This window comes from Phascolarctos cinereus, unplaced genomic scaffold (genome assembly GCF_003287225.1).
Source record: "Phascolarctos cinereus isolate Bilbo 61053 unplaced genomic scaffold, phaCin_HiC Scaffold_4;HRSCAF=312, whole genome shotgun sequence".
Lineage (NCBI taxonomy): Eukaryota > Metazoa > Chordata > Mammalia > Diprotodontia > Phascolarctidae > Phascolarctos > Phascolarctos cinereus.
The window spans coordinates 490503255-490791612 of NW_027555847.1; the positions used below are offsets into that span (position 1 = coordinate 490503255).

General features: G+C 38.5%; 2 protein-coding genes across 4 annotated transcripts; one reads left to right on the top strand and one right to left on the bottom strand.

Moving 5' to 3' along the window:
- Positions 1 to 66703: 66703 nt before the first annotated feature.
- On the bottom strand, positions 66704 to 71001 carry LOC110212569 (uncharacterized). Of its 2 annotated transcripts, none has more exons than XR_002325705.2 (3): positions 70575 to 71001; positions 69438 to 69646; positions 66704 to 67699 (listed from the first exon to the last, which is right to left on the bottom strand). XR_002325705.2 is itself a non-coding variant. In XM_020992576.2 (3 exons), the coding sequence occupies exons 1-2, from the start codon at positions 70665 to 70667 to the stop codon at positions 69463 to 69465; spliced, it is 327 nt and encodes a 108-aa protein (XP_020848235.1). In that variant the 5' UTR covers positions 70668 to 71001; the 3' UTR covers positions 66704 to 67699; positions 69438 to 69462. The 2 variants fall into 2 exon arrangements, 1 of the variants encoding a protein (XP_020848235.1); XM_020992576.2 differs by having other exon boundaries at positions 70525 to 71001.
- Positions 68458 to 207906, top strand: KLHL14 (kelch like family member 14). 2 transcript variants are annotated; one of them, XM_020992575.2, is made up of 9 exons: positions 68458 to 69015; positions 71093 to 72106; positions 103220 to 103341; positions 172855 to 172944; positions 186520 to 186598; positions 198407 to 198597; positions 198677 to 198835; positions 202949 to 203106; positions 205625 to 207906. In XM_020992575.2, the coding sequence occupies exons 2-9, from the start codon at positions 71136 to 71138 to the stop codon at positions 205763 to 205765; spliced, it is 1911 nt and encodes a 636-aa protein (XP_020848234.1). In that variant the 5' UTR covers positions 68458 to 69015; positions 71093 to 71135; the 3' UTR covers positions 205766 to 207906. The 2 variants fall into 2 exon arrangements, with proteins under 2 accessions (XP_020848234.1, XP_078009569.1); XM_078153443.1 differs by lacking the exon at positions 68458 to 69015 and adding an exon at positions 69433 to 69506.
- Positions 207907 to 288358: the final 80452 nt, after the last annotated feature.

Genomic DNA, 288358 nt, shown 5'->3' on the forward strand with positions numbered 1-288358 from the left:
TATTGAAATAAGAATGCTATTATTAATTATTCTAAGAAGTTTTCTATCTTCCCAGGAAAAATTAAATTCAAAAAGCCTATAGCCTGAGTAAAGTCAAGGGTGATCTAACCAGCACACTGTTTGAAAACCAATACTGAGAATCAGATCTAAGAAGGGCCCAAAGTATGTCATGTGTTTGCAAGTACAATAGAAATAATTATATAAAATGAAAATAAAAATCAAAATAAGATGAGAATTTTCCCCCTCTTGTTTTCTGTTGTTTCCTGCTATGGGCCTATTGATGTGCTGAAGGGTAGCATAAGTGCTGATTACTGCTTCATGTCATTCCATTGCATAAAATCTGGAAAGTCCAGATGAGTTATTATATCAGTATTATCTATTTTATAACTGTATTGCACAGAGATACCACTGTATTACAATAAATCTCTTGTACCCAGAGGCCTTTGTAAAGTAATTTATTACAATAGAGACTTAGATGGCATCCTAAAGATCTTTCTTCCTGAAGTTAAAAATCACCGTTGTGATTCTTTCAAGACTGTGGAACCTCTGTATTTCAACATACAACCTGCATTTGAGAAAACTATGTAATCAAAACATCCATGTTTGTGTTGTAGAGTTCGGCTAATTCTGAAGAATCCACTCCTTATTCTGGAAAATGTGTTTCCTCCCTTGAGTATCCTTAAACATTTTCCCAACCATATTCCTTCTCATCAATTTCTTCTCCCATCAGAACAGCAACTCCATTTTTGGTCCTACTGATTTGCTTTAATCAAATTACTCAATGATAAAAAATACAAAGTGAAGGAAGATGAGTTTTATCCATTCCCTCTGGATGTTTTCCAGACTATTTTTTGGTCTCTGGTGTCCTCCTCACTCACACCAGCTCTTAGTGATATTGATTGTCATGTCCCTTTGCAACATAAGACTACTAGATTAAGTGAGACACTAGCATTGTTCTCATGTTCCTGCCTCCTAAGCACAGAGTGGCAGCTTTTCTTCAAGGCAAAGTTGACTGACAGGACGTACATTTTGCCTTATATCTATTTAGCAAAAAAAAAAAAAATCCACCAAAAATCAACATTCTGTAACCTTTATAAGCTACGTAACTCTCATAAATGAATAAAATATCAAGTTATTCCTCAGAACTACAAAGTTAAAAAGTAATAATCTCTCACTTTTATAGCACTTTCTTTGCAACCCTCCTTTGAGGTTGGTATGGCAAAACCATTACATTACCTCTGTTTTGAAGAAAGACAGACTAAATCCAGTGTTCTTTTCATTATGCCTGTCAATACAGAAATAAATAGAAGTGGTTAAGACCTCTTAAAGTCTTGCTGGTTTGGCATAAGTCAAGTTGTTCAAAACTATTTAGAAATTGTTCAGAAATGTTTTCCTTTGATCTAAAATTATACAATTTTGTGCTTTCATTTCAGTCATGTCACACAAATGTCCTCTGTCAATGCAAATTGTCTGTGCTTACAGATTATGGGAAGTGTCCTTTTAAAAGCCCATGATCAGGGATATTTGATTTGTTGTATTATTGTTGTTGTTTTAGTTATGAACTAGAAATTCATCATGGATGTCTCCATATAAAAAGAAAGGAAGGAAATGTATATGAAACTACATACCTATCATATATTCTTTGTTTTTAAACATAATTGAAACTTAACATGATAGTGCTGACATTATATCTCATTGGTGGTTTTTGTTTTCTTTTTTTTAAAATAACTATCACTCCTCCTATGTTCTCTTACAACTCCACTTCCTGCCCCCTTCCCAATAAAAGACTTCTCTTGTAAGAAGTATAACAAGCAAAATAAACCCATATTTTATTGGTCATGATACTTTTTGAACCTATAGCCCATCACCTCTCCACCAAGAGGGAGAAGCATGCATCACCAGTCTTCTAAAATTGTGATTGGACATTGCCTTGATAAGAGTTCTTAAATCTTTAAAAGTTGTTTTTCTTAAGAATGTTGTGGTCATTGTATAAATAATTCACCTGGTTCTACTCATTTTACTCTGTATCAATTCAAACAAGTCTCCCCAGGTTTATCTGAATCTGTCCCTTCCATCATTTCTGACAACCCAATAATGTTCCATTACATTCACGTGCTATATTTTGTTCATTGAGCTATTCCTTTAGTAAGAAGACAATTTTCTTTTGGAGTCATGGCTGAGTGTGTTGGTTTTTTAGACCACACACTGAAGGGAATTCTAGAAGTTTGATAGTTTTGTGAGATTTCACTGCCTCCTAGAAACAAGGGTCCCTCAGGCTACTGAGGTCTCTTCCAGCTCTCAAATTCTGTAATTCTGTGGGTCAGATTCACCTATTCAAAAATGAAGGATTTATTTTATAAAATGTGTTCACATATATTTGACTGGCAGTGCTCATCAGAACTGGGGCCTAGCCACAGACTGCCTGGATAAAGAGGTTTGGACTGGCCTAGGTAACTCACAATTTTATTCCTCCTGAAGAGGAAGAAAACTCAGTATACTTTGTTTCACAGAAGCCAATGGACTGAAATTCTAAAACCCAAATTTCATGGGGAACATTGGAGACCCAAAACAACCTAATAAGAGGCGACTTTTGCTGACAAAGCATTTTATACACATTACTTCACTTGATGCTCACTCACCCTAATGAGATAGTGATAGCAAGTCCCATTATCTGAATTTAACAGAAAAAGAATCAGGAGTTCAGAGTAGTTAAACAATTTGCCTAAGATCCCCAGCACTTCTGATCCTATGTACAGGGTATGTTCTTTCCACTAAACCATTCACTCACTAAGGCTCTGAGACTCAGGCTGAGTGTGCATGAAATGAAAACCAGCTTTCTTCATTTGGGCATCTTTTCTTTCTCATTTACTTAAAACTCTCTCTCTCTCTCTCTCTCTCTCTCTCTTCTCTCTCTCTCTCTCTCTCTCTCTCTCTCTCTCTCTCTCTTTCTCTTTCCTTATCTCCCTTCCTTTTTCCCTCTCTCCCTTTCCTGTCTGTTTCTTCCTCTCAATCTCTCTTCCTCTTTCTCTCTTCCCCTCTCCTCTCTCTTTCTCTATTCCTCTCCCTCCTCTCCCTTCTCTCTGCTCATTTCTTCTTCTTCTCCTCCCTCTCACATACATACAATTTCCTCTTTTCTGTTAAATGATACAGGCACATCTCAACTATGATCCTTAATTGGCTCTAGGAAAACACATTAATAGAAATGTTACAAATGGAGGATTGGTTCCATAGGAACAATTTTTAGGCACATACAATATGTGGTATAATGACAGGAAGCAGACTACTCAGGTGCTTAACATCACCAGGATTCAATTACTAGCTCAGAATATTGTCAGCCATACGATTTTTGTCTTTGACTGAATGGCATTATTGACGGATTTCACAACATTGTAGTCACATCATGTGATCATGTTTAGCAGGGGAAGTAGAATTGTACACTCTTTGTGTGTGCTTGGCTCCCCAGCTCTGTGTCCCATCTACCTACCTTGTATGTCATGCACAGGAGGAAGTCCCTGGTAATTTGAATAACCTTACATAGTTGACCCCCATGGGAGCCACACATGAAGGTAAGGGAAAGAGGATAAATGAGACTATTACTGAGGTAGAGAGAGGACAACAAGACCCCTTAGAAACTGTAGATATAATAATTTTATGTAGCATTCATATAGTATATTATTACAAGTACTTTGCATATATTGTTTCATAGTTCCTCACAACAGCCCTTTTGAGGCAAGTGCCATCAATATCCTACCTTTACAGAGGAAGAAACTGAGGCTGAATGATTAAGGGACTTTCCCAGGACCACACAACTAGTAAGTTTCTAAGGTAAGATTTGTACTCGGGTTTTCCTGTCTCCCAATCCAGTATTGTGTCTATTGTGCCTCAATAAACAACCTAAGTGCTGGAGGAGAAAGTATGGAGGCTTATACAGTTACCCCAACCTAACCTGATTGGAAAATGAAGATCCATTTGGAAGTTGGGAGGGAAAATTCCTGTCTATTGGGCATGCTCGCCTAAGGCCAGTGGTTGACAAAACTGTAACACGAGGAAGAAAGCTAGAGTAGCACTTCCTCTACCCCCTTGACTGGCACTTCATTCAAATTGGTGCAAAGAGGACAAATGTGACTGTCTAGGGAAGGGCAAACATGGGTGATTTTGTTATTTTCTCTGAGCTATGGTGAACCCTACTGATTTTCTGTGACACTAGGTCATTCTCTGAGCTTTGTAAACTGAAGTCATTATATTAGCACTATATACAGAGAAATCAAGTGCCCTCTTCTTGATGACAAGGGAAGTTGGTAACAATACACTGAGAAGCATCATGGAGTGAAGTTCCCATATTATTTGGGTGGGGCAGCTACACACCAGAGGTGAGTGTATCCCCATCAGTGTATCCTGACCTTTTGTGTCATGCAATAGCCTCTGACAGAAGGACTGCAAATGTGTTTATTTATGATAAAACAACATATTGTATGGTATGCCAATGATAAGAAATAATCAAGTCCTAGGAAGTTTAATAAAGGAGTAACCTTCCATTTTTATTTAACATATTTGGGGAAATTAGTTTCTTGACCTTAGCTTTAGCCTCACTGGATATTGGTCTTAAGTCTAAACCAAGTCTGGGTTTTTTCAAATGGTATTTTGTGAAGTCTTAGGGCTCCACGAAGCACTACAAGAGTTGCCATCAACTCAATTCTACAAATATTCATTTGGCACTCACTACAACAAGGCACTGTGCTGGAAGTCAGACATATAAAGAAGAAGATAAAATAGTCTCTGGCCTCAAGGTGCTTATATTCTACTGGGAGAGGGGACACTCCTATGGCTCTGTGACCACACCAATTTGGGAGTTCCTTTACACAGATTACAATACATGTGTGGCTATCCATCCTGTGAGAGTTTTGCCCATGCTCTCTCAAAAATTCACCATAGGAGGATCAGGGGGCAGCCTTCCAATGTTCTCAGGTCCCTCCTTAATTTCTCCCAACATGGTGAGTATACCAATGGAACACCTTAGCCATCTACCTGGCATCCTTCAGTCTTTTCATGCAATAATCTCATCTTCTGTTCCTATCTTACAATTCTTTAAAGACAAACTTCACTCTTGTTCTTTGGATTTCTTCACTGGTTATATGATGTAGCCTGCTCTTGTCATCATGTGCCTTTCCATTGGCCACTGTGTCATGTTTACACAAAAATTATGAATATCAAACTTTAGGAGAGAGTACATTCTAGGCAAAGAAAAAACAATGGTAGTCAAGCACACACAGCAAACCTATCTGCTTTGCTCTCTATGTAAGTGGTATACAGTGGGTACATTCAGCCTATGCAGAAATCACCAGTTTGGTCAAAATCAATCATGTGCTCAAAAACATTTGCTCCTTGTTGGGCTTTAATCAATAATTAAACACACCCAATAATGTATGGCAAATGATTCATTCTCAGTTTATTTAAGGAGAGTGGCTGTATAAACACCAGTTACCAATTTTTTCTTAAGAACAGATTTTGTTGCCTTCTCTATAATTTTTGATACCAATATGTATTATGAAAAATTGGAAAAAATATGAAAGTTTGAAACAAGAAAACACAAACACATTTAAAAAAAAGACTGAGGATGAAACAAATACCCATGGACCCTATTTGAGTACTAAATTCTGAATATGGAAGAAATGCAAATATAACAGTAACTATCTCCAAGTTAAGGTTCCTTTTAGTGATCTTACTAAACATATTTTTTAAAATAACTTTGTGGTTCTGGCAAATTTACTAAGGAATTTACAAATAACAAGGTTCCATAGGACTCTACTAGGTACTTTTTGAGCTGATATTGACACATTAATGACAGTGCTTTGTTTCTATTCCTTCAAGCAGTTCCAAATCCATCTAATTGTACTTAAGCCATATATCTTCATCACATTCACAATCCTAGAATAAAGACTGCATAGACTACCTGACTACTTCTTCTATCATCTCAGATCCTAAGAATATCCTAGATCATCATTTATATTTTCCCCTAAACGTGGCTGTTCCCAGGCGAGGTTATGGACCCTCTTCTCTTCTTTTCCCTATACTCCTTTCTTGGAAATCTCATCAGCTTTCATGTATTTGCTCAGTCATCTTCATGAAGATGAATCCCAAAACTAGATATTAAGCTGTAGCCATTCTCCCAAACTCTAGTCATGCACCATCAACTCTTCCTGCATGTTCCACAAACATCTAAAACTCAACAAAGTCCAATGTAGAACTCATTATTTCCCTCCCAGACATATGCCTGCAACTACTCCAAACTGCTCTATTTTTTTTTTTGAGGGCAGGTCTATATTTCCAATCACTTAGGTTTGTAATCTCAGGCATCCTTGTCTGCTCCTTTTTTCATGTGATCATTTGCCAAATCTTGCCAATTCTATCTCCACTTTTCTTGCAATGTCCCCCTTCTTCTACACAGTCACATACCCGGTTCAGGGCAATCCCCTTTTAAAAAAATCTGTTTGCTTCACTGTCTTCACTTGTGAAATTGGGATGATAATATCACCTACCTCATGGAGTGATTATGAAGATCAAGTGAAATAATATTTGTAAAATACTTAGCATGGTGCCTGGCACATAATAAGCATTATATAAATGCTAGTTATTATCATTATTATTATTATTAAAGAAGAAATAGGCTATATGACTTTTTTCTAGGAGCTTGACTACAAAATGGGAGAGAGAGAGAGAAGTGAATGTTTTTTGTTTTGTTTTGTTGTTTTTTATGAATGGGCAAATGAGGACATTCTTGTAGGCAGCAAAGAAGGAGCCAATACAAAGAAAGAAATTGAAAAACTAGAGAAAAAGCATGATTTTGAGGCAAGTCACTAGAAAAAATAAGAAAAGTCTCAAAGTGGCAAAGCTAGGAAGTGAACCCAAGTCTTCTGATGCCAAATTTGGTGTTTTTCCCATACCGTGCTGACTCTCTGGTGATGAACTGCAATAGTACTCCCAAATACTGACACACACATATGTATACATGCACACACACACACACACACACACACACACACACGCACGCACGCGCTTATGCATGGAAGAAATTGTTGTGAAGCATTTTATAGGATGAGCTATCATATTTTTTCCCAATTATGAAGTATCTGTTGGAAGTGAACCATCATATTCTTTCACTAACAGAGCTATTCATAATGGCATTAGTTGCAGAATAAACTTGATCGAAAGATACAGCCTTTTGCTATTTGGTGGTGGTATTGGTGCTGTTGAGTCATTTCAGGCGTGTCCGTCTCTTCATGACCCCATTTGGGGTTTTCTTGGCAAAAATACTGGAGTGGTTTGCCATTTGGTACCATTCAAAAGTATATTTTTAAAAATGTATAGTGGGATATAATTGAAAAAATACTGGTTTTAGAGTCAGTAGCTCCCTATTGTCTCTATGAACAAACATAAGCTACTCTTTTTTTGCATAATAATAATGATAACTCCTATTGTACTTTCACATTTGCAAAGAACTTTCCATATTATTATCTCACTTGATCCTCACAATGGGTTAGGATGACTGCTAGGTTGTTGTGAGTCAGCAGTATGATGAGCTAATGCAAATTTAGGCTGCAGAAAGAAGCATGATATCTAAGACCTAGAAGGGGATAGATAGTTCCACTATTCTCTGCTTTAGTCAGAGCACATAGGAGGCATTGTGTTCATTTCTGGAACCACATTTGAAGAATACCAAGAATGTGAAGAGTCCATTCAGTGTAAGTTAACCGGGCTGGTTAAGATCCCTGAGCTAACTGAATTCAATTTAAAAAAATGCATAAACCCATACTGTGAGTAAGGCATTGCACTATAGTGGATACAGAGTTGGCCTCAAAGTCAAGAGGACCTGGGCTAAAGTCTCATCTATGACACGTTCTAGTTTCCTGGCCTTACAAAAGCCACCTTTCTAGTCTTCTTATACCCTCTTGTTCTTGCTGGTCAATCGTTGAGTTATTTGACCCTTTGTGACCCCAGGGTCTATACTATCCATGGAGTTTTCTTAGCAAAGTACTGGAGCGATTTGCCATTTCCTCCTTCAGTAGGATTGAAGCAAACAGAGGTTAAGTGATTCGCCCAGTGTCACACAGCTAGTAAGTGTCTGAGGTTGGATTTGAACTCAGGTCTTCCTGACTCCAGGCCCAGCTCTCTATCCACTAAATCATCTACTTGCCCCTCTGATACCTTGCTCCCTACCATATACTCTGTGACCCAGGGACTCTGGCATTTTTGTTTTCCTTCATACAAGATATTGCAATTTCCCAACTCTGGGCATTTTCACTGACTATCTCCCATGCCTGGAATTCTCTTCCTTCTCATCTCTGCTTCCTAGCCTCCTGGCTTACGTGAAGCCCAAATTAAATCTCACCTTCTACAAGAAGCTTCTCCCAGTTCCCCCCCCCTTAATACTAGTGTCTTCTCTCTCTTAATTATCTCCAATTTAAGCTGTATATACCTTAATTGTACATTGCTGTCTGCAGATTGCCTCTCAAGTTAAACCACAGTTTATGTAGAAGTCACAACTTCTATGTCTTTTATTTTCTTTGTACCCCTAGAGTTTAGCACAGTGATTAGCACATAGAAGGTATTTAATAAATATTGTTGACTAGCTGCCAACCTCCCAGTGCACCAGCAAATTCTCTAAAAAGACAAAATGCAGAGCAGTTGCCAATCTGCATTGGTGGAGAAAGTTTCCTCCCTGAAGATTCTCTATACCTGTGGTTTCCAAACTTTTTGGTCTCAGGACCCCTTTACACACTTAAAAATTATTGAGAATCCCTTCCAAAGAGATTTTGTTGATATAATTTATATCTATCAATATCTATTAGCATACTAATAGTTAAATATCTTTATTATTTTGAAGATAATTTTGATCACATAGATCCCCAAGTCTCAGAGAATCCCAGAAATCTCTAGACCACACTTTGAGAACAACTACTGTATACACCAGAGGTGTCAAATTCATGGCTCACAAAACTCTAGAGTGGGGCAGAACAATGTTAGCCATTGGGAAATGGTTAACAAAGTAAATAAAATATAATGAAACATAATAATTTTAATTTGTGGGTTTCTAAGTCAATATGCAGCCTATAGAGATCAGTTTCTATTTTCAGTTTGGCACCACTGCTTTACGCTAATGAAATTATGGGGGAGTAACACATTTTAGAAGCTAGTGCTATAAAGACAAAATTACAATAAAATAGTTCCTGATTTCAAGAAGCTTACATTCTGCTGGGGCAGGGCAGGGGTAAGGATACTTTGTGAGCAGAAAAGTGCAGTGTTGCCCTGAAAATACTAAGAAAAGTCTTAAATGAAGCAAGGTTTGTTAATAATAGAAAATTCCAGAGGGTCTCAGTGGAAGGGGAGAACAGGCTGAAGTGGATGAGAATGAAAAGGAAAGCAGTATCATCAAAGCTATGTATTAGGAAGATTAATCTATCAGCAATGAAGATACAGGATGGGTTGTAGTGGATCAGAGTCTAGAACAGGGAGGCCATTTAGGTGGCTATTAAAATAGGTTAGGCATGAGGAGATAAAAGCTAAATTAGGGTGGTGGTGGTACAGATGGGAAGGAAGATAGAAAAAAGTAAAATGGACAGGATTTTGTTGCTAACTGGAAATTTAGGTGGTAATAGCAAGGCAGAAGTTAAAGATGACTGAGCTTTCAAGCGTGAGTAGAAGAGTGGTGGTACCATTAAAAGAAATAGGTAAGCCAGGAGAAGGAGGAATCAGTTTGGAGAAAGATGAGGAATCAGGTTTTAATATGTGGAGTTACTGGCCAGACATACCAGTGGAAATAGTTGGATAGAGTATCAGGCCTGGATACAGGAAGATTCATCTTCCTGAGTTCAAATCTGGCCTCAGACACTTTACTAACTGTGTGACCCTGAGCAAATCACTTAACTCTGATTGTCTCAATTTCCTCATCTGTAAAATGAACTGGAGAAGAAAATGGCATACCACTCCAGTATCTTTGCCAAGAAACCCCAAATGGGGTCATGAAGAGTCAAACACAATGGAAACAACTGAACGACAACGAGAGAGGTTTGGGTAGGTGGGAGATAAAAGATATAAGAGCTATCCACTTACAAGTAACAGTTAAGAGGGATTCACAAGATCACCATTGGAGGGAGTGAGGAGAGGGGAAACAAAAGAATCTGAGATAGAACCTTGGAGAGCACCTATATTTAAGGATGAGGTATAAGTGAAGACCCACAGTAAATGAAAATTACTCAGTTAACACCCACCCACTCAGGTGTTTTGAAAATAGAGGGGAAATGATTTGAGGCAATATGGGAAATATTAGGGGTATTCTGAGTGGAGAGTGTAGGGGAAAGGTTGGTGGCATTTCATTTTTGTCTAGAAGTGAAATGGACTTAGTGACATTTAAACACTAGCCTGTTTGACTTCATCATCAAGCACTCTAGAAAAATTATTGAATTTGTCTTGTTTTTTCTCCTGAGCCTGCTGACATGCTTTGGGTAACTAGTTTATTTGATTTGACACCCACCACACAGAAAGGTTGCCCCTTCTGCTCTGCCTATCATGGCTGGTATCAGGAACAGAGAAAGAAAAATTGTGCAGCTGGTAGTACAGTGAACCCAAAAATATACAAAGATATACCAGAGGGAATAGTCATCAACATAAAGTGAACAAGCACCCAGACTATTGATTACATGCTGCTCACAGAACACCAGGCATTTCTGCCAACTCCTTCCCTCCTCATACGCTGAGCTGCAGACAGCATGTTGTACTTTGCATCATCAGTTTTGATGAATAATGCACTGATAAACACTGGAGCCAATATTCTGGAGGAGCTGAGAAGCCAGATGTCATCTGGACCTCCGATAGTTTTAACCCTGGGTCTCTGACAGGCACTGATGCAAACCCTAGGCATGTACTGGGGTGGGCAATTGCTAAGCACAAGATCATGTTGAATAGGATTCCATTGTGAACAATGAATGGGAGAATCAGCTCTGTCACAAACAGAAAATGCAGGGATGGTGGAATGTTGTGGGGGCATTTGTTACTTACTGGTAGCTGCTGCTAGGTAAACTTCAATCCTGGGCAGACTAGGAATTCAAAAACAAAGAGATTTGGAAATGACAGAAAAATTGACAATAACCCAAATCCACATGATTACAAATGGACTCCACTGGTAGGCAGATGGAATGAGGTCTCTCCACACTGGAGTTTTGGGAGGGGGCCGGTTATGACAGATTTGAATGTCACCTTCGTGGGAGGGCACATGAGATCCCTGCACACTTGAAGCATTTCAGCAGGGGTGCTGCACAGATCATGTTTTAATTCTCCCATTAAAGGTAAATGTTCAAAAGGATCAATTAGACACAAGGTTTCCTCCACTCGCTAACCACAGACCTACCCCACGTTGTTTTATGAGTGGAACCTGGAGTAGGAGCAACAATTGTCTTTGCTCTATTTAATTCTTCACCTAGACTTTCACAGATTTTTCTGACCCTAAATCCAACAATAGTTTCTGACTCTGTCCCCAAGCATAACCTCATTTCCCTCAACCAGTCTGCTCCAGCTTCTTTCTCCTCTCAGTCTCCCCAGACCTAGCTCTTTCTAGCTTTAGCTCTTTCCTGACCTCTTCTGTGGTATTCCCCAGCTACTCAAACCTACACTGCCAGGATCAATAAAAAGCATCTCAGCTTCTAGTACCATCTTCCTAATTCTTTAATATCATTTGTAAAGACACTGAAAAATAAAGGGAGAAAGATCTATGATAAAGAAATTAAATGAACAAATGAAGTAGATTAATTGATATACAGCCAAGTTAATTTGATGAAAATTAATGTCCTTAGTTTGTAAGTGTTTAGCTATGCTTAAAGAAACTCCCTAAGGGTCATTTCCTCACCTTTTTAAAAAAAATGTAATCCAATATGCCCAGTAGGAAAGCCAGTCTTCCTACTGAAATGATTTTCGTCTGGGTGAGAGAGCTCACCCTAACTTATGGTGACTACTAAGTACATTTCCCAAATCTTTCTCCTGTTGGTCCATGAAAATGATTGGATGTGGAAAGAGTAAATGGACAAACTATGCCATGGAAACAAACTAATTGTTTCTGTTATGGTTAAACTGCTTTGCTGGCCTTTTCCTGTGTAAATGATCTATTCAACCTCCCCTCATCTCACCCCTTCCCCACCAATCCTTTTTACAAGGTGCAAATGAGTCTACTCAGTTTTATATCCTTCACAAGATTTGAAATGATCTATTCAAATGTGAAAGGGGCTTATCCTTTACAAGAGGAAAAGGCAAAGGAATAGAATATACCTGTCCATCTGCAAGTAGAAAAGTCATAATTTAAACCTAGACCTTCTGGGTTCTTTCCTTTCTACATATACTCTTGATAAAATGTAAGAAAACAGGTAGGCTTTCATAAATGATTTCTTCAACTGATTACATCTTCACAATCACACTTCTGACTGAGATGTGTATAGACTATAAAAACCCCACAGTGTATATTGTTTATTGATTTTTAAAAAGCATTTGAAGTAACAAGATAAAATGTAGCCTTAAAGGTTCCACTCAAACAAGGCATTTCCCGCGCATGTGATATAATTACATGAGACTCTCTGACATGTGCCTGTGGCAATAACTTTGTTCAGTAATCTACTGAATACTGACATGAAGCCAGATATATATTATATTTATATATATATATAGAGAGATGTGTGTATACATATACATATATACATGTGTATATACCTATGCATACATATATATGTATATATGTGTGTGTGTATATACATATATTACGTATGTAGCAAGATATAAGACATATACTCAATGAAAGTATTGCCAGCAACATGGAAGATATCCTATGCCAAGTTTAAACAAATAGATTCTTTATTATTAGAAGTTTCTCTAAATGCTCATGATAAACTATTTGCATGAATCCCTGAAACACTAAAAATTTTTCTCAGTGAAAGAGATTGGTCTAACTATATACTCTGGAAAAACAAACTGGATAAAAAATCTTTATCTCCTACACTATGACTACTAGATTAGCAGACTAACAAATGGACAGGTCCTGAAGAGGAACAGGACTGCATGACATTTCAAAAACTGTGTAATGCTTTAAAACATCCCAGACTGCTCCCTGCCACAAAAGTCACTGCTATTTTAAATAACCCCTTTTTGCCCCAAGTAAATTATAAATTATGAAACACCACAAACTCAAACAAGCAGATAACCTAAAAGATCAAGAGAGACATGGATATGGTGAGTATAAGCAGGCTGCAGCATACATTCCCAATAATACATGTACGTGAAAAGCTGTGCAAAAAATATCACCAATGAAATGCTTGAATGGCAAAGAGGTGGCTCCCTCAAAACACATCTCTGTTGCTTCATGGTGGTGGTGAAAGTGAAAAAGGCCTGGGGTCAAGCAAGATGAAATATGTTCACTTTTCACTTCTTCTCATCTTTCTCTGGAGGACATTAGTGAGCTCACAATTGTTCAATAAGGAATTTTATCCAAGTATACAGAAATCTATTTATTTACATTTATATTCTTCTCCCAGCTGTGCTTATGACTTCCTGGACCTCAATACCATGTCTCTGCAGCAATATCACTCTAGGAAGCTATGTGGCACAGTGGATGAAATGCTGGGCCTGACTCTGAGTTCAAATCTGGCCTCAGGAAAATTAGTCTATGTCTATTTGCCTTGTTTTCCTCAATTGTAAAATTGGGATAATAATGGCACCTATCCTGCAGAATTATTTTGAGGATCAAATGAGATAATATTTGTAAAGCACTTAGCACAGTACCTGACATTTAATAGGTACTATATAAATGCTTATTCCCTTCCCTCACCCTTTACCATGGAACTTCCCTCAACTTCTGGTGCCTTCTCAGTCTAGAACATCCATCTATAATGCCAACCCTTTTCTCCATTGGTGAGTTCCTCCTGCACCTTCATTTTGGAGAGGGGCCCAAGCCAGCTAATTTTCATTCTCCTTCCATCTGTGTTTCTGCTTTTCTGGGGCTTAACACCATATCCCCAATGTTGAAAAGCCCCACTGCAGGGAGACAGAATACATGTCCCACTGTAAGGGACTAGAGTACATGACCAGCTTAGTAGGAGATATCCAGTGGATAGAAGGTTCTCCTGATCACCACCATAATATATGCTTTACTCTGGCAACAAAGTTGCTGATTTCTCTACAAAAGAAAAATATATTATATTACATGATAAATGCTAGGTATCTAGTAAATGCTTAATAAATCCTTGATGACTGACTAAGAGAAATATTCTTATGAGAAGGAAGTGAGAGGAAAGTATTAGTCAAGCATGAGAGATGACCAATGCAAAGGCAAAGAAATGGAAGACAGAGGTCATGAGTAAGGAACAGGGAAAAGTCCAGTTTTTCTGGATCACAGAGGCTGGAAGGAGGAGTAATGTTTGATGAAGCTGAGAAGACAGGTCAGGGATAAGCTGTGAAAGACTTTAAAACCTAAACAGAAGAGTATGCATTTTATCCTATACTAGCTTCTTCTGATTCATGGATAGTTTACAAACAAGATCTCATATTTGTTTTTAAACTTCCTTTTATTAATATTTAAAGCAATTTTACTTTCATAAATTTAGATTGACTTTATGTGGCAAAATGTTTTAGTTGCCTTAATTCACTACCTGATTTTAGCAATGAATTTGCATGCATCGGTGTTCATGCGCAGTGGAAAAACTTGGATGTGTGCAGCTGGGAGAGTGGGACAGAATCAAGTTTGGGCAGACTCCACATTGTGATGAGGCTTCTGGTCACACCAAGTGGATGTCCTTTTTTATCACTGACACCAGTACAATTTCACTCTGTGGGGAGGCTAGAGCGCTTCTCATTTATTCTGAAAGATGCTATAGATGGAGATTCAACATGAAGAAACCAGCAACTCTGAAACTCACAAGAAGGCTAAAAAAAGTGAGAGGGAGTACTCTTTGAGACTGTAACAACCAATATTACCAGGATTGGGGGAGGGGGGGAAATGACTGCATTTGAGCAAGTGAAAACTCTGACAAAAAAAGTAGAGATATAAAGATCTTCTTTAAAAATACTCACTAATCATCCTTTTAAAATGACATTCTAGAATCTTGCCACAATGAGAAATAATGTAAAGAATATTATCAGAGAAAGAGGTAGGTCAACTGTAGTGAAACCAAGGGGAAAGTAGTGGACAACATTCATTTTCTGTTGACCTGTTTACACAATGGCAAGAGATCTAAATTCTAGAGGCAAAGCCCCCAGCACTTTGAGTGAATCTTTTGTCTAGGATGTACAGAAAGATATAAATAAAACTTGCACAAGATTATAAGGATTAGATGGATGGATGGGTGGTTGGATGAATGAATGAATGAATGAACGAATGAATGAATGAATGAATGAATGAATGAATGAAAAGGCATTTATTAAGTGGTTGCTGTGCGGCAGATACTGCTAAGCACTGAGAGTACAAATATAAAAGAGAAACAATGTCTACCTTTGAAGAGTTTATATTCTAATACAGACTCTATGTGTATAGATATCTATCTACCTACCTACCTATCAACCAACACCTACCACCTACAGATACCTTTAGATACAGATATAGAGGTCAATAGTATAGATAATTATAGAGATAACACAGTATAGATTATAGATACACATAGACATAGGTATAGGTATGGGTATAGATATATACAGATAGCCTGGGAGGGACTTCTCTGGGTTCAGATCCTGACTCTGCAACTTATAACCAGTGTGACAATGGATAAGTTATTTAACATCTCTGAGCCTTATTTTCTTCCTCTGTAAAATGAATTCTGTAGTCCCTTCTCACTCTAAAGTTTTAATCCTATAAATCTATGGCAGCCTGCATAATATAGTTACACTTATCTTCCTATGGTAGCACTGCTTTTAGCCTGCCATGTCCTAGTTCAATAGTTTTCAGTGGTTCCATTATATCTAATGAATTAATTAATTCTATATTGTTTAAACTAATACTGAAGACCCTTTATAGACTAACCCCAACCTATGTTTCCAGGTGAACTGCCTATTACCTTCCTATAGTACTCTACTCTGACAAAACTGAGTGCTTTGTTATTCCTGAGCTAATATCATACAATCTCTCATTTTCCCCTCCATTCATGCTGTCCCCTTTGCCTAGAGTGTTCCCTCTCACCTCCTTTCTCTGCAGGTTAAAATCCTATTTACCTTTTATGAGCCAACTTGGATACTTAAAGGCCAATGTTTCCATGAAGAATTCTCTGGTCAGACCAATTGGAAGTAATCTCTTCTTCCTCTAAACTTTATTACTATTTTTTATACTGTTCTTATGTTCATTATCATACATGCATTTAAATTATAGTTATTGGATACTTTCATTTTCTTGTCTACTAGACTATAAGCTCTGGGAAGACAGGAACTGAGTCTTCAACTTTATATCCACCACAGTGCCTGTGTGTAGAATCTACTCAATAAATGAATGAATAAATGCATGAATGATGTGCAACAGCCTCAAGTTAAACATTAGAATGAAGTGCTAGCTAATGTTCAATGCAAATGAAAATATAAGGAAAGTCACCCTTTCCTTGAGGGCTGAACAATTTAATTTACTAAATCTATTGGGAAAGATAAACAAAGGTATAGACATACCTCAAGCATTTTCTTGTTTTTGTTTGTTTGCTTACATTCAGCATTAAATGGTCCTCAAGGTAAGATTGGAGATTTGTTGATCAACACTGGCTGTGATCAATTCTCTCAACATAATGAGTCATGCACAAAACATGATGTATTAATCACACACAAAAACAACTTAAATCAAATAAAAAAATTGTTGAGAACTTATTGTCAGTTGAAGACAACAGACAAATTAATAGATGCTAGAAAAGAAAAATAACTCAACTTCAAAGTGGTCTTCTTTTTTTCTCTGTAAAGAAGAGTGATCTTCAGATCAGGAAGGGTAGAATAAAGACAGCAGGCATGTAAGTGAAACCCCATTTGCGGTTTTCTTGGCAAAGACACTGGAGTGGTTTGTCATTTCCTTTTCCAGCTCATTTTACAAATGAGGAAACTGAGGCAAACTGAGGGTTAAGTGACTTGCCCAGGGTCATATTTGAACTCAACAAGATGAGTCTTCCTGACTCCAAGGTGGCACTCTATCCACTGAGCCACCTAGCTGCCCAGCTATTGTGTATGGCAAATATAATAATTGTATATATTTGAATATGTTCTCTTTGTTCCTGTGGAGTGTTACTCTATTATGTCAAAGCCATGTGACTAAGGCTTAGTGATTCAACCATGAAACAGGGTTTCCAGTAGAATGGAAGGTCAGAGCTAATTCTGATTGGATATGCCTCAGGCTAACAAAATGGCAGGGGTACTCAGAGAGAGCCAGAATTTGGAGATGGAAGTTAGCTCACCATCTGAATTTGATACTCCCCTAGCATGTCTGCTCAGCAGAGTAAAGCACCATAGCTATCAGTGAGTGTGATATGATCATAGGACTATATATTTAGAGCTTGAAGAGATGGGAGAATCCATCCTAGGAGTCTACTTCCTTCAGTTTATGTATAAAGAAACTGAAGACCACAGAGGTAAAAGTGCAAGGTTACAGAAGTAGTCAGTGTTGGAAAGACAGATCCTTTTTCCTCTAAATAGGATCATGATATGCCATGTATAAAAGCTAATGTGATCTTATTTCAATTCTAGAATCTTGATTTTACTGGTGTTGAGTACATCTTCCATCTGCACAGATTCCAATCCTTCTGTGACCTAGTAGATAGCCTTTGCTGTCAAGGCCAAAAATATCACCAAAATCCGACCTGTTAATGTTTTTCTGCATCTGGATAGGCTGATAGTCAGTCAGCCCAATGCATCACTTTGCCCATTCTGAAAACCTCTCTGGCTTGGCAGAAACTTCTAGAAGCTGCCAGTCCTAAGCCTGCCCTTCAAGAATCCAGGATCTCTTTCACCTTGTGATCTGGTATGAAAGTGATACTATGGTGGAAAAGTAGGATGTCAGGTTGCACTAGCAGAAACATCATGGCTGGAGAAAGAGAAGTTTTAATGGAGACATAATAATTTTCAAATATTTCAAGGGATGCCATTTGGAAAAGGGAAGAGACTTTTTTTTCTGCTTAACCTCAGAGGGTAGAATGAAGAACAATAGGTGGAAATAGGAGAACAATAGATTTCAACTCAAAATAAAGAAAATATAATAATAATAGTTAACATTTATGTAGCACCTACTGTGTTCCAAGCACTGTGCTAGGCACTTTATAAATATTATCACATTTGATCTTTACACAACCCTAGGAGGTAGGAGTTCAGTAAAGAGACTATTGCAGTAATTCCTGCATGAAATGATAAGGGCTCAAATTCCCTTGGAGACAGTAGGAATGGGGGAAAAAGAAGTTTGGATCTGAGACCGAGAGAGAAGGAAGACTTGGCCACTGATTCAATACGGGAATAAATAAGGAGAAGCTAAATATGGCTCTAAGATTTCAACTCTGGAAGACAAGGAATTCTGATTAAACAAACAGTGTGTTAAAAATCCTTCAAGGCATTGTTTTCCTAAACAAGGTAAATATTCCCATTCTAATTTTGTTATTCACTTGCTTGGTTTTTTTTCATAAAAAAAGGTAAAAATGAGCATGAGCCTTGAATAACTGTTATACAATTCTGAATTAGCAAAGTCTTAATTCATAGATTTTTCCTTTAACTTCAACTTGCCTATCCAAGTCCAAGCTATGTGATGTCCACATAGCACATTAAAGTTTCCAAAGTAATACACACACACACACACACACACACACACACACACACCCTCATTTGGTGTTCACGGCCTTGGGAGGTAAATGCTTCAGGTATTATTAACCCCACTTTATAGGAGAGGAAAGTGAAGCTCAAAAACCTTAAATGACTTACCTATCACCATATAAATTAATAAATGCCAGAGAAGGGACCTAAACACAGGCATCTCCTGATTCCAAGTCTAACACACTCTCTACCATAGTATGTCAGAATACGGGAGTATCTTTGCAAAATGCAGAGCGTTTCCTTGAAAACATATGCTTCTTTAAAATATGTTTAATCCAAAATAGAAGGCCAGAATAGGCCCAAGAAGACAGACATTAGGCAAACAATGACTGGTGCATTTCAATCACCCTGACACTGACTAATATAATGAATAGAATCAGAAGGATGCCTGCCTAGGAATGTAGGACTGGAATGTTTCCTAGCAGTTTGTGAGGCAATGAACAAGACCGGGGGCTATTCTGGACCTGGGCCAAGGAAAGGAGAGTAGGTAAAATGAATACTGTAACATAGAAATAAGGAAACCCCTAGGGGAAAGTTGTCATAATATCACCAGATTGGACACACTTCTGAGGATATTTGTGAATGGTAAAGGAAGTATAAGAATACTGGGAGTGTGGAATGAGTTGAAAAAAGTTGATTGGAATCAACTGTTGTGCTTTATATTAGTACAGTGTGCAGGGAGAGGGTGGGGAAAAGAGACAGAAAGAGGGAAAGGGGGAGAGAGAAAGAAACATTTACTTTCCTGAAAAACGATTCTAACAACATAAGTAAAAACACAGTAATAGAACTCTGAAATAATTTCCTTGGTTAAAAATGTCACTAATTTTGGTAAGATATTTAATTATAAAGATTAGAAGGAATGAGGGGAAAAGTTTAAAGCAAGACTCAAAAATATATTTAAAATTTAGCTGTCTATACCAGTTGTTAGACAGATGTCACCTCCATTTCTCTTTTCCTAGCTTTAGTGATAATACCATTATGGGCCTAAGTCCACTGCTAGCCTTACTGTCTAATGTCTAGATAGTGAAAAAGATGGAAGTATGGAACATATAGGCTTGTGCCCTTGGAAAACTTGGTAGATAGAGACAAGAAAGTAAATGATGTCACTTTTTAGTTAGCTACTAAGCATCCATCCAAGCTTAGTGCCACTGGGATGGAACAGCCATTAAGTATGTAATGTCCAAGTGAGGGTTGGCTCCTTTTCTGGAAATGTTAGAGGGCAGGCAGGATAGAAGGCTTCTTCAGACTTTTCTAACCCAAGCCACACTTACCTCCTTTACTGCTACATAGTAAGAAGCAAACCTAGGGAAGGAACTCTTACAAGAGGATTGTTGGATAGTGTTGCTATTAGTATAATGGACCATTTCAGAAATGCCCAAGAATCCAACAATGTCACAAATACCATAGACACCACTACCACATTTATCTACATTAAGATCTGTACTAATTCCCAAACTTACAACAAATTTCAGAATTAGCCGAAGGAACTGTAATTCCATTTTAAGGTTAGCCTTTTTTTTAAGTTATCTGTGTTTTCATCAAAAAATAAAATGTGAAATTGAGAAAAGCATTGCTGCATTTTCCTGCAACATAGTGGCATTATTGGTAAGAATTAGCAACTGACTTAGGTTTGATTTTCAGCCAAAGCACTTCTACAGTCTTTGACAATGGACACAGCATGGTTTGGTAGAAAGAATAGTGACCTGAAACTTGGAAGAGCTGACTCAATTTGTCTGAAAAGGTAGCCCCTTCAAGAGACCCACCATGCAAAGAATATCCACTGAACCCATATTATGACTCTCCTCTCAATAAACTCATGTCATTCTCTTACATTTTCACTTTTCACATGTCATCACCACATTACATGAGATTGTTCTCCCATCCCACTTAACAAATTTAAACTACAAATGAGATTTCTATAGCACTTCAAGATTTACAGTATATAGTACAATTATTTTATCCCCATTTTATAGATGAGGAAACTAAGGCACAGAAGGAGTGCTCTAGTTACACTACTTTAGAGTATTATACTCTTTTCTGGGATCCTTAGATAGGACATTGACAAGCAGACAAGTAAGAGAACAATTAAGATGATGAGTACCCTAGAATCCATAACATATGAGAGCTGATTGAAGAAAATAAAAATTTGGCATGAAAAAGTAAAGAAGGATTTAGAAACCAAGATGGCACAGAGTAGCAGCCCAGCTCTCTCCTACCACTTTACCACAAAGATCTAGAAAATGTACTGTTGTAGACCCTAGTCTGTGTATTGAGTGAGGACTAAAAGCAAGGATCAGCTATGTAGCTCTGATTCCAGGATAAAAATAGAGCAAGCATCTCAATTCCAACCTCCCACCCAGTCTGAAGCCTGTAGCAGAAAAATCAGGGCAGAAAACTCAGACCAAAGGGAAGGCTGAAGTTCTGTTGCTCTGAACCAGTGGAGCTCTCTATCTGCATGATGGTGGCTACATTCATCCACAGTCTACTGGAGTTCCAAACAAGAGCAAACCCATAAATGAATTGCTCAGATCCAACCCAGGTCAGACCAAGAGGGTAGCAACCTGGCTTTGCCCTGTTTCAAACTGTTGTGGGAATACTGAAAGTTTGCAGGTATCCAGCTTGAGCTGTCCCTGAGATCCTGGAATAATACAATATTCAATACCCTGCCCCAAGGAAGCAACAATGAAAAGAACATAAGTTCAACAAGACATTTCCCCAGAAGTACACAGAACCTGACCCTGATATAAAGTCCAATTCCAAAAGGGGTAGAAGAATGAAAGTTTGCACCAAAATTAGAGCACTAGTACTAAGAATTTTTCTCTCACTCTCTAGTTCTTCTTTATAAAGAGAAGTTAGAAAATAAAGAGAAAGAAAAACATCAGAAAATAAGAGAGGAAAACACAATTGATGATAATTGAATGAGAATGGGATGAATTCACTGATAAAACAGGATGGCAGAATGGATTAGAAAGCAGAATTCAACAATATGTTGTTTATAAGAAACACACTTAAAATATGAAGATTCTCACAAAACTAAAATAAGGGGCCAGAGCAAAATCTATTACACACCAGCGAAGTAAAGACTTATAACTCTGATCAGTCTAATAACCAACTATCATTTCAGAGGTCTGATAATGAAGTATGTTACCCATCTTCTGACAGAAAGATAATGAACTTAGGGCATAAAATGAAACATACCTTTTTGGAACTGGCCAATGTTAGAATTTGTTTAGCTTAACTACCTATATGTGTTACAAGAGTAACAGGTGAGGGAAGATGAGAAGAAGAATGTTTATAAATTGGCAAGAAGCAAGATAAAAGTTACACCAAAATTTTAAAAAGAAGCAAAGGACAAGACAGACATCTTTGACCATTTGAAAGGTTGTCATACAGAGGGAGAACTAGATGTGCCATTTGGGTACAAAATGCAAAATCAGGAGAAGCAGACAGAAGTTTTTGTGAAGCCATTTTTGGCTTAATGTAAGGGAAAACCTCCTAACCATGAGAATTTTCATCTAAAGAATGGGTAGCCTCATCAGGTCATGAGTTTCCCTTCATTGGAATTCTTTACTGCAAGGGTTCTTAACCTTTTGTGTATGTGTTTCAAGAACACCTTGATGGTCTGATGATGCCTAAGGACCCATTCTCAGAATAATTGTTTTAAGCATATAAAATAAAATATGTAAGACTATTTTTAGAAGACAATTACATTGAAATGGTATTTCCAAAAGCCTTGAAAATACAGTTATCTCTTCCACATCTCTATTTTCCCCATTGTGTTTTCCATATATTTCGAGTCAGCATGAGAAATTAAATGAGAATTTGGGGGGAGTTTTGCAGAAGTTGCAGACAATATACAAAGGCCAGCAGATGACACAGAAAAAAGTTTAGAAACTCAGAAATGCATAAAATATATGTATAGTGTTGTATAATATAGCCTATGACCAAATGCTTAACCCAAATTTTACAATAAGGTGCTGTAAACACTCCATAAAAGAAGGTAAAAAAAAAATTCAGACTTCTCTGGTAAAAAGGGAGGGCCAAAAAATTTCACACAGCTTTTCCAGTTCACAGGGCACCATGATGTAGAAGGGATGACTGTAGTAGTGACCCACAGACCACTAAATCTTCTTCCAGCCCAGCCTCCTTGGCCATCAGTTAGGGGAGAAATCGTCATGGAGAAGGGGTCGGCCATTCCCCACAACTGCCAACCAACTGCACCTCACAGGGTAGGTGAGCCAACCTGGCTGAAGCAGCAAGGCACTCTGAGGGATGGAAAGAGACAGTATTTGTTAGGAAAATCATATTATCCCACCTACTTGAACATCATCTCTCTTCAGACCTAGATGACCCAGAACCCTGAACTCAAGAGCTTTTGAAATAGCAATGATTTCAGTCCAGGATCCATAGCCATCTTCCTGGGAAGAAATCCCTGTGGAAATGCAGTCTCTTAACTGCCCCTGAAAGTGATGAAGTCACTTGTCTTGAAGATCCGGAAAAGAAATTTCTTACTCTCCAGGTCCTTGGCATTGTCAAGAGGCCCAACATCAGAAATTGATAAGATTTTATTAGTGGAAACAGAATTAAGGAAGAGGCACCTTCATCTGCTTTGCCTCCATACCCTAAGGACTATGGGACCCTTCCATCTGACCTGCATCTAAACTTTCATATATATGTTATCTCCCCACATTAGAATGTGGATTCCTTGAAAGTAGGACTATCTTGTCTGTATCCCTAGAACTTAAGCATAATGCTTTGCACATTATAAGTTCTTAATAAATGTTTTATTCACTCATTCATAAAGATGTAATGTTTCCTATCCAACTCCACAGGACAGCCCCCCTAGCCCCCAAAATCAAATGCCAAGTTAGGTAGCTCTGCTTTAAGGGAAGGCACAATAACCACCTGCCATAGATATTTAAAAGGGAATTTCTGGTCAGGTACGGATTGAACTAGATGACCTCCTAGATGCCTTGCAACTCTGAGATTCTTTGATTTTACAACTTTCCCAAGGTCATACACCTACTTAGTGACAGAGCCAGGATTCAAACCCAGGTTTTCTGTATCCAAATCCAATTATAATCCATTCCACCATGGCAGTTACTATTAAGTAAATGAATACATAAAGCAGCAAGTTCTGATTATATAAAAAACTAGAACATATGAGATGAGATTATTACCTGAAATCCTTGCCAAGGTCTTGTGTCATTGAAACCTGAAAGTTCACATAATGAGAAGCACTTCTTGGGAGAGCAACATGGGTCAGTAGGTTAAGCAATGGCCTGGAAAGAACTCTGGGTCTATGAATTTTAATTCGTGGTATGCAACTAATTTTGTGACCTTGAACAAGTCATTTAATGTCTCTATATAACTCAGTTTCCCTTCTGTAAAAGGGGATAGTATATTATAAAGTGATAGTTAGGGGGTCTCTTTATTACACATGATTTGACAGTTTTTCCTCTTGCGTAAGAGAGGTAAATTGATGTAACTATTCCCATTTTGTACAACAGGACACAAATGCAAAAAGGTGGGCATGAGGGATTCTTCTACATCTGTATACCAAATCAATAATCTTCCTAAGATTAGAATCGAGGGTTTCCAACTCCTCAGCCTGCTACCTGGATCCATCATGTTCTTTCTGCACTTTGAGGCAACGAGGAAGTAACAATAAAACATCAAGGCAAGTAGTCATTCAGCTCGATTCTAAACACCTATAGAAAGAGGAAAGAAAAGATACTCTCTTCTCTTCTCCCCTAGACGATGCTCAGTTTAAGGAAAACTGCACCCAGATAATGTCTCAGCCACCATTAGAAATTGTGCTCCCTGTCATGGAGACCAGATAGCTGCCAGATAAATGAGATCCTGCTCATACAAAAGTTTTGATTAGGACAAATTTCTATTCAAGGTATTCAACTTCTTCCTGAAGTCTCCTGAAGGAATGTGTTCACCAGCTTCTGTGTCATTCTACCTCTTATTATAACTCCTCAATTTTTTTTTTAGTGGAATTCTACTCTGTAGCTGCACAGTGTGTGGGAGGACATAATCTCCTTATCCCATTTCTCCATTTTCAAGGCTGCCTCTCTCCCTTCTGAAAAAAGGGAAGAGAAGGCAAAAACATTTTATTAGGGTGTTCATTTAGTACTTTTCTATTATGGTTATATTCCTATTTTCTCTCACCTCCTAGAATGTAAGCTTTCTGAGGGCAGCAACAAGTCAATAAGCTTTTATTATATGATTATGATACCTGGGCACCATGCTGAGTGCTGGGGACACAAAGAAAGGAAAAACCATGCTTTCTGCCTTATTCATTTTGTGTCCTCTTCCACCTTGCATAATACCCTGCACATACTAAACACTTGACAAAGGTCCTACAGCTGGGTGGAAACACAGAGAGCATTGAGTCCAATAATATCCTTTTACAGATGAGGAAAATGAGGCCCAGAGAAAGGAAATGATAAATTGAATTCTTATTATTGTTATCATTACCATTGATGTTAATATTTCTGTTAATAATTATTTTTATTAAGTAACAAACTTGTACTTTAAATATTCTCATACTGATGATAATTGAGCCCATGGAAGCTGATGACAGCAACAAGAAAAAGAATACAGAAGAGGGCTCAGGAGAAAGCTTTGGACATACCCACTCAGAGGGGATAGGACATAATGATCTAGCAAAAGAGATTAAGGAGGAACAATCAGACAAGTGTGAGTTTCATGTAATAATAGATTTAACACTAGAAGGTAAGCCTCGCATGTTATCTAGTTCAACCTCCTCATTTTCACAGATAAAGAAACTGAAGCCCAGAGAGTTTCATGAGCTTGCCCAAGGTTATATAAGTATTAAACCCAGGTCTTCTGACTTCAGATCCACTGCACTTTTCATTTTATCACTCTAAGAATAGCCAGGGAGGAGAACTGAGAGTGAAAAAGGACCTAGGAGGAGGGGAGGATTAGTAAACACTGCAGAGAGGTCAAGAAGCATGAGGTCTGAGAAAAACTATTTAGCAATTTCAGGGTCTTGCAAACCTTAAAATATTCTATGTGTCAGTTATTATTATTGATCTCTACATCACATCAAAACTCACCTTCTTTTTATTCTTTGTAGCAATGTAAAATTCTCTGCTCATTGTGAATCAGCATTAGAACTGATAGATGAGAAAATGGAGTCTCAAAGAAGGGAAATCACCAGCTCAAGGCTAGCTACACAAAGTAAGTAGCAGTTCTGGAACTGGAATGAACAATTAGAGCTATCTGAAAGTAGAATGAGCTGCCTTGAAAAGTAGTGCAATCTCCATTACTAGAGGTCTTCAAACTGGAAGACCATTCACCAGCCACAGGGTAGGAGATCTTTTTTTCAGGTAGGAATTGGACTGCATTGCTTTGGAAAGGTTCCTTTCAACTCTCAGGTTTTGTGTCAGGGAAGAAAAGAGTTACTGCACAAAATTCCTCATCCAAAGCCCCGGTTTGTTTTATGGAGTAGTGTAGACAACTACTTTAGAACTCTACAACTACCAGGAGATTAAGACTCTTTGATCTGAGCTTCTGATCCCATGTTATCTACTTAACTCTACTTTGTTGTTGTTGTTGTTGAGTCATTTTTTTTTCAGTTGTATCCAAGTCTTTGTGACCCAACTTAAGGTTTTCTAGCAATGACAATGGAGTGGTTTGCCATTTCCTTCTCCAGCCTATATTATAGGTGAGGAAACTGAGGCAAACAAAGTTAAGTAACTTGCTCAGGGTCACATAGCTAGCAAGTGTCTGAGACCAGATTTGAACTCAGGAAGATGAGTCTTCTTGACTCCAGGCCCAGCATTCTGTCCACTGTACCACCTAGCTGTTCCTGACTCTCCCTGGGAATACTTTATTCATTGACTTTACATTATAGTTCCAGATCTTTGAAATGGGTGACAAAATAATGGTTTCTCCCCATGACAGCTATAGATGGAAGAAAAAATAGGACAGTAAAGGGTCACAGGACCAGGTTCAAGTGATATCTTTATGAACTGGACTTCTATTCAAGAGGGCGACACAACTTATGACCCTCGAGATCCAGTTTCAAACCCTCAGTGGATAATGAGGAACAAAGTCTCTAAAGGCTCCATTAAAAGGTAGTGAAACATGACCTTACTACGACCGCACTAAACATGTTGGAAGGACCTAAGACATTCACTCAGTCCTTTAGCTCTTGAATATCCCTTCTGGCAGGCAGGGCAGCACTGACAACAGCACTTATCCACTCTTCCCATCAGCTTTTCAATGTTTGCTTTCTGATAAGAGGAGGAGTAAACAGCAGCATTTCTATCTTTGCTTTGTTAGTATTAGAGCTGGGAAGCATATATGGACTCATATGATGGCCTAACTTAGGTCAGAAAAAAAATGACATTTCCATTCTATTTGTAGAAATTCTGGTTTTTCTGGGGTTAGCATTATAAATTATAGTTTCGGCTTTTAGACACTGTCAGTGATGGACTTGTGCATTTGCAGTGAACTAGAAATTTTCCTTAAAATCCTTATGCTTTTGTAGTTCCCTCACTATCTCTATCCCTCTCACCCTAGCGATTTTCTTTTATTTATTTGTTTGTTTGTTCATTTATTTACTTATTTGTTTGTTTGTTTCTAGTTTTCAACATTTACTTCCACAAGATTTTGAGTCCTAAATTTTCTTCCCCTCCTTCCCCTTTCCCCTCTCCAAGACAGCACACAATCTGATATAGGCTATACACATATATTCATATTAAGCATATTTTCACATTACTTACGTTGTGAAGAAGAATTAGAAACAATGAGAGATACCATGAAAAAGAAGAAACACATACATACAAACAAAAGACAGCAAATAGGATGCTTCCATCTACATTCAGACTCCATGGTTCTTTCTCTGGATGTGGACAGCATTTTCCATCGTGAGTCTTTTGGAGTTGTCTTAGATCCTTGTATTGCTGAGAAGAGCTAAGTCTATCAAAGTTAGTCATCAAACAATGTTGCTGTTACCAGCAATTTTTTTAAAGCAGGATTTTGTTTATCCAGCAAGCCCAGTGTCCTATTTTACCTTAAAGATACTAAGAGTTACTGGTAGAGAAGAGGCAGTCCGTTGTGCCCCCTAAATCCCATCCTGTTGCGGTATTGGTAATAGCATTCTTTGCTTCTGTAAAGGCATGGGCATTTCGTCCCCACTTCAGTTAATGTAACCACAGAATCATAATGGAAGTAGTCACAGCATCAGTTAGTCAATCAATAGAGATTATTAAGTTTTAAATGTGAAAACAATTTGGTTTGTGTCCTGAGATACCTTCATGAGGTACCAACCTCTTTGGCAGGGTCAAGAAGAGAATACCTTGATTGACTAACCAAATAATCTAACTATACCCATGGGGGCTTTGAAGTATTTTAGCAGTTATTCATTTAAGCAATAGAGCAGTCTACTGGGAATAGATTCCAAGTTGGCAATTTGATCATTACAGATTTGGAGCCAGGTCCCTGAGAGGGAATTCATCTTGTAGAAGAATAGAATGTTTCTCCTGCTCTCACTTCCCCCATGCCCTAAAACTGACCATGTGAATCGGTAAGAGACAATGTATTCATCTGGGTGCTGAGAGAAGCATACTAAGAACAAATACAGAAACAGGCAGACACAAAAGATAGCCACTCTAAGGAGGAAGCAATTTCAAGAAACATGACCTCTTACATAAGAATACAATGCTGGCTACAAAAAGAACTTCTAGTCACAAGGAGTTGCTTTCCTTTACCATGCGTGTTCCCAACTTATGTGCCTCTCTACTACTGTACTTTAAGTTTGTGTCCACTTTTTCCATGGACTTGTTCATTTGTTGGAGAGTATGTCACTTGCTTTGGGGAGGAGGCTTTGTACCAATTCTTCCTACTATACCACCTTAGTAAAATACCTTTGCTAAAAGCTATTTAAATCTACTGGCTGATTGTTAATCTGAAAGCACACTGGTGGGGGCCTGTGAGCTACAGCACTAGAAATCCAGGCCTTCAGGGTTATAGCTAGAACTCTGATGAGAGTAGGCAGCAACCACTGGATGAAAACCCTAAACTGTGAGTAGGAGTTCATTGTTGTAGAGGACCAATGACATCAGAAAGGTGATATCCTGATTTGCAAGTGAATTGGATTTAAGTAAGGCAGGGCTGTACAAAGTCACCAGCCTCACTTTCTCTTCCAGAGCCATCTGGGTCCGGTGGCAAGATACAGATTAGGATGATTCCCTATGTGGACAGAAGGAGAGGAGGGAGAGTACAAGTACAAATTGAGAGAGTGAATTCAGTGTTTTAATCCCTGAAATTTTATTCCACAAATTTCTAACAGATTATTGACCCTTATTGACTTCCTTTGTCTGCTTCTTTCTGCTCTAACTTTCCTCTCTGAACTTGGCCAGTAGACCATGCCACTTGTGAGCTTGTTTTCCTGCTTGGCCAACCAAATTCCTAGGCTTGCTCCCCACATGTGGCCTGCCCTGTGCTGTAGTAATTCAAATCCCAGAATGCTCTATACTGGCAGGAGCTAATCTGTTCTGAAACATAGCAATACTGGATTTGACTTTCAGATGGTGTATACTATGACAACAGCTAGGTGGCACAGAGGATAGAGTGCCAGGCCTGGAGTCAGGAAGATTCATCTTTCTGAATCCAAATCTAACCCCAGACACTTACTAGATGTGTGACCCTGGACTAGTCACTTAACCTTGCTTGCCTCAGTTTCCCCATCTGTAAAATGAGTTGGAGAAGGAAATGGCAAACGACTCCAGTATCTTTGCCAAGAAAACCCCAAAAGGGGTCGTGAAGAGCAGACATGACTGAAATGACTGAATAACACCACCACCATGACAACAACCATCCACAAAACAAGACTGGAAATTGTTGGCTCCCTCCAAGGGAGGTGGGGGTGGGGCAGGGAGCACCAAAGTTGTACTAATCTGAAGATCAAAGAACCATTTGCATCAATTAGCTGTAAACAGCTCTTTGATCTCCAAATCTCTCCAGGACCCCAGTAGGCTGATAGGTGATTAGCAGCTCTAACTCTGTATCTACCTGCTCTCTCTGACCACTGGAAATATTAAAGGCTGAGGAGTTTCTGTGTTTGGTTTGCCTGGTTGCTAAGGGTTGTCAAAAACTGATTCTGAAGAAAAGCAAGTGAAAATAAATGGGGAAAGAGCAATAGGAACAGCCCTGAACCACTAGAGTCAGTGTGAGTGAGCCCTGCTTGAAGAAAAGAGATGCCGAAAGAACTTGGTAAAACTAAAAGTGAATTGGGCCTCTGAGTAAACTTTCAACTTTCATTATGTTTTGGAGGATGAGAGGAGAAAGTGACTCTGGTACTTTGAAAACTATGAGGGTGGTACCCAGGATGTCAAAATGGACTGACCATTTTTCTTTCTATAGAACCCAACACTCATGAACAAAGGACTGGGTAGCCACATTTGTGACTTGAGAGTCCCCTTCATGTTGCATGAGGTAAGCAGCTCCGAGGAGGGGATTTCAAAGAAGACTTTGTATTGTTCACCGAGGCTGTCAAGCATAGGGAGGGTGGAATTCCATCTGTTCAGTGCAATTCGGTTCAGTGAACTGGTTCACTTTTAATGGTTCACTGAGTTGTGACACCTAGGTGAAATTACAACAAATGTTGTTTTTTTTAAACTTATATATGACCATTTAAGAAATTGCAAGACAAAATTATTCCCTCAAAAAAAAATTGTTTAAGCTACTATCTCCATGTGCCCTTAAACTTCATATTTAGGGGTTTTCTCCCCTTGATTATTAGACAATTAATCCCAAGAATACTATCAAGAATGAGGGATTTATTCAGTGTGTTCTGTTTTACATACAGCCTTAATTTGTGCATGGTTACAGACAAACAGAGGGGTAGAAAGCATGCAGAGTTTACAGTCACCTTTGCCTTTGCTAGCCTTGATACAGGGAATGTTACAAATGCCTAACAGCCTTTGAGGTAGCTTAACAGATACCCTACCTTCAGGACCAGGTAGAATTGCACTCTATTTGCTTGAATGGCTGTTTGAACAATATCAAGTTATTAAGTTTTTCAGTTATCCAGGGTGGTAGGAGGGGGCGGGGGAAGCTCTCTCTATCTGATATCTGCTCAGTGGCGTCTTACAGAAAGTCAGTGTGCTTGCATGGACCTTTGCAGGAGGCCAAGTACTGAACAGCATAGATTATGATCTCAACCAGATCTTCATTTTCATTTGCCTAGAGGTGAGGGGGTAGGAATACAGAAGGGGTGGGGAGTACTGAGACTCCAAGACCCTGTATAGTGATGGATGCTGGGGCAAACAGTAACATTAACCATAATGAAGAGAATCTGAGGATGAAGGTTTCACAAGGCATTAAAGGAGGTTCTTGCTACAGTGTGAGCTTCTCCTATCAAAAGGACCTGGTTTCTCTCTCATCAAGTGATGCTTCATAGGCAACACAGAAACCCAGCTTTATTTTTTCGGGGGGGGGACGCTTAAGGAAGTTTTCCATCATATGCATTCTAAGAGGACTGAGAGAAGGGAAAAAGAACCTTTAAAGTAGTCATTGAAGCTAGAGGAAAGTGCATGCAGGCTTTTAACCTCTAGGGACACCCCATAGAGTTGGTTAAACTCTCCTCTGGATATGGACACTACAACCTCAGAAGCTTCCAGCCACGCTGAACCCTGATCCTGGCACTGACTCCCAGCTTCATCTATTCACCACTCAGTAGCAGAAGAGTGAGTATAAGGGACCTGTCAACCCTGTCTCAGCAATAAATGGACTACCTTGGGAAAGGTCATTTGAGTGGTGCCTGCTTCATTTGCAAGGAAAGGAAAAAAGATTGGAGCTCATTTATGTGTTGTTGCCTCTGACATTTTCCCCTTCATTGATACCTTAAGGATTACAATATTTATCAGTTTTCCTGGGGCTCTGTTTCTGATGCTGCTTTTTGACTTGTCCTCATAACTTCCTTTAGACATCAGTGAAGGTACATCACTGCCACCTCAAAGCAGGTAGGGACAGATACATTCCCTGAAAAGCATGGAGGTTCAAGATGCAATGTGTATGCTAGGGTTTTTTAATTCTATATTTTTTTTGTTTCCTTAACTGTTTTTTTTTCTAGAATACTGATAGCTTTCATCTCTTCACCCTGAAACTGACTCACTCATATTTTCCCCCTTTTCCTTATACCTGTTCCTGTTTCCTTTGGATGTTTCATATGTCATCCTGCTTGACTATCTTTGGCTTCTCTGAAAAGTGGTCTGGGTGACTAATTTTGAATGGGTGGTGAGACAGGTCAACTTTGTGATATGTTAATATTTAGAGCATTTGATTTTTGTTCTGACTCTTTTTATCTGATTTTCTGCTTTTCTAACCTTCTTCCTTTGCCAAAGCTTCTAAGTTAGGGCAATGAGCTCTGTTGATCAAGTGAGTTTTTACTAGATGAAATCCAGGTGACCTGGGAACAGCTCATAGCCAAACTCCACCCCCTTGCATGTCCTGATTCCATCTTTTCACTATTGTTTTAAAAGAAAATATAAGAAAATGCCTTGTTTGATAATATGTCCGAACTCAGTTAAAAGAAAAAAAATCACTTATGTTCCCTGTGATTACTACTTACTTATTTACTACTAAATTAAAAATAAATCAACAAACAAGCCCAACCTATACTTACCTTAAAAAGAGACTTTGCTCTCCAGAGCTTGGAAAACCAGATTTAGAGCAAGGAGAAAACCGGTAACAAATATAGGCCCATCATTTCAGTGTCTGTAGGAGAAGGTTTGTTTGAAACTGTTTCAGGACCTAACCTGGGTGGCATTTAGAAAATCACAGCATGATTAAAGAGAGCTGGCATACTCTGCAAAAAAAAAAAACAAAGAAAAAGGTCAGGCCTCACTAACTTCTTGGAATTTTTGGAAGATACAATTGACCATGAAGACCAAGAGGATATAATGAGCAAACTATTCTTTGAGTTAAGTTTTTTGTTGTTGTTTATTTTTTAAAGGAGGCTTATTAGATGTTATTTGAAGTTTTTTATGTGGTGTAAGTATAGGGCCAGAACGGAGGATGAGGAAGAGGAAGCATTTTTAGTTGAACCCTAAAAATATAACAATTGGTCCTTTCAGAAAGTCCATAAATGTTAAATTTGGAGTAATAGAATCACCTCTTCTCCTCCATCCAAAATGATGATTGTCTTCATTTTTGTACTTTTATACCCAGTGTTAAATTCAATGCTATGCCATATTATAAGCATTTGATAAATGCGTCCTGTCCCTTCCCTCCCCCCTTTCCCTCCTCTCTTCCCTTCTCCTCTCCTTTCTTCTCCTCCCCTCTTTTTCCTTCTCCTCCCCTCTTTTTCCTTCTCCTCCCCTCTTTTTCCTTCTCCTCCCCTCTTTTTCCTTCTCCTCTCCTCTTTTCCCTTCTCCTCTCCTCTCCTCTCTCTTCTTTTTCCCTCTTTTCGCCTCTCCTCCCCTCCTCTCCTATCTCCCACATTTTCTTCTTCATCACATTAATGAATCAAACTGAGTTCAACATCTGGCAAGCTAACTGTACACTTTGGTACTTAACAAGACTAGGCAAAAGCTGGGGTATGTGTTTGGGGTTGGGAAGGGAGACTTAATTTCAGAATAAACACTTAGGCAGAGCCTATCTGACAAAAGAAAGAAAAAGGAGAGAAGGTTGTACTTTCGGAATTCTCCCAGCTCACATAGTGAACATGATTATTTAATATCGAAAGTCTCTGATTCTAAATGAGTATTTCTGAAACAACGCTTGTTGATACTGGGCATGATTTCTGAAACACTTCAAGTTTGTTCCCATGCTAAAAGTGTCTTGAGGGCATAACTAATGCTGCATAAACTCCCTGCGTTTTTATGTGCCCAAAAGGGGACCCCAGGCAGCAGGACAAGGTACACCTAAACTTAGACTGCAGGGAGGAGGCTAGGTACAGCTTATATCCCAGCTCCTCTGATAGTGATTCTGAACCTCTATGGGCTTGGGACATTTGATCGTTATTGAACATTATCAATATTATGTTATTATTATTGGTTAGCAATACACAGACCCTCTTCCTAAAAAATGCCAAGTACCCTTTATTTCTTTTTAAAATTAAAATGAATTAAAATTAATTTTCCCTGGAGAATTTGGGAGAATACTTTAGGAGCTCCCTTAAGATAATTAGAGTTACTCTGGGGTTTTGCAAAACCAAGATGGAAAATCATCTGCCCTGTGTTCTTCAGATAAAAAGAAGGCTTCTGAAAGCTTCCATATAGTTACTGTAGCTTTAAGCCATGTCTATTTACTTAGCTTCCTGCCTTCACAGCACAGTACCCTCAGCACTCCTGAGATATTTGGGTGGAGGGGAAACCCTGAGCTCTTTTGGCCCTCCAGGGTACACACTTAGGCACATAAGCTTTGTGACAAGACCAGTATCTACCAGGGGTCCTCCCCCTCTCCAAACTGGGTTAAGAAAAAACAACAAAGGCAGGATTAATTTAATTGGGCAGGGAGTGGCATAAGTCTCAAGCTAAGCCTCCCTTAATGCAGTTTCCTGGTGGCCTCTGTGGTTTTCTGATTACCTAAGAGCTTAACTGGAGTCAGAAGGACTCATCTTTCTGAGTTCAAATCTCACTCCAGACACTTACTAGCTATGTGACCCTGGGCAAGTCACTTAACCCTATTTGCCTCAGTTTCCTCATCTGGAAAACGAACTGGAGAAAGAAATGGCAAACCACTCCAGTATATTTGCTGAGAAAACCCCAAAATGGGGTTATGGAGAGTCAGACATGACTGAAATGACTGGACAACAGCAAACGTGAAGGTAGAGCTATTTGACATGGTGGACGTTTGAAGATGAGACACATTTTCATATCTGTAGTATTTGGGAAGTGCACAACTTTTTTTCGCCATAAGTCATTGTACTTTTTACATATCTTTTTTGTTTTGTTTTTGTTAGGGCTAAGTAAACCTCCTTTTGTTAACTGTTCAATTGCTTAGGAGGGCTTCATTTCATCTCAACATCAAAACTGAATCCTCAGGTCTACCCCTAACAGGTCTAGAGCCGGCACTCACACTGGAAGTCATCTAGTTCACCCCCTTAATTTAATAGATAAGGAAATGCAGACCCAGGAAAGTTCACTGACTTACCCAAAGTAAATGTCAGAGGTAGCATTTGAAACAGCATTGTTTGACCCCAGAGTCAGAGTTCTTTCCCCTGTAACATCATGCTTCCATTTCCTAAGTTTTATGTCTACAGTATACAGCCAGATTCCTCAGAACTGTTGAGGATGCAGCCTTGCACTCAAAGACAGTTTCTTGCTGAGGGCCCATGAGTACAAAGCCTCATGAGCTAGTCCAGCTACAGAGATCGATAAGACAGCCATCTTTCCTGTCCCATATATAAGTAATACTGCTTCTTGGTTTCCTCCAGTAGCCACTACAATATCTGAAGAGTATATCACTTTTGGTAGCTCTGACCCTTTGCCTTGAAGACTATCAGAATGAGCCAGCCCGTTTCTGGTTGCCTCACTCTGATTGGGTTTGTCCGCTCAGCTCAGCTATTTCAATAAGCATCAACCACTATACATGCTTTCTTCTGGCTATTCTCTTTAAATGAGAACAACAGTTTGGATAAGGAAAAAGAAAAGGTAGAAAGACCTTGTAGAGACTGTTAAAATAGTCCAATTCTTTTCATGGCACTCATAGGGACCATATGACCCATATTTCATTTTTTAAATTAACTTTTTTTTTTTTAGCTTGGGAGGGAGAGAATTTTGTAATCCTTTCTCTGTAAACATCTTGTCTAGCAGAATCGTATTGTTATATGTCCACCTTTGAGCTCCAGACTCACATCTTCACATCTTCACCTGGATCTCTCACTGGCATGTCACATATTCAGGACCAAGCTCTTCCTTCCAAACCTGCTCCTCCTTCTGAATTCACTACTCCTGTCATGCTGCCACCATTCACCCAGCGTCCCCCGCTTAGAACTTTGCTATTATCTCTAACTCTTCCAGGCCCTCATCTCTCCCATTCCATTCATCATCTGTTGATTTTACTTCTGCAGCATCTCTTTTATTTCTCCCTTTCTTCTTATGCCCTCACCCACCAACCTAATATAGGTCTTGATTGTCACCTGCCTGGAGGTCTTCTCACCTTTTCTTTTTCCCTTATCCAAACCATTGTTTGCACAGCAAACAAGACTTATCTTCTTTATGCACAAATCAGATCCTATCACTTCTCTACCTTCATTGATTTCCTGTTGAATACTAAACAGGGTTCAACCTCCATTGCCTAGCATTAAAAGCCATTCATAATTTGTCATGCCCTGCCCCTCTAGTCTTATCTTTTGCTGCTCTGCCTAATTGGAGACAATGTAGTCACAGCTCTTGTCCTTTTTGTCAGGAGGACTTGGATTTGAGTCCCATCTTTACCATTTATTGTTTGTGTGACCATAGGCAGAGTAATTTTGCTTCTCTGAGCCTCAGTTATTTCACCTATAAAATGGGGATAATAGTGCCTGCCTCACAGGGATGTTGTGATGCTCAAATTAGATAACGAATATAAAATACTTTATAGATTTGAAGGTGTTCCATAAATGGAAGCAATTATCCTCTATTCCATCCAACTTGGACTGCTTGTTATCCCTTGTACATATGTCATTCTTTCCTGCCTCCATGTCTTTGCTTAGAATGCCTTTCAGCGGCCTGCTGAATTCCTAACTCTTTTAGCCCCACTTAAATGCCACCTGTTCCAGCAAACCTTCCTTGGCCTTTTCCTTTCAGACTTGATATAGTATTTTATTTGTATCTCTCTTACGCACTCACTGTTGATCATTTTGTTCATGAATGTTTCATATTACTGGTAGATTATGTGGCTAAGTTTCATTTCAGCTGTTAACTAGTAGTCACTTATTAAACATTTGTTAAATTGAATTGTTGTTCAATGCTAACAGAGGGTATATACTATTGATGTTGAAGCAATTCAATTCAATAAACATTTATTAAGCACTTACTATGTACCAGGTACAATACTAAGTGCTGGCAATACAAATAAGAAAAAGAAAGAAAGTCCCTCCACCAAAGAGCTTACAATGGAATGGTGGATCATAACACACAAAAAGAAGATAGGAGCTGAGGGAGGGGGCAAGGCATGTGAGGGTACCTGGTGCAGGGACATCATGTTCCTTGGAGTCTGAACCAAATAAAGTTCTGATAGAAAGTGGAAAGTGAGCTTTAAAGTCCAGATCCCACCGCTTTCTAATGGAAAGCTTTTGGAGGAGTTTTCCACCCACCGACACCGCACAGCCCCCCATCAGAAGGGAGAAGAGACTCCAGGTGTTGAATATCCAAAGCTGAGATAATCAGCATGATGATGAGATTTCAGGTAATCAGCTTATCCTGGGTGGGGCATCATGTTTCCTGAAGTCCAAGGCAAGCAGAGCTGCTGATGGAAAACATGGTTTCAGAGGGGAGAGAGTGCTGGACTTTGAGGTGGGAAGACCCTGAGTTCAAATCTCAACTCAGATATTTATCTGTGTGACCCTGGACAATTCACTTAACATCTGTCAGCCTAAGTTTTTTGTTGTTGATAAGTCATTTTTCACTCTTGTCCGACTCTTCATGACCCCGTTTGGGGGTTTCTTGGCAAATTTTAATAAAGTAATTTGCCATTTTATTCTCTAGCTCATTATACAGATAAGGTAACTGAGTCAGAAAGGGTTACGAGACTTGTTCAGGGTCACATAGCTAGTAAGCATCTGAGATTGGATTTGAACTCAGGAAGATAACTCTTCCTGACTCCAGGCCTGCCATTCTATCAACTGAGCCACTTAGCTGCACCAACCTCAGTTTACTCATCTGTAAATTGAGGATTATGAGTATGTACTTAACAGGATTGTTATGAGGATCCAAAGACATAACATGTAAAGTCCTATATGTGGGCCTATGTAAGTGCTAGCTTGCTATTAATGTTGTTTCTGTTGCTGTCCATTTTTTGAAGAAAATTTGGTGTTTTATTTTTCCCCAGTTACATATAAAAACAATTTTTAACATTCATTTTTAAAACTTTGAGTTCCAAATTCTCTCCCTTCCACCTTCTCTCCACCCCTTTTCATTGAGAAGACAAACAACTAGATATAGATTATACATGTATAGTCATGCAAAACATTTTCATAATGGTCGTGTTGTAAAAGAAAACAGTCCCCAAAAAAAAATCCTCAAGAAAAATAAATTTTAAAAAAGTACGCTTCAATCTGTATTCAAACACCATCAGTTCTTTCTCTGGGGATGGATGGCATTTTTCATCCTAAGTCCTTCAGAGTTGTCGTGGATAATTGTATTGCTGAGAATAGCTAACTTATTCACAGCTGATCATCTTAAAATATTGCTGTTACTTTGTACACAATACCTTTCATTTTGCATCAGCTCATGGAAGTCCTTCCAGGTTTTTCTGAGAGCATCCTGATCATCATTTCTTATAGCACACTTGTATTCCATCATAATTATATACCACAACTTGTTCAGCCATTCCCCATGTGATAGTCATCCCCTCAATTTCTGATTCTTTGCCCCCTTAAAAGAGCTTTTATAAATATTTTTGTATGTCTATGTCTTTTCCTTTTTGTTTTTTTTATTTCTTTTAGGATATGGACCTAGTAGTGGTATTACTACATCAAGGGGTATGCATGGTTTTATAGTCCTTTGGTCATAGTTCCAAATTGCTCTACAGAATGGTTGAATTAGTTCACAACTCCACCAACACAGTACATTAATGTCCCATTTTTCCTACATCCCCTCCACCATTTGTCATTTTCCTTTTCTGTCCTATTAGCCAATCTAATACGTATGAGGTAATGCCTCAGAATTGTTTTAATTTGCATTTCCCTAATCAATAGTGAGTTAGAGCATTTTTCCATGTGGCTATAGATACCTTTGATTACTTCATCTGAAAACTGTTCATATATTTTCATAATTTATCAATTAGAGAATGGCTCTAATTTTTTTTTATATATTTGACTCAGTTCTCTGTGTTTGAGAAATCAGTCTTTTATCAGAGAAACTTGCTTCAAAATTTTTTTCACAGTTACTATTGCTAACTGTATTTCCACATGCCCAACCCATTTATTTTCTTCTCTCTTCTTTCACTCTGTCCCTCCTCAAAAGTATTTTGTTTCTTACTACCCCCTCCCCCAAATCTGCCCTCCCTTCTATCACCCCTCCTTCTCTGATTCCTTTCCCTTCCTACTTTCTTGTAGGGGTAAGATAGATTTCTATACCCAATAAGTGTATATGTTATTCCCTCTTTGAGTCAATTGTGATGAGAGTAAGATTCACTCACTCCACTTTACCTCCTCCTCTTCTCTTCCACTGTAAAAGTTTTTACGTGCCTCTTTTATATGAGATAATTTACCCCATTCTACCTCTCCTTTTCCCTTTCTCCCAGTACATTCCTCTTGCACCCCTTAATTTTATTTTTTAGATATCATCCCTTCATAGTTAACTCACACCTGTGCCCTCTATCTATATATACTCCTTCAAACTGCCTTAACAATGAGAAAGTTCTTATGAGTTGCAAGCATTACCTTCCCATGTAGGAATGTCAAGAGTTTAACCTTATTAAGTCCCTTATGATTTCCCTTTACTGTTTATCTTTTTATGCTTCCCTTGAGTCTTGTATTTGAAAATCACATTTTCTATTCAGCTCTGGTCTTTTCATCAAGAATGCTTAAAAGTCCTTTATTTCATTGAATGGTTATTTCCCCCCTGAAGGATTATACTCAGTATTGCAGGTGATTCTTGTTTGTAATCCTAGCTCCTCTGCCCTCCAGAATATCATATTCCATGACCTCCAATCCTTTAATGTAGAAGCTGCTAATGTAGAAGCTCATGTTATTCTGAGTATGGCTTCACAATATGTGAATTGTTTCTTTCTAGCTGCTCACAATATTTGCTCCTTAACCTGGAAGCTCTGGAATTTGGCTATAATGGTCCTGTGAATTTTCATTTTGGGATCTCTTTTAGGAGGTGATCAGTGGATTCTTTCAAATTCTATTTTACCCTCCAGTTCTAAAATATCAGGGCAGTTTTCCTTGATAATTTCTTGAAAGATGATGTCTAGGCTCTTTTTTTTTTTATCATGGCTTTCAGATAGTCACATAAATTTTAAATTATCTCTCCTGGATCTCTTTTCCAGGTCACTTGTTTTTTCCAATGAGATATTTCACATTTTCTTCTATTTTATCATTATTTTAGTTTTGTTTTATTGTTTCTTGGTTTCTCATAAAATCACTTGCTTCCATTTACTCAATTCTAATTTTTAAGAAACTATTTTCTTCAGTGAGCTTTTGGATATCCTCTTCTATTTGGCCACTTCTCCTTTTTAATGAGTTTTTTTCTTCAGTGAATTTTGTGCCTCTTTTTCCATTTGGACAATTTTGCTCTTTAAGGCAGTCTTCTCTTTGGCTTTTTGGACCTCTTTTGCCATTTGGCCTGGCTTGTTTTTTAAGACGTTATTTTCTTCAGTATTTTTTGTGTTTCCTTTACCAAGCTGTTGACTCCGTTTTCATAATTTTCTTGCATCACTCTCGTTTCTCTCCATTTTTCCTCTATTTCTCTTACCCAATTTTCAAAATCTTTTTTGAGCTTTTCCATGGCCTGTGACCAATTTGTATTTTCTCTTGGAAGCTTTGGATGTAGGAGCTTTGATTTTGTTATCTTCTTCTAAGTATGTGTTTTGATCTTCCTTGTCACCATAGTAACTTTCTGTGGTCAGAACTTTTTTTCTGCTGTTTGCTCATTTTGTCAGCCTATTACTTGACTTTTAACTCTTTGTTAAAGCAGAGCTCTGCTTCCAGAGTGGAGGACATGCTGTCCCAAGCTTCGGGGGTTTTGTGCAGCTGTTTTCAGAGATACTTCTAGGGACCTGTGAGTTTTCAGTTCTTCCAAGGTAGTATGATCTAAGAAGAGGTGTTTACTACTCTCTGGGCCTGTGCTCCGGTCTATGAGGAACCACAAGCACTCTTTTCTGCCCTGAAACTGAGGAGGGGTGCTCCCTCCACTGTGGCTGCAAGCTCTGCTATGCTAGTGCTCTTCCTGGGGCTGCCAGCCAGGACTGTGATCCAGATCCCCAGATGCCCACACATGGGCAAAGCACCAGAGTCCTGCCTCAGTGCTAGCAAAGAGACCCCTGTAATCTCCTTCTCACCAGTTGTCTGACCCCCTTACTGTCTTTGGGCTGAGAGCTCTGGAAGCAGTTGTTGCTGCTGCTGATTCAGTGGCTCCCAAGGCCTGCTCCCAGTTTGCTGGGGCCAGGGCTATGTTGGCGGGGCCTGTGTTGGACTGTGCTTTTCTCTTACCCTGGTATAAAAAACCTTTCCTGCTGGCCTACTAAGTCGTCTTGGGTTAAAAAATTGTTTCACTTCATCTGTTTGTGGGTTCTGCTGCTCTAGAATTTGTTTAGAGTCATTATTTAAAGATATTTGGAGTGGTTTAGGGGAGAGTTCAGGTGAGTCCCTGCCATCTTGGCTCCACCTCTCTGTTGGTATCCTTATATTCCACATTTAGTATCAACTAATTATTCAACAAACATTTATTAAGCACCAACTATGTCCCAGGCATTGTGTTTTTATTGCTGTTGTCCAGGCACTTCAGTCATGTCTGACTCTTTTTGACCCTGCTCAGTCCTTTCCTTGGCAAAGATACTGATGTGGTTTACCATTTCCTTCTCTAGCTCATTTTACAGATGAAGAAACTGAGGCAAACAGGATTAAGTGGCTTGCTCAGGATCATACAGCTAGTATGTGTCTGAAGCCAGGTTTGAACTTAGGAAGCTGAGTCTTCCTGACTCCAGGCCCAGCGCTCTGTGCACTATGGCGCCACCTAGCTGTCAAAGGGAATACCAATGCAAAGAATGAAACATACAAAGTAAGGCAAGTAGACTCATGGAGGTAGGGGATGCGTCTTACCTAAATTTTCCATTTCCCAAAGTCTGGCACAGGGTCCTGAACAGAGCCAGAGCTTGCTGCTTGTTGAATTCTTGAAGGATATTAGCAGTGATCCAAAAACCTCAGGGTGGCATCTGTGATTTGAGCCTTCTCTTACTTTGTAATCTTTAGTTTACCATACTCTTGTTCTCTGGATTCCTTAAGGATGGGCTGGCCCCTTTGGTTTGCTCTGCTTTCCTTCTCTGTCTCAGTGTATGAAGAGATAGCTTCTGGACTTCATGGACAGTTACCTCTGTACTACTGATGAGCACTTGAGACATAGATAGAGTCCCTCTGTCACAGGTTGGTATAGGTCCTCAGTAGCGTCCCCCCAATTTTCCATGAGTCCACAACTCAGCACTGACGTCTTACAATGACTCAGTCCTTCCTCCTTGTATTTCTGTGTTGCTTTGTCAGGGCAGGAAGGACACAGGAAGGCTGGTACTCTCTGATGGCATTTTTTGATAAGCCCTGCCCTTGTAGCTTTCAATAAATTTGGTTAGAACTTGGCTTGTAACCTGCCTAAAAACAGTCATCCCTAAACTACAGCTTGCTGTTTATGTTTTTTCCAGAATGTGTTTTTGAACTGATTCTTACTGAAAATTCTTTATCAAAAGCCAACCTCCAAGGGATTGGTAACATTTAAGTATTGTTTAAAAAAAAATCTTGCATTAAAGGATTGTAACTTCTCTCTTATAAAGGTTACTCCCTCCCCTGTTCCCTTTGACATGTTTCTGAAGAAGAAAGTTTTTCTTGGTCTGGTCTTTGCCCTCGCCTTCTTGACCCCCCTACTGTATTTGCAGAGGCATAACTAAGCATTCTCTCCCCAGGGAAAATTCAGTTGTGGGGGAAAAGTTGGGGGATAATCTGTCTCAGTTAAATAAAGACACGTGGGAAGATGGGGCATCACACAGAAAGGCCCACATGAGCCACTCAACAGGAAGGTTCGTGGCCTCCAATCCATGACCAAGGAAATGGGAGCTGAGTGTTATGACACAAGATGGAAAAGGGACCATTGGCCATGGGCAACATGGTCCTTGTAGCTGCTTCCTTCCATTGGTGATCATCTTTCTGCATCCATATTTATCATCAGGTAGTCACTCTCTGCCCTTGACTGGATGCATTGTTTGTTACTGGTAGTCTCTGATGACATGGTTAATGATGATGGTTGGGAAGGGGGAGAGGGAAATATAACACCCCATCCTTGCTTCCCTCTGGTAGAGTCACAAGAGTCTTCCTCCTCAAGTCTGGAAGCTTCTAGATCTTGACCATTTCTCTTCTGGGGTTAAGCTTCTGAATTGTCTTTTATGTAGCTCTAGTCATAGCTGGTTCTCTTTAACCAACCATAAATTAGTTCCTTTGTGGCATTATCTATTTTTATCCCTTGGTCAAAGCACTTTACTCCTCCCCAGTTGAGTAACCATTTGTTCTCACCTAATTTACGTCTTTGATTGATTCAGTTGAGAAATCTGGGCCTTTCATGCTTTCCTATAATTGAAGTAGCCCTGGAAACCACTACCCTTAGACACAAATAAGGAAACTGAGAGCCAGGAAGATTCAGTGACTTGCCCAAGGTTGTATATGTCAGAGGCTGATTTTAACCCAGCTCTTCAGACTCCAGAGATGATGTCCTTGTCACTGTATGTAAGGAAACTGAGGCCCAGAAAGGGGGATGTGACATCTAAAGTCACACATGTAGAAAAGATGGTATTCTAACTCAGATCCTATGACCTCCTGTGATGTTGCTAAAGATTTAGCAGATGAACTCTGGGATTTCCCATAGTAGTGAATTACCTATCTACCCTACCCCCAAGTTAACAACAGGATATTTGTTAATAAATGGAGTGGTAGTGGTTGGCAGCTTGCTCCTGGGTAGCTATGACAGAATGTCTCATGGGTAATGTATGAGATATGTGATGACAAATCCCCAGCACATGCTAGATCTCATTGGCATAGTCCTGAGCCATCAGTAGTCAGGTGGAGGTCTCCAATTCCCAGGCTACAGCAATATTAAAATGTCCTAGGTCCCTGTTTTCATTGGGAGTTGGGGGACAGGCATTTAACCTATTGATAAATTTATAACACTGGCCTCAATGGAAAAAGTGGATGTTACCCATGCTGCAAATTGAATACAAGTGGGGTGGAGATAAGATGTTCCCTAAAATTTCATTTTAATAATAAGAAAAATAGGTCAGGGCAATCAGAGGGTAAATATTATTCATGTCCAAGGATAGAGATAAAGTTGGAGAGGGGCAATTCAGTAGTCTACTGGCTCCAAATGAAAGAAGATAAGAGACAAATACTTCAAAATATTTGCAGATAGCCTAGGAAAAGCTAAGATGTGAGAGGTCATCAAGGTAAGCTTGGGACTACCTGTCGGTAGTACAAAGCTCCCAGGAGGAAAAGCAATCCATAGGAACAAAGGCTAGAGAGTTGAAGATGAGTGTCTGAGGCATGATTTGAACTAAGTTTTTTCCTGATTTCAATTCTAGTACTCTGCCTACTATGCTACTTACTCATCTCTATCAATAAAGGAGAGTTGGAGGATGGAGGCAAAAGATTATACAAATAAAACTGGAGCTCAGCCATGTTGTTTGTCATTTGTCTGTGTCATTTGAGGTCCCTTACAGTTTTATAAATGTGTGATTTTTCAATTTAGCTAATACTTACTTATGTGATATGTTTGAGTAAGTAAAATATGCCTCTGTCACCTAACTATAGTCACAAAAGCATTCAAGTTCAATAAACATTTATTAACATCAAGGAATTTACATTCTACATCATGTTAGACACTGCACTGAACTCAAAAGGGCTAGAAGGATGAACAAAATGATAAAATCAGTAAAAAATCAAATGAGACATATTTGAAAGTGCTTTAAGATATATAAGCATCACTTATTAAAACTATAATACTCATATGACAACATATCAATATTTCAAAAGATCCATGATTAAATCCCAGTGAGTATTCCATCCAGTGACAATTTAGGGGAATTCTCCACACACCTCAGCTAGTCTTCAGACAATAGACGCGACCTGCTGCCAGACCCATACTTAGAGTGTTTCCAATTGAGAGCACCTGTCAGAACTTTCAGTCCACTGGCAAGAGCCTTTGAGTGCCCACGGAGGGTTTATATGAGGTATTAGAGTACATCACTGATAGGATTATGAAAATCCCTCTACAAAAGCAGAATAGTATTTCCTCTGTAACTTATAGCCTTAGAGATTAGTCTAAGGCAATGAGAAAGTCACATGGCCGATATGTATCAGAGGCACAACTTGAACACAGACCTTCTTGATTTTGAGGTCTGCTACACAGACTCTGGTGGGTAATCTGTAATTAATAATCACCACTTGAATCTCCCATTTTCTGGCTTTGCTGGGTAAAGTCTAATTAAGTAGCCAAGAGTTAACAGATCAGGTTGTCTGAGATTTATATCATGTGGAATCTCTGGGAAATGTGGGCTCAGGAGATTAAAGGTGAACTCTTTAGAAGAGAATACCACATCAAGAATGTCAATGGCAGAGACTGAAGCTCCAGAATAACCATTTCAACCCTAGCAGCAGAACTATGAGATTTAATAACAGTGTATTTGTGTAAGTGATATAGCAGTCATTTCATTAATTAATGTACCAGGAAAGGTAATCAGGTTAAAGGTTGTTATTGCATTTATAGAGGAACTGAAAAGAAAGGAGGGGAAGGAAAAAAGCATTGATAAATCACTCTAAAAACTGAGTAAATGAGAGAGACAGAAATAGACAGACAGTGGGGGAAGAAGGGGGGCAGGGAGGCAAGAGAGAGAGAGAGAGAGAGAGAGAGAGAGAGAGAGAGAGAGAGAGAGAGAGAGAGAGAGAGAGAGAGAGAGAGAGAGAGAGAGAGAGAGAGAGAACCTTGCTCTACTTGAATGTCAACTTGTCTTAAATTGTGTGGCCTTCATTGTTTTAAATGCACTCTTTAAGTATTGGGATACTCAGTAGCATTGTGTTTCTGACTAGGGGAAGAACAAAGTTATTAATGTGAGATAAGAAATAAAATACGTGGGAGCAGCTAGGTGGTGCAGTAGATAGAGCTCCAGTCTTGGAGTCAGGAGGACCTGAGTTCAGATTTGGCCTTAGACACTTGACACTCACTAGCTGTGTGACCCTGGGCAAGTCACTTAACCCCACTTGCTTCACCAAAAAAGAAAGAAAATACAGCTCACATACACTTTTCCATTCCAATAAACAAAGTTCTTCTAAATTTTCTTCAAAATTCTTTAGGACACTGTGACTCATGGAACCCTGTACATTTGCACAGATCCCTTTATGTGGCTCATCAACTATGTGGAGCCCACCCTTGACATATTAATTCATCTACAAGCGCATGTATCTCTTTGTATTTATTTTCTTTTTATTTATTCTGCATACACTTATACAGGATTTGTGATAAGTCTTGGTGAACTTTTAAGCTATTAAAGCTTATTGACTCTCTTGTTAGAATGTAAGTTTCTTGAGGTCAGGGACTGTCATTGAATTTGCATTTCTAATGTCTAGCACATAGTAAATGCTTAATAAGTACCTGTTATTTCATTGATTGGTTCAGCACCTACATGTACCAGGCACTTTGTATCCTCTGGGGGATTCAAAGACCAAAAATGGCCTAAAAGAACTTACATTCTATTGGACGTCATACAATCAAAACAGATTGACAAGGTGGTTTTGGACACTTCTGTGGTCAGACTTCCAAGTCCTTCCATGACCCCTCTACCACGGATAGTGGATATTGATGTGGTCTTTCCTCTATGGTCAGCAGCCACAGACACATCTTATTCTACAAGTCTATCTTGGAGTATTGAGAAATTGGAAAAGGGAAGGAAGCTGCACCAGAATCTTCTCCCTAATAATCATCTTTTGTTCAGTCATGTCCAAGTCTTTGTGAACCTATTGGGAGTTTTCTTGGTAAAGTTACTGCAGTGGGTTGCCATTTCTTTTCCAGATCATTTTATAGATGAGGAAACTGAGGCAAACAGGGCTAAGTGACTTGCCCAGTGTCACACAGTTAGTAAATGTCTGAGCCTGGATTTGAACTCATGAAAATGAGTCTTCTTGATTCCAAACTCAGTGCTCTATCCACCGAGCACCTAGCTCCCCTAACAATCTTTTACACACACATTTAAAAACTTTGCTGTCAGCACCAATACTCTATGAACTCACTTCCCTCCAAACAGCTATCATAAAGATTTTTTGATATATAAGTAATTATTCTTCAGGAAAGTGTCAATGACATTTGGAGTACGAGGTTACCTGAAGCAAAATTTTCCACACAAAAGCAACTAAAAGTTTATGTCTTTCATTTATTCAAGATCAATTCAACAAATATTTATTATTCTTCTACTATGTGCAGAGCATTGTACTAGGCCCTAGGGAGAAACAAGGTTAGACAGGATGTGGACTTTGAAATCATAGAATTTACAATTTAGTAGGAAGCTAAGATACAAAAATAGAAGCAATTAGCGGGCAGCAAGGCACAGTGAAAGGAAACCAGAGGACATAGATTCAAATCCTCCTTCTGAAGAGAACTATAAAATATGCACAAGAGTACATAATAATTATAGTAGAGAATGCGAAGCAAAATGGTGTGTGTTTGATAAGAATAGTATTACTTTTATATGGAAGGGGAGCAGTGAGGTAGGGAAAATCAGGAAGGGCTTTAGATGTGTCATCTAAAAGATGGTAGGATGGGGGTAGAAATGGGGTATAATTGTACATAGTGCAACTTTAGTGCCATTTGTCTTCCCATAACCAAACTGGCCCTCTCTCTGTTCCTCATCTACAATATGCCATCTCCTATCCCTGTGTCTTTATACTGGCTATCTCCCATGCCTGAAATATACGCCCTCCTCATCTCTGTCTCATGGAACTTTTCTATTCCTTCAAGATAAACCTCAAACACCATCTTCCCCATGAAGCTTCTCTTGACCCCCTCAACTGTTAGTACCTTCCCTCTCAAACCACCTAGTATTTAACTACTTTGAATTTATTTGTATTAATTTTCTTTATATTATTCTGCATGTAATTACATATTCCCTGGTTGTCTCCCCTATTAGAATGTACTTAAGCAGGCAATAAGCATTTATTTAGCACTTGCTATATGCCAGGCACTCTGTTAAGCACTGGGGATGTAAATAGCAGGAAAAAGAAAGACAGCCCCTGCCCTCAAGAAGCTTATATTCTAATGGGGAAAGGCAACAGGTAACAGGGAGTTGAAAAGCAGGAGAAAAGGAGTAGCCTGGCATGGTACAGAAGTCCAGGGAATCAGAAGCCCAGCCAGGAGGGAAATGAAACATGACTAGCCTGGGCCCATCCCCAAAATGGAGGCCCCAGAAGGAACTCACCAAAGGGACAAAGAGACCACTATGGTAGAGGGACATTCCAGAGGGAGAAGACCTCAATCAGGTCCAGGGTAAGAAGTCTGCTGAGCCATGGTGACAGTATAGAGGGCAGAAACGCAGCTGGAAATAGAATAAGCAAGCTCCTTGTGAATAAGGATTGCTGCATTTATTTTATTTGATGAATATCTAGCACACAGTAACCACTTAATAAAAACTTGCTAATTGATTGATTGATAATATAATTAACAATATCATAAGATCCTCATATTTAGAGCTGGAAGACCTTGGAGGTCAAAGTTAGAATCAAGAGATAAATCCTTTCACCTTATAGATGAAGAAATCTGAGGTTAACTGACTTGCCCAAGGTGATACAATTTGCAAATAATGGATTAAGTCACTTCTTATCTTTGAGTGCTTTCCAAAGTTCCTTTACTCTCCAGAAAGAGTTACCGTCATCAGAATGTCGATTATCTCCAAATACGATTCTTGGAAATGCCTTAATAATGGGGAGCCAAGAATTATTAATTAGTTATTTAGTTATGAAATGGCTCCCTTAACCTAAAGGGTCACCAGCGGAATTTCAACCCTGGACTCACAATGGAGAATCTAACCCTTTCCTTCCTGTCGTTCGGCAAGTTCTAAGCAGGCTGGGCCAGGCACAGCAGTCTGTCTAATGAATGATTAATAGCTGAGCTGAGTCTCTGGCACTTTATTTCCTATTCCCTGCTCTGCCTCCTCTTTAACACTCAGGTAACTGTCAAAAATGGACCTGGGGATTATAGTTGACAAGGGGTAAATGCCTTCCTGTTGTCCTCCAAAGGTTAAGGTTTACCAGCCTCAGTTGGAAGCTGTGATCTCCAATAACCATCAATCTACTAACCTCCAGTAGGAGTGAGCATATTTATGACAGCAGTCACTAAAGGGTGAAATAAAGATTAGTTTTTAGTTAGGAACGCAAAGCTCTGAGATCAATACAAACCCACTGCTGAAATCAATCTAAAGTTTGGAATTTTTAAGTAAAGATTTACTGGGCTTTCTTGTACAGTTCATTTTCTGAAGGGAGAGAGAGTGGGCTAAGGAATGTAACAGTAATCAGATTGAGTAAACCAGAGTCAGTTGGCAAACTGACCCCTGTTTTGTGCATAGCAAATGAGTGTACAGGAGCAAAAAACACCCATAATGTGGATTGTAAATTTGCCAATTAATAGGTAAAACGAAAATGTACATAGGGACTTAACATGATAAAATATTAGTAACTACATTGGCCTATTTGAAAACATAAATAATCAATAGACATTAATAATGAAGCTATTCGAGCGTTTCCCTATTACTGTGCATATTAAGTGTTTCAATTATTTCTACTTAGTTTGATAGATAAATGTATACCCACATTTTACACAAGCCTTCAAAAATAATATAGAATTGCTCTTGAAAATAAAAGCCACTGTTCAGATAAAAAAAAAAAGCAAGTGGGCTGGAAATGCATAGCTTGTTATACCCCTCTGCTATTAATGTTTGATGCATGTATACAATTTATTATGCAATTTCTTGAGATTTGACAGAGTAATTGTCTTGCAAACCATAGCTTTAATGATTTTTTCCCTTCTTCCTACAAAAGGTCTGTAGGTAAGTTAGGGAAATGATTGAATAGATCAGAGTCTGTGACATCCATTAATGCTCATTATATGTACATGTTTGCATATGTACTGGTGGTGACCCAAGTAAGATTTTGAGTTCTGAAATTCCATGTGCTAAATTCACTTTATTCAAAAGGATACAAAACCCCACAGTGAAAGATATAGTTTCAGAAGTCATTGAAGCTACATGGTGCACCAGAAAAGACTCCTATATTTAGAGCCAGCAAGCTTAGGTTCTAATTCCACCTCTGCTGCTTATTTTGATAGATAAATGTACACTCATAGTTATGCAATGACCTCATCATTTTATTTTTTCAGACATTTGTTTCTTCATCTGAAGAGCAAGAGTATTGGGCTAGACACAGAAGTCCTTTCCAGCTCCAAATCTACGATCCTACTGGTTACAGGTATTGCCAATTTGGTGGCACCATGAGACCACTGGGTTGTCCCAATCCAATCCCTTCCATTAGAATGTAAGCTACCTGAGGGTACAGCTAGTCTTGCTTCTGTTAATATCCACAGTGCCTCATACATAGTAAGCATTTAATAAATGTTTCATCTATCAATGTGTACCTCATAACTACGTCTTCAGTCCCTCTTATATAAAATTCTTTTGACAGACCCTGCTAAGAGCCCCATCAGATCTAATGCGTAGAAAATTTTATTAAGGGGATTTGTTCTGTGAAGTTTGCATTCAGTCAAAGGGCTGCACTTGAGGACCTAGAAAGCCACATGTGGCCTCAAGGCTGCAGGTTCCTTAGCCCTGGATGAAGGGCTAGTTACATGAGAGATCATTTACAATTTCCTTTATGTTTTCAAAAGAGGCTGTTGTAACTATAGAAAAGTTGCTTATGGTCTCTTGAGCAATGAGCAAGCAATATTTCAGTAGTTAGAGGAAAGGGAGTACTAGATTTGGGATCAGAAGACCTAGGTTCAAATCCCAGCTCTGCTACTTATTAGAGCAGCTAAGTGGTATAGAGGAGAGAGCACCAGACCTGGAATCAGGAAGATCTGAGTTCAGATCCAGCTTCAGATACTTACTAGCTCTGTGACCCTGTGTAAATCCTTTAACTTTGTTTGCCTCAGTTTCCTCATCTGTAAAATGAGCTGGAGAAGGAAATGGCAAACCACTCCAGTATCTTTGCCAAGAGAACCCCAAATGGAGTCATGAAGAGTCAGACACAACTGAACAATAACAAGATGACATTGAGCAGGTCATTTCCCTTCTTCCTTGGTCCTCAGTTTTGCTCAAGTGTAAAAGAAGGGAATTAGGTTGGATATGCTCTAAGGATATGGTCCTTAGGATGGATATGCTCCCATCTCTGTATCTTGTGACTGTGAATTGTCACCACTATCCTGTGACTTACCACATCTTTAGCTTCCAACTCCCAGGAAACCTCAGCTTCTTTTCTGCACAATCTGCAGCCTGGCATCAGAAAGTGACCCCCTACACCAACAGGCAATGCAAATCCCCAGGATTCCTCACTGTTAGGCAGAGCTTCCAGGAGCTGACCTACTGTACATTGGTGATGTCTCATATGGTATAAGGCCAGAGGCAAACTTTTATCTGAATAGTGTGCTTCTGGGGAAAGAGCAAAATGCTGAAATTATCACAGAGGTCATTGGAAAAATATATGAATGCCTTCTCAGATGGTCCAAAACACAAAGGACACAGGGCTGCCACTTCCTCCTGAAAACAGTAGTAACTGTCCTCCCACCAGCTAAAATCATCTAAAGACACGCTGGGGAGAAAGGACATGCTGGAGTCAGTTTGTACTGGCTCACAAGCTGATCGCTCAAGTTTTCACTGTGAGCATTTACAACTAAGAAATCGGGAAATGCTAAAAATTGTGGCTTGATTTATTGTTTTATTGATTGCCTAGACTAAAGAAAGTGATGGAGATATCATATTAATGAATATTAATGTTAATAATGAAGATAAAATTTAAAAGTGTGTTGTATGTACATGCTTTTTTCCCCAAGAAAGTCAATTGTTAAATATGTGCCAGCATATCACTGTTGGAGTTCTTTATTCAGCACTAAAATGAATTAAATCTCTAGGGAATTCAGTGACCTAAAGAATATCGTAGAGAACAGAGCTCTGGATTGGACACAGAAAAGAGCTGGGTTCAAATCCCACTTCCAATATTTGTTAGTTGTGTGAGCATGGGCAGGACACGTAATGTCTCTGAGTCTCCATTTCTTTTTGTGTGAAATGGAAGCAATAATATCTCTAAGACTTAGGTCACATGATTATTCGAGACTTACATGACAGTGTATGTGAAGTACTTGATAAACTTTAAATGTCAATTATTACTTTTTTTGTCTCTTTTTTTACTTGTATCCCTAGTGCCTAGCACATAGTAGGCACTTAACATATACAGATTGATTGAAACATATCCCTCAGAGTACATACACAGCCAAGTGTCCATACATTTCCTTACTACCATGCAGATTCATGGTTGCTCAATGGATAGAGTGCTGGGCCCAGACTCAGGAAGACTCATCTTCATGAGTTCAAATCTGTCCTCAGACATTTATTAGCTGTGTGACCCTAGGCAAGTCACTTAACCCTGTTTACCTCAGTTTCCTCACCTGTAAAGTGAGCTGGAGAAGGAAATGGCAAACCACTCCAGTATCTTTGCTAAGAGAACCCCAAATGGGGTTGCAAAGAATCAAACACAACTGAAAAGACTGAACAACAAAATGCAGATTCAATATGTCAGTAATTCCTATGCAGCTTTTCCTTAGTACGCATCCTGTGCAGGCATAAGCTGCTTATTATATAGATACCCAAAAATCTCCCAGTCTCCTCTCTGCCCTCTATTTTCATAGAAAGGATAATTATCTAATGAAAGGAAACATCAGCAACCTGAGGAGATTACATTACTGATGCTGCCGTTTACATTTGCTATTTTAATTTAAAAACTTCCTCACTGCTTGCATTATTTCTTTTATGCTAAGGCTCATGTTTATGAGGCCTTGTGGCTCTGAACTCATGCTAGCTTACATGGTTAGCTTTATATCAAGTCCTTGGAGGCAGTGGACTGGACTAAATGACCCCGGAGGTCTCTTCCAGCTCAGTAAATCTCTGAGTTTCTAATTAAGCAAATGCTAATTTCTGTGATGTCTGTAGATGAATTAATATGTTTCTTTATAACATAGCTACATTCATCTATTGTCTTCAATCAATTATGCTAACAGGATTTTCTCACATGCACCAAGGGCAGTATATAGCCCCTAAGCATCATAGCATTTATACTGAAATGGACTGAGTTTCCATTATTAACCTTGCTTTCAAGGTTGTCCCTAAGTAGTCAGGAATAGAAACACAATGTGCTTTTCTTTCTTTTTTAAACCAAATTTCATTGCACTCACTTTTAAAGCCTAGGACTCAACGGGGGAAACAGAAGCTTATTATTTGAAGTGATTAGGAGAGCAACTTCTTTAACACATCAAAAGATTTTTCAGTCCATCCATGTGGTTACTCTTTCCACAGCCAGCTTGCAACCTCTATGTGACTTTGTAGACTATCTCCATGAATCATTGTGGCCAAAACAGTTTTTTACTAAGTGGCCCACCCTCGGACCATGTAGTTCTCTATGAGCCTTAACCAGGTTGACTATAGACGGGAGACAGATAGTCCGTTATGAGACCCATGCTCAAAGACTTTGCAGCTTCACAGAGCCAGCTTCCAAGTATGTGAACAGTGTTCTACAGTTTCAGGATGGGACCTCCATGTCACTTTGATAGAGCTAGTGATTGCAACCTGCTGGTATGAATAGCTTACATTTAATATAGTGCTTCAAGGTCTGCAAAGTGTTTCATACATGTGTTGTCTCATTCTATCTGCACATTGATTGACACTGTGAGGTAGTAATTATTATTATACTCATTTTTCAGAAGAGGAAACAGGCTGAGAGAGCTAAAGGGATGTGCCCAAGGTCACACAGCTGGGCAAATGTCTGAGGCTGGATTTGAATTCCAAATCTCCTGCCTTCAAGTTCAATGCTCTATCTATTATGCCACGTAGTTGCCCTATGTGAATCTCTATGGCTCCACAGTTGGCAGGAACCTCAGAGCACTAATTCTGCCGTGGTAAGAGAGGCCCACTTCAGCAATAGTGCTTCTAGGTTTCTGTGGAATTACAGAGGGCTTTGCAGATTCACAGCAGTAGACCACAATATCTTTCAGTTATTCCAGTTTCATTGCTATATACAAAGCTGTAACAAGGATGAGGGAAGTGAGATGCTTGCCTTCGGAATGCAGAGCTGAGGCATGCAGAAACAGATTTAAAATATGCATCTGCTATCCCAAGCACGGAGCACACCATGCCAGTAGGACAGAGGGTGCACAGTTTGATATCTTTCCCTCAGGGGCAAAATGGTGCAGGCTTCACGTATACATCCGTTCTGAGGCAAAATCTACGTGTCCAAATAGTCATAGAAGTCTACAACCTAGGAGCAAGCTCAGAGACCATCTAGTCCTTCCTATACCCAAACAGAAATCTTATTGACAACATTTTCCAGAGACAATTACTTGGTCTCCCCTTGCTTTAGGACTCATTACCACCAACCAAGCCCATTCCATTTTTAGATAGTTCTATTTATTAGATTTTCTTTCCTATCAAATCTAATTCTTCCTCTCTGAAATGTCCATCCATTGTCCTTTGTTTTGTTCTCTGGGACCAAGTCTGGTGCACATGAATACCTTCAAATAAGAGACAGATAGCTTGTCTCCATTCAGTCTTCTGTTTTCCAGGATGAATATCTCTAGTTCCTTAAATCATGGTTTCCAGTCCTTTCACCATCCTGTTCACCTGCCACTGAATCTGTTTCAGTTTATTTTGTTCTTGCTATTATGTGGTACCCAGACCTAAACACAGAACTCCAGATGTGGTCTGAACATCTGGACGCTTGGCTCCATTCATGTAGCTTAGGTTTAAATCAGCCTTTTTGAGGGAAGGGAGAGGGGCTTCTGTGTTACACTCTTGACTCACATAACCCATTTTTTTTAGAAAATAACTGTTTCATGCTACTGTTGTCTAGCCACATCTGTGACAGCGAATTTTAATAATAACCATGACTTTCAGTTGAACTGAATTGTCATGGTCCATCCACATAGCAGTACAGCTAAAACAACCTTTAGGTCTCAGACACTTACAAGACAAGCTGACTCTGCTTCATTTCCCTCAGCACCAAGATTGCAGAATGGCTTGTAGAATTGTGAAAGTCCTCTTATCTTACAATTTAGGCTTGGAGTCTATAGTTATGATTATTCCCTTAGGCTAGGCATGGAGCCAAGATGTGGGGCTCATGTAACTTGGTGACAACAGCCCAAAGCAGGGTAACCAGGCTGGTGAAGGGCCTCATCTCATAGGAGCATCAGTCTACAGAACTGAAGAGGTTAGGCTGGAGAGGATAAGATTTGGAGAAGATCATTGTCTTCAAATACTAGATGGATTGGCATGTGGAAGAGGTATTAGACTTGTTCTTCTTGGTCATAGAACAAAGAATAAAGGATGGACGTTGCAAAGAGGTAAATTTAGGTGCAAACTTCTTAACAATTAGAGCTACCCTAAAGTAGCATGGCTGTCTTAGGAGGTAGTGCCGACTCCTCCACCTAACAATCCTAACAACCCCTGGCACTGAAGGTCTTCAAGCAAAGGTTAGATAATCACTTTGAGAGTGTGTTTTATTTGGTATCATTTTTCAGGATTGTGTTAGACTAGATGGCTTCTGAGGAAATTCCAACTTTCGGAATCTGTAATTCACTCATCCCTTTGGTGTCCAATAACTTTGTTTTGAATGTTTTTGTTTTAATATTGTTTGCATTGGTATCTTTCATTTTTATATTGTTTCATTTTATATCACCTCCCATTTCCAAATACATCACTTCTCTCTCCCCTACCCAGTAAGCCATCCCTATAACAAAGATTGAAAAAAAGAGAAGAAGCAATTCAGAAAAACTAACCAACATCTCAGCTGTGTCTTCAAATATGTGCAATATCCCCCACACACATAATCCTCTACCAATATGGAGATGTGATCAAGTTTCATTTTCTTAGCTCTTCTTTGGGGACAAACTTTGTCATTATAATTAAACAGTATTCACTTTTATGCCTTTTTATTCTCTGTGTTTGCATCATTTAAGTCATTGTGCATAGTGTTTTCCTGGTTCTACTTAACTTCACTTTATGTCATGTCTTCCCATCCTTCTCTGAGGTCTTCATATCAATAATTTCTCACAGTGCATGAAAATTCCAATATATTCAAATACCATTCAAATCTGCTCCATTCTAATTTACTTAGGCATTATTTTGGTATGTCCAATTGACTGGCATCTACTTTTTTTCTAATTCTTTGCAATCCCCAAAAGTGTTACTATGAATACTTTCTGGTATGTGGGTACCTAATAACTTTGGAGAGGTCACAGCAGCTGTGTTCTTTAGCTGTCAGGTCATTAGGCGGGTTTTTTGGTGTTATTATTTTCCAAGCATGCTTGATAATTTCAAAATTGTTGATTGTGAATGAGGAAGGCCTACTTAATATTTTGATTATCATTCTATGAATTTAAGTAGATATGAATTCAGACCTTGTTACCTCTCTTCCCTCTTCCCCAAAGACTAAAAAATGGGAAGATTATGAAATCAAAGGGACATGATTGAGTACTTTAAGCAAAATGAGAGGGCCGTAAGCCCCATCATGTACTGATACTGTACAGTATCTACATATTAGAATGAGCAGCCTTGGACTTTTTAGGAATTGACAATCCTGAAATCATAAGATCACAGATAAGCAATAATATTATTATTTAAATAACACCTACTATGTGTCAGTACTATATTAAGTACTTTACAAAGATTATCTTGTTTGATCCTCATGACAACCCCTGGAAATAGGTGCTGTTATTATGCCATTTTATAGTTAAGGGAGCTGAAGCGAATAGAGGTTAAGTGACTTACCAGGGTCACACAGTTAATAAGTGACTGAGGCTGGATTTCAAAGCATGCCTTCCTGATTCCAGGCTCAGTGTTCTCTCCACTGCACTACCCAGCTGTCTTTTCATAGTAATGCTTCCTTTGCATGCTTGCAAAATAAAACAAAATCCCAATAAATGTTGTGTAGACTGACCAGCAATACTGTCATTACATACTTTAGTGCCTGATGGCACATAGCTATGGTGTGGTGGATAGAGTGCTGGCCTCCAAGTTAGGAAGACCTGAGTCCAAATCCTACCTCCTGCTCTTTGTAACTATCCCTAAGCAAGTTATTTAACCTTTGTCTGCCTCAGTGTTCTCATCTGTAAAATGAAGATAATTATAGCACTTATATCATAGACTTCTTATTAAGATCAAATGAGATAATAATATATATAAAACACTTTTCAAATATTGTCTATAAAATTTTAGCTATTCTTGATAACAATAATAGGTAAGAACTATCCCAAAGATTTAAAATGCCTATGACTTCCTCTTATCATTGTGCTGACACTGCCCGTAAGCATAAGGCCTGGTACTGTTTAGTCACGTATGTTGTGGAGGGAGTTCAGAAGTCAGGGAGGGATTGGACTTGGAAAGAAGAGCAATACTCCTCAACTCCAAAGAACTGAGTCTGAATCCCAGCTGTGTGACCCGAGATGAGTAGTGAACCTTTCTGTACTTCAGTTTTCTTATTTGTAAAATGGGAACATTAATGTTTGCACTACCTACCTCAAAGGGCTTTTGTGAGGAAAGAATTTTGTAAATTGTGAAACGTGATATGAATGTGAGTGACCACTATGTTTTCCAAAATTTCTTCCAGCAGCAAGACTTTATAATTGTAGAGAGGCCATTACATTTATATTGCACCAAACATCTTGAATTGGTTTGGCAAAAAAACTGAAAACCCTGTTGAAGGTTAGTTTATTCCATAGGAACAATGTAATAAAAATAGCCAAAACTTGAACACAAAAAGGTTGGTCTTTACAGAGACCTGACACCCTAATATGGAAACCTGGGAAGGATGCTATAATAGGCTGGGCTATGGGGTCATAACAGAGAAACACAAGGTTTGAAGACCTGGTAACTCAGATCATCAAAGATACCTCTGAGAGTTCTAGTTTGTGGATAGTGACCAGGAATGAACTTCTGTTTTCATCAGGATGGAAGTTCACCGGGGAAAAGAGGAGAGAGACCAAATAACCTACAAATACATGGGAAATTGACTAACTTGAAGTGGGTGATTTAAGGAAAATTGATACTTCACTGACCTGGATTGAGGCAGACACTTTCAGAGACTGAATGGAAGAATTCAAGAATACAGTGACACACTAGAAGAGGATGGGAAAAAGATAATTGTACATTATAAATATCCGAACCTTCCATTTAAGCTCTAGCTAAAGATGATGCCTCTCAGATGAGTCTGGATACTTTTGAAAGCTCTCATCCATATCTCGGCAAGGAATGATTCATCTCCCAGCATCATGGAGCAATGCAAAAGTGCTGAGCACTGGTGTCACTTATGGAAGGGAATGGTCATTGATTATAGGTGAAGACTAGGGATTGTGGAGTTTAGAATTTCCAAGATAATGTTGGAGTAGGACAGTGAGTGGGACATTGACTTTGAACTGGCTCACCTGAGGGTGCTGAAAGGTATTTCAAACTATGCTTGGAGCTAAGGAATAAGGGACAAAGACCTGTCCTGGGTTTCTGGGGTTATGTTGGTGGGAACTGGCCTGACTACTTTCCAGCAAGTGTCCAGATTGAAGGGCATTTGTATTTAGAGATTAGAGACTGAATCACAGACTGGATCTGTGGACAATTCCCAGTGATGAAATTCTTCAGGTCATCTCCTTCTCTGAAATTTAGAGAGCTGACTAGGACACAGAAAAATCAAGTGACTTGCCTTTGGACACATAGCCAATATGTGTCAAAGACACGACTTTGAACCAAGGTCTTCCTGGCTCTGAGGCCAGCTCTCAAACCCATATTCCACCCATGCTATAACATATCCAGCTTAATCAGGACAATTTTATACGAGGTATGCCTATATTCCACTTTAATTCTCATAGGCCACCCAGTGGCCATTGGATAGCAGTGACTACTAGAAGTAAGGTCAGATTAGATTAGAATACTTTGGCCTGCTTTTTTCCTTCTATTGTGAGTCTGATTAAGGTTTCTCAATGTGGTTTCAGGAGCTCATCCTAGGAATCCCTTTGGCTATATTAATATTAGTCTCCAAAGTCCTCTTTCTCCTCCTGGGAGGGGCAAGGGATTTAGTACATAATTATAAAGGATTCATTGTAATCAAGTGACAATATGAGGGCTTGAAGTCCCTAGTTAAGCCAATATTCTCTTGGTGTGTATTGGGTACTGGTCCCCTCAGGGATCATCTGGATGCTGGGGAATCCTGTTTGTGGATTGGAAACTGAGAAGATAATAGCTCACCATCACAGCTAATAGAGCCCTCTTTGCCAACAGGACAAAACTGTACAGTTTAAGGGGAGCCCTCTTAAACAGCATTTCTGAAAACTGCTACTGAAGGCTGTATTTTATGCCTGTTTTGGATTGCTTGCTTCTGTCCTGTGAGAGAGGTCAGTGTGTTCTACAGCCTTTCTCAATTTATAGCAATACAGGTCATTGTTGTGCACTTGTGTGCTTTTCCTTATATTTTCCAGGAATGTACTCCTACCTCCAAAGGCTTTATAAAAAATTAAGACAAGTGTAATGTATGAGTTTTTAATCCATTCTATGAAATATTGTCTTTCAGCAATCATTAGAAATATAACATTTCAAACTTGTTGCTTTCAAAATTAAATAATGCATATGTTAATTAAGGCCATTATAGTTTAATTTGTTTATTTGTAGGACCATCCACTATGGGAATTTTGAAATGTATCTATACCTACATACATAATTTATGTATATGTACACATAAGTAATACACCCATATTTACATAGACATGCATAAATTGATATGTGTCTATAGGTGTGCACAGTATATTATTATACATAATACACACATATATTCATAGATAGATAGATAGATAGATAGATAGATAGATAGATAGATAGATAGATAGATGATCCTTGGGGAACTTTTCTCCCCCCTCAGAGATATAGAATTTAACATCAATAATACACATATTACAGGTTTGTAATGGCACTGATAACAGTTCTAGGAGATGGGGCCCTTTATGATCTAGCCACATTAATGATCTGTGCATCATACAGTAGGAATGTTTTATACACTTCCTTTGGGAGCTTTTGGATTCTTTTAACTACTGTTAGAAAGACAAGGAAATTAATACATATAAAACTGTGCCAAAGTATTTTTACAGGTGTGATTTAAGCCCCCCAAGGAAATTCAAGCTTAGAGATTCAATTAGGCTTTAACTTGACCCATGTGTCACTATATTGCTACAAAGATACTTTAAATCTTTGCTGATCTCAATACAACATGTTCAGAAATCATAGAATTTTTAGAGTGGAAGTGACAACCCCAGAGATCATTTAGTGCACTCCCTACCTATAGCATGAATCCTCTTCAAATATGACTCACAACTTTCATTCAATCATTCCCTGATGACCTCCTACTGATGGCGAACTCACTTCCTCCTGGGTGTATCACATATGTATCCAGCTCTAATTGCTAGGAACTGGTTGTTTTTGTTTGGTTTCATTTTTGCCTCCCAGCCTTGTATTTTACAAGTATTTATTTAAAACTTAAAATTCTTATCTCAAATTTTCCCTACCTAATATATCCTTATTTTCAACAAAGATGCTTAATGTTGTACTAACAGTACTTAGGTTTTCATTTTCACTTTCATTTTGGAGTAAATACAACTATGTGAGCTGCTCATTTTCAAAAAAGCAAGAGGAATAATTCACATCCACGAACTCATACACAAAACTTTGTTCTTTCTTCCTCTCTTTCCCCAGCTAAGTAATACCTAAGATTTCTCTAAATTCAGAAACTCTCCCCTTTGAGAAATATAGTTATACTCCTCAGACTTTAAAAGAAGCAAACAAAAATATTATAAAATATAAAATTATAATCTATAGTGATAATAGTAGTAGAAAAGGGTGGAATGTAACAGTGGGAAGAAAGAGGGTTAAGAAAAGAAGGGAGTGGGAAAATAATTAAGCAGAATAGAGAAACTTCAAAAGGATAGAAAGTGAAGAAATGCTGTGTATGTTAACATCAATAAACCTCTGGGTAATAATAGAAAAGAGTCCACTATAGAAATAAAGGGCAAGAAAGGAGGTAAAGATGGAGAAGAGGGCAAAGATTTTAGCTTAAACAAAGTAAAACCTTTCGCATATCCTGGTACATTGGAGAAGAACAAGCAGATACACAGACAACCTGATGATTATGAACCTTAACTCGGGCATCCTAGTAGCTGTAGAAAAGCCTGATAGTATCAGAGAAAGCAGCATTTCCATTTTTAGGGAACACTCTGTTAAAAAAAAATCATGGAAAACGAGTTTCACCAAAGGAAAAATGTCAAAGGCAAGGAAGCATTGTCTTGCTCTTGAAAATTTGAAAAATATAACAAGTACTCTTTAGTGATAATTCAAGTTAGAAGAAAGAATTCTTATTGCAAAATGGATACCTCCCCTTGGCTTCCAAGTCCGAGATTTTTGATGTCTATAAAAATGAGTTATATCTTCACATTTGCTTCATTACATTTTTTATAAAGTTGAAGCAACTCTTAAAAACCATCAACTGAACCATAGAGTAGTGACTAGTGTCAGATGAGACAGTGTTTTCATGCTGGAACCATGAATGCTAGAAGCATATGTGGATGTTCTAAGGTACTACCTTCCCTCTAAACACTTTTACATCTATTGACTTGCTTCTAGGACCCCCACAAGATAGGCTCCATAAACTGCTGTGGTGTTCCCTCACTTCTTTGCAGAAGCGGAGAACTACAGGTGTGGACTACAGATTACCTGAGGAGACTAAGTTAACTAGTTGGATAATTTAGCTATTATTATCCCCTCCTCTTCTTTATTTTGAGTAATAAGGGCTCTCACTCTGCTTGGAGGTGGGAGAATATTGGGAAACAACATTGTTTTCTTCATCCAGTCTCTAAAATTTAAGCTTGGCACAAGCCACATAGGAAATACCCAAATGCCCTTTGGAGATGCTTAGCACTGCTCATTAATTCTCACAATAACCCTAATAGGCATTGCAATTTCCATTTCATTGATGGGAAAAGTGATTCCCAGAGAATCCTAGTAACCTATCCTAGGTCATTAAATAGTCACAGTGCCTGACATACAGTAAGCGTTTAATAAATATTCTATTAAATTACCTGTCTGTCTATCTATCTATCTATCTATCTATCTATCTATCTATCTATCTATCTATCTATCTATCTAGGACTAGGACTTCTGTGAGAATTTCTTCATCCCCAGATTGGTACTTTAAAAATGGTTGCTTCTTATATGTGGATTTGAAGGTCAATTTTCAAGATGCCATTGTTTTAAGTTAGAAAGGCATGTTTGAACAGTTGTACCTAATATTAAACTTTTTGCTCTAAGTTTTTTTCTCAGTTGCATCCTTATAATTTTTGGCAATATGTCCAATTGAACTTCACAGGAGACATCATATTTCAAAAGTGGTTCTGCTCAGCCATTTTTGAACATTCCTGGCATAAGGCCCCATGACGTGGAACAGAGAAGATTCTAAAGATGAAGCTCACTGACAGTGAACAGAATAGACTTATCTAGTGGCAAACCCACCAAACACCAACTTGTACTTTGGAAAATGCAACTTATAGTTTGATAGCCACTATAAAACCAAGGGTTAATTCACTGGCTTTAGAAAATGAAGAAAAAAGAAGTCATAAGAAGGGATAACAGAAGAATCCTGTAGCTTCATTTCTGGAGAGTTTAATTATAGGTTCAAAAACTTAACTTGCACCAACCATCAAAGTCCCAAGAACTCCAAAAAAGCCTGAACAGTGGTTGCACTGGTGCAATAAATGATCGTTTTAAAAAATTATGAAAGTTTCATTCACTTTTCTTCTTCATATTCTTAAAATTTGCTTGAGGACTTTGTCTTTGTTTATCTTGCTGCCCAAAACAATGAATGGTATTTGCCAACTAGCTACTCTTGAGTGCAATGCCAAACACTGTTCCTGTTTATGGAACAAGTCCTTGGTCAACATCTTTGTTTTCATGCTAATATTGCACACTAATAGTCAACCTACTAAATATATTCATTCAGTATACCCCAAGGTAAACTGGGGGGATGAAAAGAAGTTTAATATACTTTTTGACTTGCCAGGAATTAACAATCTAGTTGGCAGTATAAAATATATTCATGTGAAAAGATAATTACCAACTAAAACAGGAAATGTGAAGTGCCAAATGAGTACTATAGATAATAAATGCTATACAGTTTCCAAAAAGGGAGACCACAATCCAGGACAGTCTGGCAAGTGTTCCTAAGGATGTAGGATTAGAGGTGGGCAGGTAGAAATTAAATAAGGAGAGAGGAAAGGGGAGGTCTCTGGGAGAGTGACAGGAGTGTGTTGGTAAGTATTTAACAATGGGCTTTCCAAAAATAGATATACTCATGATACACCTTTAAGTTTGATCTATGTTATGAACATTTTATGAATCTTTTTCTTAAGTTTAGATGATTAACAAAACATAACTCAAGCCCTGATTTGCATAATTTGCTGATTTCTGAGATGTAAATATATACGTTGAAAATTTAACATGGACTCTGAAGCCAGTATGAGCTATCTCCAGCATAACTCTGGAGGTGGGAGATATGAGCAGTGATAGGGAAGAGGGAAAGTTTTGCTTATGAAAGTAGAGCCAGGCTGTAAAGAAACATGCAAGTTAAAGAGTTTGGGCAGTGGAATATAAGCTCTTTGAGGACAGGGATTGTTTCATTCTTTGTCTTTGTGTCCTATGTAGCATGATGATGTACATAAGTGTCTGTAGAACTGAACTGAGTCATCAATTTAATTTAACCTGGAAAAGTGAAAGGGAGGAGGGGGAAATGTCAGCTATTTTCAGGAATATAAAGGAAAACCTTAATATTTGTTTTCCTCAGTTCCAGAGGATAAAAAAGAAGGAATGATGAGTAGGTATTGAAAAGAGGCAAATTTAGGTTTGGTGAATAAAAAAGCCTTAGTAACCATTAATGCTATCTAAAATTGGAATGTTCTATTTAAAAGAAATGGTGGGTTCCCCATCACTTGAGGTCATCTGTCAAGGGCTAGATGATAATTTGGAAGTTGTGTTGTTGAGATGATTTGTTTTGGAGTGTAGGTTGGAGTAGATTGCCACTGAGGTTTCTCCCAACACTAAAATTCAGTGATTCAGGGATCCTTTAGACAAGTAGGCTGCAAACTTTTTTCCTCTTGCATCACTTTACTGTGATAACTTAAAGGCATTTCTGGATATGAGTATGACTTGCTGAATAGAAGTCTCAGCAAATAATAACAGCTGGCATTAATATATTGCTTTAAGCTTTACAAAGTACTTTGCACACATTATTTAATTGGCTTAGTGTGAATTCTGTTGCTTATTGATTTTGAAGAAATCATTTAATCCTTATTTGCCTCAGTGTCTCCATATATAATAGGAAGTAATTGCTACTTCCATTTGTTGGAGAGAACATAGTATAGTGGAAAGAACACTGGATGTGGATTTAAAGAAGACTTCTAATGCACATCATTTGTGTGACCTTGGGTCACTTGGCCTCTGGATTTTAATTTACTCACCTTTAAAATGAAGAGTAGTCAGCCTCTGAAGTTCCTCCCAGTTCTCAGTATGTCATACTATCATTTGCCTCAAAACAGCAGCATTGTGAAGATTCATGCTTTCTTTTAAATTGTTTCTTCTTAGGTGTGATACTTCAATATTTCAAAAGATCTGACTTCATTATATATATATGTATATAATGTGCATATATATATATATGTATGTATGTATAGATAAGTAGATATCCATATGTGGAAAGAAAGAGGGAGAGGAAGGGAGAAAGGGAGGGGAGAAGAGAGAGAGAGGTGGGGGGGAAGGGAGGGAAAGAAGGGGGAAGAGAGAGAGAGAGAGGGAGAGGAGGGAGGAGGGGGAAGAGAGAGAGCCTAGTTGATAACCTTCTGGTAATGAAGTTATGTGATAAGGAAGTGATAATGACTCATAAAGAAAACAGGATGGATGTTCTCTATATCTCATATATATATATATATCCCCAAACACTCACCTTTTTTACCTGATGGCCATGCTTTAAAGCCCAGTTCAAAGGCTACCCCTTGGAAGCTTTTCCTAATTTTTTTTTGTCTAATACACTTACCATGTACTATTTTGTATTAGTTATCTATGTATGTATTATCTCCAGCTACAAGACTTTATGAAGACAAGGACTGTAAGTTACGTAAATGTTGTAGCTTCTCTGGTGTTTATCACACTGGTCTGTGTATAGTAGGCAGTGAAAAAATATTTAATTGATTTTTTCTGAATGTGAAAAATTATTTCTACAATTGAGGGATAAATTCAAATTCTAGATTTTTAAGACACGAATGAAAATTGTAGTTTCTCTGTGACTGTCAACCTTTTTGGCAGCAACATCTTTTTAGAATTATTCTCAACATGATTTATAATACAACTGATCATCTATACTCCTTCTACCAATAAATTTGGGTCCTGGCTCTCTGCCAATCACACTACCATGTAATATATAGACTGATGGTGGTTGATCAGTGCAAGTGATAGTCATGGGAGGAACACCTCTGATGTGAAGGAGATAGTAGATACCCTTAATTAATAATCATTTTGAGAATCTGTCCATGGTGAGCATAGGTTGTGACTATAGTTAAATACTTAAAAGCAAACAAAAATATCTGTATATTTTCTTTCTAGTCATATAGTATGGGAAGTCCAACCTCCTGAATACACTTCACTAACTACTCACATCCTGCCATTTTACAGATGGTAGACAGAGGTACAAGCTGTTGATCTTGCTCAGCAGGATAGATCAAACACACAGATGCGTTTTCTGTATGATGAATAATGAAACAACATAAAATTCAAATACTTACGACAATCTTTGCAGCTGGAATACAATTGCTACTATTTTATTTGTTGCTATTTTACTTTGTTTCTTAAGGATGTTTATCATAGGATGGTGAATTTAAAGTTGGAAGGGAATTTAGAGGTCATGTAGTCTAATCTCAATTTACAGATGAGGAAATTGAGGCTGGAAAGGTTAAGTGACTTGTCCAACATCACAAATGTAGGGAGCAGCACAGCCAGTATTTGGACCCAGTTACTCTGGCTCCAAATCCAGTATAATATAGGAACTGCATAAATATTTTTGGTCATTTTTTAGTTCTGAAATAATTTATGTCATGTCAAATGGATGAGCCAAAAAAAAAGTTAAAGATACTGAACAGACCTTATTTACATGAAATGTATGCATAGCCTTCAAATCCAAAGGTTTATTTTTAAATTCCCAATTTACCACAATAAGGCTAAATTTTATATATTATATAATGGTGATTATTTCTTCTCTAAGATTTGAAATCTAAGCAGAAAACATAATAGTAAATGAAGGCCACAGAAGTAATGTGACTTACCTGATGATATTTTTCTCACTGTCATTCACTAATCATTATAATGTGTAGATTATTTAGGAAAAACAAAATTCACATGTGACTCCTGATATTTAGAAGCTGTTGATTTCCCTGACTGTGATGCCATTTCCCACTGATGCAGAATGAACATCTCAAAGTAAATTTGAGGCCTACCAAATATGCTATTCCTCCTTCATGAGGACATATTAAGGTGGCACATACCAGTTTTCAATGAAAGGTATTGGAAATTGACCTTGGATTAGTTAAATGCTATATTGATAGTCTACAAAAGTTCAACATCAAAATTCAGCTATAGATTTATTTCGCCTTTTTCATGAACACTCTGTATGCTGGATAACATTAACTGTTAATGGAATTAAACTAAATGAAGCCATCTTGTACACTGCCTTTATAAAACTCAAAGAAAAAAAATGAGAACTGATAATGAAAAACCCCCAAAAGAGAAAGCAGGATAGTAAATTTGTAACTGCCTTGATATTCATCCCTTTTCTATAAATCTGACTCTTCCAGATCTAGATCTAAGATTCTATATAGGATTATATTTTGATTATAGTTTGATCATATAAGTAATAAAATGAGATGACAGTGAATTGAGGGTTTGGGAGACAGGTATCAAGAAAGGTGTCTATTTCTCAGAGAAGGGAGGTATTTGATAAACATGATGAGACTTCTGTGAGGGGCAAATACATCTTTATCCACTTACTTGAAAGTAAAGAACTAGAATAAGAGTTGCTTTCCATCGTTTTAAGTTGGGAATCCCCAGTCTATGAAACTTCAGTTTATTATTGTCCCTTTCTTCTTCAGGTTTTTACACCCTTCTGCAAATTTGAGAGTAAGAGAGGATAGGTTTTCAAAGACATACTCTCAGTGTGGATTATAATGACAAGTGTGTTATTCAGACCAGGTTTAAGTTGGAATGTTCCCAAATTTATCAGGGACTAAAACTTTATTTAACTGCTGCCCAGTCTTCTTTGATCTGTATTTCATTCAAGGGCATGCCTTCCCTTTTCTTTTTCTCCCTTGACAACAGAAGTACAGGGCTATAAATGCAAGGGTGCAATACATCATGAGATAAAGTCTGGAGAACATGTCCTCTACTAAAATGCACCTCAGTTCATGGCAGCACCAAAGTGTCAGAAACCTCCCAGTTTCAGTTGTCAAAGCTTGTAGTCAAAACTGTAAGCTGGACGTGGCTCCCTTTCCAATAAGATGTGCCCAGAAGTTGAAAGGTTACGCTTGTGGAACAGCAGTTGCTTTTTCCTGTGGTTTGATTCTCACTCCTACAAAGCAAAGAAAAATTCCCAGACTGAAAGACAAATCTGACAATATGCTAATCTTCCAATAAAAAAATGTGACTTCTGAACCCTTATCTGTTGAAGAGCTGACAGTGAAGTTCAGAGACAGTTGTCTAACCAGAAAAAACGATAGAGAAAATATGCCTTCAAACAAGATCATAAATCTTGAATAGTGCAGGGGAGCAAATGTAAAAAGGAAGCTTCTCACTTATGCCAGCCCTACTCTAATCCACCCCCATTTCATACACCAGCCACCCACCTCTAAAGCCAGGACTAATGTGTTCCATACTAGACCCAACCTATAAATACAAAGAGATTATAAAGTAATATTATATCATATGTGGAGATCAGACATTGTTTCCATCTCATGGGGGGAAGGGAAAGAGCAGAAAGCAAATGGAGTGAAATCTGAAAACAACAGCATGTACAATATACACACACAAAAAGTTTGCATATTGCACAGAAGATCATAAATCTATGCATGAGAAAGATGTAGTGGAAATTTTGGGGGGGATTAGAGTTTATTTTTGTCATCTCTGTGAGACAGCTACTCATTCATCCAGATCACAGCTAAGAAAAAAGCTGGTCACAGAAATTAGCAGTTTCAGCTCAGCAGCAAAGTCGCCAGCCTGTGAAGGCAGAGAGAAATTGACTAATTAGCAATGCGCACTAAAACTTGACGGTTCTTTATAGAGAGAGAGAAGAGAGAGGGAGAGAGAGGGAGAGGGAGGGGGGGCTCGCTTTTTCCCCTTCTTTCTTCCAAAGATGTTTGAAATCGCAGTCATTTACGCTCGACAATTTTTACAATAGCCTTGAGCCATAATTTTGCGAGTCTCTCCAGCATCCATCCCCCTGTATGGTCTCTCTCCACTGGCCATGCACGACCGTTTCTCTCCCCAACCGTGGATTTCCTATTACTCTCGTTACGACTCACTGAGCCCCAGGCCCAAGGATAATGATGTGTTGTTTCTTGGTAGCATAATTTGTCACACGTACATTTTTTCTTCTTCTTCTCTTGCAGAAAGCTCTGCTCCCTCTCTCTCCCTCTCTCTCTCCTTCTCTCTCTTCCTCTCTCCCCCTTTCTCTCTTTTCTCTCTCTCCTACATTTTCTTGCTGTTGCTAATTCATGGTGATCAAATGATGTACGACAAAATAAATTGTAAAGAGTGACTGCCTGGAGTTGGGAACCAGAAGGTGTTTTTCCCCCTCCCAAGGAGCGAGGAAACCTTTAAAAAGGAAGGACAATTGATTTTTGGGGGGAGCTGAAGTGATCCTTTACTTTAGCAGCTGATTGAGACCAGGTAAGTTTCTGGCCTTCTGTATACCATGTATATGTTTCGTTTTGTCTTTTGGATTGTTTGCTTGAGGGGGCAGTGAGGGAGTCTTTCAGAGGGGTCGTGGGGTACTTGTGTGACAAACGCCTTGAAAGAATAAACTCCCATTGCAAGAACTGGGCAGACCAGCGAGAGGCAGGGGAGGAAGAGGGAGAGAAAGAAGAAGGAGGGGGGGGACAGGAAAAGATGTGGGGGGGAGACAAGGAAGGCGGGGAGAGGGGGTTAGGAATTGACCGGGTCCACTTAAAGGGAGAGACTCTGTGAGATGTTCCAGGAAAGCCAGAGCCGGGGTGGGGGTGGGGGTGGGGGTGGGGAAGTGAAGGAGGGAGAGTAAAAAGGAGGTTGGGGTCCACCTGAAACTGGGCATTAAAAGTGGTTCGGAGAATTACCAGTCTCTGGTCAAAAGGAAGGAGCTCAAGTGCCGGTGCCAGGACAGTGATCTGCAATGGAAGGAGCAGGTCTCTGTGGGATCCCTCTGACGGGGAGCGGCAGTGGCGGCGGCGGCGGCGGCGGCGGCGGCAGCAGCAGCAGCAACAGCAGTAGCAGCAGCGCTCTTTGGAGCGGGATGTGGGCACAGAGGGTCTCTTTCTCCTCAGCCCTGGAAGGTGCAATTACAGGTTAAGAAAGAGGGCGTATCGATTGTTCTTTGGTCTCCCTCCTCCCTCCTCCCCCTCCTGCATCTGACCTTCCACCTTTGTAGGGCCAAAGAAGCGGACGCATCAGACTTTTTTTTTTTTTAAACAGAGTAGTTGGAGGCTAGGAAAGGTGGGCTAGACTGCAGGGCGCCTGAGTGCGGGTTTATACCGGGCTGTTGAGAGGGGAAACAGGAAGGAGCTGCCGGCTGCCAGTGAAAGATCGTAGGATAGGGCAGGAGGGCGCACCAGTCCCCCACCTGCTTCCCCCTACCCCCACCCCAGCTAGCTAGCTTCCAACTTGAACTTCATGTAGTTACCGGAGTTAAAGCGACAGCGCCTTCTGCCCAAAAGAAAGAAACGCCAGGACAAGGGACCCCTCCCCCCAATCTAGAACAGCCCAGGTGCTAACTATGATCCAAGTGGAGAGCGCTAAACTTCAGGGCTTGGAAATTCTAGGGGGCGGGAGGTAACCTTCGCCAGATTTCAGAGCATCTTTGCAAGATTAGCAAAACTGACTGGCGGAAGGAGCAGCCAACAGTTTGAGAACCAGGGGAGCGGGCAGGGCCAGGGTGGGGGAAATGAGCTCGAATTCATAAGGACAGCTCCCCGCCTCTCGGGAGTGCACTGAGCTAGTCACCACCGCGCTCCACTGCACTTTTCCAGGAGAAGAAAAAGGCTTTATTTTCTTCATTAGACTGCTATTAGTATAGTCGTTCCTAGGGGCACCACGGATAATCGAAGATTCCCCCAGATCTGATTTTATTTCTCAAAGGCCAAGAGTAGTCCACTTTATGGGCTTCTCCCGTCCCGACCTGCCCCAGCACAGCTTCCCTCCCCTTACCCGTCTAAACAAACAGAACTACGAGGAGCCCAGCGGAGGAAGGGACGCACAAGTTGAACTGGAGCCTGCCACAGTCGCCTTTCTCCTAGAGCGCCCCCAGCTCCGTCCTTCCTGGGCTCTTCCTTTCCTCCGGTTCTGGGCATGGACAAGAGCCCACGAGTTTACTCGGCCTTAACAGCCCCATGCACCACTTTGCCGTCGCCGCCGCTGCTGTTGCTGCCTAGCGCAGAGTCAGGGGTGTTTTAGGAAAGTGAGGGGGTCGCATGTGAGTAGGGGGTTGGGGAGGGGGAAGTCTCTGGGAGAAGAGCGGGGACCCAAATCTGGTTGGTTTCAAGAAATAAAGCCCGTTCTGGTGCTGCTCACGAAGACCAGTACCCTCTGAATCATCCCTCCATATACCAGTGGCAAGAGGGAGTGCAGGACCAGGGGGGCAAACTGTGTATTTATTGTTGTTCTCCGCCCTCCCTCTCCCCTCCACACCCTTCCCCACCCCAACCACACCCCATCCCCTCCACCACCTTATCCCCCCATTACTTCTCCCTCCCCCTCCCCCACCCCTGTTTGCCAGGTTGGAGGAGGGTTTAAAGCCAGGTGCGCTGAGGCAGCTCGCCATGTCCAGATCCGGGGACAGGACCTCCACCTTCGACCCCAGCCACAGCGACAACTTGCTGCACGGCCTCAACCTGCTGTGGAGGAAGCAGCTGTTTTGCGACGTGACCCTCACGGCCCAGGGCCAGCAGTTTCACTGCCACAAGGCCGTTCTGGCCTCCTGCTCGCAGTACTTCCGATCTCTTTTTTCCAGTCACCCCCCTCTCGGAGGAGGGGTCGGCGGACAGGACAGCTTGGGGGCCCCCAAGGACCCACAGCAGCAGCAGCAACAGCAGCAGCAGCAGCAGCAACAGCAACAGCAGCAGCAACAGCAACAGCAGCAGCAGCAGGAGGAGCCCGGGACTCCTTCCTCCTCCCCCGACGACAAGCTGCTGGCCAGCCCACGGGCCATCAACAATCTGGTGCTGCAAGGCTGTTCGTCCATCGGGCTACGCCTGGTGCTGGAGTACTTGTACACGGCCAATGTGACCCTCTCTCTGGACACGGTGGAGGAGGTGCTTTCGGTGAGCAAAATCCTACACATTCCCCAAGTCACCAAGCTGTGCGTGCAGTTCCTCAACGACCAGATCTCGGTCCAGAACTACAAGCAGGTGTGCAAGATCGCCGCGCTGCACGGCCTGGAGGAGACCAAGAAGCTGGCCAACAAGTACCTGGTGGAGGACGTGCTGCTGCTCAACTTTGAGGAGATGCGCGCCCTGCTGGACTCGCTGCCGCCCCCCGTGGAGTCGGAGCTGGCGCTCTTCCAGATGTCCGTGCTTTGGCTGGAGCACGACCGGGAGACCCGCATGCAGTACGCGCCCGACCTCATGAAGCGCCTCCGCTTCGCCCTCATCCCAGCCCCAGAGCTGGTGGAGCGGGTCCAGTCAGTGGATTTCATGCGCACCGACCCGGTCTGCCAGAAGCTGCTTCTGGACGCCATGAACTACCACCTGATGCCCTTCAGGCAGCATTGCAGGCAGAGCCTGGCCAGCAGGTAAGAGACAACAAAGAGGAAGGGAGGTGGGGGGAGGAGGGAGGCTGAGAAAACCCTGGAAAGAGGGGGAGGGTGGGGGTGATTCTTGGATGGGCTTAAAATGCAAACAATCAAGACATTTCTTCTGAAAGTTAATTTCACTATCCCCGAAGGGTCAATAGAGAACTGGATGACTTGCAGCCCAGTATAACCTAAATTCCCATTTCCTAATAAAATTAGGCATGGTGGGCTCATAGGCTGACTATGGCATAGGCAGATGTGTAGGGGTGCTGGGGCTGGGGCAGTTAAAAATGATGCATGTGCAAAGCTCCTTGGTAGCCCCTATAGTTAGCACCCCCTCCAAGTCCAATTATAAGCTGCCTGCTTCCTCGAGGGAAGGGCTTCAGTAATGAGATGTCCCCCCTTCCTCTTGCAGTCTTAGTTGGGTGATCAGAAGCTCTAGAGTGTTGCTGGGATTCAAAGGAGAGCACCGCTGTTCTCTCTGTCAGAGCCTCAAGTTTTTTTGGTAGTTGATGTTTGTTCCCTTTCAAGGTTATAATTACTGAGGTGCTTTGTCTGTTAGTGATGCTGCTGGAAACCCTGTCATTCATCTGCCCAGGAAAACTTTTCCATCTTATGGAAAGCCTTTCTTTTTTGCTTTTAAAGGAGGCACACACCAACAGATGCTTAACCCGAAGGGGTTAATGGCTCCCTGTGACCGGCACAGTCCAGCTTGGGGGGAGGGTGTTAAAATGGGGCAAAATGATCAGGCATAGACTATATTTGTTGGGCAAGAGTTAGTGTATGCTGGATCTGAAGTCCAAAAGCAGTTGGCCAGTGGGTTGCTCTTGTTTATAAAGGTGTTGTATGTTGCCAACAGGATTACACAGCAAAGGCCAGAGAGGGAGAAATGATTCTTCTTAAGAACATAGTTGTGGATTTGAAATTCTAAGAATTGGCAGCCATCACTTGCTAACTTCAATTTTAAATCCTTATTATGAGCCTAGGCAGAGGGGTTTTGTTGTTGACTTTAAAGAAAAATAATGTTTCATATTTTACATGCTAAGCCATTGATGATTTAAAATGCCAGAGCAGGCCAGGATAGTCCACCAAAATGTTAAATTAACTGAAAGTATTGAAAACCCATCTTCATATTCTGTTACTGGGGTGATCTCTAAAAAGGGGCATCTACGTGGTACAGGCATAAGGGCTCACATGTTTGTGTTTTAGCCATAGGGCCTTTATCCATTCTTCATATCTAACACCCAATTTTTTCAAGAGTTTTCTGGAAAGACCTGATAGCAGGTAAGGACTATGGCATGGGAGTCCTTAAACTGGGAAGTATAGTTGCAAGTCTAGGAAAACCATAGGCAATGAATTAATGAATTGTGAGGCCAGAGTATGAAAGTGGGATGAGATTCAAAGCAAGAAGCCTGCACCTAGACCTATGACTTACTAATGAACAAGAAAAGTAAAAATTCAAAGAGAACATGCTTATTTTTGTTTTGTAAGAGTTTATCTTTTGTCCAAAACCCAGAATACTATAGATTCACTGTGATGGCCTAGCATTTAAGATGAAAAATTTTTGAGTTGTCAGTCCACATTTTAACTTTTATCTCCACCTAAAGGGCATTGTACTGAAAATAAATGCATAGAACCTGTTCATATTCAAGGCTTAGACAACATTGTCTTTCACTCCTAGTCACAAACCAAGACACCAACATGTAACATAACCTTTATAAATTTAGTATGCATTCAGATGACCAAGTGGATACAGAAAATGCCTTCTAGCATTTCACCTCTTCCTATGAGTGTCTTTAAATAATGTGCTTTTTTAAAAATCACGTATAAAAAAGAAATATTGAGAACCTTGTGTAGACTTTAGCCCACTAAATGTGACCTAGAATTCAATATTCAGAACAGTTGACTTTCAAAATGCAAAGTCCACTACCTATTTTAGTTGAGATTCTGCAAACCACCTGGGGCATGCTGGGGCTAGAGTCCTGGTGGATTGCTAAGATACCAGGCTGTCTGGTTCAGTGAAGATACCTTCCAGCTTCACTGGTCCATATCATTTGAAGGATATGTAGTGGTGTTCTGACCACTGAATGCTTACAAGTGTCATGGATGCTGTAAGAATCTGATACTCTTGCCGTAGGAAGGAAACTGTATTTTCCTTTAAAGGAAGAAGGTGCAGGGGGAAAAAAAAATCTTTCATGTCAACCCACACTGTTGATTCTATACCAATACAATTTTGTTACTTCATGGCAATTATTAAAAAATGGTATTCTAAATTTTTTCAGTGAATCTAAAATTTAATAATGTATCTTAATTCACAATAATGAAAAGGGAATTAACAGTGAAGTTTTCAACATTAATGTAGACTGAGTTGCAGCTTTTAGTATTTTATCTTCTCTGTTCCTTCATCTGTAGCATATTAACCCACATTGTCATGTCCTCTATTCAGATTACAGGAAAAATGTTTTTATACTAGACCTAATCATATTTGAAATGAAATGATTTTTATTTTTAAAGACATTCTTTAAAAAGAAAAAAAAGCACATTAGTCATGATCTGAATATTTATGTGACATTCCAAATGTGGAATATGGAAGTTTCTGAAATCCAGAAACTGAAGTAGAAAATTAAATCTGACTGGTCTGCTGGGCTAAATGCACGATGTGAATAAATAATATCACTTGAAAAGTAAATTGACTTTTAAAAAATTACATGTATTCTCGATATAAAATATAATGTAATAATACCTTGCTAGTATGGTGGTAAAGACATTCTAAGTATTCTTTTCAAGATTATTTGTATAACTTTACATTTTAATGAAAATACCTACAAAGAAAACACAACTCATAAATATAGAGGCTTATTATTGCCTTACTTCCATTGCTTTACTGAGTTTATGGCTCTTGGTTAGGTTAATAATATCAAATATGAATAAAGGACTATGCAAAATTTAGTATATTCACTAATCCAGAGTCAAATATATATATGTTACCAAATGTATATGAATGGAATTATAGGAAAAATGTTTTAAAGTTTTCCTTCAAAGGTCTTACTATTTCCCTAGAAGATAAACTGAATTAAGAAAATGAAAACCTCTTGAAAAGTTTCTGAAAATATAAAGTATTGATGTTTAGACTTGTAAAGAAATTTTTGTGATTTTTTATTATTACATAAATGATTAGGAAGTTCCATGGAGAACTGTATAGTACACAAAAATTAAATAAGAAGCTTTTCATTCTAAATACCTTGAATTTAACTGAAAAGTTCTTTACTTATTTGCTTTGGGGGGGAGGGGAGCCAGTATTTTCCCCCAATACTAGCTTTAAAAATCTTAACACCAAATCATTGTGATGGGTTGGGAATAGTTATTATTTGGGGACTATCCTTCAGCTACAGGAAAGTATGTTAGAAAATATAATATGAAATTCCCAAAGCAACATTTCATGGTAGCTTGTTTTTATATATTATGGTGAAACTTAGGTAAGCCATGAAGTAATCACAATCATGTTTTTGAAGGCCACCTGTCACCATTACTATTTTCTAAGGAATGCAGGCTGTCTCCCTACAAAGATTTCATTTCATACAGAGTATACTCTACGTGAACACATCCGAGAGGAAATATTGCCCAAGTTGCTGGGATAACCTCTGTATAAACATCAGGGGTGGTGATAATCTAGCTGCTAGAGTGATGCTTCACTGGCTTAAGATGTCACCAGATAGTATCCTAAGATCCCTGCCTAGCTCAGTTCAGAGTTGCTGAGTTTGGTGTGTTTAAAGATGACAGGCTTAAACAAGAAAAGTGCTCATTTAAAATTCAGACACAGCATTTTCCATTGATCCTGGTCTTACCAACCCATTAGATACTTGAACAATGCAAACTATATGTCATATTTATACATTCTCTAAATTGTTAATCCTCTACATTAGTTTGGTCACCTCAGATATGAAATTAATAACTAGTGAGATTTTTATACCAAAAGTGCTCAGCCATTCACATGAATTTTCTATTGCTTGAAATTAATATTGATTGCAAAATTGTATCACAGGTGTGGGATAGCCAGTTTTTTGTATATTCCTCCAAAGTAGCTGAAATGAAAAGGACATCAGAACTGATGGTTATTATCATTTATATCTTGAAAATGACTTGCAGACAAAATTCAAGACTAGGATTAAGATTTTGCATGTATGCTTTTTATCTTAACAAAATGATTCTCATTACCTCACAGTTCCATCACTAATCAACCAATTTTCTAAGCTAAAAAAATAAGCTAATAATGTCTCATCTTCCTCAGCTCTCCTATCTCTCCAAAGGATGCTGTAAGAATTAACTAGTTAAGGAACCAATTCTCCACAGGAGGCTTTGTTTGATCATCTTGCAGCTGGAAGGGCAACTGAAGCCATCCATAGTCAATCCAAGTGGTAGATAAAAATTGGTTTCACCCTTCAATGATAGAAGAGGAAAATAAGATTTTAAATTATTTTATTTGGTTATAAATTGGGGGATTAGCACTTGAGGTGTCTCGTGTTTATTGTTTATAAAGAAATAAAAAAACAAAAAGCCTGAGATAATACCCTCTGTATTTTTCCAAATGCAAAGTTAAGGTTTCAAGGTAAAAAGTTGACAGCACAGACTTCAGGTAAAGATTTAGCTAATTTTTATTATGATTGTCAAATTGAAACAGTTAAGAGGTCAATCATTTTTTTAAGTAAGGTGTATGGCTATTCATACCACATATTTCCTGGCAATAGGGGAAGAGTTGGATAAGTAGTCCACTGAGTTCCCTTTTGGAAACCTGACAAGTGTGCTGAAGTAGTTGAGATTTACATAAGGGGAGGTGATAGGTGCTGTGGAGAGATGGGGCAGTGGTGAGGAATCTGGTGACTTCTTAGTCATTGGTCTCCATATTTCAGTGATCACTGAAATTCAACTAAATCAATCATCTAAATGAAAAGGTAAAAGATAGCTTTGAAGCCCCACCCTATATCCTCAACTTGTTGGTTGCTTAAACTGTCAGAATTCCTAACTCCTGATTCAATCAACTTGACTGCATTGATGAGAACATCCTTTATTTTCCTGTGGTGGTGTTTTGTTTTTTTTTGTCCTTCATTCTTGAAGAGGACCATAACGTCAGGAAGATGATGCCATGACTTGCAAGTGACTTGCGTTTAAGTGAGGGAGGGCTGTGCAGAGTCACAAGCCTCACTTTCTCCTCCAGAGCCATCTGGGTCCAGTGACCAAATATACATCAAGACAACTGGAGATGGCCCAGCTTTCCTGTCATCGAACAATGTTAGGAAAAGTATGATTAGAATCAAAACTTATGAGTCAATTCAGTTCATTGTAAATGCTACCTTTCTTAGAAAAAAAGAGAGAATTAAGGAAATGCTTCTACATACTTTATATATATGAAACATACTTATTTCAGTTACATGAATAATGATGGTAGAGTTTGGGTTGTTTTTGTTTTTGGTGTATTTTGCTTTCTTTTTTTAATGGGAAGGAATCCTAATATTTTTATAACTATCTTAGCTTTTTCTTTTATGTTGTGTGGACAAAATAGCTTTAAAAAAGGCCTAAAAAATATATTATTGTTTTACCTACCTCCAACTTTTTTAAATCATATTGACAATAATAGTCAATAATCAATAAACATTTATTGTGCCAGTCACTGTGTTAAATGCTGGGGATAAGAGAAACACATAAGACAGCCCTCACCTTCAAGGAGCTCACAGTGTAAGGACTTAGGTGGATGGAAGCTACCCAGGTCCAGGGCATCATGAAGTCCTACAGCAGGGGTGGGAAATGATCTGAGAAAGTGAGAGTTTCCGAGTTGATTTCATGTTGAAGAACAATGAGTTTCTGGAGATCATGAAGTGCAGGAAAATAACAGAGTGGAAAATGATGAAGCGAATTCTCTGTATGCCCCCCTTAAATGGTAGAGTTTCTGGGAGGGCCTCTTTAATGTCTACCCTCTGCCCTCTCCAGCCAAAGCTAGAGAAGGGCCACAGAGGCAGGGAGTGCTGAGGAGGTGTTTCAGAATTGATTTCAACTTGCAGAACAATAAGTGTCTGGAGTTTTGAAGTCCAAGAAAGCAAATTTTTCAGATCTGGATAAATCTAAAATTGGATATTGAATTAGGTCATAGAACCTCCTTTCCAACTTTTCTTCAGGCTATAAAGTGTTTTGTTTTGTTTTTCCTTTTTGATGAGGCAGTCACGATTAGGTGACTTGACCAGGGTCACACAGCTAGTAAGTGAGGCTATAAAGTGTTAAAAGCACGCTTAGGGAATTAATTTTCCAGGCATAGTTCTTTCCACCGTACTTAACCATTCATTGCTACAGAGGACATAAATAAGTGGATGGTAAGATCAGTCATCAGTGCACTAGCTTTGTGAAAACGAAAGGAGCCAAAATGTTTAGAGGACTTAGTCAAATCAGTTGATTAATTCAAAAAGCATTAATGGCAAGAAAATATTGTGCTATATGCTTGGGAGACAAAAACAAAATGACAAACCAAAATAGCCCCTCCCCTTAAGGAACTTACATTTTATGGAAAAAGATGAAGGAAAACAAGAGCTTTTGCTTTAGGTCTATGAGAGAACCTTTCAAAGACTTGAACCTTGAGTTTTGACTAAGGATGCCCATCATCCAGGTTCTTAACCAATAGGGTGTTATACTAGTCACATTTCTTGGAGAACAGTAGAGAGGAAACAACTACATAGCTTCCAATATGCCTTCACTTTCAGGGGATAAGTCCAACAGCTAGTCACAGGGACAGGATTGAGAAATAAAAATGAAAAACTGTAGGCTGAGCTTGCTTTAAATTCACCAGTTATATTATCAGAATCCGAAAATGACATTCACAGGTGCTATTTTGCATATTTAGAGCTTTTACTAGTATATAGTAAGATTGTATCTAATTGAAAGGCATTCCATTTTTAAGTTCATCTTCTAAGAAAATTATATTAGCAATTACATGTTGTTTTAACTAAAAATAAGACATTTTCTGTATTCTCTCACTCTTGAAATTCTCAGAAAACAAGTAATTTCGTCCCTGAAACTCCTGTGTGCTGCTTAGATAAATCATAATCCTTATGACACCGAGGATGGCTTTTTTTTTTAAAGAATGCAGCTTATACTGGGGCAATATAAGCAAAGGAATTTGGGCTAAGGGAGACTCCTCCCAGTTTTAAGATAATAAAAATAATAATAACTATAGCTAACATTTATGTAGTGCTTACTGTATTCCAGGCCTTGTGCTAAATGCTTTACAATTATTATCTCATTTGATTCTCATGACATCCTGGAAGGCTGAGACTTATTATCCCCATTTTATAGATGAGGAAACTGATGTCAATAGAAATAATAGTTTTTAAATTGTTTCTTTACCTTTGCCTTTTCATACAAAAGACTTCTCAGTGAAAATAATGAAACAATGAAGGTGAAATAATGAAGAACTAGGGAGATGCTGGTACAGTAGGAAAAGAAAAGGACCATTATCAGTAAGTGAAAAAAATGAGAAGAATGAGAAGCAGAGGAGACATCCATCACCAAGCATTTATTAAGGCTTACTATGTACCAGTCACAGTGCTAGGTGTTGAGGGTACAAAGAAAAAATGAAAACAGTCCCTGGCCTCATGGGGCTTACATTCTAAAATAGGAGATAACATGTACATCGATGTGGGGGGGGGTATGTCTACTTTGAAAAACTTTAAATCTACTTTGTAGATGTCATGTATAAAATATATACAGAATGGAAATAAGGTAACTGTAGAAGGGAAGGCACCAGCCCCTGGGGGCCAGGAAGGGTCTTCTGTGGAAGATCATGCTTGACTGAAATCTTAAAAGAAGCAGGAGGCATAAGTGAAGAGGAAGGAGCATTCCAGTCATAAGAGATAGACAGACAGATAGATACTAAATGGATGGCTGGATAGATAGATAGATAGATAGATAGATAGATAGATAGATAGATAGATAGATGGATGGATGGATATGGATCTTTGATGGAGCGTCATGTGTGAGGAATAGCAGGTAGGACAGTAAGACTGGAACGTAAAGTGTGTGAAGGGGAGTAGTATGTAAGAAGACTAGAAAGGTAGGAAAGGGCCAAATAGTGAAGAGCTATAAATGCTAGATAAAAGAATTATAATTGATCCTGGAGGTGATTGAGCCACTGGAATTTATTGACTAGGAGTTAATGTTGTCAGACCTGCACCTTAGTAAAATCACTTTGGCTGCTATGTGGGGGAAAGAGTATAGTGAAAAGGATAAAGTAGAGACAATTGATGGATAATATTACAATAATGATGAAAGCCTAAACTGATGTGATAGAGAGGAAGGAGAGGGAGACAGAGACAGAAATAGACAGAGACAGAGAGACAGAGATGGAAGGAGACAGAGAAAGAGATAGAGACAGACAAAGAAGGAGAGACAGAGACAAAGAGACAGACAAAGAGAGACAGAAAGAGAGAAGAGAGAGAGAGAGAGAGAGAGAGAGAGAGAGAGAGAGAGAGAGAGAGAGAGAGAGAGAGAGAGAGATGCGGTAGAGATGACAAGATTTACATTTGGCTAGAAATAAGAGTTGAGTGAAAAATGAGGAGTTGAGAACGACACCAAGCTTGTTGGCCTAGGTAACTGGAAGAATGATGGTGTCATAGTACCTTGACAATAACAGGAAAATTCAGACAAGGGGTGGATTTGAAGGGAAACATGAATTCTCTTTTGGATGCGGTGAGTTGAGATCCCCTACAGTATATCCCAATTTGAGATATAGACATTAGGGGACAGCTAGGTGATGCAGTGGATGCAGCACCAGCCCTGAAGTCAGGAGGACCTGAGTTCAAATTTGAACTGAGACCAAATATTTGACACTAGCCGTGTGACCCTGGGCAAGTCACTTAACCCCAATTGCCTTAAAAAAAAGAGATGTAGACATTAGGAAATGTAGACAACAGCAGCAGTATAATTGTTGGACTTCTTTCCTTTTATGTGTGTATATGCAGTATAAGCATTTGCCACCCAATCCAAATGCTAGCTCCATGATGATAGAAGCTATTTCATTACTGTCTTTGCAGTTTTAGCACCTATTATAGTATCTTGCACGTTTATGTGTGTGTTTGTGTTTGTGCATGTCTGTGTTAGTGAGGATGGGGATCCAATGGACTTTATCAAAAAGGAGAGGTGACATGGTTAACCTCTACTTCAGCAAAATCATTTTGGCATCTGTATGGAAGTATTCCATCCTCCATTTTTCTAGACCAGAGGTTCCCAAACTTATTTGGCCTACCGCCCTCTTTTAAAAAAAAAAAATTTACCCAATGCACCCTTGGAAATCTGACCCTTTAATGTTTTTTTAAATTTGCATCATTTAAAATATAAAATATATTTAAAATACATCTTAAAATATGAAATATATTTGAAATACATCTTAAATTAACAGTTTATTGTAAATTTGTGGGGTTTTTTCCTGCATTTAAATTTGGTGGACACAATATCTCATCATGTAACCATATGGCATCGTATTATAAATAAGTCATTACACACACCTATTCCTACTGATTGATGCATGCTGGACTTCCCGACAATGTGCAACATACTTGCCTGCCAACACTTGTCGGTGGACTTGACCACTGATTAGTTATAACTTGTACTTTGTGTATTTATTTGGAAAATATTGTAATCACTATGACTTTAACTTTGTTATATGACAGATGAAACATGTACAAAGATTTTCAGTTTTTTCTTCTCTTCCTTTTCTTCCTTATGCTTGCACAGGCCCCTTATTTTTATTCAATGCCTGCAATTGCACCCGAGGCTACTACTCCCCCCCCCCATAGTTCCAGTGCCCCCCAGGGGGCAGTATTGCCCACTTTGGGAACTTCTGCAAGTCTAGACATACAATTTCATCCATAAAGGGGACTTCCAATGAAGCCATTCCCTCTACTGAGAAAACTCCTTGCTGGGAGACTCCCTTTCCCAACTGTTCTCTGTCATCCTCTGTACCACACTGTGTCTCATCTTACATATAATAGACACTTAATAAGTGTTTGTTGAATTAAACTGGAATAGAGAATAACTTAGATGTTAAGCTGGAAATGATCTACAGGATTGTTTAGTCATAGATCAGAAATCATAGAGTTAGACTTAGAAGGAACCTAAGAGGCCATCAAGCACAGCACTCTCGTTTTACTAATGAGGAAACTGAGGCCAGAGAAATAAGTGATGTGCCCAAGGCCACAATGTTTTTTGTTTTGGGGGGTTTTTTGTTTGTTTTTTGTTTTGTTTTGTTTTTGGCTAGGCAGTGGGGCTAAGTGACTTGCTCAGGGTCACGTAGCTACTAAGTGTCAAGTATCTGAGGTCAGATTTGAACTCAGGTCCTCCTGGCTCCAGGGCTGGTGCTTTGTCCACTGTGTCACCTAGCTACCCCCCAAGGCCACACACTGTTAATAGGTATCAGGCTCTGAACCTAGGTTCTTTGAATCCAATCCAGAAAGCATTGATTTCATTGCACCATGTTGCCTTCTAAGAGAATAGGAAGAGAGAGACAGAGATAGAGGCAGAGAGAAACTGAAGAGTTAAGCAAATGAAAATCATAAAAAGAAAAAATTAGAAACAAGGGAGGGTTAGGTGAAGATATGCATAGAAGTAATTTAATTCTTTACACAGTGAATATATTTAGCCACTATTTGACTATTAGTCTGTTAGTCATAGCTAAGAAGTAGTGTTTATTTGGGGAAAACAAAACACTTTAAACCTTTGGAGAAAGACTCCCTGCAGGAAGAAAATTTCAACAGTGACCTCTAAGTCAATTAAAGTATTTCACAAAGATCATAAAGTAAGAAAGCAGTTTCAGAAGTACTACAGGTCAGAGGTAGAAGAAAGTAGAAAGCAAGGCTGCTTTCAATCTAAAAGCTTTCATGCCGCCTGGATGTCTTATCAGGTTGGTAAAAACAACTGAGGAGTGTAGGAAACATACCAAACCTTCCAAAACCTCTCTTAGCAATGTACCTATTAATGAGTCTTGCCCACAAGGTGGGTTTGTGATGATCACGTTGGCCATATGCTCCCTTATGGCAAAATAGAAGAGGTCTCAAGATTTTCTTAGACGGTTTAATTCAGGGGTGAAAAAAATCACTAGCTCTTGACATCTGTGAAAATACAGCAGCATTTCAAGGTGAGCTGAGAGAAGGCAAATTAGCAGGGATTTACTAGTCTGATACCTAGCAAAGAGTTGCTGATTCTGTTCCAAGTCTTTAAAGTGAGGTGGAAGATATCCTTAGAATGAAACCCAGGGTCCCAAAAGAAAGTGGACAGAGTAAATGGGAACTGTCTTTAAAACTTCCATTATACTCAGAGTTGACACATAGCTTTTTCCTTTAAAGATCCATTTTAAGCAATACAGTACAGGGAAAGAAATTGTTGACTTACAAATTTAAATACTTTATGCCCTATATTTTTATTTTTATTTTTCAACTAATGAGCATTTATTTTGTACCCTCTTACTTCCTCTTCCCCATTTAAAAAACTAAAGAAAAACAAAACTTATTTAATAAATGTTCATAGTACAACAAAGCACATGTCCATATTGGCCATGTCCAAAAACACATGTCTTATTCCACACATTGAGTCCATAATTTATCTGTGAGGATGTGGGATAGCATGCATCATTGCGAGTCCTGTGGAATCATGGTTGGTTGTTGCATTGATCAGCGTTCTTAAGCCTTGTAATTTTTTCCCCAAAGGATTAGCCAGAGAGGTATCTCTTCTTTACTCCCTTTAATCTCATAAACTCAACTTTGAGATTTTATTTACTGATACTTTCCAAGTCTTGATTTTGGCATATAGGTCCCCACTGTATCCAAAAGAGCGTTAGCAAATTGCACCTGCATGAGCTCTGAACTTAGAGCTCAGCTGAGCCATCATGTGGAGACTGGCACACTGGAGGCTGCAGAGAAGTGAATGGAAGAATTACAGTCTTTTTCACTTCCTTGCTTCATTTGCCTTCAGGTGCCTCTGATGACAGGCTGGGACGAGACAAGCAGAACAAAAGTGGGAAAAGAATAGTGTGAATATCAGAGTAGAAAGGGACATTTGACAACATCAGGGCATTCATGAAGTATGTATGTGGGTGTGTACACATATGCATGTGATATGAGATCCCAGCTCTGAAGACTGGAGGATACTGGATTTTTCTTGGAATGCATTTGCAGTGCTTACTACATCTATTTATCATCTGTCTATCTATCTATTTATCTATCTGCATATGTGTGTGTGTGTAGCCACATATGTATATATACACATACCTGCATAGCATATATATATATATATATATATGCAAATGTACATACTTTCCCTCCAACAAAGCCATTGTTTTTCTGTTTCTTTGTGTGTGTGTGTGTGTGTGTGTGTGTGTGTGTGTGTGTGTGTGTGTATGTGTGTGTGTGTGTGATGCTTGGCTGATTAGTAAGTTGTAGTCTTGCAACCAATGAGAAATTGTTGGGAAGAGAGAAAAGAAATTGTCTTGGAAAGGAAAATCGAATTGTGACACTAGTAAATCCTGCTTAGGAACTGAACAATTTTCTATCATTTTGACCTCGTTTTATCCACCCCAAACTGACTAGGTAACTTATAACTGAGAATTCTGTGCAGAAGAAAACAATTAGAAGATAAAACAACAGAGAATTCTGTGCAGAAGAAACAATTAGAAGATAAAGCAATTATATGGTAGTCTAGGATAATCAAGGTAGTAGAGCTTAGGAGAGAAGTTTTAAATGCACTTTGGAATTTTAGCAATTAATACTTCATGTGCAGGAAAAGTGCTCAATAATAATATAATTGATCTTGGCCAGTACTGCTCCACTATAGAAGACAGATTTTATATGGCTGGTAACACAGAAAAATTTGGTGGCGCTGGTTACTTGGGCAACTGGACTGCACATCTGAGTGATAATTTCTGCCATTATCCTAACTAGATAGGTCTATCCTAAACTGGAAGGGTGTCGATTATTTAACTTAAGATGAAATCATGATATCTGCAGATAGGAGCAAAATATAGAAACTTTATTAGTCAAGGAAGACCCAACTTTCAGAAGTGAGTAAGTAAGAGGGAGAGGGAGCTAGAGATAGAGATGGAAGGAAGGAAGGAAGGAAGGAAGGAAGGAAGGAAGGAAGGAAGGAAGGAAGGAAGGAAGGAAGAAGGAAGAAAAGGTAAGGGAAGGAATGATTGTATTTGGAAGCAGAGGGCCTAGGTTCAAATCTCAGATCTGCTCCTTAATACAAGTATGAACTTAAGCAGACCTCATTTCCTTCAGCAGCAAAGTTAAGTTCAACTAAATTAGGCAGACTGGTGGAGTCAAATGAGTCCTGTACATTAGATAACCCAAGGTCATGGGAACCTAGATATACTAATGGAAGCTCATCTTGTTCTACCTTTCTCAAACTTTATGGTCACAGGACCCCTTTACACTCTTAAATACTTTTGAGAACCTTAAAAATCTTTTGTTAGCATGGGCTATATCTATCAATATTTGCTGCATTAGAAATTAAAGCTGATAATTTTTAAATGTTTAGTAATTCATTTAAAATAGCAATAATAAACCCACTATGGCATGCTAATGCAAATATTTTTATGAAATATTATTACATTTTTAAAAATAAGTGAGAAGATTGACTTATTTTTACATATTTTTGCAAATCTCCTTAATGTCTAGCTGAAGAGAATACAGCTAAATTCTAGTATCTGCTTCTGTATTCAATCTGTTGCAATGTGTTGTTTTGGTTGAAGAGTGTCAAGAGTATCTGGCTCCCATAGATACACAGTTGCAAAAGGGAGGAATATTATTTTAATAGGCAGCTAACATATTAATATCATTATGAAAATAATTTTGACCTCATAGAATCAATGAAAGGGGCTTAGAGACCCCCAGGGGTACAAGGACCATACTTTGAAAACTATTGATCTAGTCAATTTGATCTGTCATTTGATAAATGAGGAAACAGTAGCCCGGAGAGATTTAGTGACTTGATCGGTATCACTATAGTAAGTGACATAGGCAGAATCCAAACTGAAGTCCTCTGACTTTAAACCTAACACTCATCATTATTCTACACTCTTCCTCAAACTTTTAATGTTAGCCTTACCACCAGCTAGTTGTGAGACTCTGTACAGGTTACTCAACAGGAAACTCCATGGGCTTCAGTTCTCTAAATTATGAAGTGAGAGGATTGGAGGGGATAATTTCTAAGATGACTTCTAATTTGTATTAAATGATCCCAAATTCCTAGAGAAACCAAGAAAACAGAATAAAAACTAGCCATCATCACTAAATCCTAGGCCCAGGATTTCTCCACTTGAGGAAGAGGCAAAGTACACTGGAAGTAATCCTGGTGAAACCCATGTCAGATGGACAGGCCATACTTTGGGAATGAAATATTCCTTTAACATGGCTGTTCAAACAGATACTTCAACTTTCAGAAACTAATTTTTTGATGTGAGAGAAAGAAAATAACAAACCTCAGACCAGGGAATATTCTTATGAAGATGTTTAACTTCTCTATGGCAAGGCAATGTTGTGGTCTTGGGGAAAGTTTAAAAAAATATTATATATATATATATATATGTATATGTGTGTGTGTGTGTGTATAATTAATAAGAGAAAGAAGAAAATATGAGAAATGTATTGAAATCTCAGACAAAATAGATACCTTCTGAAGTTCTGTTACCCACCTGAACTTCCCAGAAGACAGAACCACAATAATTTTTTTTGTGATTCAACTATCTGCATATTCATTATAAGTTCATATTAATACTACTTGGAATCCCTTCAATACCAGCATTTTTATCAGTTTCTATTTGCAGGATGCATGCAGCAGACTAGACACTTTGCAACACAATGGAGTAGTAGCATGCCTTCCTGCCTACCAATCAATCAATCGTTAAATATTAATTAAGTACATACTATGTGCCAGGCACTGTGCTAAGCACTGGGGATACAAACATCAGGTATAAACAGTACCAGTACAAACAAGGTATATACAGAATAAATAGGAAATAATTAACAGAGGGAAGGGGCTAGAATTAAGAGGAGATGGGAAAGACTTCCTGTAGAAGCTACGAGATTGGAATGAGGAGAGAGTGCATTCCAGGCATGGCAGACAGCCAGGGAAAATGCCTGGAGCCCAGGGATGGGAGAGTCTTGTTTGGGAAGCAGCCAGGAGGGCAGTGTCTTTGGATTGATGTGTATGGGGAAAGAGATGTAAGAAGACTAGAAAGGTGGGAGGGGGCTAGATTATGAAGGGCTTTGAATGCCAAACAAAACATTTTGTGTTTGGATCCTGGAGGCAATAGGGAGCCAATGGAGGTTATTGAGTAGGGTTTGACATGATTAGACCTGTGCTTTAGGAAAACCACTTTAATGGTTGAATGGAGGATGGATCAGAGCAAGGAGAGACTTGAGGCAGACAGACCCACCAGCAGGCTACTGCAGTAATCTTGATAAGAGGAGATGAGGATCTGCACCAAAGTAGGTCAGTGTCAGAAGAGAGTATATATGAGAGATGTTGCCAAGGTAAAATTGACAAGCCTTGGTGACAGAGTGGATATTGGGGGTGAGAGGCAGTGAAGAGAAGATGACTTCTAGGCTGTGAACCTAAGGGCCATGAAGAATATTACCCTCGACACTATTAGAGAAGGTAGCAGGGCAGGAGAGTTTAGGAGGGGAAGACTTCTTTATGAGTTAAGGACGGTCATTTACTACTTACCTGATCTGGGGCAAGTTATTCTCTTTGGATGCTTCATCTCTTTTATGTGAAATAAGAGGATGACTAGGTTAAATTAGATTTCTATAGTACTTTAAGATTTACAAACCTCATTCTTAGCAAAAACTTTGTGAGATTGGGAGTGCAGAAATTGTCCTAATTTTGTCCTCTGAGAAGACAGAGAGGTAAGTGATTTAGCCATGATTGCACAGCTAGTAAGTGGAATATTCAGGATTGAGATGCTGACTCTACCACATCCAGCACTCTCATTATATCACACTTCTTTGTGATGGCAGCTAAGCCTTCTTCCACCTTTAACTTTCTGGGTGTAGACGATAGAAAACTGAGTAGTCATTTAGTGAGTTTGCACCGTGTAGGTGGTTCATCAGAATAATTCATAAAAATAGTTAAGACTTACATACTGCTTTAAATATGGGGTTAAATATTTATTATCTCATTTAATCCTCATAACAATTCTATTAGGAAAGCAGCACTATTATTCCCATTTTATAGATGGGGAAAATGAGGTTGAGAGAGGTTAAATGACTTACCTAGGGTCAAATAACTGTGTTGGAGGAGGAGGCTCCAAATCCCAACATCCCTCCGAGCATTCCTCCTCATACCCCAGATCTTTTTTGTACCCTAAGAACAGGAAGTTTTACTTAATTTACTGCAATAACTTTCCAAACTCTCCATTTGCTTTCATGTACAGATGTGGCCTTTATAGAGAAGAAATCAGACTGCCAGTGATATGTTGGGATGAAATAGGAAGCGGCTATAAAATTTCTGAAAATTCTGGCTAGCAGATGTGAAGAGAAGGAACTGGAAAGGCTTATTATAGCTGAGTATAAGTATAGTACTTTTAGGGTTTACAAATCACTTTACATCCATTATCTGATGTAACCTTCAGGTGGAATCTGTATGATAAAGAGTTCAAGTATTATTAACCCATTCGGCAGATAAGAAAGACTACCGTCAAAGAAGTAAAACAACTTGCCCAGGGTCAGTCAATCAATCAACATTTATTGAGTCTACTAATAAGTGGCAGAGACAGTAGTTGAGTCCAAGTCTCTTAATTCTATACCCTTACTGTGGTCTTTCCACTACACCACTGGAGGGGACCATGCAGGGCATAAGCCAAATTTTCAGATTTTTAAATTCGAAGGTTTTCCAGGAAGTAAAGCACTGGTACTTTACCGCACTAAAATAAGTGCAGACACCAAAAAAAAATTTTTTATAAATAAGTGCAGAAAGCAGCAACAAACTCCATGAAAGAATGTTGTGATTTCAGGCACTAGGAGACTCAGAAGACTCTCCCAGGGTCATTTGTTTCTAACTCAGTCTCAGACATTGCAATACAAATGGATTTTTGAACAAATGTTTTGTTGTTGTTCAGTTATTTTTTGTCATGTCTAACTCCTTATGACACCATTTTCTTTGTTAAAGATAACTGAAGTTGTTTGCCATTTCCTTCTCTAGCTCATTTTACAGATGAGGAAACTGAGGCATATGGGGTTAAGTTACCTGCCCAGGGTTTGAGGCAAGATTTGAATTCAGGAAGATGAGTCTTCCTGACTCCAGGCCTAACTGCCCCATTTGACCAAATTGTGGTTATCAAGAGTAAGAAAGATTCACAAAAAGAAGCCTCAGACCTGGAAAATGGAGCTCATGGAGGATGAGCTACAGTCAAATCCTGCCTCAAGTGGCAGAGCCATCATCCATTAGTGTAACTCCAGGGAGAGATGCCATATGAGGAAACTACAGAAAGACTGGAGTCAAAGGCTGCCAGCAACCTCTTTGCAACTGAAAGGTCATTGCCAAAGCAGCCATGCAGGGAAGATAGTGAGAAAAAGAAGAAAAGAAAGAAAAAGAAGATAGTGAATTACTTGAATATATTACTACACAATTTCCTTAGAATATCATTCGCCACTTGACATCAGTCTTCAGGTAATAGGACTAAGAATTTCAATCAGTGTCTTTTGATAGCTCAGGGAATCAGATTTCCAGGGAATAATATGCTATTAAATCATTGTGGTGTTAACATATGGGTACTGTTATTATAACTTTTGTTTGGATGAAATGGGGAAGTGGCTATAAGATGTCTCCAAATTCTGGCTAGTAGAGGTAAAAGAAGGAAAACTGAAGTATAATAGAATGTAGTACTTAAGGGTTTCACACGTGACCTTGTATCCATTGTGTCGTGCCATCTTCAGGTCAACCCTGTGAATGAGATAAGTAGTTCAGGTATTACTATCCCCATTTTACAGATGGTTGTCACCCAGAGAAGTGAAGTTGTGTGCCCAAGGTTAACTGTTAAGTGGCAGAGGCCATATTTAAAAAAAAGGAGGGGGAAAGGGGAGGGGAAGAGGGAGAGAAGGGAGAGGAGAGAGAGAGAGAGAGAGAGAGGAGAAAGGGGGAGGGAGAGAGAGAGAGAAGCTAATTAAGGGGGGATCTTTGTGCTATGACAATGACAGTGAGATATGGTCTCTAAAATACAGTTCTGGGACACTGCCGCTGTGGGTGAAATGAAAATGACCTTCATTTTTCTTCTTCCTTGCGCCTTCCTCCTCCCTACTACCACCAAAGAGCCAGTTCTTTGCTCCATTACTAGTTCTGTTAGTGGGAGAATGGCCCCTGGGGTCCAGGTACCCTAGCACTGATGGACCTAGAAAATGTCTTTGTGGGGTTTAAGAGGCTCTTCAAAATCTATGATGTCACCCTATCAGCAGAAAGGTATCTGTGTATCATAAAGCTATTTGGTGCTTTCTCAAAAGAAATAGGAAGCTCCAATTAATAATATTGCTTCTGAAGAGGCAACACAAATTCATCTCTGAGTTTTGTTACCTGTCCAGAGACTAGGGGTCTAATCTTGAGAATTGGTACCAAGAGTATGACACACTCTCTTCTTGTCTCAATGAATCTGAGATAAAATCTATTCATAAACTCTCTTCTGACCCTGGCTATGTAGCACCTCTCTTTTCTTTACACAGGGAGAAATCGTTCTCTCCCTCCCCAGCCCAAAGAGCTGATGATCCTACTAGCACGAGTAGATGCTAGAAACCTTGTGTTCTGGCCTGCTCCCCATCATGCAAACAGCAAGATTTAACTACTAAGTAAATCTTGACACTCAGTTTCCTCTGTGGGATATGGTGAGGATTAATGAGATGTCGTTTCTGTGGTACTATATGCTCTTCAGAAGAAAGGAATTCAGTCCCGAGTATTAGAATTAGGGATTATATAGGTAATCAAGCACAGAAGAGACTCAACTGTTTCCAGTTACTAGAGGCAATTTTAATTTTCTAGGGGCAGGAGAAAGCAGTGAGTACAAATCTGCCTGGAAACTGCTGCTCATCACCATGTAAAATGCCAATAATGAAGTGTGAAGTGCTGTATGTAAAATAACAATAGACGCCCATTCAGTCCCTAACCTAAAAGGTCATAAGCTTAGTTGGACCTAGATTTAATGGACAAAATAGAGGATAATGAGGACTGATAACATATTTGTTCCTGTGTTTGCCGTTGCTGTGATTAACTTGATGCTCACACATTCAGATTCTGGAAGAAGATTACAGAAACTCCAGCAAGGCTAAAGCCTTTCCCTTCCAAGCTTCCCCTTTCCACCCCAATGGCCTTGAAACTAGACAATTACCAAGGACCCTAGTGATCCAGGACATATTGGGTCATGGGAGAATCAATGAGTATGCTCATTTGATATTTATTCTGGACATACTCTGTGTCTCTAATAGATTGCAGTCTCCTTGAGGACAAGGGCTGGTCTTGTTCATCTTTCCATCCTAGGCTGAGTCTAGCACAGTGACTTATGCTCATTAGGAATTCAGGAATTGTTTATAGAACCCTGCAGTAAGCATTGCATACCACTGCAAAAGGCCCCTAAGCCTCTTTTCCTCTATTCATCTGTAAAATGAGAGTAATGATACTTGGTATTGGCCTACCTTAGAGAGGCATTCAAAGAATCTATTTAAAGGACTCCTCCAATGAAAACTACTGTGTAATTAGTAAGAACAGTTATGATAAAAAAAAAACCTTAAATACAATAGCTAATCAACTGGAGCACGTGATGAAGGGAGTTTCCTCCTCAGGAAAATTTTAAGAGAAAGTAACTTTCTTTCTGGGAATGTTTGACTGCAGTTATCAATCAGCTTGAATAACCTTTCAAGATCCATTCTAGATCAGTTACTCTGTGGGTTACTATTTTCCCCAGAATTTAAATAAAGGCTCAATCTAAAAGTTCCCATTCACGTTTTTTCCAGATCTTCACCTCATAAAATATTCCATTCTCAGCATGAAGTCAACTATCTACTATACAAAAAAAGATACTAATGAAATGGGACTATTCTTTAGGCTTCTCTGTACCATTCTGCTAAAGTACGAACAGTGAAGAAAGGGAACGTGGATGACATATGGCTTTTGCATAATAGCAAACTGGTCATAGTTTTCAAGCATGATAAAAATCATAGCACTATCTTCATTCCTCTATTTTCTGCATCCATAAGGGGCAGAGAAGGGAATAAACATTTATCAAGTGCCTGCTATGTGCCAAGCACTGTGCTAAGAACTTTACAAATATCTCATTTGATACCTACCATAACCCTGAGAGGTAGGTGTTGTTTTCTACAGTTAAGGAAACTAAGGAAAACAGAGGTCAAGTGACTTACCCTGGGTCACATAGGTAGTGAATTTTGAGGACAGACGTGAACTGAGGTTTTCCTGATGCCAGCCCAGCACTGTCTCCTCTATGCTACCTAACTACTTCATAACCATAAGCACAGTATAAGATAAATATGTATCTGTCTCATTTATATCTTCTACCCTCAAGTTTTGTTTGTGTTTATCAGATGATATATGGAATAAAATAGCTTATTTGGGGGTTATTTCTCTTCAGTATTAATGTTCTAATGTTAACAAGAAGATAGTTCACATTTTGTAAAGTGCGCTTGTTGAAATTGGAGTATAGATAAGAAGCATATTTTAAAATTACTCATCAAAGTAAGTCCATATAAGGTGATAAAAGAAATCAATCAGTGAATCTAGTGGAAAACAGGCTGCAAGGAATGTGATTTTGTATCTTTCACCTTGCCTTTCCATTGGTTTCTTGGGAGACTCCTTAGGGCATGTGCAGGCCAGTGATACTTTGGTTTATATTAGCAGTAGAGCTGTGTTCTACCTCTTAGTGATAAATATAGCAAAACAAACACATGATAATAGCTTGAAATATGAGTGAGTAGGACTCATAAACATAGATTGGATCAGTACAAATACTAGTGGTGTAATTGTTATTTAAACTCTTTGTAAGATTGGCTGAAATATAAGAGTGTTCCTATAGGGTATATCTTCCAGTTTCTGGAAGTCTTCTGGAAGTTGAGATTAGAATGAGAGAAAAGAAAATGTAAGGATTCCAGAGACTGACTCCCAAACAGGCACTTAGTAAAGGCTCAGGGGGCCCAGTTAATTCCAGATTAGCTGTTGCAGTTAACTTTGCTATGTAGAGATTCAAAGCTAGCTAGGATTTTGGGGCTAATCTTGATGCCTTTGATGGTGTTCTATTCCCCTGAAGAAAAGAAAGCAGTTGGGGAGTAACAGAATAAACTATCTCTAATTTGGACAAATTCAAGGGAAGGTTAGTTTCAATTAATGACTTCTAGGAATGTGATTCCAAGAATATTTTCATTAAATGAAAGCTTTATTAGTTCTAAGAAATGAAACTTGAATGAAACATACAAAGCACGATTATCAGTTTTTCAGATTTCACAAAGCAAGCTGTATATCTGGTAATATTGGTTAAAGAGTTAAAATTCAGAATTAGCTCAAGTTATTGAAAGGCTGAAACCAATAAGATTAAATTTAATATAGATAAAGGTAAAGTTCTCCATTGAAGTTAAAAACTATTATGCAAGCATGAGATAGGGGGTGGGGGTAGAGTAAGAGAGAACCTGACTGACACCAATTCAGGTGAAAAAGACCACAGAGTTTTAACTGATCATAAGTTTAATATAAACCAGAAGCACAACTTAGTTAACAAGAGCACTGCCATAATCTTGGACTGCCTTAACAGAAGTCTGGCATCCAAATCATAGGAAGAGAGGATCCCATTGTGCTCTATTGCTAGTAAGATCCCATTGGGAGTATTGTATTTAGTTCTGAGAACCACATTTTAAGAAGGATATTGATGTGTCCAGAAGACAACTACTCTGGTGAATGGATTTGAAATCTTGTTCTATGAAGCATAGTTGAAAGAACTGGGCATGTTCCACTTTGAGAAGACCAACAGAGACATGATAGCTGACTTTAAAAATTTGAAATATTATCCTGTCCTATTTTCCTGCAAAAGGCAAAACTATGGGGCAGCGAGGTGGTGAAGTGGATAGAGCACCGGCCCTGAAGTCAGGAGGACCTGAGTTCAAATTTGGCCTCAGACCAAACACTCGACACTTAACTAGCTGTGTGACCCTGGGCAAGTCACTTAACCCCAATTGCCAAAAAAAAAAAAAGAGGCAGAACTAGGACTTATAAGAGGAAGATAAAGTGAAGCAGGCTTCTGATCAGCATGAAACTTTAATAGACAAGTAGGTAGCAGGAAGAGAAGAAGAGAATTAGTATTTATTAAGCATCTACCATGTTCCAGGAACTATGCTAAATGCTTCACAAATATTATCTCCTTTTAACCGTCACAGCAATCCTGCAAGGTGCTGTTATTATTCTCATATTACAGTTGAGGAAACTGAAGCAAATAGAGGTTAAGTGTATTGCCCAGGGTCGCACAGCTACTAAGTGTCTGAGGTCACATTTGAACTCAGGTCTTCCTAACTCCAGGACCAGCGCCCTATCTACTATGCCATCCCCATCTAGGGAGAGAGAGACAGACAGAGATTCAGAGAGAGAGACAGAGACAGAGAGAGAGGGACAGAGACAGAGAAACAGAAAGACAGAGAGAGAGAGCAAGCACATTTATTTAAGATTAAAACTGTATCAGTGCAAGTTTTTGAGTAGACAACGGATGAACATCTGACAGAAATGTTATAAAAATAATTTCTACATTGAGTATATTCAAGTTTTGGGTGCAGTATATGGCAAGATTAGTCAATAGCAGGCATATCCAAATCAAGAAGACCTACAGCATGGGGCAAATGATCCCAGTAGAATGCCAACTCCTTTAGGGTGAAGACTTTTTGTCTTTTTCCTTTATATCTCCAGTACCTCATATGGTGTCTTATGTATAACAGATGCTTAATAAGTATTTGTTAAATGGAATTAAATTCAATCAAGGCATGTTTTAGCATCAAGCAATACAAGGAAATCCAGTCAGACAGACATCAGGGAAGGTTATGGTAGACAAAAAATAGATGGTCCAACATCTATAAGGCATTGAGTGAGGTTGGCAACATATACAAGGACTGTGGGGTTTAGCAGGATTATATTCCCCAGGAAGACTAGAGGCAATGAGGCAGAACCCCAATACTAGAGGTCCTTGAGCAAAATGAAATAGACCATGGAGTAACTAAATGAAATATATGAGTTCTTATATTTTCCTCATGTCTCAGGACAGATTGGTTCTAGAGCCGGACAAGAATTGTCTCATTATTTTAATTGCCAGGCCAGACTGATCCTAGGCCAATTGAAGGTACAGATTGTATCTCTAGTAATGGATACTACAGTGATTGACAATCAGAGAGTCAAGCTGTCATTCATTCATTCACTCAGCAAGCCTTCATTAACACCCTTCAACATGCTAGAAATCACGCTGTGTGTTGGGAATACAAATACAAAAAAGAGAAGAAGAAACAGTTGCTATCCTCAAGGAACTTACATTCTATTGGGGGAGGAAGGAACACAGATAAACACAAAATATATACAAAGTAATAGTAATAAGTGAGTGGGAACTAATGACTGAAGTAATTGGTTCTTCAACTGCAGGTAGGAATTCAGACTGAAAGTCTTCTATTTCCTTCCAAATCTGAGTTCATGATTCTGAATACATAATATAATATTTGCTTTAATGAATATATAAAATGGTTGTAATTTGTGAATCAGTTGTTTATATGCAAATAGGTGCTTCTAAAGGCTTAAAACCAGATTGCTTTCTTCAGGGGTTAAGTGGTTAAATATTCCTCTTGAAATATTTTTTCACACATTATATAGTGATTAACTTCACCCTGGCCCTTTCCCACCAGTAAAATCTAAATAAATAAATTTTTTTTGTTGTACTTAAAAGGCATATATGGTAAAGAATTTGGTCATGCTCGGAGCTTTTGGTTCATCAGTCTTTCGTCCTCTGAACCAAAGCATATATTAAAAAAAAGAGAATGTAACACGTTAAATGTGAAGATGGCATTAAGATGGAACAAAAGATACCTTTTAATTCTATGACTTTTTTAAGAAAAAAAAGTAAAGGAAGTTAAATCAAAGTTATCCAAATGGTATAGTGGAAAGAACATTGGATTTGGAATTAGTGGACCTGAGTTCAAATGCTGATTCTACTACTCCAAAGGTTCTTAACCTAGGGTCTGGGGTCCATGACACGTACACCCCCCCATGATCTATGGATAGATTTCAGGGGGTCCATGAATTTGAAGAGAAAATTTGTACCTTCATTTTTCCTAATATCTAACTAAAATTGATTATTTTCTAAATTATTTAAAAACATTATTCTGAGAAAAGGTTTGTTTGTTCATAGGCTTCACAAAACTGGCCACAAAGATAAAAAAAAAAGAGTTCCACAAAAAAAACCCCTTAAAATCCCTGACCTGCTTGCCATCCATACACAAACTGCTGTATGTGCTGGACCTCAGTTCCTTATTTGTAAACATGAGGGATTTGAACTGGATGATTTTTGAGGACCCATCTATGACTTCGTTAACACTGACTATGAAGGAAGCCATAAATTGCTTGTTTCTTCAACCACTTGCCATCTCCATGTCTTAGGCTGAGGAATTATGGGCTCGGTGGAACTGTAATGGGGAGTCCCTCTGCTACTATTCACTGGGGGCCAAACTCCCCTCTTGTCTGAGTAGGTGTATTCTCTAACTCTTGAGAACTATTTGAGAAGATGGAAGCTCCATGAGGTTAGGGGCTGTAGCCCTTAAATATTTTCAGTGTTCATTACTAAAGGTACAGCCTCTACCTTAGGTTTAGTCTTGCCTCAGGCTGTGGGACCATTCTGGCTCAAGGTATGGGAGTAAATGCAGAGATTAGAGGCTGTAATTTATCTGAACTCAGAACCTAGCATAGTATATAGTAGAATGTTTATTTAATTGAATAAAATCTGTGAAACACTACAATAAAATTTTAATAATTTCACAGTTTCATACATGGATATTACTCTTCCAAAGATTTTTTCATACACAGCTTTGTTAAAATTTCTTTAGGATATGGTAGTTATTGTCTATTTTTGTATAGCAAATCAGTTGAAAGTGAGAATTCTTGGACTCTACCTTCTTAATCTACATATTACTCTTTTCATGGGGCTTTCAAACAAAAGCATATTCTCCAAGTAACAGGATGACAATCAGGGATTCAGTATCCAATACACAATTATTATGATCTGTCATTATTGCAATTGTCATTATTGTAATTGCACATTGTCAAACTAATGGGATGCTTTTTATAGGGATTACTCACACACATAACTTCTAAGGAATAACTGAATAATAACGCATATGAGGAGCCAATATCATATTCACATTAAATTACAAAAAGTAATTTTTTTTCCCTTAGGATCTTCCTAACAATAAGAATTGTTGAATACAGTCCATTAGAACCATATATTTATCCCAAAGATCAAAGAATCACTTACATTCCTTTCCAGTGAGCTCATGGACTTAAATTTACTATCTGAATGTACATATCTCTGTTAGAAGAAAGCTCAAAAGGCAAAGAGTTTTGGGTTTGTTTTTCTTTGGAATTGATTAAAATGATAAATGCCTCAGATCAGATAACTTGATATATTGGATATAATGTGATGTGTTGGAGATATCCTTTTAAATTTAACATTAAATTCATGTAAGTCTTTGAAAATTTGGAAAGTACAGCAGTTTCCTCTTTTTATCCTTGTTATCTTTTCTCAGCTTTATAATATAGAAATTTTATTTAAATGTGAAGCCCTTGGTAAACAGTAAGCTGTTCAAAATTGAGTTGTGTTCAATCAAATGTTGTTAACATTTTGTGTCATGGCCCCCTTTTGCAGCCTGGTGAAGCTTATAGATTCCTTCTCGGAATAATGTTTTTAATGTCATAAAATAAGATACATAGGATTACGAAGGAAACCAGTTATTGAAATCAATATGGAAATATTTTTTACAAACAAGTTCAAATTCACAAGATTCTAAGTTGAGAAACCCTGTGTTAAGTCTAGCTTTGCATTTTCTCTTGGTTCCTGTGTGATTTCAAGTATATTTTTTTCCCCAAAAGACAAAATTTATTGTGAATTTAGAGTTAAATGTGAAAGTTGTTAATATATGAGAAAATTTCAGTTTCACGTTTTAAAAAACTAATCCATGAAAATAAAGTCAAATGTTTATCTGAGTAAGTGATAAGACAGCAATACAAAAGACTTGGAGTTAACAACTTATTTGTTCACTAGGAATGACCATGATAACAGACTTGGAGCTTCACTTTACATGACCACTTGTTAGATAATGCAATCATCCTTAACGAGAGAAAAAAAATACTTTTTACACACATGTTGTGTAAGTCTTGTGTGCCCTTTCTTCATTACAGGTCTTGCTGTGGAAGCCAGGATGGTTCAGGGGATTGATTGGTGGTGGAAATATGAAGTCTTTCATTGCCATCTTATCTGTTTGAATCCTGTCCTTGTTGGTAGTGACTGGGAGTTGCTACCATTCGCCAGCTGTTCAGTGACTTATGTGAAATGAGATGGTGGTCTCAGTCCAGTTCTTAGAGGACAGATGGCAATAATTGGCTGTTTCAGCAGAGAGGCCAAGGATCAAATGGACACAAAGACTAGATCCTTTCCCCTAATCCTTATAAATGATCTCAAAATTGCAGACTTTTTAGAGCTTGAAGGGACCTCAGCAGCCATCTAAGCCAAAGCAAACTCTTAAGGAATATCTACTCTCATACACCTGACAAGTGTGTGGAGACTTTCAAGGAAGTGGAAACTACCACTTTTATGGCAGGTTATCCTATTCTTAGATAGTTAAAATTGCTCACAAGTTTTTCTTGACATAATCTGCCTCTTTGTAGCTTCTATCCACTGCTCCTGGTTTCAACTTCTGAAACAAAACAAATCTAATCCCTCTTCCACAAGACAACCCTTCTAATATCTGAAGACAGTTATTATGTCTCTCTTGATCTTTTATTCTATTGTTTAGCACCCTAAGAAGCACTGGATCTTTTCATCCGTTTTGTGTCCACTATATATCTTCCCCAAATAGAAAGTGAGTTCCTTGAGAGCAAAGCTTATTTTGATTTTCTATTTTTCCCAAGCATGGAACAAATGTTTTTTCATTCATTCATTCATTCAACCATGCATTCATGCACTCATTTATGGACTCAAAATGGACATTGTCCAGATTATCAGAGCCCTTAAATGATGCCACACAGAATGGAATATAATATTCCACATATGTTCTGATTTTTAGTGCATAGTGCAGAGGGATTGTCAATTCCTTGAGCTAATCTCGTCTTTTTGAAGGCCAAGATACCACATTAGCTTTTTAAAAAGATTCCCATTTCACACTATTGATTAATACTGAGCTTGCAAAATGCTAAAGCTGTCAGAACTCCTTCAGCAAAGGGCTGTCTAACCATGCCCCTACAATCTTTTTTTTTAAATCTATCTATTTTTTTCCCTTTCATTTCAGAACTACTTTCACATATGCTATCTCTTGATTGATTGGTTATTCTCACAACATCCCTATGAGGTAGACTGGGGACAGCCATATTATCCCCATTATGCAGATGAGAAGACTGTAGCACAGTGATCTTAGCACTAGAAGTAATGTAGTTACGATAAAATTGGTTATATAACTCAAGTGACCTAACTGGTCTAATGCTCTTTCCACCAGACTGTGTAATATCACTATTGAATAATACCTAAATACAGAGATATACATAAAATCAGGAAAGTATCTAATGTAATAACTTATTTATACATAACAGGTGCCTAAGTATTCAATTGATTTTGAACCTAAATGTAAGACTTTACTTTATTCCTACCGAAGTCCATCACGTTAGATTTAATCCAGTGTTCTAGCCTGCCATCCCTTTTTTGGTTTTGGATTCTGTCATCCAGTGTCCTAACTATTCTAGCATCATATCAACTTCAAATTCTTTGAGGTTATGGTTGGAAAAAAATATTGGTTGTAGTATAGGGGAAGTGGGCCTCGTAATTGCTTTATTCATTTTTCTGTATCTGAAAACCACAAGTCTCCCTTCCCATATTACCCATATAGTATATTTCAAGAATATAACCTATGGCCTAAACTCATTTGCTCCCTGATGCTTTATTGGGGTGTCGGGGTAATCTTGGATTCTCTAAGACTATGCTGCCAGAGTACAAGCCTGGGCAGATCCTGCCTGGCGGGAAAGGCTTTTGGAACAGGCCAAGTGACAGATGGAGCAAATACTCTTATCGATAAAATGACAGTTCCTGTTAAGTAATGAACCATTTTTGTAGGGGGAGGGGGAGGCAGAATCAAACCTGTGATTTCATCCATGTGGAGAATGCCTGATGTGAAAACTCATTCCACCAGTGCAGATTGGCAACTCATTTTTACTTTAGGAAGGTAGATCTTCCTGGTTCTCAGGCTGGCCTTTTTATCTACTATACAGGGCTACCTCTCAATGAAATCATGATATAGCAGAAAGAGCACTGAACTTGGAATCATATGATTTGAGTTTTATTCAGAGTTCTGCAACCTACTAGTTGGGGATCCTTGAGTAAGCCATTTCCTCTTTACAGGCCTTAGTTCACTCTTATGTAAAATGAGGGCGTTGGATTGGATGATTTCAAAATCTTGGAAATCTCTTCCAGCTCTAGATCCATGATCCATGACACACATATATATACATACATACATATATGTATGAACTATTGAATACATCATATAATATATTCAATATATTATATATATTACATTTATATATCAGTGACTGAGTGATACTGTTATTGCTCTGAACATGCTTATATGTATGACTTTCGTCCAAGTGCAATGAGTAGATATTGTGTTTACCCTCAGCTCTGGCTATGCCTATATGAGAGGCAGTGACATTCACAAAACTGGGCCAAACTAATATTCAGTTGACCTGATCTCTCTATACATGGTGCAGTTGAAAGCAATCCCAAAGAATCGTTAGATATGACCATGGCCTTCTGTATACATAACTAGCTAGCATGACCAAAAATATGCATAATATTTGGTAACAAATCTGTTGCCATCCAGAAAATTCTTGTAGGCCACAAGCCCCTAATAAAAGCGTTGCAAATAAAGAGATGATGGTTCATTAATGTGTGTCATAAGACCTTCCTAGACTTCCTACTAGGGTATGGATCGTCACCATTGCCATGGCACTATTGGAACATAACAGTATTTTAGAGCAAAGACCATTTGCTTGTTCTTATTGCCTTTGATCCCCAGTGCCACATGTTATGTCTTGCACATAGTAGGCAATTTATAAATGCCCTTTGGATTGGTCCCAGTCTAAAGACAGTTGAAAACTCATTACTCAAGTATTTATAAAGGATTCCTGGAAGATTCTTTTGCCCAAATGCATCACTTAGGTGTCAATAATAACCTCAACACAGTCCATTGGAGAGCCAGTGTAGCCTTCTTGAGCATTAGCCTGTTTTAGAAAGAGGACAATGTCTGTACATGAATGGTAAAGCTACTTCTCTGGAGATGCATCACTATCCATACAGATTCTGCAGGGAGATTTTTTTTTTCCTGCTGAGGAGTGCATGCTGCCTTCAATGACACTGAAGCCTCATTAAAGGAGTCTTGCTTCCTTCCTTCCTTCCCAGGGAATTTTCATTAACTGTGTTAAGTTGGCTTCCCAAATGTTAAGTTCTTAACCAACAAATGGTGGCTATCTGGTAGGGGCATATTCCACCAAATGTCCTTGAAATGGCAAAACAGGGCTGGAAAATAGAAATGAAGATGCTGAGCTGAGTGTAGGATCACCATCATACTTATGAGTGAATCTTTTTTTCATGGTTCTCTCCCTTTAGATTTGATCACTTTTAGGCTTTAGTGGAACTGAAAAGTTCAATTATATGTAAAGTGACTGTTAAATCAGCAGGACCCTTGTAGGGGTCTGAGCCTACCCTCCCTTCTTCAATTGCAAGTGTGCTAAATCCATTAATGTTACAAAGGAATGTACATCCATCAGGTATAGTGGTGGAGGCCAGGGTGCATATTATAGCTTTTACTGCATATGAGACATTGCAGTCCTGTTCTTAGGAACTGCCAGGCAGATTGGGAATCACAGTCACGGTTAATAGCAGCGAATTGCCAGCTCTTGATGGGTGGGTAGTCACTCCTTTCAGTGGTTGCCCCCTGGGGGAGAAGGTAGAAAAACAGAGGGAGGGAATTAGAGTGACTTTGCACAGCTGAGCAGGTTCATGCCGCCGGATCCGTGGCAAGCATTGGCAGGGCTCCACTCTGGGGAGGCTCACAACAACATCACAGTCTCATTTTTACCAATTGGTGTTGCTATATAGCCAGTGGTGCACAGGGGGAGAGCAAGAAGAGAAGGGGGGTGGTGTGGGCTGGGGAACAGGATGGAAAGTGGGGAGAGAGGAAGGAAGGCGGGATTCTGGGCTAAATTAAACAAACAAACCAACTACATGTTAAAAGTGTTTAACCCAGAACCATTAGCCTGGTGCTACTAATTGTTCTCAACTAGTATTTTAAGTTCAATGTGTGATTAAAGAGTTGGCTCACAAACTCTCTGCATAACCTTAATTTTTTCAAGGTTCTTTGAGTGTAGAATGGCTTATAATAATGATTTTGACTAATACGATTTTTGACATGCAACTTTAATGCTTAACCTTAGTACAACTCCAGAGCATTTCATGTGTATTCAGCTGTAAAGAGTGATGATTTAAAGGGATAATATAAGAAAAAGGTCGTTCTAGAATGAACCTCTAACAAATTGCATAAGGGAAGCTTATTATTCCATGAGTAGAGGGATATGCAGCTTTTCTGATCATTTTTCTGCTTGGTTCAAAAAATTGTTGAGACATGATTGGGGAAAGAAATAGGAAAAAATGAATAGAATTCTGCAAGCAAGGAACATTCTTTTGATGGTTATGATTTTGTTGCCACTAAAAATATTCTACGATAATGTGGTTATTCATCTCCTCTCTTGTTTTGGGTGAAGAATTCGCTCCAACAAGAAAATGCTGTTATTGGTTGGAGGATTGCCTCCTGGACCGGACCGGCTTCCCAGTAACTTGGTTCAGTACTATGACGATGAAAAGAAGACGTGGAAAATACTGACAAGTGAGTGGTTTTGTTGATTCATTTATTTATCCATTTATTTATCTTGGGTTAGCTTTGTCTTGATGAATTGGAAAACACGGTTAATCAAATTAGACGTTTTATTGATTAGTTATCCTTAAGAGATGTGTTTATGTATCACAGGGGACTTCTCAGTAAGAGAATAAATTAAGATTCTTGAGGTTGCCAATTTGATCATAGAATGGGCCTAAATTAAATCTGGCCAAAAATCACTGCTTGAGTTTTTGTTCAAAGCAAACTTTTAAGGCATTTTGCAATCCCCAAAGAATAAAATCACTTAATTATTTTAAGAAAGTCTTTCTCTGTGAAATTTCCTAAATCAAAACAGCCCATCTAACCTGTGGTCTCCAAGCTTCAGTTAGTTTGTGTTTAACTTTGTTTTTTCTCTTTTAGTCACAATCTGTAGATTCTGTTCATCAGTGGTATTAGCCTACAGCTTAGGTGGACAAATGTATTCCAGGCACCTCCCAACTACAATAAATTGTGCTTGCAAACTTTACCTAAGATTTCCCCTGCCCTTTCCTTAAATGGTGATTGTGTTTTGCAGCAAGCCTTTTGCCTTGGGCATTGAGATTTGAAACTTATCGTTATATTGGTTACAGTTCCCAGTCTGATTCAGTCATGGAATCAAAATTATCGTTTCTTGAGTGCAGCAGGCTGTGTGCACTAGTCCCATTGAGGGTAAAGTGGCAGCATTGGTCAATAAAACTAAATTTTAACTGTCAAAATTGCCCAGAGCTGCATAGATAAAATAATAAATGAGCAATTTTGATCCATAAATCAAAGCCATGCTTTTAGAACTGGTCAACTGGTGGAAGTTAGATTTTCTTATAACATGCATTTTTAATGAGTGAGATGACTTGTAAATATATATGTATATATATATACATATATATGTGTATATGTACATACATACATATGTGTGTGTGTGTGTGTGTATGTGTGTGTAGAGAGAGAGAGAGGAGTTTCTTGTCCAGTTTCCAAAAATGTTTTAAGGAAATAGAAATGTGAAAGGAATTTGTCCTAAGAATAGGAGTGGAGCAAAGACTACTGTTGTGTGGTGCTTGAAATAATACATTTCTGAGCTGGTTTACTACCCCAGTGAAGCTGATAGTAGCATCGGCCAAGAGCTGCAGTGAGAAGACTCCCTGGGTACCCATATGCTATGGAAGGAGTAGATGATGTGGTGTAACAGCAGCAAGATTAAGGACAAGGAACAAAGAACGACAATTTAGAGAAATCTTAGCATTGTCTTTATTCTAGTTATAATATGGTTAATCACAGCTTGAACAAGTAAATTCATGGCGAATCCATACTTTTAATGAATTTTCAGGAATATAAAGAAAATGAGTCTTTTTTTCCTGATTCTTGATCAAGAGAGAGAAGTAAGCAGACCTGGAGATAGCAAGCAAGAGAGACAAAGAAAGAAACAAGGAAAAATAGAAATGGTGGATAAAGGACCAAGAGACAGGGATTCAATTCAACCCATTTCCCAGGTCTTCCTGGCTTAAGTCCAACTGTATGCCCATCCGCAGTAGGTGAGGTCCTCTCTGCTCTTTTTTAAAGCCTGCTGTTTTAATTGTTCCCAGATTTAATAAGGATATGTTTACTTTGACTCCACTAAAACCCTCCTCCAGTGCCTCATTGTGATTTAGATGTGTTTCCTGGCTTCTTGAAGATACACTAGCAGAGCTCAACCTTGGGCAGGCTCTACAAAGTTGAAAAGGCTTCAAGTATAAACCTGGTGATGGGATTTATGCCTATCATCCAAAGACCAGACTAGCTCAGTTCAGAGGCTAATATTACACCAGGTTCATCCCATGACTTCTGGTGGCAATAGTCTTCAAAAACTGTCTGTGATGTCACTGAGGGGTAATCCATATTGTCACAACCATGGCTCCTGGAAGCTTTCGCATATAAGAAGTCATCCCTGTTCCCTTCTTGTGTCCCTGTCTAGGGTATATTCCACGTGTGTTGGAGAATCAAACACTTTAGGCAGCAAATACAATTTTATTCTTTATAGTTCTGTAAACAAAAGGTCCTTTTCTTAGGGTTGAGCATATTTCTGCTGGTATTAGCCAAGAATCAAGAAGTTTTTAAAAAAAAAAAAAGGACAAGATTTTTTTGAATGAATTTGCTAAAGCTGAAATGTGAGGGAAATAAACATGTTAATGAATAAAATATGAAAAAGGACTTATAATAGTAAGCTATTCAGAGATCTTTTTTACACTGTAAGAATTGCTTATCCAAAGCAGTGCTATAGTTTTGGAAAAAATGAATACTCTGCCTACACTGTTGAATTCTAGCCCTCCAGTTGTATTTACATAGTCCAAAGTGAACAGGAGATTTCATAGTCATTTGTTTTCTCCTTCAACAAACACTTACTAAACGTCTCCTATACGAAGAACATTCTCCCAGGTGCTAGGGAAAATAAAGTTTAGATATGACAATGTCTCTGCCTTTATAGAGTTTCCAGTCAAGGGGAAGGGTAAGAAAAGCATATGATCTAGTCAAGATGAGACAAGCACCATAATCCACAATAATACATTATAAGTGCATCAGACAGTTATAGACATAGTGGTATTTAAAGTCCAAAGGGGAAGGTCATTAGGGACCTTATTATATTTGCTTGATTAGAAAGCCAATCTGGCTAGTTCATACTGCAAATTGGAAGGAGTGTCACTTGGGGGGAAGGGAGTGTTGTGGAAATCAGTTTATTTGATCCGACTATCTTTGCTAATTAAATTAACTAGGTAACTGCCAAATCTGTTTCACTTTGGACCATACAGAACTGACTGAAGAATGTGTGGCTCAAAGGACTGAAGAATGAACTAAAGCATTCTTTAAGTTGCATCTTGGATTCAGAAGGAGTATTAGTGATTGAAGAACTTGTACTCACTGTAACTGTACTAGAATGCCAAAGCCATGCTGAGATTTACCCAAGTCTGAGAGTAGTCAGGGAGTTCTTTGAAAGGGCATTGGGGGTAGTAGTGAGTACAGGGAGACAGACCTGCACTTGGCTCTGCTCAGGCATGTACTAGCTGATGAATCAAACTGGGCCGCAGGCCAACTGTGACCTTGGAGGTTGAGTGAGAAAGTAACCTATTGGGTATGAAGTAACCCTTAGTCCCTGCCACAGCGTCTGGTCATATTCCCTTTGAAAGCTTTGCAAAACTTGCAGACCCATGTGAATACTGTGTATATATGGTATTTGATTCATCAGAGAAATGACACAGGCCACTTTGAGTAGTCATGCACATCCATACATGCACACACATCAAATAAGTGCTTTGAAAACATTAAAGTATAATGTCAGCTATTATTATCATTATGATGATTATACTGAAGTAGGGGAGATGCTCCTAATGATCTGATTGGAAGAATATTGGATGATTTTTTTTTTGAGCATAAGGGTGACAAAGACTGCATACTTTTTATGTTTTAGAAGCATCATTAAACCCAGGGAAGCATGGTATGATGGTAAGAATGTTGGGCTTGGGATCAAGAGAGACTTGGATGTGAATCTTGCCTTGGATATTACTAGTTTTGAGATCGTAGACAAATAAATCCCTTAGCCCTCTTCATTTACTCTTCTGTAAAAGGATAATAATATGGACAGTAAGTATTTCACAGGGCTATAATGAAGATTGAATGCACTTGTGAGAATTTTGAGATCCTCAATGTATTGTATACATGTTAGCTATTGTCATTATGTCAAAATTAATTAAATGGAGCCTTACTGAGGATGGACTTTTGGAATACAAGTAAAACTTTAGTTAGTCATCTAGTTCTTTGGTCTCTACAAAATAACCAGCTAAGGTATTCCACCCTCCCATCCCCCTGCCCCCCTAATTGCCTGGTATACTTAGCAACGTAATCAGAGTCCAAGTTTTCTTTCTGGCCCTACTACAACTTCACCACATGTCCTTGGACGAAATCATTAAACTTTGCAGTATGGAATAGAGGTCCACAGCGCTAGTTTCTCTTGCCAAACACTATCAGAATGACATTGAGGAATAATGAGTAAAAATTACTATAAAATCCCATTTGCAACTACAGAGTACTCAATATTAATAATAAATGAGGCATTGTGGTCTCTTTGCCTGCTAATACCTGTAAGAGAGAATTTGCAATGTTCTTTCATTCTTTTCAGTTAAACTTTTTGTTTTGTTTTTGCATTTCAGTTTCCCATGTCACCCCCAAATTATTATAAAGCAGAACAGGAGATATGAGTACTAATATGACTAGGGTACAATATGCTTTCTACTCATTCCAATAAAATAGGCCATGGTGCAGTTGTATTCAACCTTACAGGGACAGTCAGAGATCAGCACCATGATTTCAAAGCTCAAAATTATTGGGGCTACCCAGTAATTTAGAAATGAATCCTTGCATGCTGCCCACATGGGACACAGACAAACTGTACCCTGGCATGGCCAATAGTAAGAGATCATAGACTATGCTAAGGATTGGATTCTTCTTTCTACTCCATTCTTATTCTCTTGCCCTCCATGTCCTTTACAAGAGTGAGGAAAATATGCTCTTTCTAGAGGGAAGGGGAAATATTTCTCAAGTGTTAGTTTTCCTACTTCTGTGACAGAATAGGAAATAAGAATATAAGATGTTTATTTTTATAATATACACATTTTTTCAAAATGTTGAATGTGTATTTTTGTCCCCTCATGCTAATTTGTCAAGTTTACCTTTCACATCATTAAGAATTCCAGTGGTGCTATTAATTCAATTTTATTCAGTAAATATTTATTAGGCATCTACTATATGCAAGGCATCATGCTAGGCACTGAGGATGCAAAGACAAAAAAAACCCTAAAAAACAATTCCTGCCCTCAATAGGGCAATTCCTGCCCTATACTCTAAGCAAAGCCTCATATTCCAAATATGTTTTCCTTCTTGGCCTTAGTTTCCTTTTTTAGCAGCAAAAGGAAATGATTGCCCTAAAAGATAGGCAACATGGTATTATGGAAAGAGTAGGGGATTTTTGAGTCACAAGACCTGGGTTTGAATTCTGGCTCTACTTAATCTGTCTATCATTATGCTATCGGTCTCATTTTCATCATCTGTAAAATAAGGGGGCAGAACTAGATGACCCCTAAGGTGCCCTTCAGCTCCAATATTCTCTGATACTCTTAACAGTCCTAAATCTTGGGGCAGCTAGGTCACGCAGTGGATAGAGCACCAGCCCTGGATTCGGGAGGACCTGAGTTCGAATGTAGACTCAGACACATAACACTAGCTCTGTGACCCTGGGCACTTGACCCCATTGCCTAGCCAAAAAAAAAAAATCCTAAATCTGGCTTTTTGAGGAGTCAAAAAGAGTGCCTTTTTTTTTTCTTTTTCACTCCTGATTTTAAGCTTTCTTCTCCCCTCTAGTTCAAGTGCTTAGGGCCTCCTTTTTTTTCCCTTTTTTTTTGTGGGGGTTGAGAGGATGGCAGATGTATGCAGGAGAGACTTTTTTCACATCCCATAAACTATCTGATCTATTCTAATATGCTTTGCCTCTGTCAGAGAATGTAAGTCTTGTTCTAGAGTTCTGTTCATTATTTTAAGGAGAGATACAAAGAAGGCAAAGCTAATCAGACGTACTCTTATAGGTATAGTGTTGATGAATCAAATATTGTCTGAAATATTAAGGTATGACATCCTTATAAAGAGAGGCAATGTGACATAGTGGATAAAGCACCAGTCTTGCAATTGGGAAAACCTGGGTTCAAGCCCCATCTCTGACACCTTGGGCAAGGTACTTAACCCCTTAATGCTCTAGATAATTCTCTAAGGGTATAAATCTCAGAGAAAGTGCTGACTTTGATCGGTAAGTGGAGTTTCTTCATCTGGAATTTCTCTGTACCACTGAAAATCAGAGGTCTGGTCTCTTTTACTTAATATAATGCAAAGATCTCAAAATTGGGGTAGCCAAACTCCCAACTGGGGAAAGAACAAGATTAAAATGTAAGTGGGAGATATTTAACAAAATAACTAAAAGTGAAATGCAACATGGATAATGTTAAGTTGTGGTGTCATTTATATGTACCTTTCAGGGATGCATTTCTGTTTCATTTTGACACCATTGGTATAATGTGCAAACTTGGCAACATGAAAATTTAAGCTTTAAGATAGCCTAAAAACTCTGTAAATGTTGAAGTTTTGTGTTTTGAAAATGTGGTGCTAAGAACTGCAGAAAATATCAGGATAAACAAGTCATGATGCTTGCCTTTGAGGAGTTTATATTCTGGCAGAGAAGATATATGCATACACACATATAGACATATGTACACACATATGTGTGTATATATATATGTGTGTGTGTGTATATATATATATATATAAATACACACATACATATACAGGAAGATAGCAATAGTACAAAGTATGTAAGTGCCTAAGAAAGATGATGAAAAAGAACTTTAAAAATAGCATTGTTAGGGGTTTCTTCTCACTAGTGAATAAAACAAGAAGCAAGAGAAGAATGGGGCATAAAGGGGAATCAGTCGTTATACTTGACCTTATACTATGACCTTTACCTCATAGGACTCACCAGTGTGCAGTGCAGTAGGTCACATATGGCCATCATAAGTGTTGATTATTCAAGGACTAATAATCCAGTTTAAATGATACTGACCGATTTTCCTTTTTGATCGTTTGGACGCCCTTTTGGCTATTTTCTTTATTAGTATTTCCAGCAGAGCACAGGTCAGGAAAGGGTGAGCTGTTGAAACTCAAATTAGTCAACTGCTGTTACTTGTTAGCAGCTGTTGTGATCATTTGGTAATGGTTGGAATTGTAAACAAATGAATCTATAGAGGCTTGGAGATTTTCTTTACACCATTCCTTTTCCTAAGATAAATTATTTGAATTGAATTGGATTGGATTCACAGGGGTAGTAAAGAGTACCTATAGATGTTATTATTTTTTACAGGCAACTCAGAAAGGCACTTGAATCCACAAGAGTAGAAGTCTGAAGATGTCCGAAAATAATCAGACATGTTCTCAGAATTGGATGGAGGGAAAAGATGCCCTCTATTTTGAGTGTCTGGATTAAAATGCTATGCAAACGATAAAAAGATTTAGTACAGTAGCACTGCATCAGGCCTCTTTGCTTAGGTTAAACTCTGTTGGTTTGGCTTGCAGAGTAATTGTTTTGTGGCCCATAGACAAAAGAGAGACAAAGAAGAAGGAGGAGAGGGGGTGAGGGAAGGAGAGAGAGAGAGAGAGAGAGAGAGAGAGAGAGAGAGAGAAGAGAGAGAGAGAGAGAGAGAGAGAGAGAGAGAGAGAGAGAGAGAGAGAACATTGTATGTGGATTTCTTTTTTAATATGCTACCATCTAATTTTACCTTCAATGAGCTCAATTCTAATTTGAGATACATGGCTGCACATTGCTATATATCTTGAAATACATGCTACTGTGCATTCATGCACCAGTACATTAGTGGATTCTTCATAGATTTTTTTTTTCAAATGTGTGTGGTGGTCTTTTAAAATACTGCATTTCAAGTAAGTAGGAAGTCTATAAAACATAACTAGGTTTATTTGGCCAGCCCACTTTTATCTTTAGTCTATACCCTTTCTGAATTTATTGTTCTTTCTGAAAAGAGTACACTGATCTCCCAGAAATGGTAAAGGCTTTCATAATCCTTTGAGAACTCGGTGGCAGGTGCATAGTCACTTCAGCTGCTGGAAACTTCATTTCCTACACAGAGTGAGACTTTGGACTCATTCTTCCAGAACAAGACCAGTAGCTTCTCTTCCTCAGGGTACTATGGACCTCAAGGGTTAGAGTGTATCTTTCTCTAATGCTAGTTGCTAGAGCCGTTATTCTGGTGTGTTCTTTTCACTGTTAACCACCAGCAATTACTGACCCAGGTCCATTTAACCCAACATCAGTTAGCTTTTACAAAGGGGTATTTGCTGCAAAGCACAAATATCCCCCTACCTGAGACTTAAAGGCAAATATCCTCTATGTTATCTTGGTCCCTAGGGAGAGTGGGCTCAAACTTTGCAAGGGCTACTCTTGAACATTTGTCCCACCCAGTCCACTTCTAAATGTGATGTAACCTCCAAATGAGTCCCTGTCTCAGCCACCACCATACAGGGTCCTTCAAGTTATCCTTCCAAGTCTTGCTGCTAGGCTTGCTAGCTACAAAATCCACCGCAAATCCACTAATCTACAAAATCTACAAGATGGACCCCAGTTCCTAGTCCTCTGGTTACTCACCTTTCTGACCTTCGGAAGCTCACAAAGCCTTAGCTATCTGCCCCACTCCTTCAAAAGCAGAAAGAATCTATATGACAGAGATAAAAACAGCAGCATCATATGATCAGAGTCTGCATGTCGGTGGCCCTAGTTGGGAGAGAAAAAGGCCTAAGACCTCTTTCTTCACTCAGAAGTTTACAGTGGTCCAAGTTTACACTCGATCACAGCCAGGCAGGAAAGAGCCAAAAGGAGGAGACTTACTTTGGCTCACTGCTGCCTTTTGAATGAACCCCAGTACTAGCTCCACAGCCAATCAACAATCTTTCTCTTCACCAAGTGATTAGCAGACTGGAACTAATTACAGAATGTCTGTGCATAATCCAAATTGGGGAGCCAGGACTTTCCGTTATATGTCATCATGCCTTTCTGGAAATAAATTCTACAATCTCTACCGCATGAAGATTGCCTCAGCTGAGCACACAATGCATGCATGTATATACCTGCCAACCCCCAGTTACACACTAATGATAAGATTTGCTATTTGTCATGTTTCTAATGATGTGGAAATCATGAAAGATGGTCATAGATTCATGAACTACTAGTGCTAGAAAAGACTTAGTCCAAAGGAGATAGTCTAGCCTGCTCATTTTGTAGATAAGGAAACTGAGGCCCAGAGAGATTGAACTAATTTGCCTTAAGTTAGGTTGCCAGGTAATAGTGGAGCCAGGATGCAAACCTGTGCCCTTAATTGAAAGCCCAGGGCTTCTACTATACCGATGTTTGACTACACTAATTGGTATCCCTTAGCTTTATCGAGTTCCTTTGCAGCCTTCACTCTGACCAGTCTGTCTCACCAAAATGGTTCATTGCTCATAAACAAGACAAGCAAGTTGGCATGAATGAATATACTTGTAAATGTCTAAAAATGTCACTTAAAAGTGCATGCCCTACTAAAAGTGTGCTAGTGATGTCATCTTTGTTTATGGATGGCATGGACTCTGAATTATCTGTGGGCAAATTATCTGATTTTCTATTTGATGGTGGCCTTCTATATTTTTAAGATTATTGGCATGACATAATCTGCCACTAGGACACTCTTGTTGACGTTTCAATCCCTTCTATTTAATTTGAGTTTAGAAAAGCTCTTTGAAATCCAAACAAATAACCATCTCTTCTACTCAAGAAAGGTTTGAGAAGGGGAAGAACTTGAAGAAGGAAAGAGTGGTCAGCTACTAGGAAGGGATGGGTTATAGGATGGTACGGAGCAGGAAGGGAAAGACAGAATAAAGAAATCAGCCATTGAGTCCCTCCTGTATCTGCCTAGCTTTACTAAAGTAAATTCCCAGAACTTCAATTACATCTCTATTCAAATTTAAGAATAAAAATAGAATCTAAAGACAGTGATACTGGTTTACCATTTGGGTCTATCATACCTCAGCCTCCCATCATTAGTAAATGGATAGTTCATTATGTCTTTTACTACAGTGGAACAAATTTGGGCAAATACAGATGCACATGTACACACATATGTGTGTGTGTTTGTGTATATATACACATACATATATATATACACATATGCACATACTATATATAATATATATACATATATACATATTGCATGTATTGCTTTACTTCTGGAGAGCTGAAAGTACTTTATATCTATTATTTCATTTATCTTCACAGGGCAACATAGAAATTATATGTAATTATACTCATCATGTTAATGATAGATTATAACAAATTAGTAATTTTGGACACATAGCAGAGGTAGGTTTAGAATGCATATTTTGTGACTCTGAATTGAATCCAGTGGTAGCTAGGTGGCACAGTGGATTGAGCACCAGGCCTGGAATCATGAAGACCTGAGTTCAAATCCAGTCTCAGACACTAGCTGTGTGACCCTGAGCAAGTCACTTAACCTTGCTTGCTTCAGTTTCCTTGGAGAAAGAAACGGCAAATCTCTCCAGTGTCTCTGCCAAAAACCCTCAAACGGGTCACAAAGAGTCAGACATGATTGAAATAACTGAACAGCGACACGAATCCAATATGCAATAGGCCAAACCTTTTAGCTTAGGTTATGAAATATTCAAGGGTGTAACTACACTATCAAAGACCCAGGTGCAAGTGGCCGTAGTACATGCTTAAATAGTTTTTCAACACCATTTCTTAACCATCATCCACTTATAGGAAAAGCCCTCTTAAGAAAATGGCCATTGGTGAAACAATCTGTTTCTACTGAAAATACGGAGCAGTTTCTTCCTTCCATTACTGGGATGTCAAGATATGCATAATGGATCCTTTAATTATTGCTCACCAATCTTCCGTCAATATCTTTTTCGTCACTAAGCACTGACATTTTGGAAAAAAACCAATATAACATTTAATTCTGAAATTAAAACATGGTGAAAATGGTGAATTTAGTTATTCAGATAAAACTATTATCATAAAGTTTCAAAAACCAGAATCTTTAAATATTTTTATGTTGAGAACTGCATAGCACTTTCAAAAACCCTACTGCTAAGGAAATGATGTATCACTTTCACTTTCATTATATGTTTTTAATCAGAGCGTGACTTCACACTAGACAAAGCGATGCTTTATGCATGGTCTCACTTGTTTTTGCTAAAATCTTTTGACATGATTAATTTTACTTTAATGCTTTTGTCTTGTTGTAATGGTGAGGATGATGGGTATAAACCAGGGCAAAAATACATGCTTTTCTATTATAATACCTCTGAGCATTAAAAAAATATATTAAATGAAAGCAAAAAAAATCACAGGAGACTGGTCCAACTAGAATTAAATTTCTTGCTACCTGAACACAGAATACATGAGATTCAAAAAAATGATTCAGCCATTGTTTTTAGTTTTATTTTTGGTACTTCTTTTATAGCAGTTTATTCATCTGTATGATTGGAAGTGACGAGGAGGAGGAAGATTGCATCTTATAGCTTTCTGGATATGCAGTGAATCCCTAGTTCCACTGCAGGGTTTTCCTTAACAACATCCAAACCAAACTCTTAATTAATCCTGTGAAGGCTTACAGGGCAGATTCCAAATTATATTTACGTGACTACACCTTTGGTTAATCACAGGCTAATTGTAACTTGTGCCAGCCTTTTAAAACAGGCTCTCATCACATATATAAAAGCAGACAGGGGAGAGAGACGAACAGCAGAGCAGAAAATGGTGGGAATGAATCTTCTGGAAGCAGAGCTCTTGGCTTGGTGTTGTACCAGCTTCCAGGCTAGCAGAATCTAATGCAATGTCCTTTGTCCAGATGACAAAAAGCAGTTCTGCAAGTGACATGTGAGGAAGATGACAATAATGCATTCAACAGGTGGGAGACACTGTGAATAGTGGTAAAAAAGCATTGATTCTGCAAAGGCAGATGGTGTTCATTTTTTATTATTATCTTTATAAATTCCAAAGTTATGTATCTACATTTCTATACATTGTTTGCTTACTGTAGTTGCTTTATTAGAATAAATTCCATTACAACAAATAGTATTACAATGAAAATTGCCATATAACAAAAACATTTCCTGATCACTGGCCAAATGGCCCATTTATTTCATGTAATTATCAAATAACAAAAGCACACAGAACCAATGGATTTGAATTCTCCTGTGGAATTTGGAGTAAGAGGATTTGACTTTCAATATACCTTTTTGGTGAAAGGAAATGGAGATGTTTAACCTAGATATGAGATAACATAATAGTCTTCAACTTTCTGTCACATGTAATGTGGATTGCATTTATTCTACTTGGCCCAGGGTGGCATAAGTAGCAGCAGCAGCAGCAAGAGCAGCAGTTCACATTTTATGTAATGCTTTATAGTTACAAAGAATTGTATATACATACATACATGCAAACATACATACACACATACATATACATCATCAATTCTTAAAACCTGTGAAATAGAACATATTTAGAATATCTATTTAAAGATATGGAAACACTTGTAAGAAACAGGATTTGAACTCAAGACTTCTGACTCACAGTCCTTTTTTATGTTCCACATGCTGCCTCCTAGGACCATTTTTTTGGGGGGAGTGAATAGATTTCAGCTCTACTGGAAAAAATATTTTTCAAACAAATACCATTACTAGAGACTGGATTGCACTGCTTAGGTAGCTGCTGGGTTCCTTATCATCGAAGGTGTTGTACTGTTGTTATCGTTGTTTGAAGTCATTTATAGAGAGGATCCATTATTTCATTTGAGACAGGAGCAGATGAGTTCTGACTAGAACTTTCTAGTTCTGAGATTCTATCATTAAGAAAACCCCTTAAAGACAAAGAGATGTCACTTGAAGAATGATACCATGATACCATCAGAGTAGCCACCAACATTCCTTATTTCATTTTAGAAATGTTGATCCAAATAGTATCTCAACGTTAAGCAACTTCAATTTTTAAAGTTAAATTTTCTTTTTTATTGTGAACTTAATCATCATCAATACAGGCAGGTAGGTGGCACAGTGGATAGAGGTGCCATGCCTGGAGTCAGGAAGACTCATCTCCCTGAGTTCAAATCTGGCATCAGACACTTACTAGCTGCATGGCCCTGGGCAAGTCACTTAACCTGTTTGCCTCAGTTCCCATCTGTAAAATGAGCTGGAGAAGGAAATGGCCAACCACTCTAGTATCTTTGCCAAGAAAACCTCAAATGGGGTCATGAAGAGTTGGACATGACTAAACAACAACAAGGTGAAGCAGTGAGTAGAGCACTAATCTGAGTTCAAATCTGGCCTCAGACACTTATTGGCTATATGACCTTAGACAAGTCACCTTTTCTGCCTCAGTTTCCCCACTGTAAAATGGGAACGACAACAACTTCCTTCCAGGGCTGTCGTAAGGATCAAATAGGATAATATTTTAAAGTGCTCAACATAATTGGTGCTTAATAAATGCTTGTTTCCTTCTCTCACAAATACAAACATCTTATTATAAAGGATATTAAAGAGGATTGAATAAGAAACTGAAATTGGTATATAGTTTATTTTTAAAGAATATATATGTATATATATACATATATACACACATATATACATACATATACACACACACATATATCTATATCTATATCTATATCTATATCTATATCTATATCTATATCTATATCTATATCTATATCTATATATCCATATATGTATATACAAACCCACAATTTAACAAGACAGTAACTGCTGTATTTGAATAGTCATATCTTTGGAGCATTTAATGATTTTAATGAGCTGGGCACATTTATTTTTTGAGTGAGATAATACATGGGAAGGCATAGTGCAAAGGAGAAACAAATGCATGATTGTTTCTGCTTTCTTATGCTATCTGGCTAGGCCCTGGTAGTCATGGTCATTGCTTTCTTCCATCTGGGATCTTGCCTATTTCCTCACTTTCAAATGTCTTCTATGAGTGTCATCTATTCCGTTAACTCACCTCTTCTGGTTATGCCTCAGATTATGCCCTAACAGGAAAGTGTAGCTTTCTTTGCCAGAATTAATAACGTTTAGATCCCAGAGACAAGTCTACTGGCTACCTTACCTTTCATTCAGCTACCTAACTCCATTTCCCCATCCAGTTTATAGGACTCTGCTGAACATTAATTCAGACCATTATTCCCTTGTTATTAAATATGATGAAGCTTTATGCTCTTCTAATTTCTGTGTTCATAAATACTCAAAATAGTCTATCTATTCACTGTTCTATAAGTTACTTATTTTTAAACCTAATACAAAATGTACTCATTCCCTTTGAAATCCTCTTTGGCACAAAGGGGAAAAAGCCTCCCTTCCATATTATTTGAGGCTTCCTGGCTTATTCTGGATAATGTCAATGAATGTCTGAGTCTTAGTTTCCAGACATGTTTCTACTTACTCAGTTGCTGGGAAAAAAAGAATCTCCACATGTTTGGGAAGCTATGCTTCCCAAAAGACCATACTTTCACTTTCACAGTAAGCATATATACTGTGACAATATAGGGGCAAAGTTTGATGATTCCATCCCAATTTAAACTCCCCTGCCTTGGATCTATACTCTTTGGGGAATGAATGAAGGAAAAATCATTTATTCAGAATGTACTTTGCTAAACAATGTGCTGAGAACTAGCCATACAAATAGAAAAGTGGAATAGTCTCTACTCTCAAGGAACTAAAAATTCAAGTTAGAGGGTTCAAGTGGATGAAAGGACTCAGTAATCTACCCAGGCAAAGGAAAAGGCCCAGGGGTACATAGAGTGCATGAGCAGATCAGATGTCAGTGACTGAGGATCTGAAGGGTAGAGTTGCAGTATAAATGGTCTTTTTTTTTTTTGGTTCTTCCAGTTTACCAAAAGACTGTATTTGGTAACTTCCCAATCAGTGTGAGTAGTCTTCTGGGAGGATGAAAAGGAAGGGACTGGGGGAGGGGGGTAATCTACCACCATTGGGAAGGGTTGTGGAGTTAAGGGATGGAGTAGAACTCTGGGAGTGAGCTTATATCCAGGAGGAGAAAAGAAAGGATGCACTGACAGAAAGGTTGGGGCAGAGGCGTTATCATGTCTCATGGTGTGTGCTCTTGTTAAGTACTCAGGGTGGGATCTGGGGATGGAATCTAGCCTGGGCAAACAGTTTAGGCCTTCTACTACATGCTACTCAAGCCCCAAACTTGATATGGGTAAAACAATTGCCCATAAAACTTTTTAGTTTACTATGAAGACAGCTATTTCCCCTTATTTACAACGCATACTATGTATGAACCCTAAGAACATCCCTACCTATGTTTGTTTACCCAATATATTTTCTTCTATTTGTTGGAAAGAATTGCAGTTGGCTGGGTGTAGACGGGGAGAGGGAAATTCACCAACAGAATGCATGTAACTTTCAGGGTGTCTTGTCCAATGCTAAACCCTTTATGTATGTCTTCAATGCTATCCCTTCCCACCTCCTCCAGATGCTTGCTTCATTGATTATTATCATTGCTTTCTTTGTACTGTGAGTATTTTTCTTTCTCCATAGACTCCTTGCTCTTGACTTATAACTTTGCTCAGTTTTTCCTGTCCCTTCCCTCTCAAAATACAGCCGTATTTCTCTTCTTTCTTTTACCACCAAACTCCACAAAAGAACAATCCACATTTTTTTCCTTACCACTCAATTTTTAATCCTTCAGGACTTGCTTTTCTTTTCTAATACTCTGCTAAAGTGACTTTTTTAATCATCAGTGACCTCCTCATTACAATTACCTTTTTTGCAGAACTCACCCTTCTTGACTTCAGTTTTGCATTTGATACTATTGATGACACCCTCTTTTTTCAAATTCCTTCCTTAGCTTCTGACTCCAAACGTTCTCTGTTTATCTCCTGGCATTGGCCGCTCCATCTCTCTCATTTATTTAGTTTTTTTTTTCTTTTTGCCTCCTGAAAGTTGATGTTTCTTCAACATGCATTTATTAAGCTCCTACTATACGCAAGGCCAGGGATGGGGAACCTGTAACTTCTAGGCCACATGTGGTCTTCTAGGTCCTTGGGTGTAGCCTTTGGACTGAGTCCAAGTTTTACAGAACAAATCCTCTTATTAAGGGGATATGTTCTATGAAGTTTAGATTCAGTCAGAGGGCTGCACTTGATGACCTAGAGGGCCACACATGGGCTCCAGGCCACAGGTTGCAAGGCACTGTGGTAGGCAATGGAAGGGGAAGACAAAAACTGAACAGTACCTACTCTCAAGGAGTTTACAAAGAAACAAAATATATAAAAGGAGGTAAGTACAAAAAATACAGTAAATAAAAGGTAATTGGGGTAGATGTTAACAAGTGGGGGTCAAGGAAAAAACACATGTAACTTGTGAGCTAAGTACTAAAGAGCAGAGGTAAGGAGGGAGAGTATTCCAGACATAGTTGCCAGACAGTGAAAGAAGACAGATGGAAAATAGAATGGCCTGTGTGGAAAATAGCAAATGACTGATGCAGCTGGAGTGTGGGAGTGGGAGTAAAGTGAGGTAAGCTTGGAAAGATAAGCTTGAGGCATTAGGGAGCCAATGAAATTTCTTGAATGGAGAAATAACATGGACAGGACTTAGAGATATCAATATGCCAGCCGTGTGGCGAATAGTCAGATTGGAGAGAGGAGAGACTGGAAGCCTAGAGACCAAATAGGAGACATTTGCAATAGTTCAGGAAAGAAGTGATGATGAGGGACGTCACTAAAGTAGTGTCCATGTGAGTAGAAATGAGGGAAGGATTTGGAAGATGTCAGGTGGGGCTTTGGCAAGATTTTGCACCTGTTTAGCCATGGGGATAAAGGAGAAGGAAGAATTGTGAACCTACAAAATGTTGTGAACCTACATAGCTGGTATGGTGGTCTCCTTGACGATGATAGGGAAAGGTAGGAAAATAGGTGTATCAGCCAGCCCACTGGGGAAAAAAAAAGTATGCATGTTATGTTTTCAGGTTTAATATGCATTATTAACATTTTCTCCATCGCTTTCTTAAATCTAGAAAATCAACAAAACAATAAATCAAGCCCAGATTATAGCTTTTGCCAATTTCCAAGGTATAAATGCTCACACTGAAAATTTAACAGTTGCTTTGGGGGAGTCAGTTTGAGCTGTCTCCACCATACTCCTGTCTATAATATTTTGTTTGTACCTCTCCTATTCCTCTTTCACATGCTCCCTAGTATCGTAATTAGAGTTATCATAGGAAATATGCATTATCTCTCTCATTAGACTGCAATTTTGACAAGGGTAGGGACCACATTTTATTCTTCTTTTTATCACCCACCATAGTTGTGCCATTCCAGGCCATTCCTAGGCTCTCCAAATCCAGAACACTAAAGCTACTTTGTCCCAAGTCATTGAAGCAAGACTACAATCCTCCACTACAAGATAACTGGGTCCTGGGACAGAGATGTGATTTTTTGATTAGTAAGAGTAGGTCCCTCAACCCTAGCCCTATTTAAGGACTGGATTTGGAGGCCCCTTCTCTACCATGGAAATCTGCCACCCTGGAGTTTACCGTTACTCTTGTCCAAAGTCCTGAATCAATACTGGAGCAAGAGGCAGTGTGATATAGTGGAATAACTGCTGGACCTGGAGTCAGGGTAGACACCTGAGATCAAATCGTGGGTCTGCCATTTACCCTCTGTGTGTCCTCAAACAAACCAATTAACCTCTCTGATACTGTTTTATAGAAGAAGTTGGACTAGGTGACCTAGGTCCTTCAAATTCTAAATCCTATTTCACAAACACTAAGCACCCATGAAGGTAGGGATGACTGCTAGTACCCAGAATCCACCATGCTCCCAGCACCTGCTTTTACCTGGAATCTTCATTACTAAACTCAGTAGTTGCAAGCTCCTGTCCTGTTTTTGCTCCTCCAGAAGGGTTGGTGGCCTCTTTGCCCCCAGAAACTATTGTCTAGAGGTTGCTGCCTTGCTTGAAGGCTGCTCCTGCTCTGCCCCTTGTCACAAAAGTAATACCAATAGTCAATAGCCAATAGGTTATCAAATGAAAACCTCGTATGAGTGGTTGTGTATTTGTATATATACATGTGGTTTCTACAATGTAAGTGTTGTCCTGGCCCAATCTGATCTCTCATTAATTCATTAATTAATTCAGTAGTTCAAGAAGTATTTATTGAGTGCTCACTCTGTGAAGGGAACATACCCTTATAAAAATAAAATGAAAAACAGTCCCTGCACTCAATGAGTTTACAGAGATATATAACTATATGTGTATATATGTATGTGTGTATATATATATATATATGTGTGTATACATACACACACACACACGGATGTGTCTGTGAAAGTTACAGAAACACAGAAAGACAGCACACACTGAACTATATATCATATATATGTATGTATGTGTATGTAATATGTATATATTATATACATATAACATACACGTGTATATATTATATATGTGTGTATGCATGTGTGTGTATGTGTGTACATGTGTATAGTAGCTAGGTGGCACAGTGGATAGGATGCCAGGCCTGAAGTCAGAAAGAATCATCTTTCTGAGTTCAAATCTGTCTTCAGACACTTATTATCTGTGTGACCCTGGGTAAGTCACTTAACCCTCATCTATAAAATGAGCTGGAGGAGGAAATGGAGAGCCACTCTAGTATCTTTACCAAGAAAACTCCAAATAGGGTTACAAAGAGTCAGATACGACTGAAAGAACTGAACAATATGTGTGTATATACATGTCAGAATACCTACACTGCCTTTATCAACTGTGTAAATATAGGCAAACTGCTTCTCCTGTATTAGCTTCAATGTCCTCATCTATAAAATGAGATAGTTATACTTCCACCATCTATTTCAAAGAGTTATTGTAAGAAAAGGACTTGTCAATTTTAAAGTAGTAAATAAATGACTGTTTCTGTTATTATACAAATATGCCCTTGTGCTGTATGTATGGCTATGTACATACATAGTCAGTATTTAAAATGCTAAATCCAATGCATATGATATATATATTCACATAATGTAATATATAAGCTTAGTCTTTGGAAATGAAGGGTTCACACTGAAAGAAGAATTAAAGACCATCCAAGATAAAAAATAAATATAGGAAAAGGAATTATAGGGGGAGGGCAAAGAGGAGGATATGGAGATTAGAAAAAATTAACAGCCACTTGTGTAGACTCACTTGTCGAATTTATGATTTTCATCTATCTTATAGCTAGTTGATTCAAGAAAGGCCTTAATGCTAGGGTTAGACATTATTTTAGCTCACCGAATGCCTTCGCTTCCAATGGACTTGTTATACATTCTGTCAGAGCCTCCTCTGTGCTTCCTCTCTCCTGAGCTTCATAGTTGTGATGGTCGGTGTGCCCATACATATTCATATACAGAGGGAGAGGCTTTGGATTAAAGTTCTGATTGTTTCAACTTGATCTAGGGATGCCACGGCATTCCTTGGCCTGTGGAATTTGGCAGACCTTAGGTCTCCTGTTCCCTACCCATTCGTAAATTTGTGTAAAGTTCATCATTACAGTAATCATTCACTTTACCAAATATAATGCAAGTGGTCCCTTTTATGCCTGCATAAAAATTTCTTGAGATTAAATTAATTCTTTTACTTTATAGCTTCCACTTTTTAAAAAGTGATAAAGCATCCCTTTGGTCTTTATTCTTGTCAAAACCAAAGGCATTTTCCCCACCTGAATGATAATCAGAAGATGTATGTGGAGATGAGTTGAAGGGAGATTTAATCTTTATTTCTTTCAATTTTATCATTAAATTTTTTGAGGTTTGACATCCTGTGTTGTTATTTGTCGCATCTGTATGTAAATGTGTTCATAGATTTAATTCAGGGAACAATTCATGGTGTGTCTCATAATTTATATGTATCTCTAATATCCAATTCATTGGATAATCTCAGCATCAGGGTTTCATCTTCCGTGCCCTACTCAAGCTGGTTTCAGCACTGCACTGAAAAGCTTGAGCAAGCATGGGCGCGATATTAAAGAAAAAGCCACAGTACTCTCTACCAGCTGCTATTGATGGACTGAATAAACTTTCAGAATCTGTGGGGGAATGATTAACTTCCCCATGTGCCCTAAGAAAGACAGGTAAGAAAATAAATAAATCTCTACTTTTATAAAGCCTTGTTTTCTTTTGAATGAGATTTTATTTAAATATTTTGATTAGAGTCAGTGTGGTGTAATGAGGGAAGAGAAAGAGTGAGCCCCTGAGTTAAGAAACCTTGAATGCAAACTGGTTCAAGTATTACCTCTGATATATGCTAGCTGTGTGGCTCTGGCTAGTCACGTGCCATAGGTAACTCTTTGGGACTATGGTGCAGAGAAGATGCTAATTTGCATTGGTAGAGGGTGTCTTCTCGATAAGAGAGTGAAAACAATTATTCTGACCCTTTGAAAGAGTTTGTGATTGGGTTTGTCTTCTTTAATAAACAAGGTTTAGTCACTTATAAATCCAGAGGCCTCCACCTGCTAATTCAGGAGATTAACAAGATGGCATCAATGATGCCAACATTGGAAGTTTCACTGTCTCAATAAGCCATCTAGCTTTACAGAGAAGAAATTTCTGTTTCAAATTCAATTCAGTTCAACAAGTACTTATTACACAACTGCTTTGCACAAGGAACAGGTTTAGACACTGATGATACAAAGGGAGAGAGAAAAAAACAGCACCTGCCCTCAATGAATTCAATGTCCTACTTGGGTCTTCAAAGCTACATTATGCATGCTAACTACCTATCTCACAAAGGAATATCATTAGTAATAAGGGGAAGAGAAAGAAAGAAATAAGACAGTGCAAATCCATGATTACTATTAAAAAAAACCACCACATTTCAGAGCAATTGTTCTGCCAATGGGTCATTAGCATCAATCACCCTTATCCTAATAGTTGCCGGCATTTAGAGAGTATTTGGAGGTTTACAAAAGGCTTTTCATATATTTTCCCTTCCATCTTCACAATAACACTATGAGATAAACACTAGAGATATTAAATCCTTGTTTTATGGATGAAGAAGCTGAGGCCCAGGGAGTTAACATAGCTAGCAAATCCAAGAGTTGGGATTTAGGTCAAGGTCTTCCTGAGTCCAAGCCTAGAGCACTACCCATCAGACTATGCCCTCTCCCTTATTTGTGCTACTGTCTTAGAAAATTGGGCTGGGGAAGTAGGGAGGGGAGAGAAAGCCACCAAATAAAGCACATAGCATTCCTAAGACAACCCTTCAATCTCATTTGTATATGGTAGACAGGATATTGCTTAGCAGAATTCAAATGAATAAACATAGCTAAGTCTTCCACACCCAAGCAAATCATTTCCATTCTCACCATTGACTGGGATGGAAGAAAACATAATTTAATAGTGACAATAGAATGCCATGAAAGGTCTGACTAGAGCAATAGTTCTCACACTTTTCATAGTGCTGGAATCCTTCTCTTAAAAAATTATATTGATGTCTTTTGTTTTTATACCAGCCTACCTTTCCCAACCTATTCCTCCCCTCTTCCCCACCAGAGAGCCTTTCCGTATTACAAACAATACAAAGGTTGGAAGACAAACAACCCAGCATAGCAGCACATCAAAAAAGCTTCACATCAGATGCAGTGTTCCACAACCTCAGTTCTGTTGTGAATAAGGATGGTTTTGTTTATTGTATTTGTATCTCCAGCCCTTAGCACAGTGCCTGGCACAGGTAGTGAACGCTTATTAAATATTTGCTGATGGCTTGACTGAGGTGCCTTCTCATATCTCTTCTTTGGCACCAAATTTGGCCATAGCCTTAAATTTCAAATATTTTGTTCTTTGCATTTATGCTGTTGTATTCATTGTGTATATTGTTTTCCTGGTTCTATTTTTTTTCTCTTTGTATTGGTTCTTATAAGTCTTCCCACTTTCTGTTTTCATCATAGTCATAATTGCTTACAGCGCAATAATATCCCTTTTATTCACATAACACAGCTTGCTTAGCCATTCCCAAATCGATGAGTTTCTCCAAATCTTTGATGTCACAAAAGCTTCTGTTTTTGTGTAAACACTAAAAGAAAACTGTTTATGTATACAAGGACTTTCTATCGTTGACTTCCTTGGGTTACTTGTCCACTACTGGGACCTCTGAGTCAAAGGGTATGGACATTTTATTTGCTTTCTTCACATAATTCTAAATTGCTTTCCAGAATGCTTAGACTCATTTATAACCACCACCAATGAAGGCAGTGGGCTTGTCCACAACCCTTCCAACATTGATTATTCCTAGATTTTGTCAACTTTGACAAGTTATTGAGTGTGAGATGAGGTCTCAGAATTGTTTGATCTATATTTCCTACTATTAGTGACTGGGATCATTCTTTCATATGGTTGTTAGTACTTGGCGATTCTTTTTTTTTAGGAGTATTTGGAACCTTTCTGTCTAAACAAACCTTTGGCAGAAAATTTGCTGTGAAAGTTCTTTTAAACAACTTTTTTTTTGAAAGGTCAAATCCTAGTGGTACGACATAAGGTTGCTTTTATTTAATGTTACATTTTCAGTTTAATTCTATTTCACATTTAACAATGCTCCAAAAGGCTTATTTAGTGAGAAAGACATAATTTTTTTATATCCTTAAATGTTTTGTGATTGTTGTTGTTAAGTCATTTTTCAGTCATGTCTGTCACTCCTTGACCCCATTTGGGGTTTTCTTGGCAGAGATGCAGGCGTGGTTTGCCATTTCCTTCTCCAACTCATTTTACACATGAGGAGACTGAGGCAAGCAGGGTTAAGTGACTTGCCCAGAGTCACACAGTTAGTGTCAGAGGCCAGATTTGAACTTATGAAGATGAGTCTTCCTGACAACCAAGCATGGCAACTCTATGTACTACACCATCTAGCAGCTTCAAGTGTTTCATAAGTGGAAGCAATATTAAATATGGTCACTCAGTTTTCAAGTTGCTTGACCTCTCTGGGTCTCTTTTCCCATCTGTTAGAATGAGGTGATTAGATGGCATTGGTCATTCTAGATGCTCCAGAGTTGTCATTTTCCATTTATCAATATTTAGCAATATTTAGAGGGACTGTTTCAAATCATTACATTTTCACATAAAAATAATTGAAGAGTTTTGTTGTGAAATTTGCTTTATAAATATCTTTGTAATTTTCCTGGGACCTTAGAACTATTTTAAAATGTTGATAATAAAGCATACACTGTGAATTAGGAGCACTAAAAGTAAGTTGAGATGATATACAGTGCTTTGTAAACTGCAAAGTGCCAAATAAGCATTAGAAATTATTTTTATTCTTAGCATCTTATACTAGGAAAGGAAAAAGAGAGAGCATGTGTTGCAAATGCTCTGTAAAATGTAAAAAAAAAAAAAACCAAACAAACTTATATGTCCCAATGATATTTATGGAAGGATAGTTATTAAAGCCAACCAAAACCTAAGGAGGTCTGGAGTTGGGGGATGCTACAAATCTCCAAATCATGTCAACAAACTGCAGGCAAATAGGAGCTACAGAAACATTTTTTTTAATCTATCCCCTTTTACATAGAAAAGGTTCTATCTCTTCCCTGTGTTAGCTTGTCTCCCTTTCCAGGGGTTCTAGGTTGGCAAATGGTGGGGAAGCAAGCTGTACCTTTTACCTGTGCTCCCAGGTTTCTGTCTGGGGATTTTTGAGTGTTAGAATTAATTAAATGGGATAAGTGTGAAGAATTGGAATATTCATTTCCTCCAACTTTTATTCAAGGTCCTTTAACAAATATTGTTTGTAATCCCCCATGCTGTGGGGCCATTTGTGCACAAGTGGACATGAAGACTTAATTTTTGGAGACAAGAAGACTCCTCAGCTGGTTTAAGGGTATAAGGTAAAAAACAAACAAAAAACTTGAAACCATTAAAACTATAAGAATATACAGTATGATAAACAAAATTATTCTAAAGGAGTTCTTTCTACCAATGAATTGCTTGGCCATTATCAGAATGGCCTCAGAATTTCTTCTCAGGCGAAGGGGCAAAGGCCCTTTCAATAGGATACTTATAGCTCCCCCTTTAGAATCTCCATATGAATTCTAGCCTAGAAAAACTTCTGATTGCAAGGATTGTAAAATTGGGGGAAAGGGCTTCACTATCAATATAGTTATGTGCAAATATGGGTCTGTATGTATACATCTTCTGGCAAGCAAGATTAATTCATTTATGTTCATAAAAGGATGGCATTTGCAGTTAACAAAAATCCCAAATAGCAGAAGTATCCTTATACACATTATGAGGAAGGGTTCCAATCTTGTCTCTGCCACCATCTGTATGACCTTAGACAAATCACTTAACCTTTGGGGGCCTCAGTTTCTTCATCTATAAAGTGGTGGGGAGGGAGCAGAGAGAAATTGGATTAGATGTCCTTGAATTTCCTAGCAATCCTAACTGATTCAAAAATAGTTCGCCACAGCCAAATTTGTATTAGACTTGTTGCTATATGTTTTCTTTACAAAGTGTTCCATGGGCCTTTTCTTTTATCTATTTATTTTTAAGTACGGCAGTTCTTGCTTTGACTTGCAAGTGAATTGGATTTAAGTGAGGCAGAGCAAAGTCATCAGCCTCACTCTCTCCTCCAGAGTCATCTGAGTCTAGTGGCAAGACATAGGTCAAAACAATTGGAGATTTAACCCTAACCCTCTTGTCTTCTTAGCATTGCTGTGTATCTCAAATAAAGGTGATCATCTTCTCATGAGAAGGACTGTTACTACTACTGCATACAGCTACTACTCCTCAGTTATGAGACCAGTATAATGGGCATTCAAGAAGGTTAGGCGATAAGATCCCAAGGAACATCTTTACGTCTTTGCTAATAGAATCCACTTTTACTTCCTGTATGCTTGATACAGCATTATAGCTTTCTCAAAGATGGTTTCTGTTTATGGAACATTATTAAAAGTTTTTAGATCAGCATTGATAACCTGAGAAGGATCTCTCTCCAATGATTTTTTTTCTTCACAAAGTTGTTCAGAAAAACGAACAAACAAGTATCAATATGCTTTAATTTATCTCTAGCTCTTTTAAACTAAAATGAGCTTCCACAGGGCAAATGGTAGTGAGAGATTGCAGTGGATTATAGAATGGGAAATCTTTTAAACTTTGGCCCATTTGACTCCATAGTCTATAAATTTCTTTCAATCGCATCCACCAATAATGCAAAAGCTTTTGTTGAAATTTGTTTAGTAAACTCACATCTTCCTTGATGTCATTCAGTTTTTTTGTTTTGTTTTGTTTTTGCAAATTTAATTCAAAGGTGTTGCAATTTTAGTTTTAACAAATAGCTTCAAAATCCATGGAACCTCTTTTATAACATTTTAAACAGATTAGAAAATTATTTCAAAATTTTTAAATATGCACACATGAGAATCTGTATTTATCAATATTAACTTTCATCTTTTTGGTAAAAAAAAAACTTAGTTTTTTTAAATGTCTTGCCAAGCATGACTGCTTATATGCTAGCAGTTAATTTATTAAGGCACAATATACGCTTACTGTGAGGTTCATTGTTAATAATACAGAATGTGAATGCAGATTTTGGGTAATCTCTTGACAGTTTTTCATTTTATTTTAGCTAACTTCTTGTCAGATTTGATTAAATCATCCTTGTTTTCACCTGGTAGTATGGTTGACAAAGAACTTGTACAAAGAATAAGAGAATTATCACTTCTCCCAGTTTCTTGTTGTTCACCTGTACTTTCTTTATTAGTATTTTTCAACCCATGATTTCTTTTCAAAAATCTTTTAAAGATAATTTTCCATTTTGTTAAGGTGTGTTTAGTTATAACTTGAGAATGTGAATCCCGTTCACTGGGTATAGGTAAACTGCAACATACTAAATGGTACCACAAAATGATGATTTACATCAGAACTTTCTTTCTGAATAAATAGGTAGCAATAATAAAACACGGTAGATAACATAAATTTAACATGTATACACATATAATCAATATTTATAGACATATCAATATCTCACATATAATTAATATCTATTCTATATAATCATATGTCAATATATGATCAATATAATAATCATGATACACAAGTGAGTAGGAGCACCACTTTTTGTATTGTAGAACTCTGTGCTCTAGAACTCCATTTTTCTCATAGGATACCTTGCATATTATATATAGCACATGGCATTGTGACATACAAACTGAGTGAGGATGTCAGTATCAATCTGTATATTAAATATTGGTAAAGCTGAATTTCTTTTTTAATCTAAAAAATAGAGAAATTCTAATATTATCTTCCAGCATGTGTGTGTGAGTGTGAGTGTGTGTGTGTGTGTGTGTGTGTGTGTGTGTGTATGTGTAAAACACTCTTTAGACCAGTGCTTTATATAGTTCCCAAATCTTTGGCTACTATACTCCCCTGTATAAGATGAGGGCAGAAAATATCACTTGGGTCCCTTTCTTCCCTAACTTTTAACATTATCTTCCCACCAATCCTTTCCTTTTCCTCTTCCTTGTTCTCTCTTGCCAGACTTACTCATAACTGTACGTATTTCTTAAGGGTAGACACTTTACTTTTCCCAGTTAATCTAATGTAGCACAATCTCTGGAATCATTCTCCCAACTCACACATGGATTAACAGATCTACAGAGGGTGGCTACTACTTCTTCCCTTTGGGCTCTTAGATTAACCCTGAGGGGTTATGGCTTTTATTACTCACAAACTCCAATCTGGTATATTCTCCAGTTAACATCTCCCCAATACCAATTAATCAGTTAACATCAATTTTTTACAAAGGAATATTTACTGAATATTTACTGAAAAGACCAAAGTACAGCATCTTCCCAAATGAGGAGGCACTCACTCATTCTTTGGAGAGAATAGACTCAAATTAAAGAAGCTGCTAATTCTCCCCTCTCTGCCTTCCACCCCCCACCACACACACACATGCACACACTGGAGAGGTGGAACTTTCTACCTTTGAGAATCCTTTTCTCTCTTGAAGGACATGGTACACCTAATGGATTAATGAATTAGTCACTTTCTTGCTCAGGTGGGCTGACTCCTTGTGTGCTGGATAAAATTTCTTGACCATTGTCTGGTTTCTTTAGTCAGACACAGCTCATGTTGCCACCAGCTCTAGGACTGTGGTTGCTGATGGGACCTTTGATGGTTTAAGTGTATCTTCTATCTCACCGGTTGCCTAGGAGCTCCCATCTCAAGATATTTGTTAATCTAAGATCAAAAGAGAAGAAATATAGAGGCACCATGTGTTTATGGACATATGGTTTCTGGGTATGGAGACAAGGAAGCCAAAGTTGCTGCCTTAGAATAGTTTTTATAGACATCAGAGAAGAGAATAAGAGATATTTGGCTTGGAACTTCTGAATACTACCTTCAGTTCTAGCTCAACAGCCAATCAAAAGGCCCTTTGTCACCATGTAGCAAACCTATAGGAAATAGAGGATACTTGTCCATGCTCTAACATGGAGAGAAGGGCCATCCATTATATATGCCTGGAAGCAGGTTCACCAAGTCTCTATGTGGTTTAGAACTAGGCAAGTCATTTTACATATGGTCTAAAGACTGAGTCCTCATTGTCCAGTTCCCCATTAAACTAATGGCAAAAGGAAGGGGTCATTAGCAGATAGCTCAGCATTCTTCATAATAGTTCTAATTGTATTAAGTGCTTCCCAGGGCTATATAAGTAGGACTAACTCACCTATGTCTTTAAAGTTCAGAAAGGTCTTTTACATTGTGAGATTGGTAGTGAAAGTCTTCTGTGGCATCATTTTGAAGATTATTAAAATAAAGTAGATAAAAAGATAGCTCACCTTTCCATCCTGCTTTAAAGTTTACAAAGTGCTTTCCTTAAAACAATCCTGTTGAGTAGATAGTGCAAATATACCAACTTTATAAATTAAGAGATTCATAAAGGTGAAATCACTGCCAGGACATGGAATCATATACATGAGCAAGTTGGCTATCCAGCTCTTCATTATACACCTCTTGTAAGGGGAAAACTCCTACTTCCTGAAGTAGCACATTCCATTTGGATAGCTCTAATTTTCAGAAAGTTTTTCCTGAATGATATATCCTCTGTTATTCATTAATCAGTTATTTGAATCATATCCTTTATGGCCAAGCACAACAGGTATAATCCCTCTTCCATGTGGCAGCCCTTCTAATATATGAAAACATTTATCATCTCTACCCAACCTACCCTTGGTTGTCTGTTTTCCAGGGCAAGCATACTCAGAATTCCCTCACTTGATTCTCACATGGTATGATGCCATCCTTGTCTAGTTGCAGTACCTTCTATATGACACCCAGAACTAAATCCAAATTTGGTCTCATCAGGGGGTTAAAGTCCAGAGGGACTCTTGATTCCCTAGCTGCAGATACAAAATTCCCTGTTAATGCAGCCTACAATTGTATTAGCTTTTTTGTTGTAAACACATTGTTGATTTATAATGATCTTGTAATTCACCAAAACTCTCAAATCTGCCTTCCAGTCTTATGCTTCTTAAGTTGATTTCTTTGAACCCGACTATAATACTTTACATTGATTCCTACTAAATTGTATCTTCTTAAACACAGACCAAGGTTCTAGGCTGTAGAATTCTTTTTGGATATGAACTGTTGTTAATGTCTTAGCTCCCAGCTTTTTCCCATCTGAAAATTTGATAAGGATGCCATCGATGCCCTAATAGGCATAGATAAACATTACAGACAAAGATATTAAACAATACAAGACCAAGAACCAATTCCACTAGGGCCTCCTTCCAGCCAACTTGACATCAAATCATGAACTTCCTTTGCTGACTCTTCTAAATTGAGATAACTATACTGTCTTCTCGCCTATATCCTTTCATCTACTGCCTGATGTCATTCTCCTCTTCAAGAACAAAGTTGAAACAGCAAGCAGTCTTGTCTACTCGGATCTCATGACTGAATTTGTTAAATTCTGGCTAAAATCTAAGTAAACTGTTTCTGTAACACGTCCCCCGTGTGGTGATCTTGTTAAAAAAAAAAAAAAGAAATCAAATAAGGCTGGCGTGACATATTCTTGACACTATGCAATCTCTGTGATCATCACATTCTGCAGTTTATAGTTTGGATTTTCTTTTCTCTTTCCTTTTGTGAAAACTGATATGTGCTCTTCTCAATTTCTGAAATCCCCTCTTCCATTTTTTAAGATCTTTCACGTATCACTGACAATGGCTAAGCAGTCGTACTCACTAGTTCTTTCAGAAGCCAGGAAGCATAGGGCTCTGTATGGAGTGCTCTGGTACATCGACTCAGTCCTCACTATATATATCTCACTGTCTCCATTTTAGCCTGGTGACTTGAATTCCTCAAGGGAAGGTAGGCAGCTTTTTAAATTAATCTTGGGATTTTGTTCTTAGACATTTTTGTTCTATGTGTTCCAGTCACAAAATTATTCTCCTTGGCTAAGACAAGAGAAAAAAATAAAAAGTTGAATACCTCTTCCTTCTTAGTAACAGACTGGTACGGTGAACATGACTATTGATTCTGGAGTCAGAGGACTTAAGTTCATATCCCACCTTTGATTCTTACAACCTACGTGACCTTGGGGAAGTCAGTTAACATCTGTGGGCCTCAGTTTCCTCACTTGTAAAATGTGGAGGTCGCCTCCTCCAGTCACCCCAAACTACTTGGCCACTCCTAGATCCCTCCCACAGTCTTTCTGTATATAAGGTCCATCTTATTTCCATTAAAGTGCTTAGATTCTTAAAAATCTAGCCACTGCTCAGATTTTTTTACAATCTAGCCAATAGCTCACTAACATTCAGACTCCTTAAGAGACTGCCCAATATGACAGATGTTCTAATAAACCTTGTCTTTGGCTGAAAAAAAATGTGGGGGGTTGAACTAGATCATAGCTAGATCTATGATTTTCTGTTTCAACCCATCCATGCCAAAGCAGCAACCCCTCATTCCTTGATCTCTTTTCTCCAATATGGCTGTTAAAATACATCTTTTGGGGGGCAGCTGGGTGGCACAGTGGATTGAGCACCTGCCCTGGAGTCAGGAGGACCTGAGTTCAAATCTGGTCTCAGACACTGGACATTTACTAGCTGTGTAACCCTGGGCAATCACTTAACCCCAGTTGCCTTAAAAAAAATACATTTTTTTGTTACTGACTTGTCAGTCTCACCACATTCTGAGTTTCATCACTCCAGACATTAATTTTACAGATCTGTGCTTTTATATTCATCTTCCATTACCTGCCCTTGATTACACATGTATTTTTCAAACCTAAGTTGATCAACATGTATCCAAATTGATTTCTTTAGACACTTTCCTTTTTCTTCTCATTAGAATTATTTCTCTTTGTGCTAATTAATCAGTAAACATTTATCTATCTCCTAGTTTGTGCCAAGCACTATGCTACCTGAGGATCTTCAGAGTTTCATTCCTGAAAGTTTCTCATCTCTCCTAAGATGAATGTATACGTTCTCTCAACATTTGGGGTCTATGTCAGAGTATCAGATGTATTCTTCTCTACTGCATTCTAAGATGGAAGTCACTTCCTTCCATTGTTTTTACTCAAGAAATCAGTTCCTTCTTTTTGGTGATGATCAGGCCCAGAATGTGTTTCCCTCTTTTGATGTCCTACTTTTAAAAGCATGAATTTATCATTAAGCCGAACAAAGGAAAATGTATGTATACATATTTGTATGTATGTGTATGCGTGTATAATCAGCCCTTGTTAGATTCACTTGAACTGTGGCCAAAAGCCCATCATTTTTATATTTTAAACCAAGAAATCCATAACCCATTCTAAGACACAATCTTCTTAACTTACTGTTCTCTTTTCTGATCTGCTTTTCTCTACTGAAACTTACATTCAGTTGCAAAAATTATGAAAACATTACTTGTGTCCCTAAGGTTTTCCGTTTCTTGACCAAGATTTCATAATCTGTAATCCAAGATTTCATAATATTTTCATGAATCTTTCTGGCAGCACTAGAGAATAGTCATTAGGTTTCACAAGTTCTGGGATATTTTCCATCTTACTCTGTATACATACCCCAGGAGATTAACAGACCCCTCTATTGTTAATATTAGGTCAACAAATAACTGCCCAAATTCCTCTCAGCAGAGAGTCATTAACCATTGGCTCTTCTTTCTTTGACCCTTCCTGGATTATCTCTTACTACATATAATGCAGATATCCTGATTCTAATGTTCTTCAGAGATGCATTTTAGTAGAGTAAAAAGAATACTGAAATTGAAATCCCATAAGACCTGTGTTCGAATCCTACCTTGAACATTGTTGGTTATGAGACTTTGAAAAATAATTCACTAAATTTTTCAAAGTGTCTGTTTCCTCATCATCAAAATCAGCATAATAATAGTAGTAGTAGATCTCTCATGGGTCTATTGTGCAGTTCAAATGAAGTATCTGGAAAGTGCTTTACAAATTTTAAAACACTACATAAGTGTTAGATATTATTATCTTTCCACTGTACTAATATAATCATAATAATGATAGCTAAGTTTAATGATGGTTTATATAATACTATGTGTCAAGCACTGTGCTAAGCACTTTACAATTATTATCTTATTTGATTCTCATATGAACGCTTCCCCATTTTACAGATGGAGAAACTGAGGCAATTAGGGGTTAAGTGACTTGCCCAAGGTCACGCAGCTAGTAAATGTCTAGGATCAAATTTGAACTCAGATCTTCTGACTCCAGGACCACTACCCTCTTTACCATGTCACCAAGCTGCCCATTTCTAGGAATAATTCTGTCTCTTTGGTAGCTCTGTCATTGATAAAGCATAATGTGCTTGATGTTGAAGGCTTAAAAAAGATAGAGTATTGTTTTGTAAAGGATTCAGATCCAAAGCATTTTTGTATTCCTTATACTTCTAGTGGCAAAACACACATATAAGGCCCACAAGAAGCCACACTTATTATTGATAATATGTTGAATGTCCATGAAGAAAGTCAAACCTGGCTTTTAACTAATGGGCTCACAGCAAAAACACAAATATATATTTTTTTATCTCAAGCTGTGAAATTACATGCAGATGCTTTGAGGAATTTATGTCTTTTCAAAATATATTTTATATGGACTATGTAATGTATTTCATTGAAAGCTTATCACATTCTTTTGTTAAGTCTAGATAAAAATAACATTTTCCTTTTATAAAACATAGCAGTCCCAAAGGTACATATATGCCATTATAGAGGAATGTGAAAATTGAGTGGAAGTATAGAACTTATCACAGAGGCTCCAGCATGTTGTACTTGCTTTAAAAAAAAATGTTACTGTTATAAACCCAAAGAAAAGTCAATGGATATTCAAAATCCATCTCTCCATGTAAAGCCAACCTCTAAATTAAAAAATTGACACTAGTTGTTTGTAAAAACTCATTCTAAATTCATTTTACTCAGTAAAATGTTGCTATCATTTTGAACAATGAAGGTTATTAACTCCAATCAACCTTCATCCTGAAATGGTCAAAGCCTATCACTCCTATTCACCTTTTGAGAATCTCACTCAGTGGTACTGGTCCTGTGGCTAATTCAATTCAATAATCATGTATTGGCTTGAAAAATAGCACTTAAATTGCTGCTGAGTTGGTGGGGATTTTTTTGTGCTATAGATAGGCCTTTTCGTAGAGCACAGTATAGGGAGGATGGGCTACTCCTGGAGTCCTCCTGGCACACTTGATGATTTCAAGTTTAGAATTCTGGTTAACAGAACATTTATCAATGTGTCTGCCTGGTAGATGCTGTTTAATTCAGGAAACATTTATTGAATGCTTACTAAATACCAGGTGCTGGGGATTCTTGGCTTCAGTATGGGTGCTTCTCATTTGGAACTTTAGTGTCTCTCAGAGGTAGCAGTTAATGCCAGATTTAATGGGGTAGATTATGTAAGTAGCATGCATACATGTAGCACTTAACAAGCTTTACTTAATACACATAATTTAAAACAAACCAATAGCATGAAAACACAAAACTAGTTGGACATATTCCATACTACCAAAGGTACTTATATGGAGTTGGAAACATTCATCTAGAGTGTCTTCCCAAATTGTCACATAACAATTAATAATCCAGTATCTGATCTGTAGGGAATGCAGTAACATGGGCAGCAGGATCAAAACATCAAGCAATCCAGGAGGGATTTCTTCCCTTTACGATTAGGAAGATCACTTCTGTGATTATGATTCAGAAGGATGGCTTCTCTGGGAGGGGAAAGGAAGGGGAAAGTATTTGCTTCATTTTGCCATGAAAATAAAGGAATAACAAATTATTGGTTCCTTGAGACAATTCAGAGGATGACCAACGTCAATAACTTTCATATATGTGTGTGTGTATACATATGTATGCATATATACATATACATACATATCTATATCTTAGGATGAAACAGTCTATCCATTTGCCATTCAATGCCTATGAAACCATACAGAATGGCAGACATTTGTAAATTTTAATCTGAATGTTCACTCACCATTAAGAAGGTCTTGGGCAAATCAGATACACTAAATGTTTTACTCCCAATGCCATCCCCACATAGACTCAGCCAGATTGACAGATGAGGGCAGCCAACTCCAATTAGGAATACTAGTGATAAGAAAATATATCCCTTATATTATAAATGTTTATTTCTGAGGAAACTACCATTTAAAGAGAAAACAAAATATTTTTAAATGCTTCTTTGAGGATAATGTGAGAGAAGAGCTAGTTCTTAATTGTCCATTAATATAGGACCATAGATTTAGAGCTAAAACAGACCTCAGAGAAAATTTAGGCCAACCTCTTCATTTACAGATGAGGAAACTGAGGCTTCAGGAGGGTAAGTGACTTTCCCAAAGTCACGCAGGAAGTAAAAATCGGAGGCAGGATTTGACTCTAAGTCTGTTAATTATTGAAACCCACAGAAAATGCTTAAAATTCAATGTATCTCATAGTTAACACCACCCCCCCAACAATCAATCAATGAGCATTTATTAAGCATTTACTGTGTGCCAGGCACTGTGTTAAGCTCCCTCTTTCATCCAACCTTTTCTCAGAATTGCTAAAAGAAGAAAAGTAAAGAAAGAAAGAAAGAAAAGAAGGAAAGAGGAAAGAAAAAGATTTATTCCTGTTGGTTACTCTCATCTACCCTCCAAACTACCAGAGAGCCAAAGACTGACAGTGGGAGGGTAGAAGAGAAACAAGAGATCTGAAATCATACCCAAATTAAATCATTAGCTTTTGAATCAGTGTGTTTGTATATGTGTGTGTATAAGATGTGCACACATACGTATATGTATATAATATGCATATAAATTGTGTCCATTTTTAAAAAATTGTTTTGCTCAAAATCACTTCTCAGTGATCAAAGACTGAGATTCAAAGAGTGAAGATAAAGTGAGAATATCTAATCATTGCCTCCATTTCCCACCTACCCATAACTACCATTTCTAAAATGTTTTTTAGAATTTTCTATTTATAGGAACATGTAGAAATATTTTTACATTATTATTTTATAATGGAAATGAACTTCTAGTCCCAGCAAAGCAGCTAAAAGGATTGAGTTCAGCTATACTGTATTTATCCTGCGAAAAGGGGATCATACTGATTTGCTACAGAAATTCCTAGAAATTAAGGATTCAGAGAGTTGAGTGCTGCTTGAGTTGAGAGGATATAATTAATTCATAAAGTAAAGTGTGTGTTAAGGTGGCAAGAATGAAGAGTAGAGGAGGTCATGTGAAAGCTCCCTAGTAGAAAAAAAAATCAGTGGTCATGAAATTCATGTGATTTATAAAAATCAGAGCATAGCTATTCCTTAGAGACCAAAGATAGTGAAGTGGCTGCAAAGTAACTGACCTTTACATCAATTTCTCTAAAATATTTACTTATTAAAATTTAAGCATTTTATTGTGAAAGCAGACAACCAAATAAGGGGTTGACTTTGGGGTAGAATCTAAATGAAGTAAAGATAACCATAATATATTCTAAACCAAAATGCGTAAACCCATGCCATATTTTGAAAAGAACTCAAAAGCAAGTCAGTGGCCTTTACATAGGACAAAGGCCTTCTTAAACCAGAACTTAGCAGTGAATTCTGGCTGTCTGTGGATTTCCCCCATATAAACCAGAGCGCTTATTTTATAAATCCTTAAAAATAGGTAAGAAATCTGTATTTCATTTTCTATCTTTTGACCTACTAGCTTAGAGTATTCTCACTGAGTCAACTGAGATGAACCAGTAAAGACAAAAGCTTACCGTTTTAAGTATGTCTCTAGGGTTGAAGTAGATTTTATGGAGTAGCTGGGTAATCGTTCTTTTATGAATCCCAGTGCAGCTCTGGTCTTAGGAAGGAAAAATAGGCAAGGGAGGGATTATCGATATTTGACTTTGTATCAGTCAAAAGCCTGCACTGGTTTTCCTTTACTAAGGAGAAACATGAGTAAGAGAAGGAGCCAAGGCCAAGAGTAACCTGTCCAAATCAAATTGTTTAACTACTGTAGTTTTTCTCTTTTGTTTTTGTTGACTATAGAACCCCATGGCTTAAGTATTGTCTTTTCTAAATGATTTCCCAGGGTAAGGAGCCAAGAACAAAGTGCACCATCTAGTGGCTCCACTTAAAATAGCAGGGTTTTGAGGAAATCTAGTTTGAAAAGAATGCGACACCAGGTTTCTGCAGCCAGGGCAATTAACTCAGCTGACTTAGCTCTTCCTTCAGCATTTATTTATTCAGGTGGCTGAAAAATGTTGAAACGGTTGCAATGAATTCCAGAAGGGGGGAAAAAACTCACAGAGCATGTAAGAGAGTTCAATCTGGGAAGCTCATTCAAATATACCACACTTAAAAACCTGCTTTACCCCATCTATGCATCTATAATTATTATGTTTTTGTGGCAAGCTTTTACTTGCCTGTTTAGTGCAGAAGTGAACATTTTTACTGCAACACCTTGTTATTCGTGAAGTGGCAGCTTGGTTGTAAGAATCAATAGGTTCCGTGTATTAGCATAAGCTAGAGGAATTTCTACTTTAAATCACATTCATCATCTATTCATTCATTCAACATGCAACAAATAAGCATATGCTATATTCAAGATGCTCTTTAACTATTCAAAGAACTTATTTAGATGCACATGTTGGTGCTTTGCTAGTTGCTCTACAGCCTGAAATAAGAAAAGGCAGCCCTTGCCCTCTAGCTCTGAGACACAGACAAATGAGAAAACATTACAAAAGAAGATAAATTGAATAAGTGCTCATTTCCAAACATCGGTAAGTAGCGCACATAGGCCACTTCCTAATTGAACAAGGTTTTTGGTAACAATTTGTGCAACACATTTTTGGAAATCTTGATCACATCACTGGTGCCTAGAGAATCATTACCTTCTCTGTGGAAGCAAAATGATCATTATTAATTATTCTGTGTTTAACTGAAGACAGACGAGTAAACAGCAATATAAACCTTGGGTTTGAAGTGAATAATAAAAAAATAAGTTTTAGTTAGTAAATTTCAAGGCTTCTCTATACACATTAATAAATGTTTTTGGACTTGATGAGATAACTTATGTTAAATGGCTTTGCATGCTTTAAAACTCTATATAAATGTAAACTACTATTAATATCTAGAAATGAAGGAAGGAAAGGGGAAGATGAGGCAGTGTTTAAGTTAAGTCTTTGTCCTAGCAGAAATTTTACTCAGAAAGATCTGTGTGTCCGATGTGTGTGTGTGAGACAGAGAGAGGGGGGCGTGAAAGGTGATTGAGTAAATGGAGTAGAACTATAATGATAGAGAGACAGATGAGTCATATGCAGCAAGACAGAGACAGAGAAAGACAGAGGAAAAGGCACAGAGAGATAAAAAGACAGACAGACAAGAGGCAGGAATATAGAATCAGAGAACCAGACAGTGGAGTGCATGTCAGTTGAGTGCATATTAAATGGCTGTTTCTGTGTTTGTAGTGAGTGAAAGAAAGGGCATTGAGTGTGAATCCTAAGAGTGAATCTAGGGTTGGGTAGAAGTACTCCCTGGGCCCCAGCCCTGATCCTCACACAGTGTTATTTGGAGAGCATTGAGGGAAGCTATAGTGACCAAGCCCTGCTAATCGGATTTCGCTCTGAGACCTCAAAAGGCTCCCCATGAAGATAAAAGAATGCTTGGGAAGAAATGAATTTGCCTGAACTAGGACAGTGATGAAAGGCTTGTGAATGTGTGATTCAGTCCATATCAGTTTTGTCCCTCTTCTGCTTTAAGATAAAGCATTTCTTCTACTCCAGCACAGCATACCCATCCTCAAGTCAAATGATCAATTTAGAGAAAGTAAATTTTGATAAGCTTAATTTAAAGCAGCTAAATATAAAAAAAACGTGAATATTTTATTCTTTGTTAGATAAAATGAGAAGATATGAAACACCCATAGGGATAGAAATTAAGTCTTTGACTGGAATAAGGAAGGAAAAATGTATCAAAGTGAAAATATTATGTGTTTCAAGGCATATTTCAGAGTATTTGTGATGACATCAATGTTATAATCCCTGAAGTGGTACCACCAAACACCACCCTTCTACACCTTTTCATCCTCCATGTTTCTGGTAAATGTCTTTGTATAATTCTTTGATTGAGGTTTTTCCCTGTGTCCTGGGGCCTTCCTAGTAGACCTCATGACATCAGTTACACTGGTTATCCCATCACTCTACCTACATGACTTGCTCACCTTCTCTGGTCACACATCTCTGTGATGATGTATTCCATGTGACTTTGTGTCATAATATGCTCTAGCCAATTTACAGCTTCCATATTTTTCTCCATTGCCCTTTGAATGACCCACAACTTTGATTCTTTGGAGGTTATAATATTCCATGATTCGCAGCCATATAGTATTACCAGAAGAATACTGATATTAAAAAATAGTATTTTTATTTCAGGGAGAATTTCAGGGTCATTGAAAGTACTGTTTTATTTTCCTTGTATTCAATTCTGGACCCAGTTCATTGTCTATCTGTAGTATCTTTGCAAGAGAGTTACAGTTATAGACTTGAGCTATGGGCTATTCATCTAACTACGTTTCACAATCTGGATAACAAATAATCTTCATCTACATAGTTTTTCTTATGTGGTTAGTTGGGCCTAATTCTTCAGTGATCGTGGATCTTATTTACGGGTCAGCAAATGTTTAGGGAGAAGTCAATGACACTGCAGTCAGCATAGAATCGTCTGTGAACAGGAGCCTCTGAATGACCTCACCATCTCTATGGAATCCTTTTTTCTATTTGGACTCTGCACTGGGCAGTCTCCTTGACAGTAGCAAACTCCTTTGGCTAGCAGGCATTTGCTTGTTCAATGTATTATTTGGTATTAACAGTTAGACAATCATTAAACTAAGTTATCTCTGCTATTGCATCCATCAGGGGATTTTGTATCACCTTAATGTTTGGATGAGAAGTATTTTAAGGGAGCATTTTACTCTACTATATCAATTTTTTCTTATAGTTAACAAATAATAAGCACAGTAGGATCTTGCATTTTAGATTACTTTCAATCAAATGTAAAAGTGTAAAAGTATAATCTGCTGTAGAATATTGTCTATAAAAGCCTGTTTGTTTCTTGCTCATACTTCATCCAAAGTATCCTGGATACAAGTCTAAGATATTCTCACACTGATTTTGTAAACATGAGAGAGTGGTCATACCTAAGCTAGAACCTGGTAGTATCCTTTTAATTTCCTTTTTAAAATAGTAGTGGTGCTGGCAGTTTTTCCAAGCATTGGGGATCTTTCCTTCTTTCATCTCTAGGACAGACCTCCTTTGATCTTTTCCTGTCTTTGTTTTCCTTAGTATCACTTCTTTTTCTTATAAAGCACTTCCTGGTTTGTGATGGTAAGGCCCAAAGGTTATTGTCCCACTGTCATTGACAGAAAGTCATTTGTTGTGGAAGTCTTGATAGACCTCTTTCATTTTTCTGAAAATGATCTGACTTAATTGGGTCTCATGCCGCACTCTCCCTACACTTTCACACCCGTTACTTTCTCTTTTATTATGAGCCAATGTCATTCATATCTTCCATCATCATCTGCATAATATTATGAATTAATTCATATTGCAAGCCAGTAATTTTATCTACTGCCATATCTCTCCATTCTTGTTGTGATGATTGCTTTGGATTGATGAAAAGTTTGTAGGAAATTATGACTGTCCATGTCAATATCTATTCTTTTTTTCCATTTCCATTTTAGGTTTGGTTGGAGCTATGTTGATGGCATAACATTCATTGTGTTTGCTCTTTCTTCTAATTGTTCTGTGTTCTGTTCTGTGTTGGTTCTGATTTCTGTTCTAACAAGTTGAGAGTCTGACTACACAGAGCTGATTCAAATATATTCTGACGATGGTAACCAACCTTTTCTTATCTGTTAGAATATGGTCAATATGTACAAAAGTATCTATTGCAACTCTTCATAGCAGCTAAAACCTGGAAACCAAGGAAATGCCCACCTATTGAGAAATGCCTAAACAAATCATAGTGTATGAATGTAATTAAATATTATTGTTCCAAAAGAAATGATGAAATACAAAGTTTCAGAGGAAACTGGGAAGACCCCCATGGTCAGATACTAAACAAAGTGAACAAGCCTAGAAGAACAATTTATATAATGACATTATAGAGAAGCGTAACTTTGAAAGATATATTAATTAAGACACATATGATTAATATAATGATAAACTGTGTCGAGGACAGAAGAAGAATCATGTAATGTACCTCTGGTGAGAGAGACTTCAAATCCAGGTTGAGACATACCTACTTAGATATGGCCAATGTGGGAATTTGTTTTGCTAAATTATGAGTACTTAAGAATTTTTTTAATTGTTCTAGTGGTGCACGGCAGTGGGAAAGGGAGATAAAATGTGTTTATAAAAATAAATAAAAATGAATTTTTAAAAGAATATAGTCAATTTCATTTTTGCTATTATTGTTGCTTGCCTATGTCTGCTACATCCTTTTTCTCTTTTTATAGTTTTATTTATGAACTTAACAGGCATCAAATGTGATGAGCATTTCCCCATGTAAAGCTGAACATGTAACTTCAAATCTCTATTTCACACAGCTTTATTTTCCTTTAAATTATATAATAATTCAGTATATAACTTTCAAAGTTGTCCTGCTTGTCTATGTGCACTTCTAGCCTTCCTTCTGTTCTTTTCTGTGTATTTTTTAAAAAAACACTTCAATGACTGTCTTTTTTCTTTTCTTTTTCTGACAAATCTATCTCTAGCCCCTCCTGCCTTCTCCCTCCCCCAATTAAAAAAAAGAAGAAAAACAAAACCTTTGTAACAAATATACAAGTAAAACAAATTCTCCTACTGTTTGTGTTCAAAAATGTAATTGTTTCATTCTGCACTGTGAGTCCATCATTCTCTCTGTCATTGGTGACTGCTTTGATCAGAGTTTTTAAATCTTTCAAAAGTTATTTGTTTTATGATGTTATGGTATAAATTGTATTCCTGGTTCAGAACCCTTGATCAAATGAAGTATTTGTATAGCATTTAGCACAGTGTCTGGCACGTAGTTCATTCCCTCCTCTCCACACCTCTCTCTTTCCTGGTTTGGCTCACTTTCTTCAGCAACAGTTTATACAGTCTTCTCAGATACCCCTGAAACAATCCCTTTGGTCATTTCTTATGGTGCAGTAATATCACCATAATGTATTTTTCCATTCCCCAATGATGGAGACTTCCTTAGTTTCTAGTTTTTTGACATAAAATGTGCTGGTATAAACATGTGGTACATATGGGTCCTTTTCTTCTTTCTTTGTTTTCTTTGGGGTATTGGCCCAGTGTTATTGCTCTTTAGTGACTTTTTAGGCATAGTTCCAAATTGCTTTCTAGAATTGCTGGACCAATTCACAGCTCAACCAAGAGCATTATTGTGCCTGTTTTCCCACACCCTATCCAACATTTATTATTTTCTATTTTTGTCATATTTTCCAAACTAATAAATATGACATAGGACTTCAGAGTTGTATAAATTTGCATTTCTCTACTGTTATTTACTTGGAGTTTTTTTATGTGTCTTTTAACAGTTTTGATTCCTTCCTGTAAGAACTGCCTATTCATATCTTTTGACCATTTATCTGTTGGGGGATGGCTTTTGTTCTTATATAATTGAATTAGTTACTTCAATATCTAGTATATCAGACCTTTATTAAAGAAATTTGCTACAAAGATGTCCTCTATTCTCTTCTTAAAGAATTATTCATCATATATAAGTATAGTTGTGCCTACTCTGTGCTATCTTAAAGCCTTTGCCCTCTCTTGTTCCTTGGCCCTGAACCTTATTTTCCAACACATATTTTGTAATTGTATGCTGACCTTTGTTACAACTTTAACAACCAGAAAACTGTCCTAAATAAGAGGTTGCTTTGTATAAAATTTGCTTAAGACTTAAGTGGTGGGCTCTTCATTGGAGAAACACTATATTAATAAATAATTAAATTAATAAATTAATAAATAGCGCCCTCAGTGACTATGGAGAGATGGGTTTAGCATTTAGCATAAATGTATATTAGCATGGTCACAGGGAAAAAATTGCTTTCCCCAACTCAGGTATAACAGTAAGATTACAAAACACCAGTCTTCTTCTGCATCACTTCTAAAGTATTCAGCCAGTAAGGAACAAGTCCAGGCACTAGGCCTGAAACTGTGCATTTGAATAGAATTCTTCTAGGGCATGTTCTCTAGTTCTTCACATAGTATGAGACTTAACATGTTCTCAGATCAGGTATTTTTTCAGTGGTAAGAATGGTAAGTGGATTTGAAACATATCTCTTACGAGGAATGATTGAAGGGACTGGATGTATTTTGTATGTATGTATGTATAATACATTGTATGAATAATAATGTGTATAATATGTATGTGTATAATATGTATAATAATTTTTAGGAATAGGAAGCAATAGTCCCATGGCACTCTGTCCTGAGCAGACATGTGAAGTACTTTATTCAGTTCTAGGTGCTACAGTTTAGGAAGGATATTAATAAGCTGGTGAGTGTCCAGAGAAAAGAAGATGATTAGAATGACTGTGAGCCTCCAGATTGTGCTATATTAGGATCACATAAAGAGACTTAGGGGCTATAATCTTGGAAAATTAGCAGGGGATATATGATAGATGGCTTTATGTTTTCAAAGTGCTCTTAAATGGAAAGAAGTATAACCTGTTGTGCTTGGCCATAAGGATCATAGCATCATAGATTTAGAACTGGAAGGGACCTTAGAGGCCATTTGGTCTGAAGACCTCATTTTACAGATGAGGAAATGGCTGCTTAGAGAAATGAAATTATTTGTCCAGGGTCATGCAGCTAACAAGTGACAGTGGTGGCATTTGAACCCAGGCCAACTCCAAATCTAATTCTCTTGTCCACTACACCACACTGCCTCTAGTACAAAAAAAAATGGATGAAAATTGCAAAGAGGCAAATTTGGACTAGATGAGGTGAAAAAATTCCTAACAGTTAGAGCTGGCCATAAGTGGAATGGTTTCCCTTAATAGGTAGTAGATTTCCTCTCTTTGGATGTTTTCGTGCACAGCCTGGATGACAATTTTTTAAGAATTCTATACTGGGGATTCCTTTGTTATATCAGTTAGACTAGATTGCTGATGAAATCCCTAATTCAAATTCTGTGATTTTCCTTCAGTAATTCCTTCTTATTGGATACAAACATGTTGATATTAGGAAAAAGTTCCTAAAAGTTATAGCTGTCCAAAAGTGGAATGTACTGCCTTAGTACATAGTGCATTTGCCCTAATTGAAGGTCTTTGAGTAAAGGCTGGATGATCCCATATCTGATAAATTATATAGGAAATTCTTGTTCATGTCTCGGTTGGAATACATGCTTTTCAAGAATCCTTCCAGCTCTGAGATCCCCAATGCTGAAAAAAAAATATTTACAGGGGGAAACAATAATTATTTCAAATACTTCGAAGGTTGGTCAGAAGACATTTAAAGAAATAGAACCAATGGAGAGAAGTTATAAGGAAGCAGATATTGACACACTATTACAAAAAAAAAAATTAAAAGTGATACCTGAAAATGGAAAATAGAATAGGCTGGTTTGTTACATAGTAAGATCCCAATCATGTAGGACCTACATTGTAGGTATATAATGAGGCTGTGGATGATCACTTATCTAAATATTGTAAAAGTACTTCATGTTTCATGTTGAAATTGGATCAAATGATTTCAGATGTCCCTTTAAAGCAGAAGTGTTAAACTCCAGGCGCTAGTGCAGTCAGAGCTATATTAAAATGTAATTGGAAAATGTTTAATAAAAGAAATAAAAACACAATACAACGTATATAATGTTAATTCATGGTTTTCGAAGTCAAGATGCAGTCAGCAGAGCTTGGTTTGTATTTGAGTTTGACACCATTATCTATTGTGATTCTATGAATGAAGGGATAGGGGAGAAAACCCAAACAGTCCAGTATAGTCCAAGTGTTACATGTTACCGTGGAGTGAATAATTATTTGCATATGTATGTTTTAGTCCTAAACTGTTTTTAGATTGTTTCTCCTTGTGAAACTAGAGGCTAACCTAGTATTTAGGCATGTATTTGGGTTCAAAGCCTCTTGCATTTAGAAACTGGGCTTATAGGATTGTGAGGATCAGAATATACTCTTAGACACCCTAAAAGAAGTTTTGTATCAAACAGCCCTAGAAGACAAACTGCCCTAGGGTTTCTTGTATTTAATTAGGTCACCAGAGTTGGAGCTTTGGTTAATGAGCATACGATTTTGGCCAAGTCACCATGATAGCATGGAGCAGGTAGTATTAGAAAACAGCCTCATACCATTTGTAAACTAAAAAGTTAGGGACTGTGTTGCCTGTTTTCTAGAGGGCACCTTGTATACCATGTGCTTGAATGAGCTGAGTAAGAGGTATCTCTTTCCCCTCTTCCATCTTCCTTTTTTTCATCATACGTCACTCGGACATCTTTACCCACTACCTCCCTCTTTACTCCTGTCTCTGACAGAAATCTTTCTTATTCCCAAAACAAACCCCAGTACATGTACCCTTGATCTCTTTTCCTGTCTTATCCAGCAGATTGCCCTCATTATCATCCTCACTCTCACTTTATCTATAATCTCACCCTATCTATATTCTTATTTTATCTATAATCTCCCTACTGTCTCCTTCTGCTTTCAATAAACATTCCCGTATCAGTCCAATCCTTAAAAAAAACTCATTTCATTGGACCATCCCTCATTGCTATAATTCAATGTCTCTCTTCCCCTTCTCTGCTAAAGTACTCAAAAAAGCCTTCTATATCATGTGCCTCTACTTCCTGTCCTCTCACTTGCTTCAAAACCCTCTGTAATTGGGAACCAAGATAGCAGATTAGAGGCAACCCAGCTGAGCTCTCTCAACATTCACCTCCAAATAACTTTAAAATAACACCTCAAATCAAATGTTGGAGTGACAGAGCCAACAAAAGGTCAGAGTGAGACATTTTTCTGGCCTAAGAAAACTTAGGAGATTGGCAAGAGAAGGTGATGATATTGGGGTGGAAGCCTGTCCAGATCCCACACTCATGGTGGCAGTAACAGTTGCTGCATCAGCAGTGGCTTCAGGAGCTCTCACCCCAGAGACAGTAAAGGAGTCTTACAACTGGTCAGAAAGAGATTATAGGGGACCCTTTGCTGGCACTGGGTACAGCTGGTACTGATTGACAACCCTATTGCCTATACACAGTTCTGGGCCACAGTTCCAGAGTGGAGAAGAGCACTGTGGAATGGATCACAAGGAAGTAGGGGCACTGGTTACAGTTCCAAGGCAAAGAGAGCCCTAGAGCTTGTGGCTGAAAGGTACCAGGAGCCCTTTCTGGGTAAAGATAAGATCACAGACCAGGAGAGTAGTAACATTCCTCTCTCAGGATCATACCATTGTAGAAGCATTAAAAACTTGAAGATTCCCAGTACTAGCTCTAAAAATAGCAGCACAAAAAAGCCTGCAGGTTGGGCCAGTGCCTCTCCACCCCAAGGTGAGCAGAGGCCAACTTTAACATAAAGTTCAAAGTCAATATAGGCTGGAAAATGAGCAAACAACAACAAAGAACTTGACCATAAATTGGTAGCAGGGAAGACCAAGACATAAACTTAGTAGACAACAATATGAAAATACAGCTACAAACAAAACCTCAAAAAAAAAAATCTAATTGGATCCAGTCCTAACAAGATTCCTGGAAGAGTTAAGAATGACATAAGAGTAATAAAGGAAAAGTTGAGGAAAAAAATGAAAGTTATGCAAGAAAATTAGGAAAATAGAATTAATAGCTTGGTAAAAGAGGCACAAAAATACTAAAGAAAATAACACCTTAAAAACAGAATTGGCCTAATGGAAAAAAGAGGCATAAAAATTCACTGAAGAAAAGGACTCCTTAAAAAACAGAATTGGTCAAATGGAAAAAGAGAGACAAAATCTCCCTGAAGAAAATAATTCCTTAAAAATTAGAATTGGGCACGTGGAAGCTAGCAACTATAAGACATTGAGAAAAAAAAAACAGTCAAAAGACTGAAAAAAATCAAAGAAAATGTGACATCTCATGTGTGAAAATATTAGTCTCATTAGAAAAACAACTGATCTGAAAAATAGATCAAAGAAAGATAATTTAAGAATTATTGGACTACCTGGAAGCTATGATCAAAGAAAGAACCTAGACAACATATTTTAAGAAATTATCAAGGAAAACTGCCTCGGTATTTTGGATCTAGAGGATATGATAGAAATTGAAAGAATCCATGGATAACCTCTTGAAAGAGATCCCAAAATGAAAACACCCAGGAATATCATAGCCAAATTCCAGACCTCCCAGGTCAAAGAGAAAATACTTTAAGAAACCATTCAAATATTTTGGAGCCACAATCAGTATAGACAAGATTTAGAGGCTTCCACATTCAAGGAGTGGAGGGCCTGGAATATAATATTTCAGAGGACAAAGCAACTAGGATTCCAGTCAGTAATAGCCAATCCAACAAAACTGAGCATAATACTTTTGGGGGGAAGAATGAGAGGACTTTCAGGCATTCCTGATGAAAAGACCAGAGCTGAATAGAAAATTTGACATTCAAACATGAGACTCAAGAAAAACTTAAAAAGGTAAACTTGAAAGAGTAATTATAAGGGCCTCAATACAATTAAACTTTATATAACTATATGGGAAGATGACACATATAGCCTAAACTTTATCATTATTAGGGCAGTTATAGGGGTTCTACATAGAAAGACAGCATGGATATAAGTCAATTATGTTAGAGTGATCTCAAAAAAGGAAGAGGTGAGAAAGAGGGATGTACTGGGATAAGAGGGGAGAGGTAGAATGGGAAAATTTTCTTATATAAAAGAGGTGTGCAAGGAAGAACTTTTACAGTGGAGAGGAAAATGGAGGGAGGATGAGAGCAATGCTCTCATCAGAATTTGTTCAAAAAGGGAAGAATATATATACACACTCAGTTGTGTATAGAAATGTAACTTACTCAATAGGGAAATAAGAGGGAAAAGGGATAAGAGAAAGGGGGAATATGGGAGAAATGATAAAAAGGAGGACAGATTAAGGAGGCAGGGGTTAGAAGCAAAATAGACTTTTCAGGAGGAACAGGATAAAAAAGAGAGAGAAGAAGAAACAGAAGAAAATGGGATGGAGGGAAATACATCATTAGTAATCTCAACTGTGAATATGAATGGGATGAGCCAGCTATAAAATAGAAGTGGATAGCAGATGGATTAGAAACCAGAATCCAACAATATATTGTTTATGAGAAATACACTTGAAACAGAAGGACACACACAGAGTTAAAATAATGGGCTAAAGCAGAATCTAATGTGCTTCAGCTGAACTAAAAAAAAGGCAGAGGTAGCAATTATGATCTCAGATTAAAGCAAAAGCAAAAATGGACCTAACTAAAAGCTATAATCAGGAAAATGATATTGCCGAAAGGTACTATAGACAATGAAGTAATATCAAAATTTTTTACAGCAAGTTTTTCTGATAAAGACCTCATTTCTCAAATATATATTGAATATAGAACTGAATCAAATTTATAAAAATCAGAGCCATTCTCCAATTGATAAATGGTCAAGAATATGTGAACAAGTGGTTTTCAGAAGAAGAAACAAAGCTATGAAATAAATGCTTTAAATCATTATTGATTAAAGAAAGGCAAATTAAAACAATTTTGAGGTACCACTTCATACCTATCAGAAATGTTAAATGCTGGATGGGAGGAAGGGAAAACAGGTACACTAATGAACTGCTGGTGATGTAGTGAACTGGTTCAACCATTTTGGAGAACAATTTGGAACCATGCCCAAAGGGCTATAAAACTGTGCATGCCCTTTGACCCAGAAATACCAACACTCAGTCTGTATCTCAAAGAGATCAAAGAAAAAGGAAAGGGACCTGTATGTGCAAAAATATTTATAGCAGTTCTTTTTGTAGTAGCAAAGAACTGGAAATTGAGAGGATGCCCATCAATTGGGGAGTGGCTGAACAAGTTGTGGCATGTGATTGTGATTGGAATACTTTTATGCTGTGGAAAATAATGAGGAGTACTTCAAGGGAAAAAAAAGCATGGCAAGATCTGTATGAACTGATAAAATGTTAAGTGCGCGAAAAATTGGGAGGTCATTATGCAGAGTTAATAGCAACGTTGTAATGATGATCAACTGTGAAAGAGTTCGCCATTCAGATCAATGCAGTGATCCAAGACAATTCCAAAGGACCCATGATCAAAAAATGCTGTCCACTTCTAGAGAGAGAATGGATAAACTCTTGAGTGCAAATTGAAGTACAATTTTCTCACTGTCTATTTTTCTTGCTTCTTTTTGGATATATGACTAATATAAATTGATATTATATAATTGATATTATATTGCTTACCTTCTTCGTGAGTGGGGAAGGGATGGGAGAGGAGATAATTTGTAACTCAAAATTTTAAGAGAATGTTAAATTTTAGTTTTTAAAGCCCTAAAAAACCCCTTTTATAAATTTAAAAAAAAAAAACTCTAAAATTGAGTTAGCTGGTGGTGCAGTAGGGGCCTAGAGTCAAGAAGACCTGAGTTAAAATCCAGCCTTAGACGCTTATTAGCTGTGTGATCCTGGGTAAGCCACTTGATTTCTGTTTTCCTCCGTAAAATAAGGATAATAATAATACCGACCAAATGAGTTAAAATTTGTTTTTTAAAAAAAAGTGCTTAAGAGTGCCAAGTACATAATAGACACTTCATAAATGATTATTTCCTTCCTTTCCCCCAGTTTACTTTCTGACATCATTCAACTGAATCTGTCCTCTCCAAAGTTACAAGTAATCTCTTTTTTAGAAGTATTTTATTGTTTCCACAAATGTTAGAAACTTCATCGATGAACCATAGAAAAATATTATTTGATACATCCTTTTTTCATAATCTTTTTTAGCTTGGGAATCTTAGTTCTTACAGATCTATCAACCTATTTCCTTCCAATATTCCAATCATTCCTCCAATGACTGAAAGGTTGATCAGTCTTAACATTCAGTTTCTAAACTTGGCCTTTACTTGGGAAATCATTCAGTACTATTTTTAATCATGAAAAATATGACTTTGTCTAAGGCAGATGCAGCAGTAACCAAATACTATATTTCTCCACAATGTATACTCACCAAAATATACACTCAACAAGATAAAAAATGCCTGTCTCCCAGGGTGGTTTTAAAATTACCATTTTAAGCACACAAATTAATGAAGGTAGTTGTGGTAGGGGGAACCTCCCTTTTACTAGAACTTTACTTGAGATTTTAATCTTAAAAGTATGTTTTATATTTGGGATTCAGAATAGAAGCAACAATTTTGGAAAAAGTCTTGCTATCCTGTTAAAACTCCTTTTCTACCAGTTCCAGTTTATTGCGCGTAGATACTGCATAACAAAGGACAGGAGCATAGCAACCTTCTAGACCACTGGTGTCAAACAAAAAGAAATAGGAACCAGTAACCCATATATAAGGATTCCTGTGGGCTGTATATTGACTTAGCTTTAAATGTAATATTACGTTTTATTTTATTTTTATTATTTTGTGAAATATTTCCCAATTACATTTTAATCTGATTCAGGTCACACTTGGGAATATTTGGGGCCACATGGGGCTATGTGGCACCTCTGTTCTATTTCATACATTTGGAGTCCTGGTGAATTTGGCAAATGGTCTGACTATGGAAGTGGTGAAGCTGTGCACCAGTGGGCAAATCATGTAACCTATCTAGGTGTTTTTTCTCATCTACAAAATGAGATTAGACCCAGTGATCTACAAGGTCTCTTCTAATCTGATTCCATTATTATAGGGCCATCCGGGACACAGGCCAGTTACTACCTTCACCTAAGACTGCTTTAAGTCAGCAATGATCTCTTACTTGTCAGATTTAATGGCCTTTTAAAAATCCTTGTCCTTTAGATTATAAGCTCTTTTGGGGCAGAGACTGTTGTTGTTTTTACTTGTATCCCCAGCACTTAGCCCAGTGCCTGGCATGTAGTAGGCACTTAATAAATATTTGTCGACTGGCTTACTTTTTAAAATTCTCTTCAAAATTTGAAACTGTTGACTATTTTTTTTCTGGATCCTCTTTTCTTTCTGGATTTTATGACACTACTCTCTCCTGATTCTCCTCTGGTCTCTCTGCCTACTACTGTGTTGATGGTTCATCTATGTACTATCCAGTAACCACAGGTGACCCCTAAGACCCTGTAGTCTCTCCTGATTAAAGTCCTTCATCATCAACTAACTTTTGGACATCTCAAAGTGGATTTCCTGTAAGAATCTCAAACTCAGTATGGCCAAACAGAACTTATTCTTTTGCCTTCTTAAACCTACTCCATCTTCCAAATTTCCCTTTTATTGTTCAGGACAATTCTCCCAGTCAAGCACATTCACAACCTTCATATCATTCTCTGCTCCTCATTCATATTTGTCCTACATATCCAGTCTGTTGTCAAATTTTGTTTTCAGCCTTCGCAACGTTTTCCACATGTCCACCACCTGAGTTTAGGCCCTTATCACCTCTTACCTGGGCTATAGCAATAGCCATTTGGTTGTTTTCCTTCCCTCAAATCTTCTCTCACTCCAACCATCCCCCACTTAGCTACCAAAGTGATTTCCTAAAAGGCAGATCAGTGTCACTTCCCTACCCAAAAAATTCTAGCGGCTGCCCATTACCTCTAGAATCAAATATAAAGTCTTCCTGTTGGTTTTAAAATTAGCCTTTCACAACCTGGACACTTCCTACTTCCTGCCACATACTTGGCAAGTTGCTTACGTTGTCTTACTTGCTATTTCTCTCTCTCTCTCTCTCTCTCTCTCTCTCTCTCTCTCTCTCTCTCTCTCTCTCTCTCTATACACACACACACACACACACACACACACACACACACACACACGCACACACTTTCCACACAAAAAAACTTCATCTCCTGATTCCATGCCTTTTTACTTCCCTCATTCCTGGAATGCTCTCTCTTCTCATCTTCGCCTCATAACTATCCTAGGTTCCTTCAAGAATAGGAGGCCAGTGAAAAGGCCCTTGCAAGCAAATAGGTAATAAGGACTTGAACCAGCTAAATGATCCTGGGAAGTACATTGAAACCCAGACTTCATAGAGTCAGTATTTTGAAGTACCAGTATCTCTAGGCTCTGAGCATTTTCTCTCTCATGCCTAGAAATGCGCTCTCTCCTCAACTCTATCTACTAGGCTTCCTGGCTCTCTTCAAGTCTCAACTAAAATCTCATCTTCTATAGGAAGCCTTAATGTCGTGCCTCCTTAACGTCAGTGCCCCCCCTCTGTTGATTATTTCCTATTTAACCTACATATAGCTTGTCTGTACATATCTGTTTGCTTGTTGTATCCCTCTGTTCGACCATGAGCCCCTCAAGGCTAGATACTGTCTTTTGCCTTTCTTGTGTATCTCTAATGCTTAGCACAGTGCCTGGTACATAGTAGGCACTTAATAAATGCTTATTGACCAACTAACTGAAGCCTCCTAGGCATGGTATTTATGACTGATGGCCTCATGGGCACAACAGTAAGGAAAGGCAAATGTTTCTGTATTTGAGATTTTGAAGGTAAAACAGAAAAGGGCCCTTTTCTGTGTATGTCTTATCTTCCCTACTATTATAATACCTAATGTTTTTATGGTACTTTAAGGTTTCCGAAGCACTTTCTTTATATTGCCTCATTTTATGTTCACAATAATCCTGGGAGTTAAGTACATTATTATGTCCTTTAATAGATAAGGAAACTGATAGTGAGACAAATTAAGTGACTTGCCCAAGGCCCTACATCTAGTAAGTGTCAGAGGCAGGATTCAAACTCATGTCTTCCTTAATACACGTCTAGCACTCTATCCATTATACCACCTAGCTGCTTTACTTAGTACCATGACTTGCACATGGTAGCACATGACAGTTGATAAAAATGTTGAATTGGTATTATTTTCATTATCATCATCATCATCATCCTTATTTTTATTAGGTTGTGATTTCATATGCATAGAGGGCTTCCTGGTTTGGAAACTTCTACCAATACAGATATTCTGCAATTTATATCTCAGAGATTTGAATCAATTAGTTATTTAAAATGTGCTGCTTTTTGAATGTCTGCACATGGTGGAATCATCCTGGTCATTCATTTCCCATCGAGCTAGAAGCACTACTTTTCATTCTACTTCTCAAATGAGTAATTTTTAAACTAAAATAAAGCATTTTAATGAATTTTGTGGAGTGGAACAATAAAGATGATTAAAAGTGTGAAAAATAAGACCTATGAGGAAAAGTTAAAGGAATTGGTATTATGTAGCCTGAGGAAGGGAAGTCTACAGGGTGATAATAATGCTATTTCAGGATCAAAAGTATGTTTCATGGAAGATGCTTTCTGGCCATTTTCTAATTTCACCAAAGATAAAACTACGGTATGTATAGACAGCAAAATAAGAGATTGTGATGTGATTCACCTCTCGGCTGCCAAAATGATTTACCTAAATTACAATTCTCTTCACGTCCCCCTCTACTCAATCAACTCCAGTCACTAGTCCTATTCCCTTATGTTGCACATTACAAAACAGACCCAGAGAAATTAAGTGATTTGTCCATGGTTGCACAGATAGTAAGGGGCAGAGCTAGGAGTTGATCTGAGGTCCTCTCTGACTCCAGGTGCAACATTTATTCTACTAAACCACACTGCCTCTTGCTATATTATTGTTTCAACAATTTGGGCAAGAGTAGGGAGGTGGGTTCCCATGGTAGGGAAAGGCCTCTCCACTCAGAACCCTGAGTGGGACAGGAGCTGGGGGACTTAATTTTACCAATCAAGAAATTGCATCTCTGCCTCAGGTGAGTCACTCAGGCAGTCAGTAAACATTTATTAAGCACCTACTATGTGTCAGGCACTGTGCTAATGCTGTGGATACAAAGAAAGGTAAAAGACAGTTTTTGCACTCAAGAAGCTAACAATTTAATGTGGGGGCCGAAATACAAATAACTACGTACAAACAAGCTATGTGCAGGATAAATTGGAAATAATAAACAAAGGGAAGACAACTAGAATTAAGATGGATTAGGAAAGACTTTCTGTAGTAGGTGGGATTTTGGCTGGGACTTCAGGAATCAGAGATGAAGAGGAAGATCATTCTACGCAAAAGGAATAGACAGTTAAAATGTCCAGAGTTAGGAGATGGAGCATCTTGTTCCAGGAACAGCAATAAAGCCAGTGTCACTGAATCAGAGGAGTGTGTGGGGGATTGTAAGATTTAAGAAGCCTGAAAAGATGGTGGCGAAGGCAGGAGCAGTCTATGAAGGGCTTTTAGTGTTAAACAGAGAATTTTATATTTGATCTTGGAGGTGATAGGGAGCCATTGGAGTTTATAGAATGGGGGCCTGGCATGGTTAGACCTCTGCTTTATGATTATTATTTTTTTTTATATATAAATTTCTTTATTTTTAGTTTTCAACATTCACTTCCACAAGTTTTTGAGTTCCCAATTTTCACCCCATCTCCCCTCTTCCCCCACCCCAAGATGTCGTGCATTCTGAATATCCCTTCCCCTACTCTGTCCTCTCTTCTATCTCTCTCCCTTTCTCTTATCCCCTTCCCCTTCTATTTTCCTGTAGGGCAGGATAGACTTCTGTACCCCATTTCCTATGTTTATTTCCCAGTAGCATGAGAAAACATTTTTTTTAAAACATATGTTTTTAAAACTTTAAGTTTCAAATTTTCTCTCTTCCTCCCTCCCCACCCACCCTCATTGAAAAGGCAAGCAACTCAATATAGGTTGTACATGTGCAGTTATGCAAAACACATCCATAGTAGACATGTTGTGAAAAACTAACTCTATTTCCCTTAATCCTATCCTGCTCTCCCATTTATTCTATTCTTTCTTTTGACCCTGTCCCTCCTCAGAAGTATTTGCTTCTGATTAACCCCTTTCCCAATCTGCCCTCCTCTCTATCATTCCCCTGCTCCCTTGTCCCCTTCCTCCCCTATTTTCCTGTAGGGTAAGACAGATTTCCATACCCAATTGAATGTGTATGTTATTCCCTCCTTAAGCCAAATCCTATGAGAATAAGATTCACTCATTCCCTCTCACCTTCCCCCGTTTCCCCTCCACTGTAAGAGACTTTTCTTTTCTGTTTTTTTTTGTGAGATAATTTACCCCATTCTACCTCTCCCTTTCTTCTTCTCCGAGTATAATCCTCTCTCATCCTTAATTTTATTCTCCAGATATGACCCCTTAATCTTCAACTCACCCTGTGCCCTCTATCTATCTATCTACATATACATACATATAATTTTTTCCTCCAACTACCCTAACTGACAAAGGTCTCATGAGTTATAAATATCATCTTTCCATGCAGGAATGTAAACAGTTCAATCTTAATAAGTCTCTTATGATTTCTCTTTCCTGTTTACCTCTTCATGTTCCACTTGAGTCCTGTATTTGAAAGTCAAATTTTCTATTCAGCTCTGGTCTTTTCATCAAGAATGCTTGAAAGTCCTCTATTTCACTGAATGACCATTTTTCCCCTGAAGGATTATACTCAGTTTTGCTGGGTAGGTGATTCTTGGTTGTAATCCTATCTCCTTTGCCCTCCAGAATATTATATTCCATGCCCTGCGGTCCTTTAATGTAGAAGCTGCTAAATCTTGTGTTATCCTGATTGTGTTTCCACAGTACTTGAATTGTTTCCTTCTGGCAGCTTGTAATATTTTCTCCTTGACCTGGGAACTCTGGAATTTGGCTACAATATTCCTAGGAGTTTTCCTTTGGGGATCTCTTTCAGGAGGAGATCTGTGGATTCTTTCAATTTCTATTTTGCCCTCTGGTTCTACTATATCAGGGCAGTTTTCCTTGATAATTTCTTGAAAGATGATGTCTAGGCTCTTTTTTTGATCATGGCTTTCAGATAGTCCAATAATTTTTAAATTCTCTCTCCTGGATCTATTTTCCAGGTCAGTTGTTTTTCCAATGAGATATTTCACATTGTTTTCTAATTTTTCATTCTTTTGGATTTGTTTTATAGTGTCTTGATTTCTCATAAAGTCACTGTCTTCCAATTGCTCTATTCTAATTTTTAAGGAAGTATTTTCTTCAGTAATCTTTTGGACTTCCTTTTCCATTTGGCCAATTTTTCTTTTTAGGGCATTTTTCTCCTCATTGGCTTTTTGGACCTCTTTTGCCATTTGGGTTAGGCTATTTTTTAAGGTGTTATTTTCTTCAGTATTTTTTGGGTCTCCTTTAGCATCACTCTCAGTTTTTCCTCTACTTCCCTTACTTGCTTCTCAAAATCGTTTTTGAGCTCTTCCATGGCCTGGGACCAATTCATATTTTTCTTGGAGGCTTTGGATGTAGGGCTTTGACTTTGTTGTCATCTTCTTGTTGTATATTTTGATCTTTTTCACCAAAGTAAGATAATATAGTCTGACTCTTTTTGAGCTGCTTGCTCATGATCCTGGCCAATTACTTGAGTTTTAAACTCTTTTTTAAGGTACAAATCTGCTTCCAATGTGGAGAATGTACTGTCCCAAGCTTTGGGGGGGTTGTACAGCTGTTTTCAGAGATACTTGTAGGGCCCTGTAAATTTTCAGTTCTTCCAAGGTGGTATGATAAGGGACGAGGTGTTCACTCCTTTCCTGGCCTGTGACTACAAGTGCTCCTTTCTGTCCTGTAACTGTGAGGAGGGGCTCCTCTCCACAACCACTGCAAGCTCCACCAAGCCAGTGCTCCTCCTCACCCCAGCACCGCTTCCCAGAACTGTGGCCCAGATCCAAACACGGGCAAAGCAAGAGATTCCTTCCTCGGCACTGGCAAAGAGATCACTGCAATCCCTCTCTGATCAGCCACTGGATTCCCCCTCAGTCTGTGGGCCGGAAGTCTGGGAAGCAGCTGCCCCCCCCACAGGGCCACGCTCTTGGGGAATGGAGCTGAAACCCCGCCTTCCTTTCTCAGCACTGACAGAAACAGACTTTTTCCACTGACCTACTAATGCTTTGGCATTAGTGGATTGAGAAGTCTGGAAACCTCCACAGCTGCCTGAGATTCAGTCCTCTGAGGCCTGCTCCAGGTTCGCTGCGGCCTGCGCACCCACACTGCGGCCTGCACACCCACACCAAGCTGCGCTCCCAGCCCGGCACAATACACCTTTCTGGTCAATCATCCAGGTTGTCTTGGGCTGGAAATTTGTTTCACTCTGTCTTTTTGTGGGTTCTGCTGCTTCAGAATTTGTTTAGAGCCATTTTTTATGAGTATTTGGAGGGGTTTGGAGGAGAGCTCAAGCAAGTCACTGCTTTCACTTTGCCATCTTGGCCATGATTATTACTTTGATAGTTGAGTGAAGGATGGACTGAAGACTTGAGGCAGAAAAACCAACCAGGAGGCTATTGTGATCGTCCATGTATGGAGTGATGAGGACCTGGATAAAGGTGATGGAAGCATCAAAGAAGAGAAAGGGGAATATGTAAAAGATGTTGCAAAGGTGAAATTATTGGTCCTTGGCCCTCAGCTCTTCTAGCTAAGAAATGTAATCACACCCCCATTATATCTAAATTAGAATGTAATAAGATAGAAGAGGTCCAAACAATAATACTAAGGATAGAAGATCACTTCCAGCTAGGGGTATAGAGGATCAGAGAAGGTTTTATATCTGTACCTATAATATCTATGTCTATATCTGTATGTGTGTATATATTACATACATATATATGTGTATATATATATATATATATATTTATACACACAGATATATACATATATATGCATCTACACTTATCTTTCTATATATACATCTATGGACATTTAGACATGTATAGCAGATATGCAAATATAGTATATATCAATTTGTACATGCATATATATGCATACAGATATAGATAAAGATGTATCTTCTCTTTCATCAACACATCCATTAAAATACCTGGAAGAAATCAACACAGTTTCATGAACAGAAAGATTAATTTTATATTGAAATTGATTTCCACTTCTCCTTCCTAAGGATTCTTTAGTTTCCAGAAGTGAAAATAATTTGATCTTAAAGTGCTAACTAATACCACTAGGGAATTCCCATCACTACAAGATGAAAGTTAAATGCCCCTTAAAAGGTTGAGATTGTAGTGACTGAATTATAATCTAGGAAAAAAAACATAAAGTGAAAATTTTCTAATAAAATGAATATAAGACAATGCTCTATTAAATTTACAATGAGAAATGAGCTACTAGTTTAATAAGCTACTAGAAACTCCATTTTAGGGTACTTCCACACCTCTGGATATCAACCTGTAGTGAAGAAAATTGCCTAGGGGTTAAACTTTAAATCAGTGAGTATTATCAAGTATTTAGCAAGCATTTCGCATTTTGGAGAAATACAGAAAAAATCAGAAAGCAGAGTTTCAGTCCTGGAGAAGCTAAAATCTGTCTTAACTGTCTTATCTCTTGCTCAGAATTAATGGTTTGGAGGGCTGCAATAGGACTGTATACCGTAGAAGACTGGAGCTAGAAGAACCCTTTGAGAGGTCATTTTGCACATCACTCTCTTTCCCATCTCTTCACTTATTGATCATAATTTTTAAAAGCATCCACAGGCCATACCAACATCTTACTTAGCAATCTTCATCCTGTAACAATTTTCATTATAGAAGAATAAAATAACCACAATCTTCTAGTCTTCATTGGATTGAATTGTGAACAGTAGCTCCTCACTAGATTCTGTCATAGTCCCAGACACATAAAACACATGCCTCTTTCTTGAGTCAAGTGCTTTATATTTAATTATGTAAGTTTTCTTCAGTGACAACTGTCTAGAATAAGACTGAGTTAGGCCAATGTCATGCAAAGTGAAGGGGAATATTGGTGATGGGCAGGTTACTTTTGTCTACAAGACAGTATAAATAAGGCCAAAGAAATCAACTCAGGGCCTATATTTTTCATCATAGTTTTTTTTTAATATTGATTGAATTAACCAGAAAACTCTGTTCTTTTTTTTTTATTGCTTCTTTGTAGTTCTATAGGAAAGGATTAAATATACATCTGAACAAAGGATGTTGTTTTCTTCTACCTTGTTTCTGCTTGCTTTTTCTTTTCTTTTTCTTTTTTTGTTTATTTATGTTTTGAGGGGGATTATAAAATCTGTGAAATACAAAAATGTTATTAAATGAAGAATGTTCCTACTTCTGGACTCTTTTCAATTGGAATGGGGGTTAGAGGACTGGTCAAAAGGGAATTTTGGGGGTTTTTTGTTTTTTATTTTTTGTTTTTTCCATATGCTTTTGAGTTGAAAATTTTTTCTCCCTTTTTCTCCCCCCCCAAGATGGCGCACAATCTGTCATAGGCTTTACATTTACATACCCATTAAACATATTTTCACATTAGTGAAGTTGTAAGTAAAAATTAAAACCAATAGGAGGAACCATCAGAAAGATGAAACAAAACTCAACTGAAGGTAAAAATAAGTGAGAGCGATTCAGCTTCCATAGTTCTTTCTTTGGATGTGGACAGCCTTTTCCATCCCGAGGCCTCTGGAGATGTCTTAGATCCTCATAATGCTGAGAAGGGTTCAGTTTAACATTCTTAGTCATTGCATAACGTGGCTGCTATTGTATACAAAGTCCTCTTGGTTCTGCTCACTTCACTCAGCATCAGACCATATAAGTCTTCCCAGGTTTTTCTGAAGTCAGCCTGTTCATCATTTCTTTATAGAACAATAGTATTCCATTACATTCATATACCACAACTTGCTCAGCCATTCCCCAATTGATGGGCATCCTCTCAGTTTCCAATTCTTTGCCGCCACAAAAAGAGCTGCTATGAATATTTTTGTACATGTGGGTCCTTTTCCCATTTGTTTGATCTCTTTGGGATATAGCCCTAGAAGTGCTATTGCTGGATCAAAGGGTATGCACATTTTTGTAGCCCTTTGGGCATAGTTCCAAATTGTCCTCCAAAATGGTTGGATCATTTCACAACTCCACCAACAATGTATTAGCGTTCCAATTTTCCCACATCCTCTCCAACATTTATCATTTTCCTGTTTTGTCACATTGGCCAATCTGATAGGTGTGATGTGGTAGCTCAGAGTTGTTTTGATTTGCATTTCTCTAATCAATAATGATTTAGAGCATTTTTTCATATGACTATAGATGGCTTTAATTTCTTCATCTGAGAACTGCCTGTTCATATCCTTTGACCATTTATCAATTGGGGAATGGCTTGTGTTCTTATAAATTTGTCTTAATTCTCTATATATTTTAGAAATGAGGCCTTTATCAGAAAGACTGGTTGTAAAAATTCTTTCCCAATTTTCTACCTTCCTTCTAATCTTAGTTGCATTGGCTTTGTTTGTGCAAAAACTTTTCAATTTAATGTAATCAAAATTATCCATTTTGCTTTTCATAATGTTCTCTATCTCCTGTTTGGTCATGAATTCTTCTGTTCTCCATAGATCTGATAGGTAAACTATTCCTTGTTCTCCCAGTTTACTTATGGTATCAGCCTTTATATCTAAGTCCTGAACCCATTTTGACTTTATTTTGGTATATGGTGTGAGATTTGGGTCTATGCCTAGTTTCTGCCATACTCTTTTCCAGTTTTCCCAGCAGTTTTTTTCAAAGAGTGGGTTCTTATCCCAGAAGCTGGGGTCTTTGGGTTTATCAAATAATAGATTACTATAGTCATTGACTACTGTGTCTTGCATATTTAACCTATTCCACTGATCCTCCTCCCTATTTCTTAGCCAGTACCAAACAGTTTTGATGACTGCTGCTTTATAATACAATTTAAGATCTGGAATTGCTAGGCCACCTTCCCCTGCATTTCTTTTCATTAGTTCCTTTGATATTCTGGGCCTTTTGTTTTTCCAAATGCATCTTGTTATTATTTTTTCTAACTCTATAAAATAATTTTTTGGTAGTTTGATTGGTATGGCACTGAATAAGTAAATTAGCTTAGGTAGGATTGTCATTTTTATTATATTAGCTCGGCCTACCCATGAGCAACTGATGTTTTTCCAGTTATTTAGATCTGATTTTATTTGTGTGAAAAGTGTTTTGTAATTGTGTTCATAGAGCTCCTGGGTTTGTTTTGGGAGGTAGACTCCTAAATATTTTATAATGTCTACAGTAAGTTTAAATGGGATTTCTCTTTCTATCTCTTGCTGTTGGGCTTTGGGTCAACAGGGAATTTTGAAACCCAAAAGAAATGAAGAGATGAAAAGAGACATACCTAGGTTCCTTTAAGGAGTATAAGTCACCTCCCCTAAATGGTACTGAAAAAAAATTCCTGATGGATGTGATTACTGAGTTTCTAGCAGTGATCTTTGAAAAGTTGTTCAGAAAACAGAGTATCCACAGGACTGGAGAAGGTCAAATGCTGTTCTTATTTCTAAAAATAAAAGCAAAAATAATGGAATTTGCAAACTACATGCCAGTGATCTTTACTTCAATACCTGAAAAATTTGTATATGATATGTTATTAAATTAATGGTTGGTGAGCACTTAAAGAAGGAAGCAGTAATCACCAACAGCCAGCATGACTTCGTCAAGAACAGACTGTAACAGATTCACTTCACTTCCCCTTTTCACAAGGTGACAAGGTCAATTGATCAGGAGAATGCTTTAGACAAAGAATACGTCTTTTTTTGGCAATGCATGTGATAGTCTTTTGTGATATCCTGTGGGAAAGTTAGAGAGGTATAGATTAGATGATACTATAGTTGAATGGATTTAGAATAGATAAAACGATCAGACCCAAAGAGTACTCACTGATAGATCAGTGTCAGTCAGAAGTGAAGTCTCTAGTACATATACCTTCAGGAATCCATACTTGACCTAGTGCCATTCAACAGTCTTTTTGTCAATGACTTGAACAAAGGCACAGAAGGTGTATCTATTAAGTTTCCTTATAATTCGAAAGTGGAAGAGATTACCAGCACATTAGATAGCAAAAAGATTTTAAAAGTTCTTTCCAAGTTAGGATGATGACTGAGTCTAATATGATTAGATTTAATTGGGATAAATATAAAGTTCCACATGGCTTCAAAAATTCAGCTACATAAATTTAAAATGGAGGATACATGACTAAATGTATCTAGAAATTTTAGTAGAATATGATCTCAGTGTGACTCAATAGTATAAAGGTAACTCTGATGACCAGGATGATTTTAGGCTGCATTAAGAAAGAGGCAGGTGATTACTCCATTGTACTCCCTGCTCTGCGCATATCAAAACTGGAATATTTTATTCAATTCTGGATGCTGTATTTTATATGAATAGAGCAAGGCCACCATCATGTCATATAAGGGGCAGTAAAAGTATTGAAGGATCATAGACATGCATAAAGCATAAGCCAGGCGTGGCACACATCTGAGCCATTTGCTAAGCACACCAGGGCTAGAGATATATAGCTTTAAGAGGATAAAACTTAGAGAAACATGGTAACTGTCTTAAAATATTTGAATGGCTGTCGCGGAAGAATGCCTAAACTGTTAAGTGTCATGCATGACCTTGTTTCAAATTGTTAGGTTGAGCTCACCTATTCTTATTTCTGTCGAAATAAAATTCCTAAAAATATTTAATCTAGCAAGTGTTTATGACTTGAATGGAGACTATTTGCCTTTAAGTTAATGTATTTTTATAAAGTAGATGCAAACTTCAAACACACACACACACACAAAGTTAACATTTTTTAAAAAATTATAAAGAAATTTCTACTAGCAATTACAACTATCCAAAACTAGAATGAGCTGTTACAGGAGTAATGTGCCTATCAATGTCTTCTTGCTGAAGCTGAGTGATCATTTATTCGAGATACTGCAGAGGTAATTCATGTTTGAGTGTGAGATTGAATTCAATGACCTCTGAGATCCTTTACAACTCAAAAATTCTGTGATTCTGCTTTACAGAATTAGAGAGGTGATAGTCTAGTTAGGTTACTATCAGGATCACTTTTATCCCAGTCTTAACCATGCTACTAAATTGAAAGTCTATTTATCAGTTTTTCTAATGGATATGACCCCAAGCCTCAAGCCTCAAGCTTTAGTTTTCATAAAGCCAATCCACTATTATGAATTATTCTCAATATCTTTTGCTCTTTTTGTCTCTCTGTGAGGCTCCTCCAAGTAATCTTAAATTATAGATTGTGGCTGGGTCTCCAGAGAAGTGAGTAAAAGGATTTTGGGTTCCCATTCAAGCACTCAAGGTAATAATGCATATCAAGGTCCAGGACAGCCATTATTTCACCCCACAAAAAAAATTTAAAATAAAACAAGACTATCAGTAGCATATAAATAAATGATTTTCTTCCCTGGAAACTTGCCACAGCTTCTTCTATAGGCCTCCAGGCATATAATGCTACCCCAGGGCTCTGGATTTCCCTTGGAAGGGAAATTAACTTAGGGTAGATAGAGAGATCTCCTACTTGAATGGATGAGTTGCACTTTTACGCAGGGGGCCCATGAAAGCCTACAGTCTTATTATAGTTAAAATGGACTTATAGTTGTTAGAGAAGCAACTCCCTTCCCATCAGACCTGCATCACCCAAATAATTCACAGAAATTACAAAGGACAAGTTTTGGTTTTTCTTATTGTGGTTCATTCCCTTGATGTGCCTCCAGCTCCAGGGCCTCATGTTAAATAATGAGTCTAGGAAACTTTGACATTCTTCCATAATGTTAAAGCTTTAGGGCTTTCAATACTCCTTCAAAAGCCTAGGGTTCAATAATCACTAGGACTTGGCTATATGAGTCTCCATGTAGACCTCTCCATAGCTGCAGTCTCAGTCTTTTGAGGTGACACTACCACCTCTCCAGGACTGAAGACAAGGACCCAAAGTCCAGAGGCTTTCTTAACTGTCAGTCAATCAACAACACTTTGTTGTTGTTGTTCAGTCATTCAGCCATGTCCAACTGTTTGTGACCTTGTGGATTCTAGGACCCCAGTAGTGTTTATGGGATTTTCTTGGCAAAGATACTGGAGCAGTTTGCCATTTCCTTCTCCAGTGGATTAAGGCAAAAAGAGGTTGATTGACTTGCCCAGGGGCACACAGCTAGTAAGTGTCTGAGGTCAGATTTGAACTCAGGTCTTCTTGACTCTAGGCCTAGCACTCCATCCACTGAGCTACCTGGCTGCTCCCAATACTTACTATGTGCTAAATGCTGACAATGTCGAAGAAAGGGGAAAAAAAATCAGTCCCTGCCTTTGAGGAACTCACATACTAATGGAAAGGGAGAAGAGGGCAAGGAGCAGAGAAATATGGAAACACCTAGTATACAGCATTATACAGAGTATGAAAGAACATCTTTCAGAAAGAAGTCCACAGCAGCTGCGGGTATGAGGGCATGTGGGTGAGAGCATGTGTGACTGCAACATGTCTCTCTGCCCCAGGGAAGCCATTAGTGGTTCTTGGGTGGGTAGGTGGAGGCTATGGGCATGATGCTGCTCTCTGATCTGGACTCAGCTCTTTCATGATCTCTCCAGTGGTCAGTTAGCTGCCTTTCCTAGGCTCAATACAAAGGGATGGCTCCAACCCAGAATGGCTGACGTCAGTCCATAATAAGACTCAATCATTGCGCTCAATGAGCTAAAAGCAGCACGCATGGGCTAACCAGGACCAGCAAGCATTTCTACACCCTCTGTAAGGAGCTGCAGTCAACCAAAAATGGTTCAGTTCTTTGTAAACTCACCAAGAGCAAGAACCCTGATGAACCCTATTACAGAAAGTGTAAAACCATACAAATTCCTGAGGCAAAAGATGTTATTTAAAAACCAAATATTATGAAAAGGCTACTTTTTCTCAGAGTATGTTTATACAAGCAGTCTAATAGTATAATTTTACTGAATTCAGGATATGTAATAATAATAATAGCTAACATGCATATATTGCATTAAGCTTTACAAAGCACTTTGTATTATCTCCTTTAATCCTCACACCAACCCTGGAAAGTAGATGCTATTATTATCCCCACTTTACACAGAAGGAAACTGAGGTCAAGTGGCTTGCCCAAAGTCACACAGCAAGTAAGTATCTGAGGCAAGATTTGAACTCAGGTGTTCCAGACCCCAAGGTAAGTGCTCTATCCAGGGTACCACCTAATACCTAACTCTATATACCTTATATCAGTATGGCAATGTTATCTGCAATAATGCCTCTAACAAAAAAATCCTATAAAACAAGAAATTGTGCTGACCCACAGGCCTTGAATCAGAGAATAAGATTTCACTGTGAATTGTTAATTTGTATATATTTGAGAGTCTAAGGATATCAATGGCCTAATAAATCATGTCTTTCTTATCTATCCTCTCTGTACTGGGCTTTCATGATGACCTGCAGTTTGTTTTGTTTGTTTGTTTGTTTTTTAAATAAATTTCATATCCTTTTCAAGTAGAGCTATATGCTTTGTCAGATATTGCAATATTGGGGAACCCCTGATCATTAGTAGCAATAGGTAGTATATACAGGGCCAGGATGTAATTAACACAAGCTTAGATCCCTGGCTTACTGAGAATTTCCCATTTTTGAGGCATAGATGCAAACCTCTCACAATTGGAATTACCTAGATTACCCAAGGCTGGTACAGGGTATGCATATGTTGAGGCAAGTAAGCATTGAACATGTGGACCCAGACAGTTTAGTACATCATAGAGCTGGGCAAGTGATTTCACCTTAGAGGCTCTCAGTTTCCTCTTCTGTAAAATGAGGGCATTGGACTAGATTGAGGTTTCTTAGCCTTTTTTGTTTCATGAATCTCTTTGGTGAAACCTAAATACCTTTTCTCAGAATAATGTTTTTAAAGGCATAAAATAAAATACATAGGATTACAAAGCAAACCAATTATACTGAAATCCACTTATCAATTTTTTAAGTTTATGAACTCTAGATTTGGAACACTCAAATTAGTCATTTCTAATTCAAAATCCTATGATGATTTCTGAGTTCTTTTACTGTGTAATCATAGGGCATTTGATTATATGACGTAAAAATGTCTAATAAGAAAAAAATGTGAACCATTGGAAAATGGATACTATAGACTAATAAAAGGATTTGGTCACTCACAGACATTTTGAATTCATCTGTAAGGCTGGATTAAGGTCTGATCTGTATTTAATACTCTATCCCATCTCTTTAAAAAAAAAAAAAAGAAGTGTATCTCAATTTAAACAAACCCAAAATATGAACATTGAAATTGTAGAACAAATCAATTGTGTTGGATCTGATTCCTTACATATGAAGCTCCTCCTAGCATGTTTAAAGAGTGCTTAGATTTATAGACAGCGAGTTAGACAATTTTTTAGCAATGCCTGCAAAGCTGCAAAACTATAGGTATTCGATAATTGCACATTGAAGAATTAACCACACCTTGTGTAAAATGAGGTTTACCTGTGTTCTTTGACTTTCACTTTCTGTTTCCAGATAGAGAATAATTTTGTTTGAAAGAGCATTTCCTCTGAGTCTGTGATTATGACGTACTTCCCAGATATTATCTCATTTAATGGTCCTAATGTCCCTATGAGGTGGGTCTTACACATATCATTATGAAGAAACTGCACCACCAGCGAGGTTTTGACTTGCCAGAGGTCACAGAGCTATAAACAGAGCCAGGTTTTTTGATTCCAAACCCCTTTTGTCCCGTTTACCACACCACATCTCTTTGGGTAATGTGGCACATAATCCAGGAAGAAGCAGAAGATAAACCAGTAAAGTGTTTGCAGCTTTAAAGCTATAGAAAAGCAATTAACAACTCGAGAAGTTAATTGTGACAGAGCTACCTCTTGTAACAATTGCTAACGCCCCTTGAGTGGGTAATGATTAATGTTATTCTGCAGGGTAAATACTGTGAATTAATATCCTCCCCTGTTGTGTGTGTATGTGTGTGTGTGAATATATGTGTATGTGTTTGTGTTTTAAACAGTATTGCTTACTATTCAGTGTTTTTTTTTAATTAAAATATTGGGTAGAGAGGTTTTACCTAATTTTTGAAGACCATGATGAGAGTTCCCAGTGCCTGTAGCAGCAGAGATGTTAGATACAAATCATGTCGAATTTTAGAACTAAATGAATGTGTTGACTCAAATGACCAAAGACCTTCCTCTTTTGGGGGTTAATGGCTTTTTCCTCTTCCTTTTAGCTCAATGAGTTTGTTTAATAAAGTTGGGAATTCGTTCACAGGGTCTTATAAACATGTGTTATTAGATTTTAAATCTGTTTTGAAAGTGCCTCTCTCCTACTCCCTCCTAGTAAAGTGACCTTTTTAAATGGAGGGAAGTGGGTTTAGATGACAGTCGTGATAAATGCGGTCATGTTCACTCAATAAAATAAGGCCCAGTGCATTTGAGGATAAATCAGTGAAATGTACAGCCCCACCTGTCTGTCTCCATCATTCATTTCCACTGTCACTTTCCCAGTGGCTGATGGATCACAGTTGCTGTAAAATTAGACAGCCTTTAATCTCATTTCATCCTGATTAGCTTCTCTTTACCCTTTCCCTCTAACTCACTGACTGACACGCTAAAAACTCACACTGGGCTGTATTTGAGCGTGGAGTACAAACTTCTCCTCAAATACCTTTCTCAGAAGGGTGAGACAGGTGTTCACCTTTGCTGAAAGCTGCAGAGGGCCACGGATATAGTCAGTGTCATTTTAAGAGCAATCAATAAACATAGCAACCTGGGCTAGATTAATCAGAGTGCTAATCTTCGGGGCCACCCAACATATTTGAAACGTTTTCCTATAGCTTTGAATCAGATAAAACGTCATTTGATTTCATAAAACTAAAAACTAGAATCCTATATAAAATAATTTTTCCATAAATTTGGAAATTTTTCCCACCTTTCCAAATGATTTCCGAGAACTATCAAGTCATCACAAAGATACAGAAATGAGATTCAAATATTCTCATTAGAAAATCTAACTTTCATGATTTTAAAACAGTAGTATTAATTTGACTGCATATGAAGGTGACAGTAGGTAACCTTGAGACTTCTTCCCGTTTCCCTTACTTTGAAGGGTCCAAGAGCCATTGTCTGTGTTGGTGGTCTTATATGGTTGCGTGAAGCTTAACGATAGGTATGTTTGAATAAGAATAAAAATAAATTATTATTTGCCTCAGTAAAATTATGTATTCCCAAAGAAGAAAAAATAGAAACCACATACTGAAGAAAAAGAGTGGTTGTAGTTTTGTAGGGCACAGTGCTTTTTGATAGACTTTCCCTGAGGTTAAAAGAAGGGCAGAATGTTTTTTTTTCTTATGTAGAGGCTTTCCTGCATTTTGTTGGGTAGAAGTTTTAAATAACATACATGCAGTGATGGGTAGAAAATGAAGTGGTGACAGTTGATAGTCCAGCTCCTAACTTGTGGAAGATTTTCTTGAAATTTGGTTATGGGTATGTGCTCCATCTCTTAAGGGCGGGCCCTGAAGTACCTTCTGATTTTCTGGGCTGCTCCCCAAATCTAGTGAAAAGGATAAGAAAAGGAATGGACTGCATGGGTAAAAGACATTCGAGTGCTGATTCACTCTCCGTCCACTTCTAGGGCTAAGAATTGTGGGTAGATCAATGTTGAGCTAATATTAAAGGACCAAAAACGTATTTAGCACCTCTGTTCTCAACTAATGATCTGATCCATTACATTTGTGTACAACTTCCGAACGCTTTCACACCCATTCTTTTTTCATGCTCTCCAGGGCCCTGAGGGGAAGCAAAGTGGTTCAGTGGCTACAGGGCCATTCTTGGAGTCAAGAAGATCTGGAAACAAGTCCTATTCCTGATATAAACTGACTTTGTGACATGAAGCAAATCACTTAAACTGGTCATGCCCTAGACATTTCTCTAAGACATACAAGAGTCTCCAATCAACACTAGGGAAGCCTGAGAGTTTCCTTCACCCAGTGAAATCACAAACAAACAAAAAAATGCAAACAAACCACCAAAAAGCAGCCCGATGAAGTAGCAAGAGAAGATATTACTATCCCTATTTTATAGAGAAGGGAATGTTAGAGAGCTAGCAAAGTGACTTGCCCAAAGTAACAAAACACTGAAATCGGGATTCAAGTCTGTGCGTTGTAATACAAAGAGCACTGATTCTGTAGTCAGAGGTTCATGTTGTTGTTCAGTTGTGTCTAGCTTTTTGTGACCCCATTCGGGGGTTTTTTGGCAAAGATAATGAAGTTGTTTGCCTTTTCCTTCTCTAGCCCATTTCACAGATAAGGAAACTGAGGTGAACAGGGTTAAGTGTCTTGCCCAAGGTCACACAGCTATAGGTGTCTGAAGTCAGACTTAAACTCAGGTTTTCTTGACTTCAGGCCCCGTGTTCTACCCGATGCACTACCTAGCTGCCTCAGTAATCAGAGGGCCTCAGTTCAAATGCTGCTGCCTCTGACACTTCTACTTGTGTGATCTTGAGCAAATCACTTACCTCCTCCTGGCTTTGGTTTCCTCATGGGTAAAATGAGGGAGGTAACCTCTGATGTTTCTTCTAGCTCTAAATCCATGCATTTAAAAATTCAAATCTTCTTCCTCAAAGCCAGAGCAGTGCTCTATATTCATCTGTTCTATGCTCTGATAATAACATTTTCCATTTTTTAATCATAATGGCCTTTGTGGAAATGTGTTTCTGTCTCACACAAATGTCAGCAAAGCAAGATCAGAGTAGTTATAGCCATTTTGCATGTAGATAAACCAAGGTTCAAAGGACTTCACCAAGGTGACCCCCAAAGTCTGTGACAGAACTGTGCTAAGTAGATGTCATCATAACTTATAATTATCTGCTATATTCCTAATCAGTCCCTTTTCACAAAATCACAAGTGTGCTTTACCAAGAAGCCACAAATCCTGTGGCAATAAGCTTAACTAAACACACGGACCTGCTCCATCCTTAGGATGCTGAAACCTTAGTAGCAAAGCAAATACCTCCCTCCTTGTTTTGATTTGCATTTGTTATCCTGCATAGCTGCATTTTGAGAAGAAAAAAGATAATAAAACAAAATGAAATGAGAGAACTATCACCCAGAATAATCCAAGTGTGAGAAAGACTGCCTTTCTTTTTTTCTTTTCCTTTTTTTTCCTTTTCCTTTTCCTTTTTTCTTTTTTTCTTTTTCTTTTTTTTTTTTTTTTTTTTTGGCATTGGCAAAAGAGCACAAGGAGCTGGCCCTGAGTCATATTGATTTCCCACTGCACTGGTTTCCTAAGTGCTCTGTTGATCCGTGACAAACAATAAGTTCCCTGCCTGTACATCCACATCACCTCCCCATTTGTCCTCACCTAGATTTAAGGTGCCCATATGATGAGCTGAACAAGGACATCATTTTTCTACTGGTGTCACTGGGCCAAAGCCTCTGCATAGAGCTTGATAACTAATGCTGGGCAAGTATACATCGACCATAGGATATGATGGTAACAAAATAACAGAGTAACCATACAGATCTGTGTGTTGTATCCCTATATGGCAAAAGCAGATGAAAATGAATTTGGAGGAGCTGGGTTTTCAGCAGTATCTTACAGAGCCCATTCTTCCCCCAGCTACCACTATCAGAATATTTTTTTTAAAGAGGAGAAAACAGTGTATCTCTGTGACTTTGCTGCCACAGTTTTGATCTTTGTCACACAAGAGTTCCTAAGTAGATAGATAGAAAATGTGTGATTGTGCTGCTAATGGCATTGTACAGGAAATTAAGCGTATACATTTGGAGAAGGCATTAAATCAGCAGGACCTTAATTTAAAAACTTCAAACTGTATGGAAATGCAGCTTGTTCATTGCTGTGGAATAGAAAGCTACCAAGCACCCTGAGTCTGCTTATGGAAAGCGTGCCAGCAAAAAGCAGGCTAGGTTGAGTATCTTAGCAGTTTTCAGTGTATATTCAAGGTTACAGTAACACAGCATTTCCCAGGAAATTCCACCTCTCTCTGGTCATTGTGATGTACCTGTCATCCCTCCCCCCCCCAAAAAAAAATGCCACCTATGTATCAGGTAGTTAGGGGTACAAGTTAAGTGAGCAAGTGACTAAATGAGTTCTTGAGAAAGTAGAGTAGCAGAAGCTGGCTGTTCTGCAGCAATTTGTGGAATAACATTATGTAAAATTAATCAAAAGGGGCTGGATCTGAAACTGCTGTCAACACACCACTGATCCCCTGTGTACATAGCTCAGGATTGGCACGTACTCTGCTTTACTGCCTCCTGCTTCCTTCCGCTGTTTGTAGTCTCAGATTTTGCACGCCTTGATTAAGGCAAATAACGGGTGTGCCAAGCTATCAAATTCTAAGATGGAAAATGATATACATCTTGGTGGTGGTTTATTTTTTCATCTTTTTTTCCCCCTACAGTTATGCCCTATAACAGCGCCCATCACTGTGTGGTAGAAGTGGAAAACTTCTTGTTCGTGTTGGGAGGAGAAGACCAGTGGAATCCGAACGGTAACTATCCAGCCTTTAGCATGGAACTATCCCCTTTTCCTTGCTTGGCTCTGCAAATGTGTCTCTGTGGAGCCTGGAGGAATAAAGCAGTCAGACTGTGTGCTGATATCTTGAGGGTCAATCACTGAGCTAGCTGAGGGCACATCTACCATGGCATTGACACTCTATCTGGGGATTTCACTTTTCCACGATGTTCCCGACCCTGCATTCTCTGCCTTTCCCTCGAGGAATGCTACCACCATCAGCAGCACATACTCTCTGGAGTAAAAGTATCAAACAAGCAGCTGTTAAGAATTTTAACCATCATTTCCACCTCCGACGCATTCTTATCATAGTAAAGTGGTGACAAAAAGCGAACACTTTTTCCCCCTCATCTTCTTCCAGAGGGTTTCAGCTGAATCTTCTTTCCAGCATTAATAGCTCTAGAGCTGGAAGGGATCTCAAAGGTCATCTAGCCTAATCCCCTTATTTTACATATGGAGAAACTGAGGCTTAGGAAGTTTAAGTGCCCAAGGTCACATAGAGAGGCACCATCAGAGGTGCGATTCAAACCCAGAATTTTTGTCCCCTTCTCAACCGGTTGTGTTTCAGTGTTTGTAGCCCTCATGCCACTTACACAGATTATCGCTAGGTCCCCCTTTTTGATAAGCGTTTACTTCATAAATTTACTACAAAGAGAAATTAAGTAATTTTACATGCTTCTGTGCTAAACACACAGAGAACACTGCGCCTTGCAAAATACACAAAATTATCAAGATATTGTTTAAAAGCTTGCACATGAAGAAGGAGCTGCCTTTGTAGCAGGCTGTGTAACAGAGACAATTATGACTGAGAAACCATAAAACAGCTTGCAGGTACACATTTTTGCTTTAAAACCCCAGAACATCCAGATGAAATTACATATACTGCATATATTTTACTGTGAATGCGCCATTTCAGCATCTGCCCCAAACCAAATTATAGAAAATTGTTACATCTGTTCACTTCCCAAAATCTTAAAGAAAACCAATCCCCGTTGCCCTCTCGACCATTTCTTTTAAGAGAAAGGGGAAAAAAATGGGACAGCCTTTGGAGAAAAACCCTTCAGCTTTATTGTCAAATCTCTTCTGATGCTGGCAGGAGGTTGGGCTTGGTACTCTCTGAGTATCAGATACATTTCATGTGGGGCAGGTTGGATTTGAAGCAGGAGCATTTCGGATATTGATAGCCTCTCTGCTGAGTTATCCCATTAATGATGGATTTGATGCATTTCCAGGAAACTGACAGGAATACCATCCACTATAAGCTTTCCACTCACTTACTGCACAAGTTATCCTGCCTTTGAACTGAATGGGGTATTTCATGACTGCACATACACACTCCAAGTAAGGGGTTTCTTCAAGTGAATCACACTTAGGGTTTTACAGTCTGTCCCTTTTGTCACCTGGATTAAAAATAAAGCATGACAACCAAACTGCATGGCCCACTAATGGGGAATTTTTTTAAAAAAAACATATTTTTAAAAATAACAAATAAACCTGAACCCCACTGATTATACCAGGACACATATTTTTCAGGGAGAAAACTGAAACATGGTTAATCTTCTAGTACTTCATATAATGCAATGAGATTCCCAAAGCTAAAAATAGGAAATTAAGTACCTGAGGCAAACTATACTGTGCCCCATCCTCCCATCTTTCTTAACCCTTAATTTGTACCATATTTTTCATGTGAAATAAATGTGAAGTCTTCCTAAAATTTACAGTAATTTTATTTTTCATAAAGGGGTATTAGGATTCAAGATTATTCTTCTTCACCACATGGTGGTATTTACAATTTTAATTAAGGGAGATGTTATAAATTTTTACAGTTCCACTATTACGCCCTACCCACCCAACCCCTGGAGCTACAACTAAGCTTAAAGGTCAGCTGTGTTATAGTAGGATAAACACTGAGTCAGGTGTCAGAAGAGCTGAGTTCAAATCTCTAGCTCTGCAACCTAGTATCTCTGTGACCTTGGAAAATACACCTTTTCTGGACCTTGGTTTCCTCATCTGTTAAAATAGTGGTGGGGAGAAGTGAGTGGAAAGGGATTATGCTCTAACACCTACCTATAAAACTTACTGTGCTATGAAAAATAACTGGCTTAACTTTCTAAGCCGACAGGGTGAGGTGGCTAAGTCACGGGATTTGGAATCTAGAAGAACTGAGTCCAGCTCCCACCTCAGATACATAGGCAGCTAGGTGGTGCAGGGAATTAGTGTTGGACTTGGAATGAGGAAGTCCTGAGTTCAAATCCAGCCTCAGACACTTGCTAGGTATGTGACAGTTTAGGCACTTGACTACTCTGTGCCTTAATTTTCTCATCTGTAAAATGGGATAAATAATAGTATCTACCTCCCAGAGTTGTGAGAATAAAATGAGATCATGTTTATAAGTGCTAACTAACTTTAGCAATTGTAGAGATTGCAACACTGAGCAAATCATCAAACTTTTCTATGCCTCATTTTTCTCATATGTAAAATGAGGGCTTTGGATCTGATGGCCTTTAAGTTTCCTTGGAGACCTAACTATATCCTACTCTGAAAGAAACTGACCAATCTGAGCCCATTTTGAGTAGCTGTGCTATTTCTTAGAGAAATAAGATAATACAGCTGAGAAGTTTTGTTACTGTTGTCATTGTTGTTTTAATCTGTAATCTTTATATGAATTTGTCAGACTTATAGCCCATCTACCCCCTTTCACTTTGCTACATCCTACTCCTCTAAACAAAGCAACACTGGGGAGGGAAGCAGTGAACAAAATCAAAAGTGCTGGTATTGTGACCATCTCTTGGTGAATATTGAATCAGTCGTGAATTATTGAATCTAGATGGAAGCTGTTTCCCTTCCTCTGACTGAGGACTCCTGGTAGTCCTGGTGTCACTGATATAACTCCTCACTTAAATGGCTATTGGAGGGGCTAGTCATCTCCAAAAAGTGTCAGTTTGATTTTGAAATTTTATCTTTTGAGCCAGTTCACAGGCTCTGTGTGACAAGTGGTGCACACCTTCATACAGGGCTGAGCTGAGCTGAGCTAAATTGGGACTGAGCTCTTTTAAAACTGAGTTATTCAAATAAATTGGAACTCTTTCAGAATCCCCAGGAAGGAGGCCCATTGGGAGCTCTGACTTCCATGATTTCATCTGATGCAGTGAGAACCCCTAACTTTCCAAATAAGAGCCCACCTGTGTTCCTTAGTATGATAGCATCTCTGCCCTTGTAGTCAGCCAGTCAGCAAACATGCATTAAGCTCTTACTGTCTGCCAGATATTGTGGCAAGTGCTGAGGATATAAACAGAGTAAGATGGACTGGCAAAAGATCCTGTAAAAACAAACTGTCAACCAAAGAGTGCTGAAAATGCTGCCTTTCTCTCATGACCATCAAGGCTTGGTGAAAGGGTCTGAAAAGATGCACTTCAGAAAGCCTTGGCTTCTAGGGGGAATTAAGATAGGCGCTCACCATTCTGTCTTTCTCTGTGTCTCTTTCTCTCATACTCACATGCACATACAAATACATATAAATACATATTCACATATAATACATGTGAATATGACAAACAATATGACTCAGTAACCTGTGAGTGGTCATTGGAGTCAGGAAGACCTGGTTCCAAGGCCTGCTTCTGACACATACTTTCTGTATTGCTGTGGATAAGTCACTTAAACTTTTGGTGTTTCCAGGCAACTCTAAGTTACAGGTGAGGTGGACGTCTGCATCCATGGTTGGGAATTCCCCGTACTAATGAAATAGATCCAAACAAATAAATACAAATACATATATATAGTGTGTATGGGGGGGAGGGAAGAGAGAGAGAGAGACACACACACACACACACACACACACACACACACACACACACACACACACACACACACACAAAGGCAGTGTGACCTAATAGACAGAAGATCTGAGTTTAAGTCCTTCCTCTGACACACACTGGCTGGGTAACCTTGGCAAATCAATGAACTCTATATGACTTTTCCATATAATTTCTGCATATAACTTTTCCATATGACTTTTCCATCTAACTCTCTAAGACTATAAGTTGTAGAAAGGGTATTAGTCTACCCTGGAAGATGAAATCCTTCAATGGCAATTACAAATCCCAGGTCTGATTTAAAAAAAAAGGTAAATAAATGCACACATTTCTTTATTATTTAATAATAATTTTGGCTAACATTTATATAACTCTTACTATGCACCAATTTGCTAAATGCTCTACAAAAATTATTTGTCAATAAACATTTATTAAGTGCTTACTGGGTTCTAGGAACTATGCTAAATACTTATCTCACTTGATCCTTGCAACACCCCTGTGAGGTAGGGTTTGTTATTGTCCCCCTTTTACAAACAGATAAACGGGTGAAGTGACTTGCAGAGCGTCGCACAGCTAATAAGTGTCTGAGGCCAAATTTGAACTCGGGTCTTCCTGCTCTAGGCGTAGACTCTATCCACTGCACCACCTAGCTGCCACTATTTACTTGTGCATATATTTATATGTATCTATATATTCAAGAGTCAGAATTCCTGGTGCATGTTTTATAGGTGGTATCTTATTAGCCTCTCTGTGGTTTATATCTATATGTCTATGTACCTGTATATAAACTGCTTTAAAACAAAACCTCAGATGTTGTCATCTAAACTGTAACAGTAAATGACTGTATTATTTCATTTAAATTTGGCACTTCCCATTCAGTGCTATGCCTTTATTACAGATCAGACTAGACTGACATTTGTCATCAACAAATTTGAATGATTTCTTGAGAGTCTGCCCAAGATCAGATAGTTTCTTTGATAGAAGAATGGAGCCCCCTTGTTTAGGATAATAGAAGTTAACTGGAGAAAAGACGTAGTCTGCCTATTCTGGATCAGCTAAAGATACTGCATACTCTTCTTTCTAATTCTCCTGTGTCCAGTCTACCCAGACAGCAAAAAAACAGGAAAAGAGAGATTGTATTAAAGAGGCATCTCTGTAGAGATGCCTGTGGTTCAAGGTTGAGTTATATAAGGGTTATAAAAGACCTTGGGAAGACAGCTGTAGAATTAGAAGGGAACTCACAGGCAATCTGGTCCAACCCCATCATTTTACAGATTAGCAAACTAAGGCTCAGTGAGGTTAAATGACTTGTTAATTTGTTGATTGACTAATTTCCCAAGCTCATACAAGGAGTAAGAGTTAGAGGGGGGTGAACCCAGATCCTCTAAAGCCTAAGCCAGTGTTCTTTCCACTGTATCAGGATCTAGTCCAACCCCATTATTAGCTCAATGCAGCTACCTAGAGACTCGGCTTCCAGTAGCAGAACTGATCTTTGTTGTTCAGTCATTTCCAGTTGTGTCCAACTCTTCATGACCCCATTTGGGGCTTTCTTAGTAAAGATGCTGAAGTGGTTTGCCATTCCCTTCTCCTGCTCATTTTACAGATGAGGAAACTGAGACAAAGATTAAGTGACTTACCCAAAGTCAGTTGGCTAATAAGTATCTGAGGCTAGATTTGAACTCATGTCTTCCTGACTCCAGGTCCAGCACTCTATTCACCAGGTTACCTAGGAAGGAGAAAACTGACCTTGATCGGAAAACCGAGCACATTAAAGCTTCTCTGCTGATCAGTATTGGGTTTGGGCCCATGAGTAGCCGTTGTACTTCCAGCCTGAGTGAGATAGGAAAACCAAGTCTCTTCCTTCCCCTGCTCCCTCAAAAAAGTCATGGATTAGTAGAAAAAAAAATTATCAGGATTCCAAATCAACCAGGAAGAACTGAAGCAGAAATTTCTGGGCAGGAAAGGACATCCACCAGAGAATAGAACACTCCTTGAGAGAGTGTTTTTCTGAGTCCAGAGTCACAACTAATAGGAAAATGATGTGGGAGCCTTAGGAAGCTATGGTTACTATAGCAGAGTAAGAAAATGGGAGATTTTCTAGGGAAAAACCATTACAGAATGGGTAGTTATAGTGGAGGGATGGAAGTTAGTGTGATAAGAGACCAATCTATTAACCTGACAAGCTAGGTCTGTAGTTCTTGTTGTAGTAGGTGGGGCAGCAAATTTCCTAAATTGAAACTCAGGCTGAGGTCTCCTCCTGATTCACAGGTTGCCTAGATAACCTGGATAATCAAGGTAGTCCTAGATTGCCCCAGCCACCTACCCACAAATATTCCTCCTTGGCAGAAGTCACTTCACTCCAGGGTTATCAAAGCAAATTGCCCCACCAGATAGTGAGATGGGCAAGATGTCTTACTGAAAATGCAGCCGATCAGTTCCTCAAACTCCTGCAAGGATGACTACCAGGTGGAACTTTTTTCCAGGCAACTCTTCCCCTAAGGCTAGATATATGTGAGAGCCTTGGTTGTTGTGGGCACAGCTAAAAGAGGACTTCTGAAAGAGCTTTTTGCAGCCCTAGTGATAGACTTATTACAGGGGTGGAGAACTTGGGGCCTTGGGTGTGGCCTTTTGACTGAGTCCAAATTTTATGGAACAAATCATTTTATTAAGGAGATTTGTTCTGTGAAGTTGAGATTTAGTCAAAGAGCTGCACTTGAGGACCTAGAGGCCCACATGTGGCCTCAGGGATGCAGCTTCCCTACCCCTGGATGTCACCTTTCTTTGCATAAGTTATCGCGTACTAAATGAAATTGCCATCTGTAAGTACTTCCTACTTCCTTTAATTGCAGACATTTGGGGATGAATTCAAGAAGAGAGATGTCTACTAAACTATAATGTTTCAGAGTTGGAAGGAACCTTGATGGCTTTCTGGTTCAATATATAAAAAAAATTAATAATCCCTCCCATAACATACCCAGTGAATGGTCATCCAGCCTTTGTTTGAAGAGTTCCAAAGATAAGGGATGATATCCCAATGGAACCCATTGTCACCTGATGTAGATCATTCCACTTTTGGATAGCTTTGATTGTTGGAAAGCTTTTTCCTGACCTAGACCCTAAAGTAGCCTCTTTGAAACGTCTACTCATTGCTTTCAATTTTGCTCCTCTTGGTCAAGTACAAGTTTAATCCTTCTTCCCCGTGACAGTCCTTTAAATATTTGAAAATAGCTACCGTCTTTCCCTGACTTTTAGTTTCCGGGCAAATCATCTATAATTCTTTCACCCTACCCTCAAATGGCATGAACTCAAGGCCCTTTATCACCCCAGGTTTCCTAGTTTCCCTTGGAAACTTTCTAGCTAATTAACGTCCTTCCTGATATGTGGTGCTCAGAACTTAACACTATATTCCAAATGATCAAGGCAGAGTTATCTGTTTATTCCTGGTTCAATCAATTGCCATTTCTCAAGTACCTGCTATGTGCCTGTCATTGCACTGTGCACTGGGGATATAAAGACAAAAATGAAACAATTCTTGCCACCATGGAGCTTACATTCTATAGGGCAAGACAATATGTGCTGGCTGTGACAGCTTTGAAAGGGACTTACTCTAGTTCAAGGTGATCAAGATATGGGTCCTTCCACCTTGAGCATTGTACTGATTTGAAGGCAGAGCCAACTGACATTGACCATTTATCCCCAAGTAGTCAGGGCTAATTGATCTTCATCACTGAAGAAAGAGGCCACCTTCTAGAGAAGTATGCAATAAGGAGACTTCCAGGGACCGAAAGAGACGTTAGTGATGGCAACATCCTGGTCCTGCACTAACCATTTTGTATAAAAAATAAATAAATAAAAATAATGCTTCCAGGGTTACCATGGGCCAGAGCAGTGTTAACATAGAATTTATGCTAAAAAAAAAAAAAGAAACATCTATTCCAGGAGACCCTTTGCCTACCAGTAACATACTATTCTCATCAGCTAATACTAAGAAGAATATTCTGTGATGAACAGGGAGTTGGAAAGTTAGGTTGGGGGCAGACTTTACAGGACTTGAAAATCAGCGGAGGAATTTTTATTTTGCCCTAGAGGCAATAGGTGGCAGCTAGGTGGTGCAGTGAATACACCACTGGGCTTGGCATTAAGAAGACTCATCTTCATGAGTTCAAATCTGGCCTCAGACACTTACTAGCTGTGTGATCCTGGGCAAGTCACTTAACCCTATTTGCCTTAGTTTCCTCATCTGTAAAATGAGTTGGAGAAGGAAATGGTAAACTACTCCAGTACCTTTGCCAAGAAAACCCCAAATGGGGTCACAAAGGGTAGGACATGACAAAAAAACCACAGAACAACAACAAAAGAGGCAATAGGGAGCCACTAGAATTTATTGAGTATGAGAGTGACATGGTTGAATCCGTACTCAAGGAGAATCTCATTGGCCGTCCGGTATGGAGGCCAGATTGGAGTGGGGAGAAATTTGAGGCAGGGAGACCAAATGGAAATCCCAGAGAGTTGTAAAAACTTTCACTCAAGAACAGAGAATGATGGATTCCAAGACTACTATTAATATGGGAGCTCACCTGGATCTGTGACCGTGTCCCTATTTACCGAACCATAAACCCACTGCTGTGGTATAAAAGCATCACTCTGGCTTCCCTGGAACTCAGTAGGCTAGTATAATGAACAGTAACATCAGGCCCTTTCTCTGACCCTGCCTTAAATATCCCTACTCCTAATGAGTGAGACAGAGGAATGATCGTGAGCAGCTGCTCCTGGTGACTAGCCAGCTGCTGCCGCACCTGCATTTTGGCATCCTGCCTCTCCATGTGTTTTCAGTCCCATGGAGATGGTGTATCCTTGATTCCTACATTGGCCCACATCGGGGAACGCTAGTCTTTAAGTTACGCTTTTCAGAATCTGTTCCTTGTGTACTAACTCACCCTCATCCTCTACCGTCTTCACCGCCTGCTGCTGCCATCATAAGCTCTGTCCTTTACACCACTATTTGGGGGCTGCTTCCCCTTCTCTTTATGATAATATTCCTTCCATTGCTCCCATCATAGTGAACATTCCATTCTCATCACCACGTTAAACGTGGAAGTTATAGGCTACTGCCTGCTATAGCTGCCTTCTCACAATCACTGTTGGAGCACTCCTGTCAGTTCATGGGAATCTAAAGTCTAGGGAATCTTGTACTGTGAACTAAAGAGAAGGCAGCAATATTGCCTAATAGAATGCAAGCTCCTTGAGGACACGAATAGTTTCATTTTTGTCCTTGTATCCTTAGTACCCAGTGCAATGCCTGGTACCTGCACTAGAAAGGATATGACCTTGTGTAGTGTTCTCCAAACTTTTTTGGTCACAAACCTCTATCGATAAGGAGTTCTTGAACACACATTCTCAATACCTATCTACTTATTTACAAATTATATATATATATATATATATATATATATATATATACGTATATAAATACATATGTATAATATGCTACTTTACTAATAATTATGTTACTATTAATCATGCATTGGGCCGGCTAGGTGGCACCAAAGTGCATAGAGCGCTGGGCCTAGAGTTAGGAAGACTCGTCTTCCTGAGTTCAGTTTGGCCTCAGACACTTGCTAGCTGTGTGACCCTGAGAAAGACACTTAACCCTATTTACCTCAGTTTCCTCATCTGGAAAATGTGCAGGAGAAGGAAATGGCAAATCATTTCAGTATCTTTTCCAAGAAAACCCCAATGGGGTCAGGATTGAAATGACCGAACAGTAACAAAACAAGTAATTATGCGTTATAAAACTTAGACAACAATAGAAATTTTAAAAGGGTAAGATAAGATGAAATAATGTTTAATCCTAAAGTAAATAGGGAGTTTGATTAATTAGAGGAGTGACAAGGTCAGACCTGCATACAAATCACTTTGCAATGATGAAAGATTTGAATCAGGGGCCCAAGTAGCAGGCTATTACAATAGTGCAGGTGACAGGTAGTGAGGACCAGAAGTAAAGTAGTAGCTATGAGAACAGAAAGAACAGGATGGTATGGGAAATGTTAGAGGCAGCAAAAGAGACAGAGCCCAGAACCTGGAGTCAGAAGAACCTTAGTGTACATATCCTACCTTAGACACATACTAGCTGTATGGCCCTGGGTAAGTCATTTAAATCATCAGCCTCAGTTTCCTTATCTGAAAAAAAAAAAAGGATAATCTTATAACTTTTCTCCAAGGGTTGTTGTAAGGGTAAAATGAAATGAAATTTGAAAAATGTTTCACAAACCTTAAAGTACTATATGAATGTAGTTTTTCATACTGATGATATTTGGCAATAAATCCTACATGTAGGGTGAGTGAGAGTGAGGAAGCGAGATTGGGAAGCTGGGTGATTGAAAAGATAGCCATGCCTTTGATGGGGCAGGGAAGTTTTGGGGGAGGGTTTGAGGTGAAAGATAATATAATGAGATCTGCTGGACAGCTGTCAATCCATCCATGCCAGTCATCCTGGGCAATTCCTTGCCCACCAAAAATGCAAAAAGGTGAAGAAGGCCCTTTAGGCTTCTTGCCCTGGAGCACAGAGCCTACAAAGAGGTGTAGAGTTATCAACAGGGCCCCAATCTAAAGCCATGAAGTGATCTGGGGAGCAGGATGGATGTATTCTGGAGGCTAGAGGGGGTTTCCTGAATGGCGCCTGCATGATGGGTGCCCTGGTAGAGATCTGATTCTCATCACCCTAAGGGGCCCTTGTCTGGGCAGAAAGGGAGAGGTGGAGAGTTAGCATAAATAAAGGAGGAAGAGTGAGGATTGTTTTGGAACACAAGCTCTGGGAGGGTGGGATACACCCTTCCCCACCCTTTGATCAATTAATCATTAAACCGTTAAGATTATGCCAAAGCCCTTGGAGATCACTGGCCTAGAGGACCCGTCATGCCAATGCTAATTCTATCTTAGCCCTAGTGCTGATAGACCCTTTTATCAAAAGCACTCAGAGAGACCCTATCAGCCCTCGAACCCATCCAGAGAATGAAAAGAAGAGCCCTAAGGAACAGGAAGGATATTGTCATCCAATGGGGAGAGAAGAGATGAACTCATGAGCATGGAGGAATGAGCAGATACAAGCACCAGCAGCTGCTTCAGAAAGTGCACCTGCCTTTCTGTGCTTGTGGAAGATGGTAGAGGGAGAAGGGAAAAGCATGATTAACTGGGCTGTTGAAGGTGGAAAGGAGTACAGAGTAGTCTCGTCCTACCTTTCCAGAAATGCAGATCAGATGACTAAGAGAAGGAGTAGTAATGATCTGATACCCAGGGTCCTAGATCCAGGGTTGAGAGCAATCTGAGGCCATCACATCCAACCACCTCCTTTTACACTTGAAGATCCTAAGGCCTGGGGAAGTGAAGCAGCTTTCCCAAGGTCACATAGTTCTTAAGTGTGAGAGGGAGGATTTGAACTCAAGTCCTCTGACTCAGAGCCAGGGATCAAAAGTGTACCGTGATGTCTCTGTCCTGGGGCCAGAATGATCCCAATGGTTCAGGACACCATGCCTGCTTTTATTTGCATCTCTGTCTTCATGTCCTGCTATGCCATCTCTCCTTGGAAAAGGAGTTTGGAAGGTGGCTTCATGTGTGTGTCCTCATTCAAATCTTATGTCTCTGTGCCCAAGTTTGGTGAGCAGCTCAGGGCTTTGGGAAGGCATATCATCAAGGCAGAAGGAAAATGATGAGCTCAGTGCCCATGTGCACAGCTACCCGGTACTACACTGCCCCTCAAAGTAAATGTTTTTCCTTGTGCGCCAGTAGTAGGGGCCAGAGCCTCAGACACTACTACCAGAGAAACCATTGCCCCACCTTGCCCCACTACCAGTGTTGTAGACAGCTTTGATGGCTCTCCTTTTTCTATTCTTGTACATCACTTCCCTCCAGACTCTCAGCCCTCTTCTTATTCTATAACATTTATTCTTTTTCCTTACCTATTCAACATTCCTCTCAGTTCCTTACCATGCTCACCCACCCCAACCCATTTGAGACACTCTCAGACCTTGTCCCAGGACTCAAGAGATGTCCAAAGGGAGTCTCCAATGCCATCAGCAATAGAGGAGAAGCAGGCCCTAGGGCTGCAACGAGGAGACCAGGAATCCTTGGCATTCCAAGTTGGAATTTTAAACACATTTTCTCACCCAAAATACTCCTGTCATGAAACCCATAGAAACACACAACCAATTTGTATGTTAGAGGCTGTGTCTACCTATCTATAAATTGAGTGGAATTTGGAGTCCCTGTTTCTGAATTTAGCTACAAATGTATTAACAGAGATTTTGTCATATTGAGAGCACTTAGGGTTGATTTCTTCTTAGTTGCTTCATGGAAATCAGTGCACGCTATCTTGCTCCAGACTTCCTGATTTGCTGTCAATCTCTATGTAAACTAAGGTGCATTTTAATATCAAGGAAGCATTAATATGCTTCTGGGGCTTGACAGAAGGGATAAGCTAGTTAACCGGCTTAGATCTTTCATGTTTCCTATTCTACCAAACACACTCAGAATGTGACTTAGGAGAAGATTCTTCCTCATTCTTTCTACAATTCCCCCTAACCTGCACTGAAGGAATATCCTGAGCCCTACAGCATGACACGGCTCTCTCCTAACTCATATCATTCATTACAGTAGCTCTCTTAGCTATTTTTACCAAAACAAAAAGGGTTTTGCCTCATTTCTGTGGTGAGAAGGCAGGTTAACCCACTTAGGTTCTGTTTATGGGGCTGTGGGACAGACTGCACAACAGAAAGAGTGCTGAATTTGGAGTAGGTGCCTGAATTTAGATCCCAAGTCTGTCACAGTAGGAAATTTGCTTAACCTTTCAGGACCTCAATTTCCTCATTTATAGAATGAGAGGGTCAAAATAATAATAATGTAATAATAATAATGATAGCATTCATATAGCACTTTAAGGTTTGCAGAGCTTTTCTCATTTTATCTTTATGACAACCCTGGGAGTTATCTACTGTTTTTATTATTATCCCATTTTACAATTGAGGAAGCTGAGATAAAGATTAAAGTGACTTGTCCAGGGTCACAAAGCTGTAAGTAACTGAACCTAGGTTTGAGCTGGGGTCTTTCTGATAGCTGGCCCAATGCTCCAGCCACAGTATCACCTAGTTCCAAAGTCCCTTTTTCCTAAGTCTATGACCTTAATAAACTTTTATAGGCAAAGAAATAACATTCAGTGGGAAAGGAAGGGGAGAAGGGAAAGAGAAAAGGGAAAAAAAAGCCAGGTGCCGTTCACTGAATCCTCACAACAACCCTAGGAAGTAGGAAGTGGATAGAGGTTAAGTGACTCTCCTAAACTCACACAGCTAGTAAGTGCCTGAGACAGGATTCAAACCCAAGACTTCCTGTCTCCAAGCCCAACACTGCATCTGCTGTGCCACCTACCTGCCAAAGGGAGCAATATGACACATGGACCAAAAAACCCCCCCAAAAAACAAGAAATGCCTAGCATCTTCTAAGCAATTTAATTTAATTCGCATTTCCAAAATGGAGAGCCTAAAGATAGTCATTGCATGTTTTTACACTTGTTTTGAGTGTCGTTAACTTCAAGTATTATTGAATGCAGTTCTTTTGTTGAACACGTACCTCCTCTTGCTTCCTTGATGAACAGTATCCCTTTGTAGAAAAGCGGTTGGGTTGTATAATACAGTCATTTTCATCTGAGTGTACTGTGTCTTAAGTGCCACATGAATGTATTTTTACAGGAAAACACAGTACAAACTTTGTCAGCCGATATGACCCGAGATTTAACAGCTGGATCCAGCTCCCACCCATGCAAGAAAGGTAAGAGTGTTCTTTGTGTTGTCTGTGCTGTCTCTGGCTGTCCCACAAACAATTCCCACTTTGTGGTTTTCAAAAATAAAGCAACTAGAGGCAGCTAGGGAGCCCAATAGATAGAGCACGAGTCCTAGAGTCAGAAGGACTTGAGTTCAAATCTGGCCTCAGACACTTACTAGCTGTGTGACCCTGAATAAATCACTTAACCCCAATTGCCTCCCCCAAAATAAAAATAAATAAATAAAACAACTATAAAATTAATCACTGAGAGACACAGGTTTTGCATTTATCTAACTAGTAGAATCAATCAGTTTATTGATGGGCTTGCCAGAAAAGAAAGTCAAACCAGTCAGTGATTTAGCATCACGCAGAAAGAGCACTGGATTAGGAACAAGAGGATCTGTGTTCAGATCCTCCCTCTGTCACACGTAGGTGATGTTGGGCAAGTCACTTGATTGTGTGGTCCTTGGTTTTCTCATCTGTAAAATGAGGAAGTTAGGCTTGATGGCCTGTGAGGTCTCAAATATATAACCCTGATAATTGTCCTGACTTGTTCTTGAGTCAGTTTAATTCTTCAACACTTCAGCTGACATTTATTAATCATCTGCTGTGTGCAGAACACTGTGGTAAGCACGTGAGATACAAAAACAACACTAAAAAGAGTCTCTGCCCTCAATAAGCTTAAGCCTTACTATGGGAATGTAATAGTCACACATATAAGTAACAAAATGACAGGTAGCCTGGCATAGTCAATACAGAGCTGGCCCTGGAGTCACAAAGTTCTGGTTCAAATATTGCCTCTGTCATTGACTGGCTGTGAGAGTATGGTCAAGCCCCTTAACTTCCTGGTGCCCCAGGCCACTCTCTAAGACTAACTTACAGGTCAGTAGTCATATGAAAAGGGCAGCTAGGTAGCACAGTGGATGGAGTCAGGAAGACTCATCTTCCTGAGTTAAATGCAGCCTCAGACACGTACTTGCTGTATGACCCTGGGCAAGTCACTTACCCCTGTTTGCCTCAATTTACTCATCTGTAAAATGAGCTGGAAAAGGAAATGGCAAACCGCTGCAGTATCTTTGCCAAGAAAATCCCAAATGGGGTCACAAAGAGTCAGACACAAATGAACAACAAGAAAGAAGTAATTACTAAAAAAAAAATCTATAAGAAACCTGTCTTGATCTTCTAGGGGGTGGTACTTGAAATGAGCTTAGGAGAAAAATATGAGGCATTAGTTTATCAGTTCCTATTTCCCTAGGAGGACAAGGGAAGAGATGCTAGAGCTAAGAAAATGGTCATAGAATCAGAGCTAGAAAGGATGTTAGAGTCCAATCTCTCCATTTGATAGATGAGAACACTGAGGTGCAGAGAATTGAAGTGATTTGCTGAAAATCACAACAGCTGTGACTTAAAGGCAAATCCACTTGTGCTATCCTTGAATAAGCCCAACTAAACTTTCACAGGAACTCCTAGAAATTCAGTGACACGATTAAAACAGCAACAACAAAGGAAGCCTGATATTTATTTCCATAAACATTGATTAAGTCCCTGTGTGGGGGGCAACTAGGTAGTACCGTGAATAGAACTCTAGGCCCCAACTCAAGAAGACCTGAGTTAAAATCCAGCCTCAGACACTTAGTTGCTGTGTGACCCTGGGCAGGTCACTCAAAACCTGTTTGCCTCAGTTTCCTCATCTGTAAAATGAGCCGGAGAAGGAAATGGCAAATCACTCCAGTATCTTTGCCAAGAAAACCCCAAATGAGGTCACCAAGAGTCAGACACAACTGAAATGAATGAACAACAAATACTGTGTAGAAGGCAATGTGCCAGGTACTCAGGATGCAGAATCAAAACCAAAACTCTCGAGGAGCTTACATATTGCAGCATACGGTTTTTGCTCACCCTTCTACTTTAAAGTTATAACCTAGCCTGTGATAAGACTCATAGAAACATTGTTTGGGTTTCTTCTTTTTTTTTTTTCATTTTACGTATTAAACTGCTGCCTCACATATCTAGTTTCTCAAGTCTACCTTTAACAATTCAAATCCCAAAGTCAGAAAGGGACAAAATATCAAATGTAAAGTACATGCTTGCTTTTTAAAGAAGATATATTGCTCTCTTTCTTTGCTGAAATTGCATAGTCTCCTCCTAGGTATGACCCAATCTTGGCTTCCTAAATAACGGCCAATTGTAGGCATGAACGAGACCAGGGCAATGGTAGTAACTTACAGAATCATAGCATTCTTAATTATAATAATAATCATAACAAAAATCTTTAGTATAGTTTTCTATATTTGTCACAAGATGCTTAAGTCAGACATTGGAATTGGTAAAACTCTGGTGTGTGACAATGGTCACAACATTAAGATTTCATTATCTCAAAAGGAAAAGTTTCTCATTTTTTCTCTTGAGCTTAACTCCAACAAAGACCCACTTCCATTAGTTATCAATGAATTAAATAGAATGAAAACATTTTGTTCATACATGCATATTCACATGCTGGAATTTGGGGCACCATTGTTTCTTTCCAAAGTGACAGATGGGTCTACTTAAGCAAACATTAACTACAACTTTTTTTCCTCTAGAGGGAAATACAGGAAAGGTTTTGCATTCTTTTCTGTCTTACCCATTCCTTCATGATCCTTTGTTCCCCAACAGTATTTTTTTTAGGAAAATATTTCCTTCTTAGGTAACCTCTACTGTGTCAATAAGCTCCTCAAAGATGAATTACAAATTAAAGAGAAATCTCTTGATTATACTCTTGATTCCAAAATGTTCATTAGTGCAGCATGATGATATGAATTCAGACCATAAAGAAATCCCAATCCTTAACTCCTTATTCTATATAATTTAGTCAAAAGTTACTTCCAGGTCAGAGAGAATATAGTCATGAAAAATGATGAGATCTAATGTATTATGAGCCTCATGGGTCTTTTTATGTAATATCTTATTCAGACATTCTTCAAGACATTATTCTAATCAAGTAGCTTTCTTAGGAGCTCTTCACATGAACTGGAAGTCCTCTACCTTTAAGATCTTTCCTCAGTGTACACTGTATGGACTTCTCCATAGGCTTTATGGTCACCATTAATGCTGTTCTCTCATTCTGCCCTATAATCACAACTATTTAAAGTAAGGCTTAAAAAATACAAAGAAAATAAAAGAAATTTAATCTGTTTTGAAATGTCATCTTCTCATCACAATAGTCTCCTTTGCTGGGGGCTTTAGACCAAGATAATTAACCTTCATGCCTTCAGCTTGGGATGCATAACTCATGTCGCGGTCAATTATCTCACTGTAGAGCCCCTAAGGATGGGAAGTATTGCTGCAAAACCTAATTAGTAATTTTTTTTTAAAATGTGTATTGTTTACTTGATAGTCCATAATGACTTCCTCTGAGGCATTATGGCCTATCATGGCAGGGTCCTACTTAGACAATTTTTAGCAGATCATTGACCTGATAAAAGGAGCTGCCATGGTCTGCCGGCACCCGGCAGCCACCGTTGACAGGATGGACTGTTTAACGTTTCTTTCTAAGTCATTATGGTCTATCATGTCAGGTCCCTACTAAGAGAATTTTTTTTTAGATTCAGAACAATCAACTTGATAGACCAAATAAAGAGCTTCATATAGCACTGAGTGGGAAAAGGCAGGTCTCACAGAAGCCTAGCCAGTCTTCAAGTCTCAAATCTCCTATGGATCACTTTACTCAGGCAATAAAATGAAATTTTGCTGTCATCAAAACACTTCCGCTCAGAATAACAAACAAGATCAGTAATCACTGTGGATTAATCAGCATAAAAGAAAGAAAAAGAGAGGGGTGGGAAGTAGGAAGGAAGGTAGGGAGAAAGGAAGAAAAGGAGGAAGGAAGGAAGGAAAGAAGGGAGATAGAGATGGAGGGAGAAAGGAAGGAGGGAGGGAAAGAAGGGAGAGATGAAAAATTAATTACCATTTTTTTCCAGTCAGCAACATTTTCTTTAACTGCTTCATTTATTTACTTTAAAACTATGAAAGGCAAGAAGAAAAATATAAGAGAAAGAGCATTAGGACCTGAGAACCTCTGTTCACATCTCAGTTTTGCTGCTTACTACAGTATTATGTCTTTAGGCCAATCATAATTTCTCCAGACTTTAGTTCTTAGGCTATTAAATGAGAGGGTGAGGTTAAATGGCCTTAGAATTCCTTATAGCCCTAGACTCTATCATCCTATATGACTACTGTATCTTCCCTTTTAGAAAAGTACTAAAAGCATAGGTTATCTACCTCATAAACCACTTGAGAAATGTCTTGGTTAGGGGTGGGGAACCTGTGGCCTTGAGGCCACACGTGGCCTTATAGGTCCTTGGGTGTAGCCTTTTGACTGAGTCCAAGTTTTACAGAAGTTTTCCTTTTATTAAGGGGATTTGTTCTGTGAAGTTTGGATTCAGGCCACACTTGAGGACCTAGAGGGTTACATGTGGCCTCAAAGCAGCAGGTTCCCCAATCCTGGTCTTGGCTATTCACAATCCATAACCCAGCCTATCAAACAGCTTGGGTTCCAAAGTTAGGGTTTGAGTCTTTAGAAAAGGAAAAATTCATTTAACAAGCATTTATTAAATAATTACTATGTGCCAGGCACTGTGCTATGTACTGGGGATAAAAAAACAAAACAGCCCCTTCCCTCAAGAAAGTTACATGCTATGGGAGTGTGTGTGTGTGTGTGTGTGTGTGTGTGTGTGTGTGAGATACCCAGCTAAGTAAATGTAAACTTTTTGCAAATTAATTATAAAGTAATTTCAGAGATAAGAGAGACCTTAGCAACTGGGTGGATGTATTATAAGGAGGTCACCCCTAAGATGAGCCTTGAAGGAAGGTAAGGATTCTAAGATGGGGAGACAGAGTATACCAGACACTGAAAGTGACCATTGATAGATACATTTTGGGATTTTTTAAAAGATTTCATTCTCTAAAAACAGACTTTTGAACACCATATCCATGTATCATGGACAGACCATAAACTCTATCTGTTACACATAGTGAACTCCTCAAAGAGAGGGGCTGTATTTTGTTCTTTCTTTGTATTCCCAGGGCTTAGCACAGTACCTGTCACACAGTAGGCACTTAATAATTGTTGGCTAACTCATGTTTCTTTAGTGCAGGTCATGGACATATTCACTTTGGGGTATTCAAAATTCAATTTAGGGAGACCCAAAATCTTTTATGTTGAGATTGTTACATAAGATTAAACAGTTAGTGTTGGCAAGTGAAACAAATCTGATTTTTTTTTTTTCATTTCACTCCTAACAGTGACACTCTGTGGATGAAGTTAGGAATACATGTAAAGGATCAGATTAGGAAAATATTAACTAAAACCAGCAAGTTCCAAAAAGCTCTCTTTTATTTGTAACAGGCAGGAATAGGACTAAGATAGAAATGTTAGGAATTCTTCATAGGTGAGAACAAAAGAAAAAAAAGACCTTCTCACATACTATTAAAGGGATATCTAGAATTCATCAACATATCTGAGTTAAAAATTACAATATCTAATATTTTTTGTTAGCTTAGATAGATTTTAGCGATTCTGAAACTCCAACTACTACTTCATACATACACGTGTGCACACACACACATACAAATTGTTGTTTTTCATAGAAAGATAAGTCAAAAATAAGCAAATGGATGGTTTCAGAGGCTTGTAATGGCATTATTGACTTAAGTTAGCATCATGAAGAAATACCACTGTCCTCTACACATTTTCAGTGTTTTTTAGTAATGTCTAACTCTTCAAGGCCCCATTTGGGGTTTTCTTGGCAAAGATACTGGAGTGGTTTCCCATTTCTTCCTCCAGACTCTACACCTAGGATGTACTTAATAAATTTTTGACCAATGACTCTAAACTTGGTATTCTTAGCGATGTATCAATGTTTTAGTTTCATAAAAAAAAAATTAACGTGAGAAGGAAAAGCTGTAGCAAGCTCTAGTTAAACTATTTCTCCAAAGAAACTTTATAGACAGTTTAAAAAAAAGAAAAGAAAAGAAAAGAAATAACAACTTTCAGGCAGAAAGAGTGAATATATGTTCTTCGAGGGCAAGTATTCTTTTCACTTTTGTTTTTGCATCCCCAGTACCTAGCATAGTACCTGGCAAGTAGTAGGTACTTAAGAAATACATGCTGAATTTATTTGAATACTGCATCCTAGTTGGGAAAACCGGGTATCCTGTTCTACAACCCATTGGTCAACACAGAATTCATTTGATTCTTCAACCTGTTTCACTTGATATCGTATTTATGTAGTTTTATCCTAATTTTAAAAAAATTTCCTTACTTTTAGCTTTTGTCTTCACCCATGTTCTTCTTTCTGGCCTTTTCCCAGCACAGATTTCTTTCAAAATCAAAAAATATATATATTGAACAATTATTTCATGAACACCTAATAAGTGCTATAGGAGATACAGAGGTAAATGAGAAAGCCCCTTCCCTCTAGAAAGCCCCTTCCAATCTTGCAGGGTAGATAAGATGTATACAAAGAGCCAGATTATGAGAATGTCTTATGTACCATTTAAGAAACACAGTTCTCTAGGGTACAGAAGAGGAAAAGATCCTTTTTAGTTTCAGAGTACTGACTTTTTCCCATATTGGCATATCATCCTCGAACAGAGACAGCACCAAGCTCTGTGTAGTTCCTGCTTTAGTTAGCATGTGAACTGCCAACACTAGGAAAAGAAATCTAAGGAAGATAGCAAAATGGCTGTCTCTCTCAGGATGGAAAAATAGGTCCAAAATATGGAACTCTACTTCCCCTGTATAAAATGCATGAATAGGAAATGCCATATTGTAGTTAACAGGAATTATTTTCTAAATCATTGTCATCATTATTAATCAATTAATGTCCCAGTCAGTCAGCAAGTATTTTTTACGCGCCTACTATATGCCAGGTCTTTTGTGAGAAGCTGGGAATTACAAAGAGCAAAGTAAATAGTTCCTGCCCTGAAGAACTTTGCATTCTACTAATAGAGATAGAATGCAGCCAAGTACCAATGAAGCCATGATTTTTTTTAAGACAATTAAGTGCCCTTCCTCCCCATGCACACAGACCAATTCCAGACTGACAGGGAAAAACCCTATAAATGATTACTATATATAGAAAATAATGACCCAATAGTTGGTACATAGGATTTAAAGCTGAAAACGACCTAAGAGGTTAGCCTGACTAACCTACTCAAGGTCACACAGGTAGTTAGCGGCAACTCAAATCAACATTCCCTGACTTTGCCATTTCCCACCAGGAGAAATCACCCCTTAAAATTTTCGTGCCAGCAATGAATAAGAAATTCAAAGTTCCCAATCAGAATATAATTGCCCTTCTTGTTTTAAGGAATGAGACTAACTGTGTAAGGTGGTAAAATATCTAGAAGAAGAGTAAAAAATTCAGTTAGTCTGCATGTTTTCCATAAACGTCTGGATGTGTACCCAATATGGCACATCTGGATGACTCCATGGACTTTTCCTTCAGATTTTGAAACAGTATAGATACCACTCAGTAGAGCCCTAAACTGTTATGTGCTCAAACGGTCATTAATGGAGGAAGGGAAGCTTTTATTTTTTTGTTTTTGAGTCCAGACTCCTGTCCTTGCTACTAGTTCTTGCTTAAGTGTGTTGCTTTATTATTTTTTTTCTTGTAAGCTAGACTTGTTTTCGTTCCTTAAGGAATGTCTTTGTTCCTTAAGGAAATAAAGATGGGTTTCTATGGAAAGTGAAAATTTGTAATGATGAGTAGGGCTTTTATGTAGGGCTTGGTGTCCTTCTGAAGCTGAGATTGTTTATAAATTACTAAGCAGTGTCACCATTCATTAGAGTCCACAGATGTATAAATCCACCTTTATGTGGAAGTGTTAAAGAAATAATAATAATTCTTCAAACTTGACCTGCAAAGACTTTGCTTCCCTGAGAAATGGAGGGTTTTTTTTGTTAGAGAGTTGTTCTAAAAACAATCTCCGTCTCCAAAAAGGGGGAGATGCTGATGCTGCTATTTCTGCTCTGTATGGGGCTTCCAACTGATCACATATATCATACTCCTTAAGAAATCAGGTAATACAGGGTCCTTTAAAGGTGTGTCATGCCCTCAGAGAAATATAAAGGGGTAATCAACTTGCTCAAAGCCACAGTACAAAAACAGGCAGGAGATCAGAGTTCGTCACACAAAAGTCATGTTGGAAGACTTATCTGGAAGAGATAGTTAAGTTGTCATACAATGCAGAGCTAAAAGGATACTTGGGCATTATTTAGCCCATCTCCCTCACATTCCTGAGGAGGAAACTGACTTTTAGGGTTAAAGTCTGAGTCATGGAAAATAAGTCACCAGCCAGGGGCAGCTATGTGGCACAGTGGATAGAGTGCCAGGCCTGGAGTTAGGAAGACTCATCCTGAGTTCAAATCCAGCCTCAGACGCTAGCTGTGTGACCCTGGGCAAGTTACTTAACCCTATTTGTCTGTTTCCTCATCTGTGAAATGAGGTAGAGAAGGAAATGGCAAACCACTTCAGTATCTTTACCAAAAAAAAATCCAAATGGGTCACGAAGAGGCTGACATGTCTAAAAATGACTGAATAACAACGAAACCTCATGTTAGAAGAAGGTAAGCTCTTTCCCATATAGTGTAGCAGTGACACACTTTGAGGCAATGTTGCCTTCACCTGTGCCACTGAGATAGCCAGCAGCTGGAAGCTAGCTCAGCTTTTGCTCTTTCTAAGAGCAGGGGAAGCATGGTATGTTGAAAGCATACAAATCTTAGGTTCAGGAGACTAGAATTCAAGTTTTGCCTCGGATCCTGGATAAGTTACTTCAGTCCTTTATACCTGGTTTCCTTATCCATAACATATGAATAGTAATACTTAGAATTGCAAAACTATCTTATACAGTTATTGTGAAGAAAGCACTTAGTAAATTTTGAAGTACTGGAGATGTGTTTTTATTTATTGTAAAATAAATTCAAAGATAAAAGGACTGAACTTGAGTGAAGAACTTTGGAAGGAGACCAGAAAAAAACATAATGAATTCCCCCTCCACTGATACATAACAGAATTACAAAATTATACAATCTCAGAGTGGGAAAGGACCTCAGTATCCACCTGGTGAACCCATGATTGACCAAAAATCCCTTCCTCAACATACCTGCCATCCAGCCTTTGCTCGAGGGCCTCTAAGGAAGGGAAACTATTTACCTCCAGAAACATCCATTCTGTTTGTACCTAGGATCATGGCTCAAGAGCTGAAAAGGATGCTTTTTGGATAGCTTTAAATGGCAGTGAATCAGTATACATTTATTAAGTACCTACTATACACCAGGCACTCTAAGTGCCCAGGATACAAGAAAGGTAATAGATAGTCCCTGCTCTCCAGGAGCTCACTATTTAATGGAGGAAACAACATGTAGACAACTATATTCAAACAAGCTATATAAAGGATAAATTGGGGGATAATCAGCAGAGGGAAGGCACTAGAATTGAGAGATTTAAGGAAAGGCTTCCTGTAGAAGGTGGGATTTTAGCTGGGACCTAAAGGAAACCAGTAGGCAGAGCATTCCAGGAATGGAGGAGAGCCAATGAAGTGCCTGGAGTCAGGAATTTTCTCTTTACGTTAGTCCTAAATCTGCACATTCTGCTTCGTTCTGCTCCTTGAAGACAAGAACAAGTCCATACCTCTTCCATGGGATAGTCTTTCAAATATTTGAGGGTAATTTGAAAATATCCTCTCTCCCCATGCCTTCCCTCCTCCCAATTCCGTCCACCTATCCTTATGTGACACGGTCTGGAGAATCTTCAGCATCCTGGTTGCCCTTCTCTGGACATTCTCCAGCTTATCAGTAACTTCCCCACATTTAAGGGCCAGTACTTGGCATAGTGCTCCAACTGGCATCTGACTAGGGGGGAATACAATGAGAATACCATCTTCCTAGGCTAGAACATCATGACTATTATAACATTAGCCTTTTTTAAAAAACTATCATATCATAGTGTTTATTAACTTGAATTGACTTTATTTTGCTTTTATAATTCCAAGTTAGGTCCTCTTCTCCTGTAACATAAGGCCAACCACACCCATGCCATACAACTAAAGTATAAAGCAGTCATGGATTCAGCAAGTCCTCTTCTCTTGTATCCTAAGTTCCATCTTCCTCCTAAATCCAGTATCCTGCTCCTAAGAAGGACAGGCTATGTGTTAGAAATCAGGGATGGGTCAAGGGATCCATCTTACATCTTAGAAACATACAGTTTACATCTTAGAAACAAAAGGTACCTATTCAAGCTGGTCCTGTTCTGTTTCCCATGAATTTATTGTTCCTAGGACAGAGGGCAGTTCACCTGGCTGCTGCTTCTGCCACCTGTGTGCTTGAATATACAGTCTTAAATCAAGTTGGTGTCAAGGTCAGACAACCTCAGTAAGTCTAAGGGTTACACACACACACACACACACACACACACACACACATGCACATACATGTTTATTTTCAGGAACAAATGTCATCCTCAGGCAAGAGGGACGTCTCAAAAAACAATAGTCTATGAAGGGTGGAAGTGACTCCCTAGATAATGTTGAGTCAAAAGCTCCACCATGAAAGAAAAAGAAGTATTTGGTGAAGAGTGGATTATTTAGTCTGGCTTAATATCGTCCAGAGAATTAATCAACCCTTGATTTCACCTTGCCTTTGAAAACATAACGCAGTAAGTCTAGTTAATAGCAGGTCTTGAGAAGAGACCCTGATATTAGTCCTGAGTTACTTGTGGAAGTTGGCCCTCAGATGAAATGCCTTTGGAGCAAAGGGGCAGGATTTAAAGCATTAGGTTCACTTAAGAGAACAACTTAAGGCAAGTTGTTCTATTTGCAGTACTGCACAGGGGGAAAAAAATAAGAAAATGATAATTGAAGAAAAATTTTGATGATGTGGTTCTCCTAGTAAATTGGGAACAATGACCCTTGAAGGACCATAAAGAAAGTGAATGTCAAGATAATTTATTATTGTTACATTATCTGCCTCATTTTTCACTTTGTCTTCCTGAGCTCTGAAATTCATGCAAGGTACCAAGTGCCCCAAACATTAATGAATACCTTTTTCTCCTTCCAGAGCATAAAAAATAGCTGAAACCAACAGCATGTAGATTTCTCTTTAGGTGAAGAGAGATAGAAATTGGATTTGTGATTTTATTGGTAAAGGGAACTCCTGGGTGAGAAAACCCCCTCTACCAATGCAGGTCACCACCTCTCTCTGCAACTTAGAGTCAGCCAGTGCTAAAAGAGAAGGGGATATAAAGAGAGGGAAAAACACTGCCTTGCCCTTAAGATGTTCATGTTCCAATGAAGAAGATGCATGCAAATGACTATATACCTAAAGGATGTATACAGAGTTCATGGAAGGTAATTTCTGAGGAAGGGTCACGGATAGGTGGGTAGTAGGGGTGATGAACCTGGAAAGGCCTAAAACACTGAGAAGTTAAGTAACTTACCCATGGTCCTACAGCCAGGATGTATGAGAGGACATACTTGGACCCAGGATTTACTAGCTTTGAGACTAACTTTCTATCCCCTATACCATTCTGCTTCCCTTTAGATAGAATTTAGATGAAATTAAAATCAGAATTTTAAATTATATTCAGAATATCCATATGATGGCTACAAAAGTCATGGTATTTAATATGTATATGTGTGTATAGTCCCAAAAGTTTGGGGCCCTCTCTGATGGGGCTTCTCTCATCTGACTTAGCTGATTGGTCCACATAATTTTTCAAATAAGATTTCTCCATTGCACTAATCACTTTCTGTGGATTATTACTTTTACCACAGGAGAGCCAGTTTCTACGCATGTCGCCTGGATAAACACTTATATGTTATTGGTGGGAGGAACGAAACCGGATACTTGTCCAGCGTGGAATGCTATAACTTAGAAACCAATGAGTGGCGTTATGTTTCCTCTTTACCCCAGCCTCTGGCAGCTCATGCAGGCGCCGTGCACAATGGGAAAATATACATTTCAGGCAAGTCCCTGATCCATTTTCTGTTATTAACAATGGCTGCCAGCCACGCTCCTCATTTTCACGTGTGTTTATTTCACAGGGGGCGTTCACAACGGAGAGTACGTCCCATGGCTGTACTGCTATGACCCTGTTATGGATGTCTGGGCCCGAAAACAAGATATGAACACAAAACGAGCAATCCACACTTTGGCTGTAATGAATGATCGGCTATATGCAATTGGAGGAAATCATTTGAAAGGTCATATTTTTAATCACAATAATATTTGAGGTCATGCTTCTTGCTAAGGGGATGCTTATTAGCTAATCATAGTCAACCAAGTAAAAAACATGTTGACCAAATAAAATCTGCTTTGTGCAAATTAGCAGTACCCTTGAGCAGACCTTTATTGGGTCTTTTATGCAGATAAGATTATTTTAAATTTAGGATAATACTGCATACATTAAAGAAATGAATAATGAAGTCCAAAGATAATAAAATGGGAGCCTTCATAACTCAAGAGCAAGAGCAATTTCTTATAACCCTGAATTCAGTGAAATAAATTATTCCTTAGCTCCAAACTACCAGTGATGCTTTCTTCTATAAATTGTTTTCTAGGAAATGTAGTCAAGAGGAACTTTAGGCATAACCTCAAAGAGAAGCTAACTCCTGGTTTGGGTTTTTAAAAATAAATCAATTACAGTTTGGATATTAAAAATTAGAATTTTTTCTAAACATTATTGAGCACTTTATGCTCTCTGTGATTCTTAAGCTTATTTTAGAGACTACTAAATGCTTTTTTATTCATGTTATAAATTTAACTTAGAAAATTGCCTGGGGAACTAATAGGCTTAGTGACCTAGCTAGCGTTACACAATCAGTGTATGTCAGAGAATACACTTGAACCCAGAGCTTCCTAGCTCCAAGGCCAGCTCTTCCTCTGTCCAATAAGCCTCTCTATGTGTATGTATATATGTTATATATATTCATATATATGTCTAATATATATTATATTTTATGTACATTAAATAAATGTATCAATTGTGTAATATATAATTATTTATATAATATAAACTATATCTCATGTATTTATGTATAATTGTATAATATTACATAATGGTATATTAATCATGTAATCATATTGTGTTTATTGTGTAATATAACATATAGTAGACATACATATACAGATAAAATATATATAATTGCTACTGCTATTATCAAATATTTCTGTCCAGTTCATTTTGTATGAAAAGGAAGTGGCCAAAAATATCCTGGTTCCACATCTTTGAGAATGAGCATTAGGTTTACAAAAAGCTCTTGAAGTCCTTTTGCTCAATCATGTTGGGAAAGCAAGAATATTTCTATTCATTTGTCATGTTTGTTGTAAGTGCCAAATACTAATAGCTTTAGCTTTCATTAAACAGTTAATTCTCTGCCCTCAAAAATTTCAATGTGCTAAGTGACAATGAAGCCACCTGTGGTCGTGGATAGAGAACCAACCTCAGAGTTGAGAAGATTTGAGTTCAAGTTCTATCTCTGACATACAGTGTCCATATTATATTTGCAGAGTCATTTAACCTCTTAGTATCTCTGGTATCTTTAACATCTTAGTATCTTTAGCATTAATAATCGCTTAATATCTCCAGGAAACTTTAAGACTATCAGTTGTAGAATAATTGCTTATATCTACTGGTAGCTTCCTTCTCAGGAATTCCCCATACCAATGAAATCATATGCCCAGATCTTAAATAAATAAATAATGATAGTGGCAATCCATCATTCACCAGAAGCTATTGACTAGCCAACGTGACAAACAGAAGCTCCTAATAGAGCCAGGTTGTAGGGAATGTCACAATTTCAATAGGAACCCCCTTTTCCATGGGACTACCAGAAGTGTTAGTAACAATCCTAACATTTGACAACCATCAGAAAATGGGCCCTGGAATCCACCAGCTGTCACCAGTGTCTTCAGGCCTCCTCCATCATTTAGAGTCCCATGTTATGGTACTCAGGTATGGACATAATAAACAATATTGCCTTTGAAATTCAACTTTGGCCATCTGAACAAAGTGTTTGGAAAATGTTGAACTTTAGTCTGGATATAGACGCTAACACTGAGGAATAGAGGGAAAGGGAAGGTAGTGAGAATGAATTTATTTTTACCTCTGATTCTCTTCTGTAACTAAGAGCAAATGCTCATTTGTGGCGCTAAAATTCTTATTCTAGTGTCTCTGGTACGTTGATCTTATCCAACTTCATTGTGTAGATGCTAAAATTTATTAGAAAGGCTTTTGACAGATTCTGATAATGTTATGATGACCTTTCTATGGCCTTTCCGAAATGCCTTCCTAATCTATGAATTAATTTCAGCCAATCAATAAACATTTATTAAGTGCCTACTGTATGCCAGGCACTGTGCTAAGCATTCTTCATGTCCGTACAATTCTGACAGCAGTTCATAACTCAGGGGGCCTACTCACTCCTTTCTAGACATGGTCTTCTACCATGGCCACATCCCCCATGTCAGTGGTGTAAGATCACAATCCTTCCATGCCTTAGTAGACAATTTCATGAGTTTCTATGGCTGAAAAATTCATTACTTGGGGGGGCAACTTTATGGTTATGAGCCATGGTGAACTAACTAAGCTGAATTTTGGAAAACAGATATATTGCCCAAGCCATACTCAAAGCCCAGTAGGATATTTCTGAGCTTTTATTCCATTAGCAGCATCTCCAAAAACTCAGCATCACCTCTACAACATGAGGTCTTATAAAAGTAGAATTTGAATGGAGGTCCTAATCTATCACATCACAAAACGTGAGCGTGATAACTAGAAAATTACCTCTGGTTACAGATGTGTATTTGTTTTTCTCCTAGTATCAAAACTAAGGGCTGACTCTTCTCCAGAGATCCTTTTTTTCCTTCTAGTGACTTGGGTACTTGTGATTGTTCACATAAAGAGTTTTGGGATTCACATGTACAGTTCTTCACTTTTAAGTTATATTGACCACTAGGCCTGTTCAATGGGTTTATTCCTCAGTTTTCCATTCATTCTAGCATTCTTGTCCTTCATAATCTTTCTTGACTACAAGTCACATCTGTTCCGGTTAAGTGTAAAATTGAGGCAGCATTCTTTTCAAAAAAAGATTTCTGGATTTTCATTTGCAAGCTGAAAATAGTCAAGGGATATGAAGAAATAATTTTTAAAAGAAGTGCAAGCTATCAATAACCATATGGAAAAATTATCAAACTCACCAGTGATGAGAAAAATAGAAATGAAAACAGTTCTTAGGTTTAACACCGCACACTCATCAAAAAGGTGAAAATAATAAAGATGGAAATTGCTAATTTTGGAAGGGTTGTTGGAAAACAGGAACACTCTTAGCTGTTTACTAGATAAATTAATTAGTGTAGTTCTGGGAAAGAAATTGTAATTAAACAAAAAATTCACTATAATGTATATCTTTTAATCTATCATTCCCACTTCTTGGGACATAATCCAAACAAATCAAAGAAATAAGGATTCCATTTCTACTAAAATATTCACAGAATCCCTTTCTATAGTTAGAAAAAATCAGAAATGGATCCTCATCAAACAAATTATAGGATGTGAATGTAAAAGAATGTTATCATTCCATAAGAAACAGTTGATATAAGGAAGTGAAAGAAAGAAGAACAATTGTGTGAACTGAAGCAGAGTACACAAAACCAGGACAGCAATATACGCAAGGGCCAAGAATACTTCTGTCACTCCTACTACTTAGGAGGCTGACTCTGATGGATCCCGTGAGCTAAAGGGTTCTAAGACCCATCAGGCTACGGCCAGCATTACGAATACAGAGAGCCCTCAGGAGAGGAGGGGCCGTTAGGCTGCCAACAGTGGAGCAAACTCGCCCAGATCAGGAACAGAGCTGGTCAAGGCTCTTGTGCCCATCAGTAGTAAGATGATGCCTGTGAGTGGCCTCTGCACCTTCAGCCTAAGCAAGATAGGAAGTCCCAGCCTTGCAAAGACAAAACAAATTATATCAATGCACATACAAAAACTCCAATTATGTGAACAAAACACAACAGAAAAAGCATTAAAAGGTCGGCAAATTCAGATTAATTTTAGTTACTGATATTGATTTCAAAGAACCATGATGAAGTATACTTCCCTTGATCAGTGTAAAGGTGAGGGCCCATGGGAACAGAATGTTCTATATGCCTGCATATAAGGTCATCCTTTTATTTGCTTTTGCTTAATTGTTTTGCTTTATTGCAAGGGGGGATGATATCAGAAAATGGCTATGGTATAAAAATCAGAAGAGCATTAATACATGTTTTATTTGAAAGAGAGGCTGGGCTTTAAAACTGGCTCCCATTATATCACTCAGGTTTCTCCCACCTTGATGTCATGCTTGTGGAATGCTATGATCCCAAGGGTGACCAATGGAATATTCTGCAGACTCCCATTTTGGAAGGCCGAAGCGGCCCTGGTTGTGCCGTTCTTGAGGACAGCATTTATCTCGTAGGAGGCTACAGCTGGAGTATGGTATGTGTCTGCTTCTTGCCATCATCCTCACCGCCTTCCCTTACAACCAGAAATAGTGCTTATTTTCTGCTCGTTCCCCTAGATGTTAGCATTCTAGCCTGAAGTCTCTCATGCCTTCATTTATTTATTATTTTTAGGTTGCTTTATTTAGATTTACAGGTTCATTTTGCAGAGTTGCCATTAGTTGTTTCTTTGGTTATATCAATTTCTATTTTCATGGGTTTTTTTGTCTGATGAGAATATGATCTGAGAGGGAATTTTCTTGTTGGGTGTATACACCATTTTTTAATTTCATTAGCTATGCCAAGGAAAATGCACCAAGCTTACACATGACTGGATATTTATATGTGCCCAACTCTGGAAGTATACATAATTAACTGCTTACGACAGGGTAGAAACAAACTGGACAAAACTTAGGGATGTGTTTTCATCAAATAACTCCCACTCCTCATCTCTGTCCCATCAATAAACAAGAAGGTCCTATATGGAGGAAAGGAAATTTTGTAGTCTGACTCCTAAGGCTGGTAAGGCAAATAAAACTAGCAATATTGTTTCCTAGTTTAGATGGCTCCTTTAGGCTATGTGAATAGACTTAGAGGAAGATTGGAAGATTTGTTTGTTTTTTCCTTTCCATTTTCAGCATTTCTACAGGAACTTCCCTTCCAGTTAATTTCTCCCTCTTCTCCCCCATTCCCTCCTTCCCCATCTGGCCAAAATACTTCTGTGGGGTTAAGGCTCTGAGGCAGTTATAGGATACGGGAGCAAAATCAAGTAGAAAATTGAAGCAAGTATTCAGATAATTCAAGAGCCAAAACAACTTTCAATTGAATCATTTGAATGTTTAAAGACATGTTTTTGGTCTTGACTATCTGGATAAATATTTCAATATTTGAGCAGTTCATTTAAGCAAACTTTTCTTAAACTCCAGGGGTAATGCAGAGGACTGTGATAGGTACCGAGGCCCATGGAGTCTTCCTACGCTTCACTCCCCTCTCTGTTCTATGTGACCCAACTATATTGGCTTACTGGCTGGTGCCCTCACAACCCTTCATCTCCTGCTCCCAAATGTTTTCACTGGCTTTGCCGTCAGGCCTGGAAGGCACTTCCTTCTCACCTCCAGCTTTGGAAACTTTAGATTCCTTCAGGACTCATTTCTAGTGCTACTTTCTATATGAAGCTTTTCCCCATCTGCTAGTGAATTCCTTCCCCAAACTGTCTTGCATGTGCACGAGCATGTGTATGTGGGGGCGGGGGGGGGGGAGAACAGAGCATGTATATGTATAATATGTACGTATGTGTGTATGTATGTATGTGTGTATATATATATGTATATATATGTATATATATATATATAAACACACACATATATAGTATCAATATATAGTATAGTTATATGTGGTGTGTATAATGTAGAGCACATATATGTATTGTGTACACACATGGACATGTATGTCACATCTCTGTGTCTATACATTGTATTCTATATGCATGTACACAGATTGTGCATTGTATATAGATTGGTATGAGTATACGAGCATATGTTAGGCATATATATATGCATGTATGCATATACACTTGTGTGCATGTGTGTACACATATATATGCACATGCATATGCCCCATGCACATATGTGCATTGTGAATCACAGTATTAATATATGCATATTCACTCATATACATACATATGTGTATTTATACATAGGTACCTGGGAATGCATATGTTTAATGCATGTATGCGCCCTGCATATATGAATATACCCGAAAGTGTGCCTATATAAATATATGTATGCATATATGCATGTGTGTAATCCATTGTGCACATGTATGTTACACCCTACACACATATGTGCGTTGTGTATATGCACATGTGTGTACATATATGTATGCACGTACATATATTGTCTCCATCATTAGAACAAAAGGTCCTTAATGACAGAGACTGTTTCACTTTTTCTTGACATGGGCAGCACTTAGCCCAGTGTCTGTCACAGTAAAAACTTAATAAATGCTTGACTAGTAGATTAAGAGAGATTTTTTTGAAAGTTTTGCTGACACAATGCCTGCCCTCCTTGTGCTTACAGTCTAGAAGGGGAATATAACACATAGACAGATAACTATAACAAAATAATCTATTGGTATATGAAATAGATGCAAAGTTCTCTGTGAGGCCAGAGCAGCAGAATAGATAAATCAAGTCAACACTCATTTATTGTACCTATACTGTAGGAGGTAGAGAAGTATAAATTGTTGGGTTTTTTTTTCCTTAAGGGACAATCAGATCGATTTTCCACTTCTCATTCATACAGGACTAACTTTAGTGACAGTCACCAAAATAGATTTTGATATCTTTGGGGGAAGTTTCCCTTTAAAAAAAAATGGTCTAAAAACCCCTTCCTTCCATAAAAGTGTTTTGGGATGAAAGAGGGGAATAAATTCTCTAGAATTCACAGAAATAAATAACCCTGGATTTGTGCCTCTCTCCAGCCATGCTTCAGTAAAATCTTCTTATTGTTTTCCAGGGAGCCTACAAGTCATCGACCATTTGCTATTGCCCAGAGAAAGGAACCTGGACAGAGTTAGAAGGAGATGTAGCTGAACCGCTTGCAGGCCCTGCTTGCGCCACAGTTATCCTACCAGCCTGTGTACCTTACAACAAATAACACACAGGACACATTGAATTGAACAAGTACCCCCATTCTGGGAAGCAATGACAGGTGACACAAATATTTTAGTAGGGAAAATTATGTTCTACAGACACAACTTCCAAAACCTACCTTTGGGTTTAGATTGATGCTTTAAAGGCAAACTACAAAAAAAAAATCCCCATTCTTGGACACATACCAGTCTTGTGAAGCAAGTAGCTAAAGACCATACCACACCTCCCATGTTGACAGACTGCCATCTCAGGCTGGTTTTCACTAACCTGGCCCAACTTCATGGAAAATCCTCACATTGATCTTAACTTTCCAAAGGAGAAAGGTAGATGTCTGAAGACTGCCCCAGAGAGATCTAACTAAGAGCAGTGTTGTGCGTTGTAGTCTACCTGCATGTGATCAATGTTGATGTTTTGGAGATGTTCTGTTCTCTGAATGCTTCAAAAATTCACCCAGAATCACAGAAATGGCATCTTAGTCTGATAATCCTAAAGTCTGGTGGTTACACAGGCTCTGGAGGCCAAATAATTTTAGAAAAAGTACCCAAAGCTAGCTTCTCTTCATCCACCCCCTATCTTCCCAGCATCACAAAGGAACTAGGCAAAGAGATGGAGCTGGTGAGGAAAGGTAGGAACTCTGTTAGAGACCAGTAGTTATTGCCCTTTGTTGTCATAAACTACTCAGAGTCCCTAAAGATAGGAATTGAGCATAGGCTGCTGCTGCAGTCAATTCCCTGAGAATTGTACTCTCCATTTTTCAGGACCGCATAAGTAGTGAACACACCTGTCATTTGCTTCAAAGGCCAGGGCCAGTAAATTTGGTTATCATGGATTCAGAGAGGATCTGACTCAAATTTTGACCCATGGGAAAAATCAGCCCAGATTGCTCTCTGCAACCCAGAGACCAGGAGGTAGCATACTTTCTGTAAAGTACAATCTTACTTGTTTCTCTACTGCTGAGAAACATGAAATTTTAAATGATTTTAAAGAATCACAGCAACTTCCATTTATTTTATCTTAGTCCTCAACAAGGCATTGGGCCTCTCCCCGCCCTCAGCTGGCTGGGGGACAGCACATGATTTACCACCATTATTTGCCAAACTGGGCACATCTTTATTGCTCTCGTTGGTAATGCTTACACACAGAGACAAAAAATTAAATTGTTCTCTTGACAGTCGCAGCAGCAGCAGGAATTGTCGAGGGGAGGGAGCAGGAGTGAGAGAGTTTACATTTGTCGAATCAGAAGGGGCAGAATTGGCAAGAAGAGAAATTTTATTTTCAAGCTTTTAGGAGTCTAATAAAACACCAGTAAAAAGTAAGGCAAAGATATAAAAAGATAATGAAATGGTTGGATCTTTTGGTAAATGGATCCTTTAAAAGCAGTATGAGGCCACAAGTGGGAATGCCTTGGTAAGACTCTCTTAGTGAGGAACATGGAAGGATGGAGAGAAGGTGCTCCAATCTGAAACTGTTCCTACAGTAAAGTGCAATCGTAATTGTTTTTGTATTTATTTGTATGTTCAGATCCAAAGGATCCCTTGTAAAAAGATATCCAGTGCAATCAACTTTCATTTTTTCCCTTGAAAGTACATATAGAGAGAGAGAGAGAGAGAGAGAGAGAGAGAGAGAGAGAGAGAGAAAGAGAGAGAGAGAGAGAGAGAGAGAGAGAGAGAGAGAGAGGAGAGAGAGAGAGAGAGAGTAACTAGTTACAGTGTTCCATTCAAGAACCTAAGCTGATACTCTGATGAGAAGAAGGTTGGCCTCGGGGTCTTTTATGGTGAGCTGTCACCTGCTCCCTCTGAAATGTACAATTTAGGCTTTTAAAAGGATTCTTGTCGTCCTTTGACTGGTTCTTTGTCTTATTTTTTTTTTTCAACTGAGATAAATTTTAGCATTTATGAGAACTGTATGTAAAACTTTCTGTCTTTCAGGAAGGCATGACCAAGGAAAAAGTGATATAACTGAGTAAGTCACAGAGAATGTAAATTTTGTACAGTATTAGAATGTGTAAATGACGCTTGCTTGTAAGGGGAAAACTTTAAATAAAACTTTATGTACTAATTCAACTGTCTGCCATATTGCTACTTATAAAGGATATGTATAAATATCTACATTAAACTCTTTGGAAGTTTTTTTTTATCATGTAAATGTGTATTTTTTTTAAATTGTGTGGCAGTATCTAAATATGTTCCTTGACTAGAAAATATGTCCAGTAAAGATAGGCCTCTGACTTAGGGCGCTTTACATTTCCTAGAAAAGGGACTGGGAGATGAAAATCTGAGTCAAATACATGTTTCCAAAGGAACATAATAAATGTTATATTATAGCAAAATCCAACCTCTATTAAGTAGATCAATGTAGCTTGGAAGTCATAGGAGCTGAGATGACCAAGGGTCCACTTGCCCAACTTTTAATCAGAATGATAATGGTTCTATATTTAATCAAATGTGAACGATATATCTGTACATCCTACTTTATAAAGTTTTCTGAAATGTACGCAAATCAATAAAACAGGGCAATATGGTAAATAATTGTATACAGTTTAAGACACTGATCTAAGAAGTCCCTAGAAAGGGCCTATGCAGGACAGGGGGAAGGTATATGGGATCATGAGGAAATAGAGGATTCCCTGTAGAAGGCTATGCAGGGCAAAGAGAAGCCACCTGAGGCCCTGAGCTAATATCTTGGGTATCTGAGCATCTCATGAAATAAACTGACTGTGTAACCTATTTTGCACCCTGCCTTATATATGTGCAGATTTGCACTAAGTTGAATTTCTGGTAATCAAGTACTTTCTACATTTTTCCATTTATGCATATATTTAACAAATATTTACTTGTATATATTATGTTCAAGGTACTGCAGGGGGGTCAAAAATGATTTTGAATGTGCATTATATTTCTGTCCTGAGTTTAGAGATAAAGTCAGTGAACATCAAATGTCTTCTACATTTGAGTCATATGAGGTGGACATATTCACATCCAGAACTGGGACAGGGCATTTGTGCTCCCTATGTGAGATTGAAAGGAATGCCCCCTGTATGTTATAATATGACTTGACTTATTAGAAAATAACCTATGTCTTGGAGAACAAAAATTTTTGGCATTAAAAGTTGTACATTTGTAATAAGCAATATTAAAAATAGTAAAATGTCCCTCATTGACAGACCCTCTGTCCCAGGGTACCAACATCTGTAGGGACCTCACTTCTGTATCACAGCAACCACTGCCCCTTTTCTTATCCTGGCCCCAGATGCTATCACTATTATAAGCCTCCCCTGAAGACTCTCACCAAACTCCAAGTGAAGTTTGCCAGACCTGCTCAAGGAATCACCCTACCAGCATGGCTACCTTTGGAATTAGATTGTCTTTTACACTACTGCTTTCACATCCCTGTACTTCTTGCTCAAATGAATTTGCCCCACGTGAAAAGATTCCTAGTTAGGACGTTGCTCATCGTATTCTACCAAATATTGTACCATGGGTAACTGTTTTCTCACCTATCCTTAGTTTCACCTTTCTTCATACCTGCCTTTTTTTCTCCCTTTCATCAGTACAGGCTGAGGACTTTTTTTGTTTTTTAACACTTTTCCTTCAAAATTAATAAATCTTAATTGTACAGTGCCTTGCACATAGTAGGGACTTACTAGATGTTGGAAATTAATTGAATAACTAAAAATAGCACTAAAGAGCCTTCAAGAGCCTTCCTCTGACAGGACATTGTGGTGTAGGGGCAATCCTGGGTTCTCAAAGGCCAAACCAGTAGATGTGAAGATCTGACAGATCCTACCAACTTGAAAAGGCTTCCATTATGAACACAACAGGAGACATGCTTTACACCTGAGGATGCACTAGCCTAGTTCAAAGAGTCTCATCAACCAACAGACCACCAGGTGATGTTTTGGTTTGGTTTGGTTTTACCCCCAACAAATTTTTTGAAAATCTGACTGAGACGTAGAGGTGTGACCTTCATCAGTGTTGGACGCACCCCCCCAAATGAAATGACAGGTTCTTGAGACATTAGATTAAGATGACATTACAATGAAGGAGTTTTTCAGTCCAGGATGTCCTTCAGAAGAGTTAACATAGAGACAAACATGGCAGAGAGTTCTCTTTTCCATTCTGCTCTTTCTCTTGTGTCAACACTTGTTCATGTGAAGATTTGCCTAGCATATTCAAAGAAAACTGGTTCCTATTTAGTGTACAACCTCTTTCAAATACAAATGAACTACCAGAAAATCAATTAGCATTTATTAAGCACTTACTATGTGCCAGGTTCTAGAGATAACAAAGACAAAAGTGAAATAGTCTCTACCTTAAGGAGTTTGTAACCAAGCCAGGGAACACAACCTGTACACCTACGTATATTCATCTTTTTTAAAGCACAGTTCTGACCACAGCCATCAAAACTTCCTGGACCTCAGCTTCCCCAACTGTAAAATGAGAATGTTGTATAAGATGACCTCTGAAGCATCTTTAAGCCATCATTGGATCAATAACAAAGGCCCAAATTCCTTAGCTTAGCATCCAGGGATCGCCACATAATCTGACCTAAGTTCAAATTTATCTCTATTTTTGCTCCTAACATAATCAACATAGCACCCAAATGGACTACTCTTTGTTCCCCAGATATGCTTTGTAATTTCCTGCTTCAACATCTTTGCTCATGCTCTTCCCCTCTCCCGAAATTTCCTCCTCACAATGAACACCTATTGAAATCCTCTCTATTCTTGAAAACCTAATTAAAAATTCTCATAATCCTTTATTGATCCCCTACCCCAAGTTGGAAGTGACCTCTCCTTTCTCTGGACTGCTACTCTATTTTCTTTGTACTCTTTTTATGGTATTTACCACATTGTAGTTATTGGTATTCATGTCCGAGTTCCCCTATTAGCTTATAAACTCCATGTGGCCAGGGACTGTGTCTTATTCAAATTTATATTGACTGTCACAACTAGTATGGTGTTTTGCATGTACAAACTGGCTATTAAATCTTTGCTGAATAATTGAATGAATAGATATTAAGCTATCTGTATTCTTTGGTTAAGATACTGCCAATTCAGAATGTCCTGAGACAACATTCACATGTGTTTTTTATTATTCCCACCACTGAATTTATGTCACTATATTTGAAGACAACTTCTCTCAATAATATGTTGGGGGGGTTTTAATCATAAGAATTTGGAGATTAAGGGCTTCCAGATCTCCAGAAATACTGCTAATCTCTGTCAGCTCAGGTCCTGGTCCTCATTACCATTTCTTTTGGGAAGTACTAAAAAAAATTTCCAGTCCCCTCTGGAGTAGCAACAAATTGTGCTTTGATTGTGAGTTGGGCCAGACCACCAAAACATCCCTCCTTCAGGCCAGTTGGAATCCATGAAGTTTGGCAAGAATTCTAGTCCCAGATGGGCAATTTTTTCTTCATAGAGTAGAAACAATTATAGAGGCTATTGAAACCAGCTGGAATGGAAGGTATTCAATGTTCCTCTGGCAAGACTGGCTATGGTAACCTAATTTCAAAGGCCAAGGAACTCCTCGCCAAGACATGTCTCTAATGGTCATTTATGAGAAAAATCTCAGCCAGGCTTTTGGTTTAGACCACCCCAAAGTGTGCTTCTCCTCTTTTGAACTCTGACAGCATATATTATTTTTATAACTCATGAGGTACTTGTCATATATTTCTTTATATTATTTGCTATTTCTTCATATGTGTTTTCTCTACCTAACTAGTTTGTAATCAAGTTGTAAGCAGTGACCATATGCTATATTTTTGAAGCACCTTGAGTAAAGTAGGTGCTAAATATGTTAGCACTTTCATGGGGCTCAGATAGATTGAATGATTTTTCTCTTGGTTACAAAGAGAATACATGTTAGAATAAGAAATGGAATTAAAATCATTTCATTCTAAGCCTGTACATTCAGTCCAGTCTTTGTCTTGAGCTAGAATCATTAAATTTTTTTTTCAGTTAGGGTTAAGTAACTTACCCAGGGTCACATAGCTAGTAAGTGTCAAGTGTTTGGTCTGAAGCCAGATTTGAACTCAGGTCCTCCTGACTTCAGGGCCGGTGCTCTATCTACTGCGCCACCTAGCAGCCCCCGGCATTATTTGTTTCCAAGTGCCATTGGACATCTCAAACTGGAATCTCAATAGCCCCTCAAAATCAACATATCCAAAAAAGAACTTTTCCTTGCATCATTGACTGACCCAGTGATTAGCACCACCAATTAAAATCAATTAGCTTTTATACAGGGATATCTATTGAGAAGATATAACAAGAACAAAAGTATAAAATAATCCCCCAAAAAAACTGAAGGCATTTTATCTCTTATACCAACTTAGCCCCTGTTCTCAAAGAGCTCACAGTAATGGGAGCTGTCACATACAAACATCTATGCGCAAACAAGAATACATACAGGATGAATAGGAGATAATCCAGGAGGGACCTACTGGCCTCAAGGGGGATTGGGAAAGGCTTCTTGTAGAAAGTGAGATTTTAGCTGGGACTTGAAGGAAGCTAAACAAGACAGGAGGCTTAGATGAGGAGAGAGAGAATTCCAGACACGAGGGAGCGGCAGTGAGATATGGAAGGGACAGAAAGGAGGCCATTGTTACTAAACTGGAAAGGTAGGAAGGGAACAGGTGATGAAGGGCTTTCAAAGTCAAGCAGAGGATTTTGTATCTGATCCTGGAAGCAATAAGGAACCACTGAAGTTTATTGAATAGGAGGGTGATGTGGTCAGACTTGTACTTTAAGTAGACAAATCTGACAGTTGAGTGGAGGATGGACCACAGTGAGGAGAGACTTTGAGGTAAGAAACCCAATCAATAGACTATTTCAATAGTCTAGATGTGAATTAATAAGGGCTTGTTCTATGGTAGTGGAAGTATTGGAAGAGAAAAGAAGGCATATGTAGTAAACGTGTTCTCTCAGATTGGCTTATAAACTTATATATGGGATCGCTCATATTCTATGTGTGTATGTGTTTCTTACTCTTTAATGTCAAAAGTTCAGACACACAGGATCATAGATAATGAAGATAAATCTTGAAGTATTAGAGCTGAAAGGGGCCACTTGGAAGAAAAGACCTTGATTCCAAGCCTAATTTGAACACTTACTAGTTATGTGATCATGAGTGAGTACAACATCTGTGTACCTCAGTATCTCTTATCTGCAAAATGTGGATGATGCCACACAAAACAGCTCAGAGGATTGTTGTAAGGAAAGCACACTGTAAACCTTTAAATACTATATAAATACAAACTGTTATAATTATTTTTACCATATAATTGAACTACTAATTTTATAGTCTCCAGTGAAGTAAAGTGATTTGCCAAAAGTCATTAAAGCAAGTTAATGGTGGAGCCGGAAAAAGAAATGAGGATCTTAACAGTCAGCCCAGTGTAGTCTACCAAGAGCTATTTAAGATGCCAGCAAAGATGCTTTTATTCTTTTCTACTGTGTTTTCAGAGTAATTTTCCTCACAACTTGTAGTTTCCCCTTCTTTTCCTATTTGTATATGTATTGGGGAGAGGAGCGTTGTACATGCTTCCATCTTCCCCTTTTCATAAGCCTTAATCCCACCCGTCTACTTTCAGTATGTGTGTGTGTGTATGTGAAAGAGAAAGACAGAGAGAGAGAGAAACAGAGGGACAGAGACACATAGAGAGAAACAGAGATAGAGAGAGAAACAGACAGAGACAGAGAGACAGAGACAGCTCTCTACCTGACTGCATTGTAAATAATGGCCATAAGTCAAATCAATACATTGGGGATCTTGGAATTTATCTGAGAAATCTTTCTTCATCAACACAGATCACAACTCTTCTGTAAGTCAACATATTAGTTTCAGATTGCCTAAGACCTTGAGAAATTAGATAACTTCCCCATAGTCACTCATTAAGTAAATGTCAGGGATGGGATTTGAACCTAGGTCCTCCATCCTCCATCCACTTTGCCATGTCACCTCTCAGCTGTTATAAAACTCAAATTCCTCAACCAACAAAGTCATTAGGAGACAGCATGGCACAGTGGAAAGAGCAATGAACTTGGAGTGTGAAACTTGGATTTGTGGGCCTGAGTTCAAATCCTAGCTCCCTCACTTCCAAGTGTTACCTTGAACAAGTCACTTAATTGCCCAAGGTCCCAGTTTCTTCATCTGTAAAATGAAGGAGGCAGACTAAATGGCTTCCAAAGTCTTCTCCTGCCTTGAGTATATGATCTGATTGAATTTATTTCCATTTTTGATGGATGATAATTTGCATATCTGTCTTTGAGCCAAAATTTTCCCTAGGTGATTAATGTATAGTGTAATTCTATATTCTTAAGACATATTTTCAAATAAGTATGAGAAAGAGTTGTTTGGATAGAAATCTGCCAAAATGCCCTATTGCCAAAGTCAAAAATATCCCAACTTCATAAGTCTTGGACCGTGTTCAGGAGAAGTCCATGTGTCTGAAACAAGGTGAGAGAGTGCACAGCTCCCTTCAAACTGAATGGAAGCTTTTTCCTATGGAAAGTCTGGCTCCTATGGGTGTGCTTCAAATACCTTCTCTTAATTAGCTCATGCAAGAATCTGCAGCACCATGGCTTTGAACAGACCAGGCTGTAGGTAAGATTGTCCTCTTTCTAGTGGGAAACAGAGACTTTTGTGCTTTACAGGTTGCTGGCTGTGCTGGACGGTTGGCTGACTTTTGCAAATTTTAGAGTCACTGTAGAATCAGAGTTTGGGGGAAACGCTTTTGTGCCAGATATGGCTTGATCCTTGATGTTATATGCCTTGCAAGTACAAAAATATCTTACAAGTGGTGCAGTGGATAGAGTGCTGGACCTGAAGTCAGGAGATCTGAATTCAAATCCAGTCTTGGACTCAGAGCTCTGTGACCCTAGATTAAGTCAGTTAACTTCTGTGTACTTCAGTTTCCTCATTTGTAAAAGGAGGATCACAACAGCACCTATGTGGAAGGATTATTGTGAAGGTAAAATGAGATAGTGTTTATAAAGTGATTTATAAATGTTAAAGCTCTATAATAAATACTATTTATTAATTAAATAATAATAATTATTATTACCTGTGGTATAGATTCTGTCCTGATATCCAGATACAGTCATGAAAAATTAGAGCTAGAGACCTTAGAAATCACCCAGTCTAACCTTTTCATTTTAGCGATAAGGAAACAGACCCAGAGAAGATAAGTGAGTTTCCTAGAGTCACGCAGCTAGTTAGGATAGAATCAGGCTGGGAAGCTGTGTCCTTAAGAGTTATGTAACCTCTCTCATACCCCTTGTTTCCTAAAATGGGTTCTGGGGCTTCCTGAGTGCATCTAATTCATACCTTCCCATTCTCCTCCACCCGACCACTTTTAGCAATTCAAAAATTATACAATAGGACAGTAAACTCTGGGACTGAAATAGAAAGTGAAAGGAGGGATGTGGGGGGGTGGAGAGGGAGGGACATTTTCAAGGTCAATGGAGCTAAAGTGACATTTTTATATGGAGTGGAAAGAATAAAGTGGTGGCTGGCCACATTAGAAGAATAGAAATGCAGGTTCTTTGACAAAAAGAAATGTGATATTTCATCTAGAAGTCAGTGTGGTGTACTAAAAGCATCATTGGACTTAAGAGTCAGACGATTTGGATTTAAGTCCTGACCCCAACATCTACAATCTTGGGCAGTCACTTCATCTCAGTATGCATCAGTTTTCTCATTTGTAAAATGGGGATAATAATACTAACACCCTACCTTGTGAGGCTATTGAGAAGCAAGCACTTATTAAACTATAAAATGTGAGTAATAGTTGATATGATTATAATTATTGCTATTAAAAATAAGGAAGAACCACAAAATTGAATAAGATGCCAACAGGACTCTTGGCTATAGGTCTGAGCCAGGGAAAGTTTAAGAAAAGGTGTGAGAAGGAGCTGATGAGAGCAGGCAGTTAATAGAAGGATCTTCTAGCATTAATGAATTCCAAAGTGCTTGGACCTGCATGTGAGATTCCATTAATCTGCCAAAGCTGAGCTCGCAGGACCTCAGAAGACATATTCTGCTTGTGTCAGTGTTCCACACCAATTACAGATTTCAGAAGGGGCATTGGAGCAAAACCCTGCTCCTTAATATGTGAGCCAGCAGAGCTGTAACTAAGATTGCAATTGGACTGGGACAAATCTCTATGATCTTGATATATGAAAATCCAAATAGATGGTTTTCACAGAAATGAAAAATAAAAACATTTTCAAAATTACTTCTCCAGGATTAATCCTCAGTAGCTCTACTCAACAAATGTATTCTGTGATGCTTAATGAAGCATCACACACACACACACACACACACACACACACACACACACAACAACACAACAAAAAAACAAGCTAAAATTGTCACGTGGAATGATTCCCTTAGCTAACACTCAGCTACCCAACTCCATGTAAGAGAAGAAGTCCAATAAGGCATTATTTTAATAGTAAGGAACTTAACAGGAATGCTGATCTCATGGAATCATAGAATATCAGAGTACACAAGGCTTTATTATCTTACCCAATATCTTCCTTTATACATGATGAAACTGAGACCAAAGACGTTCGACAAAGGTCATACAGATAGTCAGGGGCCAGGCCAGAGCCTTCTGATTGTGGCATTTAAGAAAGTTCTAGAGATATTATTTATGGGTAATTTAATAATTTTATTAATAAGTCCAGCATGGGGGCAGCTAGATGGCGCAGTGGATAGAGCTCCAGCCTTGGAGTCAGGAGGACCTGAGTTCAAATACAGCCTCAGACACATAACACTTACTAGCTGTGTGACCCTGGGTAAGTCACTTACTCCCAATTGCCTCACAAAAAAAAAAAAAGTCCAGCATGTTTACTAATAAAAGGATGGTCATTGGGCCATCTCTCTTAGACCAAAGACCCCTCGTGGTGGTGGGCTCATAGCTTATATGCCCTTGGAAGAGCAGGTGTTCCTCAGACTGGCAATCAGCTCTGATTGGTTAACAATTAATGAGAGAACAAATAGTATAATGAGAGGGTGGGTTGTATTACCATGAGGGTCTTGGGGTATGTGACTTGGGTCACCCAAATCTTGGTCAAAGAGACTTACGAATTTCTATATCACTTGTCTGAGAAAAGGGAGAATCAACACTTTCCCAGACCTGTTTGAGTAAACACAAAGAGCAAGAATGCACTCATTAGTCCAAATTTAGAATTTCTTTTACTGTCTGATTATATCTTGGCCTGGATACATCTTTGAGAGAGATTTCCCACACTGATTTCTAGATAAGTAAGTAGATAAGGAGAAAAACCTCACTCCTAATACAATAATTATTTATTTAATACAAGAGGGAAATGATAATTTCTCACATGATGCTGAGTCCAGCGTGCTTTCCACAACATCCAGATGGAGCTTCTCAGCTAGCTGGAGCTGTCTACCCATAAAAAGTGAGATGGAGAAGTGGGGCTATCAATTCTATTTAATGAACACATTTAGTATATGCTATATGCAAGGCATTGTTTTGGACCCTTGGGATAAGAAAATGACATAGTTCTTACCCTCAAAGAGTTTTTAATCTCATGGAGGTAGAGATAATTGAGAATAAACTTATACTGATAATTCCCTTTCAAATTGTTATTTTGATACCTTATCATGACATGACAATGACTCTCAATTCCCAAAGACTACATCACTGGAACATAAGCTCTGATAGGCTCCAACATGCAGGAATGACTTCAAGGATGGTCCAAACTTTTGAAGGAACAGCCTAGAGGTAAGTATGAAAATATTCACCACCAATAGGTTGGCTATTTAATTAATTCTTTGCTGATGACTATTGTTGCTGTTGTTTGTATTTCATTTTCAAAGAGGACCAACCCAATGATGTCTTGACTCAGATGTGAATTGTTAAAGTGAGGCACAGTTGCACAAAGTCTTTAGACTCACTCTCTCTTCCAGAGTCATAGAAGTCCAATGAAAAGAAGAAAGTCAGGAGGACTGATGAGAATCTGGGATGCAGTGGATGACCTTGGAATCTTAGATGTTTGACCAAGCTGTAAGCAATCCACAGCGCCTGCTTCAGTTGCTTTCATGACCATTGGGACAAACCGTTCTCATCTACTCATTCTGCTAGGGGAAGTCTTTACGTGTTTGGGGAAGACATCTCCCTAACTCACCAATAGGTTTGAGGGCAGAGAAGACCAGCACCTCTGGTGTGAGGGCTTGCCAAGCCCTTTTCAGGGCTGCCCATCCACCTTTGGTGTCCACCTTCACCCAGTTCTCACCTGTGGCTCCAAGAAGCTGTAGCATGAGCAGTGGCCATACCCCAGTCAAAACCATCTTGGCAGATGGGATAAACCAGACTCAGGATAACTGACAGGCCTCAAATCTATCAGTTGCTCATGACAGCCCATGAAACAAAGATAAGTATGAAACAAAATAGCCCTTGGTCATTATACAGCCTCCTTCAGATCCCGTTATGATGGCTCTGAAGGGACTGGAAAGGAGATAGAAGATACATGGAATCACAGTTTTCTAAACTGTCTATAAACATTAACATTTTCGTCAATACTCTTAACACTTGTCTAATGAGCAAGGAGTGATATGCTATTAAAGTGACTGAACCATATCAATCTTGACATTTATACTGTAAACAAAATCCAAAAACAGAAAGAAATTTCAGCTTAGTAGAAGGATTACAGGTTCTCCTTGGACAGGTGAACAAAGGAGTTGGCACAGTTGGTTTGATCATGGGTCAAACAGCAACAAGAGTTATCATTTCATGGACTCTGGTCATCTTACATCCCATTACATATAAGAAGAGGCCCAGTCAAAGCAGGTGGGTAGGTGGTGCAGAGCATTGGAACTGGAGTCAGGAGGGAAGAAGAACAAGGGGCAGAGGACAAGCATTTATTAAGTGCCTCCTATGTGCCAGGTACTGTGCTAAGCTCTTTATAAATATTATCTCATTTGATCCTCAGAAGGACCCAAGTTCAAATCCTGAGTTCAATCAGGACATCAGACACTTACTAGCTTTTTGGTCCTAAGCAAGTCATTTAACTTCTATTTGCTTCAGTTTCCTCATATGCAGATTGGGGATAATGACACCTACTTCCCAAGGCTGTCATGAGGATTAAATGATATAATATTTGTAAAGTGCTTTGCAAATTTTAAAGTTCTATATAAATGCTAGCAAAAAGACCACCATGAAAATAATTATAGCTTATGTGCCAACTTTTGATGAAGAATATAAAGAGGTAGAGAAATTCTTCAAAGAATTCAACAAGACCTTCCAAATTAAATCAACATATAATTTGATCAAGATAAGAATAAAAATGAGATAAAAGTTATGTTATTTCACAAAAAAATCTCACAAAAGGAAATCACAAAAAAAAAAAGCTTTGATCCTCAGTGATTTCAGTGCAATGATGGGAATTACAGAGGATGATGAAAATATGTTGGGAAATTCTGGTAAAGAAAAAGAAAGGCCCAAGATTCAATAGAGTAGAAGTTTCCAGCTATACATCATAGATACTTTCTTCAAGAAAGAATCAGAAGATTCTAGAAATGAAAAACACCAAATAATATTACAAAAAATAAAACTGATTGCATTTTAACCTATAGCATATGACTAATTCCAGACTTGTAATTCTTCAAACAGCTTTCTGTAGTGAGACAACCAATTTGTTAGAGCAAAGATCAAATCTAGTACAAAGACAGAAGAAAGAATAAAAACAAGATTTGGTGTGAAATTAAAACAACTTCAACCTGATCTATTTTGGAAAGTTCTTAATTCCAAAATAATTGAAGAAACACAATTTTAGGGTGTTGCTGGATTGATTCTAAAGGTATCTGAAGGAAGAGCCTATTTCAAAGCATGGATTGGACTGGGGGCAGGGAGAGAACTTGAAAGATTCATAACTATTGACTTTATACCTACTTTCCTATCCTTACATTTTAATAATAATCTACCCATACATTGTGGTCATCTCAGATGAAGGTATTAGAAGGAAACAAGCTGGATTTCAGAAATTATATTCCACGTCAGACCACATCTTTACTATTGCACTACTGAGTAAGAGTAACGAATACAAAATTTCATTGTGCTTAATTTCATTGACTAGAAAAAAGCATTTGATTAGGTAGAACAAAATGCTATGTTAAAGGCTCTCCTCCTACAAAATGTCTGTCATGAAAAAGACAAAGATAATGAAAGATAATTTGAAAGATATAATAAGAGATAAGCATGTTCAACAGTCTTCTGATCATTATTGTCAATTGAGGCATAAAATAGCATGGCCTATGCTTGCCAAAGTGTTCGCCTCTGTCATGGAGGAGATTTGGCACCGAATCCAAATCAAGGACGTGAGGTCCCCCAGCTGCTCCCGAGAGCTGATGACAATTTGCCAACTGCAGCAAGCACTGGAACGTTGCAGATCATTTTGAATGAGATCCATAATCATTCAAAAGCATTTGGCTTACCTATCCACAAAGGGAAAACCAGGTGAACAAAGAATGGTTTTTGTTCACACAATGAACTACAGTTGGATGTATAACCTATAGAGCTCTTCTAACAATGTGTGTATACACGTGTGTGCATATGTGTTGGGTGTGCATGCTTGTGTGTAAAATCTTAGACAGATACTACAAATGGATGAATTTATAGAGAATGGACTAGATGACTTGGTGAATTGCAAAATTACTTTAACAACTCTAAGCTTCTTTCTGAAATAAAGGTTCATAACTGATCTTTTTAATACCAGCATTTTTCCAATGATATTTTAAGGCTGAGTCATGGGGCATTAGAATCTCTGGAGGGCTGAAGTTGAGGACCACTGAAAGGGCAACGGAAAGACATATATGATGGGGATGGGAAGTCTGTGACATGCTATAAACAAAGAATTATCCAGGAAAAAATATGTAAAGGATGTCACCAAAATATATGTATGTATGTGTGTGTGTAAACCAACAATCCACTTGTGCTATTATTGTCCTTAATGTGTCAAAAATTATTCACTGAGCTTTTCTTTTCTACTTTCAAACTGGGCTTTAGCTCCTCAGAGCCATCTACTGGCTGATTGTTCTATTAAGTTATGATGAATAGAAAGTCTCTTCCTAAATAGGGCAGTCTGAACTCTTAGTCCATATCTAAAGCGAGCAACCATGCCCTAGATATGGACAACCAAATAAAAGCCAGTCAGATTGGCTAAGATTAAGTCTATTCTTTTGATGATTTATATTTATCATTGATTCACTGTTCATTTTGAGAGACTACCATCGCACTTTGGGTTAAAAAAATCCCTTATAATAACTGTTTAACCTCCCTTAAAGATCCCCTCTCTCCCCATTACAGTCATTTTGGAAAACATATTTAAAAAACAAAACAAAACACAGGAGCTGTGTTGAACTTATGGCTACCAGGCTCAGCTCATTTCCAAAATTCTTCCCAGATAGTCATACAAATGGATATGAGCCCCCTTCCTAATCCATATTCCTGCTTTTATTACTTTTATTTGCCAACAAATAAAGGGGGGGGGGGACTTTTGCCCTGGCTGACTCCCAGTCAACACAAAAATGATAACATAAATATGTAATCACTACTGTTTTCCCCCCAACACAAGCATATACACACTAAACTTGTTTTGATGATTGTGCTGCAGTTAGCTTATATTCCTCTGCCTCTCCAGTGCATTACCAGGGAAAGCTCCTTCCTGTCCTCAGAGAAGACATCACTGTTTTACCTGGTCTCGAATGGCTTGGACTATTATCCTGAAGTAATCCCTGGCACTTTTATAGGATCAAAAAATTTAGAGTTTGAAGAAATGTTAAAGTCTTTCTAATCTAATGTTTCCTCTAGCCCAATTTTAAAAATTTAGACAGCAAGTTTCATATAGGTGAAATTGCCCCCATAAGATCACACAGGTAGTAGGGAAGGGAAAGAATAATCCTTTACATAGAGCCGACTATCTGCCAGGCACTGTGCTAAGTGTTTTAAAACTGTTATGTCATTTGAACCTCACCTACGCATGAGGTAGATGCTATAATTATCCTTATTTTACAGTTGAGGAAACTGAGGCAAACAGCAGTTAAGTGACTGCTAGGGTCACGCAGTTAATAAGTGTTTATGGTAATAAGCAGCATAGTGGAAATACGACCCAAATCCTCTGATCCCAAATCCAAAATACTTTCCACTAGGCATCACACATTGTCTCCCTTTTATGGATTTAGAAGCTACTTTTAGCCTGTGTGAGGCTAGTGAAACTACTAGTGACTCACTAGCACTGAGGACAGATAAGTAACTTTTATTATTTATGTTCTGTTTTCTTTGTTTTTATCTGGTGTTCATTCCTTTAAAATTCTTCTAATACTTGAATAAAACATTTAAAGAACAAAAGCACAAAAAATAAGGACAAGAAGCTATTGATAGAAATTATGATGTGGTTCTTTAATTTTAAATTGGCTTGAAATGGTCTATAGAATTTTTTGTTGAGTCCTTTAGCTTCTTATAAACCAAAGGCATGCCCAACTGATCTATCAGTTCCTAGTACAATGCACTTTCATTGAGCTTCAAAAATAGAGTGAACTGTCTCCATTAAAACCAACAGCAAATCAATGCAGCAAATCTGCCCCCTCATCTCTCTCTGTTTCTGTCTCTGCCTTTATCTCTGTCATAATATACAATGTATATATACACACATACATACGCATATATATATATGTCTCATATTTATATCTATATATATGGATATGGGTTTCATTTGTTGTTGTTGTTTAGGAAATGGTATAAATATAATTAATTCTTCCTGTGACCAATATGGAAATGTCTTTAGCATCCAGCCAATTCCTCCCCTTACAAAATTAGCTTAAGTTGGTTTCTTCAATCACACCAAGCAATCATTGGTTGTAACCTAAGCTGTGTTTCCTAAATCTCTTGCAGGCTTAAAAGATTCTGTTTTGCGGTCTAGTTCTTTTGTATGCTTCTTAGCTGCTTTACTAGATTGTGAGCTGTATAAAAACAAAACATTATCTTAGAGATCCCATGTCACAAGGGAGAAAGCCCTGGATTTACTTAATGGCAGGAAGATACAGGTTCAAATTCTGACTGAGGCACTGACTAGCTGCATGACCCCTGAATCCCAGTTTTGTTGCTGTTTAGTTGTTTTTTAATCGTGTCTAACTCTTTGTGACCCCATTTGGGGTTTTCTTGGCAAAGATACTGAAGTGGTTTGCCATTTCACTCTCCAACTCATCTTACAGATGAGGAAATTGAGGCAAACAGGGTCAAGTGACTTGCCCAGGGTCACATAGCTAGTGTGAGCTATCTGAGGCTAGATTTGAATTCAGCAAGATGAGTCTTCCTGACTCCAGGCCAAGCACTCTATGTACTATGGCACCACCTAGCTGCCCTAGAATCTCAGTTTCCTCCCCTATAAAACGGGCATAATAATGGCACCTATCGTTTCAGGCTGTGGTGGGGTTCGAATGAGATTATGTGTATAAAGTACAACACAAACCTTAAAGACTTGATAGACTGTGAGTTATTTATTATTCATCATTTTATTTCCCTTGGTGCTTCACGCCTATTAAGCACTATATGTATGGGATTGGAATGAATTGGAGCTATAGTGGAAGCCAGTATCTGAAAATACACTGGTCACTTTGGGGAAGAAAGGACATTCCAATATCCCACGAAAACCAGTACATGTTAAGGTGCAGTGACTGGCTAAGACCAGGATGCAAGGTGGATCTTAGGAGGGGTGGGCACTGGGATACAACGTCTTAGCTGAGCCTTGCCTGCTCACCTGCTCATGCACAGGCTTCTGACTTGTCCTGAGTGCACACAAGTGGATCATTTCACTATGCATGGAAATGGCACCCCGCTGGGTCCCCGAGACTGGTTATTGGTGGAGCTCCCATTCAAACAGCAACTGCTGAGGCAGTACAGGCATTAAGCACCCTTGCATAGAGCTTCCCCTGACTTCCCACAACTAGTGAGGCCCTAGGTTACTGTATGCGTCCTGAGACAGTCTTTGGCTGCCTGGTCTTTCCCATATATCCCTCTACACTCCAGCAATCTTGTTAAAGTACCAGAGGCCCAGGCCATTCATGATTGAGATGTCACACCTGTTGACCCTTAGTTTTTACTGAGCCCCACTTGTGCAGCTAAGGAACTAGTCAATGGTGGGCAGTTGCAAAGGTGAAGCTGCTTGTCTAAATGAGGGGGAGGGAGGAGAGAAGGGAGAGAAGAGAGAGGGAGGGAAGGAGAAAGAGAGGAAAAGGGGTAGAGGAGAAAGGGGGAGGGGAGAAGGAACTAAAGGGGAGGGGAAAGGGAAGAAAAGGAAAGGAGAGGATAGGAAAGGAAGGGAAGGATGGGGAGAAGGAAGGGAAGGGGAGAAAGAGGAAAAAAAGGGGGAATGAGAGGGCTTTAGAGTCCTAGCTGATGATCTTGATTCACAGCTTTGTTGCTTACTACTTTGTGACCTTGGACAAATAAATACCTTATCCTCTCTAATCCTCCATTTCATGGTCAGTAAAATGTAGACAAACTAGCTAGGTCCCCTTCAACTCTGAATCTTTGGTGTGTCACTACACAAGTGATTCAGTGCACTTTATTTGCTGGCAGATTAGGTGAGGGCTACCCTTACCTGCCACCCCAATCCTAGCTCACAAACCTATTTTCCATGCTTCCTACTAATTGTAATTATTTGGGTTAAATCGCTCCTCTTTCCACAAGATCTACTTCTAGGAGGAACAGACTGCTTTGACACATATTTTAATCAGACAATACATGATAATGGTAAGATGAGTGGAGAGACAAACACAGAAAGAGAGACAGAGACAGAAGTTGGGTTCAAATCCTCACTCAGATGCTTACTGGGTAAACTTGGGCAAGTCATTTCACCTTCGTCTGCCTCAGTTCCTTCATCTGCAAAATGAGGACATTGTAATTTATAGTCTCTGAGATTTCTTTTAGATCTATGATCTCCTTATATTTAGCAGTGGACTGAGTATACACTGAACATCTGGACAGCCAGGAAAAGGGAAGGGACATTTTTGGAGCTAAAAAGGACCTGCAGGAGACAGGAAGTCCTGAGTTTAAATTCAGCCTCAGATACTTACTAGCAGGGTGAGCGTGGGCAAGTCATTTAACCTCTGTCTGCTTCAGTTTCCTCATCTGTAAAATGGAGATAATACTAGCATCTACTTCTCAGGGTCATTGTGAGGATCAAATGAAATAACACTTTTAAAGTACTTTGCAAATTTTGAAGTGTTCAATAAATGATAGCTATCATTATTATTATTATTGACAATAATAATACAAGCAAGCTTAGGTAAGATAAGAGTAGTACTTATGATGGGGTGCTTGGGTGCCTGTGCTTGGACCCCAATTTCTCCCTAGCCTGGCAGTTTTCCCCCCAGCCCAAGGACACTGTGCCTAGCAATTACTCATAACTGGGCCCCAGCAAGACATTGATCTCTCTCCGTGGTGTAGTTACACAAAGCTGGGTGAGGGAGTAATGGGCTGCTCAGGCCCCAGCCCTAAGATCATGTCTCTGGAAGCCTCCCAATTTCTTAGTAAGCTCCTGTCCTGTGAGAAATTTTTCTTTTGTTGCAAAGCATTCTCTAATCAGAATAGAGAGAGAGGGGTGCCTGGCCCAAGGAGTTTTGTCCCTGGCTGGCCCAAGGACTCTCTCCCGTCAGATTCCCAAGATCCATGCCTCTGACAACTCTCTCCCTGTCTGGTATACTCCCTACACTTTCCCATCTGTAGCTCCCAAAGACACCTGGACCTTTAGATTACCTAATCAGTAACCCTGGCATTCCTTTCCCATGGCCTTTTCCATATAAACCCCAGCTCCATTCTCAGTCTCTCGAAGGTTCCTTAAGAATCCTTGCCCGCTGAAAAGCATAATAATAAATCTTTGCCAACTTCACTGAAAGAATGCTTGAGACTGTGAATTCATTCCAGACAACCTCATCCTATACTCCAGCCTTTGAAGGGTCTCAATCTCTCAAGCCGCAACACTTAGGTCTGGGACTATGGGATGAGAGATTGAGGTAGTAGCTGGGCAAAGGAGTTTCCAAAAGGAGATTTGAAGGTGACAAATAGAATTGTAAATCTTTCCCTTCCATTCGACTTTTGTGGCAAAAGTGACAAAGTGATAGAAAAGCAGAGGGAACTGAAAATCATACTTTTTTTAACCATAATTTAACTATAAACTTTCTATCCATTCCTGTCACTGCCCTGGAGGGAGTAGCATCACCTTGCTATCCAAGGTGCAGAAGAAGGGAGTTACAGGCCTCCTAGTCGCTGTGCTGTAGATACTTTCCAGATGGGACTCTAAGGGTTAGATCCTTGTCTAATGACCAACAAATGGACATAATCCTAGAAGAACTGAATTATAGCAATATTTACATACTCACCATTATAAATAAGACAAATAGTCACAAAGAAGCCTGAGTTAAATGGAAATTCAGCTCACAAGTTCTACTTGGAGAAGCAAGTAAAGGAGTTAGTAGAATTATTTCAATCTGTGCTCAAAGACAAGAAACATCATTCCATGGGGTGCTTAGTGTTCTCAGGTACACCGTGTGTATAAGCAAAAAGACTCAAAGAAAATTTCAGTTCATTCTCCAACATGTCTGTCCAACATTTCTGAGCTTCTTAACCCAATATTCAGTAGATGTAATGTCCCCGCCAACTCGTTGTTCCATAATGTTATAAAACACAAAATTGAATACTGGCCCAACTTCTCTCCAAAATATTTTTGATTCAGTGCCAAGCCAGTGAGTAAAAACAAACACAAAAGCAGCAGGTTAGAATTCAGAACAAGATTCTAAAACCAACTTTGTCAGAACAAGTTACTCAGATTCAGTTTCCTCATTTTTAAAATGAGGAATAGTAGAACTACTACTAGTTCTGTCGTAATAGTTCTCTGAGTAAGATCAAGATGTGAGAATAAAATTAAATCTCATGGATTAGGTTTACCCAGCTAGAGGATAAGTGGCCCTATTGGGTAGCATTATGCAAGGGAAGAGATGAAAAGGAAAGAGATTGTGGTGGGAGAAGGAAAAGTGGGCTACCCCATAAAGCAGAGGCAGCACAAAGTATTTATTAGAAAGAGCATTGTACTTAAAGCTTAGAAACATGAATTTGAGACCAACCTCCCTATCTTGCCAACTGAGTGATAATGGACCATCTGTAAACTCTCCAGGCCTCAGTTTCTTCATCTATAAAATGAAGGTAATACCAAACTCTACTTTGGTATAAAAACAGCTTTGTTTTATTTCTGTCCGTTAGCACTTAGCACAGTGCCACACACATAGTAGATGGTCAATAAGAAGGGGAGCTTGGCTTAGATAATCTCTATGATCTATAAATAGATGGTCCTTTTTCTCTTCTCTTAGCATCTCTTCTCTTGTTCCCCTCAGGAAATAGAAATTAACGAGCAAATTCATTAACTTATCTCAAGGTTCATTTCTGGTGCCTCCTCCTAATAGGTACCTTTACAGATTCCCTATTCCCCACCCCCAGTTGTCTTTGCTCTTTCCCTCCTTAAATTATCTATTATTCACTTGTCTGTGCACATGGCTTATTCCCACACTCCTCCTGCACCTCAGTGAAATGTAGGTTCCTTTCAGGTTTTTGCAGTGGTTTTGTATCTTCTAGCCAAGCAATTACTTGAACATTGTAGGTACTTTTAACATATGAATTGATTGATTGAAGTGTTCTGTGCTGGTTACCCTAAGCAAAGAGAGTCGGTTCTTCTTATTGAGTCCTCCCACCCCATTTTTCTGCATCCTCAAACAAAAATATGGGAATAAACCTTTTTTTTTCTTAATAGAAAGAGTGGTATGGTTAGAAAGAGTACAGAACCACTACTAGGTCTGTTTCCCAAGATGATTAGGGAAAAAAGAAAAGAACCTATGTGTTCTAAAAGAACTGTAGCAGCTCTCTTTGTTGTGGCAAAGAACTGGATATTGTGGGGATACCCATCAATTGGGTGAATGGCTGAATAAGTTGTGGTATGTGATTGTGATGTAATACTACTACTGTGCTATAAGAAATGATGAGCGTGATGATCTTAGAAAAACTTGGATAAAGTGGCATGAAATAATGAAGAGTGAAATGAGCAGAACCAAAACAATGTCATATACAGTAACAACAATATTGTTTTAACAACAATTTTGAATGAATGTCATTTTGACTATAATAAGAGAGAGTTGGTTTCTAATAAAATTCTCCTTCTGACACTTAATCATGGGACCATAGTCAAATCAGTTAAGCTCTCTAAACCAGAGTTTCTACATCTTTAAAATGGAATTAATAATATGATATCTTTCTGATGATATCCTTTACACAATTTCTCCTACATCACTCTTCATCGATAATGTCATGCAGTCTTCTCATGCCTGAGGTATACTTACCCATTGCCCTTTGAGTGATCCATAATTTGATTCTTCAGTTACTAAAGTATTCCATAATCTGTAGTCATATAGCATTGCCAGAACAATGTGGATTTTAAAAGATAAGCCTCTGTTTCATAGAGATTTAAGTCACTGAAATCTTTCCCAAAGCCAATCCAGCCCACTTTCCTCTTACTATTCAATTCTAAGCTCCATTAAATGGTTGTTTGAGGATGCTGAACATAGTAGCATGTTCATCTTCACCAATAAAATTGATTACCTTCTAACCAACAGGATTGCCAATTACCAATGTGAGAATAATTTCTGGATCATCAATTTGTGAACGCTATGATCATCAAATGGTTCAATACCAGATGAGTAGAAAGAATAAAAATAAGAAGCTATGGCATATGGTTTAGGCAACTTCAAATTGACCTATTTAAATAAGCTGTGACAAGAAGTGGATAAAAGAACAGATATGCGTGTATAACATATAAATATATATAAGAATACATATATTTTATATTTCAATTTTCTGAGAACATGTGACTTACATAAATCAATAGTCACAATGAGAATAAAAGAAGCCAGAAATTTCATTAGCCAGAAAAGCACTTCATTTCTTTGCCAAGAAGAGAAACATGACAGCCAAAAACACTGTTTCAAATATAAACTTATCTATAAATTTTGCAAAGGAGGATAAAGGAAGATAATGAGCAATATTGCTTCATAAAACAGTGAGAAGCAGTTGAAGGGAAAACAAGGTCATGCAAGCTTGATGAAAGACATAGTTAACATCGATTACCATGAGGTCATTTAAGTGCTTTGAAAATGCAAAGCCCTGCCATGGAGAACTGTAGTGTCAAGTGTCCAAGGACACCGAGATTTGGCAGAAAAAGATTTGGGGAGATCCTGTGCATGTAGCAGACACTATTAAAAATGCCTTCTAGCTTTTGCTCTGTCCATTCCTGTCACCGCCCCTGGAGGTAGTAGCATCATCTTGCCATCCAAGGTGCAAAAGGAGAGAGGTAAAAGAAGACCTTTTAGTAGCTGTGCTGTAGATGCTTTCCAGATGAACTGCATAAGATGAAGAGTGGTCTTTGAGATACTAGGATTTTGAGTGCTGATGCACTGGGAAAGCCATCTCTTTAAGAGGGTTGGCTTGGTGTTTAAATTTAAATCTTTATATATAAAAAAAAGAATACAACAAAATGAAGAAAAACCAACAGAAGAAAAATAAAAAAGACAGTCAAGAATTTTATAACTAACACTTTTTTCCATCAGTAATGATGGATCCATCACAATTGTATTTTAATATTACATTCACTGTGTGATATATGGAAAAATAGAAATAGCACTGAGGAAAACAAAACTGGGAAGAGAAGTTGAAAGATGTTCATCTTGTAGGGGACACAATTTTGAGGGCATTCTTAAGATATCTGAAAGAGAAAAAGATAGTTAATACTTGGAATAAACCATGGACCTTATTATTATCAAAATAGGTGATCTACTCTAGGAAATACCAATAAAAATAGATACATATATTCACTTTAATGTCTCTACAAAATCATTATGAGAATAATCTATATATGTATTGAGGGCATATTGATGAAAGCATGAGAAGAACATAGACAGACATTCACAAATAATAATGTGCAGTGGACCACAACTTTATAATCACACAACTGATTGAAAGGTTCAGAGAATTTAAGATCTTGCTGTGCTCCAATCTGTTAAAAAAAATTGTTTTCAATTGAAAGAGTCAAAATTCCTTCTTAAAGGCTCTTCTCTAATAAAGTGTCACTCATGCACCTGTTAAAATCTCAACAGATTTCTTGAAGTATGCAACAAGAGAAAGAACTTTGACCACATTCTTGGTAATAAATATTATAGAAGACATAAAATAGGGATACATGTTTGCCAAATGTGTTTGCCACTATATTATAGAATGTCTAGCCTAGAGTTCAAATAGAAAAGGATTTCTCTATTGATGGTTGAAGTGTATAAAAACTTTAATAATGAAGACATTATACTGATATGATCAACTTTGCAGAGACTGCTAAGCAAGATCTGTAATCACTCAAAAGAGTCTGGCCTGTTGTTTAGTCGTTTCAGTCATGTCCAACTCTTTGTGGCCCCATTTGGGGTTTTCTTGGCAAAGATGCTGCCATGATTTGCCATTTCCTTCTCCAGCTCATTTTTATAGATGAGGAAACTGAGGCAAACAGAACCAAATGACTTGCTCATAGTCATACAGCTAGTAAGTGTCTAAGGCAGGGTTTGAATCCAAGTCTTCCTAACTGCAAGCTTGATGCTCTAACCACCACACTGCTTAGCTGCCCAACGTCTTTCCACACAGGAAAAATCAAATAAATGAACTCCTATTGTCCAGACTATGAATGCAATTTGCTAGACTGCAAATAGAATTAATGTATCAGTGCATATATATCATGGGCTGTTTTTTATAAGTGGACATATTTTAATGTTCCTTCACCCTCTAAGGAAAGTAGATATTTATTTTGTGAAATAACATGTTACAATAAGGGTTCTTTGCTTCTAACAGAAAGCAGCAAACAAGGGACACAGTTTTCACACCAAGATGAAGATCTGACTGAATATCGTCTAGTGCCACAATGTTGGTGTGGTGCTGAAGAATTCATAGGGTTTGAGTAGGCAAAGAGGAGGGGAGTGAGAACATTTCAGATGATGAACAAAGGAGTCAGAGCAAGAATGGATTTAACATGGCTTTGTTATTTCAGACCTGAGACACTTACTATCTGGGTAACCCTGAGCAAGACATTTAACCTTGTTTGCCTCAATTTCCTCATTTGTAAAATGAGCTGCAGAAGGAAATGGCAAACTATTCCAGTATCTCTGCTAAGAAAATCCAAAATAGGGCCACAAAGAATTGGACATGATTGAAAACAATGGAATAACAAGAACAACAGTTATATTAGACACTAATTCAATTCAACACACGTTTATTAAGCATCTAGAAATTGCCTTAGCCAGAAGAGGCACTGTGCTAAGTTCTGGGGATGCAGGCGAAAATAAAAGTTTCTGCCCTCAAGGAGTTTATACTCTATTGGGAGGATACAACATAAATAGACAAGTAAAGATGAGGTTATATGAGAAGAGAGAAAGCAAGGAAGGCTCCTCAAAGGAGATTTTCCTCTGAGCTGAGCTTTGAAGGAAACTAAAGAATCTATGAGGATGTGAGAAGGGACAGCATTGCAGGCAAGAGGGACAAGCAATGAATGCAAAGGCATAGAGATAGGAGGTGGAACAGCAAGTTTAGGGATACTGTGCTTGTTAGGTATCTCAAATAAGATCATATGTTAAGCACCTTGCAAACATTAATAAACTATATAAATATTATCTGTGGAAACTTAGACAAGTCAAATTCTCTGTTTCCTTATCTACAAAAGTAAAGTTGGACTATAAGGCCTCTGAAGAAGAGCCAGCAGGCCAATTTGACTATGTAGATGACTCAATGGATACGAGTACCAGGCCTGGAATAGGGAAGACCTCAAACACTTACCAGCTCTGTTACCCTTGGAAAGTCGCAGTCTCTGGAGAAGAAAATAGCAAACCACTCTAGTATCTTTGCCAAGAAAACTCCATGGACAACATTGGTGTTGTGATCCACAGGGACACAAAGAGTCAGCATGACTGAATGACTGAACAACATAAGACTAGAAAGGGAGGTTCAGACAGGATCTGGGATAGGGGGTAGGGAGAGAAATGGGATGGGGTAGAAACTTCAAATGACGGTTTGAGGAGTTTGTATCTTATCCTAGAAGCAAGAAGAGTCATCAAAGAATTTTTGAGCAGGGGATGATGTGATCAGATCTGTATCTTAGGAAGACTTTTGGCAGCTATGTGGAGATGGATTGGAGAGGGGAAAGACTGGAAGCAAGGAGATCTGGAGATCTGTTGGAAATATGTTCCAGGTTAACCTGTTCTACAGTAGTGGCCATGTGAGCAGAGAGAAGGGCCTAGATGTAAGAGATTTGTAGTAGCAAAAAATGATTAAGACTGGATAACTGATGGAAGAGAGGGAAGAATCTAAGGTTGTGAACCTTGATGACTAGGACACTACTACTCCCAACAACCATATGTGAGTTTATTTATTTATTTATTTGTTTGTTTGTTCGTTTAATTGTTTGTTTGTTTATTTTGGCTAGGCAATGGGGTTAAGTGACTTGCCCTGGGTCACATAGCTAGTAAGTGTTATGTGTCTGAGGTCAGATTTGAACTCAGGTCCTCCTGAATTCAGGGCTGGTGCTCTATCCACTGCGCCACCTAGCTGCCCCTATATGTAAGTTTAAAGGACAGACCAGGATTAGACAGAAGGATGCTAACTTTGTTTTAAACATGAGTTTGAGATGCTTATGGAACATCTAGGTAAAGATGCTCAACAGGCAATTGGTAATGCAAAACTAGAGCTCAGGAGGGGATTAGGACTAGATATAGGGAGTCATCTGTATATGCATGACAATTGAATGGAGCAAAGGTTTTTGGAGGGGTGTCGTGCAGCTGAGATCACCAGAGAGCGTAGAGAGAGAAGAGAAGAGGGCCCAGAGCAAAACCTAAGAAGAAGCCTACATTTTGGGAGTGGGGGGTGTGGGGAATGGATGAGGATCCAACAAAGGATGCTGAAGAGAGGTCAGACAGGTATGAGGAGAGCCAGGAGAGAGCACCGTCAAGAGAGTTATAATAACAGAGTCTGTCAAGAAAGAGATGCTAGTTTACAGTGTCAAAAGCGGCAGAGAAATCAAATAGGATGAAGTCTGAGTGATGGCCATTAGATTTAGCAGTGAAGAGATCATTGGAAACCTCAGAGAAGGGTGGTTTTTTTTCAGTAAAATTTTTTCAGTCATTTTCAGTCAATTAATGGGTTCATAAGACAGAATTTAAAGGGCTAAGAAATGAGTACATGATGAGGAATCAGAGGCTTCAAATGATAACTATTTCTTGGAATTTAACTGTGAAAAGGATGGAAGAGATCAGACAATAGCTTAAGGAAAAGTCAGGATTGAGTAGAGAATTTTATTTTAATTGATGGGGAGGACATGGACAGGTCTGTAGATAACAGGGAGGGAGCTATTTGATTGAGAAAAATTAAAGCAAAAGACAGAATCGGAATTACCAAAGTGGCAAACTCCCATATGAAATGGAAAGGGATCGAACACAAATGGAAGGCTATTCCTGGCCAAAGAAAAGGGCCACTTCACTTCAGAGACTGAAACAAAGGAGGAGAGATTTTTTGAGGAGAAGGGGGTAGGGAAAGAACAGAAAGTTTTTAAAGCAGAGAATAAGAATAAGATGAAGGTAGATTTTCTCAGTAAACAGACAAAGCCCTCTGCTAAGACAAGGGTGAGAGAATATAAAGGTATAAAGGACTTGAGGAGACAAATTTGGAACAACCACTATGTGGTATGTGATCAGGGCTGTGCCGGTTAATGTTTATCAAGCAGTTCTCAGGTGGGGATGGGGGGAGGAAGACATGTACTCATGACACTTCATAAACATTTAAATTTAATCAGCACAAACTTTTTCTCCGTAACTTTCTTAAGTCTATATAATCAACATAATAATCAAACAAGCCTTGATTTGTACCATCTGCTAATTTTCAAAGTGTAAATGTTAAAATTCACAATTGGCTTTCTTGAGCCTATTTAAGATGGCTCCAGCACACCCCTGAATGTGATATAGAGTCAATTGGGAAACAGTGAGAGAGGCAACAGCGTTTAGTGGGTAGATTGCTGGAAGACCTGGTTCGAATCCTGTCCAAACAATTACTAGATGAGCAACCAATGGAGAAGTCAGTTAACCTCTGCAGGTCTTACTTTTCTCATCTGTAAAATGAGAGGGTTGGACTCAATAACCTGAAAAGCTCCTTCCAGATCTAACTCTATTCTAGTATAATCTAATTATTCTATGATCCTATGAAAGGATTGCCATGTAACAATGAGGACTAGGTTGAGTTTGGAAGAGCAGTAATTGAATAGTAATGGATGATGGTGGTAACTCAGGGTTGGGAACTGACAAGATATGAGAATTAGTAAGACAAGGGAATCGAGGATTCAAGGGAAGAAGGCTCTGTACAGCTAAACTGGTCAATAATAGGGTCATGACTATGAATTGAGCAAAATGAGGCCAGTGCCAGAATGAAAGATGAGGAGAATTGAGGATGGAGGTCAGGAATGACCTGAGTTCAGATCTTATCTCTGACCTTTTTTATCTGTGTGGCCATGATTACTTAACCCCTCTGAATCTCCATTTTTTTATCTGGAAAGGCGAGATAGAGATTAGACCTGTGATTTCAGGGAACTCCTGGATATGGAAACTCCTTTGTCCAAGGTAGATTGGCACTTTCTAGTCTTGATTTATAGTCTTAGAGAGTTGCCTACAACACTGAGATGTTAAGTGACTAGCCCAGCTAATATGTGTCAGAGTTGGGACTGGAACCCAGGTCTTACTAGCTTCCCAGTCAGCTCTCTCTCTACTATGTTATCCTGCCCTTTTGAAGCTATAAAACAGGACCATGATGCCTAGAACACTTCCCTATTAAGTATCTCAGATAAATCACATATGTTAAACACTTTGCAAAGCTTAATACACTATATAAATATCATCCTTGTGAACTTAGGTTTTAAACTCTCTGAATCTCTTTTTCCTCACCTATAAAAGGAAAGTTGGACTGTAAGGCTTCTGAGATCCCTTCCCACCCTAGATCTATGACCCCATCTATCATCCAATACTCCTATGGATGAGGCAGAGGGAACAATGGAAGAGTAAGTAGTTATGGTCAAAGAAGATAAATTTCAGAGTTCAAGATCACGTACATGTCACTTGTAGATAATGGTGAGACAAAAGATACGAATTTGACCCTCTATGTAGGTGGCTGAGGTGGAGTGAAGACACAGATTATGGGGGTGGAGGAGATTAATGGAATGGAAGGTCAGGACATTTGAGGGCATGCATATACCAAAACATCAAATATGAGGGAAAGTGTTGGCATGGAGAGACATGCTGAAAGTCAAGGAATGAACTCCTTGAAAAAGGATAGAGAACAACCTGGAAGCTGGTAAATAAGTGCAATATTGATCTGAACAAGGCAGATGGAGTGAACTTCAAAGGAGGAGAGGCTGTTGAGAGAGCAGAGGTATGGGAAGCAAGGACTAAATCTACTCTTCCTTCTAGACTGGTGTATTGGATGACATGAGAGAGGAAGCACCTAGACCTCAAGAGGTCTAAAGGCTAAGGATGGAACATCTTCCAGGGGAAGCACACAAAGGTCAAAAGAGTATGAGAGGAAGGGTTTAGGAATGTAGGACAGTTTGTTACTGATAGAAGAAGTATTCTAGAGGACAAAATGCAAAGAGACAGAAGAGGGGAGGGCTGAGGAAATAAGGAAGGAAGGAAGGAAGGAAGGAAGGAAGGAAGGAAGGAAGGAAGGAAGGAAGGAAGGAAGGAAGGAAGGAATTAAGTATTTAAGTGCCTACTATATACAAGAGCTTTCCAAGTATTATTTTATTCTTATGACAACCTTAGGAGGTAAGTTATCATTGCCATTTTATAGTGGAGGGAAACTGAGCAAACAGAGTTGGCATTTGCCCAGAGTCACACAGCTAGTAAGTATCTGAGGCCAAATTTGAACTCAAGTCTTCCTGACCCAGGTCTCATGCTCTATCTATTGCATCACCTAGCTGCCTCTCAAGGTAGATGAATCTGGGGCTAGGGTTGGGGCTAAGGAGAGACACCAGAAGGGGTTTTTATGTTGCCAAATGTCAATTTAGAGTTTTCTAGTAATAGGATAGGGGAACTACTAATTGACTAGAGCTAGCGGCTCCAGGGTCCCATGATGATAGGCTACATTTATCTTTCCAAATGCCAGGAAAGAAGGAGTTAATCCTTCAGGGGGCTCAGCAGAGAGATCAGATGGAACTAGGTTCCAGTTCAAATTCAGTGATCCTATGATCTTCATTTCATCTCCTGGGTACTTGGTTTCTTTATTGACTCTAATACCCCTTTCCATTCTCCTTTTCCAAAAATACTGTTAGGACTACTCTTTCAAGATACACATATAGGGGCAGTTAGGTGGTGCAGTGGATAGAGCACTGGCCCTGGAGTCAGGAAGACCTGAGTTCAAATGTGGCCTCAGACACATAACACTCACTAGCTATGTGTCTCTGGGCAAGTCACTTAACCCCAATTGTCCCCCCACACACACACACACACAAGATACACATGTATTTGTTGTTTCAATAAAATGCACATTCAGTTTAGCAACTGAGATACATTTGTTTTTAGTGGAAATTGTACTGCTAAAACATTACAACCTGCAGTAAATATTAAAAATGTTAACTCTCACATGCTTTATTTCCACGCTTACTCTTAATTTTATCCATTTTTCAGACAAATTAGAATTTAGATTTTGAAGAACAGGGATATTGTGGGTGATACACTAGATTCAGTGTCAGCAGGAGCAGAGTTTAAATCTTGCTGCTGACACTTGCTAGCTGTGTCATCCTGGACAAATCATTTAACTACTCTGGGACTCAGTTTTCTCATCTCTGAAAAGAGGTTAATCTATTTGTGCATTGTACTAGGTTAAGTGCTAGGTAAGGATACAAAAACAAAAGTGAATAAGTCCTTGCCCTCAAGGGGCTTACATTCTATTGGGAGAGATGACATGCATACATATAGACACAAGCAAAATACACATAAAATAAATGCAAGGTAATTGGGGAAGGCACTACCAGTTGGGGAAAGCAGAGACTCTTTGTGTAGAAGGTGATGACTGAGTTGAAGCTGGAAGAAAACAAGGAAGTCTAAGAGGGGGATAGAGGGAGAGAAAGAGGGATTACTTTTGGGGCAGAGAGGCAGCTGACCTCATAGATTTATTGGGAAGATCAAATAAGATGATGTATGCAATGTACTTTGCATATTTTAACATCCTATATAAAGGGGCATTATTATTATCAGTGAACTTCTGCCTCAAACCTATCTTATAACCTTGACATGATTACATGTATAATAATTAAACTTGTCTCGTTCACGTCTCTAAAATCTTCATACCGCAGTGACATTTTCAGTTTCCCTGAAACATCTACAGATACATCAAACAGGATTATGACATTTGAAATCTCTAGTCCCTCCCCTTTCTGTATTTCAATTACAGTAACTGTAAGTCATATCACTAACACCAAGTGGAGTTCTTACCACACAAAAGTTTAAATGAGCACATTTCTACTTAATGTCTTATCAACAATTAAATTGTACATACACTTTATTGGAATACACTATCCCTCTTATTTTCCCAAGAAACAACTCCTGGCTTCTCTGAGTATCACAATATCTCTTCCCTGTAGGGTAAGAATTCCCTGATGTTCTCATTGGTGTCAGCCATGAATAGTTTTACAGCCTCTCCAGTGGGCTCCGTGCTCTGGCATTTTTCATTGTCCTGGGAAACATTTATTAGATTCAGGGAGCTTATTAAGTATGGTATAAAGCACGGAAAAGATTTAGTCCCTTCCCAGTGCCCTCTCAATCTAAATAGCACCAGAGACCAAATAAAAATAGTAAGTAGCTAAAATTGGTTTCAATTTTCTTCATTTCTTTTTAAGATTATGATGTCATTTTTCAAAGAGCATGTCCAGCAGCTTCATTCTAAGGAGAGCCTGTGGTCATATAAGATTAGAGAATGTTTCGCCAAAGAAATGAGTTTTGAGCAAGACCCAGTGAAGCAAGATTTGGGCCATACATCAGGAGCAATGCTGAAATAGTGCCCCAAATAAAAGAGCTGAACTGCCAGGTCTTTAGGCAGCAGGGCCTAGCAGATAAAACGTGGAACTGAGAGCCAAGAAATGTTAAGCCCTTGTCCTTGCTCTCTCCACCGACTCTGTCTATGACCTTAGGCAAATCATTTCACCTCTGTGCTTTGGTTTTCTCAAATATGAAAGGGCATGTAATTGCCTAACCTTCCCCCTTCCCTGAGAGATGTGAATGCATGGAATAGGATGCGTGCAAAGGACTTTAAGATTCTTGGAGATGAAATGGATTATATGCTTAGGATGGTAGCTTCATAGACTGAGAGCTAGGAGAGGCTGCAGAAGCCACCTGTTCTAAACCTTTTACTTGACAGATGGGGAATTTGAGGCCCAGTTAAGATCTATCGCCCTCAAGATTATGCAAGTACTTAAAAGATTGTTGGGATTGATTTGTCTTCCCTATCAATACTCTCTTTGGTTTAGGTTAGTCCCCAGGGGTGGGGAACCTACAGCCTCAAGGCCACATGTGACCCTCTAGGTCCTCAAGTGCTTTTGACTGAAGGGCCGCACTTGAGGACCTAGAGGGCCACATGTGCCCTTTAGGCCACAGGTTCCCTGCCCCTTGTAGAGTTTCTTAACCTGAATAGATTTCAAGGTATTTGTGAACTTGGATTAAAAAAACCCAAACAACTATTTCAATACAATTGGTTTCCTTTGTCATCCAGTGTCTTTTATTTTATGTATTTAAAAACATTCTGAGAGGGGGTTCCATAGGCCTCAGCAGACTGCCAAAGGAGTCCATGACCCACATAAAATAAGGTTAAAGTCCCCTGGTAAGAGGTGATGTAAGCTTGATTCTTCCCTTTCTGGACAGAATTTAGAAAACCACAAAAAGGTGACAATTCTCTTTTAGTTCCTGATCTCAATTCTCTCAGCCTGGGAAGAAACAGCACATAAGCCACCGATTCAATTCACCAATGTTTATGGAACATGCTAGGCTCAATGTTAGACGCTAGCAATAAAAAGAGCTGGGTGGTAAAGTGAATAGAGCTCTGGCCGTGGAGTCAGGAAGTCCTGAGTTCAAATGTGACTCAGAAACCTACTAGCTGTGTGACCCTGGGCAAGTTACTTAACCCTCTTTGCCTCAGTTTCCTCATTTGTAAATGAACTGGAGAAGAAAATGGCAAATCATTCCAGTATCTTTGTCAAGAAAATCCCAAACAGGGTCACAAAGAATTGGACATGACTGAAAAATGACTGAACACCCACAACAATAACAACAACACAGAACCTGCTCACAAAATGCTCGTGATCTAATGAGTGAGAGTGACAAGTATACAAATAATTATGTTCTAAGGAAGAGGGAGATAAATTCAAATGAGAAGTCTAAGCAATATGCTGGGAGAAATTCATGAAAGAGAGTGCTTGGGCACAGTGTATGCTGTGAGTGTAAGAGAAGGCTTCCTGAAAGAGGTGATCAATCTGAGCTGGCCCTGGGCTTAAGGGAGGCATTTCAGGGTAGGTGGAGGCAGGGTGGAGAGTGTGCATTCCGGCATGGGAAAAATGATATGAATAACTGCACACAGATGGGACAGGGCAGAATGAGCATGGGGTGCATAGAGTAATGCAGTTGCTTATCTCTATACTATATAAATACATTATATATTTATATATTTAAGTATATATTAAAATATATGATATATTTTAATATACTAAATATATAAATATTAAGTGCACTTATCTCTATACTATATATATACATGTATACCCATACATGTACGTGCAAACAAACCTACATATACATATGTACATACATATACACATACATTACACATGCAAATATATACAGAATATATCTAGAATATATGAAAAATGAATACAATTTTGAGAGAGAAAGCCCTGGGGGGATTTGGGGACGAAGAGGGATGAAAGGCCTCCTGCAGAAGATGGAACTTGAACTGAATCATAAAGGAAGTGAGGTATCCTAAGACACAGAACATCATAGGAATAGGGTCAGCGGGGCAAAGGTCCAGTGATGGGAACTGGACGAACATCAGACCTCCGGACCATAAAATGTAAGGAGTGACGTGCAGGAAGACTGGAGAGGTAGGAAGGGGCCAGGCTGTGAAAAGCCTTAATTACCAGTTTATATTTGATCCTAGGGGCAATAGGGCCAGGGTCAGCTAGGCGGCACAGCAGATAGTGCACTGTGTCTTGGCGTCAGGAAGATTCCTCTTCACGAGTTCAAATATAGTCTCAGATATTTACTAGTTGTGTGACCCTGAGCAAGTCACTTAACCTAGTTTGCCTCAGTTTCCTCATCTGCCAAATAAGCTGGAGAAGGAAATGGCAAACTATTCTAGCACCTTTGCCAAGAAAACCCCAAATGGGCTTATGAAGAGTTGGATAAGACTGGAAAGACTGAGCTGGGAAGTAAAGCTCAATAGGGAAGGGGAAATTTATTCCAAACCTACTATGTATCAGGCACTGTGCTGTGCTTTACAAATATTATCTCATTTGATCCTTACAACAACCCTGGGAGATAGATACTATTATTATCTTTATTATGTAGAGTTAAGTGACTTGTCCAGAATCACACAGCCAGTAAGTGTCTGAGGCTGTATTTGAACTCAGGTCTTCCTGACTCCAGGCTGAGTGCTGTATCTACTGAGTCAATTAGTTGCCTAGCTACTAACAGGAGGATGAAGAGATAAAAGGCATCAGTGTAAGGAAATCGTCAATGACCTTGGAGAGAGTTGCTTCATTAGAACAGTAGGAGACAGAAGCTGCTCACATACTGCAAAGAGAAAAGAGATAAGGACTAAGCGGATTATGTGGAATTGAAGAAAGAGAAAACAGAGTGTGGTGATGAAAGGGAAGAGAAAAAGACAGGACAAACATTAATGAGAGTAGTAGAGTCCGAGGGAAGACTTGTTTGTTGTTTTTTGGTTTTGGATAGGAGCATATTTGTAGGCTGAGAAAAAACACTCAGTAGAAGCACCATAAGATTTAGGACCTTAAAAATCATAGAGTTGAACCTGGTCATTTAAAAAATGAGAAAACTAAGCCCCAGACTGCAGAACTGACTTGCCTGAAGTCTCAATCTCTCTCTCTCTGTCTCTTTCTCTCTCTCTCTCTCTCTCTCTCTCTCTCTCTCTCTCTCTCACACACACACACACACACACACACACACACACACACACACACCACACACAGTGAGTAGCAGAGCTAAGATTCAAACCCAGATGTCTTAACACCAATTAAATGTGGTACAAAGTAGAATAAGAAAGATATGAACAGAATACTATGAGAGCTTATGGCAGGAAGAAATTGTTTCAAATGTGGGTGGGGATGGGGGTGGGTGGAGTAAGGTAATTTCCCTCACTTTTCCATAATACTGTAAGGTCATATGGGTAGGAGAATGGAGAATTGAGAGGTAGAAAAGGGCCAAAACAGTGAACTTTTCATGAAATGGAGATAGATTCTTCTGGGACATCCCAACCACATCAGGGCTCCTACAATAGCTGAATAAAGTTACAAAATGACTGTACCAGAACCTCTCAGCTACTTCAGGGAGTCAGATAATGGAAATGCTGGAAGTGGTGTATCATTTATCAGACAAGTCTTAGCATGGTAGGGAACAGTGCATGTAAGAATAAGTGATGAGGGTAAAAGTAGTGCAGTGGTGCCAGGATCCTGGGACCTGGGACTCCTTGCCCTTGCATCTTCATTGAAATGAATGAAGTGGAGGGTCTGTTGATGAGGGTCCATGATAGTCCAGGACTTATGGCTTGTACTATTCCAGAGCCTACAGCATTTGTCAGAAATAGTAACTGACCAAAAATATTCCCTGTCACCCACCCCCAGAGAAGGAGAGAACCCCCAGATGGTTAAAACATTCAGTTTACAAAATGATTTCACAGACATCAGCTCAGTTACTTCTCACAGTGACAAGGACAGCTTAATATTATGTCCATTTCACAAACAAGGAAACCAAAGCTTAAAGAAAAGAGACTTGCCCAAGGTCACCCAGCAGCAAAGCCAAGTCATCTCACTCCCAAGTCCAACTGCCTTTCATTACACTGATCCTCTTATGCCTTTTGAAACCCCAGATTACTGGGAAGACGACACAAATTCAATATTGGCTCACTTAAAGTCCTTTCCTATTTCAGTTTCAGACTGTCTCCTCCTCGAGGGGTGGGTGTCACTACTGCATGGGGCTTACATTAATGCCATTCATGGTGTGAATCATCCCTTCCCTCGGCAGGGAGCAGTTGCACCATATGGCATTCACGTTTGTGTGATGCCCAGATACACTCCACGTCCCCACTCTAAGGAAAAAAGCCTCCAACGTACCATGTAAACAAAGCACTGGGCACAAAGATTCATTCATTTTTGAAAAGGCCATTTTTGGTGGAAGTGGAAAAAGGCTATGGCTGTACACACAGAATTCTAGGTTCAACTCCATTATCTCCTTGCTACAAAGCTTTGTGGGTTATGATGTGGGAGCATTTGATGGCTGCAGAACAAAACCCACATTCTGAAAGGGGGCTTTAGAAGAGAACGAGCATCAGTGGCTTGGAGAAGAAAAGAGAGGATCTGTTGCAAAAAAAGGAAAATTTCCTCTGCACCTTCCTGACTTTGAGGACATTGTGTGCATCTCAGGGGTGCACTAAGTGATGCAGTAAAGCAGCAAATTAGAAGAAAGTAAATTCTTTAGTAGGAATTGCACGCAGGGGGAAAATGTTTCCTAATGCTGATATTTGTTTTCATGTAAATAATGTACACTCTCCCAAAAATCAGACGGGTACAAGGCTGAGTAAGATATCAGGCCCCACAAGAGATAATACACTGTACTCAGGAAAAGGAAAGATGAGGCCTTTTTTTTTTCCTTGTGTGCAGTTCTTCTGTACTACTTAAAGAGATTTCCCTGAATGCCTAAGTCTGGCCATAGATCTCCTCTTCCCCACCTCCCATTCTCTTTTCCCAGAATGTGTTATGTAATTCTCTCTCTCTCTCTCTCTCTCTCTCTCTCTCTCTCTCTCTCTCTCTCTCTCTCTCTCTCTCTCTCCCCTTCTCCCTCTCCCTCTCCCACTACTTCTGTCTCTCCCTCTCCCTCTCTCTCTCTCCTCCCCCCTTCCATCATTTCATCATTTATTTCTTATTAGTACACTAATGAGTTGAGTGGTCCCAGACGAGATTATTTTTATTTTAATTGGAATGGCTGCCATTGTTATTCCTCCTTCTTGTCTTTGCCTCTGGCCCTGCACAGATCTTTGAATGCCCAGAGCTCTCATTTAAGACAATTGAAGCCAATATAGGAACTTTGCAGACAGATATAGTCTAAACTAGTGAAAAGACAGTGAGCAGAGAATCAAGGGGCACACCTGCATTTTACTCGTGGCTTTGTTCCTACTGGATGGCTTGGGACAAGCTAATTAACCTCTCTTTATTTCTGGCTTCCCATCTCTAAAATGTCTTATCTACCTCATAGAGATGAAATCATTCTCAGACTATAAGCTCCTTGAGCTGTGTCTTCTCTTTTTTTAAACAGCCACAATAACTAACAGTGATTTATCTATAAACGACAGTCAATAATTATTGAATGAAGGAATAAAGGAATGAAGAAATGAATTGGTCTCCCTTTCTCTTACTTCCTATGACATTTCTAGGCTGTGCCACTCAATTTAGCACTCAATTATATGTCTTGTCCAGGCCCATTATTTGACTGGTGTAAGGATATCCTAGGGAGGAAACTTCCACTAGTATAGCCAATGAGGTTTGGGGAACTGTTCTGCAATGTATGGTCTTGGAAAGTTGCCTGGAGAACTGAGAGGTTAAGAGACATTTTCTAGGTTCATGTAGGTGATATGTGTTAGAGGCAGGCCTTGAACCCAAAGACTAGCTCTTTATCCAGTGCCTATAATATTGCTTTGTTTTCTACCTGTTCCTTTCACATAAGGCTGATCTACCCAAAATGATTGTAAGCTCCTAGGGAGTAGGGTGCTCATCTCCTACATTCTCTGCTTCAATTAGGTTTATGCTGCCCTGTAGCTGGAGAAAAATAGTATTCTATCTTCACAGGATGCTCCTCTGAATAGTCTTCTCTCTACTTTCATTCTGTATGTAAGGAAAACTCTAAGCCTAGGACCAAGAAGGTCAAGATATGTATCTTGAAGTATCCCAAATAAACACATTCTCCAGCTGAACTTCCTGTCCAGTTGTGTTCCCTTTTCCTTAACTCAATGTGCCTAAGGCTGTGGTGGGAAAGACATGTTTCCTTCCCCCAGTTTGCTTATGGAAAGCTTCTGGTAAACAACCAGTAATTGTGCATTGCTGCTTCCTCATTATAGAGGGTGATTCTCAATAAAATTGTCAAGTAAATGAAATTGGTCTTGGGCACCCTTGGCCTCCCTGTTCTGTTTCTTTCCTTCTCTAGGACATTCTCTTCTCAGCCTACCACTGAGTTCCTCCTTGAAAAACTGAAAACTTCTTGACAAAATTGTTTATGCCTGATGACTGTACTTCCTCATGACCCACTCTTTTCTCAGCCCCTTGACATTTGGCTTCTCTCTTCACCATTATATTGACAATAGTCTCCCAAAGTTCTCCACTGACCTCCTAATCAGCAAATTCAATGGCTTTTTTTTTCTGTCTTCATCCTCCATGATCTACCTGTCACATGGCACTGTTATCACTCTTTCCTGGATTCTCTGTCCTCTCTTGGCTTCAGAGATGACACACTCTCCTGCCTCTAACTGCTCCTTTCTTGTTCCCTTTGCTGACTCCTCCTCTTCCCCATCCTTTCAGGTAGATGTTCCCCCATGGATTTGTTCTTTTCCCTCTCTCCATACTATTTGTTTTGGGAATCTCACTCATTCTGAGGGCTTCAGCTCTCACCTTTATGCAAATGACTTCTAAATCTATTTGTCTAGTTCTAATCTCTTTTCTAGGTTCCAGACTACTGTGTCCAACTGTCTATAGAAAATCTCTACGTAGTTCTAATTGTCTGCAAGTTTTTTCCTTAAAATGTCAATCTTCCTGCCTGTAGCCTCTATCCACTGGTTCTGTTAAAGTCCTCTGGGTCCAAGCAGAATGTCTAATCTTTCATCCACAAGACAGAACACAGGGAGCCAGAAAAGTGTCAGAAAGGAAGTAGGTATCTTAAGATGTGCAGGGAAAGAAGAGAAGAGAAAGGGAGAGGTAAAAATAGTCGAGAAGTTGGATTTCTTCTAAAACACATCTTGTAGACAAAAGGCAGCTCATATCTTCATTAGGGCTTTGGCAGGAATATGCTGTTTCCATTTTAAAGGCAGCTTACAGGCTACCAAGATATCATGAAAAAGACTCCCACAGTGCCCAGAAAAAAAAACTTGAAAGGTAGTGGGAATAAAATTAAACTCAGGAGTCCACAATGTCTGAAGCCACAAACAAAGAAAAAAGATTGTTTGCTTTGGCAGGTAGCTACATGAGTTAGCCACAAAAACTAGCAAGAACCAAGGAGTAAGGCTCTTATTTCCAGGAAGTATGAAAGACAAAGGCATTTTGCAGTTACTTGCAGAAGGGAAGCTATTTTTCTGGTGTTGTCGGAGTCAAACAACAGCTATGTGTTCACACAGTGTAGCTGGTCTCCTACAAGAAGAGAACATCAAAGGGATAGAATATGGGTTCTTAACCTGAGGTCTGTAAGCTTGGGTTTTTCTAAAAAAAAAATTTGTAACTGTATTTAAGTACAAATGGTTTCCTTTCTAGTCCCGTTATTTTATTTTATTCACAGGGAATGGGTCCACAGATTTAGCTGTGGGTTAAAGGACAAGTATCTATTTTTCAGGTTGTTAGGGAGAAACGGTCCTTAAAACAGTAGAAGTGCTTCAAAGACACCCCCCCAAAAAAAATGTTGAGGAGAATCTTCTGTAGATGTTGAAAGTTAGTAACTAGAAAAGGAAGGGAATGGTAGGGAAGGACATGTGGAGCTTTTTGTATAAGAGTCTTCCCATAGCAGTTGGAACTGGGACCTCCAAGGAAAAAGAAACCCTTTGTGCTCCAAGAAATGTTGCTATGGATTCATGGGTATCATGAGGAAATAGGTCATTCAATACCACATAGAGGTAAGGAAGTAGCTGAAGATGGTGAATTCCTCTGTAGGTGGATTCTAAAGTAGGAAGTCTTATGTCAGCCTGACCTGAGCAATAGAGAGGCATACTGCCTTCCCAAGTTGAGCCTGCCAATGTTTGTCAACCTAAATTATCAATGAGAATTATCAAGGAAGATGCTGGGGACCAACATAGTATTTTAGTTGACACTATTGATTGAAAACAGAAGAATCAAAAGAAAAAGGCAAATTTGGGAATTGAACAGCTATTCAAGAAAGCAGTATTTGAGAACAGAATTTCTGTGCCCTAACATATAAAATAGAATGATGGACTTTTGACCAGAGGTGGAATGAATTTAACGAGAGCTATTTAAATGTGTGTGTGTGTGTGTGTGTGTGTGTGTGTGTGTGTGTGTGTGTAGGTAGATGATAGATACATGGATAGATAGATAGATAGATAGATAGATAGATAGACAGATGCAGATACTGATCAATATGTCTTTAAGCTAAAAATGGAGGGAAGGAGAAAATTTTCCACATATAGCTAACGAACTATATACTAGAGAGTAGCAGGCACAGTATAAGAAGAAACATATCAATAGAGAGAACCAGTAATTCACAGAAAGCAGTATGCAAGATAGACAACAATAAAGTACATAGTCTCAGATGCCTATAATGAATGCATAAAGTGCAGGCCATAAAAAAAGGTGAACTAGAGATCTTAAGGGAAATTTGACTTTGTTTACATCACTAAGACTTGGTGTGTTGGAACAGATGACTAGAATATAGGTATAGAAGGCCACAAAGTATTTTGAAAAAGGACAGAATAGGAAAAAATGAGTGATAGAATACCATCAAATATTGAGAATACATTCACATATGAGGAAATCCAGGGGGGGAGCATGGTGGTATGCATTAAAGTAAGCAACAAGAGAGAGGAAGAGCAGGTGATATTCTTGGCACTGTATGGGAGCTTAACAATCCTTGTTGATTGATTGTGGTATTGTCTAGACAAACTAGCCTACATAACTCTCTGTTATGGCTGACATTTTATCCCCTATCTCCACACCCTTGCATAGGTTGTCCATTATGTTCTGAACAAGGGAAGTCATATGAACATCAGATCATATAATTCTGTGATCATAGATTGAGAATTCAAAGGGATCTCAAACACCATCTAGTCCAACTCTTTTGTTTTATAGATGAGGAACTAATGAAGTTAAGTGACTCAACGAATAGGTACTGCCTATTGGACATTTAAAACTAGAGGAACTGCGGTTGTCTTAAACCATGTATGTCCAAAACTGAACTCATTATCTTTCCTCCCAAACCCTCTCTTCCTTATAACTTCCTCTCAATGGTACCATCTTCCTCTGAGTGAACAAGACTCACAACCTATCATTGTCAATTCCTCAGTCCCCCTACCCCACTATATCTAATCTGTTGTCAAGTCCTAACAACTTTACTTTGTAATATCTCTCATATACTCCCCCCTTTCTCCTCTAACTCTGCCACCCCACTGGGACAGTCCCTCATCACCTCACTCCTAGACTAATGGGAAAGCATTTTGGTATCTTGAAGTATCTGGTTGGTCTCCCTGCCTGGAGTCTCTCCCCACTCCAGTTCATCCTCCTCTCAGCTGCTAAAATGATCTTCTTAAAGCCCACGTCTGACCATGTCACATCCCAACCTTTGTCCCTTCCCACCTGCCCTCCCACCTCACCCTCAATAAACACCAGTAGCTCCCTGTCACCTTCAGAATCAACTTAAAAATCCTATTTGAGTTTTTAAAATTTTATTTTTAATTTATAGAATAAAACAAGCATTTCTACAACATAGTACAATAAAAAAATGACTGTACATAAAACTACAAATCTACTATATGCAACTTGCTATTTCTTTCAAATACACAACAAAATTATCATGGAATTTTTGTCTTCCACCCACCCTAGAGATGGTTACCATTAGACACAAATTATATATATATATATATATATATATATATATATATATATATATATATATATATATATATATATATATATATATATATACATATATACACACATATATATACATATATGTGTGTGTATGTGTGTGTGCATACATATATACACACACATACACATATGTGTGTGTATATATGTAAAATTATTCTATAAATACTTCCATCTATCACTTCTTTCTTTGTAGATGACAACTTTTTTCATATGTCCTTTAGAGTTAATTTAGGTATTCACAATAGACAAAATGATTAATTTGCTCTAAGTTGTTCTTAAAACAATATTGCTGTTCCTGTATTCAATGCTCATTTCACTCTTCATTATTTTGTGCAAGTCTTTCCATGTTTTTCTAAAATCATTGAGCTCCTCATTTCTTATAGCACATTCTAATAGCATATGTAGTATTCCATCCAGGCCCCTCCTCTACCTTTCCACTCTTTTTACACCTTATATAACCTACCTTCCCCTTCCCCACGTACTCTGCAATCCAGTGACACTAGCCTCATTGCCATTCCTCAAACAAGAAGCTCCAAGTCCTGTCTGAGCATTTTCAGCCTGGCTCTTCCTCATGCCTAGAACATATTTGCTCTCCATCTCTGCTTCCTGGCTTCTCTGGCTTCCTTCAAGTCCCAGCTAAAACCCCACCTTCTACAAGAAGCCCTTCTCATTGCCCCTTAATTCTGGTTCCTTCCTTTTATTCGTTATCTCCAATTAGAGCTTGTTGGTACATAGTGGTTTGCATGTTGCCTCTCCTGTTAGTCTGTGAGTTCCTTGAGACAAAGATTGTCTTTTGCCTTCCTGTACATCTCCAGTGCTAATCATAGTGTTTGGTACATAGAAGGTACTTTGTTGACTTACTGAGATAGGTTTAAGGATTTGAGTATGTTTAGCCTAGGGAAGAAAAGACCTACACAGTATGTGATAGCTATTTTTAAGCATTTGAAAAATAATTTAAATACTAGAATAAGTATCATTACAACAATATAAATAAGTATAATTTTAATAGTGGAAGAAATCAAAACCATGTTGAAACAAGCTGAGGTCTGCATCATCTTCATTATCCTATATGCTACTGGAGTTTGCCAAGGCTTTTTGTGAGCCTACAGAAAATTAGTTAATATGTAAACATTTTGTTCAATTAAAAAAACAAGTATTTTTTCCACTTGTGGGAGAGTTCATAGAACATTAAAAGAAAAGAGTAATTGCAGAACAGTGACTTGTCCTAAGACCATTTCTATAGTTGAAAAGATGAAAAGAATAAAATGATGTTAATAAGAAGAATAATTAAGAATAATAACCAAATATGGTATTTACAAATACCTTGTTCTGCTCTAGGCCAGAGAGACCAAGCTTAACATTATCAAGGCTAGAGCTGTGGCTGAATTAAAGTTTAATTTGAAGCAACTGGCACCTACACAACACCAAGCTTAACACGCACATTTGCAGCTATTAAATGGATGATAACAAATTTGGAAAGTATTCTAACCAAAACGTATGCTTTTTTAACAAATTCAGATCCCTTAGACCCCTAAAGAAAGATTAACACAGCCTTGACCCTCCCCCCCCAAAAAAGGGAAGAGAATTGATAGATATTCTTAGAGTACATGATAAACAGCTTTAAAACCTACAGAAGTACTTTTGGAACAAACAGACATTATTTTACCCAGCAGTAGCAATGGTTGATAACAGGTACAATAGGCTGACAAGAGAGGTAGCTTGGTATCAGAGTGAACAGAGCACTGGGCCCAAAGTCAAGAACATAGGAATTCAAATCCAACCACAGACATTTACTCACTGTGTGATCCTGAGGAAGGCACTTAACTTCTGCCTCCCTCTCTTTCCTCATCTATAAAGTGGAGACAAATTCAATAGAACTTACCTCCCAGGATTATTATGAGAATGAAATTAGGTTTATAAAGTACTTTGGAAACCTTAAAAAGCTATGTTTATCCTAGTTATTATTATTGTTGCTTTTAGGTATAAGTTGGATTTATTGAATATAAAATGAAAATTATTTACCCCTAGGTGAAACCTATGAAACAGCTAAGATCGAAGTGTGGAATTGAAAGTCCCTCCATGGGTAACACCCACACGAGTTTTACTAATGATGTATTAATGAGGAAACATCAAGCAAATGACTAAGTTATGTGGATTTGTTTCTAGAAACTGAGGGGGTTTATGAGGGCAATCCAAGACTAGGTTTTTCTTTGTCATCAGAAATTATAAAAGGGTCATTTAATAATTTATCTTTAGGAGTTTGATTGATGATCCATGTAGATTATCAAAGGAAATAGTAGAAATTGTACAACATGCATCTCAAGATTACTCAAATTTTGTGCCTACCAAATGCCTAACAAGACATGACCTCTTGATCAGAATTATACATCAGAAGCTCGCTTTCATAAACAAACCAATGGCAAATCCTCTTACTAAAAATGCAGTCCTCAAAATATCCTTGAAAATTAATATAGGAAGAGGACTGAAACTGGAGCATTTACACTGATAAAACTGTTTACCAGAATCACCCAAATATTACATTTATCCCTAAACATTTAAGAACAATGTTTCTGATAGATATTATCACAAATATTCAGAATCTCCAAGCTTCATGGAATGAAAAGTGTCCAAAATATAGAGATTTAGCAGAAAAAAAGTCAAAATTATGTGTGAACAGGATAAATATCATCCCCATTTTCTCCTCTGTTAACTGGAGTTATTGTAAGATATTTTCAGGAAGGAGGTTGGGAATGAATTTGCATCCCAATATTTTTATTCAAGTATAAAAAATGACTATTTTAGCCACCTGTACTTTGTAGAAAAATTTTAAAAGCACATTAGAAATCTACCCCAGGACTATTTCTATCTGAATTCTACCAAAAAGGTGAGTCTATGATAATCATAATAATATTATATTAATATTATGCCCTCCATCACAATGTAATGTGATGTCAAGCAGATGCTAAATGATCATTTGTCAGGGGGCACATCACTTATCCTTTCTGGGCCTCAGCTGCCTTATGTGTAAGATGAAGGAATTGGATGAAATAATGTCTGAGGTACTCTCAAGCTCTATATTTATGATCCTATGATAATCGCAGGTGGAATTCTTATTTAGGTATAGGTTGAATTGGGTGATATCCGAGGTTCCTTTCAACTTTGACATTCTATGATTTGGAGACTGATAATTTTGTTTCAACCCTTCCACCAAGTTTTATCTTATTCATACTAAACCTCCCAAGTTCCTTCAGCTTATCTTCTAAGGGCATCACTTCTAATGCCTTTATCATCCCAATCAACTGTCTCTAAACAAACTATAGGTTTTCTCTATAGGTTATAAGTTATAACTATAGGTTATGAATCAGAGTCCTTACTAAAATGTAGTTCCCAGAACTCGATGTCATTCTCTGGATATCATCTGAGTAGTGTGCTTCCCCATACATGGTTCTCACTTAGCCTTTCTATAAGGCAGCCCCGGGGGGAAGGGATGGTTGCACCAACTAGATTTAGCCAACCTACAAAGACAGGATTTATTGCTGTTCCCTACTTGAGTCTTCCACACTCTGTCATCCTCTATTCTTCTTTCAATAAATGTTGGTTGTCATCAAAATGATCATCACTAATCACAGGCAGGCTTCTCTGATGTACCAGCGCAGATGAAATACTGCCAAGAAGGGAAGTGAATCTTCCCAGGAGGTTGGATTTACTCCCTGGAAGCTATAATTTACCAAGTGGGATCCTAATACCTAAAAAGAGTTTGTACATTGAACCAGGAGGAACCATTGTGCCTGGATAGTATTCTATCTCCTACCACATGCAGGGCTGGAGATGTCCTAACTTTGTAATTTGGAGTAGATCTTTAGTAGGGCAACTAGGGATTTTCATAAACATGAAGAGAATTCCCCAAAAAACCTTCAGGGAAAGTGAGGCAGGCTGGCTGAAAGCAAGGTCTTGAAACGATGGGATTCCATTTACACCAGGGGAAGGGACCAGATGAAGCTAAGGGCTGGAGTTTGCTGGGACACTAGAAGAGACAACGGAATCCAAAGTCAGCAGGTGAGGCAAGCCAGAAGAGAGGAAAGGAGAGGGAATTTGGGGGCTTGTTTTAGCCAGGTCAAAGCAGCTAATCAGCATTTTCTTTAAAAAGACTGGTCAGCACTGGAATTTCTTGATCATTATGGGACCAGTCTTGACTTCCATAACCATATGATATTGATGTACCACTTTAAGGTATATTACATGCTTTACATATAGTATTTCATTTGATTTTTACAACAAATCTACATATTAAGATCATCTGTTTTATTATCATCTTTTTACAGATGAAAAAACTGAAATCCTAAACCTTGAAGTGACTCATCCAGGATTACCCTAGAAGGTTCCAGAGGCTGGGTCTGGGCTGAGGTTTTACATGACTCCATGTCAAACTGGTCCCTCCACTCTACCCTCCTGAGGTTCCCAGAAACATTGTCCTCAATTGGCTATATTCTTGCAAGAGTAACTATATGAATGAACTAAATAGGTACAGATTTGGCAATATGACAGAGAATAAAAATGTAGAGAAAGATGGTGTAGAGGAGAGGACTTGGAAGCGAAAGACCTAGGTTGGAGCCCCAACTTGTCCACTTAGTAGCTCAGTGACTTGACCAAAGCAGTTAACACTCTTTTCTCACACCGTTTACACTATTTTCTCATTTTTAAAATGAGTGAGTTGGGAGGGGGGCGGAGCCAAGATGGCAGAGTGAAAGCAGTGACTTGCTTGAGCTCTCCCCCAAACCCCTCCAAATACCTATAAAAAATGGCACTAAACAAATTCTAAAGCAGCAGAACGCACAAAAAGACAGAGTGAAATAAATTTCCAGCCCAAGACAACCTGAATGGTTGATGGGAAAGATATATCACGCCAAGCTGGGAGAAGAACACAGTTTGTTGTGGGCGCACAGGCTGCAGTGAACCTGAAGCAGGCCTCAGAGAACTGAATCATGGGCAGCTGTGGCAGATTCCATTCTTCTCAACCCATGAACACTGAAGACAACTTAGAAGGTCAGTAGGAAAACTCTGTGTCTGCAGTGAGAGAGAAGCGCCATTTCCCAAGAGTGGCCCTGGGGTGGTGGCTGCCTCCAGAGCTTCCAGCCCACAGACTGAAGGGGAATGGAGTGGCTGATCAGGGGGGGGAATTGCAGAGACCTCCCTGCTGGTGCAGGGTTCTCTTGCTTTGCCCGTGCTTGGATCTGGGTCACAGTTCTGGGTGGCTGTCCTGTGGTGAGGAGGAGTACTGGCATGATGGAGCTTGTAGTGGCTGCATAGAGCAAATCCTCCTCACAGTTCCAAGAGAGAAAAGAGTGCTTGTGGTCACTCATAGACCAGAGCACAGGCCAGGAAAGGAGTAAACACCTCGTCCTTGATCATAGCACCTTGGAAGAACTGAAAATTTTCAGGTCCCTAAAGTATCTCTGAAAACAGCTGCACAAAATTCCAGAAGCTTGGAACAGTACCTTCTCCTCACTAAAAGCAGACTCCTACCTTAACAAAGAGTTTATAACTCAAGTAATTGCCTGGAATCATGAGCAAGCAGTGCAAAAAGAATCAGACCATAGAATCTTTTTTTGGTAACAAAGAAAATCAAAACATACAACCAGAAGAAGACAACAGTCAAAGCTCCTATGTCCCAAACCTCCCTGAAAAATATGAATTGGTCCCAGGCCATGGAAGAGCTCAAAAATGATTTTGAGAAGCAAGTAGGAGAAGCAGAGGAAAAACTGAGAGAGATGCAAGAAAATCATGAAAAACAAGTCAACAGCTTGCTAAAGGAGACCCAAAAAAAATATTGAAGAAAATAACACCTTAAAAAATCGCCTAACCCAAATGGCAAAAGAGGTCCAAAAAGCCAATGAGGAGAAGAATGCCTTAAAAAGCAAAATTGGCCAAATGGAAAAGGAAAATCCAAAAGCTCACTGAAGAAAACACTTCCTTAAAAATTAGAATGGAGCAATTGGAAGCTAGTGACTTTATGAGAAATCAAGACACTGTAAAACAAATTCGAAAGAATGAAAAATTAGAAAACAATGTGAAATATCTCACTGGAAAAACAACTGACCTGGAAAATAGATCCAGGAGAGATAATTTAAAAATTATTGGACTATCTAAAAACCATGATCAAAAAAAGAGCTCAGACATCATCTTTCAAGAAATTATCAAGAAAAATTACCCTCATATTTTAGAACCAGAGGGCAAAATAAAAATTGAAAGAATCCACAGATCTCCTCCTGAAAGAGATCCCCAAAGGAAAACTCCTAGGAATATTGTAGCCAAATTCCAGAGTTCCCAGGTCAAGGAGAAAATATTGCAAGCAGCCAGAAAGAAACAATTCAAGTATTGTGGAAACACAATCAGGATAACACAAGATTTAGCAGCTTCTACATTAAAGGACCACAGGGCTTGGAATATAATATTCTGGAGGGCAAAGGAGATAGGATTACAACCAAGAATCACCTACCCAGCAAAACTGAGTATAATCCTTCAGGGGAAAAAGTGGTCATTCAGTGAAATAGAGGACTTTCAAGCATTCTTGATGAAAAGACCAGAGCTGAATAGAAAATTTGACTTTCAGATACAAGACTCAAGAGAAACATGAAGAGGTAAACAGGAAAGAGAAATCATAAGAGACTTATTGAAGTTGAACTGTTTACATTCTGCATGGAAAGAAGATATTTGTAACTCATGAGTCCTTTGTCAGTATTAGAGTAGTTGAAGGGGGAAAAATTATATGTATGTATATGATATAGATAGATAGATAGATAGATAGATAGATAGATAGATAGATAGATAGATAGATAGATAGACAGATAAATAGAGGGCACAGGGTGAGTTGAAGATGAAGGGGTGATATCTGGAGAATAAAATTAAGGGGTGAGAGAGGATTATACCAGGAGAAGGAGAAAGGGAGAGGTAGAATGGGGTAAATTATCTCACATAAAACAGACAAGAAAAGGGACATGGGGGAAAGGTGAGAGGGAATGAGTGAATCTTATTCTCATCAGATTTGGCTTAAGGAAAGAATAACATACACACTCAATTGGGTATGGAAATCTATTTTACCCTACAGGAAAATGGGGGGAAGGGGACAAGAGAGCAGGGATGATAGAGGGAGGGCAGATTGGGAGGGGGTAATCAGAAGCAAACACTTCTAGAGAGGGACAGGATCAAAAGAGAGAATAAAATAAATGGGTGGCGGGTTAGGATGAAGGAAAATACACTTAGTTTTTCACAACATGACTGCTATGGAAGTGTTTTGCATGACTACACATGTATAACCTGTATCAAGTTGCTTGCCTTCTCAATGAGGGTGGGTGGGGAGGGAGGAAGGGAGAAAATTTGGAACCCAAATTTTTAAAAAAAAAAGATAAAAAAATTTGTTTTCACATGCAACTGGGATATAAGATATACAGGAAATGGCATATAGAAATCTATCCTGCCCTACAGGAAAATTGAAGGGGAAGGGGATAAGAGAAGGGGGGGGGGAGATAGAAAGGAGGGCAGATTAGGGGTATTCAGAATGCATGCTATTTTGGGGTGAGGGGGGGATGAGATGGGGAGAAAATTTGGAACTCAAAATCTTGTGGAAGTGAATGTTGAAAACTAAAAAGAAATAAATAAATTTTAAAAAAACTTAAAGTGCTACAGGAAAAAAAAAAGAAATGACAAGTAGAATGATTTCAGAAAAACCTGGAAAGACTTAATATGAACTGATGCAAAGTGAAGTAAGCAGAACCAGCAGAAGATTGTACACAGCAACAGCATATTGTAATGATAAAGAACTGAATGAGTTAGCTCTTCTTGGCAACATAATGATCCAAAATAATATTAAAGGACTCATGATGAAACATGCTATCCTCCTCCAAAGGAAGAACTGATACTGTCTAAACACAGACCAAAGCATACTATTTTTCACTTTCTTTTTTCTTTTTTTGTTTGAGTCTTCTTGTACAAAATAACTAATATGGCAATGTTTTACATGACTGCAAAAAAAAAATGAGTGAGTTGGACCAAATGACACTTCAGTCTCCTTCCAACTCTAGCATTGTGTATTCTAAGCCCACTGCTGGTCTGTCTCCACGTATGTTTCCAGCTAAATAATCAAACTTCAAAGTGCTTTTGAAGGAAAATTTCAAATAGAAGATACTACTACTACTACTACTACTACTACTACTACTACTACTACTACTACTACTACTACTAGCTATTTAGCTAGCTAGCCTTTATATAACACCTACTAAACTGTGCTAAACACTTTACAAGTATTATTCATTTGATCCTTATAACAACTCTGGGAGGAAGGTGCTATTATTTATCCTCATTTTCCAGTTGAGGAAGCAAACAAAGGTTAAGTGATTTGCACAAACAAATTGACCATTACTACAAATTCCATTTGGAGCCTAATGATATTTCCCATGCTCCCCATTACCCCCTCTCAATTCCCAAAAACTTCTTTCTCTGGACCTTAAGCAGCAGTGAAGCTAAATGAAAAGTTCAAAAGAAATGTTCTTATTCTCTAACTATCTTTGTATTTTACAAGTGTAGAATGCACTCTATAAATATAAGCCCTCCTGCAGTGAGAAGCAGTTGGCAGGTGAAATTGGAAGACTACCAAACTCCCTAATAAAGCTATTCTGATGACTAAACACCTGCATGGCACCCTCCCCTCTCCAATGAGAGATGGTCCTATAAAAAGTTATGGAATAGGTGAAGTTTGGCTTTGAGATGCTTCCCCTCCCCTTCAGCTGTTCCCTTCCCTCCTTTCAGTCCTCTTCCAGGGGGACAGTCCAGATACTCAAGATCTTCTACTAAGGCAGCCCTCCCAACATATCTCCCCTCCCCCACAATATTCCTGGCACAGTCTCAATCCTTGAGGAGTTTACATTTTATCAAGGAATAAAATAACCAGCAACCCCCCTAGTTCCTGAGGCAGCTCATTTTACTTTTGATTTTTTCCAATTCTTAGGATTTTTTTTTCTGTCATTAAAATAAAATCAGCCCCAAAGACCACCAATTCCTCTTGAGCCAAATGGAAAAAATATAACCCCTTTTCCCCATAGAATAATAGAATCTGAGGGCAGAAAAGAACCTCAAAGGCCATGTAGACCACATACATGAAAAAGAATCTCTACAACATTCTGGAAAATTGATCATCCAGTCTTTGCTTGATCACCTGTAATGGTGGAGCCCATTGCACCCTCAGGCAGCCAATCCTAGTTTTGGATAGCTCTAATTGTTAAGGTGCTTCTCTTCCCCCTCTCCTTCCCCCCCCCATTAAGCCTGAATTTTCTTCTTTGATCCCAGTTCTGCCATCTGAAATCTAATCTAATCCCTCTGTCATATGACAGCCTTCAAATAACTGAAGACATCTATCACATCCACCTCTTCTGGAGGCTACATATTCCTAATTTTTTCAAGCACTTCTCACTTGTATGATCCTAAATCTCTACCATTCTAGTCATCCTCCTCCAAATATTTTCCAGCTTATTAATGTCCTTCCTAAAATGTGCCCTGAACTGAACACAGTACATGAAATATAACCTGACCGGGACAAAACATACAACTAGATGCTCATATATCATAGGTCATAGGATGTAGCGCAGGAGTAACCTTCTTATTCTTGATACTATGCTTTTATTAAAGAGGTAGTATGGTACAGTGGAAAGAGTTTTGGACTTAAAGTCATGAGATATCTGGATTCAAATCTTGACTCTGATACTCACTAGTTATAAATTTAAGCCTTAGGTTCATCATATGACATGTTGGAGTAATAATACTTAGACTAACCACTTCATAGGTTTGTTGTAATGAAAATGTTTTGAAAACCTCAAAGCACCCTATAAATGTGAGTTGCAATGTAGAGTAGAAACAAAGCTTACCTAAAAATATAACTTCTATTTATTTTTAAGTCAAACCAAGCTTATGTTATTTGGTATTATTACCAAGTAAGTGAAACAGCTAGGTGACACAGAAGATAGAGCACTTGGCCTGGAGTCAGGAAAATCTAAGTTCAAATATGACTTCAGACATTTACTAGCTGTGTGACCCTGGACAAGTCACTTAACCCTATTCTCCTCAGTTTCTTCATCTGCAACATGAGCTGGAGAAGGAAATGGCAAACCACTCCAGTATCTTTGCCTAGGAAACCCCAAATGGGATCATGAATGTGGTCATGACTGAAATGGCTGAACACCACCACCAAATAAGTTATAGAAAATGTTGCTTCAGAAGCTCCAGGAAAGTGTTTTTCCCCTGCAAGAAGTTTAGAAGCAATAGGGTAAAGAATTATCCTTCCTAAACACCAATATGCACTTTATTTTAGCAGGGCTCTTCTGAAAACACAATGCCTTAACTGAGAGGAGTGACTCTGACAATGGACATTTCAGACACTAAGGAAAACTGGTAGGAGAGCCATTGAGAGGCTGGTAAATGGTCACTGACCTTCGAATCACAACCTATGGGCCTTATTCTACTCCCTCTTTAATCTCTTTGCTTAGTTCAGTAGTACCTACTGGGTTTTTTTTTGTGTGAGGATTCCTTTTCATCTTTTTTTCCTTGGTTTTGGGGAAATGGCACATAGATGGAAACTTGCTCATTCCTAAGGAGAGAAATTGGAAAACTTCCAGATTGCTAGTAATTCAAGCCATTCTGGCTGAAAGTGTATTCAAGCCAATTCAGTTCAGCAAATGTTTATTAAGTTTCTTCTACATGAATTCAGGGAGAGCTGATTTTAACTGTCTAACCACGGGCAAAGCACTTAACCTTCTCGGGACCAGAGGCAACTCTCAAGACTGAGTTACAGATGAGTTGTTTATCTGTATCCATGAAGGGAGTTTACATACCAGGGAGCTCTTCACATTGAGGACATCACAGGTCTGGGGGGAGGGGAGAGAAGGAATAAACCTATAGGGAAGGCACTGTGCTAGAGGTAAGGAATACAAAGCCAAAAAGAAAGGAAAGTAAGGAAGGGGGAAGGGGAAGGAGAGGAGAGAAGAAGCAATATAATGCTGTCAAGGATTGTGGCTTTGACTGAGGAATTCAACATATACACAGATAAATATAGAAAAGATACCAAATGGCAGACCCAGGATTTGAACCTAGATCTTCTGATTATAAAGTCAGTATTCTTTCTATTTTAATATGATACAGTGAAAGGAGAATTGGAATTAAAGTCAGGAAGACCTGAGTTCTAATCCACTTGCTGTTGTAGCCAAGGTAACTTAGCTAATGTCTCTGTATCACAGTTTCTACCTCTGTAAAATGAGGATAATACTGCTAGAACCTACCTGTCTTGGTTATTGCAAGAAACAAATAAGGCAAATGTATGGAAGACTTGGTAAATCTTAAAGACAATATAAATGTCAGCTATTATAATTGGACCAGAATTTGGTTTCATAGCACCTAATATTCTCATACACTTATATTGTAATTGTTTTTCTGTGCATATATCTCATTAATATGTTCCATACAAAACAACTACTCTGTAAGCTCCTTAAAGGCAGGAATTCAGTCTTGTTTATCCTTGTACCTCCATCAGCACTAACACAATATAATGAGCATATTATTGTTGTTCAGTTGTGTCCAACTCTTCAGGACCCAATGGACCATAGCATGCCAATGCTGTCCATATGATTTTCTTGGCAAAGTTACTGGAGTGATTTGCCATTTCTTTTTTCCAGTGAATTAAGACAAATAGGGGTCAAGTGACTTGCCCAAGGTCACAAGCTTGTAAGTGTCTGAGGCTGGATTTGAACTCAGGCCTTCCTGACTCCAGGCCCAGTCCTCTATCCATTGAATCACCTAGCTGTCTCCACTGAGCATAGTAGGTACTTAATAAATGTTTATTGCAGCAGGGCATAATAGAGATACACACAAGTAAGCCCTGTAACCTTTGGTCCAAAAGGTCAGTTTTACAGGACTTTCTTCTCATTGGTGGAGACTGATTGTTCAATGCCTCCAAAGGTGAAGTTGGTGAGAATGGAGAGAGAAAAAAAGAATACACAATTTCAGCCCTTCTTCAGGGCTCTGGAAAGAGAAAGACTCTGGGAAGAAGGTGACTGGCTCTACAATGTCCCTATCCCTAGTGTAGCTTGCTACATTAGAGACTTCTGGGAATTTCCCCTTGGGTGAAATATAAGACTCTTTTGGTTGAGTGAAGTTATCTGGCTCCCAGAGAAAGAACTCATTCAATCTGTATTGTTTGGTATGTATTCTTGTTCTCTCTGATTCTTATTTTGCTATTGACTTAAATAATAGTACCAAATAACATAAGGCTGGTTTGACTTTAAAACAGAATAGAAATTATATTTTCAGGTAAACTTTGTTTCTACTCTAACTACATTGTAACTCATGTTTGTAAGGTCCTTTAAGGTTTTCAAAACATCTTCATTACAATAAACTTATGTAGTGGTTAGTCTAAGTATTATTACTCCAACCGGTCATATGATGAATCTAAGGCTTAAATTAAGTGGTCATACAACTTGGATGTATAACTTACGACACTACTTTCCTATTAAGGAATAGCCATCAAGAGTTTATCCTAAATCTAAAAATTACTTCCCCTAGATCAACAATTTTTAAGGAAACAGATAGATATAATTCTAGCCTGATACCCCTTCTCTCTAAGTAAAGCAGGGTGGCATTAGCATCTAGTCTCGTTAACCTCTAGTCTCAATTTCTTCCTTCCTTTCTTGGAAGGAAAGTCTCCCTTGGAGAAAAAGCAGGTTAGGGGCAGGAGGAGAGTCTACAGATATCTATTTTTGCCTCCTTGCAAACTACATCTAGACAGTCCCATGTAGGGATACATAATCTACATGGGCAAAAACATACCAGCACCCCCTAACACACACACACACACACACACACACACACACACACACACACTTAACAGTTATATCATTCCAGTACAATGTGAGTTCCTTGAGGAAAGAGTTCCTTATAATTGTCCCTTTGAGCCAAGGGTTACTCCTGCTACCTGGGAGGCTGAGGCTTGAGTTCAGAAGTTCTGAGTTGCAGTAGACTAAGCCAATCAGTATCCAAACTAATATGGTGAACCCCAGGGAGTGGAGGGTTACCACAGAAATATAATTGCTAATAATAATAATAATATACAAATATATGTGTGTGTGTGTTTAAGATTAACAAAATGCTTTATGTATTTTATTTCATTTGATCTTCAAAACAGTACAGAGCAGACCCAGACCCAGCAAACCAGCAGCAAGCCTTAGGAGCTACTGAATCAGCATTGGCAGAAGCTGCTTCCAGGGTTCTCAGCCCTCAGACGGTAAGGGGTTACACAACTGGTCGGAAGGAGATTACAGAGGTCTCCTTCCTAGCACTGAGGCAGGATTCTGTTGCTTTGCCCATACTCAGATCCAGATCACAGTCCTGAGTGGCAGTCTGGGTGAGAAGAAGCATAAACACACCAGAGCTTGCAGCTGCAATGGAGCAAGGACTCTCCTCCTAGTTCCAGGGTAGAAAAGAGTGTTTGTGGTCACTCACAGACCAGAGCACAAGCCAAGGGAGAGTAAATACACCTCTCCTTAGATCATAACCCCTTGGAAGAACTGAAAACTTACAAGTTCCTAGAAGTATTTCTGAAAACAGCTGCACAAGACCCCTGAAGCTTGGGACAGTATTCCCTCCACTCTAGAAGCAGAGCCCCACTTTAACACAGTTAAAAGTCAAGAAATAAGCTGGGAAAATGAGCAACCAATAGAAAAAAATTCTGACCATAGAAAGTTACTATGGTGACAAGGAAGATCAAAACATACACTCAGAAGAAGAAAACAGAGTCAAACTCCTACATCCAAAGCCTCAACAAAAAAAAAAACATGAATTGTCTCAGGCCATGGAAGAGCTCAGAAAGGATTTTGAAAAACAAGTGAGAGAGGTAGAGGAAAAATTAGGAAGATAAATGGGAGCAATGCAAGAAAATTATGAAAAATGAGTCATTAGCTTGGTAAAGGAGACACAAAAAAAAATATGGAAGAAAATAACACCTTAAAAAACAGACTAGGCCAAATGGTAATGGTAAGAGAAGTCCAAAATATCCGATGAGGAAAAGAATGCTTTAAAAAGCAGAATTGGCCAAATGGAGAAAGAGGCACAAAAATTCATTGAAGAAAAAAACTCCTTAAAAAGTAGAATTGGCCAAATGGAAAAGTAAATATAAAACCTCACTTAAAAATTAAATTGATTTAATTGATTAAAATTAAATTAATCCCTTAAAAATTAGAATGGAGCAAATGGAAGCTAATGACTATGAGAAGTCAAGAAACAATAAAATAAAATCAAAAGAATGGAAAAAATAGAAGGCAATGTTAAATATCTCATTGGAAAAACAACTGACCTGGAAAATAGATCCAGGAGGGAAAATTGTAGAAATTATTGGACTACATGAAAGTCATGATCAAAAAAAGAGCTTAGACATCATCTTTCAAGAAATTATCAAGGAAAACTGCCCTGATATTCTAGAACCAGAGGGTAAAATAGAAACTGAAAGAATTCACCTATCATCTCCTGAAAGAGATCCCAAAATGAAAACCTCAGGAATATCATAGCCAAATTTCAGAGCTCCCAGGTCAAGGAGAAAATATTGCAAGCAGCCAGAAAGAAACAATTCAAGTATTGGAGCCACAGTGAAGATAACACAAGATTTAGCAGCTTTTACATTAAAGGATTGGAGGACTTGGAATATGATATTCCAGAGGGCAAAGGAGCTAAGAATACAATCAAGAATCACCTAGCCAGCAAAAGCATATATAATCCTTTAGGGTAAAAAATGGATATTCAATGAAATAAAGGACTTTCAAGCATTCTGGATGAAAAGACCAGAGTTGAATAGAAAATGTGACTTTCAAATACAATACTCCAGAGAAGCATAAAAAGGTAAACAGGAAAGGGAAATCATAAGGGACTTACTAAGGTTAAACTGTTAACATTCCTCCATGGGAAGATGATACTGTAACTCATAAGAACTTTCTCATTATTAGGGCAGTTAGAAGGAGCATATATAGACAGAGGGCACAGTTGTGAGTTGAATATAAAGGGATGACATCTAAAAAAATAAAATTAAGGGATGAGAGAGGAATGTACTGGGAGGAAGGAGAGGTAGAATGGGGTAAAATATCTCATGGAAAAGAGGCAAGAGGGAGTCAGTGAACCTTACTCTCATTGGAACTGGCTCAAAGAGGGAATAATTTAAACACTTAATTGGGTATAGAAATCTATCTTACCCTACAAGAAAGTAGGAGAGAAAGGGGATAAGAGAAGGTGGAGGGTGATAGAAGGGAGGGCAGATTGGAGGAGGAGATAGTCAGAAGAAAAACACTTTTGAGAGACAAGGTGAAAGGAGAGAGAATAAAATAAACAAGCTGGGGGGAATAAGATGGAGGAAAATATGGTTAGCAACAGTAACTGTGAAAACAATTTTGAAACAAGTTTCTCTGATAAAGGCTTCATTCTCAAACATACAGAGAACTGAGTTAAACTTATAAAAGTAAGAGCCATTCTCCAATTGATAAATTATCAAAATATATGAAGTTTTCAGATGAAATAATCAAAGCTACCTATAGTCATCATATAAAAATGCTCTAACTCACTATTGATTGGAGCAATGCAAATTAAAATAATTCTGAGGTACTAACTCATACCTATCAGATTGGCTAATAGGACAGATAAGGAAAGTGACAAATGTTGGAGGGGATGTAGGAAAAATGGGACATTAATGTATTGTGTTGGTGGAGTTGCAAACTGATTCAACCATTTGTAGAGCAATTTGGAACTATGCCCAAAGTGCTATAAAGCCATACATACCCCCTTGATCTAGCAATACCACAACTAGGTTTATATCCCAAAAGAGACAAAAAACAAAAAGGGAAAAGACCTATATATAAAAAAAAAATTATAGCAGCTCTGTTTTGGTGGCAAAGAATTGGAAATTGAGGGAATGCCCATCAATTGGGGAATAGCTGAACAAACTGTGGTATGTGCTTATGATGGCATACTACTGTGTGACAAGAAATGATGATCAGAACGCTCTCAGAAAAATCCTGAAAAGAATTCCATGAGCTGATACAAAGTGAAATGCACTGTGTACACAGTAGTCCCAATATTGTAAGATGATCCACTATGAATGATTTAGCTATACTCAGCAATAAAATGATTCAAGACAGCTCTGAAGGGCTTATGATGAAAAATGCTATCCATCCCCAGAGAAAGACTTGATGGTGTCTGAATACAGATTGAAGCATGGTTGTTGTTTTGGTTTGGTTTTTGGTTTGGTTTTTTTTTTTTGGTCTATGTTTTCTTTTACAATATGACTAATATGGAAATATGTTTTGCATGACTACACATGCATAAACTATATATTGAATTGCTTGCCTTCTCAATGGAGGCTGGGGGTGGGAAGAAGGGAGAGAATCTGGAATTCAAGGTTCTCAAAATGAATGTTAAATATTGTTTTTTACAGGTAACTAGGGGGAAAACAAAATACTAAATGTAATAATTTTTTAAAAAAGAAAACAGGAAAAAATCCTCTAAAATATATTGACATGTATACAAATGATGTATGGAATTAAACTTTTAAAATAAAATTTGAATTGCCTAACAATGGAGAGGAAAAGCATTAACTTCAGAATATTTCCTAGATAATCCATACTTCCCCACCCCCCATCATTAAAAAATACACCACAACTTAATTCACTTGCTACATTAACAACCAGTCTTCCTATCTTTCAAGAATGGCATGCTTGGCTGCCTTTATGTTCTCGTTTAGCATCTCAAAATGGGCACTTCCTTTTTGAGCTGGGTTGCTGCATGACTCAGCCACTTAGTTAATCTGACTAATTAGCATACCATCTCCTATTAACAGTATTGTAACAACAACTGTGGCTCTAAGTAGTTCTCAGATTTCAAAACAGACCTTTTGGGTGTCAAGGATACCTTTTCCTCCCTGCCCTTGAGGAACTCTCAGGATCCAGGGAAAGGCCTTCCCAGCAGCTTTAGGAAACAGGATATAATTTATGTTAATGTCTTCTATTGGACATCCTTTTGTACCGCCTTCTGGGGAAAACAAGCCCAAATTAAAATTCTATGTCACAAGGCAAACATCAGTGGAATCACAACAGCTCAGATGCAGCTCATTTCCCACAGGTGAACTGGGATGAGGAGTGAAATTGCATAGCTTCCTTTGACTATTTATTCACAGCTGTGAAAGAATTGTAGCTAAAATTTAGAAAGAAAATTAAAGAGGTCAGATTGAACTTTTTGCCCTTCAAGCAATGGGATGCAGGAAAGAAAGACCTAACTCTCTACTGAGCATAACCTGCAAAATAATTTCCATTTTCTGAGCCTGTAACACTATATTTCATAGGACACATTTTGTAAACTTGATAAAGATTCCTCTCTCAAAGGGACAAACCTTAAAAAGCAGTTATGTGGGCTAAGACCAAAAAGGCTAAGATGAGCATATTGGATTTCTACTTGACTGAGAGCAATCTTTCTAAGGCTCCTCCTACCCTCTTCAAATTTATACACAAACTCCTTAGTTCATCTTTTCTAAAGTCCTTCACAGTCTTGCTCCAACAGATCTCTGTAGCATCATTATAAATTAACTCCTTTTCCCACACCAAAAGATCCAACCAAACTAGCCTCTCTGCTCTCCCTTACTGCTCTCCCTTTCTTGGACCCATTCCTTTTCACTGGCTATTCCCCACATTAATGCTATCCTCAAGTCAGCTTCAAAGAATCCCTCTTTCCTTCAAGATGCATATATAGCAATCCACTTTCATCTGCACCTCTACCTGTTTCAACTCCATGAACAAAATGCCCCTCCCAGGATAAGTGCATCACTTCTAATTTCTTCACCAAGCTGCTAGCTCAAGCCCTTGGACACCACCTCTCTCAGCCTCGTCAGGCTCTGATTGGAGGGATGGAAGGTAGAGTACTAAACTCCTCCCAATGCTTTCTTTTACTGAGGGCAGAAGCTGGACTTAACAGCTCAATCTGCTTCCCATCTGCGACTCTGCCTAGTTTCTGCTTCAGGAAATGAGATACCCCCTGGTGTCTGCCCACACCATCTACTGCACACCAAATACACGCAGATTTCCAGCTTCCTTTATGCGTTGTCTTCTCCTGTTAGATTGTAAGATCCTTGAGGGCAGTAACTGTCTTTTTCTGATTTATATCCCCAGTGGTTAGGGCCTGGCATATAATAGACTCTTAATAAACGTTTACCATATTGCATGTATATATGTGTGAATATACACATATATGTAGGAAGATAGGTGTACGTGTGTATAAACGTGTCTCTCTCTCCTCTATATATGGAGAAACACATATATGGAGAGAGACACATACACATATATTTACACACTGTATTTCCAGAAAAAACAAAGAGAATAAATACAAATAAACAGAAAGTAGCTAGAGAAGGAGGGTGCAAGCTTTTCCCGATGCCTCCAATTGCTAGTGCCCTCCCTCCCTATCTGCCTTGCATTTATTTGTATTTAATCTCTTTACATTTTTTTTCCTGTAAATACTTATGTATTTTCTTGATGTATCCCCCTGATAAGCTCCTTAAGTGTAAGAATTATTTCATTGTTTTTGTCTTTGCCTCTCTAGTACCTGGCACTGTAGGTGCTTAATAAATGCTTGTTGATTGATTGATTAATTGATTCTTCATCTTCATTATATTCTTTTGGTGCAGAAACCTAGGAGAAATGAGTTCCTGCATCTTTTACAGAGATTTTACATTCCAAAATGTTCATTCTTAAAGTCTATGGCCTACTCAAAGTGCCTTGCATATTAATATATGATATTCATACCAAGTATATACCGATGATTTCTAGCTTCATATTTTCTGCACTAGGGGAGTGGTGAGTAAAACACTTACCTCAGAATCAGGAAGATGTGAGTTCAAGTCCTGCCACTGACAAATACTGGGGAGGAGACTGTAAGCAAGTCCCTTAACCCTGGTGGTGCTCCCAGACCACTTTGTACCACAGCACATTATAGACAAGAGGCTGGTCAATAATACCAAATGTTGCAGAATGGTTAAGAATAATAGCTAGCATTTATACAGTGCTTTAAGTTGTGCATAGCATTTTACAAACATTATCTATTTTTATCTTTACAATAACCCTGGGGAGTAGGTGCTATTATCCTCATTTTACAAATGAGGAAACTGAGGCAGGAAGCGGTTAAGTGATTTGCTCAGGGTCCCACAGTTAATAAGCATCTGAGGCCAGATTTGAATTGTGGTCTTTCTGACTCCAGGTCCAGCATTCTATCCACAATGCCACCTAGCTGCCTAGGTACCTTAAGAAGAATAGAGGTTGTGAAAAGACCATTAGATTGGGCATTTAGAGAATTGGTGATAACTTTGGAGAGTGCAGGCTTAATTAAGTGATGGAAGCCAGATTTTAAGGTACCAAGAAGTAAGTGAGAGAAGTGGAGTCAATGCCTGTAAATCAGGTTTTGGCTCAGATTTAAGACAATAGTTCTAGAGCATGATAAGTAAGATTTTCACATACGAATTTATATTCTAAATTAATATTTTCCTGGGCAGCCAGATCCTTCCATTTAGTGGGGGGAAAAAATAAAGTTTGTACTGACTTAAATGGTTTCTAGGTGTTTTTGACTTTATTGTAATTGTTTGTTTAGGATGGTCAAATTTTCTTAGAAATAATGATAGCCTATATCAACATCTGTTCTTTTTATCCATTTCTCACTTGTGGGAGGAGGTTAATAGCTTGTTTAAAATCAGTCAGCATGAATTTATTTAAATTATATGCCAGCCTTTTTTTTTAATTTCTTCTAATTTAGTTTTTATTTTTATCTTTCTTCCAACAAGTTCATGGTCTGACTTTAGATACATACCTGATTCAGACATGGCTCCCAAATCAGTAATCACTATTTCTTGTTTTTTAGATTGTAATCAATTTCATTTTTTGTGATGGGATCCAGTGCTTACCCTATCTAGCACTTTCCAACTGTATTCTTGAAGAAAGGCTTGGCAATATGTAGACGTGAGGTTTATATGTAGTCTACAAGCCTTTAAACAATTCTTATTTTCTACTCTGTAACCATATTTTCCAACTTTTTTTTTTGTAATGCTCTTCTATGCCAAACTTTGCTCATTTTTGCATTGGAATGATCAATATTAAAGTCTTACACATTTCTTTATAGAATTTCTACATTTCTTCACCTTCCACACTTGATGGTAGATAACATGGTGTAATAGGAAGAATATTGAATTTTAAGTGAATAGAACTTGGTTCAAATACTATTTCTCTCACTTACTAACAGTGTGACCTTGGACAAATCATTTATCTACTCTGAGCCTTAATTTACTCACCTAAAAATACGAGGTCATCTAGATGACCTCTCATGTTGTGTCCTCTAAATAATGAATATGCCTATAATCTTCTGTTGGTACATAAACTTCAATTATCTTCATGGTGGGTTTTTTTTGCAAGTTTTTATCGTGAACAGTGCCATCAAAATGCCTAAATGTGCCAAAAAATGTCTGTTACTGTCTTTGGAGACATGATAAAACCTAATCTTCCAATTCCTTCATTTGTCTTTCCACGAGAACGTGTAAGCCACCCTTCCAGTGAGCTACAAGTTGATTTTGTCTTCTGGTTTCACTTATAAGATCACAGATTTAGAACTCATAGAAACTTAGAGGTTATTCAGTATAGCCCCTTCATTTTACAGATGAGGAACTAAGGCCGAAAGAGGTTAACTGCCTTGCTGCCGGTCACATCATTAGTAAAGGGACATAGCTGAGATCTGAACCCAGGTTCTATCAATCCAATAGACTTTCTGATGTGCTATGCTGTCCCTATCTATGAGTAATACTAATACGATTCAATTCATTCAGCAGTGTGTCTACTTATCGGACATGGGGCAAGCATTCCACATTTGAGGTCCCAAGTTAATGTTTATAAAGTGAATGTCAAATTTGAGTAAATTAACAAAATTAACAGATAGTATTTGTACATAATAAAAGTCCCTTTTTTTTCAGACTATCTTTGGTATTTGGCCACTAGTACTTTCACGTACAATCAACCTATTCTCCTTTCCTAAAACTGTATCTAAATTTGTATGATTCCTAATACTATTTTCCCCCTTTGCTTCCACCCTGTTACCATCACTATGGAAGTGGAAAGGGACCATGCAGGACTTAAGGACATTTGGTTGGCGCAGTAGATAGAATGCCAGGCCTAGAGTCAAGAAGACCTGAGTTCAAATCTAGCCTCAGATACAGGTGACCCTGCCCAAATCACTTAACCTCTGTCTCAGTTTCCTCATCTGTTTCCTCATTCCTATCATTCCCATCATAAAATGGGAATAATAATAGCACCTACCTCCCAGGGTTTTTGTGAGGATCCAATGAAATAAGAATTGCAAAGTGCTTAGAAGAGTACCTGGAGCATGATAAGCACTACATAAATGTTAACTATTAGTACTTTAGTTTTTAAAAAAAGTTTCATGAGGCAGCTAGGTGGCTCAGTGGATAGAGCACTGGCTCTGGAGTCAGGATGACCTGAGTTCAAATCCAGCCTCAGACACTTGACACTTGCTAGCTGTGTGAGCCTGGGCAAGTCACTTTCCCCAATTGCCTCACCAAAAAACAAAAACAAAAAAAAAAGTTTCATGGATTGTCATGGCCAGCCACTGATGCAGGCTTTGTCTATATTTATAACACCTTTCACTGAGAATGTGCTTGAAGCATTTTCAACTTGGCAGAACATATCAGAACTTGTATTTCACTGGCATAGCCTTTGAGAACCCAGGTCAGCTCCATACCATGATGTAACAGAATAAGGTCTTTTGTGGAGGCAATCAGTGGATCATGGCAACAGAGGTATGCCATGGCAGTCAAAAAAGCTATCATAATCCTAGACTGGATTAAGATAGAGGTAGCATCTAGAAATGAGGATCTAACTGAATTCTGCCCTGGCCAGAACATATCTAGAGGCCATATGTTAAGTTCTAGGCCCTATAATTTGAGGAAGAAATTGGCAAGCCAGAGAACATCCAGAGGGGAGTTACTAGAATAGTGAAGTGACTGGAGACCACACCGTATGAGAACAGATGAAGGAATGGGGAATGTCCAGGTCTGGAGAAGAGAAGACTGAAGGGGCTATGAAGTCCATTTTCAAGCATTTCAAGGGTTGTTGTGTGGAAGAGAAAATTAATTTGTTCTGCCTGGCCCCAGAAAGCAAAATCAAAAGAAACAGGTGAATGTTATAGGAAGGCTAATGATTTAGCCATCTGGGGGAGGGAATAGTACTTCATAACAATTTGAACTGTCCAAAAGAAGAATGAACTGACTTGAGAGGCAGTGGGTTCCTCTTCACTGGAATTGCTTACATGGGCGCTGAAGGGCCAGTTGTTACAGATATTATATGAAGATTCTTCTTTACTCATGAATTTGACTAGCTGTTTTGTGAATCATATTTGTAAAGCACTTAGCATGGTACCTGACACAGTGCTGTTGTTCAGTCATTTCAGTTGTGTCTGACTTTTCATGACCCCATTTGGGATTTTCTTGGAAAGGATGCAGGAGTGGTTTGCCATTTCCTTTTCCAACTCATTTTACAGGTGAGAAAACTGAGGCAAACAGAATCAAGTGACTTGCTCATTGTCACACAGCTAGTAAGTGTCTAAGGTCATTTTTGAACTCAGGTCTTCCTGACTCCAGGCCCAGAACTTTATCCACTGCACCACCTAGCCACCCCACAGCAGGTGCTTAATAAGTGCTTATTTTTCCCTTTGTTTCCCCTTTTTTCAATGTCTTATGATCTAGAGTCTCCAAAGTTCTAGGTTCACGAGGACTGGGTTTGATCTCAGAGGTGGCCTAAAAGGTCACTCATTCTTTTTTTTGACTTAATATGACCCCACGTAGATTTTAACCTGAAAAATTTCCTGAACGTAGCTTATGTCAAGGTTTCCATAGTTGTTGCCAACAAGATCTTGTATAAGTTCTCAAGATAATAAACACATATTGGGCAGAGACAGTCTTTATTTTGTTTCAGAGAGAATAAAGAAGACACAAAGCATTCAGAGAAACACATAAACAAGTACAGAAAACTCATAAAACACTCATTATAGGCCATATGCTCCCTTTGGAAAGGAATGGATTTCAGAATTGCTGGCAGTGTGAAATTCCACATTCCACTGAATCTTTAGCTGTCCCAGAGAGTGCTACACAATCTCTCCCAGACTCATAGTGGATTCCATGGCTCTGACTTCCTCTGGAAGACCAACACACTTCAGAACTGGAGGACAAATATCACACCTCCTTCGACCAGACCTCCACTATCCAAATAACTTGCAGTAATTGAGGGAGGAAAGTCCATTTTGCCCATCTCATGACTTTATTTCCTTACTGCTCCACTGGCTACAAGAGCCATGCAGGTGATCCTCTTTAACTAAGATGGCACATTACTAATGGATTCTCCATCCCTTTCTAGGTCAGATTTTGCAAATCTTAAACTTGGCATTAGTGTTATGGCAACTACTGAGGCTGGAGCCGAACAAGAGATCTCCATTATTTTCTAACAGTCTAGATTCTGTGATCATTCTCCCAAGGAAGTCAAGATCTATCCCTGTCTTCATTTAACCTGAGTTTCGGATACATGGTACATGAGCTCCCCATATGAGCCACAAAGACTCAAGCATGTACCTCTGAAGGATTGACTTTGCAGCACTGCCTCTGCTGCTGCCTGCCATTTATTGGGCTAGGAAGGTCTGCTATCAGGAACTCTCCGCTCTGGCCTAGTGGAGAAGAAAGCTGTGGAGAAAGCACATTTAACTCTCATATGCTTTTTGCCCAAAAGTGCCATTAACAGTGGGAGGGGCAGGATAAGAGGGCCCGGAATGTCAGCTACCCAATCATCTTAAAGAGAACCTGAGTAACTGAAACCCAAACTCATAGAGATCCCAAGTGGTGGTTCCAAACCAGTCAATATATCTTGATCCAACTTCAGTCTCGGAGATCTTATCAGGCATTGTTTTGTCTCCTCAATAAAGTGCCCATGAGCTTATCTATACTCTATGAAGAGAAGGGTAAATTCATCAGCTGGACCAGTGAAACATCTTTGATGAACCCCTGGAAAGGTTATCAAGGTATAGTAGAAAGAACACCAGATTTGGGGTCAGAGAGCCTTGGCTCAAATCCTAGCCCTGCCACTTATCACTGGTTCAAACTCATTGGTCTCTGAACAAAGATTGCCAACAGCTAGATTAATGTCTATAGAGCAGGGGTTCTTAATCTTTTTTGTGCCATGAATCTCCTTCTCAGAAGAATGTTTTGAAATGCATGAATAAAATAAAGAGGATGACAAAAAGAACTAATATTCTGAAATAGTTATCAAGAAAAATTAAGTTCATGGACCCAAGGTTAAGAACTTCTGCTATAGAGTCTGAGAATGATGTAGTACTTAGACCCTCTGTCCCCTTCTCAACCACTTCACCCCACAGAAGCCGAAAGGATCACATAAGATTTAGGGCCATTTTGAATTTTTGTTGTAATGGCCAAAGATAATTCATTACCTCATGTATGAGCTTTGGGTAATAGACCTCTCCCTCCTTAGCTAGGTTGGTCCTTTGACCACATAGTATCACTGGACACCTCACTAGAAGCCTTTCCAGTTAGGACCTGTTACCATTTACATCTTTACAGTTTGGCCTTAGAGGACTCAAAGTCATCTGTGCACCAAGAAGAGGTATTTGAACTGGGCTTTTGTGGTAGTTGTCAAGACATTGCAAAACACTATAGGAAGAAAAAAGATTCCCACTTTTCAAAGATGACTGCATTCTTTTTTTCCTATTGATCATATAATTTCTTTCAATGCAAGTTTATCAAAACAGAAGCAGAGACAACTAGGGGCTGTGTAGCAGGTAGGGGAAAATAGGTAGCAAGACTACAGCCACCACCAAGTAGCACTTAAAGTAATTGGTAGTCGTTTTCTATTATTCCCCCACCCTCTTCTCCACATCTCCCTCTCCTTCCTTTTTCTCTTCCTCCTCTTCCACTTTCTTTTCCTCCTCCTCCTCCTCCTTCTTCTCCTCTCTTCCTCCCTCTTTGTCTTTCTCTGTCTATGTCTCTCTGTCCCTCTCTGTGACTATCTGTCTATTTTACTTCCTTTCCCTGTCTCTTCCCATCCTTGTCTCTGTCTGTCTGCCCTACCACTTTCTCTCTGTGTCTCCCCCCCCACCAATCTTGTGACTTTCTGAAGGCCACGAAAGGCAGAACTAGGATTCCTTCATCATTAGTTTTGTGAGTGGTGAAACTCAGAGAATACATACTCCTATTCTAGTTTACAAAGACTGTAGGAGGAAGAGGGGACCATGCCTCATTTATGGTACCTGGGCCTTCACATGGCAATTACTCAATTGCCTTAAATATTCAGGTTCCCTCTGGTTTCCAATAATAAAAATATTACTCTTTTCATAATTTCTACAGTGCCTTATATACTTTATCCCACTTGAACCTCACAGTAATCAAGTGAGATAGATACTAGAACTATAATTTTACAAATAAGGAAACTGGGACTCAGAGGTTGAAGGATATGTTCATGGTCACACATTTAATAACTGCCAAAGGTCTTTTTGACCCCCCAAGGCCAGCACGCTATCTACTGTAATGAATGATAGAATCAGAGATTTGAAGCTAGAAAGAATTTTATAAAAGTTGTCTAGGCCTACTGCCTCATTTTAGGTGAGAAATTGAGAGGTAAAGCCATTTGTCTATGCTTATATAGTTAGTAATTTGAAAAACCAGAATTCAAACCCAGGCCCTTTGACTCCAAATCCAGCATTTTATTCAATACAAGTCTATACATAGGAGTAAATGTTTCATAACAATGATGGTGGTGGTGATGATGATGATGATGATGATCATGATGATGATGATGATGATCATGATGATGATAAAAGCCCTATTTTATCTTGCAAGGACTTTTCTTTCAAATAAATCTATTAACTTTTGTTTCAGCTTCGGTTTTGGGGTTGTTAACTTATTTGTTTGTTGTTTTTTGCTGTTGTGCTATCTGTAGTTACCAAATGTCTTTTTAAAAAAAGTAATCAATATTTTGCAAATCAAATCTGCACAATCTTTACCCCCCAGGTGTTCAATTGTATATGCCTACTTAATTGTAAATAAATCAATCAGCATCCTGTGAAAACTAATTTTTTTCTGCTCTCTATACACTAATATTGACAGAATGTGCATGTCCTTTAGGAATAGCTAAAATTAAACAACACGAGCTATGAAATCTAATGCAGCTAAGTAAAGAGGTTTGTGATCATTTTATTGTTCATTCTTCCTAGGAACCAGCTGAGGGAAGTAAATATTTTCATTACAGTTTGAGAAAAGAAGAAATATGTTCAATGATTTGTCCCTTGTGCCTAGTCTAGGCATTTACTTGACAGGCATTTCTGGAAAGCCTACTATGTGGAAGCATTGCATCATTTAAGGAACTGGAAAATACAGGCTAAAGATACTTTTACTCATTCATCTTTTTCATTTGAGCTTCTTTCCCAGTAGATCTTTGCCCATCCTGATCAACATGCTAAGGTGAAATTAGTCTTTCTCTGTGATTTAGACATTACTTGCCTTCTCCAAGGCCTCCGCCATCTTCCTTTGTCTTCCATTTTACACCTTGATGCATTGCCATTCTTAAAGAAGGTAGAAGTAGTGTATGCCAAGTGGCTCCTTCATGTTGCTTGGCACCTGAATTCATGGAATGAATGCACAGGAGATGATGAATATTTTGACTCAAGATACGTGATGTCAGAATTTTCACTAAGTATTGGCCTGTTTCTTTCTAAAAGGAAAACGTCCTAGGAGTAGGTTCCCAGAACATACTACCATCCCTTCCCCCCACTAATCTGTACTTACAGTGATGAGGGCAGCTGAAGCAGATGCTGTGGAGTGCTTAAAACCTGGTCAGACACTGAAGGCACCAAGGTCATCCAAGCCATCACCAGTCATCCTGACTTTTGTTTTGCCACTGGACTTTGATGACCCTAGAAGAGAGAGTGCAACTCTGACTCATTTAAATCCAATTCATGCACAGGGCAAGACATCACACCATGATGTCATTGGTCTCCTTCAAAAACAAAGGACAAACAATGAACAAACATCCTCACCACCCTCATACACACACATATATCTCCAACCAATATATCCAAACCAATCATATGGAACTCCCCCTTGTATACACTATGTCCTAGCCAACCTGGTCTACTCCCATAGCAAGTGAACAATTTAGTTATTTTCATCTTAAATCACTATTTCAAAAAGTACAAAGGCGATTACTCTCTAGCATCCATTGCTTTCCTCTACAAAAAGGGTTGTTGGTTCAATAAGTAGTAAATTGTCATTTCCAATCCATTGCTTACTGTACTGATCAGGATTCATATGAAAATATCCTTTCCAAGTACAGCCCCTGCTATGGTGCTGTGCTACATGAGTCTGAGAGAAATAATTGAGGTCAGCAATAAGAGCAATATTAAAAAAATACTGAACTTCAGAAAATCTGAATCTCAGTTGCTCATCTGTAAAATGAGAGGATTGGATTAGATGGGCTCTAAGATCCTTTCCAGTTCCAAAGCTTTGCCCATATGCTTTCTTTGTATGAAAATAATGTTTCAGGATTAAGCTACTGACTTCCTTACAAGTGGGGACCATCTTAAACATACCCTTCTCTAACTTTTCTGTTTAGGACCTCATTTTTTTAGCCACTCACGGTCACAGATTGGAAGCCTGCTTCAACTGTTCATTCTCCTTTATCTTCTATATCCAATCAATTTCAAAGTCTGGTAGATTCTAATTCCGTAACACCACTCACATGCATTTCCTCTCAATAGTAACCATCCTAATTCAGCCCTCATCACTTCTCATCTGTACTACTGCAATAGCCTCCTATTTGGTCTGTGTGCCTAAAATCTCTTCCCTCTCCAATTCATCTCCATACAACTTCCAAGTATATATTCCTAAAATGTAGGTCTGAGATCTGATAATGTCCCTTTGCTGTTGAAGAATCTTCAGTGGCTCCCTATTCCTTTAATTGTAAAATACAAATCCTACAATGTGGCATTTAAAGTCCTTCACACTCTTGTTCCAACCCATCCTTCCTGACTGCACGTTTTTACTCCTCATGCATTCTGTGTTCTAAAGACAACTTGACCAGGTTGTTATTTCTCCTACATGACATTCCTTCTCCCACCTTCTTTCCTTTGTACATACTGTCTCTCATGCCTGGAATGCTCTCCCACATCACCCCCACCTCCAAGAATTCCTAACTTCCTTCAAAGAACAGCTCAAGTGACATAATATACAGGAGGCCTTTCCTGTTATTAATACTCTCTCCCCATGAAAATGACTTTGTATTTATTCTATACATCCATTGGGGAATGGCTAAACAAGTTGTGGTATATGATTGTGATGGAATACTACTGTGCTGTAAAAAATGATGAGCTTGGTGATCTTAGAAAAACGTGAATACACGTGCATGAAATAATGAAGAGTAAAATGAAAAGTACCAAGAGAACATTGTACACAGTAACAGCAATATTGTTTTAAGAACATTGATCAACAAAGTCATTTTGACTATTATAAATACCCAAATTAACTAAAAAGGACATATGAAAGAAGAAACTATCTATATCCAAAGAAAGAACTGATAAATAGATGTATAGAATGATTTTACATATATGTGTGTATATATTTATATACATATTTATGTCTAATGGTAGCTATTGCTACGGTGGAGGGGAAGTGAGGGAAGAAGAAAATAAAAAACATTTTACATGATAACTTTATTATATTTAAAAGAAATAGCAAGTTGTACATAATATAGTTCATGTGCAATCATCTTTTTTATTCTGCTATGTCATGGAAATGCCTGTTTTATTTCATAAATTAAAAATAAAATAAATATATTTTTTAAAGAGTGGAACAGATAGAGGGAAAGAAAACCCTTTTTGGTCTTCATAGGGCATCAGATGGTACTATCATTAAGGCACAGTTTTTTACAGGGCTGCCCTGACTTGGAACTTTAATGACAGAAAAGGTTACTTCATAATTAAAGCTTTGAGTTTATGCTGAATGACTATCAGCGCAATCAGGTTGCCAACTGATTTCCCTGACAACGGAGTGAAAGTTAAATCCAATTCAATAACCATTTAAGTGCCTAGAATGTGTCAGGCATATGCTAAGTCCTGGGGTTACAAATAAGAAAAAAAGAAAGACAGGCCCTGCCTGTTGGGAATTTTCAATCTAATGAGGGAAGAAACACACAAAGAGAAGCTGAAAAGGGATATCGAGGAGAGAGAGAAGACACAGCATTTGGGAGGGGAGCAGAGAGCCACTGAAGCAGCAGGATGTCAAGGTTGAGGAAGAGAAAACCCCTACAGGTCTGTTCTAAAATGAGTAAACAAGAATTGGCCATTGGCTCAAGTATCCAGACTTCTTCTCTATAGAACAAAGAACTCTGATGAAGAGGAATAGAACAAACTGTCAGTCCTGACAATGACCATTACTTGGGGATTACTATACTTGGGTGCAGTAAAAGTTTAGCTCTCTTTCTAACTTCAGCTATTGGAAAGTGTGTAATTTACATATAGCTTTTCTCTAATTCTTTAAAGGGTTTTACTTCCTAGTTTTGTTTCATATTAATGTAACCACACTCTAGACCAGCGCTGTTTAAACTGTGGGTTGTAGCCTCATATGGAGTGGTGAAAAATTTGGCAATAGTAAAAGGTTTCTGAACGTGCAATGACCAGCAATTCATTAAAAATCAAATGTGTAATGAATCTGAGGTGTTTCTGGCAGCGCTTGCCCATGTTGCATGGTGTAGCTTCACTCCACTGGTTCTGAACACAAAGCATGAGCACTTTGCACTGCCCATGCCCTCAGGCCACACAATGCCAACAAAAACTGTGAAATGTGAAAAGGAGTCCCGAGTGGAAAAAGTTTAAGACTTGCTATCTTAATTCATTGTAATATAGACATGGCTACATCTAACATAAAACTATATTTGGTGCCTACCTGCTGACCTGGGGAAGACATTGAATGCATGGAAAACACTAATAACTTGCTAAGGAGAACAGCCTGTCATGAAGTCCAGGTATTTGGAAATCAACCCATTTCTTCCAATGCACAAGTGAAGAAGAATGTCTTTCTTAACCCTGCAATTTGCAAAGGAAAAGCCAGAAATCTTTTTTAAAAGAATGCCACCTCAATTTTATGCTTATCTGGCAAGGCTGTGACTCTAGTTAAGATAGATTATGAGGTACAAGCCAAGAAGTTGATATAATTAATGGAAAACTGGAATTAATGGGGGCTGGCCCCCATGTGACATGGATAGACACATCTGATCTGGGATTTGTCTTGCCTCACCTCCAAGGGAAACTGAGATTTCTTCCACTGTTGGGAATAGGAAGAAGATTGTGCCTGAGCATTCACTCCTTCACTTATCTATCTCCAGGGAAGCCATTGGTCTAGAATTGTATCTATCACACTTCAAATACCGTAGTCCAGGAATACTATTCTTGTGGGGCACAGCATAAAAGATACCTCCCATGTTGCCCTACAGGGGAGAATAACATTCAGCTTACCAACTTAGCTCCTTTCCACCTAACGTTGATTAAGTAAGAGCTATTGGGGCAGCTAGGTGGTGCAGAAGATAGAGTGCTGGGCCTGGAGTCAGGAAGATTCATCTTCCTGAGTTCAAATCTGGCCTCAGACACTTACTAGCAGGCTAATCACTTAACCCTGTTTGCCTGGAAAAGGAAATGTCAAAATACTCCATTATCTTTGCCAAGAAAATCCTAAATATGGTCACAAAGAGTTGGACAAGACTGAACAGCAACAATCATAAATAGCTAGTAAATCTTTTTTTTCAAAGTAAACCATAAATAGTAACTAGAGAAATTACACAGATTAGAGTAGATAGACTAATATACAAGACTAAATAAGCACCATATGAAAGAATGCTATACTAATAAGAGAAATGCAAGAGATGCAAATCAAAACAACCATGAGGTTTTATCTCATGCTCAGAAAACTGGCAAAGATGACAAATTGATATACCTAGAGCACTGTTGGTGAAGCTATGAATTACAATAACTGTTTTGGAAAGTAACTTGGAATTATACAAATAAAGTGACTAAAATGTCTTTGACTCTTTGACATAGAGATTCTACTTTTAGGCATATATCTCATACACATCAAAATACTTAAGGCAGCGATTTTTGTGGTAGCAAAGAAATGGAAACAAATCAGATACATCAATTGGGAAATGGCTAAACAAAGTGTGGTACATGAATATAATGGAATATTACTATGCTGCAATAGACAGCAAATATGAGTAATATAAATATAAGTATGGATTTACATGAACTGATGCAAGGTAAAGTAATCACAATCAAGAAAGCAATATATGCAATGACTGCAATAATATAAATAAAAAGAAAAATACAAAAAATTGAAAATGAATGTTACAAATTACAAAAAGCAAAAACAATCATGGCTCTAGAGAAGAAATATGAGAATCCTTTCCAGAGGCAGGAAGTCTGCAAGTGTGGAAAGTTGCAAATATTTTAATTTTTTAATTGCATTTATTATTTTTTCCTCTTTTTCCTTTTTTTACTCTCTTTAAAAAATCTGTTACATAAATTGGATCTCTGGGACAATTAAAAGGAAGAGAAATGGTGGAAATTTGGTTGATATAAAAAACAAAGGATATTTAAAAATTATTTAAAAAAGGAAATCAGCTCTCTGAGAATGATATAAGATTTCAGCTCAACCAAAGAGAGAGAACATTTTCCTCTGGGGGAGAGTCTGCTCTTAGCAGTATCTAGGGTTGCAAACACTGAAAATCAAGAGGCATGTGGGAGCCAACTTCTACACATGTTTGGCTTTAGGGAGCTATTAAAAAAAATCCATACTTACCACTAACTCACCTCTATCAAACTGTCTCTCTGCCTTGAAAAATTGCATCCTAAAATATCTGAGAGAGAAAGAACCCTCAGTGAACTGAGGCCACATGATTTTAGGCTAAATAAGTTCATTGTTGTAACCAGAGATCTATCCACCTCATAAAGGAAGTATCTTATAGAAAAAAAAACTCTAGCCTTGGAGTTGAAAGGGTTAGCGTAGAGGTGTAACATAAGAGAAGGTCATACTCCTGGGATTATATAATGAGAGGAGAAAAGTGTGGTCAGAAAGTGTAGCCAATCCTTGGTTGAGGGAAGGAAAACTGTTATCCTAAACCTCCAAACCTAGCCTCACAGTGACACCTACTGGTTATCAGTAAGATATCACTCCATGTATTACTTGCAGAACCTAGGCCCTTCACATTCAGTGGAGTTGGGCCAGGAATCAGTTACTTTGGGTTGCCAGCCCTATAGACAGGGTCAGAGGAGGCAGATGGGGCTAATCCATTCTCTAGGGCTGCAGGGCCTAAGACAAATTCATTAAAGCTATGAAGGTTATTTATGAATGCCAGAAATATATAGGAATACAGGAAAGAAAACCAACTGGAGAGGCTTAGTTTAAAAAAAAAAATAAAGCCAAATTGAGGTCCACCAAACCAGGGAGCAGGAAGTATGCAGAGTAATAAGGAACCTTCCTCAGGCCTTTCTCCTTTTTTCTTTTGGATGAGTTATCCCACCCAACTATGACTCCTAACTAGTATTTTACCCAAAATATTACCCCCAAGCACACAGGAGTGGCTATAATTTGGCTTTGGGCAATCAGTGCCCGTAGCCCCATTACTGTCTTCTTGCTGAATCTGCAGTTTGACAGTCTGATAAACAATAGCACCCAGAGAGGTGTGAACTTCCACTATTTATCTCAATGGGCTGTTAACTTTGAAACCTAATTATGATCACTTAAATGCCAACACCGTTAATCATTTCACTGCTGATCACTGTACCAGAAACAGCCAGCTACCTAATGTGCTTCTCCATGGAGGCTGCTGGACTCAGTTGTCATATCATAGGGTCACAGATCTACAGCTGGGAGGGACCTCTCTTTCCCTTAGCAATCAGCTTTGAGTTGACCAAATGGTCACATTCAACATTGGAGTCCTAAGAGTCTTTACTTAGGTAATCAAATCATTTGCTTCTGTGTTTAGTAATAAAGAGAAAGGAGGAAGTATTAGTTAGAAAGCCTTGTTCATGACACAATAGAGCACTGGATTAGGAATCCTGGCAATCTGGATTCAAATACTACCTCAGCCACTTGCTGTTACCCTAGGCAAGTCATGAAAATCTCTCTGAGTCTCAAGTTTCCACAGTTGTAAAATGAAGACATTGGACTAGATGGTCCCTATGGTCCCTTTCAGTTCTTTTTTTTTTACTCTATTTATTTATTTTTAGTTTTCAGCATTCACTTTTATAAGATTTTGAGTTCTAAATTTTTCCCCCTCCTTCCCCTCTCTCCTCCCCAAGATGGTATGCAATCTGATATAGGCTATACATGTACAATCATATTAAACATATTTCCACATTAATCATGTTGCAAAAGAAGAATCAGAAAAAAGGGGGAAAAAAACACAAGAAAGAAAAAAAACAAAAAAAAAGAGACAATAGTATGCTTTGATCTGCATTCAGACTCTATAATTCTTTCTCTGGATGTGGATAGCATTTTCCACCATGAGTCTTCCCTTCCAGTTCTGACTCTATGACCTATGTAACTTCTCAGTTAGAAATTCAGTGAAAGCCTGAATGCTTTGAGGAGCAGCAGATCATCAGAGGATCATGGATTGAGATTTTAAAAGGTATCAGAGGTCATCTACTGCAACCCACCCATTTTAGAGATGAGGAACTGAGGCCTAGAGAGTTTTCACAAGTTTGCCCAAGGCCACACAGTTAAAATCATCATAGCTAGCATTTATAGGGTGCTTTAAGGTTTGCAAACCATTTTACAATTTTTTTTTAGTTTATCCTTACAATAACCCTGGGAGGTAGGTGCTACTATTATTCCCATTTTCCAAATAATGGCAGACAGAGGTTGAGTGACTTTCCCAGGGTCACTCAGCTAGTGTCTGAGGCTAAATTTGAACTCAGGTGCTAGGATTATGAACTCAGTACCTCTAGACCCAGAGCTAGTATACTTTGAACTGTACCATGATACTTCCTGTTTGGGAACCTGTAGATTGGGGAGCGATGAAGACAATTTCCACAAAGCAAGCTGGGCAAATGTCCCTGAACTGCAGGATGCCATCAGCTAGGTAGTGAAGTAGATAAAGTGTTGGGCCTGGAATCAAGAAGAGTTTAGTTAAAATCTGGCCTCAGACACTTCTAGCTATGCAACCCTTGGGCAAGACACCTAACCTCTGTTTGCCTCAGTTTCCTCTTCTGTAAAATGAGGATAATACTAACCTCCCAGGGTTATCGTGAGGACCAAATTACGTCTCAATTGTAAAGTGTTTAGTATAGCTCCTGGCACATATAAATTTATGTGCTACATAAATAAATAGTATCTTTTATTACTCTAAAAGAGGCATAAAAAGGCCATCCTTGAAGAAATCCCACCTTTTAAAGAATTCTTTGCCAGGTGTTTGGACAAACTGAAGTCAGAAACTGGCCATTAGAGAGTACGATGATAACAATTTTATTTTAGCAAAAAGTCTGTTTAATGAAGCAAATTTTTTCTAATCCTGGACCTCAGATTCCAGGGATCTCTGTCCGGTTAAAAGCAGATGTCAGGAACATTTTTTCTTGACTCTTTATGTTGCCAACTGACATGTGACTTGGTGAGCCCGGAGATTTTATTCAAACTTGTTTAAATTACATGCACATATCTATTCTCTCCCTAAATTTTCTGCATAGCAGCTCAGGCGCAATACTTACTCAGGATACTCGGGGGGAAAATAGCCAAAATATGCAACTGTGCAGGCTCCTGAGCAGGGTTGGGTCAGTGGTGCATTGGAGTACAGAGTTAAAATATAGGCCTGTGCTTTTCCTCCTCCTCTTTAATTTAGCAATTGAATTCATGGTAATGAAGGCAGAGGACAACTTGGAAACAAGTGCAATATTGACAGGTGCTCAGAAGTCCCCTGAAAACCCGCTGCTCTGTTCCTTCCCTTTGCCCCTCCCCCTCCACACACACGACAGATGCTTCTGGGCTAAACTGTAGCTGGTTTGGGGAGGTGGATAAAATAGACAAGATGTTCAAGCTCTTTTTTCCCCTACATTTCATGTAAGTACTAACTAGAGGACCTCAAGTATCCAGAGTTAGTAATAATAAAAGCTCATTTTTTTTGTGTAAGACTTCAAGATTTAAAAGCTCTTTCCCCATAATTACCCTGTGAGAAAAGTGGCATAATTATTATTGTTGTAAAGGCAGTTCCTCAGGGGAGCCCCTGATAAATTTGTTAAGTCCCCCAATCAGCTTGATTAGAATACAGAGCAATAGTTTTGTCAAAAAGACACCATCTATGGAAGCAGTCATGTTCCCTGGAACCTTGCCGAGGACATGAGGAGCTCCTCAGAATGGTCCCCAGTAACAGAGGCTGCCCCCTTGATGACTGATGGCTAAGAGCTCTTCCTGATAGAAGGGCAGTTGGTTCTCTTTCATTACTTGCTCTTGTTTGGATTTGCAGGCAGGAAGCAACAAGGGAAGGAGTGAAATGGTGACTTAGAGGAGAAGCATATAGCAAACAGTGTGTGTTTCCCCAGGTTACCTGAGGTTCCTGGCTGCTATCTCTCTTTTTCCTTTTCTGCATATGGGTCAGTGACCAGAAATTTGAAAAATAGATTTTCCCAGGCGTAGGGGTTGCCCAATGGGTAATCCTAAATCCAGCAGTTCCTAAATTGGAAAGATCAGGCGTTGGCCTCCTAGAGCAGAGGTCGGTGACTTCTTGGGTGCCATAGAGCCCTTTCAAAGTCTGTTGAAGCCTATGCATCCCTCCTCAGAAATGTTTTTAAATATATAAAATAGAATGCATAGGATTATAAGGCCAGATTTTAACTAAACTCTTCCTGATTCCAGGCCCCAACACTTTATCTACTTCACTACCTAGCTGATGGCATCCTGCAGTTTAAGAAGATATGATTCACCAGACCAGACAGAGACACAGAACCTGGGGTAGGTGGGCATCTCTATGTTGTTTTAACCACTGATTTTATAAACACATACCTACTACACAAATGATATTAAAACACAGTAATCATTTTGTTTTTAAAGGGAGTCCATAGACCCCAGGTTAAGAACTCTTTCCCTACAGAAGATCTCCTCAACAGTGAGAATCTCAAGAAGGGAAGATCATTATGTACTGTTGAGTTAAAAATTAGAAACACGTCTTGACAGAAGGTGTGGCAAGTGATTTGGACCATTCTAACCATTCCATACAGTTACTCTGAGTTGCTTAGACAGAGTAGATATGAGGTAAATGAGTGATACTTCTTTAGCAACCCCTTAGGTATATTTGTCTTACAAAAGAAGTCTAAGGGAGTATTTGAGTACTTTTGAGTTTCTGTATTTGTCCCTGGGTTGTGGTGTTTTATGCATATTCTGTGGGGATTTTTTTAAAAAGTCTATCAAATTTCAAATACCCATATTCTACATCGAGTACCTATGTGGTATTTGGGGGTCCTGTTATAGACACTTCAGGAAATCTACATATAAGCTATACCTCAGCTTTATTTTGGAGATTTCTCTGAAGTAAAACTTCAAACCAGGGGTAATGATCTACAGAGGAAACCTGACCTTCTTAATCTGTGTGAACCCTGAGTTTTGGGAGGAGGGAGGGAGAAAAGGGAGAAGAGAGAGTTAAAGTTTTGGTATTCCTATTATACAGGCACGAAAAATGAGGCTCAGAGAGGTTAAATAATTTATCCAAAGTTGCATAGCTATTAAGTAGCAGCCGAGGCTTGGAATTGTGTCTTCTGACTCCAAGTCCAATGCCTTTTTGACTATACCCTACCAGTCCCATGCTGGATTTGAGTTTCTCAACATTCTTACCATGAAGTATTGAAAGTAAAATTATTTCAATAATGCATGCTAAGTTCCCCACAATACTTCTTTCCCTTTCTCCCCCAACATCAATTATCCCTTATTTCTTTCACATGTAGTCAACTAATCAACTAGCATCAATTAAGCACTTACTGTGTGCCAAGCACTATGTTTGGTTCTGGAAATACAAATACAAATGGAAAGAAAGGCAGTCCTGCCCTCAAGGGGGAACTATTCCAACAAGTGAAGACAACACATAAAAGGAGGCTGAAATGGAATGATCTAAGACAATTCCAAAAGACTCATGAGGGAAAATGCCATCCGCATCCAGAATAAGCACTAAGGAATATGCATGCAGATCGAAGCATACTATTTTCCCTTTTGTGTGTGTGTATTTTTTTTTGTTTTTTCTTTCCTTCTTTCACAACATGACTAATGTGGAAATATGTTTAATATGATTGTACATGTGTAGCCTATATCTGATTGCATGCCATCTTAGGGAGGGGGGAGGGAAGGAAGGAGGAAAATTTAGAACTCAAAATCTTATAAAAGTGAATGTTGAAGACTATAAATAAATAAATAAAATTTTTAAAAGATTGTTTTTAAAAAGATAATACAATATTCCTTGATGAATGCAATCAGAGATACTGCTGATAAACAATACTTCAATTACTAATATGAAACAAAGCTCACCAAAGATATATGTCATTGTCATGGAAGATGTCCTATACTGAGTAAACGTGGACAGTGAGGTCCTCTGATGTCTCTGTTTGTGGATAATATTGTGTTGATTACGTCAATCCTTGGAACATTATAGAGCTTCCATACAGGAGGAAAAAAAGGAGGCTGAGAAGTGTGTGTGTGTGTGTGTGTGTGTGTGTGTGTGTGTGTGTGTGTGTGTGTGTGTGTGTGTGTTGGGAGGCAGAGTGGACAAAAGGTGATACAGGAACCCAGACAGAAGGAGGTATGGTGGAGGAAGTCCTGAGTGCAGCCTGGGGAGGAATAAGACTTTGACTAGCTTGGCACCTTTCTTAAATGGAGGTTCTAAAAGGAGCCATCCAATCAGAGGGAGAGGCTGAGTGAAGCCAGAGGGTACTTCTAATGTGCAAACTCCAGGGCTGGAGTAGGCTTCAAGATGAAAAGCGTATGGAATGGTGAGGGTGCAGAATGGTAGAGCAAGTCCAGAGTGCAACCTGCCCATTGAAGGAAAGGATCTTGAGAAATAAATAGTAAATAATATAATCTAGATCCTCTTCTGCTATAGTAGATAATACACAAAAGATCCTCACAAACTTTAAAGCACCACGCAAATGTCAGTTATGACTATTAATGGAAAACAAGTGACAATATGAGAACCTTACAGAGTTAGAAGGATTTCATTCCATTTAACAAACAGTAAGTGCATCTCATGTTCATTTTCTCCTCATACAATGACTTCTTCCATGCAGTTTACAAACATGCCCTGGTCTCCACCATCCTTCAAAAGACTTTGCTTGATGCTGCCATATCTTCAAGAAATTGTCCTAAATCTTCTCTTCCTCTCATGGCCAAACTCCTATGAAGGACCTTCTATTCATCTTACCTATATTTTCTCACTTCCCACTTACTTTTCATGCCTTGCAACATGGTTTCCAACCCCTTCACTCTAGAGAAACTGTTCTCTCTAATATTAGTAATAATTGCTTAACTGCAAACTGTTCCAGTCCCATATTACCAACTGGGCATCTTCACCTATATTTCTATATAAATGTTAAATTCAGCATGCCCAAAATGAAACACGTTATATTTGACCAAATACCCATCCCTCCTCCAAACTTCCCTACTTCTGTTAAAGGCAGTACCAGCTTTCTGATTACCCAGGTTGAAACCTTTGAGTCTTGCCTGACTTTTATCTCACTCATCATTTGTGTCCCATCAGTTGTTAAGTCTTGTCCATTTTACCTCAAAAAGATCTCTTGATAAGAAATGACGAGCAGGAGGATTTCAGAAAAATCTGGAAAGACTTATATGAACTGATGCTGAGTGAAATGAGCAGAACCAGAAGAACATTGTACACAGTAACAGCCACATTGTGTGATGACTGACCTTGATAGACTTAGCTCTTCACAGCAATGCAAGGATCTAAGACAACCCCAAAAGAGTCATGATGAAAAATACTATCCACATCCAGAGAAAGAACTTTGGAGTCTGAATGCAGATGGAAGCATATTATTTGCTCTCTTTTTCTTTTGTTGTTTTGTTTTGTTTCTTCTTTTTTGCAGTTCCTGTATTAGTTCTAATTCTTCTTTATATCATGACTAATGTGAAAATTGAAGAAAAAAAAAGATCTCTTGAATCTGTCTCATCTCCACCACATAATCTCTTCCCTGAATCATACACTCATCACTTCTCATCTAGACACATGGTTCCCATTTAGTAGTTCTGGAACACCTTTCAGGACATGGTCCAAGGGGTTTTCACTAAAAATACTTTTAATAATGTCTTAAGCAGTAAACAATTACAGAATATTTTAAATAGCATATTAAATTACCTTGAGGGCTCACAATACATTTTTGTTGTTGTTAAAAGGGGGTTGAGGAGCAAAAAATATTGAGAATCACTGGTCTAGAGAGTATTGAACCTCCTATTTGTGGTCTCCTTGTGCCCAGCCTCTTCCTTCTCCAGTCTATCCTCTACAGAGCTGCAAAATTTATATTCCTAAAACACAAATCTGACCAAATCACTGTCCTCCTCAAAAATGGCATCTGTTGCTTCTAGGATAAAATACAAAGTTTTTAGCCTGTCATTTAAAGCCTTCTACAATCTGGTCCCCACCTACATTTCTAGATTTATTTCATATTATTCCTTTTTACCTATTCTCTATTGCATTAGGACTGACAGCTAACTATTCCTCATATACAACATTTCCTCTCTTACCTCCCTACCTTTACAAAATTCAGCCATCTTCCCCCACTCCAACCTATTTAGGAAGGCACCAAATTTTTGATGGCCAAAAAATAGATTTTGTTCCTGAGAAATAAGCATAATAAAGGAAGAAAGGAATACTAACTAGAAACATATAGATCCATGACCTTACCTCCTTAGCTTATTTTTTTTCTGTTCTGGTTCAATTTCATTTGAATGCTGAGCCAGAATGGATCTTGGAAAAGTCTAACCTAATGTGGGCTACTTGTCTGGAACATATCACTGTGGCATTGTAGCTAAAGAGCTGTTCTTACAGCCTGGAAGACTTTGGTTCATGTCTCACCTCTGATACATACTTGCTTTATGATCCTAGGCAAGTTATTTAACGTCTTAGTATTCTAAGCCACTTT

What these genes read in the sequence shown, in the direction of transcription:
- KLHL14 (XM_020992575.2), top strand. Translation starts at nt 71,136, where the DNA reads ATGTCCAGATCCGGGGACAGGACCTCCACCTTCGACCCCAGCCACAGC. An exon ending in GACGTGGAAAATACTGACAA is followed by an intron (nt 103,342 to 172,854) that starts GTGAGTGGTTTT and finishes TTCCCCCTACAG; the next exon opens with TTATGCCCTATAACAGCGCC. An exon ending in CTCCCACCCATGCAAGAAAG is followed by an intron (nt 186,599 to 198,406) that starts GTAAGAGTGTTC and finishes CTTTTACCACAG; the next exon opens with GAGAGCCAGTTTCTACGCAT.
- LOC110212569 (XM_020992576.2), bottom strand. Translation starts at nt 70,667, where the DNA reads ATGCCCAGAACCGGAGGAAAGGAAGAGCCCAGGAAGGACGGAGCTGGG. An exon ending in AGTTCTGTTTGTTTAGACGG is followed by an intron (nt 69,647 to 70,524) that starts GTAAGGGGAGGG and finishes TGCACCTTCCAG; the next exon opens with GGCTGAGGAGAAAGAGACCC.